The sequence below is a fragment of the Siniperca chuatsi genome, linkage group LG23 (genome assembly GCF_020085105.1).
Source record: "Siniperca chuatsi isolate FFG_IHB_CAS linkage group LG23, ASM2008510v1, whole genome shotgun sequence".
Lineage (NCBI taxonomy): Eukaryota > Metazoa > Chordata > Actinopteri > Centrarchiformes > Sinipercidae > Siniperca > Siniperca chuatsi.
Window position 1 is genome coordinate 6,483,809 of NC_058064.1, and position 288,358 is coordinate 6,772,166.

Genomic DNA, 288,358 nt, shown 5'->3' on the forward strand with positions numbered 1-288,358 from the left:
TTACAATTATGAACATACAGTATATCACATGTAGAACTAATACATACCCAGTGCCTACCCATCATTAAACTTGTTAAGAAATCTACAATGAGCCATCCAAACAAAAGCCACATAACATAATTGCGTGACTATTTCAAGATTCAGAAAATTACTTTTTAAATCTCTTTTTAAAGCTAATTTTAAATAAAATTTAAAAAAAATCATATGGGAATGCCACATTTTGGGTTGTTTCACTTTGATATTATAATAAGCCTTTTCAAGCGTCAGATTTGGTTTGCATGAAGGACTGAATGCCTTTGTACACATGTACATGTAATTGTGTGTCCAACCTCTGTGCAATATCTTCATATTTTATTACATAAAATACTGTATGTCATAACTGCTTGTATATGAAGCAACAAATTTTGCCTGATAAGAAAAATTAAAGCTCTAAAGTCAGGGTTTAACTTGTAGAGTGTCAAATGTTTATTGGATTTAACAGCAGGAAATTCCCACAAACATCCCCCATTTCTGCATCTCTCAGCTTTGTGACCTTGAGTGCCATGAAATACCAGAAATTAAATCCCACAGTCTTGCAGTATCTTCTATAACAGCTTTTAGCGTTAAAATGCATTTAACGCTAAACAACATTTGACTGCACAAGCAATTGTTCATACTTCATAAATCTTAACCAAAGGAACTTTGGTATGTACTGTGTGTGGAGGAATTTTAATAAGCAGGCCGATCGCTGATGAAGTGAAGCTGACATCCATACAGCGGTCAGTCAAGTGAAAATAAGGAAAAACAAGCTAGTAGAGTGGCCTCAGTGATTTTTCTGTTTTCTGTTGCCTCTCATACTAAGCTGGTCTGAGGCCTGTTTGATCTTTGCAGAAATATTGCACAATATTTGTGGTTCAGCTGAAGCCACGTGTCCATGAAAGCTGAGAGAAAGAATTACTGAAATAAAGGAATCCAAAATCAAAACCACTTACATTTTGTAAAACAGAGCTTTAGAGGGGACAAGATGAAAAAGTCTGCTGTTATTCAAAGTAGCCCTCCTGCAGTCTGTGCAGCTGCCTCTACAACACCCTGACCCTTTATCCCTAGAGCCCAAAAGGCATCTGTACACACATGTAAGACCACAAGCACACATACCAACAGTGCAATGTAGGAAAGTGTCGAAACTTTTAACTGCTGTAATTAGTAGCTGAGGCTTGGAAGAGTGCTGGCTTTGTTCCCTGCTCAGGCTGGGAGCCAGTGAGGGGACAAAAACATGCAGGATAAGTTAGAGGGAGAGGGGGCCATGTTGTAGCCAATCTCTTTCTACCACAGCTTCATGCACGTTCGCTCCACTGCTGCAAATGTGTGTCCTGAAGGATTAACAGGAAGCACAAAGAAAATTGGTGATTGCTGTTTTGAGAAAAGCGTTGGTTGGAGAAGTGGAAGGGATTCTGCTGCTGTTTTGTTGTTGAGCAACATCAGACAACATTCTGCAAAAGGAGACAACAAAGAGGTAAGAACTTTAAGTTTGCAGGACTAATATACAATGTAGATGTAAATTTCAAATGAACAGAATTAAGGAAAGTGTGGTCAGTTTGAGGTGTCCAAGTAGAATCTACAGCTGCAAAGACATGGACGGGACACAAATGAAGAAAAAGGAGGACGACAAGAAGGAGAAGACAGAAGAGGAGGTGGTGCACCTTCGGAGAGAGATTGGCCTGCTGCCTGCGGTGTCCTTCATCATCGGCACAGTGGTGGGCAGTGGGATCTTCATCGCACCCAAGGGAGTCCTGATGAACAGCGGCAGTGTGGGGCTCTCTCTGCTGGTGTGGGCGCTGTGTGGGGTCCTCTCCATGTTTGGTAAGATGCCTGATGGTATAGGCAAATTTATCTCTATCTTTAATTTTGTTTTCAATGCATTTTTTCAATAAATTTGTCAATTAAATCATTCATTGTAATAATGAATCACTGAAATGTATATGTTATACTGTTGGCACACTGCACACTCCATATAAACAAGGGTCACCCAACATTAACCTTGACCATTTTGCTGCAAGTTATTCACAAGTTTCACAATAACAAGACAGCATGACTGTCATGCTAGCAGCTCTGTGAGGCTGTACTGTGTGCTAAATGCTAACATCAGAATGCTAACATGCTCACAATGACAATGCAAACATGCTGATGTTTAGCAGTATTTAGTCAGAAAACAAAGTATTGGACACCTGACAGTGGTGTTGTATGAAATATCAGGGGGATTCATCATGAGGGGGATATGAATGTGTGTACTAAATTTCATGGCAATCCATGTCTTTGCCAAATTTTGTGGTACTGACTAACCAAGAGTCTGATAATACCATCCAAACAGCAACACTGCTAACATGGCCAAAATGTAATTAAAACAAAATGCATTTTATATCATTATATAATGTTCATATTTCGAACACAAACACTGACTATATCTATAAATACTTGATTTACATTTCATAACTTTTTTCCTGGTCTGCTCTGTTCCATTAGGGGCCCTGTGCTATGCTGAACTGGGCACCAGTTTTACTAAATCTGGGGGTCACTACACTTATCTACTGGAGACACTGGGTTCACTGCCTGCCTTTTTACGACTCTGGGTTGAGTTCTTATTCATCAGGTTGGTTAGTTTCGTTTTGTCCTATTTGTTCTGACTTTAAGTCAAATCACATAACACAACAAGCATATTTTCTTTTTCCAGGCCAGCTGTAGCTTCCTATGTGTCCCTGGCTTTTGGCCGCTACGTGGTGGAGCCGTTCTACGCACCTTGTGCTGCTCCCATGGTGCTAATCAAGCTTGTCAGCATCCTCGGAGTGAGTGAGTGGTTTTATACCTCCTCCTTCTATCCAGAACAACATTATACTACTCTATATGTCCATGTAGTGCAAAATATAGATGCATAAATCGTAGAAAAGGTTTCAGTCGTAGTCATCTGGACACTGTTTTCAGAATCAAGGCGTTTGGCTCCCATCCGGAAGTCATTCTCAATTGTGAATGACTTCCGGATGGGAGCCGAAACGTCTTGATTCTGAAAACAGTGTCCAGATGACTACGACTGAAACCTTTTCTACGATAGAACACTCCTGGACGAATGAGGGACTACACCGTCTTATAGATGCATAAACTTTTCTTTTACCAGTTGTTTGTCTTTGTGTCTCTGTAGCGTTTGTCGTGGCAGTCAACTGCTGGAGTGTGACCTTGGCCTCTCGCACTCAGGTCACCTTGACTTTCATTAAGATGTTTGCTCTGGTCCTCATCATCATTCCTGGTGTCATTGCACTGGCCAAAGGTGGGAGGATGCGATGGTTACTCCTGAGTATACAGGTGGCTTTCCAACTGTTAGGTCTTTTCAAATGACATTGTTGATAATACTCAGTTACTCTCTCTCTCTCTCTCTCTGCATCTTCTTCAGGAAAAACAGAGAATTTCCAGAATGGTTTTGAAGTTGACTCATTAACATTGGATAGGTTGCCACTGGCCTTCTATAATGGCCTATATGCCTACGGTGGATGGTATGAATATGAACACGGACTTGAATTCAAAACACTTTATTGTCTTCTTTTACCATACATGGAACCTTTTCACTGTCTCTGTGGCAGTTTATTAACCAGTAATATTATAAAAATCACAAAACAATCAGAACTGTATGCTTGTGTGAACAGGCTTTTCCTTTTTCCTTTAGGTTTTATCTGAACTTTGTCACAGAAGAGGTCATAAACCCAAATAGGTATTTTACATCTGGCATCTGCTCCACTCAATCTATTTTTAAAAGTCATATTGCCTTGAAAATGCTATTATATCTCTCTGTGTGTGTCCTGTCTTGTCAGAACCATACCGCTGGCAATAATCTGCTCCATGGTGACAGTGACAGTCTTTTATGTGCTTGTTAATGTGGCTTACTACACCATGATGACTCCCGCTGAGCTTCTGCTGTCTGATGCTGTGGCTGTGGTCAGTGCTACACTGTAGAGTACCCTGCATTTAAAAGTAAAATCACAAGACATACATGTATTGTATGTTTAAATGTTGGTCTGAGCCTGCGTCTGTATCTCTGCAGACGTTTGCGAACCGTGCCCTCCAGGGATTGGCTTCTGTGATTCCCATTCTTGTGGCTCTATCCTGCCTCGGAGCACTTAACGGCGGCTTCTTTGGGTCACCCAGGTAATCTAGACACAAAGGTTATTATTATCACTTCTGTGTGCCAAGAATGACTGCTAACAGCCTGATTGTAAATCTTACTGTTTGTGTTGCAGGATGCTGTTTGTGGGAGCCAGGGAGGGCCACTGGCCTCCAATCTTTTCCATGATTCACATCCGCAGAAATACACCTTTGCCCGCTGTGCTGTTACTGGTAAAGTACTTTCCACACACTATAAACCAGCAAAGCCAGCTGACAGTGTTTAATATTATATCAATGTCACTACATGGACAATAACTGAAAAAAGGCAGCTATATGTTCACAAAGTGTGCGTACATAAGGCAATGTTTGGATGGATGATAAAGAATTAAAAACAAATCTTAACTCAAGGTCCACTTACTAGCGTTTTCTGAGCTTTCATCTGCATCTCACAGTCTTCATCAGCAGATGTAGTTGGCTTTGAATCCAAAAATATGTTCACTCTGTTCATGTAGAATGTAATGCTATGTCCTTAATTTTCAATTTACTTTTAATTCTTAACATGTTATTTTTAGAATTGGTGTCAGGGGAGAGGTTTAGCCCGCCACGATCTAAATCTTTCTGAGGATCTCTAATCAGCCAGAAACAAATATTCTAGGAGAAGCATTTTATATTTGCAATACTTTTATGTGTATGTATTCTGTCTTCATTTTTTGAGAAATACAGTACAGTATAGGGTTCTGGGACTTTCTATAAAAATATGGATATGGAGACCTTTATCAGTAAACCGTCAGCTATGCAATGACCAGATTTTATTGATTCCATTTGCATTCAGTAATCACTTGTGCTTTCAGTTCTAACTGTTTATTGGTAAGAAATCTTACATTTAGGAAATGGTACTAAATGGGAACCAGTTCTTAATTCTCATTCCTAGTGGTACCCAAATGTATGATAGAAAATTATGAATTGTGCAAATAAAAGGTGCTTTCCTCTCCACTACATCACTATATGTAGCAGTCACAACAGAAGTAGACTGAGTATGGATATGTCATTATAGCTGTATTGTCTGTGTACAGTACCCCTTGGTAGTGTTGATGTTAATCACTGGAGAGATCTACCAGCTCATCAACTTCGCCTCCTTTGCTCGCTGGTTCTTCATTGCCTTGGCAACCTTGGGGATGCTCATCCATCGATACCGCTTCCCCCTCCACCCAAGACCTTTCAAGGTTAGTGTGTCTGTGGTTATTGTGCCAAACGGTACAGCATTCTCCATTATTACTGCACATTAAACTGACCAAGCACTGTTTTATTTGCTTATTTTTTTGATAACCCAAAGGTGCCCCTGGCCATCGCAGTCACCTTCACAGTGGTTTGCTTCTTCATCGTGGGTCTCTCTCTGTACTCGGACCCCTGGAACACAGGCCAAAGCTGTGCTCTCACTCTGACCGGGGTCCCAGTTTACTATGTGACCATCTACCGCTTTCGCTTGCCCCATAGATGGAGACGCATCTTCAGTAAGTCATACCAAAATCTGCAAACTTGTTATTTCAGTCAGAGCTTATAATTCAATATATCCAGTTTGTTGGGAAAAGATGTAGCTCCATCTTCAATATACTGTATGTTAAATAGAGCAGAAAGGGAAAAATTTGCTACAGCTTAAAATTACATAATTTGATGGGCCCTGTCATTTTTGAACTTTTCTTAACAAATTGAATGTGTAAAATAGAGAGGTCAGTGGCTTGTAGAGCATGGCCAACACACGGAAGGAAATAGACTTTTCACAAAAGAATTGGTCCAGGACAAAGACCCTGTTAGTCCCGAGCTTGCAGTTATTTTCATTTTCAACTTCAAATTGGCCCACAACTGGCTAAACCCCATTCCGGACATTGTATCCTAACTTTGGCAAGAATGAAAAGCCTTCTCAACTCTTTCATAATTCTGACTCTCAAACATTCCCAGACTACTGCAGCAAGCAGCTGCAGATCCTTCTTGAAGTGGCTCAACAGGAAGTCCAGACATACTGAAGACCCCAAAGACCGCTTTCTACTGACAGACTGCCTGGATACCACCTTAACTAGTCCTAGAACCTTTTGTTTACAGTTTAAACTAGTGTGTTTTAAGTGTCCATTTTGATACTAAATTCATTTTAAGATGCTCTTTCGAGAAATTCTTGCAACAACTATGCTGGGAACAGGTGCCGTATCTGACTTCTCTTTTAGAATTTTACTTGACTAATGTAAGTTGTTGCAGTGCCAGTTTTTAACAGCCATTGCCACTGGAGTAAGAGGTACTTTTCTTTATCGTTAGCATTCTTCATGAACATCTGTTCAATATAGACTTATTTTTACAAAGTTCTGTAAGAACCAATAAAGCATTTTTAAAATCACAGAGACAATCTATAAATGACTAACTTTTATTTGAAATAAATAAAAATAGGTAACCTTGCTATGTAGTTTTTTTTGGATACAATTCACTGTAGATTGTAGAAACTGCACCTGGTCTATTTACATTGATTAAATGTGAGCTGAGCAAGGCAAATCAAAGCGTACTTACAGTCAGAAACATGACATTTATGTTGCATGAGACGCAAACACCAACAGATTTATTGTACAGTCATAGAAACACCAACTTTAGAAAACACATCAAGGCATATATTTTCAAAATCATTTGCTAGAAACCACATTTCACTCTTGCATGCCATACAGCACCAATCCATTTGTAAACAGATCAACTCACAGTAAGCCATACATTATTTTGTGGCTTTTTCAAAAAGGGGTATATCTCCCATCCTATCCTCCAAATATGGAGATAAAATGAGGAGTCACTGCATGCAAAATGTCCCTCTCTGCAGGTACAAAGTGCCCATAAGCTGATACTGGCATACAGATGAACAATTACTGTAAGGATGTATAAAGTCAAAAGGTGAAGACAGTTCTACTATTAATGTACAGAGACAATCCTACTCCTGTTAGTGCTATCTTTATTACTTTGCCATTGTTTATTGCTAAACAATCCTGCATCACAATCTAAAAGTCGACTCCAGGAGGCTGTCTGAACCAAACGGCACAGAAGCATCTCACTGGCTTATCAGGCAATATATCGTCTTTCCATTTACATATGTAAAAGCTAAATTATATATTAAAATGTGCAAATCAACATACATATTTCTCTTCTCTAGCGATTCCTTCAAGAGTACAGACGGATATGACATGTAGAATAAATGATAAAAGAAAACAGGACCATGTGTGAAGTTTTCCACATGGGAAGTTTTACGGACAGAAAAAAAGTGATAAAAAGAGGCAGTTAATTAGTGATGGAACCAATGAAAAGGTAAGCCAGAGGTGGAGAGAAACATCCAAAGTGAGGGACAACAAGTGAGCAGCTTGCTAATTTGACCTGGTAATGAAAATTAAAGTGTCCCTGTCATTAATTAATAAATCCCCCCCCCCAACGGCAGCCAGAAACACCCAGAAGAAAGCAAAGCAGATGTGCAAAAGAAGCAAACTCAAACGGTCTTTAAACAAAAGAGGCGTTAAAGCTATAAAAAGGTTCAAATGAACGACTACAGCAGCCGAATTGAAGGGTACATACATTATATTAAAGCTGCAATTCGTAAATTGAATCACATTCAAACTACAGCAAATGCGACAGCATCTAGTGTCACTTTTGTTAAGTTGTTTTACTTTGGTGTTGTTGACAGTGACAATATCATCAACCGATAATATGGGTAATATGAATATATTACCAAAGCGATGAAATTAGATGCAATTTGCAGAGTCAACCAGACAACCACAGTAAATGTGATTTTTTTGGTGCTCCACCACACTCCACCAGATGAATAGAATAACAATATATCAAACTACAAAACATTATGGATTTTTACCTTTAATCCATATACGAATCAGTTCATGTAATAGTTATCTTCAAGCTAATTAACTCAACTTCTGGCAATTATTTATTTTTAAAATATTGACGATATTCTAAAGGTATGCTTAATATTCTTGGTCATATGCCTAATTGTGTTATCTGTATCTACTTGTATTTCGTGTCTCACTCTGACAAAATTGATTTATTTCAGTTATCATTATAAATAAAGAATGTTCCTTTTAATCCAGTTGCTATAATCTTCATAAACCGTCTCCAAATCTGACAATTTCCTAAAATTTTGGTGTACAGTTTTTTTCTTCTTCAAAGATTGGTCTTTTTTTAAAATTTGCATCTGCTTTGCTGTTTCTGTGTGGGGTTTCCCACCTATAGTGTTTTGGAAAACAGATTCGGGCTACTTAAATTGAGGAATGAACTCAGACCAGCTGATATTGGCCATACCTAGGTCCTCATCATCCAGACCAGAGAAGCTAATGTCCACTAGTATCTTGCTCAGGCTGTCATTCATTGTATCCAGGACAAGGCCCTCTGTGATGGAGCGGTTAGCGGGTGTTGCGCCTCCCGCCTGAAGCAGCTCTCTGGAGCAGCTGCTTCTGAGACAGTTGATAGGAGAGTCCGTTGGCCCGGTCACTCTGGAGGGAGCGGATGTGAGCAGCTCTCTGGGGGAGCTAAACAGAGGCAAGTCTTTAAAGGGAGTGCTGTTGAAGCTGAAGGTGGTGTAGTCGTGCCGCGGTGTGACTGCAGGGCCACCTGGTGTGCGAATGGGGCTGAAGTCCAGAACGTTTTGGCTCCCTTTGCCCACAGGGGTCACTTTCCAGGGCTCGGGTAATATATTAGAGGGAGGCTTGCTGGGCGTGGAGGAGGTCAGATGGCTGCCACTTTTTATGGGGGTCTTGAAGGAGAACTCCCGATCGGGGCTGTGCTGCTCATGCTGGTGCTCGTCCAGCTCAGTATCTCTCATGTCTTGGAAAGTTGAAGCATCAGATGCTACGCCAGAGTCAAAGAAAGTATTATCAGGGCAGAGGAGGACGGGCTCCTCGTGCAGAGAGTGAACCAGGCGCTGTTTACGTCGAGAGCTGCTGGCTTGTCTCTTCGGAAGGGACTTCGGAGTCTCGCATTTAATTGGAACACATACCGGCTCCTCCTTCACCTTGAGGTCATTGCTCTTCTGAGGATACATTGCTACAGCTGGTACATCACATTGTGTCACCTGTCAGACATACAACCATGCACTTTACAATTCTACCAGTAACTGTGCCCTTCATACTCATACCCCAACACATAATGTTGGCATGGCAAAATCTAGCCAGACCAAACCAATATTTCTCCTGCAAAGCTGATCCCACATGAGTTTTGAGAGTGAAAAATCTAAAATGTATTTTTGAAATTTAATACTTATAGAACTTCAAATCACCAGGAACAATATCAAAAGTGTGCGTTTGGATTCCACCATAATTCTGCAATGCATGACAAAGTCTTTACCTTAGGAGCTATCCGCACTCTCTTGGCTCCTCGTGGAGTGTTCCGTTTCTGCTGCGAGCAGGAGGGGGGAAACTGGGCCGATGAGGATGGCAGGTAGACGGAGGAGGTGACGGGGAGCTGGATGGGAACCAAGTAGGAATCGGTTCGAGGGAGAAGAGGTTTCATCCTTCTCTCTGAATGCAGAAAAGACAACAACTCAGAGCAGAGCATCTTAATGACAAATTTTCAAACTAAAAAACAATTACCGCCATTTTTGTCCATTTTCCCCCCTCTCCACATTTAACTCTATCAAAGTCCTTCCATCTCTGTTAACTCACCAGAGCCAGTTGGTGTTTTTCTTGCATCGGGAAGCATCCTCTTTTGTTGCTGTAAAAATTGAAATTACACAACGTCACTTTACACAGTTAAAGTATACTGCCTCAGTGGCCTTACTGTGCTCTCTCCTTCCTTAATGACAGCCTGTGTTCTCCCCATTGTTTTAGGGTTTGGCAAGCTAGAACAGATGAAAGTCAAAGTTAGACCTCTTTTAACTGTCCCTACACACACACACACGGAAGAAGGTATACACATTCCTTGTTGGACAAGGGATGTGGTCTCACTAATCTTTCAGTGTGACTTCAGCCTCCCTGCTGCTTATATCACCTCCTGCAACAAAAACAATTCCCCTAGACCTTAGACCTCCAGCTGCACTCTTTGAGTCTGGTAACAAAAAAAGGCAAGCGAAAGTTGACATCTTCTGATATTCTGTCCCTTTTCTGCTTTCTTCTGTCTGACTGCAGAGATGAAGACTGTTCCTACAGAATTGAAAGAAAGGTAAATCCATCTTACTTGGTGGGGAAATAAAAACATTGGCACCGGAACAGGAGCAGTCATTGGGTCACAACCAGGCTGTAGAGAAAGATGTGGAATGAGAGGGAAGAAAACCATAAAGATTGGAAAACAAAAATCCAAAATAAATTTGAAAGCACTGCAGATGACATTGGGTATACAAAAGATGGCAGATAAAAGGACATGAACTGTTAAGGAACATGGTCACATCAGAAATGTAACAGCATTAGGGATCTCTCCTAAAATATCTTTCTTGTCTGTGTTTAAAAACACCACAAAACAGCGTTCATGTCATGTGACACAAATTTATCAATGATGTTGACGATATCTAATATACAAAATGCTGAACAATAAATCAATAAAGTCAGTTTCAGGGCTTCCTTCATTATAAAGGTGGAAGAATGTGAAAAAGGTGACAGCGGTAAGAAGTCAGCTGTACTCACCTTGTACACTTGATCAAGAGTGAGGCATCGATTGGCCTCAGGCCGGATAGTCCAGAAAGAAATTTTACCATCTGGTGACGTCTCACGAATGAACATGTCGTGTAGAGAGAGGTTATGGCGGATGGAATTCTGCAATTATAAATGAGCAAAAAATCTTGAATGCATGTTTCAGTAAGTGATAATCAAAGACTTTAATCTGTTTAATCTGCTCTATGATATGGGCCCACAAATTATACATTTATTGTTCAGTTCTAAAGTACCTTCCATCCTGGTTTGGACACCTCTCTGAAGTAAGGGAAGTGGTCCTCGATCCACATGTAAATCTCTTTCAGTGTCATCCTCCTGTTCTTCCGACTGTTGATAGCAAACTGGATCATGGCCATGTAGGAGTATGGTGGCCTCTCTGACATGGGTTGTTGAACAGCTTCTGCATCGATTTGTGTATTTTGTGCCTGTAAAAGAAACGATGAAAAAGAAAAAGAGACTTGAATACATAGTACATGTATTAAACTGTAGCCAGATTTAGATTAACGTGATCAGTTTAAAGATAGCCTGGACAATACAGAGATTTCTACAAAATTTCTACTAAATATAAAAACTGTCAACAAAAAAATCTACTTTGACAGTTAGGCAGACTTTACACATTATGCTGATGTACATGAAAGAACTCAACATCTTCAAACTGTCACTCGACAAACAACTTCAATTAAATTATTACAATAACCTCATTATTCATAGTAACTACAATATTGCAAAAATGTCAACATACACAGTGATGTTTTTGTCTCATCTACAATGCAATTAACCTCAAATTAAAATCAAACAATGAAAACTTTTAATTTAAGCATGTGGTCATCAAATAATTTCAAATCTAGCAACACAACAATTCTTTGCAGTCTCAATACTATGGAGATCATTGTAAATATGCTGAAGTGACATTTTAGTGGGACAGACTAGTAAACGGATGGTGTTTAGGGGACATGCTGAGACATGCCTGAGATCAGTGTTCCACCTACACATGCATATGTTTTCACATCAACAGTCAACATTTAACAATCACACCGAGGTGACAAGAAGGAGCAACTGACCTGAAAAGTCTGTAAATTTGAGTTTTGGTTCTCTTTGTTGGTCATCTGCTTGGCAGGATCTGGTTCTAAGGCACATGTGCTCATTCTGCCCAGCCACTGAATATTGGTGAGGCTGTCATCTAAAGGGCCACAATCCAGATCCTTATTCACTGATAAAGAAAAGCAAAAAACATTATTGCTTAAACAAAGGAAGGATTAAAGATACCATACCAAGTCAGTGCTATTAAAGAGATAAAAAAAAAACAACAACAAAAAAAACCCCATTAAAACTCCACAATTACATTTTAAATATCATCTTAGGAAAAAAAAAAATCTTATTTTCATACATGGTTTAATTCCAGTGAGTGGTTTAGCATCTGGTGAGTGCATAGTTTCTGCTTTCACTGGTTGTCCAACTGTACTCCTTGTAGAGACATCATCCTCTTCAGCAGCAGGCTGACAAAAAGATCCATTGTCAGGGCTGCCATTCCCACTGAGAAGGATGAACTTGTTTGGTCCCTGGACACCACACTCTTTGCCTTTGGCAGTGAGGGCCCCAATAACACTTTGAAGGTCTGCTGTTTTGGGAATGACAACCACCTGTGTGTCAGACATAGAAGGGTGATCCATAATGTGGATACCATCAGGGAAGCACTGACTGGCAGCTGATTTGGAAGGTTCATTGGAGCCTGTTGCACCAGATTGGCTTTGCGATTCAGCTGCTGGTGGATCATTTTGCTGAAAAGGCAACTTTCTTCTTCTGAGGATCAGGGGTCTCCTTGGGCTCCGTCTCATGGTCATCAAATCATTGAAAATGCTCCTTGGTGTTCACTGGTTTTCTGTACAAAAATAACACAAAGACAAACGTATAGATTATTTTAAAGCCTGCTAAACATTGGTAAAATATGCAGCTCTTATCACTATCTAGTGTGTATCATACATTCACAGTGCTAACTGCAATTACCGGTAGATTAACGTTTACCTGGCAGACGGTATGAAGTCAAAGCCAAGTTATGAGCTAGGGTTAGCTAGTTAACAGTTAACATAGACTGAATTCAAACCGTTCCTCCGTCCGCTGATCGATTGAGATTGGCACGAAGAAATCAATTCATATCAAGAATGGTGTGACGAGCTGTATGTTAATGATGGACGTCAAGATGAAATCCAGCTCCACATTGTCCGTGTGTCAGTTTTTTAGCTGTGCAATTGTTCAGTTTAGCAGCCTATTTTCGGATATCAGTTGGTTATGTTCCCTGGCGACTCATGCTTCTAGAACAACAGTCGTTAACTTTAACTACGTGTCTGCAGTTGACGACGTGTTTTGTGTAACGTGTACCGCTGATTCCCTGGCCAACGTTTATATGGATTCATATTTGACTTATTTAAATATATTAAAAGTAGTTAGGATTCTCGGAAGAACTCGGCTAATAGAAAACCTACGACAGCCTTCCCATTCAAAAAAATTCCAAATTATACAACCGATTCACACTGCTTTGTAACGTTATCGCCCACTAGTTAGCTAGCTAGCCAAGTGTGGCAACAAGGAGCGGTGCAATTAACGTTAATGGAGTTCAAATTTTATGAAAACAAGCGCTGCATTGTTTGTGAGGTATGATGGATCAAATACGTGTTAGTAATTATTGACAAAACATGTTAAATGATTTTAATACCGATGTACATTTGAAGAAAAAGTAATGACAACACTACAATGTCATATTGCTTAAATCGAGTTCAGTGTGACATCCCTTCGACACGAAATGAAAATTACAATTATTCTGAGAAACACTTAAATGATGAAACATTTGAAGAAAATACAGATTAGCCCAGCTAAACATACAACTTTCTCTCAGCTAACGTTAACGTCAACTAGCTGTGGTTAGAAGCTAAGTTAGCTACCTTAGATGGCTAGTCATCACGGAACAGCTAGCTAGCTAACTACTCTACTGTAACGTTAACGAACAACAAAGCTAGATAAAGCCAAACCTTCATATTACTGCGATATTTCAGGCAATTCCGCTTGGCTGGACTCCTACTAGTAGTTGAAACACTCTGTTCATAGTCGACGTTAAATCAAAAGATCCATGATATTCTTTCATTTAACGCTAGTGTTGTTTACATGCTGTCTGGTCGATTCAGAAACGTTTTTGAATTTTGGCGCTGTGGGTGCTTCCACCGTCACTTTGATCACGTGGTACAAAAGTGCACCAATAGCAGCTAGACAAAGAACCACGATGGCACCAATCAGAGATGACAGTGGTGGATGGTGGAAACCGGGAAAAGAATTAGTAACAAGAAGACGGAAAACAAACAAAGTTCATAGTAGACAACGACAATGGAATAATTAACTTTTCTATACATGTATTAATTGTTTGTAATGATATCTTTGTCTTACGCAAAGTACCACATTAAGGTATGTATAATATGGGGCTAGTAACTACAAATATTCAAAGGTAAATAGATGCTGTGGACATCTGTACAGTAAACAGTAATCTGGGTCTGCGAACAGTGAATCAGGCACTCATATTGATTTAGTGATGTTTTCTTTCCGCCATGTCTTCAGGAATGATTTTTATTAATGCCCCGTAAAGCCATAAAGACAGAGAAGCCTCCATTGCTGTTCCTGGAGCGGTCTTTGTGTGGAGCCAGACTCCAAAATGTGCCTGAAGTCCGAGCAGCACTCAATCCCAAAGAATTTTTTACAGAGACACAAGAACACAGCAGCTCAGTTCTTAATTCTTGGGTAAGTTGTTCATTAATTTTGAACGCCTTTTGGGATGCGGCATGGCTCTGTGGTTGAAAACATTTCCATTCAGTAACATTACTGTTTCACAGAATAATAATTGTTATATATATATGACTCTGATTCAGCTTTTTGTTAACTATACTTTTAATCTTTTAGGTAAGCCCACAATTTGACAGTTCAGTTGCAGCTGCAGCTGCACCTCCAGTGAGGCGCGGAAGGAGAAAATGCCACTCTGCCACAAGCATCCTTGACAGTTGCAGTCAGCTATCCAGGAAAAACAGTGTGTGCAAATTCCCATCATTATCGTTTCAGACAAGGTCAAGAGACCAGTCTCATCAACCAAAGAGTACACGCACAAAGAAAGCTACAGAGTGTACTGTTGTGTCTGATGTGGGAAATCAACAACGGGGATCATGCCAAATCAAAAGGACAATTTCAAGTGCACAGTACTCAGACACGCCAAAGAGACAGATGACCTCAATCAGAAAAGGAAATGTGGAGAGATTTTCTGAGGGTGTTGCATCCTCCAGCAGTTGTTTGGACCAACCTGACACTCAATCTATTCAAGTGACAGAGAGATGCAGAATTCCAGAAGATGGTGCTTCAACACCTGCCTCAAATGAGTTCAGCAGCACCACTGAGTTCAGCAGTCTCGGTCCACCACCTGATGTGGACACTCCAAAAGTAATGCAAGAAGGGAATAGTTGTCCCTCCTCCGCCTCCCTGCACCTGCTACTGCCTCAGCCATGTACACCACCATGTAATCAGCCGCCTGACATTTTGGTGGCAGACACACCAGAGAGGGATTATGGGGTGAAGGTGACATGGAGGAGGAGGAGGGGTTTGATGTTGTTGTTAAAAGAGAGGGGCCACCTCTCTGATTCAGACATGTTAATTTACAGCTGACTTAGAGAGTTGGTAAGAAGAGGATTAGGCAATGATGTCAACAGAGATGAGATGTTGAGTATTTATTGGACCACTTCCGTGACCAGAATTCTTTCTATGAACTATTTTTGTTGGACTGAACGGAGCTGCTGCTGCTGCTGCTGCTGCAGCATTCTAAAGTGATGGTCACATTTCAGTTCACTGACTGTTTACGTTGTTTAACTTTGATTGAAGCTCATAATGAAAAGCAGAGCACGTTATGAAATTACTCTCACCCACCCCCCTCTGCACAGCCCTGGTACTTTGACAGATTGTCAGAATCAAATAATCAAATCAAATAATGAACCAAATGAATCAAAATTGCAATTATTACTGCAATATCCAAGTAGCAAGCTTTTTCCATAAGTGAGAATATGTTTATACAGATCCCAATTATACTGTAAAGCTACAGATTGTTTGTGAGCAACAACTTAAAACTTAAAATCCCTTTTTGTCTTTCAAATGTGTTGCATAAAATATATGGAATAAATGTATAAGTCCAAGGAGCAAACTAAATTCTTGGTTTATTAAGACTTCTCTCAGGCTACAATTAACATATTTCTCTGCAATGTAATAAAAGTAAAAACAAAAACAAACTGACAAAAAAATGCACTGCAAAATATAATGTTCTGGGGTAAGTTTTCGTTTCATGCTTTCAGAAATGAAATATATTTGTGACCATTTCAGAGAGGAAGGACATCAGTAATTGTAACCGTTGCAGAATTTGTGTCTTGATGGTTCATTGAATTTCTTGAACGATTTGTCGTCATGGTTACTGGTCACTGTACCAAATATTCTTTTCTGTGACAATAGGTTTTCTTTTCACGCCTGTGAGGCACCTTTGAATCTAAGTGACAAAATATTTCAAGGTAAACGGAAAAATCAAGAGGTCTCCGCGATAGACTACTCTCCACCCTTCTCCAGAATGTCCGCCAATCAATTTCTACTTAAGTAATCGGCAAACCAATAGGAACGACCGTTCTTAGTGTGTTCGGTAACTAAGGACTGCGTTACAGAGTTCTCAACCGCATCCACAAAAAGTGTACTGCTGCACGAGGATCTTCCTTAGCAACCGTGGATAAACATGAGTTATTACAGCATAAGGTAACATAAACCATACATTGCTTGTACGTTGTGTTTGTATTTGTTCTATTTTTGCCAACTGTGGAATCAGAAGCTATCAAGTGGAGTTACCGTTTCGTTTTACCCGAAAAACTTAACTGTCGCCCACAACTTTTATAAAGGCACCATTGCTTACAGTAGAGTCTGGGCTGAGGCAGCTAACGTTAGCTTCTAATGGTAACAAGCTACCTATAACATCCCACAGCTGGCAGAAAAACAGATGACAGTTACCATGTCTAATTCTCTAATTTTGACGGTATATTTTATTAATTAAATGTCAAGTTTAGTGAGCGAGCTAACGGTCGTAGTGTCAGCACAAAAGCGCTTCACAAATTGCTTAACCACTTTAGCTGAACAATTGAAAAGGAAAGAAATTCATCAATTGATGCTAACGGTACCACAAGTGGCTAACGTGCTTTAGGTTTGCTCGCTGATAATCAACGTATACACTAGCCTGTTCAAATGGAACAAATTTGGAAAGCAATGGACTGCAGTAATAGTGAGCGAACTCATCTTATCTAATAATGGAAAAAACGATTAATGTATATTTAGTTAATAGCCTACACATCTAGGTAATAGCCAGGTATTCTTTATTTAAACCTCCAGAGAGTCTTTTTGTTACAGATGAAAGCATTTGTGTATCTTGGCGAGCAATTTCCTGAGCTATTTCCGTCGATACAGTTTAGGTGAAAAATAATTACACCCCACCTCCCTCAATATGTAGTTAGGATTGCGTCGAGTTTTGGAATGTCGGATGACTAAACGGAATCCAGCACTCTCTGTTTAATTACAGTGTATCAAGTGATCTGCATCACAGACGGTGGTATCCACAGTCAGGCACTCCGCCACTTTAAAGCTCTGGTTTAGACTTGAATACAGTGAAGCGAGAGGCATAAGGGTGAAAAAAAATGTTTGCATGTCATGTTTGAGCATGCCTTTCTGTAGTTGCTGGCTTTTCTGTGTCAAAGCATTCCTGTAAGGTAGTATATGCCCTCACCATCCAAATGAGCTACTAAAGCAATATAATAAGTAAATAAATAAGTCCGGTAGTAAATGGAAACATGGATTTTTTTTCTGACATTTATTCTACATTTGTAGAAGTAACAGAAGGGATCGAATGTAAATATGCAGCAAAAGCCTGATAGCCACAGTCAGACTCAACACACAGAATTCACCTCAGCATAATGCACTATAGTGCTTCCTACAGTTTTCTTCTGATGTCCACTCTGCTGGTCATGCATACAGGTGTTGGGCAAAGGGTCATATGTGTTTGTGTCTCTGTGTACATGATGGAAGCTACTATACACAATTTCAAGCACTTGAGCAGAGGTCTGCTTTCATTTTTTTTTTTTTTTAGTTTGTAGACAAGGGCTGTCATTCAAGGTATAGACACACAATGCAAAAATAATGTTTATTACAGTTACAGTGATGTTGAAAAGCTATTTTTTTAAATAGCCTATTGCACTACAAATAGTATGTGGCTTGCTTTATCCAGGGATATTATTGTTAAATTGTCTTTGTACTACATAAAGCCATAACCTCAGTGGTACCAGTCAGTGTCAGTTGGTTCATGAGTTAGAAAATGAATTGGCATAGCATCCTGTTTGTATTTCCCCCAGATGTCTAACAAACGCTGCTATTTTACACAAGGAAAACCCTTGGCTTTGTAACTGTGTCAGTTTAGGAATGTGAGACACAGTGATGGACTCATTCCTGATTAGCACACCAGCTGTGATGCACACTGCTATGTAGGGTCAACCAACCCAGACAGTTTGTGTTAAAGTTCACAGATGTCTGACTCAGCATTTGTAATGATCAACCTTCAGAGACGGGTCTTTTCTCTGCTTCTTGCTGTTTTTTGAATCTCTCACAAATGTATTAATTACTATTAGCATTATTATTATTCCCTGCAGATCTTTTCCAAAGCACAAGGACCTCTTTAATATTTGCTCACTTTCTCTTTAACCGGTTTCAATTGGCAGAGTGAAGCAGTTAGAAATCCCAGAGTCTGCTTGCAGTGCTGACACATCTGAGGAGTGACAGTTTTCATAACAGCATCACAAATGTAATGTTGCAAGGACTGCTTACATGGGTGTAGTGTTGAAAGTTGGAGGCTTATGAAGTTTTTTGGTCCTTGCATTGTACTATCATTGCCAGGGTTAGTGGTAAGAATGTAGCACATAACCTAAATGAGAAATGGGACATCTGTACTTAAATAGCACCTAAAGACTTCCAGTGTCAGCTTAGAATCATCGGCTGAAAGGTAATGATAGCTAACAATTTCCTAGGTTATTATTGCCAACTGAAGCTAGGTCTGCCAAGGCTCTTTTATACAAACCACAGTGGAGTGTTTTCTTTGCTATGATTCTGGGTATAATATCACTGAGTACCATCAGTGTCACAGTCACAAAAGCATCCATTATTACTGTTCAGAATATCCGATAGAGTGTACAGTCTTTACAGAGAACAGTATTGAAAAAGGTCAGAAAATCACTAATAAGCTTCTCGATGGCCACAAGAGTTAGTTAGCAAGCAACTAACTCTTGTTGCTTTTTTGCAAAACATACATCAGTGGTTTACAGGAATTGTAAAATGTAGCAGACTAAACTGCCAAATGTATAATATGTCTAGTCCTCAAGAGGAATAGATGTATGAAAATGTACATCAAAGAACTCATCTTAGTTGACCATCGTTAACACCATCATTATAAATCAACTAATTAAAAATAAATCTCCACAAGAATAATGGTTGACCTCTGCAACTACAAGCATGGCTTGTGGTTGAGTTGTGATTTACTGTGGTTGTCCAGTGGATTCCAAACACATGGCCCAGCTGGCTGGAGCAATTCACTCTGTTGAGACAGTGAAAAAACATCCCTGGTATTTGTAATGGGCTCACTTTCTCCTTGTTGAATACTACAGTAGTGCATACATTTCACTGAAGTTACAGTTTCTGCTGTATGTTCATGATAAATCTGTGCTTCTGCATCACTGCCAAGTGGCTTCTTTCACCATAAGAAGATTCAAATGGCCAAACACTTAATGGACAGTAGCTGCCGAAACAAAGTAAAGCATCATTGTAGGAGAGTCATGAGTGGAGTGTGTCCCTTGGGGTTGCCAAGGGAAATGGTATTATTATCAACTCTTGTATCTTATTTCCATCATTTGTTTTGAGCTCAATAATTACTCCCTCTGGTGAATGATTCCCGTGCTTATCATGAGTTGACTTATAAGCCATTTTACCGCTGTCTCTCAGGACCAACATACACAAACATACACAAACATACTCTTCATTTTCTCTGTGCTTTCTCTCGCTCTTGCAAATAGGCACAGAAAAATGATTGGGAGGCTCTGGTTTCCTAGCAACTACATTAAGGTCCCCACACTGTGTCGGTTTTTAGAAAGGTTAATCTATAGGTTTCAGTTTATTGAGTTTCCTTTTTAAACAGCATGTGCTTTTCAATATTATTATGAAGTACACAGACTGGAATATCTTACTAATACAGTCGAACATAAATTAATCTAGTAATGTTGATGGGGCATTAATTTTTACAAGAGATGTGGGCAATTTAAAGGTCAATAAATTTCAACTATTGCATATAACTGAGATGCCAGACCGAATGTGCATCTGTGGTTTGATATATGCAGTGCCACATTATGAGTCAGAGAAAATGAGCTGTGACTAATTGCTGAGTCTTACAGAAAGTTACTAGAAAGTAGTCAGGCAGTAAAATAAGGCAATTTAAGTGATAGCAAATAGTCTGACTGATTTTTTTAGAAATATTTCCAGCCACTGGGGAAGACTTACATTATATCAAACAGCTCACCTCTGCACTCATGGTGTCAGTCCTGCTTAAGTAACTTTGCTGAAGTTCATAGGACATTCAGACTTTGTTCTATTAAGGTTGATCTTTGTGATACTAGTATTTATGCCTGCCACTTTCATACCTATCCCTAGCTGAATCCTTGTGCGTTGCCTAAAGTGTGAAGTCATGGTAACAGCCCCAAGCCTCCCGACCTCAGTCTGCCTCAGCATTGGTAGCTGTCACTCCCCTGGGTGGGACGTAGCTACTCTTTTTCAGTGACATAATAGCAAAGATGTTGGCGTTAGGTAGGACTGCACAGTAACTCTGAGCTTCAGTGCAGATGAAGATTTTTGTGATACTGTAGATACGAGAGCCCTGGACTAGCATTCCTGTAGCCGCATCCATGGACACTGTAAAGAATGGGGGATCTCAGCCTGTCTACAGCCGCTGGTCATACAGGTAGCTGCACATACACAGGCACACATACATTATTATCTTAGTAACATTGAGGCAGCTGGTTGAAAATAGCCTTCCTTGTGTTCTCTCCAACACTTACTCTTTATTTGTTCTAGTAGGAGAACTGGCTCCTGAAATAATACACACACAGGCAAACACATTTTTGCTTTAGTTCCCCAAGCTGTATTGACTTTTCAGGATTGACAATTGCAGAGTGGCCTGTGCCAGGACAGAGGTCAGTGCTACTTTAATGTTTCTTCCAGTCACTGCTCCATCCTTCCGGCCAGCTGAATGGCTGACCTGCAGTCAAAGATGTGCCTCTCGCTCATGTTTCTGCCACCATGTCGTTACTTATTCAGAGCATCAGACTGTGGCTGTGCTGTAACCAGAGTTGGTGATTTACACGTGTGTCCAACCTGTTTTTTTTTTTTTCGTATGCTGTTGGCTGCTTGATTGGAACATTGTAACAAAGGACGTGCTTAGAATACTCATCCAACTGATTACTGAAACTGCTGAAATAACTGTGACTGTTAAATGTGTCCTCTTATCATTTTCTTTATCAAGGCTCGGTGATGTCTAGATTCTAATGTAATGACAGTATTGCCTATGTAACTCATACTAGTTTTTGCTTTTATCAGTGATCCAGTTTGTTAAGGGTTAAGCTGAAGTTTGTTCATTGCATTTGGAAATGCTTGGGACACTATATAAACCTCTTTTTTTTAGATTGCCTAAGCTGTGATGGTTTGTGGCTGATCAGTTTTACATAAATTAACTATTTAGGTGAAAAGCTAAAGCCCACTAGGTACTGCCTACCTTCAAGCTGGCAGAGGGCAGATACTGTGCTTGTCCTTTCATTCTTTCAACATGTATTTTGGTATAAATTTTCTCTCTCTGGAAGCCATGCGCTGACCCACAAGGAATTAAGCATTTAATCTTATCAGTCCTCCTTTTTTTCTGTATCCTCTTTAAGTTGGAAGCTGAATTGCCTGTGGCAGACATTAAGTTATGCTCATTCAACTTTCAAATTCCCTTTTGAAGTGGCAAAGTGGAAGGCTTTTAATTAAAATGAACAACAGCCAAAATGGACTGTGTTTCGATAATAAGATCCCTCTGGCAAATGCTATGCAATTTCTTAATAGCTTTGATATTGTCATCTGAAAAGAAGTCACTGGTCTACTTGTCCTCTTTTGCACCCTGAATCAACAGTGGTGTGATAGACAGTTATTACCATTTCATTATTTCTAACATATAAAATCATATTAGGTCTATATTATATTGCACATTCATATTTGCCTCACAAAAGCCTCTGACCAAATGTTGTTTGAATAAATATTTTGTTTTCGATGTGCAGCGCAAAACAAATTACTCGTCTTGGCAGACCCTCTGTCAGTCTGTAAATCTTTACAGCACAGTGCTAAGGCCTCCAATTACAGTGAAGCCCAAGAACTGGCTGCAGGTTTTTAATTAATGCTGGTGGAGGTGCGCTGTTGATGGAGCTGAATCTCCATGGTTACCTTGGTCTGACACAAGGAAGGGACAACAGTGACGTGTCCTTCTCTTGTCACCCAAGCTGTGATGGACTAATGAAACATTGATCACTCACAGCTGCGATGAGGCACTCTCTCAATGTGTTTGTGTGTGTGTGTGCGCGCATATGCAAATGTTTTCCAAGAACATTTGTGGTAGAGGACATTCTCTCAACCCCGGATAATTGCTGTCCTCCATAACCTCTATAGTAGACTGCATAGCTTTCTTGTTTTATTTAAGCTACAGATGAATGAGTATTATTCATGTCCCATAGAGTTCTTGTTAGTTTTTGATAATTTGCTGAACTTGTTTCATTCTCTTATTTTCCACATGTCATGTGCTACTGGCTGCCTTGGTGCCAAATTGCCATTTTCCCTGAAGACCCTCCAGCTCTGCTAGCTTCTCCTCTAACTCAACAGCAAGGTAGACAGCAATACACTCGCCCAAACACACACTCACTCACTTTCACAATCTGTGACTGGAATTATCAGGTTAACAGAAAATTTCAGACTTCAGTGGATTGAATCTGTGCCGCTAAACTATTTTAATTAAACATATTCATACATTTAGAATAACCTACAGCATTGGTATATGTGTGAAATTAGGCATTATGTTTTGATGGTTTCAACAGTGATTCATGTTTTACTTTGTGAGCTCACAAGCCTTTTATTGTTTTCCTGTGGAGGAGCTAAAATGGGTTATGTGTACATAATGAATTAATTAATTAAACAAGAAGGTTTATAAAATGTCAAAAAACAGGGGTCCAAGTTAATGTCTTCAAATGTCTTGTTTTGTCTGACCCAAAGTCCAAAACCCAATGATATAAAACAGAGAAAAGCAGTAAATCATCACATTGGAGAAGCTGAAACCAGAAAATGATTATATTGTTTTCTTGAAAAATGACACAATGAATCGGTTATCAAAATTGCTGCCTATTAATTTTCTTTTGATTGACTAATCGATTAATCAACTAATCACTAATAATCACAGTAAGATATGTGGAGGACCTCCATTTTAGTTGCATTTTTAAAGGGCATTTTAAACACTGAATTTTTCTGACTTTTAACAACTTTTGTGAACACATGTGGACACATGGCAATCAAACTGCTTCACGACATGTCAAAGATGTTTCACTGCTAAGACTCTTTCATCAGTAACGATTGCTCTCAAGGCTTTGAACAGACTTAACGTGTTTCATCTGCTGTCTTTGTCTGGGAAAACATGCTCTACTATTTCAAAGCTACCATAAAAATGTTTAATCACAATATTCAGACAAAGATTTCCTCCGCGGGATACCACAGTACCACTACATCAGAAAGAAGGTGTTTGAGATTGAAAACATCAGGGAAACTCTGATGTTGTAATGTTATGTAGAGGGTGTGTCTTCAGCCATTAATCAGACTGTGCTTTTTAGCATGGAACGAACATTATTAATGGAACAGCCCAATGGAAAATCAAAGTAAGAATTTAGAGTTATTTATTCATTATTTATTATTATCTGACATAACCATATTTGTTTGAGCCAAACTTTTTTTGTAAATGTGGCAGTCCTTTGGTAAAAGCCACACTGGTAGAAGTATCCTAATCCACAGGTCTCAGGCCTCCACAACCCATGCAGCAGAACATAGTGACTTCACCCAGGTCTTGCTGTTGAGTTCACCTGCACAACTTTCACCCATCTCTTTCCTCACCATCCTAAATGACAGTCCTGTATGTGTAACTAAAAACTCAATCATTCTCCACTCTCTAGCCCTTCTCCCTGTCACCAGCACCTGTTCTCGGGTGTCATAATGGCCTCCCAGGGGACCCATCTGTTTGCCAATGTCAACAGGGAGGGATAGTTGTAGAGGGATTTATGAGTAATGATGACTCACTTTGATGTAGATTCGACAGATCATGACTCAAGCGCATGGTGGCTGTGGGGCTACAGATGATGTTAATTATATTACTGTGGGCTTAATACAAGTGGAACAGGCTTATTAAAGCACTCGAGTTCTTCTTGGTATAAATGGGTTTCTGGAACTCATCACCTTTTGGCATTCAGTGACTGTCCTTCAGAGATGAGCTGTGATGTCAGCCAGCATTGCACTTGAGGTCCTTAAGTAGTGTGTGTCATCACCTACACACTAGAGCTGTGGAAAGGATAAAAGAGTGCCTGGGGAAGATAGAAATAGGGAGTGAGAATGAGCGAGTCAGATATCTGATGAGTTTGCCTGATGGAGAGATAAGCAGCATAATTTGAAGACTTCTCATCCTATACCCTTAATCCTTTTCTATAAAAAAACTAATTTCAGCCCAGCAGAACATGTGATATTTAAAGATGTACTTGACAGGAATAGATGAAAGAGATGAGTAATGGTCACACATTACATCAGCCTATGTGAGTGACGTATGTGTGTGTGTGTGTGTGTGTGTGTGTGTGTGTGTGTGTGTGTGTGTGTGTGTGTTTGACAGAAAGACAGAAAGTAGAGATACTGTAAGTCTCTGACTCCGACAGTACAGACTCCTGCTGTTGCCCTTCTCTCTCCTCATGGTAGCCAAGCAACATGGGCCCAGCAGTCCCTTCAGATAGGTGCCCAGAGGACTCAGACTGCAAGGCATTCTCTCAGCTGGAGCTTTGTCCTTTTTCTTCCTCTTGCTCCCTTTCTGTTTCTTTCTTTTTTCTTTCTGTCACTTTCAGAGAATGAGTCATGCCACGTTTCACCAACAAGCTCATTAGGTCACTTTTTAATGTGTAGATTTGTCATTATATGGTTTAAGGTTCTAGTCTGTATAGGGGCACTATTTGCTATTTTAGTTATACTGTAGGCTAGATATTTTTAAATTCTTTCTACATTGCTGATTTATGCTTTTAAAACTGCCACTACTGTGACTGTTAATGCCTTAATTGGTTTATTTCATACAAGACCATACAGGATACAAAGTCTTTATTTCCTTGTATTATTGCAACAGCAGTGGTGACCTCTACTGGTTTGATAATGAAAATCCAGTGTAGATGTTTTCAGATATGAATGTGTGTGAAATCTCTAACTCTGTATAAGAAAGGTTTCTCCCTTTTCTCTGTAGTGGCATTGAAGAGGACAGTGCCAGTCTTATGCAGCAGAAGCTGGAAAAACAGGTAAGAGGCCAAACTTAATTCACAAATGAGCAACACACGTTTTGACAATTCACACTTATTTTGTTGTTTTTTCCTTATCATTTTCCTAAGACTTTTTTCATTGTGCTTTTAAAAGAACATCTGGTGTAGTTCATAACTATTATCCTGCACCTTTACTGCTGTATTCCACCGGGCACTACTGCGTTGCGTTCCAACTGCGGTGCGGCCGCCGGAGCTGACTGCGGCCATTCTAGACAATGCTTGTGTTTTCACCAGATGCACCGCAGCGTGTCCCAGAAGCGCCTCTCCACTCTAAAACACCCTGTGCAGACTCCCAATCGTATATCAACAAAAAAACACAACTAAAACAGACAAAAAAAGAAACCATTTGACTACGTAGCCTACTTACCCATGGTAGAAGCACAAAAGTCTAGGAAAAAGGACCAAATCAACAAGTCAACAACATCAGTCAGGCAAACTACGCTCTGCTTCTGAAAAGCTCCCAGTGAGGTATGAAATCGCTTGGAAGACGGAACAAAACCGGCTCGCAGATGTGACGTTATAGAGCCGTGCCCGGTTGAATCCAGGTTGTTAGTCTGATTAAGGCTTCTAATTCATAGTCACAAAAGAGTTTGCATGAAACCTGTAAAATTGAAAGGCTGAGATGGCCTTGTGTTCTGCCACTCTGGTGTCACCAAGGTGTGCCTGCTGTTGGCAGGAGTAGCTTCAACATCACTGCAGTGGTGTGCAATTTAGTGATAAAAGTCACTTGGAATTTTAATGCTTACTTACTCCTGAAGCTGAATTGTTTCTTTTTATCCACCGATTACCTGACATAGCCCTTCTTCTGTCACAAATTTGTTCTCTTTTCATCCTTTCCCCCTGCGTCTCTGTAAGACGCTTTATCCCAAACCTTGCTGAAGAGCTGCGGTGTAGAGCTTTGATTAAAGCTGGAGGCCATACTCCACTATCTCACACATTAGGCAGAAAGGAACAAGAGGGCCTGATTGGTGTTCAAAGAGAGAGAAGGATTTAGTGCGGGGTGCCTGGCTTTGAGTGTGTGTGTGTGTGTGTGTGTCTTGGTTCCACTGTGGCTCAGTTGTGCTGCACGCTTTCAGCTGAGTCCAAACAGCCTCTCTTGAGAGTCTTCTGTTCTTATGTAACTCTGGAGGACAAACACACATGCACTTATGCCCAGAGAGGGATCACATGCAGGTTATGGAAAATTGATAAATAAATAAATATTTAACAATAAAAGTTAAATCCATGTTTTTACTGTGTTTTACTAAATCCAGTGTTGGTCCCCATTTCACCCCATTTCAAATAGTAAAATGAAAACCATTCAGACAATAATACCAGGAGCACCGTGGCTGTGACCGTATCTCACTTGAGTGCACCCCTCCCCTCTCTCTCTCTCTCTCTCTCTCTCTCTCTCTCTCTCTCTCTCTCTCTCTCTCTCCTACTGGAGCACTAATGACGGCTGATTCAGTTAGCAACAATGACCGCGCGTACACAAGCACACTTGCTAGCGCTCAGTATTTGCCTGAGAGACAGACCTTTTTCTGTCAGAGGACCATATAGTACAGAGGAGACTGTTGATTTATAGATTGTCAAACTCAGTTCCAGAAGAGAAATGAGGGACAAGGAGACAGTCATTCCCAGCAGGAGTGCTGCTCTTTGGGGGAGAACGTAATTTCATCTGACCTCAAGACAAATGGGACATGTAATGATTTTTCTATAGAGAAACCTGTTAACTTTCTCACTCAGGCTTACACTTGTTCAGGATGTCAATGGAACGGGTTGGTAACTTCTAATATTTCTTTTTCTGATATGCTTTCTTTTCATCTGTGTGAAGATAACAGTTTGTATGAGTGATACAGGTGTGTCTTTCTATCTGACTGACTGAAATAGGAAAGACAAATCCAGATGAAAATTCTGACATCCACTAACTGACTATATGACTAAATTCAACTTGTGTTGTCAGATTCTTTGCAAAGACACACAGTATAATTAATATACAGTATGTCTCCTCAAATCGTACTTTAGTCTACTTTTTCTCATATTTTGGCTGATACAAAATGCCAAATACTGGGTCTTATAATCGATTGGCTTAAAATAGCAATTAGAAGGGAAGGCAACACAAATGGGTCAGACTTTGATCATATGAAGAATATCCAGAGTGTAGACAGCAGGTAAAAATCTTCAGAAGTCATTAAACCTTACTTTAGTCTAATTTTCAGTTATTTCGGATGCATTTTCACTTCAGATTTCGGATGTCGTGTCTTGACAAATAGCAGAATAAGTTAGATCACGCCAACTGAATCTAGAAAATCATTCTTGACTCAAGAAAATCTTTAAAATATAATGTTTAAAGACACAGTATAGACTACAATATATATATATATTTTTTTTAATATGGTCAATTTGAAACCACAAAGAAAAATTTGAAGCTCAGCTTCAGGCCAGATTCATTTTTACATATACTTTTCACTATCAGCAGTCTTTTTCCCCCATCACCATTGTTATGCATCTTGAAATTTGGCAGTATTTCCAAATCAATTTATTACACTAACAGTAATGATGTTCATTATGTTAATTCTGTTATGTTTTATTCATTTGTCTCCTTTATTTATAGCCATAAAGCGAGCATGCAAATCCTGGTCCTCTTGAAGCAGAGTCTTTTGAAACGATAATAAATCTAGGTCCAGATTATAAAGCTCCCAGATTTATTGTACACTTATGCATTCAAGAACTAATGTAGGTATTCAGTAATACCATTTCTATTGCCTAAACATACATGCTTACTTACTTCTTTTATTACCTTTTGCTGATATTCATAGTAGATATTCATAGGGTCATGGGACTATATTTTCCCCTCTGTTCTCAATGCACTATGTCTCTGTATAATCATGGAGATTGTTTTGAGACAGATTTCTTAGAGACATTTTCTCAGTGTTAGCACAATGACTGATAAGTTTTGAAAGCTTTTTGGTGTGGCAAGTATGAGACAAGGCCTCCTGGTCTTTTCCAGCTCACTAAACAGCATCACTAAACAGGACTTGTTGTTGTGCATTTGACGCACTAATTAAAACGCTTGCGTAATCCATCGGCTGCTTTGACCATGGAGACTGGGGCTTGGGGGGAGTGGATACAGCATGACCAAGATGAATTTTCTGCCCTTACTGAAACTTCATCACAAATGACTATGCACTATACCACATTACCTAAAGCATACAGTATACCATATGTCTTTGTAGAATGGAATGTTCTTTCTACAATGCAGAATATGAGACTCTCGCAGCATCCATTATTTTGGATATTCAGTGAACCCATTCCCTACACGGTATTCTGGCCTTCTGTTGGGTTTTATTATGGCTTTATTTTTTGCCCCTCTCTTTTTGCTTCACTTTTAAGGTTATTTTTCTGTTATGTGAGTCATCCTGTATTCATGCTACCTGTACTGTGCATTTTAATTGTCCATGCAGTGTGGGTGTTTATCGCTATACTCATTATTTAAATATGTCAATTTCCAGTTTTCTATACCTTGAAAGGGTTTTTCAAGGTTGCCACTTCTATTATGTAAAATATTTTTACATTGAGTCACTTATTCCATCATGTAGCTATGCAAGAATTTATCCTGCTGCCTAACGGGCCTAGACAGGGTGTAGCCCTCTTCCCTCCTACTGTAGGACCAGGAGGTTTACAAAAACTCCATACTGTATTGTTGTGTGACTAAATGACTTGTCCAGCTTAGATTGGTGTTTGGCCGTGCAAGTGGTGTGGCTCTTGGGATGGCAGTGTTGGTCAGTGGGTTAGTCTGTTGGCGCAACACTACTATTTAATGTTATCTTCCTGACCATTTGCAATACAGTAATATTTCACACCTACTGATAAGCACAGGTTCTAACTCATCATGCATACTAGTGTAATTACCCTCAGCTCATAGAATTGATGTTTTCCAGCCAAATTTTCTCAAACATAATGTTTAATAGAACCCTGATATACACTCAATAGCCACTTCATTAGGTGCACCACCCACTACGAACTCAATAATAAACATAAAGTAGAATTATCACCTTTCTGACAGTGTCAAGAAAGACTGAAAAATGATAAGCTTAGTAAAAGTAGAATTCATAACAGAGCTGTTGTATTGGATTGCATTACAGTGTACAGGTGTACCTAATGAGGAGGCTGGTGAGTGTCTATGTCTGCAGTGATTTTCCAGTCAGTGCCTTGAAACTCAGCACATTTGTACATAGAGTGAGGTTCCACGCCATTTCCATTCCCCTGTTTGGTCCACAGAGGGCACTGCTGGAGCAGAAGCAGCGGAGGAAGCGTCAGGAACCTCTGATGGTCCAGCCCAACACAGAAGCTCGGCCCCGGCGCTCCAGGACACGGCGTGGTGAGGAGCAGGCCCCTCTGGTAGAGTCTCAACTCAGTATCACCAACGATGTTATCATGGATGGTGAGGAAAACATCTGTTACCTGTTGATTTTTATGTTGCATAATTTATATACAACACATGATGGACATTTTTTGTTAGGTCAGGTAAAACCACCTAGACTGCCATTTTCACACAAACTTTCCTCTTTGCATAAAAGAGTAGGCATTAATATGTTTATATGAATTGTTTATTTGAAAGGCAGCTTCATAATGTGGCACTGCTATGCAGCATGATGCATAAAATATATTACAGGTAATGCAGTAATTACTGCATTGTACACTTTGGGAAAATAAGAGTTTGTGTTTGCCATGTGAGGTATCCAATACCAATTAGGGGTAGGGACATTGACTAAATTAATGTTGCAATAATTAGCACCATCTCAGTATAACAGTATGTTGCACTTTTTACTAAGATGTTCAAAATCACGTTTGAATGTTGCACATTCAATTTAGTCAGATGTTTGTTTAATGTTTTATTTGAACACAATTCTCTAAAATTCTCTCGCTGATAAAAAAATAAAAAGAGACAAACTCAACACACCTTGATCTGTCCTGCAAAAAGCACAAAAACAGAGGGTTACTTACACATCATACAATGCTTTGGGACAGTTGTGGATGTGGTTCAGTTTAGAAATACCAGATACAAATCATATGTCAGGTACCTAATAGAATCTCTTTAAGGCTCCACAGCTCAGGCAGATCTTTAGCTAATTAAAGTAGTGTAGCCTTTCAGAAAATGTGATGTTTAAGGTCCAGCAGAACTCAGACACAGACAAACAGTTCTAACAGCTACAGTAACAACTGACTGTTCTTCCTTGCTGTAGGTATTGATGGCCCAGCAGCTTTTTTGGGCTCAGACGCCCCTGATCTGGGAATGAAAATCCAAATCCTGTCAGTGAGCCAGTCCCAGTCCCAGTCTCAGTTCCCATCACAGCCCCAGTCCCCCACTGCTGAGGAGTCTGAGAGGGATGGAGACACTGAGACGCTGCTAGAGCCCAAGACAGATATCCATGAATTACTGCAGAAACAAGGTGAGTCCTGGCAGAGCTTAAACTAAAGGGACTTAGATAAAGGCCTAGAATACACAAGACTGGCCTTTCAAGAGGAAATACACTTTGTTGTTTTATTGTTGTTTTTGTGAAGAAGAAAAAAAGTTTGCATCAATTGTTCACCCTTGAAATAGAGACTTGCATTACTTCAGAAAAGAGCTTCAAAAGTTGCATCAATTTCAGATACAGTGAAGAATATTGTAGATTTGTTTGAACAACAGTACAACAATATCAAAACATCTCTTAACAACTCTTGAAGTATAATTCAAGTCTGAGGTATCTGCTCGTAGCCTTATTACACTTCAAATATACTGTCATGGATGAGAGGATTTTGTGGATTTTTACACTGCGTTTTACAATAAGCAGCTGTAATCTAAATGATATGACTGGCACACCCCTAGTCTATAGGCTACCTCATAGTATCAGAAAAAGCCAACACGCCTGTAAGATCAATTCTCAGTGAAAGAATGTTGAGTAATTGATGGGAAATTACAGTTTATGGTTTAAATACCCTTTTAATTTACTTCATGAAGGATTAGTGAGGCACTAATATTCTGTTAAAACATTTTAAATCCATGAAGCCTATTGATTGACTTTTATCCTGTGTTAAGGGAAGATACGTCTTCAGTTTAATTTAAGAGCCAATGTGGTTTCAAGAGTACGCCGGCTTAATTATTTGCCTTCATCACTCACTCTGTGGAGTCCCCTGTTGCTGTAGCATAAAATAATCCATCCTTTGTGCTATTGCTTGATCTCAGTATTTATTACATTCCCAGGTTTTACCGTCAACACTTATCGAGAGTTAGCCAGTCCTGAGATCTGGTCTGATGAACTGTAGTTCTAAATTTGAGGAGAGATGTGATATATTGAGGCAGTTTTAGTAGGAGACATTTATAAACAAAAATGATAGTGTGTAGTTCTCTTCTTGTTGCTAGTGAGGACCAGCCTACTACTTTATCCACTCTATGTTAATTTAGTTTTAGTTCTAAGTCACTCCAGATTAGCAGCAATTGTTAAGCAAAGTCAGACTTTTTGACATCCCCTAGAATTTTGAACACTCTCCTGCCGCAGTATGGAATAGGGATGCAGATAGTGGTGTGATTGATGGTGATGCAGTGAGAAATGGGTCATTTAATAATAGGCCAGGGCATTGTTCATACTGCAGTGCTCATCTATGGCATCATTATAGCTACTGCCACCCACACTCACCAGCCAGCTGGCAGGGAATCATAAAGTTTATGGAAGATGTATTAAAATCTAGCCCAGAGTGGATTGTGTACTTTTTGGATCAACCTGCTACTGTGGAGAAAAAGCAAGTTTCTCCATCATAAAAAAATGTTAACTTTCATTCAAAGCAATACAGTTAATGGTTGAAACAGCTCCACAAATGTCATAATGTTGGCATTGCAGAACCACAATTGAATCCTGGGTCAAATTATCAAAAGCTGCTCTAGTTGTCATATCTTTTTTCCTGGGCTTTAGTGTGACGTGATGCCACAGTAGCAAATGTCATTGTCCTTCTCAATAATGCAAGGCCTCATTGTTAATGTCAGCCCAGTTTAGCATAAGAATATGTCCTGAGGAGTTCCAGTGTTATTTTTGGCTCCCTGTCCTTGCATATTACCCCAACCCCAGAGGAAATGGAAGAAATACAAATTTTGGGGTACATTCATATTTGATTAGCTCATTCAATCAACATCTACATTTTTGGCTGACTGTAAAATGTAATATTCTTGAACTGCTGTGTGGTGGTTATGATGTGTGTCTTTTTTGGTGTTATTTGGTAGGTCCATTATGAGTCCTCTCTGACATTTCCAGATGGTTGATTTCATAAGCCACTGGCTCACACTTTGTTCTGTGTTTTAATTGGAGTCCTGGAGTCACTGTTAGAGGGAAGCTAACAATCTCAATCTGTATTTCATGATGGTTCTTACTTTCTCTCAGGGATAGCTGCATATCCTGGGTTCATCTCGTGTAAATACCCCAGTATAAATATTGTCTTAGGCTGTGTTGTCTGTCACATAATTATTCTTGTTCAATACTGCATAGGCCAGTGCTCTCTCACCCTCCTACTCTCTAACCGGGTGGAAGGAGGAAGTGGCCGAATGTCTCTTTTGTGTGCCAAGTACAAAATGCTCTTTGTGTGTGAAGAAGCAGGCTTTACCAGTGGTGGGCCAAAATTACTTTCATTTATTCACTTCAAAGCTGAAGATTGGATTACAGTAAATAGGATAGACTTGTGCAACATGCTCTATAATTTCATACCAACCACATTGTTATCATTAATGTAATTTCTGGTCAAGCAATTAATTTAAGTTCAATTTTAATCACAGTTAAAAGTGTCCTAGTTTTACATATCTTTAACACTGCAAAGCTGTGGGGAAACACAATCCCTCCTGCTTACCAAGATCTTTCCATACCAGTGGACCACTGTCATCCTCTGACAGCACATTAAAATGGGCTGCAACTGCAGCCAAGAGTTGCATCCTGAATGATAAATCCAATTGTCAATGCAGAGACAGATGTCGCAAGCATTTTAGACAGGCTGTAGTGAGCTAGCCCCATTTTACATCTGCATGACTGCATGGAGCTGTCTCTTCACAAGTACACAGATGCAAATGTTGGAGGGACGTCAGCCTCTTCTCTTCACATTAATCTCACTCTTGCAGAAACTGACTTAGAAAAAGATGCATTGTTTGTGACAGGTAGGGCTTCAATTGAGGCCACTAGCCAAATGTGACCTTTCAGTTGGGTGAGTGCTGAGCAGAGCTTAACTGAACGATCAAGTTGTTTTGTTTGATAGAAAGCAGTTTGGATTGGTTCAGTCAGATTCACAAGCTTTATCCACTTTCCTCTTTTGCTGTTAAAGAGTCTCCCCTGTGTAAAAGAAATACCATGCTGAAAATTTCAGAGAAATATAAAAGGGAGTGATTTTAACTGTATAACACACTATTTGTGCTTCAACCATTGCTTAAGTATTGCATCACTTCTTGAGAAATTAGTTGTCATATATCAAAGAGCATAGATGAACCAAAAAACTGAAATCCACCTTGGGGACAATTTTGTACCAAAATCAAAGAAATAAAATTAACTTTGAGATTCTTTTGTAGTTGGGAATATACACAGAGCCTCTGGGATTTATTTTCCTCTTGTCATGTGTGAATGAGCTTCCCAGCATGAAAATTGTAAAAGCCTTCATATATCATTAAAGCTCTCTAACACCTTTGCCTCTTCTCCCTCACCAGGTCTGTGTGGCAGTATGAACTTTGATGAAGCCAGCGAGCATGAGGATAATGTGGAGGAGGAACGGACACGTTCTCTGTCCCCTAACACAGACGCCACCAGACCCGCCTCTGCCGCCAGTGGCAAGGACATTCCAGTGAGTAGCCCGATATATGCACTCACCAACAAGCTTCGAACATGGGCTTCATAGCCCCAATCCCAGTACTGAATATTATGTAAAAAAAAAGCTGTAATCGTAACAAAACAATCATGTACTGAATTTATTGCACCCAGGAGGTGGTAACCCCCGGATCACCCACAGCAGACAGCGCACTAATTGATGTGGCCAATCTAGAGGAGTTTGTCTTTCATCCGGCTCCACGTGGTGTCACTGTTAAATGTCGAATCACCCGTGACAAGAAGGGCATGGACCGCGGCCTCTACCCCACCTACTTCATGCACATGGAGAGAGAGGACGGCAAGAGAGTGAGTGTGGGCTATGGGTCTTACGTTGTTGTAAGGAATTGTAGAGGGATTTGTTGATTAGTTGATCGACAGAAAGTTAATCAGCAACTATTTTGATAAATTCATTCAATACATTTTTTGTAGTTTTTCAGTGTCATTTTCAAGCAAAAATTACAAACATTTTATAGTTTCAGGGTGATGAAGAAAACTTGTATTTAAGGTCAATATTCACTTTGAATCTTCACAGCATGCACGCATCGACCCAGTCATACCAAAACCTTAAAGACCCCTTACATTGTCTCAGCTTGTATCTTCAACGTCTTGTGTAACCACGTCATCAGGTCAGGCTCAGTGTCTGCAATTACCGGCCAAAACCACTTTCTTCGCGTGCATATCACAGGAAGATGGAACATCTTCAAGGTCCTCAGCTTATCTTTACTACCGGACAGCTTGGCCAAGTGTGAAGGTCATTTAAGCCCCTTGAGGTTACTAAACAATACAGAAACCACAAATGTCTTCATATCTAATTAATTAATTAATTAATTAATTAAAATAAATGTTTCTACCATACAGGTTGTCAAATTTGTAAATTGTGTTTTGTACTGTTATACTATAGACAAAATAATTCATTGAGAAATAGTTGGCAGGTTAATCGACAAAGAAAATAATCATTAGTGGCTAAGGATTCGTTATACACTATAAAAAACAAAACAAACAGAGTGGAATTTCTTTTTCAAACCAAAAAATACTTTAATATACAAGACTTGATTTTAAACGTGAATTTAATATTGACCAACCCAAATTCTTTAAAAAAAGTTACTAAATAAACTACAAGATAATAAAGAATTAACCTCTCAGGAGTATGGCATCTGTGTACAGTACAGAAGTAAATATGTTCATATGTTATTTATTTCTGGCTCTCTTTCCAGGTGTTTTTGCTGGCAGGAAGGAAGAGAAAGAAGAGTAAGACATCCAACTACCTTATTTCAGTAGATGCCACTGATCTGTCACGAGAGGGAGAGAGCTTCATAGGTAAACTGAGGTAAAACCACACTTACTCTTAGATCTACATTGTCACTGTAATTTGTTGGTAGCAAACCTGAATTTACATCTAAAAGGTACATCCAAAACTTAATCTTGATGGATTAAGTTTTGGCTTCACGTTTTTTGTACAAGACTGCATTTTGTACTGATTGTATAACACAAATTACTCAATCCACACGTCTGGGAGAAACACCTGCATTAGCTGGCACTATGAGCAAATTACACTCAAATTCAGCTTTCAGACACTTAGCAGCAACTCTTAGTAATTGCTGTTGCTGAAATGATACCTTTCAGTAGTTATGTTTGGGTGGTTTTAAGAAAGTCAAGCACAGTGCTTATGCTTCTGCCACTCCACATGACTCAGATGTTAAAAATGCTGCCAGCAGTAGACAAATGTAAAACGGTGTAAACAGTTCATCACCAGTGTGTATTCTATCAGGTCCAACCTCATGGGCACCAAATTCACAGTGTATGACAACGGCACTAATCCCTGCAAAAACCCTGGGGCACTGCTGGAAGAGAGCAACACACGACAGGAACTGGCTGCCATCTGCTATGTGAGTGAATGACGTGAAGTGTTTGCTGCGTCCCCAGTTCATTCATAATATTAAGTGAAATTGTCACACTCTCTGTACTATTTGGCAGGAAACCAACGTGCTGGGCTTTAAAGGACCACGTAAGATGACTGTAATCATACCGGGCATGAACATGAACTTTGAAAGAGTCCCTGTTCGGCCTCAAAATGTGAGTCTGATGGTCCTGGAATCATGTGGTGCTTGACATTTGAGTTTATATTTGTTACAGTCAAGAAGAAATAGCCATCTCATGTTATTCATCTATAAAGCTCTACTGTTCTACCTCACATCTCTTCTCATTTAAAACTGGTAACTACAGTACACGATCCAGTAACTACCTAACCTTAGATCTCCCTCATGTACGCACTAATGTTGGCAGAACTGGTTTCAGGTACTATACACCTTTTAAATGGAATGAACTGCATACTGCCCTCAAACTACAGTCTTACATTCCCTTTGGAGATTTTAAAGCTTTATTTTCTAAAGTTTTCAATGATTCTTGTAACTGTTTTAATTAATTACCTTCTTTATTGTGTAGTTGTGTTGATTCTGTTTTTGTTTGTGTTCTTTTGAATGTATGTGAAATGCAAAGACATAAAGTGTATGTGTTTGATATGTATTCTGATTCACTCTGAACAAGAGCGTCAACTGAATGAGTAAAACCTGAACATGAATATGTTTGTATTACAGGAGCAGGAGAGCCTCCTGAGCAGATGGCAGAATCACTCACTGGACAACCTGATTGAGTTGCACAATAAGGCCCCTGTGTGGAACGATGACACGCAGTCTTATGTGCTGAACTTCCATGGCCGCGTTACCCAAGCTTCAGTCAAAAACTTTCAAATAGTCCACGACAACGACCGTAAGTACCCCCCCAGGCCTCCCTCTCCCCCTCCGTATCTCGTTTTGTCTCTCTGCTACTGGCTGCATAAAAGAAGACAGGGGCATGTAGAAATCCAATTTAACACCAACTTTTGTTCGATTTAGACATCTTTGGGAGTAGATTACATGAACATACTTACATATTTTTTTCACTATTCACTATTTGTCCTCTCTTTTCTACACATTTTCTGCACTGTTGAGGATTGGTGGTGATGATGATATGGTTGTACTGTCCCCTTAACTCTAGCTGACTACATCGTCATGCAGTTTGGCAGAGTGGCTGAAGACATCTTCACTCTGGACTACAACTATCCCATGTGTGCTCTTCAAGCCTTTGCCATTGGCCTGTCGAGCTTTGACAGCAAGTTGGCTTGTGAATGAACTACCAGTTTTACTTCCACACCACCACCTTTCCTGTCCTCCCTCAAGTCTCTTCTTGCAGGACTGTTTGGAAGCCGACAGCGACACTGCTTACATCATCAGGGATTAGTTCATACAGAAGTCAAAAAACAAACATGAGACTGAAAAAAGAACAAGAGGATGCTGATCAGAGATGTCGGTGCTCTGTTGGCCAATCCAACAACCCTCTTGGTTCCTGTGCGGTGTTTTTTCATGCCATTTTAATGAGGTTATTTCAATATCAGTTTAACCATTTTGTACAGTGTATGTGTACTTGTACACATGTATGCAAACTAAAAGGGAAAAGACTAAGCGACACACACCACTCTCATCTGTGCTTGAGACATGCGACATCTGGTGCAAAAAGAACTGATGGTAAATTTATGATTGAATCATTGTTTGAAGGGCAGTGATATGTGTATTAATTATGTATTTTCTGTTGCCTTTAAATTTGATTTCTTTCAGTGTTTTTTGCCCCACTAGCTGAAGAATGGCAATGTCAGCTGTCACTCTACGGAGCATAAATGATTTTGAATTACATAACATGGCCTTTCCCCTGGCGCCACCCTCAGGCCAAACTTTGGAGTTATTTAGTAATAAGGAACCAACAATCTTGTCTGGTAAGTAATGGGCATCACAGTCTCAGCGCTAGCATGGCGACAGAATTTCAGTCTTGTTTACATCTTTAAATGTTTCTACATGGTTTAATCTGACATTTTGATTTTCTTTTATCATCATGTTGTCATCCCTCTTTTTATTCTTGTGTGGAAGGTGCATTATTCAGAAGAGGCCTGTCTTGTGGTTTTTGTGAATAAGTGTAATTTTTATCTTGTGACTGTGATTTTTCTTTGTCATAACAAGTTGGATTATCATGAAACATAAATGCAGAATTGCACATTTAAACATAAAGGATATACATACTGTATATAAGATAATGCCTTCTTATTTGATCTATTCTAGCAGTCTTTAAACAACATAAAATGCTAAATGCCATTTCAAGACATGGGATTTTAAAATCATGGATAGAAGTTAAGCATTAATACACTAGACAGTTTATATTGTCATTGGTACACAGATACAGAAGTCACCCCAGAATTTGTTTGTATGAAGAGAAACTACAAGAAATCTACTGTATCTACTCTGAGTATTCAAGATATAAGTGACATTTTGTGTTGAGATGGAGTTGGAGCCAAGTTTGTACAGCCCACATTTTGTCTGTCTCAATGCCTCACAAATATAACTGCTTGTGTCTCTTCATCTCCATCTCCTCCCTTTTGAATTAATATGGAAACTTAAGGGAAATCAATAAGGGATAGTATCCTTTACGTGGCTTTACATTATTAAATGTATTAAACATAATGTTTTGTTAATTAAATGTACTGTAAGTCTGTGATGGACATGTGAAAACGTAACTGAAAACATCTGTATAGTACATACATCTTGTGGGTCATTATTGCTACACAGCCAACCGTAAAGAATTCAGTCACAATTACTTTAATTCAGTCTAGTCTGGACCCTTTAAAGAACAAGGGTTCAGTGGGACATCCTGCTGAAGATGCTTTTCAGGGGTAGATATAATTGCTTCTTGAATAAGGTGTTTCCTGCTCAGAAATCCCCCTTAACATGCAAACAAACAGATTCCAATACCTGGTTAAGTTTCAAAATAACTGTGTGCCAGGAATTTATGAAAATCATGTTTTGTCATTTTGTGTGCAATGGAGTTTTGAAGAGAGAAAAATGATTCATTGAAAACATTTTGAAATATATATGCTTTTACTACAAGAGACTTTGGTGAAACACATTCCAGTCTGACATTTGAAAAACATACAATCAGGTATATGGCTGTATTTGAACAGATTAAAATAAAACAATGGATGATCAAACTTGTTTATCATGTTAAAATACAGAGAGATGAATGTATTCAGTAAACAGTTTATTTTCCTAAACATGACAGATGTCAATTTGATTCAGAACACCTTTGAGAGAAAAACAAAACTACTTATTTCCATCGATGTAAAATGTTTGAATAACCAAAATAAAAGTGCTTCGTAAGTTTGAACTACATTTTAACTGTCTGCTTACATGTCTTCATTGTTGTCAAGTAGAACTTCATTGCACATAATCTATATATTGTACATTTTATCTAAGTGAACTGAGCATTTGCTGCAGATGCAAATGATAACATTTGATAACATTTCAGGTCATCTTACAACTGGACACCTTTAATACTGTTTATGTCTGAATAATTAACATCAGCTAGCTCCACTATCAATGCCTCTCCTCTCTCATCAAATATCAATCTCTTTGGGCAGATCTTTGTACTTGATGAGGTAGTATGGGTAGCACTGACAGCTATCAAAAACTACAAACATAGTGGGTTTGTCCATGTTGTCCACGCAGGTATCGTAGAGACGGTGCTCTTTCGTCTTGGAGTTGAGCTGCGGCGGCCGGCGGTAGTGGCTCCTTCCAAGACTCACCTTCCCTACCAGGACTTTGGCCAGGAACATGTGGCAGACCTCATCTGGTCCCACCCTGGCTGAGTAGGTGTTGGAGAAGGAGGCGGTGGTGGCGAAGTAGGAGCCAAAACCGCAGGATGTTCCGTTGACCCCGGCCACTCGAGGGTCGAAGTTGTTGTGGCAGATTTCTTCTGAGGCCACTTTGGTTGTCCCGTGAAAGAGATGTCTCTCCAGAGGCTCTGTAGACTTAGCGTGCTGCTTCTGCATGTACACCTTGTGCCTGTAATGACAACGCAGACACAAGTGTTGTGAGGTAGCTTGTGTCTGTTGTTTCCTGCCTCTTTGTTTTTGTACTTCACTCACAGAGAAACTTAAATATAAATATATTTAGACTGAATTTATCTGTCTTTTGTTTAGACGTACATATTAGTTTGCCAGTATTTTGTGCTGAAATGAGCTTTTAAGAAATTACTGTCTATGTTTACCACCTTTGATATGTTGGATATGGTTGTTTAACTCCAACATCAGTCATGGTATCAGTCAGAACCCATAATCAACTCAAACCTACTTAGCAACTTTAACTTAAGTCTTTAAGGATTTTAGACTAGAGACATAAACAGCAGCTGAACCTTTGGTACTTGTCCCAGTGAAGGAGGTTCTGGACCTGCTGGATGCCGATGATGTCCACCTTGGTCTCAGGCAGGCTCTCATGGAAGAGGTTTTGGACCACCCGGTAGGCCTGTGTGCCAGCGGGAACATCCACCAGGCTGTAATCCTGCTCTGAGGCCAGACACCATACTGGAGGATACCAGGAGCTGAACTCCTCCAGAGGGTCCACACTGAAGTTGGCCCCTGGAGGATCACTGGCAGGCTCGATGGGGTCAGTTTGGATTCCGGTCCTGGGTGTGGGGAGTACAGAAAGGGAGGATAATAATGTGATGAAGAGGAGATATGGGATCATTTCAAAATACTTTTCTTACAAATAGCGTGCCTTTACCGTACATCTGAATCAGAGCAGTTAAAGAGTGAAGATGTTCGTATGATAATTCTGCCTGCAGTGCTATTTCTGTGGCATGAAGCCAGAATTTTGACTGGACAATAAAAATTACATTATTATTATTACATTATTGTACTTGCTTACTGTCTTACATTTACATTACAATTATTATAATATTCAGTATGTAGAAACTGAAACTCCAATATATGGTTATACACTGTGTGCATTGCTTGCCTGAACTGTATAATTGGCATAATGGAAAAAACATCTGAAACCGTATTTGCACTATGGGCCACATAAACTTGCTAAATAATAAAAACAACAATAATGTGAACAGTTACAACATATTTATGCATATACGAGTGCAAAATGTTGCATAGAATCTGGTTAAGAGCTTTCTATCGCCTGATTTCAGACTTCTGAATTACTGCCCATATCTCCAACCAGTGAAATAAGGATCAATACTATATAGTTCAATAAATATGTAATTGCATTCTGCATTATAGCTAATTAAAAGGTTAAAAAAAAAAACAGAATCAAAGGAAAACAAACACCTACTTTAGTGAGGAGCTGCCTTGCAGGTACACAGGAGGGGACGCATAACTGCAATGCTATCTTTGTATTTTACTTATTCGGGTATTAGATTTTTTTTTTTTAAAGGCAGGTTTTGTGCCGATTTTGTTTGTTGACTTGTTTAAAGGCCAGCGCCCTGAAAAATGAGCATGCTTTGTCGCCAAAGACAAAGAAATTGTTGTAAGTGAGATTATTTCATTGTATCCTGAAAGTCTGTGTGCATGCTACATTTTTGCCTTTTGATGCCCACCCTGAGTCTGGTTCTGCTTGAGGTTTCTGCTTCTTAAAAGGAAGTTTTTCCTTGCCACTGTCACCAAGTGCTTACTCATGGTGGGAATTGTTGGGTCTAAGTAAATAATATTATAAAGAGTGTGGTCTAGACCTGCTTTATAGTAAAAGTGCAATCAGATAACTTCTGTTATGAATTGGTGCTATATAAATAAATAAATAAAGTGAATTCTTCACTATAACTGCTGAGTTTGTTTCAGCACCACAAACAAAATTCTGAAGGCAGATCTTTTCTTTTAATTGAAATGTTCTACTTCATTTGTGAATAAAACAAAGACAAGAGAGACAGAAAAAAAGATCCGGAATACTGACTGCAGGTAAGGCTTCATGGAATCAGGGGAGCGGTACACAGGTCTGCAGCGAACGTCCCTCTGGTACCCTGTGGTGACGTTGGTCTGGATCATGGTGGTGAAGTCCAACTTGTACTCCTGTGAGCCGATATAGAAGGAAGACTCGGGCTCCTTTTCACTCATCTTCTTCAGCAGACAGGTGGACACAGTCTACGAAGAGATTAACCAATCAATGAACAAGGAGCTGCTGAGAAATGGCAATGGGTGCAACTCACGGTAACTAAGAGAGTTGTTAGCGATAAAACTAGAACAAAAGAGGACTGTGGAGAGCAGAATAAGGGCACTAATTGAACTTGAAAATAGAGAAAATTTGACCTTGTTGTACTCTTCCCAGCCAAAGTTGTTCCACCAGTAGATTTTCCATTTGTTGGGAAAGTAAGGGTTCTTGACCAGACTGTCAGAGTTAGTCAGTCGTCTAACCCCATCATACTTAGATGGGTCGTCCAACTCCATCATGTCAAAGTTCAGACTGTAGCGGACATGCCTAAAGGATAAAACAACATTGTAAGGTTACAATTAAAATACACTAACTTTTGTTTTTGACTGGACTGGAAAAAAAACTGAACTTGCTGTAATCAACACAATGGCAAAAAAAAAAAAAATGGACAAAGAAAACAAGAATATTTAGCTTTTGTCAATTTTCATAGATATCAGTGATAGTCCTTATCAGCAGAAAACATCTTCCGATAGCAACATGCAGTAAAGCTAAAAGCAGAGATCTGACTCCAGTTCTACCTGCTTACTCACCCATCCCTGATGTAAATAACCTCTTGGTTGACATCGCTGTAGAACCTCTCCAGTAAGACCTGAGAGCGAGGGCAGATGTCGATCCACTGGTGGGTGATCACACACCACAGCTGCCAGTGAAACGGGTAGGGAGTGTGGTGCATCTTACACTTTTTCCCTGCGCGACACAAACTTAGAAGGAAGTTGTCACAGATCTGGATGTCGGGGGAGCTCTTCGTGTGGAACGGAGACAGGACAGGCACTTTGGACGGGGCTTGCAGCTTGGTGGGGGTGGCTGTCGGCGTCATGATGGCGGGTAGGAGCCCTTGCTTGGTAGGGGTGCTGGGCTGACAGGTAGGCTGTGGTTGGGTGATGATGAGAGGCAGTGGACAGATGAGGGAGGTGGCTGGGTTAGGGTTTGGAGGTATTTTCTGTAGTTGACCAGGAGGGCTTGGCAGTGATTGGGTGCTGTTTTGAGAGAAGGTTAGCAGGACACAGGAGGAGTTCTGGGAGGCGCCATGCTGCTGAGTGATGGACTGGATGACCATGTGAGGCTGCAGGATGCTGGTAGAAGGCGCTGAGGTCTGTGCCACGCTGGACGTGCTTTCACTTTTGCTGGAAGTTGTAGTCGTGCCTTGCTTAGAGGTCACAGGGGTTAAATGAACACTGATGCTGTAGGGGTTGGCGATCCAGGCGATGTCAAGCTGCTGGGATCTCATGGCGTCCCACACTGGGAGGCTGGTGTTGGTGTCGGCAGGGATTTCCAGTAGGAGGAGAGACGGGCTCAGCAAGGTGACTTTGGAAGATTTGGACAGGGGCTCTAAAACTAAATTATCGTTTGCCAACTTTCTCTTCTTCCCTCTGCTGGATGAAGCGTAAGGCATCTTGGACCTCCTGTAAAAGACATTGAACAATTCATTTTTAGTAAATTAGCACAAAGGACATGGTGGAGGTTTAGATTAAGTGAGTTTAGCTCAGTATAAAGTTAACCCAAATACACTAATTTTACCAGCTTAATGCAATTATATCGTATAGAATCAAAATAAGCCACCAAGAAAAGTGGTTTTCTTGGTGGCTGTATTGATGTCCACCGACTGGAGGTCATATTTTGTGTACATTTAACTTTACCCAACCTTTAGCTAACAACATAACCTGCTTTTCAACGTACTTGTGAATTTAAAACACACGCTTTGCTGTTAGCTACACGCACTATTAGCACTGCGGCTGTAACTAGCTAATACAACGATTTGAAAGCTAATTAACAAGTTGATAATAACCTTACCGTCAGTCCTGACACCTGCTGAGGCCTGTGACGTTGAATCACCAGCTTCACACAAAACAACTGCACTCAGAAAATTATTTTTAAGTAACGTTAATTCTCAGGAGCTGCTCAGAGAGCTTTGCTTTCGGTAAAGCGACAATGTCAACGTGCCAAGCTTTAAAGTTTAGTGGGTGGGGTGAAATGGGGGCATCAAAACGCTGTTAAAATACCAATAATGAGTATTTTCACAGTAATTACACATAGCCTACAGGTAAATGTGCAACCTAACTGTAGCGTACAAACAAATATAGGTTATAGATATGGACCAAGATAAATTTCAATAGACCAAATAAAAAAAGACAATCTTCACACACAAAATAATCTGCCATAATTTACCAGTTTTCTGAATTGACTTTTTTCGATAAGTAGATAGAAAGAAAGAAAGTCCACTGTAATAACATATTGTGAAAAGCCAGTTTCATCTTTAGTTATTATAATCAAAATGTAAGTAACAAAGCTGTCAAATGTTTTACACTGCACTGTAGAGTCCATGCAATTACATTATATAATGGTTGCCCTATCTAACCTATTTCGCATTACTCCTCATAACCCTAAAGTGAGAGGAGAACACATTCACCCTCTCCTCTCACTTTAGGGTTTGAATTTGAAGGCCTGTAGTCTAGACAAGGACTTGCAGGTTGCACAAAATCAAGGGAAATCACAATATTTGCAAGTAATTTATTTGTAAATGAGCACTCTTCAAATTTCTGTAACATTATAAGTATTTGCACATAAAGCATATTTAGTGTTATAGTGCCATATACCCATTGTTAGAAACAAAATGGGGCTTCAAAAACCAACCAGCATTTCTAGTTTGACATGCAAATTCAGAATCATTTTACTAAGTTTAATCCATCAAACTACAGCTATATTAATTATTTTTTTCAGGCTACACTGCACCATTTTAAAATACACATCATGCTGTCAGACTGTGTTTTGCATAAAGAAATTAAAGAAATAGCAGGACCTTTTATAGTTTAAGTGCAGAAATCAAAATGAAGTAAGCAATCGCTTACTGTAAAGTGTACAGACTAAGTATTCATTCTGTTTTAAACAGGAAAATTGAAAGTGCTAAAATTATGCAATTTGATTTCAGATTCTGAGCTCTCTCTTCCTACTATGTGAAATTCAAAAAAGTTCCCATTCCTTTTGTGCTGAATTGGAAATGTACTTTCAACAATACTCAACAGCTTTCACAGACACCTCCAGCGGTTCAATCGTTAAAGGACACTGCTGACAACCCACCCAGAAGTAAGGAAAGACTTTCTCAGTGATGGCGTTCTTGAAGGTGTAGATGTGTGTGTTGTCATGTGGGTCGTAGAAAGACACCCTGCCCTTGTCACAGTCCACCAGCACTCTGATCCTTTGCGGGTTCCTCTTCAAGTTAAGCCTTGTTAAAGGAGAGGTGCCTGCAAAGTACATTTTGTGGTAGAAGTACACACACAGGTAGCCGTTCTTCAGCACTGAAGACACTTTCTCTTTCTTCTGGACAGATTCTTTAGCCACGCCAACAACCCACGCTGTGTTAGCTCCCACACTGACATCCCAGGCATGCTTGCCTGAGGTGAGGCCCTCGTGGCCCAGCACACCGGTGTCGGGGTCGTACCGCTCCGGGTTGTCGGGCAGCTTCTGCTTCTCATCACTGTCACAGACGCTGGTGAGGTCGTCTGACAGGACGAGCCACGGGGCAGCAGTGTTGGGGTCCAGAGTCACCGGGGCTGAAGAAAACATGGCAGATTGTCAGCTGTCTCCGGTAACATCCTCTGACTGTAGTTCATTCAGCATCACAACCTTTTCTCCCCCTCAGGAATACAAGTGAAACTGCGTCTGAAAGTTTAAAGAATAAACCTCACCATGGCCTGAAAAGTAGGCCAGTGAGTATGTACTCACTGTATTTGGCAATTTTATGCATCTTTTTCCATACATGGAACGTCAGAGAGCCCACATATTTGGCCACATCTAGGAGTTCTCCGGGAGCCATAACTGGATCTTCGATTGGGCAGTTAGCTCTGCAGGGAGCAGAAGTAGGCAGTTAATGTATCTTGTTATAAAAGCAAAGAGAAGAAAAGTTTAAAAGATGTAAGCTTTGCTCACCTTGCCAATGTCCTCTTGCATTTCTGGAAAAAAAGAGGCAAATTCACATAAAAATATCTTTAAATGCAAGTATCCATGCTTTTATTCAAACATTTTCAAACTTACATGAAGGAAAGAGATGCCCTCCAAAGCTATCTCCTCCTCTAAAACTTGGATGGATTCAGACACAGACGTTATATCTCTGGTAATTTCTTTGATCTTCTGCATCATCGCTCGACTCTTCTGCTCTTCCTCTTCCTTCAGCGCCTCCATCCTGGCTTCCTCCTCGGCTTGAAGGAAAGTGTGAAGCTTTTCAAACTCCTCACGTGTTCGCCTCTCCACAAATCGAGCCTGGACCTGAAATAAAAACTGCGTAAGCATGACATGGAAATGGCCGCATGACCTCTATATATGGTAGGATTTTTTATGAGAATCATACTACACCTGAAGGTATGCCACAGTGTCCTCATAGTTTTTCTTCATTTTGTCAAAAGCATCCCTCTTTTCTTGCAAAGAGCTGAGGGCTGACTTCATTTTCTCCTGAGTAGATAGTTAAGAGAAAATTAATTTGAAGGCCTGTTGAAAATAAACAGATTGACCTCTAAAACTTTAGGCTGGTAACATCCGTGAACATAACAACTCATTGCTATTCAGGGAACTTAGAGAGACAGCTCCACGGAAAAGCATATCATTATTCCACCTTAGTAAGTATTTACCTTCACATCCAAGACAGCCTCGCTGACAGGGCAACAATCATGGTGTTTGTGTTTCCTTGAGGTGTGGCAAACCACGCAGATGGGCTCCTTGTCCGACAGGCAAAAAAGCTTGAGCTTCTCCCCGTGAAAAGGGCACATCTCCCCTGGATCACAGTACAGCTCTCCCGCCGTTTCCTGCAGACCCTCACTCTCCTCGATGTAAGACTCACACAGGTTCTTCAGGGTGAGGCTTGGTACAGGGTCATCCAGAGACTGGGTTCTGCACAGAGGGCAGTCGCGGCTCCGTCCACGAGTCCAGTACTGCTGCAGACAGGGTGCACAGAAGCTGTGGCTGCACTTGAGGACCACCGGGTCTCTGAAGATATCGCAGCATATGGGACAGGAGAGATCCACCTCTTGGAGTGAGAGCCTGGCTGCCATTTTGACACCAGCACTCGTGTTTTACTCTGAAAATAAAAGAAGTGCAAAGGTGCAGGCACCGATCAAGCACAGTAAGAGGCCTTGTTTATACCCACAAGCACTTGCAATGTTGTTTATTTACTTCACCCTATGAAGACTACTCAACACAAATCAGTCTTAAAAGCCGTTAAGTGCACATTGAATAACGATCAGTTCCATAAGAAAAGTTAGAGCCAAACATACCTGACACCAAAGTCCTGTGACAGATGTACGTACTCAGATGCGAGCACTTCCTGCTTCCTGTTATACTGAGTCACCCAAAGGAGGCGGAGTGTCAGAGGCAGAGCAGGCATTTTTAACCCTTAACTAACCCTAACATCTTATTTACAGTCTAAATCAACGGTTCCCAGGGGAGAAAAATCTGAGGGGTTACCAAATCATTAAAAGTAAAAAAAAAACAAAGAAAAACATTACTGTTACACAAAACTATGCTTTGCCCCCTGATTTTAATATCAAATGTTTGCATTTTTCTTGTGAAATACTGCATACTTTCACCTCTCCAGGGCTCTCAAAACCCTTCAAATGAAACAATCTAAGAAGAAACAAATCATTCTTTGGTTGAACTGCTTAACACTTTTGTCATGAGGGGTCACAAGTAGACACTGCTTCAATTTAAAGGTCCACAAGCCAAAAAGGTTGGGAACCACTGGTCTAAATTAGGATTTAAGTAAAATCCATAATCCACACACAATAATAATGAAAGAATTAACTCCATGCTCAAATTCAAACTCAAACATTCAAACTCAAAACTCAAATTAAACAAATTAAACTATAAATATGAAATATGAAAACTGTAAATAATGCAATACAGCTAAATCCAATATGAAAATATGTTCATTATGAAATACTGAATGTGGGGTGTAGCAGTCCGAAACTGCAAAACTAGCTACTAACTACTGCAAACCTGTTCTCATTTGTCTCCATGATGGTTTAATGAGCCCTATAAACAGCTCTCAGTATATGACGCCATCTAGTGGCAAAGTACAGCAAAAGGTTTCTCTTCAGTGTACTAATGCCAACTGCTAGGCATATTATGTAGTCTAATGGGCAATGTAATCACTTTGCAAATTCACTTTTTGCTTGTTATGAGGGTTAATTGTACAGTCAGTGGTCAACACACTCATTTGGTATTTTCATCTTTCATTTAACAGCAAAATACAGCAGTTTCTACCACGCTGCTTTCCAATTTATGCTCAGATCATTAGATTTTTATTAAAATGGTAATAAGAAAACTTATCTGTAAATTTATCATTTAATATGTCTGTTGTAGTGTTAAAGTCCTTAGTCACACACAGTCATTTGTCATATTTCTTTCTTTCCATCCTCTTTTATCACACAGTATGCTGTTACTGTCCAGAAAACCTTTCCTGTATTTTTTTGCTCTTTTTATGCTCCAAAGACAGACAGTCAGAGAAAAAAAGAGTCTGCTCACTGAGGTTCTTGCTCCTTGATAAATGTGCTGTACAACTCTGGAGCATCAGTGTGCAGACTCTATTTAGTTTTCATTCTGTCCACTGGGAGTCCAGTTGTACCCATCTACAGCCTCCACATGGCCTCTGAGAATGTAACCTGATTAACTGCATGTGGTAGAAACCTTTGATTGTATGGAAGCTACTCGTCAGGAGCTTTGATCATCAGTGAGTTGAGGCCTGATAACAAGCTGTGTTTGGGCGTATTGTCCTTCTTTGGTGTCTGATTAGAGCCCTGGACTTCTCACCAGGTCAGCACTATTATCACTTGAGTTACAGGGAACGTTTTGGAAAGAACCAAAACACTTACAGTAAGTCATCACATTCAGGGAGCCCCCTGCCAACTGTGCATTTACACTCAGGACAGCTGTTTTTAGGAATGTGGAAAAACAAAGACATGTACAATCCCAATGTGGGAACTTATTTATTGCAATGCTTATTTAGAGGAAATGTAACTTCTTTGTAGAGACTATATTTGTGGCATAAGTCACTGTCTAAATGTATTGCTTAGATGTGCTATGAGGAGAGCTTAAAGTGAGACTATATAACTTTTGAGAGAAGAAATAAGACATTCTTCTTCAGCTGCAAAACACACTGTTTAATACACTGAGGGGTTTTGCTGCTACAGCCTTACTTGGTCTGGTATGACCAGTAGCTTATGGCAGCTAATGCTAGCTAATGGTAGTAAACTTTAAGTAATTATTGCTGTATACGGGACATTACAGCGCTAAATAGCTTTACATTTAGCATTATCCTGTTATTGTCATTTGCAGTCGCACTGTTCAACACAAATGGCTAAGTCTCACTTTAACTGGCTCCACATTTAATTATTAATAATTTTTTTTATTGTAGTTACACTACATTTAATTAACACAATACTTATGCATAATTTGTCACTTGTGTTATTCATGCAATAATCTAAAAGTTCATTAGTTATATGTTACATTAACATTTTAGCTGTCTAATTCAGCTCACCCAGGGCAGCTGGTGATTAAGAACTTGCTGAAAGGAACTGACAGGATGTTGACATTGAAAAAAAGAATCCAATCTATCGCTGTCACTTTTTGGTATGCCACAGAGACTCAAGAGTTTTCATTTTGACCCAGAGCTGCAGAAGGTGATTTTACTGATTGACTGGAATGAAAACTTGCAGTCTTACCCCTGACTGATGGAGTAGTCTGTACTTGGCCAGCCTGTCACCTTCAAGAACAATGTGAGAATAAAGTCAGCTTTCCAAAAGTTACTTTTAATTGAGCTTCATTTTCTTCAGTTGATGGCACTTAAAACCTCATTTATGGATGACAAACAGACCTTCTGTATTGCCAGTCTCATGTCAAAAAAAGCAAAGAGGGCATGAGTTTCCAGCAGATGGTTGTTAATTTCTTCACTTCCATCCTGAAATAACTCAGAGTTTTTTAAGGCACGCTGAACTCCGCTTCAGTTGGCCAATAAAGCATCTACTTCGTTAATGTTTAGTGTAGGACACTGCAAACATGCTGTCATGTCTTCGCAAGCCTTTCACTGTTCATACAGTAATTTACATCAGACATCAATGCATTTATCACATGCATTATCATTCACTCTAATTATGGTCTGATTATGACCAAAGGTTTCAGTGCTTAGTGGAATTTTATGACATTGTGCGTTATAAAATGGACTTATTATATGCTTGTTATCATGCTCACACTGCTTCATAACTCTTTATGAGCCACGTCAAGTAAATATGTATCTTTCTCGCTAACAGCGTATGTCAGCGTATGTCACATCATCTGCTGTCTCAGAAGCATACAGTATATGGAGTACATGAAGTGCTTTTCTGAACGTGGAGTATTTGTCATTTCTGATGTATGCAAATTGCAAGTGCTTCTCACTTTATTGGGGAGATAGTTCTACTTATACTTCTTTCTAATCACATGACACCTTGGACAATAAAATCTTACAGCACCTTTATACTGAAATGAAACCGGTCACCATGTTTCCCTGTTGAAATTATTTACCACCACTAGATGTCAGAATGTACCCACTTATGGCAAAGTAAGCTAAAACGGCAAAAGATATTGAACGTATGCCGCAGCACTCAGGCAGAAGTGTCCTTATTACTTTGTATCATAATGACTTCAGGTAAACAGACAAATGTCAGGAGATAAGATATAATCTTATGTGCTACCTCAGGATAAAGTGGGTTAACGCTCACATTTACCTGGATATCACTCTCTGCAGCCTCTCTTACCCTGTAAATTGGTTGTCAGCCAGTGTCACCCAGGCTAATAGTGATTCATTATTGCTCACACCCTGCTGGTGTTCACAGAGCTTCATCTGGGCTGGGGAAGGGGAAAGGGGAGTGGGGTTGTTTCAATCTCTCAGCATCTAATGAGGACAGGCAGGCTAACACACAGCAGAGACAACCTCAGTCAGACCTGTGTCACCGCCTGGTACTTTACAGAGAGCATCAGGGCCACTCTGACATCACTTTGACGGAGCTGAACTGCAAATACTATCTGTGGATGGCGCTCCATCTGTTTAGGTTGAGGAAAATACTAATGACTGCGGCTGAGAAGGTGCATTAAAAACATCATCAGTGAAGCACAACAGTTTCATATTTATTTCACCCTTGTACAAGCCTATTTGCAAATGCGTGACAAAAGTCAATAATCTATAACTCTGTAGTGCTACGCAGTAAAGCTGGACAGTAAAAAGTGAACTACAGCCAGTGAATTATGTGGGACCATAACAGGAAGAAATGAAGGAGGAGGAATGAGAGAGAGCTAAAGAAAGTGGCAGAGAGAGAGAGATTTTATTGTATGGATTGATGGTGTTGGCAGGCAGTTCACCCCAGTGTCCCCTCCACTTCATTATTGGCTGTATGCTTACACAACACCAGTTTCTGTTACGAATATGGTAAAACAAATCCCTTTATTAAAGTACCACTTTCTAATTATGCACACTTTATAAAGGGTTTATAAGTTGTGACTAATGTCTTTTTAAATCGTCAGTGAATTAATTAACCACAAGTGAATGCTACTTAAAATGACAAAACCTAGTTAAACCTGCATTAATTAAATTTTTTGGCCTCTTGGGGGTAGCAGGAAAAAGCTGTAAACACACACCAACATATTATTACCATTTTAATTTATATGGTGGACTATGGTCGCAAGCATTTGCTTATTTAGAACAACATCAGTCCAATATTCACTCTCCACCAGCTCCTGAGGGAAACATTTGGCTCTTTAGCTGCTAAATGCTCCTCTATGTTTACTAGCTAGTTGCTAACATTGTCTGCCTGCCATTAGGTGCTGGCCAGGTTTTTTTTTTTTTTTTTTTTTTTGTGCTGAAAACAGCTTCCTGCTGTTTTTTTGCAACTTGGCAACCTGAGTTGTTGTTATTAATGACGTTAATAAATTATTACTCACCATTACTGAACTCATTACTTACAACTTATTAACCCTTTATAAACCTAGACCTAAACTGCTATAGTAGGTAGTGGTAGCATTTTTAAACCTTCAAAAGTATGTTTAGTTTGAAACCCAATCAAACTGTACAGTCTTAGCTGTAGCTAGCTAGCTATCAACTGACACATTGACCATGTGTGCATGGAGTGTGCCTGTGCTGTTATTTGTGTGACAGCTTTGCTTCTAACCGATTTCAACTTATCACAAGCTCAAGTTCTTTCAGTTATTGTCCTCTAAACCCCTCTCCTTTTCTTCGTGTCTCCATATGTTCATGAATTGAGGTCATAAAGCCTGATTGAGTGCAATTTATTTGGTTCTAGTTGTAACAACTCGCGCAAATATGTCTGCCTCAATTCTCACCTCCTAGGATGAATTTGCATCCATTCGTATCACAACTTTGACTTTATATGCCATTGCGCTGCCTCCAAAATCCACTTCAAATTTAGTCTGACCACAAGTCAACATTTGCAGTATATCAAGCTGTGTTTAGCTGCATCGTGCCTCTGTGTATCCAATTTAGATCCTAATTTACTACTTTAAGTGCCCTACTGTGCTTTTTGGCTATAACCATACTTGTACTCAATAATATTTGATAGATAATAACATTCCACTGAATATTGAAATAGCTGCAGTAAAAAAGATTACAGACAGCAGGCAGCAGTTGAGTCAGTGCTTAGTGTGGAGAAGACATGATAAGATTAATCTCCTAGTGTAGTCATAATTGTAATTGTTACCCGAGAGACAAGAGAAAGAGACAGAGGCACCAGAACGGAATTATACTTTTTGCCATATCAATATTTGATCTTTTCAGATTCAAATACTTGTGACGCACTGACAAATCGTTGTCATGCTCTTCACATTGCGACTCATGTGCAGCGAGCTCCATCATCATCGAAGGGAAACACTATAGCAGAGCCAATTCATAAGAGGATGCTTCCATTTCGTCTCTTCTTTCACTCACATGAATTGAGTGCTCCATGTAAATTGGATTAAATGCACAATTTCACTAGGGCTTGCAAGGCACTCTCACCAAAGACCAGGTAACCTTTTTTTGGTCACATATTGATTTTTTCCCCCTGGTAATGGCTGAGAAACTTTTGACAGCAATCTCACAAGGACACTGCAAGGCATGTGTGAAAAATCAGTAACAGAATTTAGGTCTTTTCCCTGCTAGCTATTTTTAGTGTGTATTTGGAGGTGTGTGGGAGGGGTTGTCTGAAACAACACACTTGCATGTTGCTCACACACCCCCACACATGAACGTGAATACCTACACATAAACACCCGACATTTCCACAAACACAAATGTACACTGAAGTAAAAGGTAAATTCGATCTTACTGGAGAGGCTGCTGGAAAGCCTGGTGCTCAGAAACCTCCTTGAGCCTCTGGAAGGTCGCCAGGCCCTCCAGATTCACAGGAAAACCACAGTTATCAGTATTTCCCTACCTCTCTCCTTCTCTCTCACACACACACACCTGCACACTGCGACCCAACCCACTGGAGTTTAAAGGAGTGACATCAATTCAATAAGCCCGGCCTGACAGGGACAGTGCAATACGCCACAACACAGCTGCTCTCTCTATCTCTTTGCTAACCCATTTCCCCTCCTGGCTTCCTCCCTACCCTTTAAGCTCTAGCTCAGCAAAGCAGAGTGATGACAATTTTGTTTTAGCCGGATGAATCTGCTGTCTGTGATGACACAAATCTTTATTAGGTTTTTTCACTGCTCTGCTATCAAAAATGGTATAGAGTGTCAGGAAATGGTGCCCGTGTCTGGGAATTGCTTACAATCATTTCCTGCTGGAATTGAGTTATGTGTTACTTTCTTTTTCTTTCATCTTGAATAGACGAAGTGGGATATTAATGGAATTACTCTCATTCCTGTAAGATTCATAAAAAATAAATGGATCTCAAAGAGATCAAATTGTAGACTTAGTAAGTTGGATCTTGTTGATGGCTCCATGGGGCTGTTGCAGGACCAGGAGGCCCATGCATTGACCATCTCTATGTGGGTCATTTAGCTCAGTTCAGGCCAGAGCCGCCTGTCACCATCGATGTGTCAAAGATAGGCTGCAGGGCTGAAGCCAGGGATCTAACTGCTGAAGAGGCAGAGCGACATTATCGAGCTTGAAGCCCACAGAACGCTTCGACTAAATGTGATCATCACCTGCATCATGGTGGACCTTATCTGGTGTATCATAATCCACTTTAAGGACTAGAGCAAAAGCCTGTATGTGGTTTTGAGGCACAGGTCTCTTTAGGGCTCAGATGGATGTGGTTGCTCCGCCAGTATGACACCCAAAGGGCCTCTGTCACGTGATAGTGCACATTAAGAGCTGATCTGGGAGACAAATACCCCGCCCTCGATGGCTCTATCTTGGGGAAAATATAAGATATGGATTGCTGGATGGAGCTGCACAAAACCCCCATTGACACCTACAAGTCCACAATGTGTGTACGTGAGTGTGTGTGTGTGTCACAGTGTGTGTTAGTATGTGTTGCTACTGGGAGTGATAAAAGCACAGGACAACACATCAAACAGTGTGTGATGCACATAATTCGTTTGACAAATGACTGGATAGCCATGACCTAAACAAAACAGCAGCAGAATACAGAGCCCACTTTAAAGATACACGAGAGCTGCTTGGGTTATCTTTTTCAGGCTGTGTGTCTAGGTAGATAAATCAAACTACTCTGGTTCAAGTATTTGCCCTGCTTTTCCTGATAGGACTTTTTGTGACCTCACCGTTAATTAACATTCCTGGGGCTGCACACATCAGAATGATTTCAGCCAGTGACAATTCTGTGAGATTATATTAACATTTTTTTTATCTTAGCTGCAGGGAGGATTTGAAAAATATAAATCCCCATTGCAAGAAAAAGGATTGTAGCGAGCGCCTGACTTAAAGGTGTCGAACAGTCCGCAACGGCAGTAATCCTGTAATCTGGGCAGTCAGCAACACTGCAAAGGTCCTTACTACAGTATGTAGAACACGCACAGAGACACACACACAGACTGATACAGAAACAGAAACACAGCTCTGCCATTAAAACTACAGCTGCCATCAGCAACACCACCACCCACATCTCACCTGTCATCATATCCCACCTCGCGTTGCTCCACTTTATCCTAGCAACCCTTTGTCCTCAGCTGAAATCATTGGGCTACTGAACTCAATAGCAAAATGTTGGTGCTTTCTATGGGACTACAACTGTTCACATTTCCTTTTTCTTCAAATGTTTGTGTTTTCATCTTACATTCTTTCACATGATGTGTTGGGTTTTATGCACCTATACAAAAGCAAATAGACTTTGTTTATATTTTGTAGCTGTCACTGTATCATCCTAAAGGGTGGGTTTGAAATAGGACTAAGTGCACAGTATGATGGGAGGGCCCACAGTAGTAGAATATTGAAGACAACAATCAGTTGTCAATTCAAAGGTCTAAAAGGCCAATAAACATCCAGGATAAATAGGCAGGTGGACCTTTATTCACAGGACAACATAATATAAATAAAAATGAAAATCTTTATAACTTAATAACTTAATAATAATTAATAATACAATAGTTGTATTGTTGTTTACACATTTTTAATCTGGCTGTTAACATATTAATTGTAACAGCAATATATATGTACTAGTATAGGTATGTACATGAATAGTATATACTGTATCTACATACATGTGTATAAATAGGTGTATGAATATGGGACTGTGTACAATATATTTGAGTCTGTATGTGCATGTAGGCATATATGATCATGTGAACATATGTTTGTGTGAGCACATGTGCTAGACTAAGAAACGTTTTAATTGTAATATAGTCATGAAAACTGTGTAATACAGCGGAAAGCCCCAGAAAAGCTAGTAAATGGACCTTGAGTTGGTATTGTTTTGTCAAACTACCATTTTCAAGGCCAAGAAGGAACTTTATTATAATTTCTTATAATTTAAAGTAAATTATAGACCAATTCAGGTGAGAAGTCCTAAAAGGGCTTTGGATGAAATCCCAGGCACTACGCAAAGTCCATTCACCGATGAAGACCATGTGTTGTGGTTGAAAGCTCCAGAAAAGGCTAGTTAGTGGAGCTTGACCTGGACTTGTTTTGACAACTTTAGTATGGACTGGGCTCTTGGGAGACTAGACTTTTGGCCTAAAGAGATCAAAATAAACAAACAAGCAAATAAACACAGAAATTGCAGATACATGCTATGTAGTATATTTTAAACATGTTTTCCACTGTAAAATACATGTAATATGGGCTGGATTACCCTTTGGGCTAAAAAGAGATCAAAATAAACAAACAATTGGTAGTTGAGATGCTAAACAAAGACACAAATATCCTTAGAAATACTATTTTACTAAGGCCTGAGTTGTATTAGTATTAGTACTAGTGTTGTGAATGTCAGAGGAAGTACACACTGACATATTGTCTGGTTATGACCTGTTAAAATGATAAATGATAAAATGAGAGTTTTATAAATGTGCTAGTCCTTTGAACATCAACATCTTGTTCGCAGAGGCTGCTGGGCAGAGATGAACACACATTCCTCCCAGTAACCAGCCTGTCCCCTCCTACTCCCTTATGAATAGGTTAGCAGAAAAGATTTAGAGGCTTGAGAAGAGAGACACAGACATGTTGCTGGGATACCAGAGGGCTGAATACATTGATTGCATCTTATGCTTAAAGATGTACACTGAATCGGATTACATTGGCTGTTTGTACCTTATTAGTATGACATTTCTACAAGAGGAGGACAGTGTCCCCAGATGACTTAGAGAATTGGCTGCATTTAAATGTCAGGCTACAAGGGCTAATGATTTTTATGTCTTGACATGTTTTAATATGCTTATGACAGTGGGGGAAAAAAATAGTCTAGAAAATTGGAGATTGTGCAACGAGCAGAGAAACTGATAAGAGACCTTTTTATCACTGCAGTTCCTTTCAGGAAGAGGAGACACAGCAAACTCAGTTGCATAATGAGACTATCCTGAAGCTTGGCTGAGTTCTCGACTTGAAAAATCACAGGTTTAGCGTGGGTGATTCAGAACAATGCCATGTTTGAAGTCTTTGTTGTGGGCCTTCTTTTTTTTTCAAATATTAATAACTTTCGCGATGGCCTAAATCTAATGAATGTCACATCTCGTTGAAGGAGGCTCCTCTGTTCCGAGCTGCGTTTGCTTCCTCAAAATATCAGCACCCACAACAGCAAAACGCGACATTCTCTGAACAACAGCATTTCTTTTACATCTTTTTAGGCTCATATGAACGAGAGACAATAATTAAGACTTAAGCCTCCACTGCATTAATATGATGGCTAGAATATGGCCTATAATATGGCAACCTTTTGTACTGGCTCGTGTTGCTGTAGGACTGGACTTGGCGTGCGATGAAACGTGCTTAAACCACAGCAGGAGCTATAATCAGCCATTGAGCCACAGACAGAGGAGTTCATGGTAGTTGTATACAGTCAGGCCTATACGATTTTGATAAAACAATGATGTATGGTGGGTGAGCAGTAGGGGAAACGAGCTGAGATAATTGTTTTGTTGGTGTTCCCTCCATGACCACACTGTGCCCTTGGTGAAGGTCATGCCTTATTGAGTGTTTGGCTACACTTGTGATCATAACCATGCAGTTACGTGGAATAGTGTTATCGATCAAACCTGTGTGTGGCTTTCAAAATTTTAATTCAGAAATGGCCCACAAGTATACAGAGAGAAAGAATCTTTTAAAATCTTGAGGTGGCACAAAAGGCACATCAGGGGGAATTCATTTGAATGTTTTCAGGAGCACATTTGGGGAGCCTGAGCCTGAGCAGACAGGTGGAGTGGAGATTGAATTTAAGGCCATAGGAGTTTAAGTTGAGAGAGACAGAGACACCACAAGCTACATAGGAAGTATTACATCAAAACAGAAAACATTCCAAATATTTATTTTGAAGCTAAGGATTACCTTAAAGTGGGAATGTGTAACTTTTGAAAGAAGAAAAAACCTTATCAATACACTCAGGGGTTTTGCCAGTACAGCCTAAGTTGGTCTGGTATTACCAGTAATGGGGGCTAATGGTAGCTAATGTTGGCAAAACTTTAGATATTGCTGCAAAACTGACATTACTGAGTAACCGGTTCTCATTAAGCATATACATTTACTACTTTACATATTACTGCACAACCTGTCTACATTACAGTTTATTCATTTCATCACTACAGTACACCAGTCTATCTCAGTATTCTATTTTATATTAAGAATAATTAATATTAAGTTATGCACAAGCAATGTACACAGATGGAGTGAGGATGTCTGTGTTCAGAGCCTGTTGTACACCACTCTATACTGCACACTTGTGGTCAATCTAGAAAAAAAGCAATCTTACAGAGACTAGTAGCTTATAATGATGTCGTGAGAAAATTACTTAAGAGACACTTGTCAGCGTAAATACTTAGAAATCTGGCAGAAATCTGACTTCTCATTCTTGACTGCATGTGTTGGATCCATGTTTCTTACATGTTTAATGTATTTGTGTCTTTCCAGTTTCTTTTTTTACATATTCAACACCAGTCTGGTTTGTGCTGAACTCTAAGTAACGGAAGGCCTGTCAAACCTTTTTCCCTATCAATAGTGTATCAGAATTTCTCATTTCAATATATTTTAAAATTGAAATAAGTATATATATATTGCTTCAAACAATGTTTAGATAAATAGCTGGATAACTAGATAGAGATTAACTGGGAATTGACTTCACCCTGATGTCCTCTCTGCCATGCTGACAGATTCAAGCCTCTTCCCAGTGAGTGACATGCATGATCTAGCCAGCACTTCAGTCAGTTGTTTGCAATCTGTCAGGCTCTTGTGACTGATGATTATGGGGTGTTAAAGGTCAATACAGTCTGGCTTTACCTGCTTGAACTGGGGCTATTCTCAACCTCATTATGTAGAAATCACAGATCTCCTCTCGGGCCAGACACATTCTCATCTGTATGCCAGGAGACACTAATACAGACATCGATGTGGCTGGCGCTGTCTGCTCTGTCTGCTTGGCTAAAATTGACCCAAATAAAACACAAATGAAACACACATTACTGCAGCTGCTTTGCTTGGGTGATTTTCCACATGGTGCCAGTCATAAAATGTACCTTGTGAATGCAAATTGCTGAAAAGTGTTCATTTTTAATGCTGTGATCAATATTTATACGCCTGATGCAAGCCAGAATTAAGTTAGAAGCTTATCTTTCAAAAAAAAAAACATTCAGATAAGTTTTAGGGGAAATTAAAAGTGTATAAAAGATGTTGCTTTTGTAGCTAAATTTACAAACCCACTCATCCAATTACATTAATGGAGACCATTTGGGAGGCTGCATTGTAATACACACATTTAATGCTGAAAACCCATCAGCAAGCATTACGCATGAGGCACTGCAATGCAAAGGCTAATCCTTACACTTCCTGCTGCAAGAATGTCTGTTACATCCATGACAAATTGTTCACTGCACGTTCTCATTGAGGCTGCTGCATGTGGCTTCATTAAAAATGGGTGTTAATCAAAATGAGCTGAGAGTATTGTGATCAAAGTTAAATCCCTATTTAAACAGTCTTGTCTGTAATTTGAGCTGGACATTCATGTAGCTGCTGTAGCTTCATCTCAGCATCATGATCAAGTCTTATAAATTGATTAATGTGTCTCTTATTTACAAACAATAAAGATAGATTCAATTTTTTCAACCAAAGGGAATAAATTGACTTTTGCAAACTTTGCAAATGAAATACTGCCGGTAGACTGGAGCAAATCCTCAAGTTTGATTAAAAGACTGATAGCTTGCTACAATTCCCTGATGTTTTTCCTTTCAATAATGTACTTCATGTGATGAGTATGAGCGCTTTAGTGTAAGTAACCGAGGAAGAACATAAAACCCTGCGATCTACAGAGCGCTGATTGCAGATGGTCCGAGCTGTGTTTTCAGATGGACTTTTATTTACTTTACCACCTCCTGGATTGACAGTGAGCACCTGCAAAGGGCAGGACCAGCGCCCGCTAAGCTGATGTGTGTTTACACGCTTGGCTGACTCGGAGAGAAGCCCACAACTGGAGAAATGAGGCCGAGGGGCCCGGTGCCAATCACAAACACTTTAGCTGTCTTGCTAAATCCCCCGAAGAAGAGAGAGTCAGAAATCGAGACAAACCCATCACTTTTGCATATGGTCCCTATCACCAAGATGCTGTCTCATTACTGAAAGTAGTTCTCAATCTTTTTTTGGAAAGGGGGAACAGGGCCGACTGTGGTTGAATTGCAGCTGTGGCTCAACCTCTCTCTTCAGCCCTCTGGCGAGGTTGCCAGTGGTAATTTATTTTCTCATCGATTGGGACTGCAGGCCCTTCCACGGAACACTGACAACTGGTGATCAGCTGGAGTGAGACAGAGGTGTTTTATTATGAGGATGTTGACTTCTATCTAAATTCACTTAAGTAACACAGGTAGGTCATCTTTATAAAGCAAGCTGAGGCAAGGCGACGGTCAGAGCAAGTTGCAACACACAGAATCGGATGCTTGCATCTGTGCAGCACAAAGAACTCCCATCATCACACAAGCGTCAGGAACATCAGGTATGTGGCAACGGAGCCTGATGTCCTCGGACCAATGCTGGTTTCCGTCAGCGTTCCCTCGGAGGAGGTGAAGGAGGAAGGTTCAGTGTTTGGTCACGGAGCTATTTCCCTTCCTTTTTTCTCTCAATCAGCAGATAAAAGGGCTGTGCAGTGCCAAGCAAACAGCCCCCAGCCCACTGGCTACAGACTAGATGACAGAGAACAAATCAAACAGAAAGACGAGTGCTCCCTCAGGGGTTCAGGCTCCATCAGTGATAGCAGTGATCCCAGGCCATTTTTATCCTCCCTTCCCCTGCCTTTTTTGCTACTCAGCTTGGCACTAATCCTATTGTTAAAGGTGACTGCCGGGAACACCGAGACGCTCCGAGCACAAGTACAGAGCTCTGTGTTTTTTGGATGATGACTCAAAGTTACTTTTACAGAACCGGGCAGATGATATGCCGTTTAAGTTTTTCTCACCTCTCTCACTTCGGCTATCATTCTGTCTCTGTAGTTTTTTCACAGCAATTCCCTCACTAATTGCCCTCAAAGGTATTGTGGCCAGGCGTGACAATTGCATTCAAGTGCACACTTTCATTCTTTTTGAGAATTTGGTTAGTTTTGACTGAAAGTTTGAATTGTTGACTTGTCTTTGAGACCGTGAATCAGGAGGAATGTATTTTATGCTGAGAAAAGAAAAGAGTGGAATGAAATATGGAAGGCTGTGTTTATTTCACCACTGGGGAAATACCCAAAGGGGAGAGTGAGAATCCATAATCCCAACAAAAGATAAGAACAAAATACCAGAACTACGTGTCTTGTGGCGGACCAACTTCAGGACCATCCTTTTTGGCATTTAATCCTCATGTTGAGGTTTTAAATCTACTTATTTAGCAAATATTGAACTTTAAGAGATCCAACATCGCTCAGATATGACAAAAGTTTGTTTTTCCTTTTAGCTGTGGGTATTTTCCATAAAAACTGTGCTCCATGCAGCGATGAATCCCTTGCCATCTATAAACTTAGTTCGCCCTGTGTCTTTCAGTGTCTTTCACAAGTTCATAATTTTTGTTTGAACTATGACTTGCTTGAAGCTTTTATACATTTTCATTTTCTGTCATCATCCCTCCTACCAGATCTCATACTCGATTATCTGCAGCGTTCACCATCAAATAACTACAAGAAGGATCACGTACATTTTCTATTTCCAATCTAATCCTTTTTTTTTAAAGAAAGAGACATTTTATAATCTTGCTTCTGCTCTATAGCATAGGGTTGAAAAGCCATTAATGAGAACATACGCAGGCCATACTGGGAACACGGAATTAAGCCCTTGGGGGGGTATAGAGGCAGATAAACGCTGGGCGACAGGGCCAGACTGTCGGCTGGGAGACGAATTGGGTGAGAGCTGTTTTTGCTAACGCTGTCACACTCCGCTGACCATGCTGGAGTGTTTTGGCTCCTTCAGATTAATTGTCAGTCATAAATTAAGTTCCGCAGTGTTCAAACAGGATGGCCAGGACAGGGGCTTTCACTGACATAGTTATACATGAGTGTAAGAGAGGACATGTTTGATTTTTCTGGTTGGAGTCGCATTCAAATTCAGCTGAAAAGGTTCTGAGATATTGTACACAGCAAAATGAACCCTGTACTGCATCAGATTTCCATTTGTATGACTGGTAGGAGCTCCCGCAGTCTGACACCCAAGAGTAACTGAAAACTTGACATCCTCTAAAATCCCTGGGGATCACTGGTTTTCACTACGGAGAACCACATTATCATACAAAAGTATCAGGCTAATAAATCAGCATTCATTCATTTTCAGTCTGATTATCTTGCTAATCAATAAATTTTCACTATTACACTGCAGATGCTAAAAGTGTATGATGACTAATTAGCATCAAATGGATTTTAAATGGAGATTAAATACTGCATTAAGGCCTGAATAACAAATGCAGCTGCAGTCTTAGAAGCATTAGAGGTAAATCTTTGCTTCTTTCATTGCTTTATAATGAAAATGTGAAAAAGTCTCGCTTGAAGTTGCTAGCCGTTCAACAACAACAGAAAAAGAAAACATGCCAATCATATTCCACCGGGAATGCCGAGGAAGGTCTTTGGAAAGTAAAAATCTCTTTACTTTTATTAGCTAGAGCATAGGCATATAAATATTAATATTCAACCAAGAGCGTATGCTTTATTAATGAAACTGAGCTTCTTGTGAAATTAAATGGGCATAATGGGATACTGTTCATTACCTCATGCTGAATAGATGAGAGCCATAAACTTCATCAACAGATAAAGGTTGTGTTTTCATACAGATTCGTGATGGGAATCGACTTTACTGAGGTGTTTGTGTTGTCCTTGTGTCTAGTTAGAGTTCGTATATAAGAGTGTGTGCTATTATTTGTACTGATCAGGTCCACAGAAAATGATCAGAATCAAAAGGGACTTTTAATGCACTTACCAATGTTTTTAAAGTAACAATGGATCAAATGACTGTGTGTAATATGAAAAGGGTCGCTTGTAGTGACAAACTCACAGGGAATTATTTCCCAACTCTGTAGTTCATCTCAGGTCTACGTGTGCTGCTAAAACGAGTGTTTTAGCATCTTTTAGCTCATTGTTTTGATTTTCCGGCCCACCATTTTACTATTACTTTCACTGCTCTCATCAACCCAGCTTCCAGCCGCAGCAGGAAGCTGTTTTCAGAGAAACAGCTCTGATAAATCCACTGTACACTACCTGCCTAACACTAGGGATGGGAATTGATAATATTTTATTGATACCAATGCCATTATTCTGCAATCATCTTATTGATTCCTGGTTCTGTACACAGGTTTTCAGCGTCAACACAACTGTTTTATTATCTCTGAGACTGAACACAGTGTAGAAACAGAGTATAAAAAAGACATGCATGTGATTCAGGTGTGCAAAAGCTCCACTGTTTAACCGCTGTTTAATTTGGAACTGGTTCTCAATTCCCATCCCTAGCTTGGAGCTGATGGGCGAGTTGAGCTGGCTGTGGCCTGAGAGCTTGCTGTAGCAGCAGTCTGTCTGTCATCATCTAATATGGATGGAATGAGAGAATATGTGTACAGCATTAATTTTCATTTAGGTTTTCTTATTCAAAGAAAAAAATCTGCTTAGCCTGCTTACGTGGCGCTAATGTTATTATAACATAGGATATTTACACTCTGTAACAGACGTGCGGTTGGGAAGCAGTGGCACTTGTGCGTAGAGTGTCAAATACATGGCATTCTTGGAATTTAAGCCCATGTTGCGTAGAAAGATGTTTCCACCCTTACTTGAAATGATCATTTTACAGACATTACAACTAGCACTGTTGTCATCTTTCTTCGTGAAATGAAGCCAGGCTTTGGACTGTTTCTTCCTCTCCGCCATGACTCCTTCTTGTTGCAAGTTTGCAGCAGCGTAGACACGAGTTTGACATCATTGTCTTGCAATGCGCAACTTTCAGATAAACATGCTGCCATCGACAAAAGGAACTGATAAGCTTGGAGGCAAGTAAAGACAGGCAACATTAGTGACTAGCTGGTGAACACAGTGGAACATTTAGCCACTAAAGTGTGAGATATTTCTCTCAACAGTTGGTGGCCAAAACAGAGCTAAAATGGGAGTGAATATTTCAGTGTTCACCAAAGTTGTGGATTTACTTCGCCTCCATGAGTGAATTGAATGATCACACAGATTTAGTGAAATTGATTGATTTTAGACTATTTTTTGCGATATTTGAGATATTTCTGCTATAAGCAATCAATTAACTTACTGGCTCTGTGACTTTGCAATTCTTGGTTTTATATTGTAATTCTCTGTTTCTGTATTCCTTGTACTTTGTAGCTGTTTGAAAAGTTATTGGTTGTATACTACATTTCTATTTCTCTATATTGTAATTACTACTTCTACTACTGCTGCTGTTATTTCTATCTATTCAGTGCATGTAGCATTTAAATACTATACAGGATCTATATCCTAAGGTCTATCACTCCTTTTCCTAATAAGGTTTTTTTTGTGGAGTACTTCTTTTTCCAAAGCAAGGGTACAAGGATAGAGGGTGTTGTCCTCAAACTTGTGATTAGAGTCGATAAAAATAAACTTGACTTTTACTTGTTTCATTAGTAGACAGCTGGATACAGTATGTAGCTGGATACATATTTAAATGACGGTCATGGCCCCGCAGATGTTCAGTGTGTGTGTGTATATGCATGTATGTTTTGTCCTGTGTCTGATATGACTTGTGGCCTAGCAGGATACATTCTGTGATTCACAGTGTCAAGACATTTTGTTCCTGCATTTTGTCCTCATGCACTATCTACATAAGATGAATGAAATGGTTGGATAATAACAGTGAAGAAAGTACACATCTGCCTTTTACCGTGGAATATGTTATTACAGGGATTCCTACATGCTGTGTATGATTATCTTATATCTAAACAGTTTTTGAGTGATTTGAGAGGATGTTCTGAGAAACAGCTATTTTCCCCCCTTCTTTTACAACCATAAATTCAATCTCCATTTTCCCCCAGACATGTTGCGCAAATACTTGCTTTTCAAAAAAGGTGTGGAAATGTTCTGCCATTTCCTGGTGCTCTCATCTGTGCGGATACTTCGTGGTGTTTTTGTCAGGGAACAATGGGATGGAGAGGCAGAACCAGTGGAGCTGTTGTTAAAAAAAAAGACTGAAAGAAATGCTGCAGCTTACTTTGACAGGCTGATTTCATTTGGTTTCATCAGACTCTTACTGCAGACAGGCCCAGGCACTGCCGTCTTCTTATTGGGCTGCCGCTGGACATATACTCAACGAGTAGGGTTAGTGGGGCTTAACAGCCACTTCATCTCTGGCTCTGTTCAGGCTCACAATGACAGCAACCAGTTTGAAGTGAGTAAAAATAACAAGGGATCTGGATTTAATATAAAGATCATATTTCACTCAAACCCCTTTATATCTTTGTAAACTGTTTTCCAGAGCTCATTTTGTGCTTTCAGCACAACAGAAACTCTTGGAACATGCCATCAAAGATAATTTTTCATAATTTTTTCATCATTTGTCATATCTCATTTAATCAAGGCACAGGGTAATTTATTTATCATTTTACAACACAAGGTTGTATAATCAAATGAGGGAAATGATATCAGTGGAGAATTTCCTTGTGGATGGCACCAAAGCATATCGCACACTTAGGGGAGGGCTGAAGGGGGGTGCAAATGGATTAAATGTATTATTAATGAGTTGAATATGAGACGGCAGCAGTGGAATGGTATATCGTTATCAGCGGGGGGTATGAGTCATACTAATTACTGGCCATTACTGGAGCTGATACTGAAATCCCCAGCAATGCAACATAATGCTAAACATGTGGAACTGCAGTTTTAGCTCTGTCACAGAGGCAGCACTACCACAGCAGCCAAGGTTTGGCAGCATGAATGAACAATGGACTAAGTGCAGGTTAATTATTAAAAAAACACAACACAGTTATGCATCCGGTGGTTAGAAAAATGGAGACCAATAAGACTTTCATTTCACGTTCTAAAAGCACATTGTTTTTTGATGCCATTTGGCCATTAGTGCACTGAAGTGACCCTGAAAATTTCTCAACTTTGTTCAACTGCTTGTTCTTGTCCAAAAATCAATGCCTTTATTTCTAGTTTCTGCCTTAATTTAGACTTTAGATAAGGAAATATCTTTCTGGGGCAGATGCACCAAACAGCCTAAAGGCTCCTTACTAACGAATCCATTATTTTTGCTGATAGCCTGTTGCTCACCAATTTAATTTTTTTTTTCATTTTAGAACCTTTTTGTTGACTTTCAAAACAAGCTTTCAGTTGCTACCTGAATACTGTGATTGAGCAGCGGCCTCTAGAAATTTGTAACATCATTCTCACCTCTCACCTCTTCATCTCTGTGTTTTTCATATCAACCTGAAAGAAGTTGTGGTAGTGAAAAGCAGATTTGAGTCTTGGACTTCAGTCAGACTTGCATCAGAAAAATTAGGTATTGACTTGACATGACTGCTGTGAGACTCCCTCAAGACTTAATGTGAGATCAAAAACATTAAAGTCTCCAATTTTGACATGAAGAAACTAAACTGTAAACATAAAGAACACAGCAACAGGCTGGCCTTGCATAGCCACAAATCTTGATTATTTAGGTATGTGCATTGAAATAAAATATATCTTAAAAACAACTTTTAATCCAACTGGGACTTCAAACTTGGAGATAGTTTTTTCAACTACTGCTTCCATGGTCAAGAATGAACTTTGCACATGGTTGAGAACTCCTTAAAGTGAACACTGTACATCTACAATGTCATGACAACAGTGCAAACTCTGCTGAAGAAAATAATGTGATATGATCAAAAGCTCCAGAACAGCTACTACAGTATATTTGTTATTAAGTTTTCTCAACTTTTAAGCCAGCTTTGAAAGGTAAATGTTCAAATTCAGTGTCATTTTAATGGTAATCATGCAATTTGCTTTACTTTGCTTTTGGTATAATATTTTAAGAACAAAATTGACCACTGGTGACCATTAATGCAAATTTTTGTCCCTCTCTTTGAATTAATAATGTTGAGTCTCCATCTGACCGTCTAATGGTTCTTGAATATGCCTTCTCTTCTAAATGACCATTAAAGTATTGAAATAGTGCAATTTAATCACATTGTGGATGGCTCTGAATAGCACCTTAACAACAGACTCTGGCACTAAAATGGGTTATCTAATAAATATGAGCTAAAGAGCTGCTTTTTTGGCACTATAAGGTATTTTTTTCAACTACAGAGTGAATTCATGCCAGGCACTCAATCAATAACCCGAGCCAGGAGAGACAGCCTTATAAGGTGAAATATAAGGCCATTTTTTGTGTGTGGACTACAGAGAGTTTACAGAGGCAGTCTGACATCAGTATTGTACACTGGGCTTTGTGGACAGAACTAATGGTACACTTTATTGATTGTGTCTGCTGTAATCTGTCAATCCAGGCTTGTCCAGCTATGGCAGAGTGCCTGGGCTGCTCTATAGGGTCAACTCCAGCCATCTGTCATTCCAAACAACGTAAGAGTATCCACAACGTATTACCACACTCCCTCTAAAAGGATATCTGGCCACAGTGGAAAAATGGATCTAACCAGAAACATGAGAGGAAGAGAGAGACTACAGATTAACTGGCAGATAGCTGTACAAATGAGTCTCAGGTTTAATTATCTAAATTCAAGTTGAAAATTAAAAGGATCCTCAACTTTAAGTCGTCATGAAAAACAATGATTTTGGTAACTTTATTCACTGTAATCATGCAGTCTCACTGCGATCAAGAGCTTTTATTTTCTGAGAGAGAGACCTGAGAAACCAGAATTCAAAAAACAACATATATTAAGTTAGACCACCATTCAATCAAGTGACAAAAACACTTTGAAAAACACTTATAAGACAACATCATATAATCAGATGGCATTCACATGACAGTGAATCTTTTTTGCAGTGCTGGCCCATATAAAAAGCTGAAAAACAAATCCAGAGCCAAAGTTTAGTCAATATTCTATTCTGTGGTTGGACTCACTTTTCCATGGATCAACAAGATAGTTTATATAACTCTGTGTGGTTTGACTGGGCTGCTGTTCCCAGCTTGCTCACTCTGTGGGCTCATCCAAGGCTCCTACAGCTGCATTTTGTTGTTGTTTTTGCTCGCACCTTCTGAATACCTGCCTCTCTGTTGGCAGTCTCCCTTCTCTTTCTGTATATACGTAGCCATGCGACTCTTTTTCTCTCCCAGCTCTTTCTGCTCATCCCCACGGTTCTCCCAGGCATTTCAGCTCTTAACCGCTCTCTCCCTCTCTCTTTCTCTCACACTCTCATCGTCCATCTCACATCTTCTCTCTGGTGTCTCAGTGAGTGCCAGACTGGGTGTCCCTGGAGTGACCTTGGGGGCTAATGAGCTCCTGATCACTAGTCAGGAAACCCGGCATTCAACACCCACTCCACTACCCTCCCCTCACCCCATGCAACGCACACAAAAAAAAAAAAAAAAAAAACTACATAGCTATCGCATGCTCAGCCCACAAAGAGAAATAGTATTGGAGAGGCAGGGCAGCAGGGCAGAGTTGCAGATGAAAAGAGCCTAGAGAAAATACTTCTTCAAGCTTTGATATACAACTACCAGACAAAATAAAGTAAGTGGATATTTTTTTCTGGGTGCACACTTACTGATGTGTGGCTTTCATGGAGTAGGTGTGATGTGATGGTGAGGTGGTCACTTGAGCAGCTAGACAAGCAGAAATGTTTGGAGTTGAACTGTATTTTGTTCAGAAAGACTCTGTGGTACAGATGGCATGAAAGCCATTTTTGGTGTGCGTTTGTGTGTGTATCTGTGTATATGATGGGGGTGGGATTCATGTCATTTCCAGAGCTGCCAATATCAACCCCTGTTGTGTTCTCAATGTCTTTAAATCTCACTATAGGAAAACTTTGGGTAAAGTTGCATAATAAACTCAGTTAAAGTTTCTCTGGTGATCAAAATAATGTTTTGCATTTGTGTATTTCTCCTGATAGTTTGCCTTTTCATGTTTCTGTTTCATATTTCAACAAAATGCTTCTGTAGACATGGTCCTAATCGCTGCTTTGTTGCTCTTCCCATTTTAAGCAGATTTTCCCCTGAGGCTGTTGATAGGAGATAATAAACATATGAAAACATAAAAGACTATTAAGCTTAAAATGCTAAGAATTATAACCGCAGATGGAAAAGTGGCTTGTAGACATACTGGGTAAACAATTGGAAAGTCCCAATAATCCAGCAGCCATTGGCTATGGAGTGTGGTGTTAAATCATTAACATGGCCGTTTCCTCAGTGATTAAACTTCAAACATCCATATGTTTAGTTTATTATCGCTATCAGCCAAATATATGCTAGCCCAATTAAGTATGTCCGTACATGTGTGCTGGTTGAAGTGGGCCACTTTTGCCCAGGATGTCGTAATTTGGGTCAGGCCTGACTGGAATGACAAACCTCAAGCAGCTGTATTGTCTTAGCGCTGTGGTCTAGCAGACCTTCTGCTCGCGTTGCCATGGCTTTCTTCGGTACTGGTTTAGCAACCCGAGTCACACCAAACAGTGCTCCTCTTATGGGCATTCCTGCTGCGGACAAAAGCCTTGTCCGGCTCATTCTTGCTCGAAATGAGGTGTCCGCTTCATTTCTTTAGAATCAACACATGGTGTGGTCCTAATGAAAGAGCTGGGCGAGATTAAACATGAGATGAGCTTGAGAAACCAGTTTTGGTCCGTAGGAAGTCAGAACACAATGTGGATTAAGCTGGATGACAGCCAACAGGGTCAAACTCATAAAACTGCTTCATTTCTAAATAGGTCCTGGCATTTTCCTTCCAAGATGGCCACTTAGAGGCCTTTAAGAGACATTTTACACATTCTGCCCTTTTCGCTTGTGAAACACTTGCCCCACAGACTTCACCACGTGATCTTGCCTATATGTCAAGACTATGCACAAAGCCAGTTCATTTCCGACTGTGTCTTCACAAATGCTTTGACGAGATTGTTCTCCATGGAGGAGCTGGAGCAATAAGGCATAGAATTAGGGCCCTGAGAAGTTCAGTCCGGGGGGGGGGGTAGTGCTGTGAATGGAGCCAGTTCTCATCTATAGGGCACAAGTAAGTAAGAGAGAGAGCGAGAGAGAGAAAGAGGGTTGGGGGATGAGGACATACACAAAGATCTTCACATTGAGTGGCTGGTTTATTGTTGCGGAGTATGCACTGACCCCTCACATGTGGGATGAACAGAATGAGCCTTGATGGGGTCCAGAGGGCCTCCAAAGAAAGGGAGGACAGGATAAAGAGAGGAATAGAAGAAAAGAGGAGGGGAGGGATGCCAGAAGAGAGAAGCCTGTCAAGGAACCATCCTTCATTCAATCCAGTTGTAGATGTTATAGTGTAGAAGTTACAAGTAGAAAAAAAGGTAATGATATGACCCTTAAATGGATGATTCTGGTGTATTGCAACCTGGGTTTTATTAGTTTTGACCACTATTCCTATTGGTGTTAAGTAAACCAAGTTTATTGGAGATCTGGGATCATGATGAAAATCAGAGCAGCAGAAGCTGAGATATCCTGACATTTAGTTTCTAATATGGCTCAAGCTAAAAAAACACTGGATACTAACGTCCCATAATGCAACTCAGAAGTGTTTTTTGTTAAACCCTCCCTGCCTGGTAAACTCCTGTGTCTTTCAAACTCGTTCTCCAACCCATACGACCACATAGGTCGTTTGTTCCTACCCTCTAATATGACCCAAAGGAGCATTTCCTAAATTAGTACCCCTTACGTAAGTTACGTACGCAATGTTATGTAACTTAAAACTTTAAGTCAACGTTAACTTGGTTTCATAGTGGACACGAACCCTGAACTTCTGGGTGAAAGTCCTTTATTTGATTGTGCCGTCCATCCCCCCAACACCTCCATAAGCAGACTTTTTATTTTCTCACTTTAAAGCATTCGTTCCAGTACCTTTATACATCTCTTTTCACAGGCGAGTAATAATTTCCAATGGCAAGTAAACTAAACTTGATGCATTAAGTGCTACAGGCAAGGGTGAGCTGGTGAGGGTCAAAGCTGTCTGCAAAACCTCTAAGACGGTGATGAGAGAATGTTCCTCATGTGTGGTGTCGGTCCCCATTGTCTAAGAGAGCCAATTGACGGGGTTACTAATGCCTTTTTTGGATGAATGTATATACGCGAGTCGCACTTTGTATTCGTGTAGTGTTGAGGCATGTTGTGAATCTCTCAGTCGCTTTTTGATCAGAATCAAACTTCCACCATCTAGCTTTGCACCCTAAAAAAAGTGCGCATTTCTTTCCTTACATTTGTACGGATTTTCCACTTTTCCTGTGGAAAAACAAATATCTAATTGTGGCCTGCATCTCTCTGCCTAGCTGTTGGCTTGATCTGGTGTTTGATACTCGTAGAGCTAATGATAACCCGAGGCTTTCCACTGTAATCAGTCAGCTCATTAATGTCCCACTCAGCCACAAAGCCACCCACACACACTTACACACATATGCACAAACATACACAAACTGTCCCTGGGCCTGCTGGTAGGTGACTGAAAGAAAAGAGGGCAATGGTCACAGGGCTGTAACATAAGTTCTGTACTAAGTAAACATACAGTAATGGAAGAATGGACTCTAACTGTATTTCAGCATTGGTCTGTGGCACATTACGATTTAAATTGGTGGTTTTGCAGGTTTTAGCCCATTTACTACAAAACACACAAGTATATTGTCTACGATTCCAGGCATCCATTGTGAGATGTGAAAATATCGTAGAGGCATCTTGAAACTTGTTGTGCACTCTGTCACTGTGAACATTCATTCTGCATTATTTTAAAGGAAGCTGTACTTAATCTCCATGAATGAAAATAATAATGTAGCATTGTCAAAAATTGATTTAGACTTGACATTTACCAGTGGATTACACAAGATAAGCAGGCCAACCGATTTTCATAGGATACAGTAATGAATGTAAATCAATGAAAATACATCCAAAAATAAACACCTGTATTGCATCCATTCCAAAATGGTCAGCAAAAATGTTAAAGCTGTATTAATTGATTTTTTCACTCAATAAGTGTAAGTCCAATATCCATTTTCCTCCATAGCTCTGTCAAAAACAACAACAACATCTTAACCACTCCTGAGGGAAATATTTGGCCATTTAGTTGCTAGATGCTGCACTGTGTTCTCCAGATAGTTGTTCAAAACCTTGTTTTTGTACTGTTTGGTGCTGGGCAGGTAGGAAACAGTGTTTTTTTTTAGAGCTTTTTTTCTTGAAAAGGGCTGTCTGTTGCTATTGCTGCTGAAAATGAGGTTGATGAAGTTGATGAGAGTGAAGCTGTAAAACCAAAACAATGAGCTCAAAGAGGGAAGCTGAGGGAAACGGCAGAGTCGGGTGATAGTTCTCTGTGGGTTCATGGCTACGAGCAACCCATTTCACATTACACATAGTCATTCGACCCATGCTTAATATAAAAATGTTGATCAAAGAAACTTTAAGTATGCATGATATGTAAATAAGTAGCTAATAGTGAGCTTGCAGATTTGCATATTAGCTTGTGTGCCATTCGGTTTTCTCACAAGCAGCTTAAACAGTTCCTGCAGTGTACAAGATACAGCAGAGGCTTTAGACAGAGATGCAGTAGTTGTGTATCTTAAGCAAATGTCATACAGGGAATACAGGTCCTGAGGGTGCTCCCCCACCCCTACTTTGTGTGTATAGGCTTCAGAGTGTGAAGCACAGGGGGGTGGGTATTTGTGTTCCTCTAATGAACTGAGTGATGATCTTGTCTCTTTCACATACCATGTCATCAGAGGAAAAGCTGGAAACTCAGACAGAGAGGAGAGTTGGACAAGCAGTGCTACTTCAGTTGTATTAACCATAAAAAGAAAAACAAGAGCATACTGGAAACATCTACATATTAGCATTATATGAATTCAGTGGTAGTTACTTATAGAAATTGTCTTTTTTTAATATTATATTCAACATTCTTCCATTAGTCCTCCTCTTGATAATAACAGGGGCAGCAGAAATAAAAGTTATTGACTTGGAAAACTTTCTCCCCAATGCAAAACCTCACTAAATGGCTCAGAGGTAAACCCTGAGGGGACTATTAAATAACATACAGCCAATATGCTGCCAAAGCTTCACCTAAATGCTGTAATCTATTGGCTCAATCAATGCAGTCTCATTTTATTTAGAGCCACACTTTAGTTGCTTCGTAGCCGGGAGTGGATTCGACCCAGCCAGTAGAGTTATAAGCGATATTATAATAATTTCTACACAGAGAATTTGATTCTTGCACGGTGTAAAGAGTGTGTAGGTTATAAAAGGAAAAAAATAAAGCATCCAGACGCCCATGGCAGCGGGTCGCTCTTACTCACAGGGATGCAGGGATTTGTTGTGATGTGGCCACTGATGTTGAATGGAAAGTTAAATTGATTGTGAGCTTCACTGTGGAACACCGTCTGCCACTTAGTGTCTCCATTCCAATCCAACTACTAATTGGATTGCTAACGGTAACGGTATTGTGCTGGGTTGACAAACTTCTCTGATTAGAAGGGTTTGTATAGTTTGTCAGTCGTGTTTTAAGTGCAATGATCACATGAAAAAGAGATCCAATTTCTTTGACATTTCTCTCTTCAACTGATTCAATGAAATTATATGTTTAGGATAGAACATCTCTGACTTTTCCCTCTTGCAGCTCATTTTATGCCAAATAGTGGTTACCAGGCTGCTTAAAGGGCCAAATCTTTAATACTTAATACCAAAATAAATTTGAACAGTTTATACATACCTCCTAATGCCAAAGGGGGTGTCTAATCCTTGGTTGAATCTCAGCAGGTTTTAATCTGGCCCAGTGGAGAGTTTCTGCAACTCTGGGATGTCTTCCTGTTCCTCCCTCAAGGCACCACATTCTGGAGAAAGTATGATTTGGAAAGTTAAAAGCCTAAGATGGATGTGCAGAGGATTAGACAGGCCCACTCTATGGTTGCAAACACCAAGGATGGTTTTATGTCCACCCACCAATAAGTGATTAGAAACCAGGATCAGTAAGAGTGGGGATGTGTTCAACAAAGCCCCAAGGGAGAAAGCATTCTATTAGGCACTTGTTGCTTGCCCTAAATACCTTAAAATGTGCGTACATGTCACAGCTGTCCCTTTAGTTGTAACTGAATTATGCATCTGAATCCCTAACTCGAGAGTTAGAAGTTTCATCCACATGGAGGGAAAGGGAGAAGGAGCACTGACAGAAGAGAGTTGAGTAGGAAGGAATCGGGAGAAAGGGAGAGAGGCGAGAGAGAATCATTAGTCATATCCATTAGTATTCCATCCACAGCTTGTGCTGCGAGACAGCCGGTCTGTCCAAACAAACAACCAGCAGAGGGGGGATGCCTCATTATTACTTCCCCTCGTTTTTCTCACCCGGAGTTCACATTCCATCTGACCATAAACACCAGGCCAGGGCTGTAGCCTTGCCCCCAGTCTCTGCTGGAGTTTAGAGATGTTAGTGGGGCTAGTAAAGTAACGATTCACATGCTGTTCAGTACATGACGAGGGCAGTACAGTACAAGGCAGTGTCCTGGGAGAGGGAAGACAAAAAGACAATGTGAATTCATAATGTTTAGTCCTCTGAGCATTTTAGATTGTCGCCCTCTACAGCATGATGCATTGTCTAGTGGCAGGGGTGTCTTTCTACCCTTGAGACGACCGCTCTTCACACGCCTGCCACCTTCCCTTCCCAACAGTTTATCACTGAAAGATCCCAGTGCTCCCAGAAGGCACACATGCCTAAACTATTGAACGTAAAGAGGCTTTGACAGAATCTTTGACGGAAGCCATGTTTCCATCAAACATTGCAAATATCTGCAAACGGAAATGTAAATCAGTTGCTTTAACTACCTTTGTGTGAAAATATTCATGAGGACATGACAAGATTATATAATTAATGGAGCATGAGTAACTCTGATACATTAAGGCATGTCACTGCTGCTTCCCACCTAAGATGGTATTTGTGTTTTTTAATGAATGAATTCGTCTCTTCTGATCCACATTTACCCTCTGATGTTTTTAACAGCCTTTATGGTTTATAGAGAGGGAGATGACATGCGACAAGGGCCCCCTCTGGACTTGAACCAGGGATGTTGCAGTTATGTATGCCCCACAACACCATGCTCTTTTTGTTCCTTATTTTTTGGGCTTTGTAGTGGAGTTGAGGCATATAACAGTGAGTGGCAACATGACAGTAATGCAGTAGAAGAAGCAGGAGCAAGTACAGTGTCAGGGTGTATTTAAAAAAATCTCTTTCGTCTTCAATATTCCAACTTTTCCACCTTAGCTAATCATAAACACTTGTTTTGTAAAAATGTTTTTCTTCGTATTTCTGCCATTTCCACTCAGGTTTTTGTGCACAAATTGAAAATAGGCACAAAAACAGGTAGATGGAATACTAGCTGAACACCTCTATGTTATCAGAAAAAAACACAAAGCAGTATTGCTGTTTTAGAGCACAAATGCTTGTTCCTGGGGCAGCACCCTGAACAAGTACATTAAGGTATCCTTTCTTGCAAGTTAGATTTTAAACCCCTACCATTTGCACCTTGAAAAGTTCTATAATGTACCCGAGTGACCTACAAACATAACCATCATGGAGCACAGAGAAAATTTGAGTGCTGCCTTAATCTGAATGGCCAGTTCCCCCCCTACAGTGCAGTCGTTGATGCTTCTATCTCCCACTCTTGGCTTGGGGAGGGTGTAGACTGAACAACCAGAAGAACAACAAGGACTTGATCCCTCACCAGCTTTCCACCCACCAACACTGACAGTTGAGGTCAAGCACTGATGCTGGGAATTACATAATAATAATAATATCTTTATTTATATAGCACTTATCAAAACAAAGTTACAAAGTGCTTCAGATAGCAAGTAAAATATTAAACGAACCATAATGAAAAAAAAATTAATAAAAATAGGATCAGATGAAATCAGGGAAGGCGGTGCGATAAAATTACGTTTTAAGCTTAGATTTAAAAGAAGCCACTGACTCAGCCTGACATATTTCCTCAAGCAGGGAGTTCCAGAGTCTCGGGGCTCTTGTTTCAAAAGCTCTGTCCCCCTAATTGAAGCTTTATTAAGTCAACTTTATTGCTCAACAATTTGTGGTGTGCATTATTTTGTTATGAGCATTTGTTACGTTTCTCCACTAATTTATTCAACGTTTTCCCTTAATTTGTCAAATGTCTGTATGATATATTATTGGTCAAAAACCTCATTAACTAATTACTTGCCAGTAACACTACATTTCTACTTCTAAGTGTAGAAAATTGTCCTTCTCTTGTAGCTCTTTTGACTGTGTACACTCTGCAGAGACAACCAGCTCTGCGCTCGACTTATCGAATCAACTGTATGTCAGTTTGCACTCTTTTCACACAGGGTGAAACTACCTTGACTGCAGTGGCTTGTGTGACACACATTAAAGTAAAAGAGGGTGTCAGTGGAGACACAAACCCCACCACACTCTGCAGTGTTCGTACCCGAGAACTCAATGTCTCCTCTGACTGTGCTAATGCTCAGTGGCAAGTTGAAAGGTCGTGTTCAGTGCCCTGGGCTGTGGCCGTGGCCAAGAGCCACTTCCCCCCACCTTACAACCCTACACCCACCCCACAGCTGAGCACAGCCCATGTCATAGAGGGGCTACTGGCATTTGTACAGCAGCACTGAGTTGTGTTTTCATTTTGAATGGGAATGATTGGATCTGTCCATGCAGCAAAATGGATTCCCTTATTTATTTGTAAACTGTGCCACATATAGTATCGCCACAGTTATGGTTTAGTAAATAAGCTGGAGCAAATAGTGTTTTGTGCAGATGAATGTAGACAATGACAGCAGCGGGCACACAGAAAATCTCGTGGGTTGCTTTCCTGATGGATGGAAATAGCTTACTGCAGAGGTAGGGTGATGGTGAATACGATGGATCTGTGAGGTGGACACTGCAAACACTGCGTTGTGTATGTGAGAAACAAGACTAAATGAGTTTGTTTGGAAAATGGGCCATATTTTGAAAGGAGTGAAAATTGGGAACATTTTCATTCCTTATTATTATACATGGCTACCTTTACAGTGAAAATAGATGTTTCAGCACTCTTTAGTGTATGTGGCTTATTGGAATATTGGATTGTTCAGTGTCCTATTTTATAACACCACTGCAATAGACAACACAGTAAATGAACTGGCCTTACCGTATTTCAAATTCGTAGTTGCTTTTAGAGGGTATTCTGTCATTCTGCACTTGTTTTAGCAGCTTAACAAATAAGCGAAAAGCGATTCCATGTGATTCACAGAAACCTCTTTAGCTAAAGAATCTGTGATGAACCTCACTGACATTCATTGGCCCGAACCATCAATGGAACTGCAGACAAACAAGCTGCAGCCAATTTTATTGTGGAATAAATTAGGCGGTGTGGATGCTGTGTATTGAATTCCCATCAGCCTCTCCAGCTGACGTCAGAGGACCTCAGGCGGTGGATCTCTGCTGTGCTCCACATGCCCTCCTCCTCCACTTAAAACTCCAACTTTCTCTCAAACACACATACAAACACACACATACACACTGCTTGGTTACACTCTGGGACCTGGATGCCAAATATGACTATGACTACTATCTTTTTTTCTATTTTTCTTTTTTCAATTCAAGGACATCACATATAAAAAGTAATTTACATGTTTATTAAGTTTGGTGTTAAGGCAAGATTTCTGAGGACTCTTTGGGAAAACAGGTGTTCAATTAACTTTCAGCCAGCTGGTATCAGAGATATTTTAATGCTGATTGCTTAAGTTGTTTTCTGTTTTTAAAAAAAATGACACCCAGACAGTGCATCATCTTGGTACTGGTTGGTCTAATGAGTGTTAGTCTCAGATCAGCAGTTCGCTCTGGAGAGCAAGGCCAGACTCTGTGAAGAATTGTTCGAGTGTTTCCAGACTCTAAAGGTTATAGACTGGACTTTATCTCTGTTCAGGAAACTTAGCAGTGGAAAACACTGCTAGATGAAGGCAAGGCACCTTGTTAGCCTCCCAATTCCATCTCCTTGTGCCAAATGGCCCCAAAGACAATGCAATAAAAGTGAAGGATTTGCTTCGGCCAAAAGTCATGTCCTTGACAGATCCGGATGTCCAATCTTCCTCTGTCCACCATTCTCAGTAAATAACTTTGCTCCTGCTTCCTCGATGGCTGGAAATAAGACTGTCACTGGGTCCTGGAATATAGTGCGTTGCAAGCTATGTTTGATTCATTGAGGGTTGCACAGAGCCTGGCAGAGGAGAAACTGAGTGACACTATAATTGCAAACTGGAGTAAACAAGTTAAGAGTAGCAGTCTTTCTTTGTCATAGAAGGGTTTAAACCAGAAATTTTCTTCACATTTTGCATAAGCAAATCAAAATATAATACACTATAATACAGGTAAACTTTGTACTTGATTTATCGTATCTGTATTAAAGTGTGTTATATTTTGATTTGCTTAGTACTATTCCTTCTATTTTCATGTGTGCACTGACGTGATATTGAGCAGCTGTAACGATCCTCGGGGATCAATAAAGTATTTCTGATTCTGATTCTGATAAAGAAACAAGATAAACAGGTATACTATATACTAACCACAAAATGGCAACAACATGCTGTACAGAATGTACAAAATATTAGGACACCATTCTGATAATGAGTTGTAGCCCCTTCCATCTTAATTATGTTGAATTTTTCTGTAACTCATCTGCTTCTTTACAACTACTCTTTTGTTATAGCTATTGAAATTGGAAAATTGAAAATGGAAGATTATTTTTTCCTGATCTGTGCATTTCATACAAAAAAAGAAGAATCCCTACCATTTACCAATAATTACATAGAAAAAAAGGAAAGAAAAACATATAATACAAAACAAAAGCCCTCTTATACATGTTACCTTATATCAGGATCACAAATATGAAATAATTCAATAGCAGGAAGTTGAATTTCAAGCAGTAAAAAAAAAAAAAATTCTCTTGCCACTTGGGGCAGTAAAACAAGCTGTAAACATAATATTGACATATTGTCAAATAAACTTGCAATGGCTAATGTGTTAGCAAACAGTTGACTATTTACACATCCAGCAGACATAGAGCAACATTAGCATTCATCTGGGGTCGTGTTTCTCGTCACCTGACAAATGTAACTCCAATATTCACTCCTTTTAACTTGGTGTTTGTCTCCACCGTTAGCAGCTAAATACTCCGCTATGTTGACCAGCTAGTCGCTAACTTTTTATGTTTGCCATTTGGTGCTGGATAGCATTTATGGTGTCGTATTTGTATGCACCTGATGAACGTAAGTCCTATATTCGCTCCCCTTTTAGCACAGTTTTGTTTTAGACCAACTCCTGAGGGAAATATCTGGCTCTTTAGCTGCTAAATGCTCCACTACGTTCACCAGCTAGTTGCTACCTTTGTCTGTCTGCTGTTTGGTGCTGGGCAGGTAGTGTACAGTGGGTAAAGTTTTTGGCTGAAAATAGGGGCAGCTGTGGCTTAGAGGTAGAGCGGGTCGTCCACTAATCGGACGGTCTGTGGTTTGAACCCGGCTTCCCCAAGCCCACATGTGAAGTGTCCTTGGGCAAGATACTAAACCCAAGGGCTGTGCCTTCGTTGTGTGAATGAGTTAGTTTCTTTGGACTGATGAGCCACCTGCCATCAGTGTGTGAATGTGATATGTAGTGTGAAACGCTTTGAGTGGTCGGAAGACTAGAAAGGCGCTATACAAGTACAGCCCATTTGTCTTGTAGCCATTTGACTGATTATTAAAATGAAAAACATTGGTTAGTGCAGCTTTAATTTGTTCTAGTTCCTAGTTAAAAGTAGTAGAAAGCAAGTTTGTGAGAACTGAATCAAACCTTTCATAAACCTTGTGTTTCCTTTTTTCACCAAAAACACACAAACAGTTAAAATGACTATTATAACTAAATGTTTGTGAAGTATTCTTTGATAAAGCATGACTTGCAAAGACTGTATTTATTGGTTTATGTTTGAGGAAGACGAAGAGAAAGTGAGGTAAAGGCTTCATCGCTCCTATGCAAGTATCTCCCTATTTTGACACCATATTTTCTGAGAGACATAAGTGGAGTTTTGACATGTTTGAGAGGTTCTTGCAGTCGGCGGGTATTTCATGCCTGTTTCACTGAATGAATTTTGATGGGCTGCAATGGTCCAGGCATCTTTAACAGTCCCGACAAGCCTTTGTTCTTTCCCTGTTTTCATGTCTGATCCCCAATAGCCCACAGGGGAAGCTCTGTCGGCTGTGCACTCCTGAATCCTTTCTGTTTGATCAACTTCTAACATATTTGAACAATTTAGGCAGGGATGAGTACAGGTAATTCAAAGCCTGCCAAAAGAGTGTTTTGGGGAGATGAGAAGACACGCAGGTTCACAGGGAGTAGCGGAGAAACTTGGCTTTCTCATTTCTGCGCTGCATGCATACTCCAAAACTACCCATCAACATGAACATGAACCCCTAATGCGGCTGACATCTTCCATCTACAAAAAACCCCATTTGAAATGAACATATTTCCCCCCAAACCACCTCTACCCTTTCTCGGCTTCCCTTTCCTCAGGCAATAACTTATTTCACCCAGTAGAGGCCAGTGTGTAGCTGATGAGGTCATCTACTCAATATGACAGCTACAAGGCAAAAAAGGCTTTCGAACACCTTTACTGGAGGTTAGAGTGAGGAGGGGGGCCAGGGATATCATTTAGTCCAGTCTAAGCAGGATAATCACTGCGAGGGAATAAATGGGACACTGAGCAGCAGAAAACAAAGAGAGACATAGTGCTTGACAGTGAGGTAGGGTAAGAATTAAGCCATTGTTTGAGTACAGAAAAACACAGCGAGTGGGAGAGAAAAGCGTTCAATATTGCCATGTAAAGATGTTGATGGTGTGTGTCATTAGTACAGATGAGAGGTCAGGGCCATTATGGATAGATCATGAGAGCCCTCTACTGACAGTTAAATCAAAAGAAACCAATATTACCATCAAAACAAAGTCTCCTGCTTCTAATTTCTGCCCTATGAAGAAAAATGAACTTTGCTGAATAGGTGTGATTATTTTCCGCGGTTGAGTCATCAGAACTAAGCTACTTTTTCCCCCCTTCATGTGGAGAATTGAAGTGGGACTGGGAAATTCTAATCATCATTTAGCACTAAAATTTTATTTCAGACACCCACCTACTGCTGTAAAAGAAATGAAGAAATGATTTAGTGATCAAAGGGGAGGTGTGGAAGAGATAAAGATAGTGTGAATATATTCATATGTTGCTATGCAACTTTATAGCCTCTTTTTACAGGTGTGAACCTGCAGAAAGAACTAATTATGCTCTTCAATCTGCAAAATAAGTCATACAGTCTCACACATGGCTTTAAAATTCATTTTTACTCAAATTGTGACTAGTCAAATCACTTATTTTTTTAAATGTGTCAAAACAAGACAGACAAGAGCAGGAAACTTGAAAAGAAGTTTGTCTTCATTGACCAAATTAACACTATATTGATCGATACTTCAATACTCACAAGCTACTCATTTGGTATCAATTCTGTTTTTAAAATATCCATAATAAAATTATATAAATACAAAACGTAGGTGGCTGCATCACTTCCAAACATTGGCAGTACTTTTGTATAATTTTTGTAACAATAAACAGCCCTGAGCTGGTCCATGTGTCATCTGACCGTGGAAACCTAAGTGACATGTGAACCGAGCATGCAGCTGCTCACAGTCTTTTTTTCATATATTTTTTTCATTATATCTTGTGAAAACATCCGAATCCCATACATACAGATGAAACATTGAGAAAACAAAGCGAAAAGCAGTATCACAATCGTACACTTCCTCATCAAACTTGTGAGAGAATGGCAGAAAGGAAACGTAGCATGGTGTTTAATCAGTACTTCTGTACTGGACTATTTTTTACACTTATTAGCACAAGCATTTTTATTTATTTGTACTCCTGTTTGCTTTTGTAATGAATTTGTTATTAATGGCCGGTATGTGTCATGTGATTTTGAAGTGTAATGATCTTTATTTTTTCTTTAAAAATGGGTATGTGATTTCATTTTTAAGAAATGATTAGTATCGGTATCGTTAAAATTGTAACAAAAAGTATCGGTATCATATCGAATATGCGGGATCATCCATCTGGGATCAGCGTGTGAGTGAATATTAATCAACCAATCATTTCAAACAGGAGATGGGAATTGAAGATGGGTTTGGATGTGCATGTACTGATTAATCCACATGTGTTGGGCACATGTGGTGCAAAGTGAAGGGTCACTGACTGGCGTCCTTGGGAGAGAATAGTTGAAAATGACCACTGATTGCTTCTACCCAATCTTACAGGTTAGTGATTAAAAGGCCTAAACTCGCTCAGGTTGCAGTCATCCCTGAAATTGGACGGATATCGAGGTAATGCTGCGACTTAAAGGGCTGTAGAGACAGACTATTATTATTATTTTAAAATCAATAGGCATAAAATCAATTTTTTTTAGGCATTGCTTGTGGGGGGCTTGATTGGTGGAGGGTGTGTGACGTGCGTCTCGTAGATGTTGAACTGTAACTATTTCTCGCTGCTGCTGCTGTGTGATCTGAGGTGAGCCTCAGCCTGGAGGGAAATGTACTACCGTTTGCCTTTGTGAGGCTTTCGTAATCTGCAGTCAAGCTTTATTCCACTGCCACACAGGCTACAAGGGAACCAACAGGGCTGTGGTGCTTCAGCAAAACAAAGAAACCATACTGTATCTTTGTTATTCTACATCAGAGACCATATACACCTGCACCTTTAATACCTATTTCAAGATGGCATAAAGAACCATACATAAAAGCACCTCTGTTGCAGTATGTGGGCTCAGGAGAGGACCAGTTTAAATGTGATAGGTAAATATATATATATAGCATATACTGTATATATTCTGCAGTATCTATGCCAGCAGAGTGACACTAATACTGTAAACACATTACATCTCCTCAAAATGGTGGGAAGAGCTGTCAAAACTGTCCACCACAATTTGTTTTGCTAAAGTGAGTAAACATGATCTGCCCACACTTTCTCAGTTGTTGTCTTGCTTCGATGTCAGACAGTCAGAACTTCTCATCTTGTGCATGTCTCGGTGACAGCGCAGCTTAGCATGCCTTGCAAGCTAATGTTGCCACCACTGTCACCACAGCTTCCTTCAAGAAGCAAGATGAGATCTGCAGGCAGAGTGTGAAAGGAGGAGGAGGGTGAGGAACATTAATGAATCCTTTGACAGTTTCACTCACATCTTCTCTCTCAACTCGTATATATCACTATGCGACACTCTCTAGATAATAAAACAGAAATACCAAATTAATTAAATCAATTAAATCTATAAAATTAGGTTATTCTGTCTTTGAACAGAAAATAGCCCTCTGCCTCGACATTGTTTTGCACAAACCTGATGCATAAATCTGTTGAATCAGTCTTTCTGGCAGAATCTAGCTGATACTGTGCTGTAAGGTTTTATATTTGCCTCATCAACTTGGAGGCAAAGTAGTGACTGCTGTCATTTTGCACACTCGTGCTCATGGAAGCGCAGATTTGCTGCTCCAAACAGCAGATGTCTGTTACAGTAGTTGTTCCTTGGATTTTAGGGGGGAAAATCCTGCCTTAGTTTTAGGTTTGTGGTTTGTTTGAAATAAACGAAAGACGATTTGAGCAAAAGAAAGCCACCTGCAGGAGCTCAAACAGGAGAAAATGCAAAAGAGAAAAAAGATCACTGGGACGTGGAGTGCACAAATATCATGACAACAAAATCACAACCAGTCTTACTGTGTGTGGCTCCTACAGTACATGTTCTCAGTCTGGTGTTAATCCCGGTCTATACTCTGCTGTTGGACATGTTGCTGAGACCATAATGCTGTGTGTGAGAAGCTGGTGTGGGATTACAGGTAACTGAAGGCTTTCTCTCCACTACCAGCTGCAGTCGTGCTCCATCTCATCCTCGCAGTGCGATGCCTAGTTTGGGATAAGTGGGTGGTAAACCTCTATGGGGAAATGTTGGCTTGTGTGTAGGTGGTAGATGTATGTTATCTGAGACTGGAATCATGGTTAAATCCAGAGGATGAGCAATATCTCCTCTCTGGTGTGTGGTATACAATATAGAGTCCTGCGCTGAATAGGTCATACTGTATATAGCTTGCACAAGGGAAACACGTCACTTCTTAGTATCCCACAGCCACCAGGGGGCTCCCAATTCCTCCCAATTGATTATTCCTCTGTTTAGTTTTGTCATAATTTAAGTTTGTCCCCAACTTTCTCTTTTTCAGGGGGACAGCAGGGATTTTTAACAAATTGTGAGATTATAATTTCTCTATGAAAAATTTGACACATGGGATACACAATAACAAATGATAGTAACAAATAAGATAATTTATGCATGCAACATTTATACAACATTTTGGGTGTGTGGGCACCATAACAAATTTTTGATATTGCAAAAAAATTGGGGCTGACTTTACAAAAATTTGGAATTTGGCTGCCCATTAACAAAATTGGAGGTTAAACTTTTTTTTGGGTGTTATAACAAGTTCTGGGTCCACCATATGACAATTTTTTGGACATGGGGGGGGGCTGCACAAGAGCAAAGGCTAGGATTATAACAAATTTAGGGGCACTATAACAAATATTTGCATCATAGAATAAATAACAAATATTTGGGGGTGCTGAACCACATGTTTTTTGGAATTTGCAGGTGCTATATAAAATTTTGCCGCCATTCTAAAATTTTTGGATTCGGCTGTGGTAAAAAAGATTTTGTAGGGTATTATACCAAATTTTGTAATTTAGGCACACTAAACAAAATTAGTGCATATATCTTAAAGTTTTAATATCCTGTGATTTTTTATGTGTTTTTATATTGCCTCTTTCCATAAGAACATGTACCAAACACTTCACATGTAAATGTAAATACATGCTTCATAAAAAGTGACAAACTGTGTTTCCCCCCCATAAAAGAGATGATGGTGGCTCAGTTATCACATAACTGAAATAACACAGCTGGGCAGGTCAGGGTGATGGGTGGGTGTACAGACTCAGACTCAGAAAGTCTCTCAGCATCTTACTCAAAGAAACCACTGGGGCACACTGATAGTTAAAATGTGACTGATTTGGTGCAAGCCCTTGCATTTTGATATGGCTGCATCATCATCAGAGTCAAACGTCTGTTCTCTGTTCTACTCTATGAGCACAAGGGGTTGTGTGTGAGAAACCTTTATTCATGTACTTTTTTTAAACTTCAGTGATTATGTGAAAAAATTTTCTTCTGCAAACCAACTTTTCTGTGAGTTTCTTATCTCACCATAACAAAGACCCAAGCATGAGCCTTATCCCCAAGATGTTAGTTATTTAGTTTCTTAATTTAAAATTTAACCAAAGTTAACTTTTACTTGCAAAAATGTACAGTAAATGTAAAGCACTAACTTAGCATTGGGCAATGTTAAAGGACTCGCCATAGTCCAAATAATGCAGTCCTTTAGTAGAAGAAGGTAGCGTGTTATTTGCGTCTTTAGAATGTATTTGAGTGCAGCAGTCTATACCTTAAATCAGTTTATTACAGGTAATGTAACTTTATAGAGAAACAGAGGAACTATATGCGTTAAATAGTTAGTTATAGATTGGCACTGCTAAATTAAACTGATAGTGACTTGAAAGGTGGCTGTGTAAAGGTAAATTGGTCCTTTGTGGTCAGCTTTGAAATGGATGGAAAAAGAAGAGGCGGCCAAATTAACATGCACCTTTTTGTAAGCGTAAGAGAGTTGTGCATTAGGATTGAGATAAAAGCAGTGCATTTAGCAGAACTATGAGGGTTTGAAACATACTGAGCATATGGAGGGACTGCACAGAAGTGGATTATGCTGCAAGTGGTTTGAAAAGTTTCTAAGGACATTTTTATTCTTGTTTAAGCCATAGCAACTTGTCGCTATTGGAATTTATTGTAACTGCAGATCCAAATGGACTTCAGCCTACATTTCCTGTGCATTAGAGGTGTTATGAATGAACAAATCTTAAGCACCATTGACTGAAATTGCTAATGCTGTTGTCAATCGTGATATATTGTATGTTACTTCCTGGTTAAAAGTTTACTCACAAACTGTGAAATCCACAGAAACAATCATGAAGTAATAAGACTGTTGCTGAGTTATTACCATATAAATAGTGCTTATAATAGGCCTAGTTTTGTTCTGAAAAACTACAAACTGGCGCAGTAATTAATGTATTGTAATGTCTTTCTAATTATATATACATTCGGGACTTAATGACTGGCATTCATGTATGCATCACTATATGACACTGCAGGAATGCTATATGAACACATCTACACAGTTGAAATAAACCTTCAAATGAACCTGTAGATTATGTTGAACTTCATAAATAAAAATGTTTTTCATATTTCGCATTTTTACTGTATTATTCATGGGTAAGTCACGACTGGCAGGCATAGCTGCTACAGCATTATTTACCTTAATACACAGCACATTAAGTGCATTCTCACTTTCAAGAAGACTGATTTCCGGGCTCTTTAATAAGCTGTCACTTCTTTTCCACTCCAAATATGAAAATCCACAGTCTGTTTATGAGCAAAATAAAATACACAGATACGAACGGCATTGCTCAAATGGACAGAAATGCAAATTCTCTGTATATCTCTCAGCTAAATACATTGAATAAGAAGTGGAGAAAGGAACAGATAGAGGGAGAGGCAGACATGATGGAAAAGAGAAAAGGAGGGAGGATGGCTTAGTCAAAAGACGGACAAAAGAGCCCACACTGTGTGCAAAGGCTTTCTTATGCAGCATACTTTAATGAACAAGTGAGTCAAGGTGCTTTCAGTGGGTCCCTGAGAGGAACACATGCGCACACATACACACACACTCACTCACAAAGATAAATGTTGCCTATTCAATTAGACAGACACCTCTAAATTGGCACCTTTGGAGAGTAGGCAGGAGAGAGCGTCTGAGTGAGGAGAGAGGGAGGCGGTGACTGTTGATGCTAACAGCTTGAGGGATGGAGCTCTGTTTCTGGGCTGTCAGCGGCTGCCAGGGGGATCAGGCTGCACAGGTCCAGTATCCAGACAGCCAGGATCTAAAGGTACCGAACCCAGCTATTTCTTAGCATTCAAAAAGGCACCCAAATAGAGAGAAAAGCACAAGGATGAGGAGTGGTTACAAGATGTCCTCTGCAGGCTGTACACAGGTGATTCAGCTGTAGCTTTCTTCACTGAGAGGAATGGCGATTAATGGTCAGAATGAAAATACATGAATACAACACAGATCAGCGTGATCTAAAATGATCAAACCTGCTGACTCAAATATTCACACTATGTAGCCTTTTTCAGCATATTCTGTAAATGTGCTACATCTATCAGTGTTTAGCCTGTGAACCCTTTTAGTTCTGACATTTAGTACATGATGAAACCACATACTGTGTGTGAGTACAAAACAGTCCGTCCAAGAATCTGTGATCTTGCCATTGACCAAACTCTGCAATATTTGAACAAGCTTATAATTTTTTTTCTAAAAAACATTTTCAAACTAGCAGAATGCTTGCCAATTTTACCAATCACTGCTTTTTTTGCATATAAATAATTCATCTCAGATTCCAATTTTGTAAAAAAACAAAAAACAGATTACTTAATATTTGTAAATATTACCATAATTTATTGCAGATTAACACAACAATTGTTACAAATTTATGAGGAAAAACAGCTGCATTAAATTGCTACAGGGCCCTGGGGCAGCAGTGGCCCCCTATTGAGCCCCTTTAAACAAATTAGTTTTAAGCAGTTATGTTATATATATATATATTGTTATACTAACATCAAATGAAAATGTGAAAACAATGTGACAATGTAAAAAGGGTCACTCGTAGTGATGAATCTACAGAGAATTGTCACCTGAACCTGCAGCTCCTCTCAGCTTTACGTAGCTTTACAGTAAGTTTCAGCTCATTGTTCAGCTTGCAACTTTACTATTTTGGTTCACGCTCACTGCTTTCATGGCATAATTTTCAGCCATAGCAGTTTTCATCTATATGACAAGGCCTCAAGATTGGATAAATATGCATGGGCCACCATAGAGTCCTTACCATCTCAGCTTTTAATTGTACTTTAGTGGTGCATACTATCAAGAAAATGTATAACTAATCAAATTACCACAATTGCCACATAGACAACTCGGTTGTGATAACTTTTCGGGACCCAATAAAAGCCTTATTTTAAACTTTTTTGTGATGGACATTTTGGAGTTTGTCCACATGAATCAGTAAAACGTTTTCGTCGTGATATGATATTTGTATTCAGCACACTCCAGAGAGTAAAACTGAAGACAGATCCACTTGTTAAAATTGAGAGAAAACTTTCAAAACAACTGCAGTGGCAATCTTTCAAACATTTGTGCTATCATTCAGTGTCCTAAATTTATACATTCTCTAATATTTGTTTGAAATGTTTACCCCTTGAGCCAGTGCTAAAAACATGTTGTTTTCTTTGGTGTTTTACCAACCTGTCTCCACTGAAAAGAAGACCTTATTGAAAGTTTAATCCATTTGTGTGGCCCCCCTGGCTCTCTTTGTGCAGCCTTTTTTCTATGTAAAAAATAAGCTAAAATATTACAAAGCTGAATAGACTCTGATACAAAGAGAGGAAGGCAGTGGAGTTGCATACTGTCTTCATTTGTGGTATTGCAGTTTTATACTCCTAAAAAAAGGAGGGTAATTGATAACTACTGGAGTTTGTCGTACCAGTGACAGTATAAGGCTCATAATGTCCTCATATGAGTGCAAATAATAAAGAAAAAGGGGGCACAGAGATGAGTGGGAGGATAAGCAACGGAGTGGGTGTTTGGAGGCGTAGATATAATATGATCAGCGTAATGGAGGTATTCATGCATAAATTTAAGTCTTCAATTTCAGCTGTTTCAGCTCTGATGCTCTCACAGAGCCATTGTTTGTCATCCTTATTATTGTGTTTTTATCATTAAACAAGCCCGTCATTCTGCGCCGCTGTTTAAACTGAGCTCTGTTCATAAGACTTGTCCTCAGACACAACACACACACAACCACACACACACACTGTTTTTGTTCCAGAGCGCGGCTCCCTGGGGGCTCCTCCAGGGCTGTTTTGAGAGATAACGGGGACCCTCTCCACACACTCTCTCCCCCACTGTCTGACCTTTACAAAACACAAGTCAGAAAACGTGTGGCATTTTCCTCTAATCATCAGCACCTAAACACATGAGAAATGGTGGTGTACTTCAATTAAGGCATCCAATGGCCCCATGGGAAATGATTCACTTTTCTTCAGTAGCAGTCGATATCAAACCCGGAGGTGCTGTACTGAGCAGCATTTCCTTAGCTTTCTCCTATCTGATTTACCATATATTTATCTATATTCCTGCTGCAACCCTTCACACAACTGTTTATGCTTTTTCCCTTTTCTCCTGTAATCCGCTGTTTTCTTTTGTGGCTGCGTACTGGAGCGATATGCTTGACTTTATATGCTTGTCTGTCTCTTTCAAAGGCCTTCCTCTGTCCTCTAGTCAATACACTTCTCATTTCATCTGTGCTGGAATCTCTCAAAAGCTCAGCTCAAGGAACACATGGACCGAGAAACTCCTAAATAAATCCTTTCAATATGCCCTGTGTCTACATGAGGCATTCGCTCCTCTTTTGAATCACAACTACTGAGATGGGAAAGCCACGCAGAAGTGGATTTTACTGCCTGACTTTTCACAAGGACAAAGTGCTGTATTCTCTGTCTGTAACTAAAGATAAACAGTGAATGGTACAGAAAAATCTGTCAGTGTTTTCTTCTGTTTCCGTTTTTTCTAAATATCTGAAATGTCTTAGTAGGAATGAAAATGATCCTCCAAGTAAAGACATTTCTATGTGAGATGTTTTTAAATTCAGTTTCTGTATTCATTTGACCTTTATTAACGAGGTAAAGGTCATTCATTTTGCAAGAAAGAGGACAGGCATCGGCCCAACTGAGATTTTTTTGTGTGAGAACTTTCCAAGAAAACATCAACAGTAACATAACAAGTACCAGTAACAACAAACACTGTCTGTACCAAAAATAGTTTACTATAACAGAAGCACCAAAATAAAACAATGTATTAAACAAAAATGCATACAAAATCTCTTTAAGCTGAAGACCATTATTTCAATGACCTTTTCTGACTGAAAGTCTCTTGCACCTGTAACCAACCAGACACAGTGTACTGATCTCACCCTGGAGTAAACTTATACGTCACTACAGCAAGGTGATATCGTCAACCACTGGGGGTCAGCAAAAAATGTGTTTAGCTGCTGTTCTTTAGAGTTTCGAACAACTCAGCTCTTAAAGCGGCATTTATGATTTTTTGGCAAAAGGTCCTCCAACCCATACAACTACATAGGTCGTTTGTTCCTACCCTCTGATACCACCCACAGGAGCGTTTCCTAAATTAGCACCCCTACCGGTGGCAGTGGAGGACGGGCTGTAAGGTGAGGATGGGCTGCATACGTTACATAAATCACGCGACATAAGTCACGTGACGTTAAACACGTGGTTAACGTTGTCGGAGTTTGGTTAGGTTTATGCAAAAAAACTATTTGGTTAGGCTTAGGAAAAGATCATGGTTTGGTTTTGGTTACGCAACTAATGTAAGTTATGCAACTAACGTAAGTATGTTACGTAAGTCGCGTAACTAACGTAAGTTGCGTAAGTCAGGTACGTAACGTTATGTAACTTAACTGACTTGGTTTCACACAGGACACAAACCCCGGTCTTCTGGATGAAAGTCCTTTATTTGTTTGTGTCATCCATCCACCCCATAAGTGGACTATACTACGTCACCTGACTTTCTGGCTTGCTCCTGTCATATTTACCACGACCACTAGAGGTCGCATCCTACAATAAATGTAAGCATGGGTCGTAATAAGCTGCTTGCACAAATTCCAGAGATTTGAAAGAGTTCAGGAGGAAAAGTTGCATCCATACATATGCTGCATGTGGAATGTAAAGACACAGTGAGATGCACACAGAAGCTCCTTGCTTGTTTTATGGACTGTGTCTGTTTGTTAAATTCCTGCCTCAGCAGAGCTTCATTGACATTACTCTTAGATTGCAAGACTTTGTGTTGATTGGCCACACCTCATCTGTGTGTGTTTGTGTTTTTTTTCTCTGGGCCTGTGCTTTATACTTGGACAAAGACCTGTGAGTCGGATGCTTACCTTCCACATAGCGAAGAAATAGGTGACGATCGTCCTCTCCAGGTCTCTTTTTGCACTTGGAACACACCTATGTGACCTGAGTGACTTTTCCCACATGAGACCAGTGTTTACCACTTGGAAGATAACTGTGGGTGTGAGACTTAGGCTACCCTTTCCTTCCGATTGCACATTCATGTGAAATGTACCTCCAAAACTGAAAGTGACTATGAAAAGACGGAAAGGCTAGGGGGGAGAATGGGGAAAAAAAGCTTATTGCACAAGACAAAACATGCTTATTGCAGCATATTTTGTCCTCTGCACGAAGTACACATGGGGAGTTGTGTGTTTTTTCTCACTGGCCTGTTGTTCAGTGTTGTACAGTCAATCAGCCTTACGTCATGGAACATGTTTGGCTGCCATCCCTCTTTTTTGCAGATGAGATAGGTGGAGCATGGTGGCTTGTTCCTGTCTGACCTGCTATCAGGGTTTGTGTCCTGTTACAGGCTGTGTGAAATACAACAATAGTTATATATTGTAATTCTGGCTCAACGCACAACCCCTGATATGTTTACCTGCCATTCCATTAATCACTGAAGATGCAATGAATTCATAGGCCCTTTATGATCTGCTGAGCATGTATATTTATATATGTATACATGCAAATGTTAATACTCAAAGGTGAGTGACTAAGCCTACAGAGCCTATTTAGGGTTATCCACATGTAGTGGCTATTGTTATCCCAAGACTTAGACAGAATACGTGCCCTCTTTTACTGAGTGGAATGTAAGTATGGAAGCTTCTCAGTGCTTATCTAAAGAAAAACTTTAATTTTAATTTTATTATAATATTGGTCTAAATTTCATTTTATATATTTTTCTAAATTAAAATGCTGACTTAGACTTGCAATAACTGGGTTTTTGGCCCACTTGGGGGCAGCAAAAACAGGTTGTGAACATAAGATTGTCATATCATCACCTTTTAAGTTCATATGGAGAACTTAAAAGGTGCCAGCTACACTGGTCACAAACTTTCTCAAATTACCGCTAAACAGTACACTAAAATGTGTTTCTGAAAACATTTGAGGACGGGAAATAAGCAATGCAGTAACAGAATCTGGATTCATATTTGATCAGCACTGCCTAGTTTGACAGACTGATCTGAGTTTCGTGAGCCTGGTGCGTTGCGCTGGAAGGACCTGCTGACTGGATGCAGGCCCAGACCTACAACCAATAGGTGACAGCTGATGACTCTGTTCACTAGCTAGTCACTAACCGTGTATGTTTGGTGCTGAGCAGGCAGTGTACAGTGGGTTTTTAGAGCTTTTCTCTGAAAACAACTGCTGCCAAAAACAACACTATGAGAGCGGTGAGAGTGAATCAAAACGGTACAGATGCAGGCCGGACAGCTAAACAATGAGCTGAAACTCTCTATAAAGTGCTGTAAAACCAAGGTGAGCGGCAGATTTGAGTGATAATTCTCTGTAGGTTCATTACTAAACAACCTCTTTCACATTGTCACATTTGATACATTATTATTATTAGAATATAGATTATAGCTGCTTTAAAGTTTCCACTAAAATGAGATATGCATATTTGTGTATTTTAAATAATATTTGCTGCTTTTTAACATTGCTTAAAGTGTGTTTTAATGCGCTGTAAGACTCAAGTCGAAGGCAAATTTGGACTAAAATAAATCCTTATAACACAAAAAAGGACCTCATATTAACACAACTCAAATATTGCGTTATGGAGTCAGAGAGAGCTGGGAAAGACTTGCCTTGGGAAACTACATTCTTTGATTTGTTACCTCCAGGGGAAAAGAGTTATTTAAAAAAACATGTATAATTCATGTGCAGCTAAGTGATATTAAAAGCATACATGTGTGCTATGATAATATTTGTGTTCATCATTAACACCACGGAGGGCTGCTGCTTAATTGCATGCTTCCCATATGTATTTATACAAGTTCTGATTAAGAACTCGATTTTGAGAGGTTAATGGTTTAAATGAAAGAAAACAAAATGTATTTTTTGGCACTTTGAGCACCACAAGCAGACATCTCTACTCTCCAAAACTCGGCAACTCACACCAAAACAATCTAGATGGATAAATAGAACTACAGGTAAGAGGACAAATATGTATTTTTGATTTTGGGGTGAACTGTCTCTTTAACCTGCTCTCTTCTTTATTCCTGCACTGTCAACTCCATCGCCTGCTCCCTTCATGTATCAGCATGTATCAAGCAAATGATCTGATAGTATAAACAGATTCTCCTTTATGGACTCAGTGGGGATTATGTCAGTCCTAATGAGAGAGAGGAGAGATGGAGAGCTTTTTGCATCTGCTGTTCTGGTGGAGCGCCTTGTGTTAATTTTCAGGAGCACACAATTGATTTGTGGCCAGTATTGGTTTTCCTCCTCCATTCCCTTCACCAGGAACCCACAGCTGGGTCTGGATCAATGGGGTAAATTGAGGGTTTGATAGGACTAATTCTTACTGGCTCATGAGCCACACTGGCCACTGTACGTTTGTGATGTTCCATCTAAAGTAACCCCCACGGTGTGAGTTTTGCAAACATTTAGTTCTCCTGTTCCTGTCGTAGCTAAGTGGGGAACTCTACTAAAAGAACTCTTCTAGATTTCGATTTAGACTTTACCGTTTCTGACCTTAATTGCAAGCCATTGTTAAATGTGATCTCATTTGGTTCCCACTTTAATACAGGCAGAGTCAAATATGTAAGAAAGACTTGTATTTTGTACCCTGAATTTTGTTCTTATTCTCACCTGAGGACTGTTTCTTTTCTGTCCTGTGTTGTTTGGAGGGGTTTTCATTGCATTTGTTTCTGTATCAGTTATATCCTGAATTTGTTTTCATTCTAAAAAATGTATTAAATAAATGTTTCGATTAATCGGTCTAGTCATTTATCAAGCAAAAATACCAAACATTCTCTGGATCCAGTTTCTCAAATGTGAGAATTTGCTGCTTTTTGCTGTTGTATATTATTTTAAATTAAATATCTTTGGGGTTGACTGTCGGTTGAACAAAACAAGCAATTTAAAGATAACACCCTAAACTATGATTTAGCTGTTTAACTGTCATGGGAATTTATCACTATTTTTACACTTCACAGACTAAACAATTAAAGGTCCAGTGTGTAACATTTAGGAGGGGCAGAAATGGAATATAATATTTATAAGTATGTTTTCAATAGTGTATATATGCCTGAAAATAAAAATTGTTGTGTTTTCATTACCTTAGAATACGCTGTTTTTATCTACTTACCATGTTGCACCGCCATGTTTCTACAGTATCCCAAAACGGACAAACCAAACACTGGCTCTAGATAGGGCCGCTCACATTTAACCGCAAGTTTCGCGGCCACTATAGTTTCTCCTACATGCTTGGAAGGGGAGGGTGAGGTGAGCGATATTCAAATGGTTGCAACGTGCAATTTAACCACAAAATGCCACTAAATCCTACACACTGGACCTTTAATCGATTAATCGAGAAAATAGTTGGCAGATTAGTCAATAATGAAGCCGGGTTATTTATTTCAGTAAAGCTACAGCACACGTTTTTCACACACACATGGCAGGAAAATAACATCTATCCTGGTGGCTTTTAAATATATATTGGACCCAATGGGGCTAATTGTCACTATTCAAAGTGTCCAAGACTAGCTTTTGAATGCGTGGTATGCACAAAAAGTGTAATTTTCTTTTGATGGGTATGTCCAAAATAAAAGTCTAAGAACCAAGATGTCACATGTACTGAAATTGTGCTCAAACACCCAAAAAGCCACAGAACCTAACGTTTCATATTTATTATTACATTGAGCACTGTCTCTTTTAGAACCAAAAATTGCCAAACTAAAGTTGTTGTTTTTTTTAAACTTATAATCTTACGGCAACCTCTAAGCCATTAAATGATTCTTTTATTTGAAGAATTTCATTTCACTAAACCTCCTGGTATTTAATATCCCACATCACATATCTAGCTCAGAATCTGGGGACAAGTTGAACAATGACTGATGACTCTTTCTCTTGTGTCCGGCTACTTGAGTATCAACTTTAGCAGAACATTGAAATATGTCTGAGCATTTTACAAAATACATCAGTAATTCCCTGAAAAAAACAGGACAAAATTTCCTGCAGAACACCACCTCTTTGAAGGATGACGTGACCTGGGGGGTGGGGGAGTCTGAGTCATGAGAATAAGTGAGTCATGGTCAGGTTGCCAGGGGCTAAGGAAAAGGAAAGGAAAAAACGTCAGTTGGTGATTATTTTTTAAATCTCCTCTTCTCCCAGTCACAAAGTGTCAAGCTGTAGGTGTGTCTGACTGTGTATTGATAAAAAAACAAAAAGAGGGGAAGAGCATTTATGGAAGAGCACCAGCAGACGTCTTTTAAGTTGGCAGTCCCCAGCGCTTCTTATCAAAGCGTTACACAGGCAGCACACATGCTGGCCGAATGATAGTCAAATGTTCTGATCCACCCAGTCATCCATTATAGGTGCTGTCATGCTCTGGAAATAGGAGCTACATCGTTGGGAGAGACTTCCATTTAATTTATTGACCTCTGTCGTCTCAGAGGATTCTCCGGCTACAGATGAAATGGTTAATTCAGTTTAATTTCAAGACTTTTTCTTTCTTTAACCTACTGTATTGAGTGCTCATTCAAAGTCATCAACACCGTCCCCTTTTATGCCTGCACTGCACCAAGAGCCCATCACTCTGTGTGTAACTGAGGAAAAGGCTTTCTTATCTTTTGAAAGGCCACAATGCCTTTCTCTTGGAAAATGATCTTTATCTGGGAGCTTTCATTGGGTTTTCTCTCTGAAACTTTTAGAACTCATTGTATGCACTTCTTACAGTTGGAATTCAATGATTTTTTTCTTCCTTTTTCGGGTTATGGAGATGAATAGTTTGGAATCTCTTAAAAAGAGTCAACATAAAAAAAACTGGGAGATGGAGTCTGAAGTATTTAATCAAAACGGGGGTTTGTCTGTGCGCTCCCACAGTCGGAAAAGTATAAAATCAGTCGTGTGAAGGATTCAGACGACTTTTCCTGGCAGGCAGACTACAGGCTCTGCCATAAAGCTCATTATGAGTTTCTAAGAAGTGCTGGGAGACATTAAATCCTATAAAATGAACTACAATAACATCTAATAATTAAATATAAGGTTTGAATACCTGATTTAAATTTCTGAGAGCTTTTACCGTCCTCTAAACAGACTTAACTTATTTGAGGTCTTAAGTGAGTGAAATGAAAAGTTGGGATTGCAAGTTCATTGCACAATGGGGTGGGGGGCTCGGAGCCAACTCAGGATTAATTAAAAATAACAAATGGATATTATTTCCCTGCCAGGCTCAACCTTTCTACAGGAATTTGAGCACAGGGGAGCATTTTTGGAGTCAGACACTTGGTAATTGCTTCAGTCTCATACTGTCTCTCCTCTCAGAGAGGGCGGGGGGTGGAAGGCAGGAGAGTCGACGAGAGTTGGTTTTCTGTCATAATTTCATCACATTACAGTGCATTAGGCTGATGATATTGACAGTAACAGCATTCTGCTGATTCAGAACCAGCTGGAGGATCAAATAATTCATTCATTAAATAATTCATTATTTACTTCCCTATTTGTAACTTCAGCATCAGTTGTATATATAGTATTTTGTTCTATAGAAAAAAAATTACACTACCTAAATCACTCTTCAAACATGTTATTCCTAAATTAGGGATGCCACAATCCAACTTTTTCTATCCTGATACACATTCCAATACTTTAACTCAGAGTACTGAATTGTTACCAATACTCTCTTTTTCCAAATCAAAATCTGTATACCTGTATACACTGTGTGGAACTCATTGTCATTTTTATCGAAGGTAACCCCAACCAGCCATATCTGACTGAATGTTACTGACAGTGGAACACTTAATCTTACGGTATAATGACAATGATGTAGAAACTGTATTTAATGTGGATCAGTCACATCTGGCCCATACCCTTAAAAAGGTTCCCCCGGGGAGAGTTCTTGTAAACAGGCAAAGTTTCTGTTAACATTTAGTGTTACACCTTAAGGATATGCACATTTTGAAATCTGCATTGTTTACATCCATATTTACTTGCTAAAAGTGTTCTTCTTTACTGCCTTTTGTTGGCACATTGCTGTGGTTCTTAGGTCATTACCGCCATCTGTTGATCAGTTGAATAATGTGAAACCATTGCCATTGGTTCCACAAAGAGACATCGATCAAGGAAGAGACAGATAGACCAATTTCTCCATTGATAGCAGCCATTAATATGCAGTGCAGCATCTGTCTTATATTGTGAGCAAGGGTTCACTTAACTTCACTCACGGTCCAGAACAAAATTATTAACATATAACATTGTTAATAATTAACATTATCAACATCATCATTTTGAAACTTCTCTTCTTGCTTCAAACTGCAGGGGGCAGAGAAACAACAGTTTTGACAAATCTAACCTGTATGGTGACTATCTACCTGTGACAAGGTTTCACAGAGTTTGACAGCAAATACAGCCGTGAGTGACAGTGTAGTGGCAGTGCGGACAATCAAAATGTTGATATTGGAATCCAGCACAGTGGAAATGACACAAGATGAGAGATGGAAATACCCCAGGCTATTCCTCTGTCTCATGGGACTTGGGACAGCTATTGCTTTTTTCTCCTTCTACCAAACAGCTGAATGTGTCAAGTTCAGGAGTTCTCAGAAGTCATGAGTTTTCAAAATGTAGTGAAATGTAGGAAATCATAAAATCGACATAGACAAGAGGCACTTCACATTCCAAAATAACTCCTGGATTTGCACTGAACAGCCCACTCTGATAACAATTTAACTGTGTAAAGAAAGCAGGGTGTTTTGTCAAGCAGGCAACGCAGGGGATACAGGGGGACTGGACCCAAACACAGGCACAGAGGCAGAGCTGGTACAGTACAATGATTTATTAGTGAAACAAAGGTTTACGGAGTGATGAGGCAGGCAGAGGTCAAAACCAGGAACACAGGCAAACAAATCCAAAAAGTCCAAGAAATGAGCCAAGTCCATAAAAACCTCATGTAAGTCCAAAATACTTAAAAAAATAAATAGTGTGAAACACTAGGAAAGGGCTGGACAACGACAAACTGGCATAGAACAACCGAAACACAGACTTAAATACACTCAGGAGATGGGAGACACAGGTGAAACCAATCAAAGCTGGGCAAACAATCAAACTGACGGAAAAAACCCCCACACAAGACAGGAAGTAAAACTGCACAACACACATGAGGCCGAGCACATTACAAAATAAAACAGGAAATACTAAACCAAACTCTCAAACCATGACACAGGGTTCTCCTCTAACAATTGTCTTGTCTCTCTTTCAGAATGAATGGACAGAAGCACTTGACACAGGTGGCCATGATGGCACTCCTGGTGCTAACAGTGATGGCAGCTGAAGGGGGCAAAGCAGAGAAACAAGGTGAATCTTGTAAAGCTCAGGACAGATTCTTCACATCTACAGAATTAATCTATATCTGCAGGTTAAGATTCCCTATACACTGTTTATTAATATGAAACAGGAGCGCTGTGATGTTCAGTCTGAAATCAAATCTATATTAAATGAAGTTTAACATGCCACAATTAAGGTAAGACACTTCTACTTTCTGCTGCTGTTTTACTTAATAATAATAAATAATTTCCTTTAATAAAGAGAAAAGTCTTAGTATCTTAAAAAAGCATAAAATGGAACTAATGCTTCACTGGTGTCAAAATATGACTTGGCATTTCAGTTTGTTTGATGATGGAGAAGCAATGTCTGTCAATGAACATACAGTGATATCACTCCCTAAAAGGCTGCACTGTGAGAAATGTCCCTCTTAACAACTTATTTAGTTGGACACAACTATAAACTATACTAAAAATATATGAAAATGAAAAAATAGCCTTTGGGGTTGAAGTAATTTGTCTCCCTTGAGAATTTACCAGAAACAAATAGCAATACCTTGCAAGAAAGGCAAACTAAGTCAGATAACTTCCACTTGGGTAAAGAAAACAACTTTTAGCCTAATTTAAATTCAAGTAAAAAGGTTAATTTGCATTTGAAATTAGCACAAGCACCTAAACCCATTACATCTGCCTTGAAATAATCTGAAAAAGCCTAAGAGGGGGTAAATACTTTCATAAACACTGCAAGCAGCAGTTTCCACTTCTTGTTTTAATAAAAGCTAAGATTCTAACACGTTTTGTATAACCAGAACTGTAGACGTGAGACTTTGGTGTCTAATTGGGCTCAAGACATGAGAACTTCAGACTTGACTGGTCTGAGACTCAACCCCTTAAATACATGACTTGACACTTGAAAGCAAAAACCTTAAAGTCAGTGAAATGACTTGTTCTCAGCGATGTAAAAACAAACTTAACACAGGTTTTAAAGAAAAATGTTCAATGTATGACATTTTGCACGTTAATTGCTTTCTGCTTAAGAAGACTTGTGAGTGCATCGTGCCCTCAAAAACTTGATAAATGTATTGAGGCTTGCTTCGACAAAAGTTTTGAACAAGTTGCACTAGTTTCAATTGACTGGAGACTTGACTTGACCTTGCCTCAAAACAACTCTGTCTTTAACTTCATCTGTGGCGATATTGTTGGAAGGTTACAGAACTGGTGCATGTGTGGTCTTATAGGAAAGAAGGAGCGCAAGTCGGACTGTGGGGAGTGGCAGTGGAGTGTATGTGTAGCCAACGAAGGGGACTGTGGAATCGGCACCAGGGAGGGAACGCGCACCGGCACTGACTGCAAGCAGACCATCAAGACCCAACGCTGCAAGATCCCTTGCAACTGGAAGAAGAAGTTTGGAGGTGAGGGAGAACTGTTCAGACTCAGACTGTGCTGGGTAGAAATATGGAAATAAGGTGCTACTTGGGCTGAAATCTAAAAGGTCTATTTTAAAGGTACTGTAAGCAACATTCACTCCCACTAAATGTCCAAACAGAGCACCAGCATCTCAGATCAAAACAAATGGGCGCTACAGTCCACCAGACTCCATTGAGAAAAACAGTAATTTTACCTCACAGATCATCGTAAAACATACTTAATTCAAACTGGACATAAAAATTAAAAAAAATCTCACCAAAACTATCTTTTCTAGTCTTTCCACTGTACCAACAATCACCAACTCTCGTTTGGTTGAAATAAATCCTTAATTCACCGTGTTAGCTGAGAAAGGAACAAGCTGTTATATTGCTCTCCACAAAGCCAACAGTTTCACACAGAGGGACTCAGATGCACTAACATGCATGCATGTCCGGATCGCCTGTATAAACACAGCACAGAGAAGTTGGGATAACAACACACATAAAGGGAGTGTGATGTCATTCTCTGCTCAGGACGCATTACTCTACTATATCTTTACACAGCAAATAGTTCGTTGCTGCTATATTAATGTTCAGAATGTCATATACAGAACCTTTATATAGTTTTCAAATAACTTGCAACCACTTAAATACCCAGAAAACGTCCCTGCTTCTGTACAACTGCATGGCTCCCATCCCTCTCACCCTTCACCTCCCCATGATGTATGCTGTCATTCACACAAACAATGGTCCCATTTTCACAATAGGAATGAGTAAGCTAGCTAATTAGAGGTACAACAGAAATGTCTGCTGAGGACGTGATACATTGTCCTTGAAAACACAGGAATAATCATCCTGCTTTGTCATTTGCTTTTTGGGCTTGAGACTGTGCAGCCTTCACAGCTGAAATGTCTTGCAGTGACAAGCCTGAGGGACTTTCGTTCCCCCAGTATGGCCCGTCAGGCAGGAGCCTGCTGCTCTGCAATAAGCCTGTCACGAGTGATGAACACACTGCAGGAAATAATGGTCCCGCTAACTGGCTATATAGATTATAGCAGCAAAAGTTTTTGGAGAAGTGGCAATAAGTTACATGCCTCTGGCCTTTAAAATGTGGAAAGTTACTTGAGAAAAGAAAAAAGGCTAACTAGCCCTTCTTGTATTGTTGAGGCTGAAAGGTCCTTGCAATCCGATCCAGTGTCTATTTTATTTTGGATATTTTTGCAATTTCAAAGATAAATAAATACTGTAACCTTTGGTGTCTACGCCCCACAAAATGCATCAGAATTGGTGTGAAAATACCCTGCAATTTAACCCTGGGAGCCAAACCTGGATTCAGATATGGTGCTGCTCAGTAAAAATGTCTGTCTGTCATTGATGTAAAGACTAGACTAGTAGCCCAAGTACTAGCATAGCATATTGCATTAAGGAAAAACATTATGTACTATTACAAGAACCTTGTTAAAAAGTGTAAAGAGTCGTTCCGGACTTGATCTGCAGCATGACAGATTTGACATACCATTTGGCAAAACTGTCTGATTACAATATTAAACTCCAAGAGATCCTTAAAAACAAACAAGTGAAAACTAAGTTAACAGTGGTTTTATGTTTGCAACACATGGCCCAAATTGTTTTTTGCAACTCACTTTATACGAGACAACAATGCAGGGAGAGTATATATGCTGTGCTTAAAATAGGAGTGTGTGCAAAATACTGTGGAGCCAGGGTTGCCAGCAGCATGACCCAAAAAAGAGGACAACTGTGTGGGGCAGGTGACAACGGTAACCAACACCAAAGCTAATGGGTTTCAATACAATAGACCATAGAAATACTCGTACAATGAATTCACAGACACAAAGCCCAGAACAGATAAGAAGTGATGTTGAAAGGTGATAAAAGAAAGGGGATGAATAACAATATTTCAGTCTGAGGAAATATCTTTTTTTTCAAGGCATTGATGTCTGGGTCCCTTATTAAAGGGGCACTCCACTCGTTTTACAGATCAAAGTCAGTATACTCAGTTTGCAAAAACAGTTGATTAATGTCTTCTGTGGATTTGGAGGAGCTCTCTGGAAAACTAACCCTGATGATGTCATCAGTGTTGGGCTCGGAGACAACATATTTATAATATAATTAGTTAAGAAACAATAGCATACAAGTATATAGAAGCATTCAAAGGCCATGAATTGATCAGCAACTTTTGGCCTTGTTGCAGTCTTGTGGAGAAAGGTATTCTTTCCATCCTAAATAAATGTAAATGATCTCAGTCCAATCCCTAATTGTGAGCATTTTCACTACTTTCTAGTGATGAAGTTAAAATCCTGAACAAATATTTGACACTTGATGTAAAATTTCTCAAAGGCAGGGCAAGATTCTAAATGAACAGATCTTTTCCAATGATTCTGAAATCTTTTCACACATATATGACTCTGTTTGGATGTATGGTTGCTGATTAGTGGGTGTGTTCACACTTTTATATGACACCTTAAAGAGGACATGGGCTGCCTGCCAAATTCCCAGAAGCCAGCAAGGAAGCTCTCTCTCTGAGACAAATTATGGAGGCGGAGGGGTTTTAAAGTTCGATGCTCAGGAAGTCCCTGTAGGATTCTTGCAACAATGGTCCTGTCACTCCCTCCACTCTCTGTCCCTCCACTCCTCACCCCTTTTCTCTCATCTCCCCTCCTCTGATGAGCACCCTGGGATTTCAGAGGCAGTGACAAGGGGTCCGACGCTTTCATGTGAGAGGAAGCTGAGGAATGAGTGTAACAGCCTCCAGGGAGCCTGGCTAGAGTGGCAACAAAATAATGGAAGGAGATATGAGAGACATGGACATACAGTACACAAACACACACTTGTGTGCGCACGCACACACACACACACACAGACTTTTTCAAACACATTTCTATAATATACACCAGCAACTGCTGCTATTTTCTAGAGCAATTTTGCATCCTCTGGGGTTGAGTTTAAGGAAGGTTAAATTTAATATCACATGAAAGCACATATGTGAAATTTATTTGAGGTGCTGCTGAAAATACTTTCACTTCTCTGGTGCCAAGATTGTATCTGTGCATTATTTCCAGGATTAACAGGAGCCAGCCTGTTTTTGATTACATTCATTTGTCAGCGGGTTTCATCATATAGGAAATATAGCTTTTTGCTAACAGGGACAGATGGTGCTTCACAATTTTGATCTTATAAGCGTCTTTGATTTTGTTGTTAGTAGGAGTGTCTGGTGACAAGGTTTTGGCAGAAGTCACTTGTTTCATTAACTGATTGCAATTAACTGCAATTGACTGCTTTTTAAAACAAATATAGAAGCTGCATTGTGTCATTTTACTAGGTTTTCGGCTTGATCGATCCTATATGATGCCTCCTTAGAGCTAATTCGCTAAACAAAAGCATCTAATTAAGTATCTGATTTCTTTGTGTTCTATAGGGGAATGCAAGTACGACTTCCAGGCTTGGGGGGAGTGCGATCTGGTGACGCGCAAGAAGAACAGGACGGGCGTGCTGAAGCGAGCGCTCATGGATGCAACCTGTGCCACCACTGTCACAGCCACCAAGCCCTGTGGGAAAAACCCCAAGCCCAAACCGCGAGGTAAACTGAGAGGAATAAATCATCTCTAGATAAAATGCAACTCTCACTGGACATGTTGATCTTGTCAATAACAGTGGTGTACATTGAAGACCTGTTGATGAATCACCACATCCTCAAAAATATGGCATGAGGTGAAGATATATTTACTGTTCAGTTTCAGAAGCATAAACAAAACTTGAATGAATTTTAAGTAGATTCTGACACTTCAACCATACAGGGCTTTCTTAATCCAACTGCTAAACAGTGCCAAGATACTTGATACTAAATGTTATCAATTACTAATTATATAGTACTCACTGAAAAAGTAATTATACTTATAGTATATGTATCAATTGCTAAAATAGTAATTTTACTAATTACTCAGCAGCAAAAGTAGTAAGTAGCATTACTTGTTACTCAACTCAGCTGCGTCAAAGGTGCCTTTAAACAACTCCAAATCCTCCACACCCACATATTGCATATTCTGTATTTAACTTAGTAGAACTAGAAAATAAGAAATGTGGTTTAACAAACAGGCAGCCTATGTTTTGAAGGTATTTACTGACCATCAACTGCTAGCTAATGTTAGCCAGGGTGACTGCACGCAGCCATCTAGAAGTGCCGGGTTTACACACAGCAGCAGGGTTTACACACCTGAATTTCATCTCATTGTCCCCATCCAACGATGAACTTTTTGATCAGGATGACTACTCTCAAAGAGACCCAGAAGCCGGAAAGTTCTCCGTCGCCTCCATGACTAAGACCTCGCTCCCCACTAATGTTATCCAAAAGACGCCCACGAAGCGGGTAAGTACAGCAAGTTCATATTCCGTCTCTTCCTTGGTCCGTATCTCGCCCGATTCATCTCTCCTCCAGTTCCAAGACCACTACAATTCATCCAACGAATCATCCCCACCCCCCCAGCACATCTACCCCATCAAGCGGAAGAGGACACTCAAGATCAGTCCGTCGCCCCCCACCACACTTCTCTGTCTCATTCGCCTCTGAGGACATCCCAGGCTCCCCATTATCTCCCTGACCGCACTGGCCTCACAACCTGCAGCTGGGTGCAGCGTTACCACGCTCCAGCAAAGCTCCTCGACAACCAGCCTTCATCAAAAATGTCTGACTGGACCGTTGCCTCACTTCAAAAAGCGCTGAAGGACAAAGGAATATACTTAAATAAAATGGACAATAAAGTAAAACACTTCAACACTCTCATGTCACCCCCTCATGGCCACTGTTCCGTCAACACCACCTCACTTCTGGATGACATCATTGCGCGCACATCCAAACTACATGCTGTGACTTCAGCACTCCCGTTAAAGGGACAGCTCACCCACGTCCTCTGGCTCTAAGACAACAGAAAAGCCAGCAAGAACAAAAGAAAAAATGAGACTCATCAGCCAGTGCAAAAATCACCATGGCTTCAGCAACCACCTCTCACCCACATTCAATTCCATTACCTTCAGTCGAAGCAACCATCACTGGAATTCCAGGGCCCTCCACCTCTCATCAGGGTTTTCAGTAACCTCTCCAGCAGCTCACATCATACAGCGGAATCTACACTGGGACTTCAGTGCCCCCATCCAGTTCCAGTATCAACACCAGCCAGCCTTAGCAGAGGCAGGGATGCCAGTTCCCCCAAATGTCCACTTCCAACAACCTCTGCTGCCCTTGTTGGAGTTCCTGGCACCGGGATGCCAACACCCCCTGCTGCCCACTTCCATCAACTACAGCAGCTAGCTACAATAGGGGCTTTTGGCACCGAAATGCCAGCGCCCCCTGCTGCCCACTTTCTACAACAGCAGCTGGTTCCAATAGGGGCTCCTGGCACCGGGATGCCAGGATCTTCCATCTCCCAGCTCCACCAGTCCTAGCAGCTCAGGTCAGCTGAAGCCTGCGGCACCGGGATGCCGGCACCCAGCTTTCATCCACAGCACTTGCAGCAGCAGTTCTCTTCCTCTCTTTACTTTGGTCTTCCTTCACCACACTTTCCAGCCCAGCAAGCAACCGGCAACTTCACCCTGTCTACAGCTAATCCTCCCATTCGCCATTCTTTCACATTCATCTCCCATCCTTCTCCAGTTCCCTCTAATCTACGTAAACAGATCATAGACGGTAATTACATAGATCTCACTCTTCTCATCATGCCTTCCCTCCACCAATCACCTGCCGAAAGATTTTCTGAAGGCCAAGAAGGGCTCCCTTACCCGAAAAGGAGGAAACTTACCCACACCAGAGAGCTTTCTTCCACTGAGTTTGCTTATGCTTTCTCTCTTTTCAGGGACATACTATGTTCCCAATTCCCCCCTCTCCAGTGGGAAATACATGGCAGTCCCCATCCTAAATCTGGCCCTTCGTTTTGGAGGAAATGGTTTCTATCAGTACCACATTAACTTTGCCTCCGACTTACTGGGGTACACTCGACAACAAAATCTATTTCCGCATCTTCGCTGCCCGTGCAGCCCTACTATGCTCCCCTTACATATCATTCCACAAGGGCAAGCCTTCATCTCCCACTTATTGTCAATCGCTTCTTCCGTCCCATTACTCTTGAATTCCATTTCCCTGGACAGTGGAAGCCGTGACGAACTCCGTTTTTGGCTCTACCTTCTTGCCAACTGGAATGGCATCACTTTCTTCTACTACAACCAACTGACTCACCCACATGACATTAATCTGTACACTGACTCCGCCCTTTCCGTCAGTTTTTGGGGTTTCTACAATGGAAGATGGTTCGCATCACCATGGCCCCCAGAGCTTTCAAGTTTCAGGTTGCTCCAACACCCCATCCATTATGCTGTTCATGCGCTGCTTAACCTGGCACTCCATTATTCACCAATATGTTCTTCACACAGCTCACATTCCTGGTCATTCCAATGCCATCGCGTAATACAAATCTTGGGCCATTGGTCCTCCCAAGCATATCACCACTACATTTGCTCTGATCTCAAAGATCTCAGATCTGTCCAATCTTTTCTAAAATAAGTGGAGGCTTTTGGGGGTCAGTCATGCCCAGGTGCTACAGCGGATTCCCCACCAAAGCTTTCCCACACATAGTAACCAACCAAGTGCACAGCGAGTCAAGCCTCCCACATGATCTTTTTGTTTCATCAATAAATCATTTAAAACATATCGTGTTGATGGTGTGGTTCTTGCTAGTGAATCTCCTGGTAAGATAGTGAACAAGCTGCCCCCAAACTGTTGTAGTAACAGAGCTTTACTGGGATTAGTAACTGTGATGTAATTACTGAATTTCAAATTGTAATCCCTTATACATCAAGACTGACAAAAGAAATGACTCTAATGCATTACTGCCCAACACTGCTAAGTACTGTAAGTGCTCAATCCTTGGAAAGACGACATTTTCTAAAACTTGATTCCTTCAATAACTTGTAGTGTGTCAACACATTTTGGAGAACTGACTCCTTCCTTTGTGTGTCCTGAGAAAGAAGATTTTTTTCTTTTAATTAAATGTATTGAAGAAGGTACCATTCTGAAATATTTTTTTTTATTTTCAATAAAACTTTAATGCAATTCACCCAAGACAAAGCCAAGCCTTTTAAGAGACTTGTTCATGGACTTTGTAATGTAAGCTAGACAGATATGTTGAAACACGCCCTACCCTAGATGCAATACAGTAGCCTTTTTGGACTAGTTTGAAAGTGGGAAATGTTATTTACTCTCCAGAGAAATCACTTCAGTTTGGATCAAAAGCAAGACCTACAAAACAAACTGAAGATTTCCGAGAAGAATTGTTCCATTATTTTCTTGCACTGTCAAATCATTGTAAACAGTTTTAGGGAATGGAAGATTAGTTGGCTTGTTTAATTAATTATAGCTGAAGGGATGTTTACCACTTGGGTGTCTTTGTTTCTTCAGCTGAACTGCTGCTCTTCCTCCTGACAAGCTTGTATATTTCGTGCCGTTTTGAATGTTCGTGTGTTAGCATAACACACAGGTCAGAATCTTATATAAAATAATTTGAATTTCATTTTAATCATGATAAATTAGTATATGTATAAAGGTATATTTGAGAGTGAACTTTATCTATTCTCTTAGTGATAATTACTGTGTAAGTTCAATAGATATTTATCTTGTCTCCTGGTATATCTCAGAATAATTGTATCTTTGCTAAATCCAGTAAATCCTTACAAACGATTTTAATCTCAGGCAATGACAGCTGTAATTCTCGCTCATATTCAATCCACCATCAGCATGATGGAAATCCACCTACTTAAGTGCTAAGTTGAAGCAGTGAGTGACAGTGTTAAAGCAGGGGTGAATAGGTTAACTCGCTATTCAACTGTAATTACATGCTTTTAGCTTTCTTTGGTCATGTCAATGAAACTGAAGCCAGGGAGTTTTTTTGCTCCTACTTCCCACATTCGGGAAATGGGCAGTTATCGGAAAACCCGAGTTGACACAAGATTTTAACTAATGGGATAATATTTAATAACCATGTGGACGCATGTAGAATATTTTACCGTCTGCTTGGAGAGTTCAGTGTAAAACTGGTGATAAGAAAGCACTCGATTCATTCCAAGTGAGTCGATGCCCTTTGTTAATTATGTAAACAAGGATGTAAGTGACCCACTGTGAATGTCCCATTGTCCAAACAGGATTATAATGAGTGCAGAATTGCTGCCAATGGTCATAAACTGCACCCTTATCACGCTCAGCAGATGACTTGTGCACACAAGCTTTACACATGGAGTTTGCTTAAGCTTACTGTCACTTCATCAAACAGCCACAGTCAGGTGAAGCCCCAAATTTCAATGATAAGACAATGTGAGGTCTTCTGAGACTTTTTTTTTACTACAGGATGTCTGCAGCTGCATTGCTGCCAACTGTTACTCATCTGTGTGCTCTACTGTTTGTCTTAAGATTTTATGCCAAACTCTATTTGACTTTCAAAGGAGGAATCTGTTAAATTTTTCACTCGGTAGTACATCATTAATGCATTGTGACAGGAAGTTTCTCGAGGAGCTGTACTGTACTTGCCATCTGTGATTCTCCCATGCTTTCCAGAAAATATATAGTACAGGATGCCACTGTTAAAACATATAGAGATGTATATGGATTTCTAATAGGAAGGTGTATAGAAGTGTGGATGATTTTTAGAAATCTTTAGTGTCATTCATTTTGTGTGACAAATAGTATTTGCTGTAATGTGAGACTATCCTCGCAAGAAAAACGACAGCATCTGTCTGTCAGCAAATGCCCAATAGTGAAATATGTTTATCATTTTCTACATTGATTTATGTTGTCCAGAGCTGTGGGGGATGGAACCTATCCAATAATGCCGTGGGTGAGAGTGAGGAAGGGTACACCACAGACAGGTCTCCAATTTATCTTAAGTGTTATATTATGAATATAAAGAACCTTCCGTCAAATTGATGCATTTAATCATCAGATCCTTTCAGTTGCTACAGTATGGCAAAGAAATCCAAGAAAATCCGTAAAGGAAGTCAAATATGATGATCCAAATTTAAATCCCTTTAGAGTAGGCATGAATGCATCCACATTACACTTTGATTATTCTGCTTTTCAAATTTAATTTGTCATGTTTCATTATGCAAGAATATTGATGTAGATCCTGAACTATTCATGTTAAAAACTGTAAATGAAAATGTATATATTCATGTACTGTGGATGTGTATGTGTGCATGCAAGTGAAAATGAGTTTGGTTTACAGCCATGTGTGCAGTGCTGCACACCTGCGCATCAATTCTAATGAAGGCCAGATGCGTGTATGCAGAGTGACAGCCTTAGAGGTGTGAGAGCTGAGGGCAACAGAGAAGCAGAGCGAGAATGACAGTGGCCAGGATGAAGGGAGGAAGTTGAGAAGAGAGACTCGCTATTTGAGCGATGTGATTGCAATTTTCCCAGGGCTTAATTTGACCTCCCAGATTGGGACCGGCACCTATTTTTTCACTTTTTTCCCACTAATAAATCTGTAAAGAAATTAAGTGTAAAATTTAATGTTATCTGTTCTGTCATTCTTTTATTTCCCATTGAAGTTACTCATAAATCACTTGTTTGCCTATTTTGGATGCATTTTAAATCAGATTTTTTTTTTAGAGAAAGGGGGGGCAGTCAGGTCACGCAGTGAAGCCTGAAGCATGTGAATTTTGTGCACGTCACCTAGGGTAATGTTACTGCGATCTGAATTAGGATACACTCAGCAACAAAGAGGAAACTGGTAAAATGTCAAAAACACAAATTTGTTTGAATTTCTTCAAACCAGTAATAATAATGATAATAATAAAAAACTTTATTTATAGAGCACTTATTAAAACAAACAAAGTGCTTCACAAAGCGAGAAATTAAACTACCACAGTGAATGATAAAATAAATAAAATACATAAAAACAATAAAATAAACAGACAGGTGAGGTAAAATCAGGATATGCTTTCCAATAAAAATGTGTTTTGAGAAGAGACTTAAACAAAGACACTGACTCAGACAGCCTAATTTCTTCAGGCAGGTTGTTCCAGAGCTTCGGGACCCAATAGCTCTGTCCCCCTTAGTTTTCATCCTGGACTCCCCTGCCCGAAGATCTCAAACTACGTGAAGGTTCATAAGGGATTACAAGGTCTAAAATATAGTCTGGAGCCAGGCCATGAAGAGCCTTAAAAATAATCAATAAGATCTTAAAATCAATTCTAAAACAAACAGGGAGCCAATGTAAAGAGGCTAAAACAGGTGTGATGTGATCGTACTTCTTGGTCCTGGTTAAAAGCCTAGTTCTGTACAGTCTGCAGTCGTTTGAAAGTTTTCAGTAGCTCAGTCGGACCCCAAATAGACCAAAGTCATCCCTAATTCCATTTCCCCCCCCCATTGTAGCGGCAATCTACAAACAGAAGGGAATTAAGGGACAGTCAATGGGAGAGAGAGAACCTAAACAGCTGTTTACGCGCCTCCCCTGCTGATTTTGAGTGATTATTGTGAATGATATGATTAATAAATGTAAATAAATAATGCTTTGTTTATGATGACAGTTTAGTTTTAACAGCTTGCACCTAGGCATTGTCCAATGTGCTCCAGGCACTGTAGATTTTTGATGCTTTCCGTGACTTTTTCTCTCCAATTGACCTGCCGGAACAGCAAACTCTTTGTGTTCCGGGACCTCCTGATTTACAAATTAAGCACTGGATTTCTCATGTCTGCCATTTGGAAGATAAGCTCTGGGAAGCAGAGGGGTTACTGGAAAAAAGAAAGAGAGGGTGCTGTGAACAATGAGGTGTGTATGAGAAGAGGAATTGTGTATGCTTTTCTGTGTGTGTCAGGGGATGGAGATACAGTCCATGGCAGCGGGATCAGAGAGCCTATGAAAAAAAATGAAAAGAAATGTATGGCTTCAGAGTGACTGAGATGGAGAGAGGAGAGGCTATCTAACTCCGGCTGGGAGCAGAGATCTGCCCGGCCAAATCTGCAATTCTCAACAGCCACCTTGGGTTTGGGAGATAGGTTTCCCCTGACTGCAGCAGGTTGCTGTGATGGAGGTAGCATCTGTCATTTGCAGATTCTGGAGGAAACAATGCTAAGAGGCGCCTTGGGAGCGATCTGAGATTCAGAGTTGCGTGTCTTTGCTGTCTAGCCCAGGTGAAACACAGACCCTGTGGAGCGAAAGAGAGAACAAAGAGTGACAGAAATTAAACATTATGAATGCCTGTAGAAACCTCAAGGTCCCCGCCTTCTCTTTCAGCAGAACAGGAGTGGGTAGCGCGCGAGGGAGTGTTTGGATGCCAGAGTTGATTTCAGGTTAAACAAAAGGCTCTGTAGAGATATTTCTGGCATCTCTGAATTTGTTTAGAGAAATTCTGTTTGCGTCAGTCTTGCTGGACAGACAGGTGCTGATTTTAAATCAAAGACGTTAATTCAGAGCCACATAGAGTATTATTATTACGCTCACACGATATTTCTGCCCTACACTTGCATTACCTGTGTAAGCAGCTGTCTCCCTGTGCAGCTACACTGCAGTTAATGCAGTTTGCTGCAAATTTTACATGTTTACACATTTAAAAAGAAAAGAAAATGGGGATTCAACAGTAGAGAAATGACTGGAAATTAGGGGAGAAAGTGATGGGAAACAACATGCATCAAAAGTCCCCAGCCAGATGAAACCAGGGAAGTTGCAGTTCACGGTCAGTAGCTTACTACTACTACATTATGTATACTGTTTGGTAGTTTAATCAATACCAGTGCATCATTTCTATAATGTGATTGAATGTTTTGTATGTAAAATCTTAATCTGCAAAATCACAATAGGTGTCAAATTAATTAGTATATTATTTCCCTCTGAAATGTTGTAAAGTAGATGGATAAAATAGCATAGAATTAAACTGTGCAGGTAAATATACAAGTACCACACAACTGTACTTGAGTAAATATACTTAGTCAAAGACAGATTCTACTCCAAATATGTAGTCACTGTGTTTTGGCTCAGGGCAGATTTGAGCTGGAGAAGCCAGCAATGCCTGATTATGAGTCAAAGGCAGAGAGGAGAGGAAGCCGTGTCACGTAATGTGCAAATGCAGCAGAAAGAACTCCAGCCTCATCTCATATATGGGGCATGTACAACAGAATGTGAGCGAATGTGACAAAAACATAAGGGGGAGCGGGAAAAAAAGAGAGAAAACATTCAAACAAATGAAAACAAGCAAACAAATGGGATGGAAGAGCAATTTCCATATTTGCATGGGTGAGAGCGTTTTGCACGTCAAAATCTTAATGCTCATAGAAGTTTGCAACCGAGGTGACAAGAACAGATTCCTAAGAAGATTTCCTTGTAGTGCACATTCAGAATATTAAAAGGTTGAAACTCAATTGAAATCTCATTGACTAAACATACCATGTCTCTGTTCAGAACTGCTTGCCAGCATGTCATTAGAGGATTTGTGAGTGGTGGAGGTGTCTGTAACTGCCTCACATTGTCAGTTGTGTTTCTAGTTGTCCACCTTGCCATTTTGGTTCCTACCTGTATTAATAATGGTAATCCTAGAGGCGGAACTAATTACTGCCGATCTAGTGTTCCGTATGTTGTAATTAATTAACGACAATTAAGACAAGACAAGGACGAAGCACAGAATATATTTAAGAGATGAACAATGCTTCTCCACTTCCTCCCACTGTACAAAAATGAAGCCAAAATATCCCGGATATCTGGGAAAAATGTATTTGACGTGTACTTTAAGTTTTTAGTTTGGCTCATGTCCCATCTGCTAACATCGAGGGGGCGGGGTTTATGACCTATACTGCAGCCAGCCACTAGGGGGGCGATCAAGATGTTTTGGCTTCATTTTTGGGCAGCTGTCATGTCGTCCATCTTTATATACAGTCTATGGGACAAAGTGATCGGGATTTAGCCCCTCTTAAGTAGTAAGCAGCCTACAAGGTATGTTTGAGTCCATGTCATTTTTATATGTTAAAAGAATGCACATTACTTGTCACTAACCATGAGTGAAGTAGCTTGTAATTTTACTAGCATTATCTGTAAAAATAATAACAATAATAATAATAATGTTATGGTTATGTTCTATGGTCTAGTTCAAGTGTATAATTTACATATGCAATGGATATGTTAGCTTGATATGCTACCTATTGTATGGCTACAGGAGCAATACATACATACATGCATGTCATTTAATGTATCCTTTATTTTTTCTCTCGCAACCCAGTTCTCACAGGTTTGTCTGACTAGGGATAAAACCCATTTTTAACCATGACCTCGTGCCTCATGTCTGTTACTGGAGTGATTCAGGATTAATTCAGGATTTAAGTATTAACAGTCTTTTCATATAGTATCTCTTTTTTTTAAATACACCAAGATGCTTTTTTCATATATTACTTTCCTTTCATTAGATTTTTCAGGCACGTTAATCAAAACTGCTTTTTATGTGACTTTTACTAGTTTTACCTCTGAAATGGCACCATAATGAAAATATGTGGGGATTTTTATGTCACATGTGACACGCCTTCCATTTACATAAAGCTGGTTGAGTTTTGTGTGGGAGGATCAAGTGTTAAGTGCAACAGTATAGGAATTAGTATAGCAGGAACTTGCTTTGGATCTAAACAAAAGGGTGTGGATTAGCCAGGCTGATACCTCTGTTCAACATGTCATAAGCTGAAAAGCTTGCAAGAAAACACTGCTTATAGTAAGAGATTAGTAGTGCCAAGCATCTAAGAAATGCAAACAGACAAATATATTTTGAACTAATTAACATGTTGCACCTCGTTCGTTTGGCTGTTTCCCTCTGTTTCCAGTATTTGTGCCAGTTAGCTGGCAATTGGTGGTACTATAGCTTCATATTTAGAGTAGAGACATGAGAGTGGTATCGATCTTCTAATCTAACTCTTGGCAAGAAAGTGATCAAATCAAGAAGTCACTTGTCATAAGGCTTTAACTTTAAATTTCTCAAAGTTGGAAAAAACATGTCTACATTTTTGAGGAATTCATATGGTCTGACATCACCACATCCATCGCAGGTATCGGACTGAAGTAGCAGTAGTTTGATATTTGTATGGGGAAAATTTTCAAGAGCACCGGTGCTTAACCTAATTAGTACGATGATATGTTATTAAGTTATTAACATTATTTGCATTGGTCATGAACGATGACAAAACCAGCTGAAATATGTTCTGTTGGTCTGGAAGCTGATTTAGATCAGATTTAATATATTTTTGAATAATCAGCTTGTTACAAAATAATAAGACCATATAATGGAAAACTGGACTGTGCATACATATCAGATCCATATGAAATTGCTGCGTAATGATATATATATTTTTTTCTTTTTGTTGTTTTTTTTTAGTTTTTTTAAAGTTAACAAAATGTCTTCCATGTGAAAGGCCTCATCTCTTGCAACCACAAAAAGATCTTTTAAAAAATGTCAATTTAGATATGTAACCCATAACTGTGCACACACACACACACCCACACACACACACACGCATGTACGCACGCTTCGAGTGAGAGACATACACACATGCATATAGACAAGCAGATACACACAAACAGCCCAGCAGATTGACAGTCCAACAAACAGCCAGCCAGCAGCCAGGAGCTAGCTAGCCAATCCACTGCAGGATGTGCTCTCTTCCGGTTCACCAGAGCGGAGAGGCCGCAAGAAAGCAGAAAGGGAAGCCATGGACTGTGGCTCCTGTCATGGCTGCCAGGTACCAATCCACTGTTGCGGGAAGTTAATGAAGCGGGTTTTCATTGGGCATACACCACGCCACCAAATCAATCCCTAGGAGAGAGTGGGAGGAGGGACTGCATGCAGTATCACAGCTTTAAACCTGCACTCTGGCAAAAAAAAAATCTAATTAAAAACTAATACGGTTGATTATTACAATCTGAAGCGGAGCATCTGTGCTCTTCATGGACACAATGGGATTTGTTTATTTTCGAAAACACTACCTCTGGCGAGAGAAATTGTCAAATTGGGTCGTAACTTTTTGTCTTTTCTCTTCTTGCAGATGCAAATAACCAAAAGGAAGGCAATAAGCGAGTTCGCACCCAACTGGACTGATGAGGTTGTTTGTCCCAGGGAGGAAGGGAAAAGAGAGTGGAAAGACGTCCACTGCCCTATTTCAACACGGTTCCTCTTTGTATGTCCTGTAGGTTGACAGTAGGAGCCTATAGAGCTTTGACAAAACCAGTGGAAATATGACTTTTAGTGACGATATGTTTTACCTTTTCTTCTTTCTAGCACCTGATAAGAAACAACTTGTATGTTGCGATAGGAGATATAATACTCAGCGGTAGGGAAGAATAATGAATATGGAAGAGATTTGTTTGTTAGTGTTCTTACCTAATGATGTTATTTCTAGGATTATTTTCTTAAGAACAAATTGGAGAGGATTTGTTTTACAGTTGCATAGCCTAACTCTAATTTGGAAAACTCTCCGGTCCATGCTTGGACTTAATGAAGCAGTTTGCTAAAAGTGAAGCCCTAAACATTTTCACGTAATTAATTTGAGTACAAAAACAAAGTTGTGCATTTGCAATTTTTCAAGTGGCTCAAGTTAATAATAATACTTTACCTGTTATTCTGTGCTATATGATATGTTTCTTTTATTTCCAGTAAGAATAAACATAAGCTAATTCTTCTGGAGGCTGCATGAAATAGCTAAGTGTGCAAACTACAACTGTTTTTAATTTGTCTTCCTCCTGCTGCTCTGGTGTACCTCAATTTATACAAACTGATTTTTACTCTCCAGCTCTTGGCTGTAAAAAAAATAAAAATAAAGTCCTCACTATTGTAGTCCTCAGTTGGAGTTAACATTCTCTTTATTTCCAAAAATAAATAAGAAATAAAGGCAGAAATTATGTTTTTTGTTTTCACCTTGTGCACCCTGACAGTCAAACACTCCAAAACGGCAAACACATTTTGATATATTTTTATTTGAATTTTATTCTGTGAGAATATGGCACAATGACACCACTTAATGCAGCTCATCTTACAGTGTCGTAGGTGGCCAGCGATAGTAACACTCAGATCCATTGTCCAGAACAAATAATCAATCAAGAATGCATCAAAAAGGAAATCAATACCATTGTTACTGTACAGGAAGTATCATAGTGGGGGGGGGATAAATGAGGGATTCTTTAGGGGGGAGAAACATTCAGATAGTAGCTATTAAAGACGTGTATGTACATTTCAAATGTACCACATCCGAATTACATATAATGTATTATCATAGATATATACAATGCAAACAATAGACTGTTAAATTTATTTTTCCTATTGTAAGAGAAGCCACAAGCCACAGTGAATGAATACACAATGAACATCTATATACATAAGCAAATGAAAAATGAACACTTGTATGTACATTTAACACTTGCAGCAGGCTACTGATTTTTCTTTTTTTTTTCTTTTTTGGTCTTTTTTTGTTTGCTGATTTTGTTTTAAGTCCACACGTTAATCGCGACCCCTGAAGTTCAGATTGGGTCAAACAGCTCAACCCTCAACACCTTGGTTGCTCTACAAAAAACACCTTTTTTTCTCCAGGATGTTAAAATTGCAAATGTTAAGTGTGTCCAGTAAGATAGCAGATGACCAGCTTCTTCCCAAGGTGAGTGTGAAGCCTCATAAATTTACAGGTGAAATCAAAATTAAGCCCTTGCCTCTGGGCCTTTGGGTCACATTGAAACTAGTTTTAGCTATTGTCCTGTGCCACGTTTCCAGGTTTGCTGTTTTTTCCTTCCTGGGTGCAAAAGTCACTCTTGAAATCCACTGGAACACTGAAGTTTGACTCCAGTTGCTTATTTTGCAAGACAGGAATCCATTTCTTAGCAAATCATGCCCCCAGAAATATATTTATACCTTCTACTTTTACAATCATATTCTCTTTGAAACACTTCCATAACCAATAATATTCATATCTGTATAGATTTTAAATAACATTTTTAATTTCCAACCAAACTAAGAAACTCTCTGGCTGTACACTGATCATATTCTAATTTGTAATACTACATTTGCACTTTGTACAATGATAAAAGAAACAGTTTTATAAAATGTGATAGAAAATGTACAATACAATGTATTTATATGTATTCCAGAACCACGCAAAGCTGTGTCTAAGTGAGTCTTTGGAAGCCTGTTACTATTGAAAGACTATTTAAAGAGGAAGGAGCGATGACAGAGAAATAGACAATCACACTGTGTGCATCGTCCCTGATGTGTGCCATGATATTTTGTCCATTATGATGTCTTCATGCTGAGGATGTCATTTAGAAAAAATAAAACACCACACAGCAAGCTGCATGCACACACACAGACACACACACGCACACACACACACACACACACACACACACACAAATGACATCACTGATCTCTGTATAATGACAGACACACAGGGTTTGCAAAGGAAAGCACAATTTCCCATATGACATATGTGAAAGCACGCACGCACACACCTAACACACATATATTGCCCGCTGTGTCTCCATGATAGTATTGAAATATGTCACCGCTGTGACTGTATACTGTACAGTTTTTGATAGATCATTTCAAAAAAGCATTGAGATGATGATTTTAGATTGTTCAGTCCAAACTTTCATTGCCTCTGCAATCAGGCAGTGGCTGTTAAGATGGAAATTATAGTAATGGGAGCTCAGAGCTGAGAAACACAATATCTTTAACAAAAAAGGAAAAAAGATAATTTAGGAAGGCTGAATAACAAGCTCTTTAACATCATCACACTGCAGCACCACCTACAACTTTCAGCAAGATACAACAGGGATTTTAGGATAAAAGAGCAATTTGTTTATGTCACTCTGGATAAGGCACTTAAAATTGCTCTGTACAATCTGGCGATATACATTTTCTGATAAAATTATCACAGCATGTACAAGCTGCTGCGTTTTCACCTCTGCAAGGCTGCAGAAGTTTGTTGAGCTTATTCTCAGCAACAGCCCCAAGAGTGAAGCCAGAGAAACCTTAAATTTGAAGTCATCTCTGATAATCGTTACATGTCATATGTACTCCGTAAAAGGATTTTAGCCCTTTGACATAAGCCGTATGAAGAGGAGCCCAGCTAGCTCTGACGGCACATTATGATCAGTTGATAACAATAGAGACAATGTTTATTCTAGTTAGTCTAGTACATTAGACAGACGAACATCAGAATATATATTCTGTATGTGAGCGTATATGCATTAGAATGGATTTGTAAAATATAATAAGGTTATGATCATAATAACCAAGAAACGGTGGATTCTGTTTGCACAACATGAGAATGAGATGCAATAAAAGTGCAGGAGGGATGGTAAACAGCGCTGTATCACACTGTGTTTACACCAGGCAGCGGGTTTCGTCAGGGATTCCTGCAGCAAAACCCTTGGCTGACCTGCCCAGAACGGCTGTGACTTCTCCAAACATGGTCCACATGCAGCGTGATCCTCTAGCTTTGGATTTTGTCTCGCTCACCCCCCACCCAGTAGCCATGACTACAGAGGCAAGCTTATCGTGCAAAGTGTACACCTTGGGGGCTATCAGCCGCCTTTCTCCCTCACATGCATGACAGCCATTCTCTTTCACTGTCACCTAACAACGCTTTCTCGTTCTTTCATAAGCCCACGTTCCCCCGTTTCACTTTCCAACACAAAAGACAACGCCTGATACAAGAACGTTGTTTTGTTCTCATCTGTTCATCAACTTGGCAACAGGAGCAGGGGGAGCGAAACGGTTCATGAGAACTTTGTTCTTGATGTTCAAAGTGCATGGAGTGGAGATAACCACGGTAAGCACTTTTGTTTTTTAGATGTATCTCGCCCTTTTCCCGCTCCAGGAGGTGATAAACTGCCATCCCCTTCCGTCAGACACCCAAGCAGCTGCTCAAACTGGGACCCCTGGACCTCCGCTTGAGCTGTGAGCCACTTACTCTCCTGCTGGTATCACTCAAACGACAGCTTAGCAAAGATTAATCAGATATTCTGGAAGGCTCTTTACCCACTACTGAGATGTGTGACAGATGTCAGACAGAAACGGCTCGCCTTATCACCGTGACGGATGGTTGGATGTTGAACTTGGATGGATGTCTTGTTCTGCTGAAACTACTCAGATAGATAAACATGGACCATCCATGTACAGTATGTGCAGCGGTGGTGGAAAGGTTATTTACTCAAATACTATACTCTTATTCTAAAATTTTAAGGTACTTGTACATATAAAACATATGAGCAGCTTATAAAATGATGCCCTGTTATCTGTGCAACATTAAATGCTGCTTACATAATCTATGTAATCTAACTAATCAATTGATCAACTAATTGTTTCAGGTCTACACTTTCATAAAGCTGTGGGATTCGCAGGAGACATTTTAGAATAGCCTAAATTGATGCAGCAGAGGGTGAGATTAGAGGGCTTTTAGTCCCTAGCATTGGTCACACTCCAAAGACACTGGATTCTACACTTCCCATAATGCAACTCAGTAGTGCCATTTGAAAGTCCACGCACCCAGTTTGTAATACAGGCTTTCTGTTAAAGGCCCTGAAAACATATTTACTACTTACTATGAGCAATGGGGTCCTATATGAACAATTTTCTGCCAAAGTTAAAACAGTTTTGGTTTCACGTGAGAGATTTCGTGAGAAATATTTGTTCTTTGAACTTTTCTCACTGGTTTGAAGTGGGCGGGGCTCAGTTGGAAAAAAGTGTGGACTTATAAGAATTTAGTAACATTTCAATCAAAATCTGATGACTGTTGGGTTGTTTGTTCATGTTGCCAGGCCACTGTTAATCAGATCTGATCAAACCACATCAGACATGATGAAACAGACTAGCTGAGTTTTTGACTATTAAAGTTTTATTTTAGAAAGAAAAACAAATGATTTGAAATCAGGTTGAAAAGTTTTCAAATTCGGAATGCATGACTTTTAAAGAAATAGAGAATTTTTACATTGTGGTATTGCAACTTTAATTTGAGTAACGCATCTGAATAGTTCCTCCACCACTGATGTACAGATACATGCTGGAGATGCATCCACAGCTTCTGGATGCCTGGTATTTTAACATAGCATTTACCATTTTGCTGTAGGTTGCCAGCAAAGAAATGTAAATATCAGTGTGCCCGTTCAATGCAAAATTGGGATTTATTTCTGTGACAAAGGATGTTTATCCTGCACTGACTCTGCACATATATGAGCTTTACAGTGAAATATAGCAGGAAGTGAAGCTGGAATGAGCGCAGGAGAAAGATAAAAGGAGAATTAATGATAGAGCAAGCTAATGAATGTACATGTGATATTTACATTACATTCATGACCTCGTATATGAGGTAGAGACTATAACAGGATCAGGACTGAGTGGAGCACTAAGTGGGGCATGAACGTGTAGCATGCAAGCACAAGCTGAGCATGTAATGGGCAATCTTTAATCTCAAATGTAGGTGTTCCACATCGTCCCATAATCTGATCAGCCTCATGGTGAGTTTTCATTACAGGATCTGTCCCAGATCTCTCTTTAAGGAGACAGACTTGAGGAGCTATTTGGTGCAGGAGTAATTCTGTGCAAAGCCCCCCTACCAGCCACTGTGGCAGCCTCCTGATGGCAAATGCTCATGCATATTCATCACTACAACTGGTGAGCATACATTAATGTAACTGAGAATTATCTAATAGGTTGAAATGATGGATGACATGCATAAATACACAGAACATGTCTTACAGTAAATTAATATTTTCTCATTTCTTTTAGAATTAAAATAAGCACAACTATTTATTAATTTTCATCTAAGAATGTAATGATTTATATATAATTAATTAACTCGCTTGTTCATTTTCGAAATAAAAAAGAAGATGGATTACAAAAAATGGACAGTAAAGACGCAGAAATAGCCCTTATTTAAATCACAAGGTGGTGACCTGTGATCAGAAGTAAACTCCACTCTTGGAGCTAACACACGCCAGCATGTATACCCACATGCGCCTCACACAAAAGCACCCACACACACACACACACACACAAACACCCAGGTCTTCACAATCATCATCAGTACAGTGCAGTACAGTACACGCTGTGACATCAATCCACTAATCAGCAAGATCAAATGACGTCTCCCACTCATCCACACACACCAAAGAAAAAAACAACCCAAAAACACACACAGCACACAGTGCCTTCCCACAGACTGTAATAAGCCACAGCTCTGAGCTCCGGCCACCTGTTTCACTCAAAGAGTAGGAAGATTCCTAGCAGGGTTGAATAACTTGATAGCAAACATAAACATCTTAATAACCACCATAAAATATACATCAGACTTCCTCTCAACAGTTGTAAAAGCTGATGGGATTTGGTATAAATGGCTGGCAAATCAAAGAGTGCGACTGAACAATCCAATGCCACATTGTTTTTCTATCAAGTCATAAGTCTTGTTGTTTGTTGTCAGTTGATCCATGATTGGTTGTATTCAGTGAGTTTTCTTTTGTAAAAATCCAAGTTGTGGTTTTATGGGGAATATGTGAGGGATTATTTCTTGGCCGGTGCAGTGACGACAAGAATTCAGGAAACTTTTGCTCCTTGTCAAAAAAACCCACACAAAAACCTTGTAAAACCTCAACATGCCGTTTTTACACTACACTGTTTATGGGCATACAACAAACAAGATCTATCATGTTAATTAGTGAGCTTTAGAGGTTCTGGCAGACAGATTTTTTTTAACCTTTGGACAGAGCCAGGTTAGCTGTTTCCCCCTGCTCTCAGTATTTATGCTAAGCTAAGCTAACTGTATCCTGGCTTCAGCTTCATATCTACAGACATGAGTGGTATCAGTCTTCTCTAACTCTCAGTAAGACAGAGAATACGCATATTTCCCAAAATGTCGAACTGTTCCTTCAAATCAAAGTATGGGTTCATTCTCTAGCAGGATCACTGATTCAGCTGATTAGTCCAAATTAGTAGTTGTATGTCTCCATCCATTCGATAAATATGTTTCTATTTTATGGCACAAAATGGGTTAACATCCTTTTTAAGAGTTGGTTTATACAAATTACAAAAAAATCATTTGTCTGTGACAGAGACTATTTCTTCATTAGAAAGTGGTTCTAATGAAAATCTCTTGTCAGCGAGGACTGTGTAACCAGGACATTGTTTTTGGAAAGACATGCTGTTGTTTACAGCATTCACTAGCATGCTGTAAACAGCAGCATTAAATGGAGGTGCATTCACCTCCAATATTTTTGGCTTAACCAACCTTTTAAGTTCGAGATTATTTCTAGTCACCTGTTGGGCCCACCAGCATACGATGTTGACAAGTGCAGCATTAATATATTTATATCTATTATGTATTAATGGAAACTCATTCCCATAGGGGCTCATTGGTAGATGGCATAGCTTCCAGCCCTGATGTGACCATGTGAGAGGCAATCTACACATGCTGCCCCACTTTATTCTACATGTCGCTGGTTGGAAGTACCACGATGAGGATCACAGACAGATAGAAAGAAGGCAAGCAGAGGGGCACACATGGGTGTACACCCATACTCCGAGCCAGCACACACCCACATGTGCACTCACATAAATATTGAGTATACACTGATATGTACAGTTATCTACAGGTATCTTCACTGAACTTCAAACTTCTGAGGTTTGTAAATTCAGTCAGCCCTATTTTCCCATTTTGAAGTTTTCTTGTGTTTTCATACAGCGCAGATCTTCCTCCACTCTTTATCTTTTTTTCATTTTTCATCAGCTCAGTGTCAATCCCAAGTACTCCCTGCTTTACACACCCTCATCTTTTTGAGCTTCCAACTCTGAATAAAACTGGATTTTTCACAACCTTTCTTGTCTATGCTGCTTCTGCATGACACATCCCAAAGCAACTGGCATCAGATGAATTTGTGTAAAGTGCTACAAACGGTTATTGAGAGAGAAATTGAAAAAACAAATGATAAAATGATGGAAAATAATTTCAAATGTACTCCTGCAGTCTTTATCATACTCATGAACCCTTTTCTCTCTCTCTCTCTCACACACCCACACCCACACCCTCACACACACATCCACACAAACAAACACACAAACTCAACTCATACTTCAACTCTTTCTCCTAAGTGGCCCATATTTATCTGGCTGACCTAATATTTTTATACTGGCAGAGGAGAAGATGTTTGAATGTCTTTTTAAATGTGGCATTGCACAGAGCATAGCAGGCCGGGTTGATGGTGCTGTTGATGTAGCACAGCCAGTAGCCAATAGTCCACACTGTGTTAGGGATGCAGCTGGAGCAGAAGGTGTTAATAAGCACCATCACATTATATGGAGTCCAGGTGGCTACAAAAGCTACCAGGATGGCCATTATAGTGCGGGTCACTTTTTTCTCCCGTGATGGCGGCACTTTCTTCTTCTTGGTGGGAGGTTGCTTTGTCATCTTCACAATCTTCCGTGCCATGTGATTCTGCCGCTCTGAGGCTGGGACGATCTCAACAGTGGCGTTGGATGGTGTGTAGCAGTCACCCTTGGGTGATTTTGTCTTGATCTTGATGCAGGTCAGCTTGGAGCCCCCTGCCTTGGCTCGCTGACGTGGGAGTGGCTGGCTTGTCTCTATGCTTGAGTTAGCGGCAGAGGGTGCTGCCTCCTCATCCCTCTGATTGGACGCAGCCACACTGCCTGATGTTGAATCATTGGAGCTCTCCTTCTCTTCTCCAGGAGCGCAGTTCTCCCTTGCCACATCGTCACCTTCGGGTTCTCCCTCAGCAGTGGTCGAGGAAGGTCCTTTGCCATTTTGCAGTTTTCCATCATGCTGGTTAGCTCCATCATCAGCATTCTGGCTCTGGGAACGCCCTGTGTCTTCCCCTGGTATGTTGTTATTGTTGGGTTTTGGTGTGTTGTTCCTCCTCTGGCCAGGCGACAGGGGCTCTGGATTGGCTGCTGATGGCTTGCGGTTATCCTTCTTCACACGGCTCTTGCTTGCTCTGGAGATCTGCCAGTATAGCTGAATCATGATGATGACAGGTAGGTAAAAGGCAGCGATGGCGGTGCCAAAAGTGACTGCGGCATTAGAGAAGAACTGAATGTAGCACTCCTTTTCAGGTACTGTCCGCCCACCAACAATGAACTGCCAGAAGAGAATGGCTGGTGCCCAGAGTATGAAAGACAGGACCCAGGCTGCAGCAATCATCATTCCTGCCATCTTGGTGGTCCTTTTGACAGGGTAGCTGAGAGGCTTGGTGACACAGAAATATCTGTCAAAGCTTATGATGAGAAGATTCATGACAGACGCATTGCTGACAACATAGTCCAAGGCTAACCACAGGTCACACACCACCGGCCCCAGGGGCCAGTACCCTATTACTATGTAGACTGTGTACAAGTTCATAGAGCACAGTCCAATAATTAGGTCAGCACATGCAAGGCTGAATAAAAAATAGTTGTTGACAGTCTGTAAGTTCCTATTAACTTTGATGGAAAGCATGACCAGGATATTTCCAATAACTGTAACCAAACTGAGGGAACCGGCCACCAACACAATGAACACCACCTCCACAGTCTTGTAGGCGCTTTTGCTCTCTTCCACAGCTTCTGTGTCATTGCCTTCAGAGGCATTCGAGTAGGTGAAATTAAATACATCCATGGCATTTGGTCTTTTGTTGCCACCTCCTATTCTGATGGAACCTACAATAGAGAACAAAAGAGAAGAGAAGATTTGTAATGAGGTGCAAAAGATGACTGTGTCAGCTTCAGCTTTTTAGTCATTTGAAGACTTTTGAATGGCATATATAATAGGATCATGGATAAAACAATTTTATTACTTATTCAGGAATACTTCACTTCTTTCTCAACTCAGAAAGAACTCTCAACCTTTTTTCTTCAACTTAGCACCAAATTCAAGTCTTTAGGCAAATACATTTAAGAGAATAAATCTTACAAAAATCTAAATAATCTACAAAACACAGGAGAAGAAACAATGATCTAAATTAAAATACCAAATTACTGTGGGACATCAGTGGCACTTTTACATGTACTGGTATTGGTTTCAGTCACATTCAGTAACATATATTCAATATGTTACAAAAGATGGTAGATGTAGATTATAAAATATAATTATATATGTGTATCTGAACCATCCGTATGAGCAGTGTGATCTTTTCTGTGTTACATCAGCTTTTAGCTTGTCTAAAAGCAATTCATCAAATAACAGTGTCAATTTTGGCTGTACACCAATTAGATTGGTAATTAGAAGCACAGATATCTGGCACAGATATTTTTCATAATCAGTGTGTAAATAACATCTCCCCATTAGACACCTGCTTCATTATTGAGAAAAAATAAAACCCTAAAAGGGACTGCACAATGTAAATGCACATGAATGTCTGATGAAAAATGAGATGTGTGGAAATGAGGCATCAAATGAGGATATCACAATGATAGCCTCAGCATGGTGGCACAAAGTTTAGTATCACGCACAATTAATTTCAACCTAATCAGTGGAAGAAAGGTTGTTTACTCACTGGACAACTGAGTTTATTAAATGTTTTATGACTGAATTTGAAACAAGTTAAATCTGCAAGAACAGACCACTATGAATACCAAAATATAACACACCAAATTTCTCCTTGTAGAAATCCATGTGATGTATGAAAAACACTTTTGCTGTCTTTTCAAAGCATGTGTGTCTGTACTGTTATCAACTTCATATTTATTTTTTCATGCAGAGTGCTCAAAGCTATTCTTTTTTTCTAGGCTTTTGTCTGCCTATCCACTTTCATGGATACATTTTCGAACACATAATGCCTACGAATGATGGCATACTAATGGCTGGAATTACTGTTGTTTCATTACTTCTGTCTTCTGTATGTGTTCCCAAATCCCTATATTTGTAGTTGATGGGCATTTTAAGTTTAATGTTAGCACGTACATTCTTAAAAAGGAGAGGGAAAAGTGTAATTATACACCACACACAGTCCATGTTACCAAGAGTTCAATAAAAACTTTAAAAGGAATTATTGACAAAATTGGCGCTGACATTTTATCTTCAAAGGTCCATTTCCAACTTGCACTTAAAAATTCTCTTCATACAGCACTATAAAATTCTTTTCATCCCCAAGTGACCCACTAGTACTTGCTTTTAACCTTAAACATTTGCCTGTGTTGTAGACCTTGCTTTGATTTATACACTGCTCAGCTCTGCGTTTCACAGGCCTTTGATATTAGGAGTGATGTGGTTTGTCTGCTCTGCGTCTGGAGCTGGGCCACAACTCTTGGACCAGTTTCAGGTACTGTGGGTCAGATTTTATGGCACACTTCGTGGCTTATCACTTATCAGTTTGACATAAATATTATCATGCTGGAGAAGTGCTTCAACTTTTTCCTCAAGCTGCTTTTTTTAATGAGAGAACTAATCAAACTTAATTCAGCCTGTGGTATTCAGCCTGTAATTTAAAAGCTTTTTGAAAATACAATTCTGTTGTTACTTAAAAGAACGATCAATATGCTGTCCAGTAAGTTTCTTGACATTGCAGTGAATACAAAACTAGGGCAATTTGACTAAAAGACCACTAGGAAAACCACATACATTTATCATTGTTCAGACAACATCTAGAGTTTAATAATGCAAGATATATTTGAATAGTCTGTTCAGTTGAGATAAATGCTAAATTTGAAAAGTGTAGACAAACCTGCAAATAAATCTGACTCTATGCCTGAGAACACGGACATGTAAAGATATTTTCCTTCATGGTATAGCTCTATTGCAATAGTACTACTAATAGTTCTACTTTTTCTTTTTTTCTTCTTCTTCTGTTTTTTTATTCATGTAACTTAGATTACATTTAGACCATCTTACTCAACATGTTGTATGATTTATCACTTGATTTATACGTGATGGTGACAATAGACTGGTCATTGACCATCTGATGAAGTAAAACAATGTGAAACTGATGTATCGCCGTGTAGCCAAAGTTAATGAAGTGTTATGGGTGACACACTATGGTAGCTGGAGAGCTGTCTTGTCCAAGACTTTGCCATTTCAGCTTAAGGTCTTTAACAGTTAAGCACAGTTGCTGAGTAACTAGTGAACATTCACTTATCTGCTGTGCCAGAAATCCCTAATCATTGCATTAGGCATGGAGCTAAGCTGGCCTAATCCCCATAAAATGTTTAAGTCCACCGATTTATATTCAAAAACACCAACAATACAAATGGGACACACTTGTGGCTCGCTTGAGACAAGTGGATTAGAGAAGTAAAGTGGATCAGTATAGATGGCCATAGCACAGTGGAGGCAGTTAACGTCCCTTGCTGCTCTTTGTCCACCTCCAGCTGCCATAAGCCTCGTCCCACACCTGAAATCTCTGCCACAACACAACCAAAGCTGTGCCCCAGCTAGAGTCAACTAAAGATGCACAAAACCTTTTCAGCTCAATGTGGACAGCCATGGTTTTCTGAAAAGGTCTCAGGGGAGCCTAGACTTTGTTTTAAAGCTTCCATCCACATATTGTGAGTCACGTTAGCATAAACCTACAAGACACTTCTGCTTCCAAGTAAAGCCAGTGTTGTGCTTTATTTCATCCATCAGGCTATACAGTAGTTTTATAGTTTTTCCTGTAGGATTAGTCCTTTGATATATTTATCTCCTCTCCCTAAGATACAGCGAGCAATAGTAGGGAAGTTTAACTGAACAGAAGGAAGACATCTTTGCTTCAGTGTTGACTGGTAGAAATGCTGGCATTTCAGCCCGCTGTGCATGAGTGCAGTTGCCATCGCCTGGGGAGAGCAGCAGTGGTACTTCGAGCATAGCTATCAATCATAGAGCTTACCTGCAAGCCTCAGTACTACTGCAGCGCCTCTGCATCTGACAGAGCCCAATCAGAACATAAGTGGCACATCCATTATTATCATCCTAAGAGAGATGAATGTTCAGATTTTTCTGGCTTCTCTCATCACACTAATGGATTAACATACTCACTATACTTGAGGTAAAATATAAGATAGACTTGGCATCATGGTTTATCTTCACCATGCTTAAACTTCTGCATCGAGTTAAAAGTGTGTCAGTGGATTCCACAATCCTAAATTTGCCATTTTTGTTTAGTGTATTAGAAAAAAAGTGAGACAAGTCAGTTGCTGCCATGGGAGGACGTGAATAAATGAACATGAGTATTGTTCTGTGTTCAGACTTAGGTATTCCTGGAGCTGGCTCACTAGAGCTGAAAATTGCTTATGCCCTCTGGGAAGCAGAAAGGGCCAATCTCATCCTTTCTCCAAAACTTCCTCACTGTCCTCACTGTCTTTTGTAGTGGACTCAAGGATAGTCAGATAACTACTGAAACCCAAATAACTGTACTGAAGTAAGAAACAATAGTTGCATTTTTGTTTAGACAATAACTGCTTTGCCTTTTATTTGAAGCTAAATAACCCCTTATACAGGTCACCAGTTTTGTCAGGGATAGGCAACAGGTGTCAGCTTTCTGTTGATGTAGCTTCAAGAACATTGTTTTCAAATGTGGCAGCTGTGTAGCTGCCCTTAAACTGATGCATTTGGCTGCCTCCCTAGTGTCCAGATTCCCATTCCCCATCTCTGAGCACTGATCCAAGCTAAAGCCCAGGGCACTTGCCCCCTGCTTTCAATGATTACATGCATTTTCATTGCTGGCCTTCTCCATGGGAGTGTGCAGGGTTAGGCCTTCGTTTACTTGCTGTTTGCAGAGAAGCATGACTGGAATGCAAAACCTATCATTGCTGCAGTACAGCTGCTCCACAGGGGGTGCAGATTCATTCAGCACTCCTCCTCTCAGTGGTATTACAGTTAATGGATATAAGAAAGTTTAAAAAAAAAAAAAAAAACACTACTTCACTTGTTCATCCAAATCTCAAGGCTTCCCTATTGTAGACAAAAGCATAGATGTATAGCATAGTTTTCTAACAAATGTTGAGAGGTGTAACATTCATGTATATGAATGGGGGAAGGTTTGAACTGATCATCAATGGTGGCTGGTAAAGTAAGTCGTTTTCTTCACTGAGACAATCTCTTACATCTTTTTCGACTCTGTGAGGTTAAGTTCCTGCTTAGGTAAATATTGGCTCATTTTATCTTAAGTTTGTGTAAACTATACTCTCTAGCAGAGCTGTCATTCAGACAGGGAAACTGACAAAGCACTGAGATGCACAAAGACCCACAAATGCATACAAATATTTGAAGAAATGTTTAGCAGGAAATGAAAAAGGTTCTGATAACCATCAAACCAACACACCATCTCAGTTTTGTGATGAAACATGGCTACAAAACGATCCGAATCTTGAGCTGGTGAAGTATAATTACATCTTGACAGATGCCTGTAGAGATTCAGTATAAATATTTATACGGAGAATGATCAAAGCCATTTATCCATCCATTTTCAGCCATTTATTTGGGCACTGAATCATGGTGGCAGTGGGTTAAACAAAGTAGGTGAGATATCCTCCTCCCCCAGCCACAACCTCCAGCTCTACCTGGGTAATTATGGGGTGTTCCCTGCCCAGGAAAGATATGTAATTCCTCCAGCAAATTCTGTAAAAGTATCCTCCTGGTTCTCGACCAGGGGAAGAGACCCAGGGGGATACCACCACAGGGACTATCCTCCTGGGAGGCATTCAGGTCAGAACCACTGGCTCCTTTCAACTTAAAAAGAGCAAGGGTTCTACTTAAAACTCCCTTTGGATGTCTGAGGGTCTCACCCTGTCCCTGTAGGTCCTTACAGGTGAGCCCAGACACCCTATGGAGGAAGCCAATTTTGACTGTTTCTATCCACATCTTCACTTCAGTCCATACCCAGATGCCAGGAAAGTAAATAACCAGGTAAATTGAGAGCTCAACTAGTCCATTACAAAGCCTGAATCTTCCTGTCAATCTCATGCTCCATCTTACCCTTAAGGCCAGGCTATGCTAGAAAAGAACTGGTTTGTAGGACATGTTCTCTGACCACATCGGAAATGAGTGTTTATACTTGTTCTGAACACTCGAAATGCAAGGTGAAACACTGGCTGTCATAGAGAGGGGCAAAACGCAATAACCGTATAAATATGGGGATAACTGCACATATTTTCAGACAGTCTCTCTTGGTATTCATAATTTTGCACTCGGTTGTACATGTAAAAAGTGTGAGAAATTGTGTAACAAATGAAAAAAGAGTTGTTCGACCATCTGACAAGCAAAAGTATACTGGTGCCTTTACTCATGAAGGAGATCCCAACATCTTTGAACTCCTTCACTTGAAGCAGCAAGTTACTCCCAACCTGAAAAGGGAATTCACTATTATCCAGCAGAGTACCAAGGCCTCAGACTTAGAGATGGCAACTCATCCCAACTGCTTTACACTTGGCTGCACACCTGTCACTGAAGGTCACAGGCAGCAGCAAAAAGTAGACATGAAATCCTAAGGTCACCAAATCGGACACTCTCCACACTTCGGCAGTGCTTTGAGATTCTGTCCATAATATTCCCAAACAGATTGGCAACAAGAAACAACCCACAGAGAATGCACTTATCTATTGCCAAGAGCATGTACATAGGCCCCACCATTTTCTCTGCTCCAACACAGTGGATCTCAGTTGGATTCTTGTGGGGATCACAACACAGCCCTATCCGGGTATTGTTTCCAGAGCATGTGCTGTGCATAGAGATGAGCCCAGCTGCATGTAGTCAGCATCTGCACCCAGTCCTAACTCCAGGATGGAGTTTCCTGGTTTCCCTATTCTGTGTGAGATCATTCTTTCCCATTAAAGCTGATTCAAGGGGGTCTTGGAATCACTCCTAATCTTGCCCTTCAGAGTATTAGGAAATCGGAAAAACAAGCTGTGATAATCTGCAAACAGTCAACTACCCAGAGATTCCCCAGAGAACCTGTAGGTGGCCATGTGTCACTGTGCGCCAAGTGAGGGGAATGAGATCAGAATGTAAACTGGAGAATTTGCATGTCTTTTTGTGTACAAATATTTTGATTAAGAATTCAGTGAGGGGGTGTATGAATACAGGTCTTGGCCAGACTCTTCCGTTTCAGTCCTAATGCAGTCAACCAAATCAAGACCAAGTGACTGCTCCAGACACTTTATTTCTGTTGATGAATAGTCTTGAGTCTTGACAGCAAGAGGCTCATAATTCTTTCACTGTGACCTTTAGATGCCACTTCATAGAAATTATATTCATACTGATTTACCACAAATCAGCATTGCAGGAATGTCGTTTTAAGGTGCCCTCTATCCTTACCTCTTCAGAGAATGCTCAGAGATCAGCCTATTGATATTCCAGCTACTTGCTGTGGCAGCTTTCACACCATCTGTGAAAAATGACAGTGTCACATGCGACCTCTACTGTTCTGCCAGGTAACCCACCCAATGACTCCAATTCACTGTAAGCTGCCACATTCAACCCAAAAATCTTTTCGATGCACATTTTGAAGATAAAATTACTAAAAACGTGTTTTAACATTCTGCTGAGCATAGATTAAAATAGACTACAAGAGCCAAGTCAACGCATTTTGAACAGATGCAGGTCAATAGGAAGATCTTATATAGTTCTAACCGTAGTTAACAGTTCAGAAGCCACACTGTCTAGAAAATATCACAAGCCTTTTGGGATGCAAACACACTGAAGCTCAGCCAGTAATGAATGAAAAAAGTCCTCAAGTAAGCTGGAAAGGTAAGGGAGACGAGTCAATTTTCCCCTGTCATACAGAGAGGCCCTGCAGCAGCTATGACTTGACAAACACCGTCACGCTACCTACTCCAGCGCTCGCTATCTCGCCTCTCACTTCACATTAAACGTTTTATTTCACACAAATAATTTATCCACAACTAAAAAACCCAGCACCATGTATCCTCTGTTGATTTGGCTTTAATTAGCAGATTTCCATATTTTTAATCATAATTGCTTCTCAAGAGTAGAAGCAGTGGTATGAGCTGCTATCCAACCTAGTACAATTTCATTAGACTGAACCTCAGTGGAGAGTTTTAGTGTCTTATTATAGTTTAAGTAACATCAGCTGAGTTTCCAATCTCAGCACAAATATCTGCTTTTATCAGCAACCTTGATCTAAAAATACTGTTATCATTATCTGCCCTAAAACATCCATGTTAGCTAAACCCTAATGCAGATCAGGAAACACATCACAGCTTGTAAGACATTGCTTCTTACTTTTTCCTCAGCTGATACATAACAGACATTTTTCACTGGGCACCAAGGACACTTGCAGCAACCCTGAACCAAGCTATAATCAACAGACAGACATATTAAGCAACATCTGGCAGGCAAGCCATTTCTCTGGTGAAATGCTGTAGGACATTACCATCAACAGACAGCCTGCATATTTGTGCAGGGCTAATGCTATGGACGGAATAATGTAAACACGTGTATTGACTCTAACACTGTGCATAGAGAAATCATTTGAGCTTGAATAAGTATATTGACATTTCCATTTCTTCTCTCATAAAAATATACCCATTTTTGATTATCTCATCTGTGTCTCATGTGGGCAAAAATAGAACATCAATGATTGTTCTTGCACAATACAGTCCATGCCTTTCTCCACGGCACATCTTTGACAGACCTGCTGCATTTCAGGCTCTGATTCAGAAAAATCCAAGGAGTCACTATTAAGCTTGGCTTGGCCAGGTACACTATCATGTGCCACATTATACTGTATGTGGCACATGATAGTGTACCCTATTGTTGCTATCATCTAAGAGCTTCTCCCAAGTAATGTACACTGCCATTAGAATGACAATATAGCCTGTTTCCTTTTCTATATTGCCTCTGGGACTCACTGCTGTCCCTGCTTCTTCATACTATGACATGGCCATGAGCTGGCCTGCTAGTCTCTCCTGGTATTTTCCTGGCTCATTACTGATTTCACATAGAGCATAGACATGGATGCACTCTCCACCGTGCCTTTGCATTTATGTAGTGGCTCTGTAATCTCCTCATGCAGGTGAAGCAGAGCCCTGCTGGTGCTGCTTTGGGGCTTCATCTCCCAGGCTTTGTTCAGTTAAACCCTGCTCTTTGCTGTCACCACAGAACAAGTGTATAGTGTCGCATTACCCAGTATGGAAATTTAGAGGAAAGCAATGGATAAGTGTTACAGAAATGTACATACTTCAATTTTGATCTGTTGAAGAGTTTGAGACAGCACGACTAAGAGGAATAAAAATAAAATATGAGGCAGCATCTGCTGCAAACAAATGGAAAGGTCACCTTCTATTAATGTGGTGCAACGTTGCCTTTGAATAATGAGATCGTGTTATGCAAGTGAGCTCTCAGACTTTGTACAGTGAGTGCTTCTGACTGTGCCACTGGCTCTCAGTGTAGGCTGACTTTATGACCAGACATTTTAACTCAGGCCGATGAGCAATTATAACTAACCCCTTTGACTAGAGTGTGCTTAGTGGGAAGAACATAAGCCTGTTAATGTCACTCTCATTGTGACACCCTTAAAGGTTTAACTGCTTCTCAAAAGGTGTCGAGCACATAGTTAGTATTCAGTAGTTGAGGGTCAGTCAAGAAAAGTCATGTGATATTACACACACCCAGGCTGTAGTACTTGAGTCTCGTTACGTTCTCTAGTTCCGTCTCAAGAGCAGTTTTTTGAATTATCCATTTCTGGAAGTTGACTTCATTTTTTCCTCCCCATAAATATGAAAAATAGGTAGTTTAATTGACAATTGTAGATTTCAAAGAATTTAAGTCATTTCACATGTAGAAACCCATTCAAAACCACTATATGCACAATTGTTGTGTTGGATTTTTACGTAATTGTAGCCTCTTTTAACTCATACTGTTGTTGCAGTCTATCTGTTGCTTTCGGCCCATTAATGTAAGTTTCCCTGGGTTGGATTTGTGGGGGGAAAGGGGTAGCTGCATGCATTGCAGTGTCTATTTTGATACTAGCACTGGAGGATGTGAAAAAGACACATAGTGCCTGTAAGTACAGTATGTACTCAAACCTTTAATGCTACTGACAGGTAGATCTTAAACTTTCTAATCATTATTTTTGCATTTATAAACACTGAGGGGTGAATTCACAAACGGATTGTCGCTAAATTAAACGAAAAATTATTTGCATCTTCAGAGAGTTGGTGGTAACTGAAGCGCATTCATAAAGGGGTGTCAAGTCCAGACTTTCCAGTGATCATGGCAGCAGTGATTGTGCATCACAGTAGGCTACATCATATGCTCACAGATGGCACAGACAGTACAATAGGCTACCTGATATTCACCATGAGGGAATGAAACTTAAAACCTACTGCTGTGAGAAACGGAGATGATGGTTACGCACTGTAACAGACCAGCATGTAGCAGAGTAGGAGAGAAAACAGCTCTCCATGCACCCAGAGGCATGAGGGAGAGAGCACAGTTTAAAGTACCCTAAATAACAATCACTCCATACAGAGTGAGTCAGAGGAAAAATAAGAGACATCCCACAGAAACAAATGAAAGAGCAGGGGGAGTAAATAGATAATTAGAATAGTTATAAACATTTTAAGATATGAGTGAAAGTATTGTTGTTGCAACTGCATTCAAAACATTTTTTGACTCAAACGTTGCTTAACCATGTCATGTGATATACTGTACTACTTCAGTACACCTTAAGAACAAATACTACTGGAACCACCACAGAAAATTGCAGATGAACTTTTAATCGATGCAAAACAATGGCAAATTGTACTTAGCTGCAAAACTTTGTGTGTGTTTGCGCTGTAATATCATTAGTGCAATATCTTTTGTGAATCGGACTTTGAGACGGGTCACATAGCGGTTGCAAGTGATGGCTCTATTAAGTGAATTTGCCCAAGACTATTAAAGAGGTACTGCACACTTAAGTGTGTTTTTTGAGCTGTAAACTAAATTATATGACTGTACTATGAAGGTGATAATATTGACATTCTTACATTCTTGGGAGTCAACTTTGATAGAACAACGCTCATTTTCAAATATATACAGATCGAGACTCATCATTCTACAGGAGTTTATTCTATTTTTTGCCCACCCTCTACTTAGTATTTTTCAATTTTGGCGGAATTGTTCAGACTTGTGCTTTTGACGGCTGTAGAAGCACCACCAGACTGCATTCTTTCCCATGATGATGATCCCATGATTAACAGCAGGGCTATGGCTATGTACTGACACTCCCCCACAAACACACATTCACCGGAGACCCTCTCAGCTGCTAACGTTAGCTCAGCTATAACACAGGTGCCACACAGAAACTTTTACAAAGGGCCATGAATGTGCTTCTAGGGACTATCAAAGCTCCAGCGAACTCTGTTTACAGCACGGACACGGAGAGTCTGACAGCAGCTGCTCATGGCTGGTTAGCTGTAGCTCACTCTGGTCTCTGTGTCTCCTTATCTCCACACTAAGCAGCCACAAGGCCACGCCCCCTACAGTGCTTGTCCGGTGCAGTCCACTTTTGCATTTTTTAAATATGCTGGGAGGGAGGAAGCTAGCAGAATTTGGGTGTGCAGTTACACTTTTGGGTCAACTGAATTTTCTCAGCTGCTTGTCTAAACTAAATGGATCATCCCGTTTTGATCTTGACTCAAACTCACCTGTACTCAGACTTGGAACTTATACAAGTTAAACAATATGAAGTCCTTATTACATTTTCATCTTGAGGAGATGATGGGTGCCTCTGCCATTTCCCTGAGCATGATGGTGGTCTTTTACTCACACTCTATGAATCAGGATGCCTGTCTAAGCACTCCTAATCGCTCTGCCAGCATCGCTGTCACCCTGCTACTGTTCTGTCCTCATTCCCCTGTATGTGTCCTGCCTGTGATGTATCACACTGGCACCATCCTTTGATAGAAAGCTGTGGTGCTCATTAAGATAGAGAAAGATAGCAAAAATGGGGGAAAAAAAGGCAGGGAAGGCGAAGGGAACGAGATAAAGCGTGTGCCTGTTGGATTTGTTCCACTTCATTGTTTCTGTATTTCGTTGCCTATCCCCCTGTACTCTGTCTTTCTCCTATGATTCAGAGTTTAGTGACAGAAAGCAGAGCTATGTTGCCCTTGGACAGGTTGCTCTATTTACAGTACCTACTCTAGATTTCTCATATGTTACAGTAAGCCAGAAAATGATTTCCATCACAATATACACTAATCTAGGGGAGTATTCAGTGAGGATAATGTTAGGCTTTGATGGGTATAAATTACTGTATACTCTTTAAAGGTTACATACTGATTTAGAGAAATTTCTCATTTCCAAACTCTAGTTTCCTGTGTTCTTCAAATGCAACAGGCAAACCAAAAGCCGGGAGACTTTTTCAGTGGAGCGTTATGGGACTTGCAGTCCAAGAGCCACTGATGTATGAAGGCTCACTGTGGTTGTTCACTTGCAGAGGAATCTGTCTCATACTTGTAAAGAGGCAACTTCACCAAAGTCAGATAAGACAGGAACACAATGTGCCACAGCCAGTCACAAGTGGCCATCAGCATCCTTGGCAGTAATCTGAGCTCTGAAGCTTAGTGATGTCGCTGTAAATAAAGCTGACAGATGCTAATCCATGGAAGTCAACTTTGATCCAAATAACAGATGCACCGTGACCAAAACTCAAAGCCTTCAAACCTGATGGCCTGTCAAGCAATGTTGTCACACAGATAGGCAATTTTGACAGGACCCACTTATGTGGTTTTCCCGATTTGATTACTTTGTCACTGCCTTTCATTTATCCGATGAAAAGAGATTAGTTGTGGAATAATGTGATACCTGACTGGTATTTTTTTTTTCAGCTTTTTTTCACCTCAGTGGCCTTTCTAGAGGGGATCTACAATGCTTTTGACAGTTTTCACATAGCTTCTAATACTGTTATTTTAAATCCTGAATTTGTGCAAAACTCAAAATGAGACACTATTGAAGGCCACTTCTTAGCTTTTTTCAAGAGTAAAATTATAATAAGCTTCCACCCTTTGAATCTACACTATATTTCACAGCAGTTGTCATCAATTATACATGTTTTCTATTAAATACTCCAGTTTCACTATCTGCCCTCCTCTTATTTGCATTGCCTTGAGAGGCTGTCCTGCCGGGAATAACCATCCATAACATAATGGTGACTGCTTAAATGGTGTTTGTGAAGTTTAAAAGATAAATAATGATCACAGGGTTTCATTTTCTAAAAACAGGACCACACAGGAAGAGCTGCTGGCGTGCTGCGAGACCCATTGTGATTCTGCTGTTGGAGAATGTATGAAGCATTCTGAAAAACAAGAGGCATGCTCCTGCATCATATTTGATTTATTTAAGCCATCTGTCTTTCTAGTAGGTCTTGACACGCAGGACTGATAGCACTGACAAACACTGTTCTCAGTATTGTAGTAGGAATAACACAACCTGCCAACATTGTTGTTTGATCACTATGTCACATCATTTCTGTCCATCTAATAAAGCAATGTCCTAAAAATAATACACAAAAACACATGCTGACACAGCGATGCATACCCAAACAAAGCCGTCGTTCTGAAATTACTGTTGGAAATGTGAAAAAAATGCTTTGAAGGCAAGAGGTGTCAGCTATGTAATTAGCCTTTCTTAGTCTGTCCTCCCCTTGCTTTCTGTATCTCATTCCCTTGTGTTCTGACTGACAGCTTTGTATATCAGGGGGAGCATGCCAATGGACTTTTGTGCTCAAAAACCACTCTCCACCATTAAAATGTGGCTAATTGGTGTTTCACATTTGCTGGAGCAACAACAGTGCACCTAACCTAACATCTCATCAAAACATTGTGCCTAGAGCCAATCAAATCCTTCCAACTAAACATTCATAAGCAGACCTGAAACTGATGACAGCTATTTTGTTGACATTAGATCATGCAAAGGAAATCAGCCCAAGAAAACGTGCTGCCATTTCTGATTCTGTTAATTGGCAAAATCCATTGAAAAGGCTAATCTTTGACCCATTTTCACAGATGAAACCATCTTTGATTGACTGTGGTGTTTCCTATATTTAATAGATTTAAAGATTAAATATACTGTATAGGAAAATTGGCTTTGGTCGAACCTCAGGAATTAACTGCAGTATGAATGCACAGTTAATGGGGATCCCAATGAACCAACTGAAGACATGTATGTTAACACAGTGGTGACACACACGCACCAGGGGTACCATAGTAATTTAGAGAATTATTCTTCCAAGTTATGTTAATAGGCCAAGTTAATGTGTCAGTCACTGAGTATTTCAGTGCCTTGCAGCTCTCACTGAATTCATTTTTTGGCTGTTGTGCTCCAAACACAATTATGGCAAATTGCTAGACAGGATATGCTGGTAATACACACCAACAACCCAACAACTTGCAGCATATGGACCAACACTGGGAGAGAGGTTCAACTCAATTGGTGGCCAAGTTTCAACTTGTTGAGTTATTATGTGACATTAGAGCTATATGCAACTTTTCACATCAAGTCAGCAAAGATAATTTGGTACCCCCACTCATATCTCCCCCTCTGTTGCTCAAGTTCCTGCCTCAGCACTTGTCACTCATCTTGATGAGCTGCCTACCTTGAACACAGTATTCACACATTATTCAGGCTGAGGATGACGTGACGTCATCTGCACCACAGGCAGTGAAGAAGCATACTGAGAATTCAGCCAATCTGCAATTCAAAAATGCAATGTTGATGTTCACAGAGTCTCTGCTGCCAGATTTTGATTTACTGCTCTTTTTCACTTGATTTCCACCATTGCTGTTACACTCACATCCATCCAACACAGTCAAAACAAAAAGCATGCCCCTCAACTTCTTTTTTAATGCGCATTGGGGAATTTAGGGATGTACACACAGTCACAGACAGACTGATAATACTAGATCCTTTATTTTTTTTAAAGTAAGTAAAAATAGCATATTACTGCTTTATTTTTTCTAGACTGGAGATTTCAGTGATGCCAAAGCTGCACAGTCATAAAAACGTCATTGGTATATGAAGTTTACACAGTGATAACAGAATTGCAAAAGAACATTGGTGCAGGCTTTGTTTGCAGTGCTCCTATGTTTGTTTGTATTGTTTTGTTCCCCCAGTGTAATTCCCCTTATCTTGATTGGAAATGTGGAAGTTAATGAAGCTAGTGAGGATATATTGAAGGGATTATTTGCCAACAAGCAGGGAAATAAACACTGCTATAATCAGCCAACAGGTAACAATCATTACGTTATACAGAGCAAGACAGCGAAAGTAAAAAAAAAAAAAGATAGACAATGACCACACACATACAGTTGGCATTAGAAACCTTTGCATTCATGATAAATTCTAAAAAGTGATTCTTCTACAAATGGGATAAAGCTTTTTCCTATACCCAGCCTAATGGGGTAAATCTGACCTCAAAAAATCCAAAGGGAGCCTCTTCAAACTTAGCTTCTAACAGAGATTGAGCACAGCGTCTGAGTGTTAGAGTGCCTACACAAATATGACAGTGATGGTGACAAATTCAGATTAATTCCAATGAATTCATCCCACATTTCTGCTTGAACTTTGTCATGGTCTATAATTTACAGGAAAAAAGGCTGATTTTGGTCCCCTTTGTTATAATTTAATTCAGATGACTACCGATCACACAAAAAAGGATAATTGACCGGAGTGAAAGAGCAAGAACATCCTTGTCTCTGGAGAATAGATTCAAATCTGTCTCAGCTCATCATTAGGCTGCAATCATGGTGTCAGTCAAAAAGAGATGGTGAAAGTAGAAAAGCAGAGCAAAAAGCCACTGTATAACTGTCCGTTATAAAAAAGGGAAAAAGTGAACAATGTGCTGCTCAGCTACATTGAGAAATCTTGTTTCCTGCATCAGAATGAAAATATCTCACGTTTCAGTATGACTCACTTTTTTAATCATGTTTCATTTACTGCATGTTCACCCATACGTCGTGTCAATGCATAATCTACATATAGACTACCAACCAGCAATAAGAGAGCGAGGGCTTCAGATGGCACACTGCAATGTAATTGTGTCAGTGTCGCAGGCTGTTCCATTCAAAGGGTATTAGCAATCATTTCTTTGTTTGGTTTAAAAGAAAAAAGTAATTTGCAGCAAAAGAAATGATGAAACACTGGGAAAGTAAGCTCTGTGTTGAATTCGGTGAAAATATTTTGCCAATATTTGGCCCCATTATAGATTTCACAGCAATGGATTTTAATTATTTTAGTAAATGTTTTCAGCCTTTTTTAAAGTCCCTTGTTACTATTAATGTTACTATCTGGACTTTAAAATTTAAAGTTTAAAATTTCATTTAATCAAAAAGTGTAATGCAATAAAATGTGTCATACAAAGAAAGTTTCATTTACTGAATGCTTATTTCTGAACATGTTGACATCTGGTGCAATAGTGCCTGTTGACTTTATGATTTGAATTATCTCCTTTCTACATCCTATTCTCAATTTCTATACACCATCCAGAAGCATTGAGGGCTTTTCTTGCCTATTTTTAGACTATAACCTTCACATTATCTATAGCCATTTTCTATCCATTCAATTGAAATGTCAACCTGGAACATTGTATCTACTTGCACCCACTGAGATTTCTTGATTGAGCTCCAAAATGTACATGTTAAAATAAACGAAGTTTCAGAGGAGCTTGTGAGTGATTGATATGAATCTCTAGTGAAGCAATATAGAAGAATCAACCAAGCTCAAAAAACTCCTTGTGTCAGGTATTTTCAGCTGAGTGCATCTAACTAAACCAACTGTAGCAGCAGAAATGGTCTGTGCTCCCAAAATTGTTCCACATGATTTTGACACTGTTGTGAGCAAAGCCTCAAGGCTTCTTCAGTGTGTGCAATATATATCAAATCTGACCCCACCGCCATCTCACAGCTGACAAGTTACAAGCTACAGAGATCAGAAATGCACTTTACTTATTATTTAAACAAATGCATCCAGAATATGTAGTATACGTACATTGTATCTAAATTATAGTATTAGGCGTGATTTAGTGATTAATCTTTAAATAATTTAAAAAGATACAGAACAATAATTAGGTACATTTATTGTACACAAGAATACCCTTTATTAAAATCGTCTATCATAAACCCACTGATAAGACGAATACTATCTGCAGTCAGCTGCCATCCAACACACTCGATAAAATATTTAAAAGTCAGTCAGTTAAACAGATATAAGTGATGCTGTCTAAGAGCTGAATCACATTTGCAACGATTTAGAGATGGATATTTTCCTACATGGCTCACTGAACAAGGTCAGATATAATGGCAGAAACAACTCTTAGTTGTGAATAATTATAGAGAAAAGAAACAGTTCTCTATAAATTACTGTGTGACCTTTGATGAAAGTGACAAAACTTTCCAGTCCATTACCCATAAGTACGGACATAACTCGTCATTGATTGAAACTCTAAACGTGACTTCTCAATGTTTTTCTTACATATAAATAACCACAGACGTCGTGAGAAACAGATTTTAAAAGTGGTTAAAATTGATGTAGCTGAAGCCGAGTTATCCTGACTTTTAGTCACCAGCGTTTATCAAGCTCCCAAAATGTTGGCTCCTAATAGACTTATTGGCCAAGCGAATGCTGTTTGATTCTAAAACTCAATTGTTTCCTTTGTAGACAGTGTACGAGATACTTTAATTTACTGCAAAATTTCACGTGTTTACAAACTGTATAATATTAAATCATGCATGACTTGCTCAACAAAAACTGTTATGTTATCACGTTAATGTTGGTAAAACAGCACCCATTAAAACTTAGCAAACATAAATCAGTTACTTGAAAGTTTGCCAAGCAACAAGAAGAGACTCCAGGAAGTTACAGGTCCCAGCCAAGAAATAGTTCTGCATATAAAACTCTAACCTAAGATGTTTAAATTATAACAGCCCCAGCCTTATATAAGCATCAACATATGGCTATGCATGTATATTTTAATATTCCTATGTATTTGGGCTTATGCAATGCAATATCATCTGTGTTTGCTGTCTGCAAATCTGTAACTTGATAAGTCCCTTTACTGAAAGATATTTGTTGCTTGTGGTACATCTAGTAGATTTGTACCTTCTTTGAGCTCTGTAGGTAGCTTGTATCATCTAATTGGATCATCTAATGACTGAGTGCCTGCAGCTGTAAGATGGTGGGCGGGGTCATATAAATATAGCCTGGAAGAGTTGAGACATTAGCACACACATATTGAGATATATTTGCACACTGAAGAAGGCTTAAAGTGGAAACATTTGAGCTCTTTTAATTCTTATTTGCTAATAAAAATGTCAAAAGCATCCAGAGAGTAAATATAGAGGAACTTTATCACTTTTGGGGAATTGACAACACATTTTCTTTATTAACTATAAAAATGAGAAGAAGTGAGATAAAATAAGATTATGGTTAATCTCCATATTATCTATTATTGGCAGCCAGTTTGTTTATTCTCTTCTGCAGCCTGTGCTTACCATGTTCATACCTCCCTACAGAATGAGAAGTCTACAAAGAAGACATTTAATTTGAGGTGGATAATGGAGGTTTAACGGTCCTCAAAAAAGCCTCATACGTTCTGTTTCCTTGGTTTAATGCTTTTGATTTGTTTGTTTATTCTCTCTCCGTGTCTCTTTGTGATTTCCCCTGGCTCCCCCGTGGAGCAGCGCTAAATGAAGTGTAGTCTACATGCACACGCACACACACACAAAATGCATTTTGGTGAGAAACTGAAGGTAAACAAAACACTAACTAATAACTTGGGCTAAAGGGGGAATGTACTGTCACTGACCTAAATTTGGACCTATAGATATATTGGATATATAGGATGTCCGGGCCTCTGGGGATCTGACTACAGATCAGTTGCAGACAGTTGCCTGTCAGTGTCAGCAGTGCACTTCTCATGACCATAAACCTCTTACAGATGACATTTTAGCATATATCAACATGAGCACACTGCCAGCTCTTTACTATTTAGCCTTTAGACTCATGAACAACAAAAACCCATCTCTATTAGACTCCCTGTCTATTCTGTCCCTCTCGTGCTCAGCTGTGTCCATCTCTTAATCAGATTAGGACATTATATTTGAGGTTGTTGGCCTAATCAGTGTAATAAAGGGTCTCTGAGAGCATTGCTGCCCATTAGCGTCATTAGGCTGCAGCTGAAAGGAGGGCTTTGTAGAATCTGCTTGATCACAGTTGCTCGGAGGAGGTGAGCATCCATCTCTCAGGTGGGCCTATTGATCTGTTTACTCCCATATGAGCCGGCAGGACTCGTAGGAGTTAGCCACCACACAGGAGCTAAAAGAGCTGTATTCTCCGAAAGAGCTGCTGTTCTGTTGCATAACAACTTCATTTCTGCTGCTGCCTTCTGGTTTAAAAATGCTCACTTGGCTCTTTAATGCAAAGAATTCATGTTTCTCCTAAATTCAGATTAATTACATTTTTTGTATTATTATTATTATTACTATACAGAGACTTTAATGCATGCATAGGACTGTCTGGATCTGCACTGCTTTAGTATGTCATGAGTTGATGAGTGTCATTGTTGACACAGGGACTCCAATATCAAACAGATGGGACCGAACTCGGCAAATTTGGATGAGCCATCAGTGTTTGGGGAGCGAATATTGTCTTTTGTTTAATTTTTTTTCAGCAGAGGCAAATGGAAAGGACACGATAATTCCATCTGGCTTTGACCCAGAGCTATGACTTTTGTCAAATCTATTGTTATAGAGTGTTGTGCGTTTCTTCTTGCAATGACAGAGCGTTGAGTGGTTTTAATCTGCAGGCCTCATGCTGTCATGCTTTCATGGCACAGTGGGTTTGATAAACCACTGCTAAGCGCTGTGTGCCTGCGATGGCAGGAAGCGAGCAGAAGCACTGCCAGGCGTCAGTCCAGCTGGACGGCCGCAGCTAGACTCCAGGGGCTGGCATCAGTATGCTACATTTAGCTATGCCGCCTTTATGTGGCTGAGGCTGAGAGGGAGTGGCTTTGCCAATTTGATTTATAGCCCCAGATTAGCAGCTGCATTGGAGGCTGGAGGTTGTCATCCTCTTGTGCATATGGAGAGATGCTCTTAGGGAATGAGGAAGGTCTTGAGCAAACTTGCACGTTAAATTTCAACAAAGAGCCAGTGTTATGTGTAGAAGCTCCATTATGCACATCAAATCCCTCCTTTGTGTGTCAATATGTGTATGGAAATGAACAACCACGTGGTTCGTGGGCACTAGGCAGCTATCTGCTCTCAGAAACAGTCATGAAAGGACCATTATCAATGACCCCTGCAGTAATAAAAGCAGCGCCTTTGTGCATGAGAGACTGGGGAGGCTGTAGCGAGCAGCCAAAGAGGCCAGACTTCAGTAATGGGTCATTGCACACTCTTAGCAGAGAGCTTCTCAGAGCCTTTTCCTCTGCCAGCTTCTGTCACCCGAGGATGGTTTTTCTCACTACAGATTTCACTGATGTAATTGCCAGAAGTTCAGAAGTGCATATTTTGTAAGTTGCTAAGTAATGAGCCAAATTGGTATAGCAGTATGGTATTTGATAATTCTGCTGATGGTCTGAAATAAAGTTTGGGGAAAATTAATTTGTTAAAACTGTTAAAATCTTAGAGACAGCAGTAAACTTTAAGTATCCTTTCTAAAAAGCTGAATGGACATTACCTCAAACCTGATAATGCAATTCAATGCAGTGCAGGCTGCAGCACTGAGGCACCTGGAACTCAAAACTCATGTTTTGCAGTGTAGCTGTGTACCATAAGCAGTATGTTACTATGGTATTGGAAAAACCTGTATTGCAAAGCCAATCTGTAATGTATAATACTGTATATGCAGGTATGCATAATATGTGCATCTATATTTGGTTCCTGACTGCTGAATCTTCCATTTTACCACCAATTTCAATAGATCAGTGATTCACAAAAATGTTAACATGTTTATTTGCCCTGTATTGTACACACAGTATTTAAGTTTCTTTTCAGAATCTCTGGCCTTGTCACATTTGAAGATTTTCTCTAAAACTATATTAGGCCCTGCTATAGGGATTATTCCATTGCTACTGCTGGTTCAAAGTACAAAAAAATATATAGTTAAAATGATTTATTACTTCTAATAATACTTTACTCCCTTTGGCACCATTTTGTCACAGACAGAAGGCAATTTTACACTCCCATTCAGAACTATAATTTGTAATTATGCGGTGGTTATGATGTTATGCTTCTGTCTGTGGCCTCTGATTCTCATTTGACAGCCAAAGAATGATTAAAGTCACCCATCAGCCTGTCATTTGAATTGTTCATCACACAGAGAGCTACAGTATAGTCAAAAAAGAAAAAAAGGAGAAGACTTAAAGTTTTGCCTCTATACTCAAACATCCCAGTTGGTTGACAGTGACATATAGTGTCTGAGCTATTGGTGACACAAATAGATGGAAAATATACTGTAGTCTTGGCCTGTTGACAAGAGTACAACCAATCTATTAGCCTGCATTTTTAGTGTGTATTATAAACTTAGCTGAAGTGAAAGCTTGAGGAGTAATGAGAGCAGGCAACACTTCTGGCTCACATCTGAAATCCCACAGTATCACTTCCAAAGAAATGTTCCAATGTTTAATGATTTAAATACCTGAACAATTCATCCTGAAGTAAACAATAATTGCTATTGATAAGTGACAATCAAATGCGAAATGAATGTGTGTCTGAATTGTATATTTGACAGTACTTTATGTCCTTCTTGGAATATTGATTAGATAGAAGATTTTCCTCTCTGCTGGCCATCGGATTGGCTGAGATGAATGGGACTGTGGGGTAATGGCTAGTGAAACAGAGTGATTTTCCATTATGCCAGAGTCGATTTGAAGGGAGGAGGGCGTCTGAGAAATGACCAAAGTGGGCAATGTTGATCACATCTAATTAATTAAGCGTGCTATGCTCCTTCAGCCCTGCCCTGCCTACATTAGACAAACCCAGAAAAACTTCCCTCTGCAACAAAATCATCCAGGACACAAGGACAGCACCAAGAGCTTGTAACACAACAGCACTGCCTGAGTATATTTGAAACCCATGCATTTTCAAACTGTGATCTTGTTACATTGTGTGATGTCCAGGAGTTATACTGGAACTTAAAGGCAAGGAAGTTTATTTATACGGCACCATTCAGATACAAAGCAATTCAAAGTGCTTTACAGGGGCATATAAATCCTTAAACATCAGATGTGAAGAAAACATTAAAAATGCATTAAAAGACAACAAAAACAAAAAGCGAGAACAAGCTAATACATAGTTTAAGATTAGAAAGAAATTGCGTTTCAAAGACAATAAAAACAAAAAGTAAAAGCATGAATGAAATGTTCATTTAATTCTCAACTCAACTGATATTCAGCTCAACCTTTTCTTTAGGTCACGGTCCACTGCAACAAGAGTGTTCAATTAGGGCTTAAAAAATGTCTAAAAACTTTTTGGCATTGATAGGTTACTTGTACTATAAAGTTGCACGCTGTAGCTCCCCACTCACTCTACAGCAGGAAACGGTACTTCAAAATAAAAGTGATTTTTGGTAAGTTGATTCACATACTTGTGGGCCACAAATCTTTCTGACCTGCCAGTTGGGAACCACTGAGTTAATGATTTCCTACATTTCCCACAATGGCTCTGAACCCAAATATGTCTGACTTTATTGCTTTCACTGTGTACAGGCGGAGAGAGCAACCGAGATAGGCTATTTACAGTTAAAGGTGAATTTTTCATCAACTGAAGCTTTGCCAAAAGTTAAATAAGCAAAATCTTTTCTCATGTTTTGCATTTATTACTCTATTGGTGAATTCCTGCAATTTACTTCAGCTCAAATCTTCCCTGTCACTTCCCATGCAGTCACAGCATGCAGTTCCTCACACATTCCTACATCATCATATCTGGCCAATCATCTTTCTGCCCGTATTCCTGGAACCAGTCAGCTGCTGCTGCTGTAAGTCTGCCTTTCAGGCATACTATTGCAGAACACCCACCTCCCACTACCACCATGATCTACAGATTGTTCCAGGAGATTCAACTGTGAGATTCTGTTTTCCACCTATATTGGCTTTCCCCCACCAGCACCAGCACCTAGAGTCCAGAGGGATCCTGTCCCATCTCCTATCTTCATCGGCCTGCATATAATGAATGCATTTCACATTGATGGAGTCCCAAGTGTTTTTCTGTGGCTATTGCAATATTGTTATACATTTATAATTGATCTCTAAAAATTCAAATGCAATATGAGGCATTGCTGTCTCTTTTCTTCAGTTAAGCTGTCCATGGCAGCTCCACTGGAAATAACTTGGCATGAACAGTATGAAAAAAAGACAACTAAACAATAAATATTGGTTCAGAAACACAAGGAGTATTGGCTTTAAAGGAAAAGAAGCTGTCAATAGTATTTTTGTGTGGATTTGTCCTTTTTACTAAACAGCTACAAATTGTGACTCGAGCTGACAACACCCTCAGACCAGATCAAGGTGAAGTGACATTCAGTAGCAAGAAAGAGAAAATTAGAGCGGTGGAATAGTCATGTCTGGCACATTGCCAGCCTAAGCATCTTAGAAAAAGTTCTTGAACAATGTCCTGTTGCTACTATTCAGTAGTGGGATTACTTAATATGATTTCCAGGGCCGCCAAATCAACCGTGGTGAATGTAGCCCATAATTACAATGAGAAGATGAGAAAGGTGTATGACAGAGATTAGAAAAGGTGAACTCCAGTGAGCCATGCAAAATATGCCCCCGCCCAGCTCAAAACACCCTCACTGGGTTTACAACCAGAGTGTTACTTAATTTGATAGATGAGTTTTCACAATGCAGGCGATGTGTTTCAGAAAGTTGAAACAGGCCTTGCATACTGTGTGATGTATCCTCCACTGTATTACTTTAAAATTGACATAAACCTCAGCATGCTTGCACAGTGTTTTTCTGATTAAAGGAACAATTCACCCAAATCAGTTATCATTGGAACCAAGGATCAGTGAGGTTTAGGGATTATTCAGGTACGTATAAGTAACAAAGACATTGTCCTGGAAAGAGTTTTTGAAATGCCATTTTTCAGTGCTTTTAGCACTATAAACTAGACCAAGAGTGTACAGCTAGCTACTTAGGCACAGCATTGCTTTAAGCTAAATGCTCACGTCAGCATGCTAACATGCCGACAATGACAATGCTAACATGCAGCTGCTACACAAGTACAGTATTTATCATGTTTACCATCTTAGTTTAGCATGTTAGCATGCTAACTTGTGCTAGTTGTACTAAACACAAAGTACAGCTAATGCTGATGCGGACATTAGTTTTACAGGTATTTGGCCATAAACCCAAGTATTGAACAAATTAAAATTTTGACCTGATAATGGTGCTAAATTAAATGTTAAGGTATCACCAAACGGATTACTATTCATCCTGATAAGGGCATGAACCAAATTTCATGGCAATCCACCCAATAATTGTTGAGACATTCCACTCAAAACCACAAACGTGAACCTCATTGCACTAGAGGAAAAGTCAGGGGATCGCCAAAGTCAGTAGGACTCATCCTCTGGGGATAATGAATGTCTGGACAAAATTTTCATGGCAATCCATCCAACAGTTGTTGAGATATTTCAGCCTGGACCAACGTGACAACCTGGCAGACATTGCCATGCCTAAAAGCAAAAAATCCTTTCACTTCCATTAATAAAAAAAACTAAACTAAACTATCTGCATGACTAGATAGCACTATTGGTTAAGTTGGAAAATATGATTGTGATTTGGGTGAACTGACTATGGTTATGAAACTACAATTGGTCACTAGTTGGCAAATACAGAGAGTCTTAAGATTTTACTTGAATAAATCCTGTCTCATCAGTCGACAAGCCTGAACTTACTTTTACCCCCTTGCTGTCTCTTCTCCCATGTGAGATACCATTAATTTTCATCACGTCACATAGATGTTGACATTTCATTTACTTGACTCCACTGAGATTCATCTCAAAGCAATTGCAGGCACCTGGAAGATATGGTAAATCTTCCTAACAGGCATGCCCTTAGGGTAAATGAAAGTGAATGTTACGTCCTCTTGAGGTAAAATTACAGTGAATATAATATGTAGAGCGGCCCCATGGAAATGAGACCCACAAAGATGTTTATTTGTTGTTTATTCTAATGGGAGGAAAAGAGAATTCTCACAGTGAGATTGCAAAGCCAGTGAATTAGGATGTGAGAAATAATTTAGGATGCATCTGGTTTCTGCATGCTTTATCAGTTTGAACCTGGTGCACATGTAATTGATCACCAGTCCACTTGCACAGGCTGTCCTAATCATCATCATCCATCTAAAGTATTGATTAGGTTATATGAATACGATAAAATTGACAGCTGTGATATAGATGACATGTATGTCTTAGTCTTGAGGAAGTAGTTGATAAATGTGTTTATTAGAAACTAGAGATATTTTCAGAGTTTTTGTTCGCAAACCTGTGTTGTATAATGCATATTTTAAACTTAGAATATATAATGTTCAGTTTTTTTGTGAAATGTCATGCTTTTACTCATGTCTCTATGCTTATTTTTGCTTGTAAAGAAACCATAGTTTACACTGAAGACATGCTATGCTGAAGGAAAATTAATTTTGACATCTAAATGTTAAAGGAACCAATGTTTTATGTGACACAAACAAATTGATTAATCATTAATGTGGCACCTCTGATGCCTCACTGCACACTAGATGAGCTATCATGTGTGTTTCAGTATCTGGCATCTTTTCATTTGGCTCACTTGCAATCTGTGTCTCAAAAGTTTATCCCTCAACCAGTGTCCAAGCCATTTCATGAAAGAGTGCACAAAGTCAAGGCCATCTTGTTGTAGTGGACCAACAGGTAATAAGATCCCTAATGTGATACACACAAGGTCTTTAATATCAAAATAGAAATCTCTAGTTTCTGTATTGCCTGTATCCCAAGGAGAGAAATGAGCCTTATCTCGGAGGAAGGTGGCTATCCATCAGCAATTTCTCTCAGTTTATCAGCCTGCTCAAGTTGAAACGCACAATGATGTCAGGCATTAATCAAATGCTGACACCTCACATTCAGGACAGAGACATGTATCCTTTTCTCCCTGCCCCAATCTGGTCATTGTCCTGCTGAGACTCTCTGCTGCAGATTTAAACCCTTTTGGTGCTGTACACCAATATCAGACAGCTGGAGGACTGTTCTGAAGCCATGTTGAAAGAACAGAAACTGCAGAGACCATACACTGAAAATCCAAAGAGCACCGTGTTAAAACTCTTGTACCTCAGCCACTTCATTACAGTTTTATTCTCACAAATATGTTGCAGAAGTGCTCTTAGAGGCTGCCCCCTCACAGAGAGCAAAGATGAAGAGACTGTTACATCGCTGTCACTGAAAATTCAGAAGGAAAAGGAAAAAGAGCTTATTGTCACAGAGTTTATTGTCTCTTCTTCTACTGCTCCCCACTGACCGCTCATTCATTCTGTTTAGACATTACTATGCAGTGCTATTGATGTGCTGAATCGAAACTATCACAGGGTTGTCATAAATTGAACATCTTGGACACTGTGTGGCTGGCTAAAACTCTCCACGGGGCTATAGTCATGTCAAAACATTAATCTAACGTGGGAAGCCAAAGGATTGTCTATGTAGAGCAAAAAAAAAAAAGAAAAATCTGCCACTGATGTAAGTGTTTGATTCAGCCTCGGAGAGTACTTTAACTCTTGCGGTTGATCATGAATTTTTCAGATGGATGAATATCTGGATACAAAATAGCAGGGAGCCAGATGTGACCCTGGAACACATCCCTTCATTCCCTCTCTACTGTCATAAAAAGGATATTTTGCATACACTATTCGTTGAACTCGATTCTTCCCTCTATTATTTTGTGGGAGAAGTCATTGCAGGACATTTAATCTGGCATGACCTCTGAAATAGGGGATCTGAAATCTTCAGTGATTTACGGAGTCCAAAAATTCCAAAGCTTCCAAACTTGGTAGCCAGTAGTAAACATGACACGGCCGACCTAAAGCTGGGTTTATTCTTTACCCAAGGGAATGGCAGCAGCCCTGCCGTAGATACCTACGGCGTAAGTTTTGATTGAAATAGTTCAGCATCAGATTTCATTTGTTGATGACACCACCACAGTGCTAGTATTGTACATGATCAGGCCTTATGGTGCTTTAATTATCTTCCCCACAGTAATTGTGTGTACATTCCTCCATTTACTTTGTGATTATAGAGCATCAGCGGGCATGTACTTATGGAATTGGAGTTACATCCGAGTAACTTCTATTTCACCTTGTTTCACAATCGTGAGAAATCCTGCTAAACACCCCACTTACTCAAATTCCTTTTATTGACCATTGGCTATGCTGATGCCAGTCAACCCAAACGCCAGACAAGAACGTTGATATTGGATGATTCTGCTAAACCCTGGATTTACGTTCAATGACAGCATTCATATGTCCAATGCCAATGCTTTTAAATTTGCTTTTTTTTTTCTTTTTTCTTTTTTACAATATCTGCATATGGCAACTGCCATATAGTTAGGGTCAGGCTTTATGCAAAGAATTTGCAATATTTGGCTATATTGTTGTGTGCAAATTGGGCTTTTGGGCCGTTAAAATATCGTGCATATTTGGATATGTTCTTGTCTGCTGTGCGCAATGGGGCCTGGTAGTTACTTTTTTCTCCTGGCTTCACTGAATTTGCTGATGATGACGCGTGTGTGTGTGTGTGTGTAATAAATAAAAATGCAAACATTAATTACAGGTCTGTCACAGAAGGATAATGCTGAACTCCTGCATGAAAATTAAACATGCTTTACCCATCCACCACAACCTCAACACTTCCACCTTGCTACATATAAGGCACACTATTTGCTGAGTTGGCAATGAACATTTGCATTGGATGTAAATCATGAGGTGTGGAATTGTCCAATATGAACTAAATTCCAAGGGATACTGGGCTGTGTGACTGCACGAGCAGCCAATAAACCCTGCCAAATGACCAAGATCGTTGTTTTTTATTAACATTTTGATATTTTGATACTCCTGTTATCTTCATTCTCTCTGAAGCTGCTACTTTTGGAGGCCACATTGTTTTACGACTGATGTGAACGCTTTATTGTCCAGAACTCCAGGCTATGAGGGATGACTGATACAAAAACTTTATGGCGAAGTATTTCTTTTACTGAGGTAAGACCCTTTTCAATAACAAATTTTAAACCTTTTGCACAGGCAGTAAAAATCAGGAGAAATGTCAACAGCAGCACAATTACAGGTGGCATGCACGCTCTATCTCGCACAGCTGCCATCTTGAAGAGTGAGAAGTCACGCAGAAAATTGCATTTTTCATGTTACCCACACACTGATAACATGTATGCAAATTTGGCGCCTGAGAATCTTTCCGTCACTGACTTGGTGGGAATGCAATATGGCTTGTAATGGAAGATTATGTACACTATATAATGTGTGTGCACTGAGAGGTAATGTGTGGCTTTTATGAGAGTATCTATTCTAATAATAGCCATGATGAATGGTAATGATCTGAGAGAGCAGCCTTACCGTGTTCCCACTGCTAATTTTCAGACAACCAGCCACCTTTAGGATGGCCCTTAACCCCCCTGCAGGCAAACAGTGTACACAGATAATTCAATACCTTTTGTTATTACAGTACGACAAGAGTGCTGTTTAGATTTACACACTGCTAATGTCCTTCCCCGGTCGCTTTAACATCACCCTACACCCCCAAAGACAATCAAGGGATTCTGACTATAGTGTCTCCCATGTGCAGTCAAATAAGCAGCTCTTAGGTGAGGCCATGTTAGAGTCCCCTTCTGTGAATACAGGAAAATTCACGTGGCTGCGTCTCAGGTGTTGTCAAGGCTCTGTGGGGAAATAGATACGACCAACAACGAAATACACCTAAAGGATAAAAAATATTGGTTGTTTGCCAGAGAATTTCTAAACAGCTCTTGTTTGAAAAAAAAAAAGCGACTCATGAGCCATTTTGACCTGGCACAGCTATAGCTAAGGAATGGTTAAGTTTTGGGCATCTAAAACTTCAAACATGTACTGTTGGCCAACTTTTTTTTCCTAGGATGGTGAAGTCATGACCTGCCCTACTCTGCCTCTGACTGGCTATATCAGGGTAAGCCAATCAGAGGCAGAGTAGGGCTGGTCATGTTTTTGCCATCCTAGGAAAAAAAAAATTGCGTACTGTTGGTAGGAGATGGAACATGAATCATGGCCTCCGGTGTTTAAGTCATATGCGTTGTACACCCAATGATCCACTTTAACCTTCTCCCTAAAGGTGTGTTCAAAGTGAACACAGAGTGAATTTTAAAGTTAAAGGAAAGACATGAGTGGATTGCGGCATAGATGTGTTTGTTGAACATGATTCTTTCTTTGCATTTTGCACTTATCCTGAGGCTGTGTGACACAACTACATGAACGTAAAGAGACAAAGAAAAAGGAACGGGTTCTAAGTGAAAAGTTTGTGAAATTGTGAGGCCACCCAGTACCATAGGAATTATGTTTATTTTGGACGATTCCGCACCTTACGACTCATGTCCAATGCCAACATTAAGTAAGTAGTAGTGTGCCCAAAGGTGGAAAGTAAGGGTGTGGAGGTCAGGGTGATGGATGGGACAAGAGACGAGAGTTCACAGAGTATATTGCCACAATCAAATTTGAAAATTAAAATTTGTTTCAGATTTAGTCTGAATGCACCAAGATGTAAGACTATTTGTAGCAGTGTAACGTCATGCTACTTCCACCTATGCTACCAAAAAAGAACAGCCATTTGTATAACCCAAGAGGTTTGTAAAAACAAACATAGGATCAAACATCAAATTCTAAAAATGATTAAATTGTGTCAAAATGAGCTATTCTCAGGTCCATGCTGATCTCTTCCTAATGTGATGGCAGCTTGCACGGCTGTCTTCTCCCACTTTTTCATATAGAGGGCAAATCTGACATACAGTACATAATTCACGCTGCCGCCACAGGCACCATGAATAGATGTATCATCACACACTTTAAGTGGTCGAATGTGAATATATGTTTAGTGGGGAGGAGTCGTCATCAATCTCCATGTCTGAATACAACTGGATTTGGTAACGTGGGTGCGGTTGACAGCAGTATGGATAATACTTGATGCAGATTCAGCAAGATAAATGGATTTTATTGCAAGCCATATGGTCACATGTTGGTGGATATTTAGATGTTCCCTTGCCTACAAATTCCCATAGGGCCAGTAAGAAACAGAACTGCATTCAGTGACCTGGTTCCATTAATTACTGTTTACTTTAGCCCATTATTCTCAGAGCTTTGATTAAGTAATAGCCCTCATGTGAAGGATATGTGGCCTTAATTGGTGGTTGCCAGGATGTGTATCTCCCACTTCTGTTGTGATGCATATTGGGAGGAATGGAGGTCAGGAGGTGAGAGATGCCTCCATAGCAATTCTTAGCCCTGCCTTTGAATCATTCACCGTCTTTAATTGTCTGACGAGTCAACATGTGACAAAAGACGAACAGCAGTCCTTCGTCCGGCAAAGCAAACAGCAAACACTGCACATATGCTTCACACAGCGGAAGAGAATGGTTCACATGTTGACATTTACAACCTAATTAAAACCAAGAAGGGAAATGATCCACGCAGGGTCAGATGCTCATTACACGCAGGTGGTTCCACACAAAACATACACAACTATACAAGAATTTGCACAGACGACAACACAATCCTACACACAGTTTAGCTACTCTACACACATTAAAGCATGCATTGCTAATCCCACCCGGCCAGAAAACCTGCTCATTCGAAATCCTTAGATGATTAAAATATATTAACATGTCAGAGAAATTCATACTCATGATATTAAAGATGTATGTATGCACATAAATTCCCCATTGCCTCCTGCGTTTTGATTAGGAGCTGAGAGAAAAATGTAGGTAACAAATAAAATATATCAAAGATGGATTTTAAACAGAACAAAGTTATTAGAATATATTTGCACATCACTACATTATTTGTTCACAAGCACATACACACTAAGCTACCCAAGGCTGAGCAGAGTCGGCTGTCACATCTAACTTATCAAGTAGGAACAAGCCTCTCAGCCACTTGTTTCAGTCTTGCTTGTTTTACAGTTAGACATCAAATTAACTGGAAACCAAAATTATAAACATTTAGATTAGATTTGAAAAAACTGTATTTAACAAAACTGAAATAGTGTTAGCCATATAATCAGTGCACAGATCTCCTTTTCAATAATTCAATGTCTACATCAGAAACAGTATATCCCTCCTTCTGCTATGACAGCCAATCCCACTTCCCCAAGCCCCATTCATTAAATTGTCCTTCCCTATACCATCTTCCCCATACCCCATGCCATGCTGTGTTTGCTTGTGCAGAGCCTCCTGTTGACTCCATGACACTCACTGTATGTTGCGTTAAGAAAAAAATCCAATAAACCAGTTCCCCAGTTTGTTGTTACTTTCGTATTCTCTCACTTAAGACAATATTAGGTGAGGGCAAAAATGTGACGTTTTGATTAAATGCTATAATAAAAAAAATATAGCCCTCATAGAGATAATGCACAAAGCTTCATCACAGAAATAATTTTACTATATATTGAACAACATTTGTCTTTCCATGTGGATCCACATTTCTTCTTCTGAATCCAGTAGGTGCTTGTTGTTTAGTGTGTGTTAATCACTTGCAACCGTCTTTCTCGCTCTTGTTTTCATGGGTAATTGGCTATGCAGCACTTGGAACCAGAGACCTGCAGGCGACACAGGGGAAGGGGAACACTGGGATGGAAGAAGCTGAGATCACTGAAGCATGTCAAACATTTCCTCTTCCCTCCATTCAGTTACTTTATCTTGTTGTTTACTAATTAATTTTGTGCTTTCCCTTTCCTCAAACACACCATGCTCTGGACAACCGCTTGTACATAGCCTACTCAGTCTGTGAGTGCACCCATATCTCGATTAGACCTCTGGAAATGCCTGTGCAATCTCCTGGAAGATAATGGTGATTGATTTACACAAATGAGCAAATGTGGAGCTCGAAATAGCCCACCATTGGCGAGAGATGTGGTCAAAAATCCCACCAGAAACACATGTAAAAGTTGTCAGTCACGCTCCTGGCTTTTGAACCATTCTCTGAGCGTCCCAGTTCTTTTCTCAAGTGATTTTTTCTTTGGAACATCACGGTCAAAATGACGTTTTCAATTGTATGCATTTACAATGATTAAAAAACAGACATCACAGAAACACGGGGCAACTGACAGCAGCCACCTCAGACGAAGATGAGCCACTCCCTGGTGACTCTTCATCTAATGCGACTAGTACTTCACTTGCTCCCTTCAGCAAGCTGCTCTGAATGAGGTCACATTCCTCTGACCTCGGGGCATTATTACCCTGTAATCATGTGTTGCTCTGCATGGCTACATTTGTTATTTCTCGTTGACAGCCTAATGTTAGAAGAAAGCAATTTTACCTGATGGATGGCCATAAGAGGAGGAGAGGCTATATCAGCTTCATGCCTCGCCAGTGAATTATGCACAGCAAAATCCCATAGAAGCCCGTGCTGGCTTCCCCACAATATCTGCCTTCTCAAATATACTAGAAGTCTACGTGCTTTACATGCTGGGTTATTATTGCCAGAGCTGTGAGGACTTTTTAGCTTGTCAGAATGTGCATGAGGCCTATTCATTACCACAGTATTTACTTGTCCTCTTAAATCAAACAGGCTGTCAGTTCTTATATTTCCACAGCGCTATGAAAATTTTTTGACTTATTTTCAAGCAGCATAGGTCTCAGGCCATTCATGATCACAGAAATCAATCCACACTGCTCCTCTGGCCCGCACATTGTCTGTTGGTGGCAATAGGGATAATGTGTCAAAGTGGGCCTCCTCAATCTTGTCACTTTAAGTGCAATCAATACTGCTTCCCCACCAACCGAATGCCTCTGAATACCAGCCCCCCTCTCCTCACACTAGGCTGAACATTTCAGTCAATATCTGACTGGAGGCTAAAAACATCTGCAGAAGCAGCAACAAAAAGCAAGGCAGAAATAAATGCTTTACAATATACTGAAGACGACGACACACTCTGCAGGAACAGTAATGCACTGAAAACAGTTGTATATATAAAGAAAAAATTGAATTATCTATGGCGGTTAAGTCTAAACACACCATGCTTGTGTGGTGTACATGTTAAATGGTTAAAGTCTCGACACAAAGTAATTTCTGTGAAAACAACAACTCATTTGCAGGACTGAGCGTGTATTAACTCAGCTTAGCAAATCAAATACCACATCACTGCTCAATTAGTGTTACAATACAATTAGCAGAACAGAAAGCTTTTTATCATTTAAACACAGCTTTTCCAGCAGTGTTTTCCACTGTGAATACGTTGTCCCCACAGCCCCATACATCATTGCGGACAATTCTCAATGTATGGCCTGCTGTCGGCTTCCAGACGGCTCCAATCCATAAAAGCAAGCCTCTGGCCAACCTGTACCTGTAAATTAGTCTACCTAAAAAATTCAACAAGCCCAGGGAGAGGCTTGATATGTGCATCTAGGTGCTTGGCCTGGAAACGATTGTATTAATTGCCTCGAGGATTATGAGACACAGACCTCCATTCCCTCATGCATATTTGACACTTCCAGCAGCACGCTCAGGCCCCTGGTGCAGCTAATGGATGATGTTTGGTACAGTGTTGCATATGTATTAGCTACCAAGTTATGAGTGGGTATGCGGCAATCGCATCCCCGTGTGTGCCTATCTGTCTGAGCATGTGTGTCGGCTCTGTTATCTTGAGCCAGCCAGTGTGAGTGCAGGGTTGGGTGGTCGGGTTGCCGGTTCCTAATTGGTGCGACTACTCTCACTACTCTTGCCCTCAAAGACTGGCACTGCCCTCTCCTGTTAATCTGTGCCAGGGATTTGGCTGGTTTGACACAGAGCTGCCCTGATAGTCCTTTGGGTGTGTTGTGTGCAAAGAGACACACACATTTTTATGCAAATGAGAGACACAGAAATGCAGTTAGACAGAGAAATACACACACACATCTATGAACAATCTCAGTCTCAGTGAAATGAAAGAGCCGCAACTCCAATTGAGATATGGTTCTGGACAGCATCTCTATGATAAAGAGGGAGAGCTCTTGACAGTGTTGTTGGTGGAACGGCATCAAACAGTGGTGTGAGTATGTGTGTGTGTACATGCAGATGCCAGGTCTGCTGATGATGTCCGCACACACTCCCACAGAGAGAAGTAAGGTTGTTGATATCAAGTCCTCACACATTGCTATACATGATGTCCTTTTTGAGTGCAGAGAATATCTGGCATAACAGAGTGACACCTGATCTGATGGCTTTGAAACTTCATGAAAATGAATAATAAACTTTAGGAAAATGTTTTAACTGGGAGGCTGTTAGATAGAATTTTGCCACCAAATGACCCGATCACCTAATCGAATCAATAGCTTTTTGCATTGGAGTCTCAATCTCTGGTGACCCAAAGCAGCTCTGGCATGACACGCAGTCCAAAGAAGTCCAGATAAACAATCATTATGCAATAACACTGTTGCAAATGGGTGTTTTTTGAGCTATTAAACTTCTAAACTGAACATCACAGGGATAAGGCGTGCGATGGCTTACTAATGTGCAAACTGATGTTCGTTTGAACAGCGATGCAATCACTTGGCTTTAAACACTACTACAAATCTTTAAAGGGAGAGTTCACCCCAAAATCAAAAATACATAGTTTTAGGAACTAGTTTTTTTCTTTCTACCAATAGTTCCTACATGAAACTGCTCACAACAAGGTCTGTGGATTATCTTGAGTAACCGGGTCATGATTTCTGGAAAGAGACATTGCTGTTGAGTTTTTCAAATTATTTTTTTGGGTGCTTTGAGCACCACAAGCCGAGTGCCATATAGTCCCATTACATTAAAAAAATGTAGACATCTCTACGGGCGATATCTCCAAAACTCGTCAACTCACACCAGAACAATCTTGATGGATAAATAGCACTACAGGTAAGAGGAAAAATATGTATTTTTGATTTTGGGGTAAACTGTCCCTTTAAATTAAACCAAATGAAATTATTTGAATCAGAAAAGAGAATTATAATTTTCACCTCTAAAATAGACTATATTGCAATTGCAGTGCTGTAAGGTTCCGATGGTTATATAAAAATATTTTTAAACAAGACTCTAGGTCTACAGCCATGCTAGCAGCTCTGTGAGGCTGTACTTAGGCATAGCTGTGCTTTAAGCTAAATGTTAACGTCAGCATGCTATTATGCTCACAGTGACAATGCTAACATAGTGATGTTAAGCAAGGATAACATGAACCATGTTACCATCTTTTATTTAACATTTGCTAATTAGCAATAAACACAAAGTCCAGCTGAGACTGATGGTAATGTCATTAGTTTTGCCGGTTTGATCATAAACCAAAGTAATGGACAAACTGAACTTTTTACCTGATGATTTCACTAGATGAAAGGTCAGGGGATCAAAGTTTTTACACATTATCCTGAGGGGATGATGAACCAAATTTCATGCCATCCAATCCATCCAATAGTTGTTGAGTCATTTCACTTATAACACAAATGTCAACCACATGGTAGCACCAGAGGAGAAGTCAGTGGATGGCATGGTTATCTGTACCAAATTTCATGGAAATCCACCAAAGTGGTAGACCGACCAACATTGCCACCCTGAGAGCTATGCAGCTAGTGTGGCTAAAAATCTTATATCAGTATATTATGCATTACCATGAATGACTACTTACCTGAGATTATCTGAAGTTTATGCAATTAACCCCACCCACCTGCTGCTCTAAAGCTGTCAGTATGACTGTAGCACAATACATTGAGTATGTGGGGATTCACAACTCTCCTCTTAACTTCATGGTCAAGAGCTCTTTTGTATCTATTGCTGAGGACAAGCGCTTGTAACGCCATTGACAAGTTAGACAAATGTCACATACACATACTGTAATGATGGTCCATTACCATTAAGCCATCTTTGGACTTCAGTGCACAAAATTGTAGGTATCTCTTCAAAGAATACCAGAAATTATGTGACAGTGAACCACAAATGACCTGTATGCATAATGACCACATTATTTCACATGTATGATGAATACATTTAGAATCGTTAATACTACCTGCCAGGTTCGGTGAAGTAATTTGGCTATATGTCATTTGCGTGTACATAAATTTCAGCCTGCCAAGATTTCATAGGTAAATTGAAATTCATTGTGAGCACTGACTCCCAGCAGGTAAAATCATATATCAAGACAGACATAACTATTTTCAAATAAAATTAAATAAATGTAAATGTGTAATCCATGTGTATAGACAGTGGGTGCAATACTCACTACAATATTTGAACAGAGGGGGCATCATTTGGAAATGACTCATTCATAAATCTGAGCTGAGGATGAGTTTATCTCTTTTGTGGTTTGACTTGGTGTGAGTGTCACGAGTAAACACTCAAAAGCTATCACTGCAGAGTCAGAGTGTGTTGGTACTTACAGCTGGTGTTAAGCAGTCCGTTGGGCTTTCTCGCACTTGGATGGCATATTCAGAGAGTGAGTGTTCAATGTAGCACCGGATTCGATGGAGCATCGGAAGCGATGGGCGTGTCTGGCTCCAGCTTCATGGTTAATAGCCATGGCCACTGTTAAAAAAGAAAAAAGTAAATAAGGATGAGCAATGGGCAAGTAATGCAGCGCTGCCTTCTAGTCAGCCCAAATCCTTTTGCCAGCACAACATTAACTGTATGCTCTTCAAAATCCATGATTATGTTTAGTGACAGTGCTCTTGCATGTTCAATGCCAGCGTTTTAAAATTATTTCTAAAATATCTGTGCATGGCCACTACAGTTTGGTTAAGGTTGGGGAATCTGTCTGTAGTTGTGGTAAATAATCTTTGGCTAAGGTATAGTTAAAGGAATAGTTGAAGTTTTTTGAAAATACGCTTTTCTTGCCGAGAATTAGATGAGAAGATCGATACCATTCATGTCTGTCTGGCCTGCGAGTTTCAGTCCTCACTACGTAAATTATACAGTTCTCAATCCCTACAGACCTGCACCCCCAATATACATAATGTACACATCCTGCACGGCAATCAAAGAAATCTATAGTGGCTTTGACCGCCATCAATGTAAATGACTGTGGCCTAAGTTCTCTAAATGTGCGCACCCCGTACGGAAGCCACAGCCCTCTGAGACCATTATCCCAGAGTGCTGCAGCACTCTCACTCATATTTCCAGATGAGCCACTAACAGGAACACCTCATGTTTAAATGCAAATTTCAGCCAGAGCACCTTGCAGGAACCACAGCAGTTTAGAAATCTCTTTACCCAAACCTTGCACGCTTATTAAAAACAGTTCTTAACAAGCCAGGAGCAGCTGATGAAGGGATAAACCCTGAGGCTACAGTGTTTAGTACACTAAGTCAGTCTGTGCTGGGGAAGAGATATAGTGTCATGATAACAATTTGTGTTTATGGCACGTCACGGCAAGGACACATTAGCCATTACTGTCTGCAGCATGCCATTCACTGTTATGACTAATCACAGAACACAAGCCAGCGGAGAAATCACAGAGACTTTTGAAACGAAACAGCTGCCTTTAAGAAATCAAGGTTGTTTTAGCAGAATGCAAACACCAGCAGGGCTTTAGTGAGTGAAGGATTTGGGGAAAGCTGGAGGGTGAAACATGTTGAGGCTGTGTGATGCATCGCTCTTGTATCACATTGATAGACAATACATTGTCCAAATGATTTCCCCGGTGTGAAAATCTGCGTAATGATCTTTGTCTCTGGTGCTCTAATTCATTTATTATGCTAATAGGAAAAGCCGTTGGTCTGATCAGACATTGCATAAACATAAGTGTACTTCAATGTTCCCTAATCATGTTGGAAGAGGATTCGAAGGCTCCTAGCAATTGTGCCGCATTATAAGATGATGAAAAATATTCATAAAATTGTCAGACGATAATGAGGGTTTAAAATATCTAATAGGCAGCCTTGGACATGGATTGCAATCTCCTTCGCTGACAGGCACTTAATTCCCTGAGTAAATCTGAATTCTAAATAAATGTGCAGCATGGCTTAACATATACAGATGAGATATACTGCACACTGATTGGCTATAGGGTGGCATGACCTTTGCTGCTTCAAGCAATGGACTTACTGCATGTGTGTGACAGTGAAAATGTCCATCAAGATTATAAAGAACAGTGTATGTTCTCTCTGGGCGCAGCCTGACCCAGGCAGCTGTTTTTATCCACACTCTATCACCTTAATCTCCCAAGAATTACCTCAGCCTCTGGGGAGGGGGGACTCTTATTAAATAAAGTGACTGACCTGTACAGCAGACTGTCGTCACTGAGGAGCTTTAAACGTTTGGTAGAGATGCTTGTTGAACTGCTCGGACACTACGTTGACCATAAAATCCTGAGATGTGTCTAAACTCTGTAAAGATATAGGAATGAACTTTGTCACTTACTGCCTGAGAGATGATTGTCAGCTGGTTAGTGTGCTGGCTCTTAGCTCGAGAAACCTTAACTACCGTTTCTGTGCTTTTTTTAACTACACAAATATCAGAGAGTTTACATTTTGCAGCTTGGATCTCCAGCTGAACTAATTTATCCCAATTATTGTGAAGACAATCAGACATTGTTCTTAACCCCTCTGTTTTCACAACCGTAATCATGTACCTTCAAGATACATATTAAATTGGATGCCTTCGAGCTGGCTGGGCAGCCAACTAAATCACATTTACATCTGAACACACTACTAAAAACACATTTTGTAGATATCTGTGCCTGATCTTGAAACTTATCTCCCAGATTTATGCAGTGTTAGCCAAAATAGTGAAATTGTGGTTGTTGTTCTATTTCTCATTGATGACTGTGCTTATAATTTTTTTTATAACAGCATGTCTCTGTTTTTGATTGCTGACAATCAATTTCAGTTAATGTTCAGAAGAGGGGCAACTTGTACACTGGGTAAGAGATCTTTAAATTGATTGTTCATCAGCATCAGTGAGTAATAGCAACTGCACAATGGACGTAGCATCTGTGAAAATAATGTTCTGAAGGGACATTTTAAAGCTGCTTGTGTGCTCACATTGTCTGTAACTAGAGACAGTGAATCTACAACCAGCAACCACTGTAGCCCACTGTGACGGGCTGACAAACCTGTCAATTAGGACAAACATACTTCTGTTTAAAGGTGCCCTGTGGAGTTTCCTTGTAAACAAAGTTAATTTCACATTCAGTGTTACTAACCAAAACACACTGTGTGTCTCCTTAAGTTTTATAAACATGCTGAATGCATTTTCTTCCTCATCCAGCACTGGCAAAGCCGATTTTTAAAAAATATTTTAGATGGTCCATTGTTTACATCAATGTTTCCTTCTTCATTGTCTTTGTTGGCGCATTGTTGCTTTTTTTTTGCGCATAACTGCCACCAATTGTTGATCAGTGGAATAGTGTGAAACGTGCGTCCTCAGAACAAACAAATAAAATTGGGACCAACTCATAAAAATGTTATGCTATGTGTGGTCCAAAAACTCCACAGGGTACCTTTTCAGCATTGATATCTTTCTAATGGAAGAATTTTCAAAACAACCATCAAGACACATAAGGCATCTTGAGGAAAAAAAAATATTATTGACTTTGCATTTCTGAATGTGCAAATCTTGAACGAGAAGGTTTTTTTCTGTCAAAGCAATTTGAGTATGTCAACATTTAGATGTGGTTGCAAATTAGATATATTGCTGTGTTAATCGCTTTAATTTGTCTAAAGAGTCTGCTTTGATTAATTTTTCCTACTGCATTTTTATTTCTAAGATTAAGTTTAGGGTGATTTATTATACCCATGTAAATACACAGAGCTACACTTTCTTTAGGTCAAATTCTTATTTTATTCTACTTTGATAGAAACTTTCCCTTTTCTCGTGTTTTTTAATCTAATGCATTTCCTTTGTTCCTCATTGATTAATTCACGATGAATCCACTGTTCTGATAATCGATTTATCATTTCAGTAATTCTTTAAGCATGTCTTATAGGATGGTAAACTGAATTTTGTTGAGTTTTGGACTGTTGAATTTGTGATGAACATTTTTTAAGATTTTCTTTTAATTGATAATGACAATAATTGTTCTTTGCGGCCCTAATGTAAATAAACTTGCGTCATGTCACAGAGGACCATCAACAGTAGTTACATGTTGAACCTAACATATGCACATTGAGACAACAGATTTACAGAGTGACGCTTCAGCCATTTTAAGGTTCATCAAATGGTCTTTCTTTTTATAATGAATTTTATTATGAATATAGTTCACTGTGAGTTACCTCTGCATAGCAATACAGCCCAATTAGAACTGTACCCAGAAGAACGATGTGGCATGCAGGTTATGGAAAATGAGAAAAGGTGCTCGCCAAGCTAAATTTGATATCCACAGAGATGAAACCATTCATATCACATTTTCACTTATCACAACTTCACCTTAGAATACCCCTCTGCGAAATTGCTGTTTTATGTCTGATGACTTCTGCATCTCCACGTGATCCCCCTAAGAGTGCCATTTTGACTGTCTTACAACAAAAACATATTCACACTGCTATGAACTGTCAGAAGCGCTTTGGAGAGACCTCTTTGAAAGCATAAGCAATAAAACAAGCCTTACAGTGTCTCCATTTTTAAATACTCTGAAGGGAACATCTGTAATGCAATTTCCTAGTACTTGGTGTCCCCTGACTGCAACTGCCAGGGCCCTCCTTCAAGTGTGGGCTGCTGCTTTATTGCAACATCAACATTATGATGGGGAGGAGGGAGGAGTTGCTTTTCCAAGTCTGAACCTGGTCATAGATCTCAGTGGACATCTACACAGGCTCTTCATTATCTGCTCTCAGCCAACATCCCAGCAAGGGGGCATGTGTCTGGATAAAAAGCCTTGATTATGTAACTGTCTGAAAGGGTGGCAATCAGCCTATTTATAGGCCAGTGCATCAATCTTCCACTGACGCTGTATCTCTTTAGAATATCTGGGACTTATGCTTCCATATACATGATGGATCTATATGCATGGTCTGCTGGTAAATGTTTTCCATTTAACTGCCTGCTCTGATCGATCAAGAAATCCAAATAACAAGTCACTAAACATGCATGGACAAGTGCCAGCATTTATTAAATCTGTATCTTGACTAATGTAGACATCACTCTTACTTTCAGTGGGTGGATATTTCTGCACCTGCATATCTAGCCAAATGTTTAAGTTTGAGGGACACAGACACCGCTCCGGGTGCTGCCTAGATGAATGCAAAACCCAAACCAAACAAAGAGAGTGATTAGTGGATCTGTTTAACCTCAGGGCAGAAGGATCCTGTTATTAGACCAGAGAGTTTACTTCGCTATTTGCACTGCCGTCTGCCTTCCTCCAGTCTTCTCCCTCTGCAGTACGTCCCAACACAGTGCAACTCAGAGCTAACAGCGCTAATTAGGGAAACCACCAAAGGATTTTTTGGCAGTGAGTGCAAAAAGGATTTTGCTATCACAATGTCTGTCAAGATTCAAGGCATCTGTGCCATTCACCCTGTAAAATCTGTAATCTTTAGTACATTTACTCAAGTACTGCACTTAGGTACAATTCTGAGGCATTTGTACTTGAGTATTTACATTTTATGCTACTTTATGCTTCTGCTCCAATAGAGCTAGACCGATTAATTAAAAATAGTTAATCATCACATTTTGAGACATCATAACATTGAATGGTACATCACTGGGCAAATTTGTCACCTCAGCTTCACTCACAAACTCCACCTAGTTGTCATGGTGACTCAAAGTCAAGACAGATAAGACAAACTCTGTCGCCACATCTACATATCAGTATTTTTACATTGTGGTATTGCTACTTTAGTAAAGGAATGCGAATACATCTTCCACCCCTTGTAATCATATTTCCTGATGCAGCGTTCTCATGACTTCTGCAATTCTACTATCTATCATTGACATGTCTATTAATTTCTTTGAATGACACAGAGTAATCTCTGTCCAGATATCATCAGAATATAATGATATTATAATGAGTTTGAGGCTTCATATGCACTTGGAGCTGCTGATGTTTGTCACCAGGCTGCAACCAGACGTTTACTCCAACAAGAGAATCACTGAGAAGTCTCTTTGATGTTGCCGCCAACAACAACATCACAATAGGTTGGATTTTGTTCTTTTTAATTGTTGCTGCTTTTTGAGTTGAACAAATGTGTGTACATTGTGTTAGGCTGAAAATGAAGAACAAATATAGCAAATAACATGAATTTGTTTGTTATACCTTTTTGGGCTGTGAGCAAATGTTGCAGATGGAAAAGTATTTGCTTGAGATACATGTTTGGTGTACATGTTCTTTGACAAATAAGTTTAATATTTAAAAAAAGTCAGATAGATGTCTGAAATTTGAACATTTTTCTGGTCCATTTTAAATCTCTGAAAACTTTTCGTGAGCATAAATGATAAGCAGTCCAATTTAGTCTTTGCTCCTTTGACAAAACCACCACCTGAATATTTATAGAAATTCATTCTATCAGCAAATCCATCCTACTGAAAAATGTAAATACTGTTAATCTTCTGTTCACTCTCTTGGCCGGGCTCACACAGATGAAAAACATTTGGGCTAAAAGTTCAGGGCAAGGCTTCAGAAAGAAGATAAGATTCGAATAAACACTTGGTGAGGATCATATAAAGGTCAGCTTTGCACATTACAGCCAGTCAGAAGCTCCAAAGAATCCCTCACAAGGAGATTAGATGAAATTCCACTGCGCTTTGATTTAACAATAATCTTGATGGCAACTGGCTGGACCTGTCATTCAATGCCACTGGGGTTTTTAATCATACATGTCCGTGACTGCATTTAAAAGCTCCAGTCAAGAGGTGGAATTGACAGAATCACATTGTTGTTGGAGACTTCAGTGGTTTCTTTTCACTAGTCTGTAAAAGATAAGGTGAAGTAGCACGATATTCTCTGCTAGGACTGTAATTATATTCACAATGGTTGATTTTTTAGATTTACTTAAATGATATATTCCTTTTACAAGAAGTCATATTTCTACAAAGAATAGCACAGAAATAGGGGTTAAGCAGACATTAGAGGAAGTTATTTGCTCTCTCAAAATTCTGTTAGTGTCATTTTTTTGTAAATTTGACATCCTTCTTGCACATACTGGCATTAATTTGTGTGACATTCCATGCGTTTTTAGACAGCTGAAATGTACATTTATACTACTCTTGATCACCATAATCCTATTGAAGGATTAGGTGTAACATTTTTGAGGAAATATGAACTTGATTTCAGCAGCTTTTCAAATTAAGCCTATAAATCCCATATCAAATGTTCGTATTGCAGATTTTTTTCTTGTCTTTTCAAAATTTGCATGTAATAACAGCGGGTATAAATTATAATATCCATTATTTTGATTGAATATGGACTACTTCATATGAAATGAAGCACAGGGAGCCACTACAGACCCCATGCTGTCTAGTTTCTCATCTACAATTTAGCCTACTGCTTCCACCCATAGGGAAAAGCACTTGCATGGTGTTTACAAGTGTACAGTAGAAGTGGTTTTATCTACACTTCTTCTTGAACAAGCATGAATAAGGGGAAATCCATGTTATGCAATATTCAGACTACATAAAATCAGCCCGATAGCTGAATTTGAAGTATTTAGGCATAGATGTAAATGTTTAATGTATCTCCGTTTTGCTAGGTGTCTCTCTGTCCGTCTTCTAATATTTACATTGAAATAAATATTTTAAAAAATCTTCAATTTAATATATTTAAATATGAGGTTTATCAGTAGCTTAACCACACCAAATCACATGAATTCCACCAGAGTCAAAAGCTGAGACGGCAGTTACTGATATTATGTTAAGCTAGTAAGCTTTAGCAGGAGTTTAGCTGTTTGTTTTTTTCTCCATCATGATTGGATTTAGCTACTGCCTCATTTATTATTATTATTATTATTATTATTATTATTATTATTTCAAATAACAAACTGAATTATCAAGATGTCAAAATGGATATTTTTCAATTACAAATAACAGCTAGGGAATAATCAATAGGTAAATTTAGCTTTAGCTAGCTGTGGCTATCTTACAAGCTAGCTTTCATTTGATGTAGCTTTCTTGCTTTAACTGTCTAGTTGTCTGTTTCTCTGTTTCTCTGAGTGTAGCAAATAGAGCCCACAGAAATGTTTGTGGAAATTGCATAATTTTATGGCATAATGATTTTTGTAAAACAGATGTCAATAAGTCATTCTCCAGTCTTAGCTCAGTTTTTACCAAATATGTAGTTGCTGCGTTTTTGCTTTGTAGGGCAGACCTCATGTCATCCCAACCAAAGACTATCATGTCAGAATTTTATTCTTCTCTAATATAGTTTGTCAACTTCTGTGATGTGTTCCATAACGTTAACCCACATAGGAGCACAGAGCGCTTCTGTGCTCAACTGTCATAGCCAAACTAAAGAGTAATGATGTTTTTTTTTTATTTCAGTAAACCTGTAACCATTTTACTATCACGTTCAGGTCACGGGTATTATACCAAATGAATAAAACCTGTGGGTACAACGTTACCCTCTATACACATATTTATGCTGAGCACCCACGCACTCACCCTCCCTCTACTAACTGGTAAGGAAAAAGAGAGGCCACCTTCACCGCTGAGTAGCAATGAATGTTTCCAGGTTTACTTTCTTTCATGAAACCCTGATTTTATGCAAACGGCACCTTGTCTCACCTGTGTATATCACACAAGTTGTAAAAGATGGCAAGCTGTCATGTCTCTTGGCCAGTCAAGAATTAACAACTCTGATTATGATGATCATCTAACACTGACACTTTGGCTGATGTTGCCATGTTCCAGTTCCTCTAGATGACTCTTAATTTTCTTTAATCATGATGCCGAAACAAAAGTATGTCCACACATTGCAACTGCTAATGACTGAAATAAATGAGAATAATGTCTCCCATTTGCAGAGAATTTTACTTTTTAATTATGAACAAAGCCTCAAGGATGCACATATTCATTGTACACATTTAACAATGAATTAAAAACATGATAGAATATTTGTACTTTAGAAAATATTGGTATATAACTTTTTCACAGACTGCGAATCATCTCCTAAATCCCTCTGCAAATCATCTTGCAATCCTCTGGGAGGTACCATCCTGCAGTCTGCTCTAGATTAATACCAAGGCATTTCTTTGGAATTGATTATTTAACTTTTTTTTTAGTGTTATGTTTTATCTCAGCCTGGCAGAATGGCTCTGCACTGTCATAGAGGGCTTTGCCAGTGAATTGAAATCCTTCAGTGCAGGTGTGGAAAGCGGAGTGGTGAAGAGGCTCCTTCACTTCTGCACTCCACTGATAACTTTAACATTTGACCAGGTATTGTGTTCAGGCAGCTGGTCTCATGAAAGCACGCAGCGATGCTTTCCTCCAAACAGATTCACATTTTTCTGTCTTTTTGTTCTCGTACGACTTTGAGTTTTAAAAAGGAGAGTAAACGCTTGAAAAAAAATTGGATGGCGTGCGGTCCAATTGCTGCGCATACTAGATTAATGAGCATTTCTTATCAGCGATCTGCTTATTTTGTTGCTAAGTTGGTGGAAGCTTCAGACAAATTGAACTGCTCATGCTAAGTGGGTAGTGAAGTGAATTCCTAACAAGATGCATTTTGCATTTACCTCCACTGTGGTCAAGTTTGAAATGATCATTTAAAATAGTCAGCAGTTATATTTCTCAGATCCAGGTTGTAACAAATGGAGAGTTCTGGCTCTCAAATGGCTTTATAATGAATTAGTCAAGCTTGGAAATAAAAACTTCCACGGTCAGCTGGATGGCAGTCAGACTTGTTCGCACTGCTTGCATGCAGATTTTGTAACTAGGTTACAAAATCACCTAGGTCACTCTTTCCCCCCTTCTTGTTCTCACTCTTTCTATTCCCTCCTCTTCTTCTTCTCTGCCATAAATCTGTTAGTGTTTGCTAGATGTCATGTTTATAAAGATCATTCATATTTCCAAAAGACACTAACAAACACATGTGCTTTATGGAAACATGACATTTTTGTTTTTCTCTATACTCTGACCTTGCTCTTACTGTTTACATACAAAACCAATGAACCATTTCCATGGAACCAACCAACCCCACCCACCCCACCCCCACCCCCATCACCAATTCCTGTCTTCACACTGCAGCCATTTTCCAGAGCGATTTCAGGATAATAGCACTCACAAATCATCCGCTGGGCAGTGGAGCCCATGAAATTGATGTGGCTTCATTTCAACAATGGAGGTGCCTTATGAGGGGCCTCATGATGTCATAACTTTAGTAGTTGACAGGCCAGGCAGGTGTATTTTGGCCCCAGGATGGGCACCGGGCCAATGAAAATCCAATCGGGACAGCTTAATGAATCGCCGTTTCGTGTGAGATGTGGTGTAAGCAGACACCAGACATGCTCAATCACATTCTCCATACTGAGAAAACTGACAGCTTTTGCTTGGAAAACCAGGCCTCCTTATCTCCCTTGAGTTGAGTAATGCTTCACTTTCTATCTGTAGCCTATCTCTCTGCAATTTCCAGTCCAACAACACAGTCCAAACAATAAATAAGATAAACAACTCAGAGACCATGAAGACAAAAATTGCCTGGGAAACCTGAGACAAAAGTTAAATATATTAACAGCATTTTGGTTTTACAACTCTTACTCTCTACACAATAGAGTCTGATACCAGTTAGAGTTGCTTGAGTTTTGTTAGAGAGATAGAGAATAAATTATTCATGTGGCCAAGTGAAAGGACACTATAAATCTCTGGAGTTTTTGAACTGTAAATGAGTAGGTTGGGCTTCAGTGGAACTGCCATCCTGATTTGAACGCATTAATTAAATTAAAACGAATGAACTTCACAGGGAAAACTTCAACGTTATCCATCAGACACATTGCCTCTTTTAATTAATTCCTCCCGCACTCGTTGACATTTTTCATAGAGGGCGCATGGGTTAAGCACACCTCCTGTATGAAAAGATTAAAAAGCCACTTACATGCTAAAAAGAATTATGGACGACTGAGGAGCATGGCTTAATTGGAAATTGATTGACTTGACTGCATTACACCTGGTCTCATAACATTTCACATCCCTCATGCATAGGGAGTGTGATGCATTTTTCAATAAGCAGCTCCACGGCAGCAGAACCTTTTCATACTGGTGTCTCTCTGTGGAGAAAGTTGTGTGGATGAAGACATGTTGCCTCAACAGATCCAAGGCATCACTTCAAAGAGACAGGGTGGGGATGATCTTTGCATGACGGATGCAGCTTTCCTAGCTGTGAGTGCCGGGGAACGAGCTGCATCTCATATCTGAGTTTCATGAGCCACTGCCCTGCAACTGCTACAAACAAAAACTACACTGGTATCAAGAAAGCAGTGAAAAATCAGCTCCTCCTTTTCCAAGATGGATGCCTGGTGTCATTTTGTAGAGCCACTGATTGCATCTGCTGAACGCAGTACTGTGCAAGCTTGGCAATTTTCACATTCTCACATTTGATAAGTAAGAATGTGATAATACTGTATCAATTCTTTGCAGATGTACTCCAATCCAAGTATAGCATGAATGCACTTATCATCAAAGCACACATGTTCTGAACTGAGGCCCACAATTTGCAATCTGCATGTATGCAGCGCTCGCAAATCACTTTTGTGAAACAGGCCCCAGATGTTTAACCTAATTTTTACCAGTTGTTTTGCAGTTTTGTCACTGAATCAAAGATGCAGGGAATTACATTTCTACAACAGACTTATCTAGTGAGATAATAACATAAGCTGCAGTAGGAGTAGTAATTTTTAAGGCTGCTGTTTCTATTGGCAGAAAAATTTTAATGCTTTAAACTTCAATACCCAGAAACCTATAACCAAAAGTTAGCAAACTGCACACAGCACGCCCTTTTATCACCTTTGGCAGATACCAAAGGGTTGAAAGAGGCAAAAGCTCCAAGCAGAAACCCCTATAGCTGAATATAAAAGCAACTGCAGAAGAGCCTTCAGATGAAGTTCTTTTAATGGCTCCTAGATGCTGCCTCCAAAATATTCCAACTGCATGGTCAATTGAAAAAACCCAGATAGTGTCAACTAATCTAGGATGCATTTTACCAAATTTGCAATGTAAGATAATTTCCTCTTGTTCATTTTGACATTTTTGCTCATTTTCACTGAGGAAAACAAACACCATATTTTGGACTCATGCATGAGTATGTGAGAGCCCTGTCAGAATCCCAAATTTATTTGCAATTTGCAAGAAAGGATCATTTAAAATAGACATTGCCGGACAGATACGGGGCCTTAGAACATTTCCTACTGGGCCCAAAGGTAACCATTTGATTTGGCAAAAAAAGCTGAAGTTCTAATTATAGAACGATAAGCTATTTTGCGGGAAATACCTTGAACTCGGTGCAGTTAATCAGCTGGTCCATGATGAACTGTCACTATAAAAACGGTATGCTGTGCAGAAAAGCATTTTACGAGTACATTTTGGCACATTTGTTGTAATTGGCTGCCACTTGATCCCCCTTTTCTTTACCCAGGCTCCATCCTATTGCCCACACTTGGTTTTCCCACCACCAGTAAATGATAGCATAATCCCAAAGAATTTTATAGTACAGAAGGTACGTCTATGTTTACTACAGCCAATGAAAAGAAACTAGTAAATCCATATTTCAATTTTATTTGGGAGACAGCTGGTTTGGAATTTAACTTTGGACAAAGAAGTGTCCATAACCAAAGTCAGAAATTTACAGAGGAATATGTGACATGCATGTATTTTGAATTGTTTGTGTAAACTGGATTATTCTATCAGTGATTCTAGGCAGACAAGCCAGGTTTATTTTCACATACAAACATCATGGTGGAGCTTTTCATCAGGGTTTTGCCTCAGAAGAAACATTGCAAACAGATCTAATATAGTTTGCAGTATATAAATAGATTACACATCAAGCTACAGGAGCATGAGTGGGCATAGCAGACAGAGACCATCTTTGTGATGGAGGGAAGGCATGCATGGCTGCTCTACAGGCTCCAGACAGACAGAGACTGACAGGAGAAATGTGGGGACGGCGGACAGAGGAACCTCCTCTCGTCTGCTTATGTACGTCAGCCAGGGTCACTGGCACAGCAATCCTCAGATGTAAATGCAGCTAAGCACAGTGGCAGACAGACAGATGCACACACCTCTCCATGAACAGAGTACATCTCTGGCTGTCAGATCGGACCAAGGAGGTTAAGGGAGGTCAGAGTGGCAGAGCAGGAGCAGCCAGACAGCTTGTCAATGCAGTTGACAACCAGATGGATGAACCAACACAGTTCTACTTTTCTGTTTATTAACACATTGTACTCCTGCACTTGGACATGCCCCAAAATGCTTACTGATTAGGTATTTACTGCGAGCACATGTTAACAGCTCATTTGAACATTCCCTGATGATTAAAATTGAAACTCTATTTTCATATCCATAATCTGTCTGCAAAGCATCTCAGCTCCCAGTTCTCAGTCAAAGACATGGATCTATATGTGCTGTTTATTAGGTTCGGTCGGCTCAAGCTGGCACATTCATTTCTCACTGCTGTGTGTCTTGAAGCAGAATCTGATCCCAGAGTCAACATTAACATGGCTTTTCTAGGACAGCAGCTTCATTATTGAGCCCTGGCATGGTGAACCAGACCATAACTGCTCTGGAGAGAGAGAGACCGAACACAGAGTGAGGAGGGGAGATGGCAAGATGAGAGGAGCGAGGATATAGGATAAGCAGAATGATGAAGTGGGGAGAGGGAATGGGGAGTGTAAGTAAAGAATGCTAGCATAGGGACGGAAGGAGAAAAGAAGTGACCAAATAAATCACCAGCCAACAGATAATTGGACGAGCTGCACTCAAGGGACTGTTGCAGCACCATGAAAAGTGACACCGTGATTTGCAATTAACTCCAAAAGGAGGAATGGGGATTTAGTTCCCTTTGGATTCATTCCAGGAATATAATACCTGACCATAATGAATCTGTTGGGCTGCAGGAATCATTATCATCATTTAACTTGTATGATGGTGCCTCTCTCTAGGGAGCAAATGTCTCGATCTGAGAAGCAGAAAAGAGAAGATCAAAGATCAAATTAGACCTGGAGGTAGACCTGGACACTTAATGACCCAGAGCAATTAACATGTATGGCTATGACAGGGCTGTACTCAGAGCTTCAGTAAATTTTTATGTTTGTCAGTAGAGCTGTTTCCATTGTTTACAGCACTTGTGAGGTATTGTCCTTCTTATCAGGTTAGCTAAATGCTCTCACTTTGCAAGTCCTGTAGTATTATAGAGAAAGTTAAGTGACCTCAAGGACGAGATGATTCAGTCAGGCTCGATGGCTTGGTCTCTTTTGAACAGAGGTTGTTCAACAAGGCCGTAATTACGTCGAACACACAATCACACTCTCACAGAAGTGTAATTTAAAGATAGCATCGCACTGATACAAGGTTTGTGTTCATTTATCTACAAAAATAAATGTATTTCCTAATAAGGAAGTTTGTCTGAAGTCATAAAACTTTCTTGTTTCACTCAATTGAGATACAAAGAAAAACTCATGAGGCGCTTTAAGTGTTTAAGTACTGCACGGGAACAAAATGTCAAGGTCACATTGTAATCTTTCTTTTTTCTTTCTGTGATTTATGGCATTTCCACCTTTTAATGTAAAAGCTGACACAGGGAAATGACAGGAAATATGGAGAGGGAGAGAGAAAGAGAGGATGGCATGCATTTTGAGCGTTGGGCCACCAAAACAGTCTATATTTTTGTCCTTTTGATAGTAGATTACAATGCCAGTCAAATGTTTTTAACATTTTTGGGTAAATTCTGAAATGTCTGCCTTTATTTGACCTTAATTTCTGTCTTATTGGAAATTACCTGGATCTAACTGGAAATGGACATCACCTTAATCACTCTGATTAGGCTTCTGTAGCAAACATACTGTGTATTTTTCTTAAAATGGATGTTATGTGTTTGCAGCAAACTGGTTGACCTTTCTAGCACACCTTCTTCTAATAAAGCACTAATTACAATATGAGTCTCATTAGGATCCAAGAGATTGTCAATAAATAGGTCTTTAGATACAAATAAGATACTCAGCACTGATCACTGGAGCCTGTTTCAGCTCACAACATAAAAAGTTAAGTTATTATTACTTTGAGGTGTGAAAAGTTGTCTTCACAGAGAAATGGCCCCCCTAAAAAAAATAATCTTCAAAGTATCTATGATCACCGAGGCTCACAGGTTGAACAGTGATCTAGAAACTGGGAACATGTCTGGTCGAATAAGGTCTGTAAAGTGTGATGAAAAGTCAAAGAAAGTGCTAGCAACACATGAGGTTAGCTGCTACAGGTACCTAGCTAAAGTAATTGAGACCCAAGCCATTTTCATTTAGACCTTAATCATTTACAATAAAATGAAGTCACACATTTCTCAATTCACATACACAAGACACTTTTACTTACACCTAAACAATTTAGGGTTTGCGCAATGATTTTCTAAATTCACCAGTACTAAGATAAAATCTCAAGCTATCTATGCTAAATGCTATGGTATACAATGCTCAAAAACATTGGACTAATAATATATTTATATATACTTGTTCACTGTTCCTCCTTTAAGAGTTAAGAGTTTAGCATTTTGGCAAAGTAGTTTAGCAATCCGGTACACTTTGCCAACTCTAGAAGCTTAAGTTTCAATGATTTCCCTATAAAAATTCAAGGATTTTAAAATCGGTCTCCACCAATGTGGAGAATGAGGAACTGCCAATTTTGCTTAAAACGTCCAACACTTGAGCTTTGACTTTTAGCACAAAGCAAATCAGCCTCAGTCTCATTCCATAAAAAGCAAGAAGCTGAGCCAATTGATACTCGTGTCCTGTCCTCCATGCTAACAGCTTCCAATTATCAGGCAACTGGGGTTGAGACCTCCTCTGATTTACCCATGTTGGGCAGTATTGATTGGACTCGAAACTGTATAAAATTGGAGAGAAGTGGGATGACCTTGTCTCTTGTACTCTTCTCCTGATTGACAAACAAAGTAGAGACAGCTGTGGAGATGCACCTGCATAGCAATGGTCTCTTTTTGAGCTATCAGATTGTCCAGTTGAAAAGTGTGTTTTAAAGACACAGTAAAATGGCAGTTAGAGCATCTTTAGTCTTTGTAAAGTGATGTGTGTCTGAGTGAATATGCGGGTGGGGTATGATTTCAAGAGGGATTTGATCATATTGTTCAGAGATTTCATTTAATGGCTCAAAAGTGGACATGCTTAGCTAGCACTAGGTCTCTGGAGAATCACAGGGATGTGAAGCTGAAGGGGACTTAAATCACCCACTCCTCCCTCACCTGAGTCATTAAATCAAGAGGCTGAGATTAGACCACAACTACACACCTTAGTAAATGTAAAAGTTTTTGCCAACTGACACTCAACTTAGACCAATGATGTCTCTTAGGTTGCCACTACAACCTACTACATGAGCTAATGTATGCGGTTAGCTGGTCACCCCAAATCACATTTGGTTAGATAAATGTATGTATACGCCTCCCTGTGTAGGATTAGTAACAGCACCGTAACACCAGCTAAAAATTATTTAGGGTTATTTTTGCTGATCTCTAGTGATTTAACTGCTCACCTTACTGCAGTGATGTAGAAGTGTACTCCAGGGTGTGTCATCACTGTGGAATTAATAATGCTGGGTGTAGTCAGAGGTGAAACAGACTTGAAACTTTCAACCAGAGAGGGCAGTAAAACAATGCTTTTAGGCCCGGTAAGTTAGTTCAAGTATTAAGTTACCTAGCATCTAGCAGGTCAGAAGTGTGCTTTGTTACACCTGTTACCACACCCAACCATGATGTCACAGTGTACTGACACACCTTGTAGCACGCTTCTACATCACTGCAGCAAAGTGAGAAGTTAAACCACTGGAGGTCAGCAAAACCAAGATTTTCAGGGGGTGTCAAGTTACTCTTTAATATCTTACAAGGAGACAAAAGAGAGGGACTTACACAGGCCTATCGTATATAAATACTCAAAAATGCTATTTGACATATCCTATGTTGCTGAACTCATTGCTCTGATATCATTTAGTATAAGGACTTGGAAAAGGTATTTCTTATTTCACTGTCTTAAATTTTTTTCATGTGATTAGACATGTCTCTTCTCAGCTATGGCTGCTTTGTTTGTGAGAGGGCTGTCAAAAAAGGCCATCAGAGAGTGTGAACATAGGGGCAGCGGGTGCCTCACACAGTGAATCTATCCCACAGTCTGTTTGTGTTCCACTGACACAGTGTAGTCTCTGGACTTTGTCGGCAGTTCTGTTCCTGTCAAGTCAAATAACAGCATTTCAGATGGGCTCCTCACTCTGACATGGCGAGCCGGCTCAACGGGAGGCCAGAGAGGTTAAAAAAAATGGTTGGGAAATGTACAGAACTTGACCATGTGTCTGCTGCAGAATGCAAAAAAGAAGCCCTCCAAGTTCCACAACACACATGCATGCACAAGCTCAGATAACCTAGAAGTGCCCACTTTCCTTTTTGCTGGCATTTCTTTCAAATGTCAAATCATTCACCTGGAACGAGTTACACAGACCTTCAGGGATCTTCTTTGAGAATGTCAAACTGAACCATGAATCTGTATAAAGCTTTGGATAAAGTACAGTGTCCATTGGCTTCTCATGGTGAAGCCTGAGGGGAGGAAGTTAGACATCCAGGTCTCAGACGACTCGGTCGCGCTGCACTTATCAAGTGTACATGTAATCTCAGGCTATGTTTTGTCTCTTAAATAACCTGGTCATGTTTATCCTGTGGAAGTATCTCATGACCCCATTTCCTGTGCAACTTGGGATAATACTGTATGTCTGCATACTCCAGTGATTCCCTCTACTGTCCCCCAAGGCACCACGAAAGCAGGACAGTTGTCTTTTCTGAGGGAAAAAATGCTATCAAACAAGACAGTGGTATTTACTACCATTATCTGGGTTTCGTCTCACGTTTACTTTTAAAAAGACAGTGTAGACAGAGTCAATAAATGCAACTGGCTGACCACATAAAAGGAAACTACAGTTTACAATGCCTCAGGGCAATAAAAGAAACACAGGATGAACCAAGTTATACATGAGGTAATAAACAGGTCTTCACTTAAAAAAGTGCAGGAATAAACTGAGAGCTGACACACGATCCAATAACAATAACAGACAATGATTGTCACTGGACTTAATAATATCGGCTCAGGATGGGATGCATAGCCGCCACCACCACTCTTCCACCACCTCTCTCGCTCAGCTAGTGCTGTAGTGTCTCTGCTGTAGCATGGATAGAAGAATGTTAACCTTTTGATTTGATCCACAATATCCAGGGTCACGACCCGCGTTTATCTGTTGAATGTGTATACAGTATTGTGCTTTGTGTTAAGTTGTCTGTCTCGGAGGCAGCTCTTATTCAGCTTTGATTTCACACGTTGTTTTTCTCGCTGTGAAGAGGATAATTGTTTGACACAGCTTTGGACAATTTGTAGACCAACACATTTTTCTGCTATTGTCACCTGTGCATAGAAGACATTTTATGAACCTTAGAAATTAGTGATTATCAAAACTCTGGTAGGGAGGATAGTCAAAGTTCTTGTAGTTTTAAATAGGCTTCATTTTATTGGAGTGAAAAGGCACTGAATATCCTGTCAATGCCCCCATGGAGAGATATCTTTCATTGTGAAAGAACTGAGGGTGAATCTAGTGGTTTCACGTTAATGGACTGGTCACAGAAGAGGAAATTTCTGAAATTCCTTCGAAGCCCAGGTAACGGAGAATAATGATTAAGATTGTAAGTACAGGAAGCAAAAAAACACAGATGTATCTTCTTTACAAGTATCTGTAACCTTAATGATGAATGTGATTCAAAATACACAATTGTAGGTTTTTTTTTTAAATACATTAGCAAAGTGTTAGTCGATAATAATCAAGCACAGCCCTTAGGCCAAATCCAAACTTGAAAAAACTTTTGTGTGCTTTTAAAATGGAAGTATTTTCCTCACTATCATTTCCCATGATAAGGTTTTCTTTTAATGATTTCTTCAACATTTCTTAACACAAAAATATCAAAGTGTCCTTGATAATTCAACAGTATGACAGGTTAATATTATGGTCATCAGTTTTAATGGGATTTGAAATATAAAGTCGAGTTTGATGGTGGGCTTCATTCCATTTCAAATTGCCGCAACCCGAATTCAAACGTCACTATGTTTAAAAAAAAAAGGCGTTTCATAGCATGTGATTGTAAAATTGGAACAAAAAAAGTTATTTCTCAGAATCGAAGGAGACATAACAGTAACTTATTGTATTGTTGAATTATCAAGGACACTTTAGTGTTTTTGTGTTGAGAAATGTTGAGGAGCGTCTTATAGCGCAAGTCTGTGAGTGACTGGACAGCCGGAGCAGTTGCTCTAAACATCTAATATTGCCGTGGATGGGTTTACATTGGAGTTAGTTGAAAGCCCGGTGCATCGTGTGTCTGTATGAGACATGCAGAGGGGCCTGACAAACGCTTCAGTATTTGACGACCAGGGAATGAGAATGGGTTGGAACAACAGAATGACAATGACAAGAGGGCAGTGATTCATTATTGACGTCAAGTGCATGGTGCCTCCATTTGGCGATCATTCCTGTTTATCAGCTTCAGGCAGGTCTGTAATTAGGACAGCAATACCTTCAGGAGTACAGTTTGACTTTTATTGCCTATTCAAATAGAAGTCAGCTGCCAGCAGCTCATTGACTTGCCATTAAAAGTGGATGGATTAACGCTTTGGTACTTCCAAAGCATCACACGTACTGCAGTATAATCTGTGGTAAATCTACAAAACTCTCAATGGGCTATTCAAGGTCATGCATGTGCATCCATGTCTAGTGTTTGGGCATTTTCTGCTTCCTTTTTTTAAAAATGTTCAACTATTTCCCTCAGTCTTGTTTGTCTGTCTAAATGATTTTAAGCCGCTTTTGTATCGGCAGTGGCTTTTGCTTTACGAAACAAGCAAAATCTCCTGTCAAAAAAGAAAAAAGAAAAAAGAGCAGTCTTAGACTTTGTGAACTTGGATTTTGTCCCCTGAAATATCAAGCACTCTTCCTGTTGGCTAATTGCTTATTAGTGCTCCTGGCCCATGAGAAGAAAAAGTCACACAGGGCTACTTCTAAAACACCCACACAAGCAGCATCTGCAGCAGCACAGTGAGATATTAAGGCGCCCTTGCATGTTGACGACGTTTACAAGAACTTGTGACACCAGCCTGAGCCACTCCCCCTGCTGCTAAAGTTGCAGCACAAAAATTAGAGAGGAACAGTAATCACCTCATCATTTCATTCCTACTTTCTTTCTTTCCTTTTTGCCCACATCACTAAACTTTTTGTGTATGCACCCCAACTGTGTGTGAATGTGTACGCTATAGGTCAGAGGGGAAGCTCGGTTATACCTTTTTTTTGTCTCATGTCTAATAATCTCCCATCATCAGAGGAATTAGGCCTGCTGGCAATTACAATAACCCCTCCCTGCCAAGGTCCGATGAGAGCAGACAGGCACACTGAATGTTTTATGAAGCCAATGATAGGGGCAGAGCCAGAGCTTGAAGTAGCCGGCTGGAATTATCTGGTACTGAGGCTTAGACTAATTAAGAGCAGGGAATAGCCGCCCGACATTATTGCTGGATGAGCGGCAAGACTGGGGAACACCTGAGGCTTTTGGAAGCAGAACACATTCAAAGGGATCTCCAGAGATTTTGAGGGTAGTACTACAACTGCTGCTGCCGCTGTCGCGACTGAGCTGCTGTTCAGATTTTCACAATGACTGAAATGTATGGTTCTATTATGCTGATATGAAATGGAGACAAATAATGCTAGGATGAAAGGAGTATCTAGCATTGTGAGTTAGCACTACCAAGGACAATTTATAGTCAGCTTGATCAAAAAGAAAATATTCTTGTGTAATACGCATAATAAAAAAGGTGAAGGAGAGAACTCTTTGCAGTGTTTTGAAAGCCTGGGTTAGATGTCAGTGTTCTTTACTATTCAGTGCTTTTGAAATATAAACAAATCTTAATTTTCCTTTTCTGTTTGCAATTCAGTATCACCATGGTGGCCTGTTTTAGTTAAAAGCAGGGTCATTTAGCCATTAGCCATTAGGCATTTAGAGTTATTTCCTGATTTTAGTGGCATGAATGCTGCTGTGAGCCATTGTCAGGTCTACATTTTGTTTAGACAGAACTCCAGTGTATTCATTATGAAACCCTTTTGTAATTGCTGTATAGCACTCCTGTTGAAACATATATATATACTAAAAGTGTAATAATATATCATGGCACAATATATCACAATGCAAAAATGTGACAATAATGCATCATGGAGCTGAAAGTGGAGTGCGGTATCAACTAAATTTGAACAGTTATATCGTCCAAACGGTGGAAAATCTTCTAACCAAGTTCATCTTTTCTTTACCTTTCTGAGGACATTCTAATCCAGAGTTTTTTATTCTTACATTTATTTGTATGTAGATAAACATCTGCTTTTAAAATAGGTTCAGTTACTTGAATGTTAAAGATTTTCAAGACGTGTGAATGGATGAATACATAAGGGATTTTGCAGTCAGTTTGTTTGAATTCCAACTTTAAAGCTGCTGTAATCAGTGTTTTTTATATGATGAATCACATGACACATGCCCCCAGGTGGCCAAAAAATCAGCTAATGTAGGTTTATAATAATCATGAGTCCTGGACAATGAGTAACTTTATATCATCACATTGCTCCTACTGCCTTTACTAAGATTGAAAATAGAATATGTTCTTCTTACACTGCATTACCTGAGTTTTTGATCCACAGACTGACAGTTAATCATAGCTCAACACTGTTGTAATGTCTGCAAACACTGGAGTGACACACATCACTTTCATGTCTTATACATGTCAAATTATTCCATTGTATGCTATGTAGATCAGTACTGAGGTTGTCAGATGCATTCTAAATTACATAAAATGTGGGTCCACACTGACTACATACTTCCGGGAGCTGCTGAACTGATTTCATAGAATAGATTTTATGAGCAATTACAGGGTCACTGAATCCATTTGTATGTTGATGAAATATGCTGACACAATGCTGTAAGTAGTGTTTAGTTCATTGATTCCGAGTCTTTTGTTACAAATGCAATTACACTGGTTTGTTTCGTCTAACTCTCTCTGTCTGCTTGATAATGACCTTAAGGAGGAATCTCCCTCCTCCCATCTTTTCCAATCAATACCACTTCGTGCGGTGGTTTAGTGGCACTTCATATTGTAAAGCTCTGCAATCACTCAGCATCTGATAAGGAGCACAGCTAAAGGGTACACTAGCCATTTGTCCCGCTAACTGAAGATACAGCATCAGCATGTGGAAATCTGCATGCTCTGATTGTGGATACAGTTTATTACATGGACATTTAGGCTTATGAAACCATATTTAGATATATGTATGAGTCAAATACATCCTCATCCTATCAGTGTTTTCACTTGCACAACCTTCATCCACATATACATATACACGCTTGTACACTGATTGTTCACTGTTATGTAAAACCCCTTCATAGAATCTCTTTTCATCTCTTAAACAAAATTTCCACACATTAGCAGACCCAATCTTCTGTTTCTGCTCAATTAGACCTTCCTTCAACACCCAGCCAATGCTGCATGGACTTCCCGGCTCATCCACACAGAGCAAAAATAACATTTTAATTGCGTAAAAAAATAAAATAAATAAGTGTGTAATGACAGAAAGAGAAAGCGATTAGAGCAGGGGCTCAGTGCAAATAGAGGAGCCTACTGCGGTTGAAAGCGTGATAATTAGACATTCCTTTCTGTGTGCGCCAGTTACACAGATTCACTAATGTGCACTGAGCAGCTGCTCTACAACCGAGAAGCATGTCCATGGAATGAGGCACCCCACTGGCTAAATTTTACTTTTTACAAAAGCAACCTTGTCTCTAACACTGTTTCCGCCACTGCCAAAAACACAGATTTAGGAATATGTGTGCAACGTGCATTCATGGTAGGTAGGAGTGTTGGCATGAGCCTCCTCCTTCAATCTTTCCTCCTCTCTCTGTCTTTCATGTGAGTGTGACCAAGGAGGAGTCATACATTTTGTTTTGTGTGTATGTGCATACACATTTCGCTATTATAAAGCACAGTGTTGGTTTACGTCCTCATAATTTCAATATGAAAGAAAACAGCAAACACTCAATCGAGGATCATACCTATCTATGTCTTGTTTTCACCACAGGGGCCAATAAGCATCACTTTTAGACACAACTACAAAACTCTGTGGTTGGTTCTTAAAACATGGAAATTCTATGACAGATTAAAAAGAAAATGCTCCTTACAGACATCACTTTACTCTCATCTGCATTAACCAACATGCCAATAGACAATTTTCTTGCAGAATCGCTAGCCAAGCACGATGTACGAATCAATGCAAGCCATCATATGCTTTCACAGTCAAGCACATTGACACCGGCAGTAAAAATTATGCACAGTCTATAAGCTGTGCATCTCTAATGTAATATCAATAGATTTAGGGAAGGACATTTAAAAAAATGAAGCCACATGTCTGACCTCGGTAAACCTCATAGGGCTGGCAGAAATTGAAAAACGCATCAAATAACTGTTCAGTCACGCCGCATCCAAACCTCATCCATCAACATCAGGATGTCAAACGGGATGATAAGTAGAAATAGAGAGCAACAAGTCTGAAAAACTTCTGCAAACTTGCACAGAGATTATAGCAGTGGTACATATTGGTATAATTGGTGGAACAATGAATTATGCAACCTTATTTAAGATCTTAATTTTTTTGGTGGATGTGAAAGGTTGTTAAAGTGTACTCAAATGTGCCTCAGTCCTTAAAATAATACAAAGGAAACTAAGGCTAAGGACGTTAAAGTTATAGTATTTAATAATACTGAAGTTGGAGTTGTTACAGAAGATGTGGGTAGTACAGTGAAATAGTCATTGTTTAAGATGGCAGTACTAAAAGAAAATGGGCTGTTTAACCAGTTGTACATGATACTCACATTTTCTAGAATAAACTTTATGATTATAATGTGATTATGCAATAAAAATATAAGCATTCAGAGACAGACAAATTTAATTGTTAAATGTTTATTATGTATTTTGTTCTTGACCATTTGAGGCATTTAATCATATCTAAAAAAAAAAAGGTTAATCACTCTTGCTGTGCTTTAAGAGGTTCTGTGATTGTATTGAGTGATTTATGAAACCAAGTTCTTTTGTGGCCCTACAAATTGTGTTTTCTATGGAAACATAATAGGTTGTCTAAGATATTTCATCTACAGGTACACAAATGGCTCTTCTGTAATGCCTTTGTTTCAAGTGTTGTAGCAGATGGCACCCAGTCATGATCAAATATCCACCGAAAATGAACATTTTCAGAAAAAGCACCAATTTAAGTTTTTCCTCAAAGTACAGCAACTGTGATCAGTTTGATATTGGTTTCCTTTTGATACATGATGGATAGACATTATTCTGCACATAAAAATATGGACTTGAGTCTCCACTTGTTCCCCTGCAGTGCTGTTTCAAAAACAGCAAGCATGGCTGAAGTGATGGAAACTTTCTAATGGATTCCAGACGGTAGCAAAATGCAAATCCTCTCTTATTTTTGGCCAGACTCCAAATCAAATTCCTAATTGGAGATCTGCATGAATATGCAAGAACAAAACCAGCATCGACCTACACAGACAGCAACAATAACAGATACAAGTCGACATTGGTCCTTTTTGTTTACCTGTCATCTCTTCAAACAAAACCAATTACCACCAACTTCTTAATCAAGGTCAAGCCACAGCACTCATCCATACACTGCATAACAAAATGCCAAATTAATGTCAAATCTCTGCACAAGTTGGTGCTACAGGTGAACTGTGCCTGCGGTATTATTTGGGACCCTGCTGTAAATATATACTTAATAACCCGTGTCGTTGTTGTTTTTCTTTCCATATTTAGAAGCAGCGTCTGAGCCTGGTAGTAGCGTGAGTAATCTAATTTTCCTTCTCAAGTAACAAGTTAGAATTACTTTTCATTTTTAGTTTTACTACTGACTCTCACTCTCTTATTAATGTCAGAGTGAAGTTAAATGATCCCAAACTAGAACCTACCTTCATCCAAGCAGAACTCGTCCACCACTGCACTGATTTATCCAGCCAAATGATAGGAAGAGCAGACATCTACGTTTTTGGCTCCCCTTTTCATTCACATAGACGCTACTAATTTGCTGTAACTGCAATTGTCATTATAATTCTAAAAAATAAAAAATAAAAATAGGACATGCAGCCTAAAATAGTAGGGTATAGCGGAAAAACAACTTGATAAATCATAGCTTTACCTTTTGAATGTCGAGTACTGAGTCCTCCAGTGGATTTATGGGCAACAAGCTCGCTGCACGTCATTCAAAACACGATTTGGGGGATCCACTCTGCGCGTAAAACAGCTCAACTATAAAACCCACAGTCACACAATCCGACACAAACCTGCCGCCTAAAGTCTGCTCAGTTTCTTGCGTTGCGCTTTTACGCACGAAGGCTGTGGCTGCGACGCGAAATCACCTCTCATTCTTAAATATGTTTGTAGATCTCAATGCATATATAATAGCACCACTTTGTTTTGTACTGGTTGTTTTATCGACTTAAAAACACAGGAATCGTTTGGCAGCATAAAACATGCATTTTTTTCATCCCTCTGTGACGATGATCAAACGCGCTGAAATCAAGAATGGTTGATCGAATTGAGGAGACAAGAGAAGCTGCTCCAGGGCAAATATAGACTCACGCAGATCTGCATCTCTGCTATGTGTGAATGATTAGACATCAAGGTTTTTAGCACAGATGAAATATCAGAACAGGAGAATTGTGGAGACACCAGTTGTCATATGAAGGCAGGAATGAAACGACATGGATACTCGCTTTTATCCAAAGCGCATTAGAGTGCCATGAGCTCACACATTACTGGTAAAGCGTTTGGTATTTCATGAGATACACAATCACCACATAATTGATAAAATCGGTTAAAGGAAACCCGTTGAGAAAATCCTGAGAAACTATGGCGGACAGTGCTTATTGCACTGGATATTTGATGAGACAGTGCGCAATCCATATGTGCGGGGTGGCTGGATGTATTTGGATGAAAAATAGAACTGATAATGGCATTAAACGATATATATATATATATATATATATATATATATATATATATATATATATATATATATATATATATATATATATATATATTTATATATATATATATATATATTTGACACTGAGACAATTTCAGCTGTGAATGCTCAGGAAACTATATGAAATAAAACACAAATAAAGTCCTGCTCTCCTCTCTCCGTCCAAGATGCGCAATATGGCACAGGCAGCTGTGGATCAAGCATAAGCTTCCCCCAGAAGTAGATATTGGCAGGCCAGTTTTCTACGCGATATTTCAGCCGATTACATGGCATCATATCACAACAGTCACACAGACCTGCGTTGCTCTGTTGAGTTAAATCTTCCTGAAAATAAAGTTACACACTTTTGTCACCCTGGCTGACAAAAACAACTTTTGAAATGTCTGAAATCGTAAAGAAAACCCACCCAGAATATTATTGTAATGATCGAGTTTCCATATTTCGGCTTTTTACGTGCAGAAGGATCATGATTACAGGTGTCGACATGGCTGTGAGCAACCCGGCGGTTATAGAGATAGTCCCGAACATGAGAAGTCTCAGATTCGATCCCTAACACCAACTAGTCCTTCTTGTCGGAGTGCAAGACAGCTCATTGAAACCTGCTGTCCGCTCGTCAAGTCATTACAGCAAAACGCGTTTTATCTTCTGGTCTGTGAGAATCTGGTAAACCTGCTTGAGAAATATCGATTCCTTTGGTTTTATCTCAGAAAACAGGCTACAGTTCATAAGGGAAAAATATTATTCAGGTATCGGCTTACCTGCTTTCATGCTGTCATGCTGGTGGCGTCTTTTGGTCCGCTTCATCGCACCGTGGCTGCATGTCTGAGGACATGCTTCTGGAGACAGGCTTTGGAGACGAAAAGCGCCTCGGCTGCACGGGGGAAAGTGGGAAGGTGGGATGTGTGTGTGTGTGTGTGTGTGTAAGTGTGTAAGTGTGTATGAAAGAGGGAGGGAGAGAGCGAAAGCGCTATAAGAAGTAGACTGGCATTTCTTTGACAATAATATCAGTCGTTATTTGCCTTTTAGATTATGAGAAACCAGGCTGAGCGTTTATCACAAGACCAGCAACACGTGATTTAAAATACAAAATCGCTCAAAGTCTTAAATTGCATTATTCGTCAATAAGCTAATTTAACCTCATGCCAGCATGATCAGACATGTTCCACAAAAAGGAAATCAGCTCATTTAGCCTACATGACTTGGTTCAAGGTGCTTGTTGGTAGAAGAACAAAGATTTTGCCTGCGGATTTGGGGATGTGGGGGTGATAGTATAGCATCCATTCAGAAAAACAAAGGCAGAAATTACTGCAGCTTTACGCAGACTTTCTAGTTTCAGCACCGAGGAGAGCGCAAATTTGGAGAGGAGAAAAAACAAAACGTGCTGTCATTGTTTGCAGACTTTACCTCTGAAAGATCGGATATAAAGGTTATTTTGAGGGACACTGCTCTCTGTAACACCAGTCTCCCCTGTCATCCAAAGCAGGATGCAAATACGCCGAAGTCTTTAAATTTAATATTCCTTCTCAAAATCCTATTTCCAGTCAAACAGAGGGAAAATCCGCCAGTGGGAGGGAGACAAATCAGTTTCTGAATATCTTGGAGCAAGACAGAATAAATCACTAAACAGTTCCACTTAATTTGATACATTTCTTGAAACTAATTCTAAATGCAACAATTAAAAGTAGACAAAAGAAGAATTAAAATGTATTACATTCCATGATTTGTTCCTTTTTCTTCTGTACATGAACGCAGTCCCGGCAAGGAGTCTGTTGATTATCTGAACACATGGCCAAGAAGACCTGCTCTTCGTCACGTTGTATACATCGTGTGGCCTGAGCTGCTCTGCCTCCTCTCTGAGGACAGCTGCTAAAGCCGAATGACTCGTTTAATCATAACTGACTGGCATTTTTGAGATGTACCCGCTTAACCCTTGTTTGAAAGGAGAATTCCTGTCTGATTTATTACAACTTTCCATTTGAAAATAGGGCTGCTGTTATCAAAGGCTTGTAGTGTCATTTGACATTATTTAGTATTTACGTTTTAAACCTGCCACAGAGCCAAGATTTTTAGGGAAAATAAACAGAGGATGGGAATGTTTTACTGACATCTACTGGGGAAATAATCTCAAAAGACCTGCTTTCTCTCTCTCTCTCTCTCTCTCTCTCTCTCTCTATATATATATATATATATATATATATATATATATATGTGTGTGTGTGTGTGTGTGTGTGTGTGTTTTAGATTAGATTCTACTTTATTGTCATTAGACATGACAAGGCAACAAAATGCAGGCATGCGTGTGCACTAGCCTCTTAACAGGTCAGCTGTCTGCCTACAGGAGGCAAAGTTAAAGCTGGTGTCATACACAATCAGCCCTCTTTCTCCAGGTCCACTCACCACACTGATGGACAGGTAACACCAACTTTATTTTAATGAATATACTCCCCCCCCCACAAAAAAATAAAAATCTCACAATACTATCATTTCATCCAATCACCATTAAGACTTTTATTTGTTTTCAAATTTGGAAAAGAAGCTATTAGGCACAGTTTGACGGGTGCCATCCTTAACCTTAGCTGTCAATTAAAATGTATCAAGTGGCAGTGGTTTGGGAAACACATACGTAATGTACTTGAATTATTTAACAATGTGGCCCGTGTGGCAACTGAGAAGTATAAATTGGTATGCTGAAATGCGGAGAGGTTGCATATGAAGCACGAAGGCTCTGTAAAGAAAATAAAAACTCAACAAGATACAGACAGACTGTTCTTATCTAGTGACAGATGTCAGACACAGTTTTACATATTTTAACTTTTGAGAGAATGTATTCATGGCTCATGTAAAAGCTCCAGGTAGGACGATATGTTATTAGGACCACAGTAAGACTTGTCTGTTCTCATTACTAAATCCCATCTGAAGGCCAGAGCCAACAAACATGTTGGGTGACAGTCAAAACACCCACCACATGCTATAGTTATTCTTATTCACAATACATCTAAAACACATGACTCACAGTATATGCACACATACTGCTCATTACTCATCTGTGTGTGTGTGTGCGTGTGTGTCTGTCTGTCTTTTCACTGTAAACAGGCAAAATGGCCATGGGCGGATCACACATTGCATATGCACCTGTGTAATGCTGATTAACAGGAGAGCCTCAAAGGTCGGCTCGAGCGCACCGCAATTAGTTGAGGAAAATCCCAGTCTTTAATGGACTCGCTATTGCCAAAGTAACAGAGACACATTGAACAAAGAGATACTGTAAATGGCAAATACATCAAAGTGCATATATAAAACTGAGTGTTAATGTATTTTTCTTTTATGACTGCAGAGGATGTCAAGGCGGTGGTGTGCTCCTGTTTCAACCTGTCGCAGCTGTAATCTTGTGTGCGTTTAGTTCCTGTCCTCATCTCAGGGTGAAAAAGCTCAAGTGTTGCTTAGTCTTCTATTGTCTTATCATGTATGATCCCGAGTCTCTGCGTACCTACTTGTCAAAGTGTTTTCTACACCTGTCTAAAGTCTGGTATTTGCACATTTGGCCTCATGTAACCTAGTTAATCACACAGCCATGAAAAGGAAAAGCAAGAGGTCATTTAAAAAGGTTAACATAACACCTTGAAATGCATTAGAACACTGTTTAAAAAAGCAATTAAATTTGTTTTAACGTAAACACAAAGTTGGATATCGTTTTTTTTTGAAAGAATATGATTTACCTGAAATAGCTTTCAGATTTCAGCTGTATTGAGAGGAAATGTTTGATATACCCAGACAGGATATTTTCAATGAAACTTTGTTTCACAAAAAAAAAGTCCTCCCCAATGTTTTTTGTTTTTTCTTTGTACCCACCTGCGACATCATCCCCCACCCCTGGCCCCCAGTTATTCAAAAAAATATAACAATGAAAAAATGGTACAACTCATTTAACCATTCATTGTAACTAAACAAGGTTAAGCAAGAAGGATTTAATATTTTTTACTTATCTTCAAACCTTAAACTATATATTTTAAGGTATGTATATTTTTATACAGTCCCTAAATGTCCAAAACAACAAAGTGGTTCCTCTCTTGTATTTAATACTGTTATACTATTGGTACCAAATTCATTTTTTGATGTGAAAATGAAAGACACATCGAACACTTGTGACTTTTTGTTTGCCTGTCATACATTCTTCCATTTTTATGTATGTTTTTCAAAATTTATTTATTTGTCCTTGCTTGCAGTTTTACTATGTTTTGTATGTTTGCATTTATTGCACTTATCTATGTTGCATCTATAATAATTATAATCATAAAGGTTATTAAATTAAATAACAGACAATATACAAGGAGTACAGTCTATCATATATACGATCAGTGTAGTTAAAGTAAAGTAATAAATAGCTCCATTTATTAAAGAAAGTAAAAGTGCAACAAGTCGTAGACCTTAAGTGCATTCCCTGATTCAGCTCATGTTAGTGGCTAAATGGTGTTTCTCTTTCTACTTATAGTTTGTGGAATATCGCAGTGTGATTTCTCCTCACCAAGTTGTTACAGTTAAAACCCATTCTCTTTGTTTAACTACTTAAAGTGCTCTCAGCAGTCAGTCGGACCTGCTTGAGTTTACGGAGTGCTTATTGATCATTGGACTGTCAATCAATGTGAACAGCTGTCCAGAGACTTTCATTTGCTGTTGAAAAACCTGAAGTTCCACTTAAACAGAAGGATTAAATAATCCTCTTGGCGTCTTAAAGCAACTCTCTACCGTGTATTTCTTTGTTAAGTCCTCTGGAACTCTTCAAGATGGGAAGGATAGAGCAGATGTGTGAAGATTCATCCTTTGATCACTTGATGGAAACAAGTAAGAAGAGAGTGAGGATGGTCCTGGAAAATTTGAGAAATTGAATGTTGGGATTTGGATTTGATATTTGAATTGAAATTCAGTTTAAATATAGTATAGCTGTTGCTGCAGCAAGAGAGGTTGAGACGGTCTTCCAGAGCCAGCAAACTAGCTCCAGACAGCGATATTCACAACAACAGCATATCTTGGCAAACTAGAAAGTAAGCTGAATGTCCGTGGGCAAGTAATTTAACGTTACCTGACACACAAATCACGGCTGAAATGGCTGGAATAGTGTTGTGTGGCCCAGTCCGAGCCACTTTGTTTATTTCCCATTTACAGAGCCAGGGCTGTGTACAAACACTGTTTTTTTTCAGTGCACACACTGAACGGACAGCAAGCGTACTGTGAGGAGATGTTCGCTGAATTTGAGAATAAGATGTGTATTGGATTAGAATTGCATACCCCACCTCTAGGATTTAAACCATATAAAAAGTTCCACAGTTTAACCCTCTAGGAAAAGTTAAACTACATGATAATAAGCCACTGTTACATCAAAAAGACTATAAACTTACAACTTAATTTCAAATTTAAATATAAATTCAATCATCCAAAACTTAATTTTGGAGGTTCAACTGCGTTCTGATATTCCCAAATGATCCTGAGAAAGGCACCAGAATATCCTCCTCCTAAGTACTGTATACCACAGCTGCTTTGACATTTGACCTTAAACAACAATTTGGCATTGCAGGAAGATGTGTAAGATGTAACTCTTCATTATTCTATCATAAAGAGACATAATAAGTGAACCATTCTAGTGGTGAGTCCATGACCTAAAATCTCTAATGTGTCGTGTTATCAGGTAAATGTGCTGGAGTAGGACCAATTTGTCTTAATCAGGTTTGGCATGTCACTGGCAAGCTGGGCCCACAATTCTCTCAGGACCAACAGAACAAAAGACAGAAGCAGAAGAGAAACGAGGCAGCAGAAGGAATACAATATGCACAAATCAATAGAGAGGATCGGGAAGGCAACTTATCTGCAATCCACGGAACAGGCCAAACAACTGTCACAACAATTTGATGTGCAGGCTAATTAATTGCTCTCATAAATCAGTATGGAAAGATAATGTCTTCCTTTTTCATGTCATGATGTGTTTTCAAAAATTTGATGTTGTTGCTCAGTCTTGTTCCTTTCCTTCTGTATGCTAATTTTCCTTGTACTCCTGTTTACAGTTTGGCACAATAACGAGGGAACTGTTCTGTATGCATCAGCGTTTTGAAGTATGTTTCACTAGAGTCTGGTGACCTGCCTGCTGCTCTCTATGTTTTGCTGAGCTATTAGTCTTTGTATTTGGCAGGGCCATTAGCATGGCATGTCCACGGCTTCAGACACACCCTGAATAGAAACCCTGACATGTTTGCCTTTGCATTAACCTGTCTCATGTTTTTCTGTTCTCTGTGATGACACTTTACATTTTAATGAGCTTTCTTTTTTCCAAAACCCATTTTTTGTCAACTTTAAAACTCCACTAATCAGAATTGTCTGTATTAAATGACTTTGAATAATGTGAAAGGTCTCACTTGTACTCACTAAGAATTATTTTCCAGTTCTGAAGCTCCCCTTAGCTCTACAGAGTTCTTTAGTCACTTTTAGCTAATTTTCTGGTTCACAAATTCCATTTACAGTTGCAGCACAAAAACAAAGTACATTACCTGCCCAGCACCAAATTCCAATGCTAGTATTTAGCTTGGGAAGAAAGTTAAACATATAGCAGCTTAGCCACTAAAGAGCAAGATATTTTCCCAGGAGTTGTTGGAGATAAAAATCGAGCTAAAAGAAGGTTGAGAATTTACTTACATACTGTACATACGTTAGGTGGACAAAAGCAGGACTCCAAAATTGATATTAATGTTGCTCCTTGTCTGTTGGATGTGTCATGTGGCAATTGTTAGCCACAACAACGTTTTCACACAATTATGTGTTAGTCTGTGTTTTTCGGGTTGTTATTTCACATTTTCTGTTTTCAAGTAGTAGAAAAAAATCTATTACTGCAGCTTTAATCACTTTAGCTCCACATTTTATAGTGTGTTTAGGTCGCATTGTGTTTGATATTCATAACAGTTTAGCTTAGACTTGTGGCCATGCACAACCCTTTCACTTAGGCCATGCAAGATTAATCAAATTGAGTCATGTCACTTGTACCTAATGGAGACTAATTCTGCCTTATTCTCTTCACTGCATCCACAGATTTAATTTGTAAATGGACATAGTTTCCGGTTGACATCTCTCATCAAACCCATGTAGCAACATGTGAAAGCATAAGCATTCTGAATCCACAAGGTTGCACACCTATTTATGGTCAGCGGAGCAGATATTAATCTGCAAATATTGATTGAGCTGTCTAGTATTTTAGGGTGGATTTTTGTTTTAAGCTCAGGTTTTCTCTCTGTATAAAGAGAGGGGATAAGGAAGTGAAGCGGCTTATCTATCATGCCTGGGGTTAATTGCCCTCAATCCAGGATCTCCTTTTGAATTTTTCCACGTCTCCAAATTAGTTCATTAGCAATTCTTTGCAATTCTTTTATAGTGTCTTAATTGAGGGTAATTAAGTGAAGTGATGGCATTAGTGGATTGGTGGACAAAGCATCAAAACCTCTGCTAGGGGTGTAGCATACATGAATATGTCATTAATGGTGACACTCAAGAATAAACCCCACAACATCTTATTGTGCTAAAGCTTTAGATGAGCAAAGTGTTCATTTGCCTGAAACGTTTTTTTGTTATTTAGATAAGTGGGATAATTGGAAGAGAGATGAATGCTGTACCAGAGTGCAGATGTGCAAGAGTGCTTTGTTGAAATTGTGCAGACCAGCAGGATTTAGCCCTCGGTGTCACGCCTCAGGGACCCAAACCTCTTCCCAGTGAACTAGCTCAAATTGCAGGTGTGTTGTACCATCTGCAGTAAAAATTACATGTACAATTACAAAACTGAAAGGATGCATTACCACTGGCATTTACATATTTTGGTTTTGGTTAAAACTTTATACTAAGTTTCTTAAAATCTTTATACTACGTCTCTTGAAATCCTTTAGGGTTCTACCAGTCAGGAGTTAAAGACACACACTGAGGAAGGCAATGTCTGAAACGTCCATGTGTGTACTGGACTGTGTCTAATGACTTGATAAAAGGTCAAATGTAAGAAGGAAATTTGTGAGTTCTCGCCCCATATGTGAATTCAATGGTTTTGGTTTTACTTTACAGGTTCTGAGATACCCATCTCTGAGATTTGTTCGATAGGAGTTTTTTCAACACTTCTTCAATAGAAAGTCGTTCCAATGAAAGCACACCGAGCACAATGAAAAACTCCCAAGAAAAACAACAGCATCAGTCGTTTTAGCAAATACCCAAAAATGACATATGTTCACATTCAAATGACAAAGCCCTCTAGCAGCCTCAGAAATTTTGACGGGAGCAAAAGAGGAAGTCAGGTTATTACAGAGCAACAAAGTCAGACTTTGACACGGGACACCGCTGTTCACTTCCTGTTTCCTACCAGTAGTCATTGATTCTTTTAACCATGATTACAATCATTCCTGAACCTTAACTAAGTGTTTATTATTGTAACCATGACAATGAAAGTCCCCTAAGCTTAATAAAGTACTTATTTTAACACAAACCATTATCTTTCCCTGACTTATTTTTCATCTGTGATCTGTAACAAATTTGTGTTGCTCTAAAGTGCATATACAACAACATATTTCAACATTTAATTTGGAGAACTTGTTGAGATACTGAGTGAGAGTGAGAAAATATGTATTTTTGTAATTTGGTTGAATCCACCCTTTAATTCTGAATTAGTGCCAAAACTTGCACTTACACAAACAGGTGTACTACTGTATAGGTCCACACAAAGACAAATACCTCCAGTTTAACAGTAACAATGTTTTGGCTGATTGTCTTTAAAGACCAGATTTTGCTGAAAGAAAAACTACCAATTGATCATCAAAGTATATTATTTGCAACCTTTCAGCTCATAGGGCTGCTACATATGAATGGATGTGGTCAGTCATCCCTTACCTGGAGGTTGTCCAGCCCTCACCTTGCTATTACAATAAAGGAGAGAGGAGAAAACAGTACTTGTCTTAGCTACACAGGCTGTTGTTTTGGCTTTGCTCTGGGTCTGTCCTGTTGAAGATACTCAACTCCTTTTTAAATGGCGCATCCACCTGTGACTGCATTGAAGGGAATATAAGAGGACATTGCTTTTGTATTTGTGCAGAGGTTATTGTAGTCTCTAAATACCTCACCTACAGCAAAAGCTCTGTGCTGCAGTGACTCAACGAGACAGTTGTTTTGATATAAAAATGCACCATAAGAGGCAATTTGGCCTTTTGCTAGAGCTGGGACAAATACTCAGATTACATGTTTAAAATCTGTCTGATTCTGGCAGGTGTTGTGCCCATAATGGAAACCCTGCCTTTACGAGCCGACAGGGGATATTTAAAAGTGAAATCTCTGTGTGTTTCTTCGCTGAGTTTTATTCTTGCCCTATACCCTTCTGTCTTTAACTTTTAAATTGTCTCCTGCTTAGAGAAGACTGTGCTATTTCTTACGAAGACAACTGAAAATCACAACAACTACCCCAAAGAAGTGTAATTCCCAGAAAAAGCAAGGCCCACTAGGAGCTGTGTGTGTGATGTGAGCATTGTGCCAAGAACATTGTCTAATTATTAGTTAGAAATGATTAGAGCAAAAGCAAATACTTTCTGACAATGCTGTAAAGCCAAGCAGCAGGTGGAGCTGTTTTGGAAAAGTTTTTGTCACTGAATTATTAACTGAATAAAGATCTCATAGGAACTTTTCAGAAAAGAAACTCCTGCTATAGTTCTGTCTGAGCAGTTGCATAAACACTTGTATTTGCTCCTGGTGTGTCATTAAGCTACAATGCCAAATTCAGAGTGAGTCCATGGGAAATGACAGACAGATAGCGTGAGTTATAAAAATGCAAATGCTTTTTTATGGGATATTTTTTTCTTCATTTGCTTCCATACACTGTAGTCTCATATTGTGTGGACAACAACAACAAGCTGGAAATTGGAACTGTGCAATATATCATCAAATGTCTAGATTGTAAAGCTGTGTTCACAAAACAAGATTTCACTTAACTTCGCTGGAAGTCCTTTCATTCTTGTAATCAAATCTGACCCGCGATGAGCTCCATCAGCTGAGGTAACTGCACAAAATGAAGTGAAGAGTGAGGGAGGTTGGAGGAGGATAAGAAGGTGGTCTACTTTAATGGTGCAAATTATGAAGGACTGTGGAGTAAACTGCTGCTAGATCTGAGATTCTCAGCCAAGCGTGGCTCCCTTTGTCTCTAAATAATAAGAAATTGAAATTGATTATGCCAAGTGGAGCAAGACAGTGCAAAGGAAAGTATTGCTGGTGAATGTAGGACAAACTTAGTGGAAAAGGGGAGATGTGCCTACGCTGATTTCAGGCATGGAGTATGAACCCTGTGGTCATGGTGGATCCATGATGATCTGTCTTTCTTTGGAGAAAGCATACAGCAGCAAAACAGCAGCGATTACCTCTGGTCCAAAAAATATAGATGCAGCAGTAATAGATCTGATTCCACATGTGATATCTGCAGTGGTGAAATGACTAGCCGATCAGTCCAGATGTTTCCTACATTTTTTTTTTAATTGTAAGATGAAGTGTTATCTATTTGTGACCCTTATCACAGGTTATGGCTTTACAAAACCAGTCCCTATATAATCAAAATTCCATCTATATACTACTTATTTGTTTTCCCAATTAGATTTTGTAGGGAAATGTAATTGCTGTCTGGATTAAGTTCCCTAGCAACCTACAAAGTGCAGGGCATTGGTGGTTAGGTTAGGTTTAGGCAACAAAAGCACTTTCCCTAATCCTAACCAAGTGCTGTGAGTACCTGAACAAAACCATAAAAACGATGAATCATGCTTTAGTTGCTCTGAATGGATATTGTGTTGCAGAAGAGGATATTGTAGGGAAAACAAATGAAACCTGACAAATACGCTGATTAACAATCTTTCCTCATTATGTTAATAGAAAACGTAATCCTGCAGGCATTACGTTTCTTTCAAAATGCATTTGCTGTTGCAAATTAGTAAACATGATTTCTAGGGTACAGGGTTTGATGTTTCGATGTGGACATGAGTTTTAAGTAGTTCGACTAAAAACGGTTTAATTCCAGATTGTTTCATTTGAGAGGTGAAAGTATCTGTTATTTCCCAAGAAAAAAGAACATTAAAGAAAAGTCCAAAATAAACATTATTTTGTCTTTCAATATTGTTTTCTTTTTTGTTTCTTATCCTTCAGATTTATCTTGAGAGTCCTTCAGGGGTTCCGACATTCTAGGTTGTGAAGCTCTGAATGTGTCATCAGCAAATCAGAATATCTTTGGCTTTTGGATTGTTGGGATGGACAAAATAAAAAATTTTGCCAGTGGTGTCTTGGTAGGTTAGTATACTCTTGCTTTCATCTGTATGTGCACACTAACCCATGCTTGCTCCTCCATGCAAAAGTGATGAAAATGTGGCCAATACAATTAATTAATACAACTTTTTCTAATTTTTAAGTACATTTTGGCAAAAGTTACATTACCACAAACAATGTGTGTGTTTCCCATTTACAGAGAGCAGTTAAGCAACACTTAACATTCATGACATGATCAGCTGCAGCCTTGCTCTGCAAGTGTACACTAATAAGTGTCTCTGGTTATTTGAAAGTAGATATACAGAAAATCCCCCTGCCCATATGTGGGTATACGCTGTTTACACCTCTACACACATCACTTTACCGCTGCACCTTGAGTTCAGAGTGGTGGGCATTTTAAACTATTTTCTGACATTTTATAGACTAAATAATTAGTCATTTAAATAATAATCCCCACAGTAATCAATGCATGGTTGACGTACCACTCTAGTAATTGTGGCAGTGGCAATAACCTTTTAAGGTGGTGGCCATGAAGAAAACGTTGTATTCATCTGTTCATTCATTCCTGTCCTCATTATGTGTTGCTTCCAGTGTAGAGAACACTTTTGGCTTTATGGCCACGGTGAAGTTTAGCAATATGGACACTTGCAGTGTTATTGAAAAATGGCTGCTCAGAAGTGCTGGTGCCTGGCATTGAGTTTAAATCACTTGCTGTGATTAGGGTAATAAGAAACCATCAGAGGAAGAATGAGAGATGGGAGCCTTTTATTTTACACTAATTACACTGTAAATTTGAGTGGTAACATTAAGTATCGCCAACCAAATCTAAAGGGAAATTATGTGGCGTAATTAATTAGGAATCAGGGAGATGGTCAAGCTCTGTATTTTATATTTATGGGTAGATTTTAATTCTATTGGATTTGGTTATTACTAGCAGGAGGGTTTAATAGTCGAGGGAGTCAGCAGTCCTATCTTTTCTCCTGGATCACTAAGTGAGTTTACGCAGTAACACTGGTAATGAGGAGACCACAAAACCTTACAGGATAAGACGACCTTCTTTTGTAAATGTAAGTACAAATCCTTTACAGTGAAAGAAAGCATTAGAAAATCTAAAATGATGGAGTATGTATTGCCCTGAACAGTGAGTACTAATATTTATTTTTTTCCAAAAGTGAGTGAATTTTCAATTCTCCCTGCTGAGAGTTTTACTCACGTGGATGACTTCTGATTTCTCATTTGTTATGCCTCTGACTAGGTTTGCCTTGGATGTGTGAAAAAAACTGTGCCCATGATTACAATCTCCCTGAGATGTGGAAGGTGCACTGTAGGAGTCCATCGATGCTCTTTCACAGCTCATCAGAAGTCCCTGGGAAAGGAAAAGAGGAGAGGCAGAAGTGTGGAGTGCTGACTGGAAAACAGCCAAAACACCGACTGTGGCTTAGAAAAAAAATCTATTTGTATTTTTGGCAGACAGAAGGGATATAGCAGTTGGATGACATTGGCAATGACTGGAAGCTGGAAAAAGTACTGTAGTGATGATGTGAATATGTCATTCACAAGTGAGTATGATAGTCAAAAATACTTTCCCACTAGGAACTAGACATTTAGGAGTTTATGGAGCATTTGCAGGGTTTAGAAATTATTTTAATTGTATTGATTACCTTCAAATGTCATCTAATTTTAGAAGCCTATGTGGAAATCTTAAGTAAGACGTTGCCTTTTTTACTCTCTTCAAAACACTTTAAATTCCACTCAATATAAATCAGCAGGACTAAAAAACATCTTCAAAAACAAACCTCTATTGCAATTTAAAATGTGATACTTTAGGTGTTACTTTTGTCAGACTAGTTGGAAAGAAAATTATGCATTTGAAGAGAGGCTTGGAGAGAAGCGACAGTTCTGATGGGTTTATTGTCTTATGAGTGAACTGTGTGTGTTCTACGTGTCCCCAAGATGTCATCATCTCAAACACTTCTGACGATTATCACTGCTCATTCTATAAGCTGGGAAGGTGTGTAAGAATAGCAAGACACGACAACACAAGTGTACAGAAGTTTGTGCGCAACAGCCTGGTGCTGGTTGCTCAAGAGCTAATCGGCTATCCACAGTGGATCTGGTGTGAGTAATCACATTTTGACAGCGCACGTCACTTAAATTAGACACTGCAGATGGAAAACATACCTGCCGCCTTCACAAAGCTCTAAAGGGAGTTAATCAGCTGAAAGAGAAAGACGTCATACAGGCAAGCTGTTGTGGATGAGGGATGCTGGAAAGTAAAAAAAAGTCATAATTTTCTTCCTTGTTGCTATTATTGCCAAACTGTAGTAAAACTTTTGTCTGTGAAGATTGTCAGTCATCCAGGTTGTAATATATCTAGAAGTGCTTTGAGTCAAAAGGCAACTGGACTTGCTTTAGTGTCCCAAAGACTAACTGAAGAAATCTTTTGGATGAGAGGCAAAACGTCTTCAAGAATCTAAAGCAAGTCTAGTTGCTTTTTGCCTTAGCACTTCTAGATATTAAAACTTCTTGTTTCTGTGATTATGTGAATCGTATGGTCAATGAATGTGTAATAAAAGTTACATAGAAAGCAAAACGAGTCAAATGACTTTTTGTATGATTTTGGCAAGGTCTATGCAAGCTTTCCTCCACCAATTAAAGTGAGGAAAATATTAGCCGTGCACAGTGCGCTGTGGACCTGGTCTGAGCAGGTAGGCAGCAAACTGTGCAAAACGTGACATTGTGACACTAAAACTGAAATGCCCTGCTGGACTGTGATCGAGTGATGAGAAAACAAGAGTCTATAGCCAAGCTAGTGGCTTTGTGAGCCTTTTGTCGAGAAAACCAAAATGGTTGATAGATATACCAAAGAATTGATGATGAGAATGGCGCTAGATGAAAAGTCAGGGGATCACCAAAGTGTTCCATCAGTATTTTTTGCGAAACAATTGAACGTCTACTTTGCAATAAACAGCAAGTTTTGAAACTCAAGGCCATTGTACATCAGAATAAAAACAGATTTTGTTTCAGCCCTGGTAATCATGAGCCTTTGCATCTGTAAATATGAGTTGTTACAGCATAATGCTACTTAAACTTGTTGAGAGGTTTCCTTAAGGCGTATTTACATTCAGCGCAGTATTTATCCTGATGGTGCTGTTCTCAATGGTGCTACAATGCTAATGTTGCTAGCAGTAGATCGCTATGTTTCAGAGACTCAAGCAGTGTTTTTGTAACAACCCTGGTAGCTGCAACTGGATGCTGATATTTCAGCATCTTTTTTTTTTGTCTGGTCTCAACATGAGGCCAGTTTATTATTGTATGTAGTTTTTCGTCCATCTTTCAGTTCTAGCAGTGAGCAACAGGGATTGGCTGTGCCCACAAAGGTCAGCGCAGCTTGGGTCAAAGTTCAACAAATTTGAACTTTCAGCACACTCCTGCTCCGCTAGGCGCACCGCAGACATCCATGCAGAGCTGTCACAACACACCACATACACATTAATGGAGGCACTAGCATTCATTTTATTATTTACACTTTCTCTAAATGTCTTATTGGCCTATTGGAGTGCATTATAATGGACAAGAATTCAAGCTGATCATAGCTGCTGTTTTGTATGAAGGAGCTCCCTTTCAAGCCAACAGCGGCTGCATTTGGGTGGATTATGGTTTTAAGATCACTAATGGTTATACCCCACTTTTGGAGGCAAGCCAGGTGCTGAGAGTTATCTTGTTAATAGATGTTGAAAGATACAACAGCTGCACATCCAACCAACTGTTTTGAGAAAGTTGCTGTTGATTGTGAAGAAGTCATGAATATTTAAAGCAATTATAATGAGAGGCTTACTTTTGTGAGGCACTTAATGGTCTGTAAGTTATAGATGAGTGGTCAAAAGGTTGAAGCCAATGTGAGAGCTCAAGAGAAAGTCATAACTCTTGTAGCAAGTTAATTGGTAGCGCCTGTTGTCTCTTGTTACGTTTCCAGCACTTATGATTCCTCACTTCCTTCTTCCTTTCTGTGATCAATGTCTTCTTTTTCCATGTTTTTCTGTCTTTTTCCTCTTATTGTTATTTTCATACCCTCTTCTATCCCTCTCACCTATCATCAAGGCTGTTTATATTGAACCATACAGCGCAGTGCAAGATGGGAAGCAGAAACAACTTTTGTCATAAAAACAGGAACATTGGCTCTTAATGAGCTTGTGTAGTGACTCTTAAAGCATGAAGTAGAGGCCCGCCATATATCATGTTTAAATGGTTGTAAACTTATACAAGAGTTGTGTTTGCTCTGGCACCAGTGAGAGAAGTAACGAGACACACTGACTTTGTGCTTACTCTGCAAACTGCTCACAGAACAAAAGTCAAGCCAGTCAATACTTGAGACACTTGGAGTAAGTAACACAGATCGATCAAGTTCAAACTTTTATTGGCACCACAAAAACGGAAAAAAGAAGACGTTTCTCTGAGCAAAACAAGTCGATATTATCCCTTGAATACATGTTTTCTGCCATGTTGGTCAGCATACATTATTCATTAAAAAAGGAAAAAAGTGTTTGAAGGTGTTTGCTATGGTGCATTCCCATTTCATAATTCATTATTTTGTAACTTTTTTCTCAGTATTTATTGTTTTGTTCTGAATTTAAAAATAATACTTACAGTCCTGTAATAAAGCCTCTGTGCTCAACCAATAAACCATTTAAAAAAATAAAATTAAATGGTTCAAGTTTACAACTTAGTTTGTTCTAGATGTCTTTATAATGTCATGGCTCTACAGTGAAGTACAGTTTAGATAAAGGGTAACTCTCCGCCATACTTTCCACCATTATGACTTTGTGTTGAGTTTTATCACTTTGCTTCACTGGTGAGCTTTATTAAGGTGCCAGTGCTAGCAGGGCCAACTCCAAAGGGAAAATACAACATCCTTTAAACGTCCATTAGTTTCTTATTTGGCCACTTGGGGACAGCACAACACGTTGTAAACACAACACTGACATATTACCTTATAAAGTTGTTGTGGCTAACATGTTAGCAAACAGTTGTTACACATCCAGTGGATACGTAGCAACATTAGCATTCATTTGTCCTGTTTGTAGTCATGTGGTTAATGTAAGTAAGTAAGTAAGTAAATGTGGGTTTGTCACTACGAGTGACAACTTTCATATTACACATACTCATCTTTGCCATTATAAAAATATTGATTAGTGCAGCTTGAACCAAAATAAAACTACCACTAAGGAAGAGGAAAAGGGACATTCCTCACTTCAATTTAAAACACACAAATCATTTGTATTTCTGATTTACACCATAAATGAGCTACTGAAGATACAGTATACCCCTTTTTGTCTTAGGTACAGCTAATTATGTCAGAATGCATTTTAAATGATAATTGTGACATTTAGGAGGTCCCAGTTAGCAGTTCATATTTGCCGCATCAGAGCACCTCAACTAGCTAAGAGTTAGAGTAACAGATCTATTTTCAGAATATTTACAAGTTTAAGGAAATCATAAGAGATTTCTGAAGGTAATGCAGGATGTTGCTTAATAATTTTTCATATTCATGTATTGGCCTTACTGTATGTGTATGTATTGGAGACTGTAAACTAAAGCTCCACAGTTAAGTGAAGTAAGTAATGAAATTTTGATCTGCTGTCAAAATGGCAAAACTAGGAAAATAAGGCCAAGAGTGAAAATGACTGATATTCGGTTAATTATTAAATCATGTTAAGTATTTTTGTCTGTGGCTTTATTTGCTTCTCAGTGCTGTGAAACAGTTTTCAACTTACCATGTCAAAAAAGGGTAACGGGGTCATTGTTGTGTCTGTTTGCATGCTGGGTCTGTTTGCATGCTGTGTAGCTGTAGGTGTGTGTGTGGTGTGTGCCCATGTTTGTTTACTGTGGATCATCAAATTTCAAATGAGCCACTCAGCCTCTCAACACTTGATAAAATGCCAACTTAACTGGCGTTTCCAAAAATAGCCTTGCTTTTGTTGAAGGAAACGCACATTTTAAAGTGAAATGTACAACTGCTATTACTCAGTTTAAAACGATTAGAAGCCATCCACATTCACTGATTTATTTAGTTTATGTGCTTTATAAAACATCAGGTCAATGCACAGGCCCTTCACCCTACATATTTTACCCTCCAGCTAGAGCAGCATGCTATTCCTCACAATGTGTGAAATTACACTGCCTTTCACTCAAATTCAATCCAGGGAACCTGCAGTGTTTCCACCTGAGTGTTATCAATATGTCTTTTGCATGCTGCTCGAGTCAATCGGTTTAAAAAGGGAAACCCTTCTCTTTGTCAATAACTAATATGACTGTTGACTGTCTTTTTCTCTCTCTTAAGGCAAATACACAAATATTTACTGTTCATCCCATTGCATGTCATTCGCTTTTTAACTCACATGCTATATCTAAGTCCTGAACATGACATGTCTTATCATTAATATCACTATTTTCACTATTTTTGTTAAAATAAATTGTTTTATAAGATAATTCAACACATTTTGTCCAACCAGTGGATTGCTATGTCCCTCTGTGAGATAAGGTGCTAAGGCGTGAAAGCTCATTTTGCTCTATATTTCTTCACTAAAATACTGATTTCCAGTATTAAGTGTCCAAATACCATTTTTCTACTTTTCACACTTTCCGTCTTTGGTGTTTTTATTTAGTTATTTCTCCTGCCAAGCCATGAAAATCTTGCTTAACAATAGGAGTCAACACTCTATCTTATCTAATTTCAACGTGTGGAACTCTCACTTTCTTCTGCACACCCACTCATCATACCTCTCAGGTCTCATTTAACAAGTTAGAAATGAAAATTGTTGTGATCCACAGAGACTATTAGCTTCTCAACAGAGCCTTTGGCAGTGCTGTGGTCCCATCTGTAATCATGCATCTCCATACTTAGACATACCTTGCTTTCCAGAGTAGAATCCTACACAGCAATTAAAATTTTACTGCAGCCTCATTTAAACATATCCATCAAAGGCAGTTTCAGGAACACTGTACCTACACCTGCTGAGGGTGATACTCTTAAATAAAACAATACAAGTTTGCCTTTGGGGGTTTTAACACTGGCGGTCCAAATACAGATACAGTTTGCATCAAAATGTGTCAAACCAAAACCTCTCTCGAACCCAACCAAGAATGAGTTCAGTTGTATAATACAGCCTGAATTCTAGTCGACTGCATGGTTTCCCAGAGCCACTTTGTTTATTTCCTATTTACAGAGCCAGGGCTGTGCACAAACACAGCTAGCGGACCATGAGGAGATATTCGCTGAATTTACAAAAAGACGTGTATTGGATTTGAATGGCATACCCTACCTTCAAGTGTCATCTTTAAAATATACAGTAAATAAGCATATCATTTCATGGTAGTCTTTTAACATAAACCAACACAATATTGAACTTTTCAAAATGAATCCGTTGTTGCATTAAGAAGTCAGGAAAAAAAGATAAACATTTCAGGTGATTGTCGATCTTTGGTCAGGTTTAGGCACCAAAACTACTTGGTCAAGTTCATGGTTTGGGTTAAAATAACTACTTCCTTAAAACAATCAGTGTTGATTATTGGTTTCACACAGGAAATGAACCCCAGTCCCCTCTGTGAAAGTCCTGTGTTTGACCCATTACGTGTTTGATCCTAAAGTACATTTAATAGCAAATACTTCAGTAGAATTTTGAGATCAAGACTTCATGACTGCTTGTATTCAGGCTTGAATTTATTAACCGTACCGATTAACTGATCAATATATTAAAATCATTTTGCTTAAAATTTTGCCCTGGCCTCTTCTTTAAATTTGTATTCAACATAGTATCTTATTATCTCAATGAAATGTACTGAAACGAATGTGTATGTGACTAACTGAGAACACATAAATAACAGTACAGTGAATCTATAATGAATTTGTATTCACACATGCTGTATGCACATGCACAGACATGACATTTAGTAATTGCTGTTTAACCACCCTCACTGGCCTGGGACCATCACATTTCCTGAAAAACCTCACCTCCCCTAAGAAAAGCATCCTATGGGTCACCAGCCTTCTCATACCCAATGATCTAAATGCATTAACATTGTTTCAAACCATTAAACGAATTTTCCCATGGTGCAGTACAAAGGCAGAGTACACAATGTAAGACATGATTCAATTACTTGGAGACATTCCGCGCAGGGCAATATTTTCATACAGGGCTGGAGTTTCCCTGCGGGTCACCGTCTGTCATAAGGGTGGATAATATCACATTAATGCATTTCAACATTTACCCCAGTGTCCTCGTTGTGCTGCAGCCACTCAGTGTGAAGGACAATAAAAAAAATTAAGGAAACACACGTGCATATCAAGCAGCTATGATTGAATCCCCAACAGCTAAACCGTATTGGCTTCTGGAGTAGGGAATAAAAAGAGAGTAGATTTAAGTGTTTTAACTCACATTTATTTTCACATAGCTCGGGGGAAAAACTGATCCCAGTCAATATTTATTATTTAATATTCCACCTGCCAGTGTTTCTCTCAGAAGCCTACAATGAAACACCGCCTCAGCACATCTAAATGAATTTTCATAAAAGACTGAATGAGTATGTTATTAAATTAAATGCTATAAGAACTTTTCTACCTCATGTTTGACACTAGTTTGGGTAAAATTTTACATCAATGTATTTTAGTAGTTTTAGCACTACAAGCTTCATCATGCTTACTTTTAGAGTCTATACATCACAGTGAGTAATTGCAAGTGTAACTTTTGTCTGTGTTTTCTGAAAAGAAAGTTGGGACAGGGATTGTCGTTCCTCTCCAGCAGTGTGGATGTACAGAGAGGGCTGATTGGAATCCAGTCATGCATATTGTCCCGTTGCGACAGCTGCTATCACAGGCGCAGGAAAACAGCAGAAGCAGTGATTAAGGTTTGAGTTGATGATTAATGGTGTGTACTTTTTGTTCTGTGCATGAAAAGAATATTTTTGTTATTCAAGAATTATGACAACAAAAGAGCAAAAGACACAATAAAATTATGGATTTCTTGTGTCCAGTATAACGAGATACATGAAACTAATTTGTTGTTCAGTATGAACAACGTGTTTCATTGATTGTACTTGACTGGATGCTTCTCAAAACAGAAAAGATGTGTCACCAAGCTTAGGACAGCAGAGATATTGAAAGTACTGAAACATGTTATTAATCAAAATTCAATTCCTCTACAACATTCATTACAATGGTAAGTTCAGATGTTATCAGAGCAAAAAGTGGAGCTCATTCAGGGTTTTGACACGTCACAAATGTGTGTGAAATCTATCGTAGTCATTTTAAAATGGTGATTAGTCTGAACATCTGTTTTCATCTAAGAAAGTGCAGAAGAAGGTAGAAACACTACCGCTCAAAAGTTTGAAGTCACCTGTTATATTGATGTTTTTCTTCTTTCCTTCAATAATGGCTATTTTAACATAGATAAAAAGATTATAATTATTCACCAAATGTATTATTTACATTTGAATAATAGTTTTAGAATAATAATAAATAAATGATTAAAACTTCTGTTTAGTCCATGTCCCCAGAGTGTTGCATGACAGGGGAGAATACTGTTGTAACCATTTTTTCCCCAAAATACTTTCGATTTTTCATTTGTTTTCCAGTCCAGAAAAGCATAAATGACCCAAAATCATTTTGAACCACAACTGTGCTTGCAATTGGGCACTAAATATTTTGGGAATAATATATTTGGGCCTTCTTTAGATTGAATAGGTTTAAACTGTGATTTGTCAGTCCATAGTATGTTCAGCTGCTATTCCGTGATCCAATTCCAATAGTGCTAACCCTAGACTTGTCATGGTACAGCTGGACCACGCCTAGTGTCTGTCTGTTTGTCCCCTGTTGGTTCCCCTCCTGTGTTTGTAAGTGTGTGTGTGTGTGTGTGTGTGCACGGCCTCTGGTAAACCTCCAATCAGAAACTGACACACCTGCTACTCATCTGCTGCTGCCCACCTGCTCTCCATCCACTAATCAACACCTGTATCTGGTATATTTACCCAGGTCTTCTCACCAGTCTTCTCCAGATCATCCGTTTACCCAAGTGGTACTACTTCCCGGCCTCTGACTTGCCTCATTGAAAGATTTTTCTTGCATGTTTTCTGAACCTCTGACTAACTCTCTGACTTGTGTTCAGGTTAATTCCTCCAACCGACACCTACTCACCGGCTCTTCAAAAACAGCTCTCCACGTTAGCCTGCTGTCCTCGCTGTGCCTGCCTGCTCTCACCAATCACTTTCCAGCCAGCTGTCCTCGCCCAGTCCACCTGCTCATGGCGATTGCTTCCACACACCTGGTTACTCTTCATTTTTACAATAAACCGAAACTAACCACTTCTCTCTGCGTCAGTCGTGCTTTTGGGTCCAGAATCTATGTACCATAACAAGACTAACCTACTATTTCTGTAAAGTTTTAAGAATAGCTTTGCTAAAGCAACATGCCTGTTAATTCCAGCTTGTTATAGGCATTATTTTTCACTTGACACTGAAACAATTCAATTCAATTTTATTTATATAGCGCCAATTCATAACAGAAGTTATCTCATTGCACTTTTCCTATAGAGCAGGTCTAGACCGTACTCTTTATAATATTATTTACAGAGATCCAACAAATCCCACCATGAGCAAGCATTTGGCCACAATGGCAAGAAAAAAACTTCCTTTTAAGAGGCAGAAACCTTTGACAGAACCAGACTCAATGGTGGGTAGCCATCCGCCGCTGCCGTGTTAGGTTTTGAGAGAGAGAGAGGTTTGGGGGGGAGGCGCAATGCAAATACCATCTAGAATTTTTTATTTTAAAAAGGTTTAAGTTACCTGTTCCTATTTAAATCTGCACAGATTTTAATGCTAAACTTACAATTTATTGTACCAATCACTGCTGATTTCTTATATTCTTAACTGTTGCTTGGTATCTTTGTCTCTTTCTGCCCTTTCATTTGTCAGTCTGGTTGAACCATTGTACAGCGTTTTGTTCTCCATGTACAAAACATTACTTTTTTTGCAAACCCTTCACACAAAATAATATCTGTTTGTAAATAGGACTTTCTACAATCTAAAAGCATGAAAGACAATTAAAAGAATTGAGTATTTCTGTCACCCATCTGACTGTACCGACTCAAACTTTTGTGGGAGGTAACTCCAAACTGTTGACCGGTAGTGTATACTGGTCCAGATAACAAATACTGTCTACTGTACGACTATAAGGAGACATAAAATGATTACAAAAAGATGCAAAATGACCGCAAACGATGCAGCTGCATCTGGGCACAGTACGCTTTTAGTGTGTCCTCTTTAGGAGGGGGGGGGCTTTTACATGCCTGTGCTCAGGGGCTGATTGTCTCATAATCTGTCCATGCTCATAGTATTTCATTCCAGAGCTCTCTACTTTCTTTGTTTTCAATTTCACCCAAACTGTCCTGTTCCAGATGATTTGTGTGTCCTGTCAACTAAAATCTAACCAGCACTTAGCCTCTTTTTGCTTCTGTGTATAAACTTACATTTGTCAACTCGGTCCATACCTGCAGTGCTAAGAATTTAGGCATCTCAATTACTTGAAATTATTTGATATTTTCTGGAAGAAAGAACCCGAAAGCAACAATGGAATTGGCATTAAGGCTTTATAGATTAGAGTGCAGAATTTCTGAAAAGCTGTCAGACCAGTGCATTTGCCGGTGCCGTTAATGTGTTGCTCACGACTGTATGTTCACTTTTGGCAGTTGTGAACATGTGTGTATGATGATGTGAGAGAGGTAAGCAGAATGACAGTGAAACTGTGTAAATATTTTATTGTTTTAACACTGTCAGTGTCACTGTCACTGATAGGGCAATCTATAATGCTGTACATTTTTATATTCTTTGTACATCAATACATACCACCAGAATCCTGTAGAGCTCCATTTAAAAGACTGATGTTACTGTAAAGTGTACTTGTGGGGAATGTAAGGACCCTTGCGTACACGTGTCCATACTAGACTGCACTGTGCAGAGAATTGATATTCACTTGGCTAGATGTAAAAACTTGATAATGTTTTGGATCACTTCTCTTGATCACTTTGTTGGCAAATTATGTTGCCACAAGTATCGGAAGCAGCTTACATTGATCTGTGAAGTCTTGCCCCGGGGTTACTTGTAACCTCCCTATGGAGCACCTAGGTCTGCTCAATAGGGCTTGCAGCCTCAGCAATCAAATTATACAGATGCTGCCTCATTGTGGGACACTGGAGCACAGTGCAGCTGTGCGCTACACTATGGCGTAGGTACTGGGTTGGGGTTAAAAGGGGAACATTCCCACCTAAAATAGTATTCTCATGATATTACTAACCCAGAATCTGTTCTTACACAAGCAAATGGCGTCTAATCTTAACCAAGGGACAAATTTAAGTAGCTCTTCCACTGAATTGACCTTACACTACACTAATCAAATGTGTGTTTGAGCTTTAAATCAAAATGACCTTAATTTTATTATACTGCCAACAGTTACAAACCATAAAATGTGACCATATCCTATAAAATCCCAGGAAGAGTCAGTGTGTCCGCAACCAGTGTCCTTTGCACAGTATATGGTCAAAGCATTTGTATCTTTACAACACCTTTAGGAAATTCCCAGCTTTCTTGTACCTAACATATGGAAAGATTAAACAAACCCGATTGTGCAGACAAGATATTCTTTACAATGTGTGTTAAAACTGGAAGACTTGAATGTCCTTGTTGTGTCGAGTTTAATACAAGCAATAATGATGCCAGTACAGGGTCCAGTGACATTTCAAACTGCACTTTTGGAGTTAAATTTAGAAATGTATTCATTCTGAAGCCAATTTAAAAACCCATCAGCTAATCATGCATGATTAGTCTCTGGGGGGAATGGGCGATGTAATGGGACTGCAGTGCAATGATTAAGAGTAATCACTTTTTTTACACCCACACATAAAGTAAAAAAATCCAAATGAAAGGTAGAATCACACATATAAGTAAATATGTGGTATATCTACTGCAGATATCCTTGTGAGCTTGTTTTGCAAAGAAGTGAAAATCTGAATTTCTGAACATTAAAGCAATATTAGGAGATGAGAAGTCGCCCATACTTTAGCTGGAGATTCTAATGTCTTAGGCCATGAAGTCTGTACACTGTGTTTTATGGTTATTGAGGTTGTTACACCGGTGAGGGAGAGAGGAGATGGGGATAAAAAGCCTTGTGCAAACAGAAGCTTATTGGATACATCATTAAAAAACTAAATATCCTGAGGGTTTGAATGAGGAGTAAGCACTATCTTGCTTTGTTTGTAATGTGTTTGTGCAGAGAGGCATTTCAAACATTGTATTTTTTAAGATTATATTTGTGTAAATAAATGTGTTCATTATATTTTTTTGCATATTTATTGAACCTGACCTGACTATGAAAACATGGACCACTCAGATACTGATGTAATGATTGAATAAGACGGAGGACTTTGTTGTTACTGTAGTAACTGAATATTGATAAACATTTGTGCTCTGTAGCAATGTAATATTACTTAAATGTTAGAATGCTGTTCTCACTATGTTCCTTACATTAAACCTGAATGTTAGATCAGATTCAGTGACAACACCTAAATGTTTGTCTTTGGTTGCTCAGATAGTATTCAGCTCCTTGGAATTAATTACTGCCTTGAAAGAGCCTTTCAATGTACTATAATGGGCTGCGATCATCGGGAGAATCAGCTAAATAAAATTGGGCATTAACTGAAAGTTAATATTGTGGTCAGTGCTAACATATGATGACTGAAAAATAGTAGACCCAGAAGTGAGCCATGTGGCACTCCATATGGACTGTTCATTCTGTTAATGAGATGATTGGTTTAGGAAAAAAAGGTTCTGATATAATACATAGTAGGGTTGAGATTGACATCTAAGGCTGCACTTAAGTCCAGAAGTATAAGAATAAAGTTTATATCAAGTTACATTGTTCATCAGAACAGCTTGAATGCTATGAAACCACTCTGGAAATTTAAAAGATGTTTTTGTAGACTGACAACTGTGTGTATGGACTAGCTTTTCCCAAAAATGCGGAATGAGAAATAATGTCAGAAATAATCACAAACAAAGCACAAGATGCACCACGTGCTTAGGGAAATTATAAGGCAAAGAAAGGGAAAACTGTTTTGGTGTAATGGAATTGTCAGGGGCTCACATCATTGATTTAATGCATGCAGTTTCATTCACCTCATTCAAAGGTAATAGGCAATGAATAAAAGGCCCAGTCATGACTAAATATCGAGAGGGCAGAGAGGTGACAGGAATGAAGATGTGCTGGATAGAGGTGAAAGGGTGTAGTCCGCTTCTTAGCAGATAACACTGTGTGTGGCGTACCTATCTTACAGCACAATTTTCTGGTTTCGTTGTTCCATGGTCCTCCCATATCAGCTCTTTTTATCTTATTATTTCAGAATATATTTTTGCAAAAACATTTGGCGATATGCTGGGTTGGGTTTATTTAGTAGCCCAGCTGTTCCTCCTTTTGAATTTGAATATTTTTGTCTTTGATTGAATATGCTGTTTCATCCCCAGTCTCTTACATTTTAATTATCCCCACCCTCTACTTTTTCATGAGCACTATACCGGAAAGTATCCTGCAAAGCTGCGCTCGTTGGAGCTTTGAATGTTCTTTAGTACTGTATAGGCTGTTAAATGACAGCAGCCCAGAGGGAACAAGCACTGAGGGCCATTTATTAGATGAACGGACTATAAAACTGATTTAGCACATCAACTGTTTAGCCCTCTTGGAGTTTACTCTTGATTTCTGAACATCAGTATTGCACCAAACATTGGATTCTGAAGACTTCATTGAACAAAGGTCTGAAATACCTACATCATTCATTAAAACTCCTGTTTCACCTATGCTATTACTTGTTGTCTCCTGCAATAATATGGTTCTGCACTGTAGAACTGTAATCTGAACCACAGCGAACCACAATTGCTGCAACCACATTCTTTCTTCAACTCCCCAAGGAATGAATTTCCAATTGCTGGTACTTCAGCCAGAGCACCATGTGTCTCTGAGATCAATGGTTTCTGAGTGGAACAGTTAAGAGCAATGACAAACTGAATAGCTGGGTTTTTTCTCCTGCTTGCCAGTCTCATCTCCACTCCCTGCCAATACAGATGTATTTCTCTGCAATGCCCTGGGCTCCGTTTTGTTTTCTTTTAAAACTGTGTGTATGTGCAAGCAGAGAGGTTCAAAGGGCTTTTGAGGATGCAATCCAATTCTCTAAACATACATCCACAGTTTTCTGTCTGCTACTGCATTGTGCAAAAATGCGGGGAGGATTTAGGCTGAAAGCATGGTCGTTTTCTTGTTTTGTGTTATTATGGGACACAAGGTTAAGTCACCCTCTCTCGCAGTTCTTTACAGCTGCTGACATTCCATCATTTTTGTGGAAGCACATTCTGGCATTTCTAGCAATAAATACTGTCACTGATCAGATCACTTCCTTTTTTTATGTCCTGAGAATTGGCCTATTCTTTATTTTGAAATGTTTTATTGGACCTGTGGTTATTTGTGGAAAACAGATGCTCATTTTCGTCACGTTAAGATGGCAGCAGTGCATTATTCTCTGGACTTGTCTTGGACTAATAGCATTGTCCTGCTGTCATTGAAGTGCCCCAAAACAACATGTGGTTACGTTCAAATGACAAAGCCCTTCAGAGGGAGTAGTAATGTTGAGAGCAAAGGAGGAGGTCAGGTGATGTTGTTACAGAGTGACAAAGTCTGCAGATTGCGGGAGATTGCTGTGTCCTGTTTCCAACCAACAGTCAAGTTTTTTTAAGCATGAGCACAATTATTCCCTAACCTTAACCATGTGTTTATTGATGTAACCAGGACAACTATGGTCCCCTAACCTGAATTACTTATTTTAACCCCGACCACGATCTTTCCTTAAACCAACCAAGTTTGTGGCTAAACAAAACCTCAACCATGGTGTTGTCAGATTTATTTGTCCACAGTGATATTTTATGGTTTTGGAAGGCACAGTATTTGGTTGTGTTGTGTGTTATTGCAGCGTGTTTCTGTATTGTGTGTTTTTGTAGTGTGTTCTTGTATTTGGTTGTGATGTGTATTTTTGCAGCGTGATCTGTATTTGGTTGTGTTGTGTGTTAATGCAGCGTGTATCTGTATTTGGTTGTGTTTTGTCTATTTGCATGTGTTTTCTTAAGTTGCAGTGCGTTTGCCCTTGTTGGCCAACGTAGAAAATGTGTCATTCTAGAGGGCATGGACAACAACCTGTTTTGTTGTTGAAGTTGAAGGACCTTGTGTTGGTTAATTCAGGCCATGCCAAAAGCTGTTTTTGTTTGTTTGTTTGTTTTCGGGATAATGGGCTATCGGACAAACGGGCTTTCGGTCCATTGGAACTTTTTCACACTATTGTGGTTTCGGAATAATGGGCTGTTGAAACAATGGCATGGCACCAAATCAAAGTGGTGCTAGATCACACTAAGAGACACATGTACTGTTGACCAATTTTAGGGCTTTGGGGACCAATCACAGCCAGCGTCCAAATTCTGAAATTGTCAGAAATTTGGGACCAAATTCTTACAGCGTGACTGCTGCTTTGACCCCAATCTACATACCAACCAATCGGAATACAGCATGAAATAACATAGAACACAGTGGCTGACTCAACATTGCATAGGCTCATAGATATATACAGTACACTCGAATATGGTATCAACATGTATATATCTATGGAAATCACCATATTTTTTAAGATGATGCAAGTTAATGGTGTGTCTCTGCTTGTATATCCTTTTTCTTTATGTCATAGCACTATAATTTAGCTAGCATTCATGCCACAATCTGACATACCTCAAATTGAAAATGTACAGTCTGACACATATTGCAACCAAGATTTTTATTAGACCCATCTCTCACAGTGTAACATGCAATGAACCAAAAACATCACTGTTATGGCACAATGTATAGGGACCTTTAAAAATGCCTTAACTCCCTCTCTCTGATGCTTGCATAGACCACCAATAGTTATTCACCACATAATTCAATCAAAAAAGGGGGAGGCTGATTATTCTATTTAGATTGTTGAAACTTGGAGGTCGACTTCTGCAGATGCCTATTTCCCCCTTCTGCTGATGTTTTGCCGCATCCCCTGTAATTGGCAAGATCTTTTTCCAAAAATGTAGAAAATAATAAAAATATAATAAAAACAAAGTAATACCATCTTAAAATATTTATCTTCATGCACTTCTTGCAGTACAAAATGAGGTACAATACACAAGTGTATTCAAAATGTTATCAAACATTTCCTGGCTGTAAAGCATATACAGTATAGAATTTTTAACTGCCAGTGGATCAAGAGAACATACCTGCTTCTACATGTGGTGGTGTTGTGGTTGAAAAATTGCTGATTGGCCTGATTGATATGCTAATTTTAATTTTAAAGTCCCATTTATGGCTACACCATGATCTGATTTTGATGTACCTTTGAGGGAAGATGCATCTTGTTTCTGATTTATCAAAGTGATACATAAATGCTTTATTTGTGGAGGATTATGTTTCCTGTTAACTTGTGTTTTGCACTGCCCTCATTTTTGCTTGAGTAACAATGTTTCACTGTATTTTTATTTGTCCCAGTTGTCAGGCTTTTTCTGAATGGGTTTAAGTTGAATGCCATGCAAATATATCTGTTATAAAAGTTTAATATATTAGGGAATGTAAATTGGATTGCAAGAATCTAAGTGCTGATGCTCTCTCTCCTGTTGCCAAGCTTCAGTGTGGTTGCTTCTCACTGTTAAACCTGTTTCCACTGATATGCAGTCATTGCCTTATCTTAGTTTCTCGTCCAGAACAGCGCCTATCATTGCTTTCCCTCTCTTGACTCTTCCGCTCTCTGTCTCACCTACATCTTTTTGTGTGCTTTTTATCTTCACTGCCAGCCTTGGCATCCATCATTTCAGTGTTACTACCACTGCATGGCTCTCCACTACATACAGACGCCCCTGGTGTCTTCAGTGGACCAATAAAAAATGCATCTTTGTTCATCTCCAAACACATTATGTACTTCCCTTTGTAAATATTGAAAAAGCGCATCCCGTCCTTCCTCTTATCGCCTGCTGTACTGTAGCTTCAGCATCGTCCTTCAGATATAAGGAATGACAAAGCTAATTGCTTTACCTAGAATGCTCTCTCTAAATTCCCCCAGTACAGTTTATCTGAGAGAGAAGTTAAGTAGATATATGATGCATTCTCACTGATCTGAGGGAGTGTCTTGCAGGTCTGAAAAATGGATCTTTAATCTTCTATCTGCAATAAAAAAATAAGCTTTTTTTAATATCTCACCGGCAATGACATCACTAGGGAGAGTAGAGTAGAGGAGTTCTCATTTGCCCCTATACCTGTTATTTCTAGGGATCATACTATTTTGTTTTAAAACTGTCTGAGATGAAATAATGCATATGACGTCAGAAGTGACATTAAAAGAAAATTGCGAGATTATTCTTAAAAAATCTGTGATGAAAATTAAAACTCCTGGGACAGGATATTAATAGAGGACTTTCTTTTTTCTCACCAACATTCCTTCAGTTGTTATGGAGGTCTTTATAAACTACTTTGCTGAAACTATCACGATTTCTTATCTATTTTTATTACTTTATTTGACACCAGTAAGATAAGAGATCTTAACAAAATTAATAAGACAGAGCTTTAAGATTGGGGGGGGGGTGTCATCAACAGTTTAGGATTTCATTGGACAACAGTATCTGAGTCATAAATCAGTAGAGCCCATCTTAAAATGCACATCATCACACAGGCAGGTGGTATGGTGTTCCACTAGCAGCTATGTTAATTAAATGCTAAATAAAGCCACACACTATGATATTAAATTACATTTCGATCTACATGAGCAACTACTGGTTAATCAAAGAAGTCACTTGGTGGGATACCTGATTGACTGGCTGATGAAGTTTGTCATTGGACAGGTTACAGACAGCCCCCCTCAGGGTTAGCTTGTGTAGCTGCGGCACTAAAGTTGCACCTTTGGACCCCAACTTTGTGATGCAGGTCAAAAGCAGAAAGTATGTTCATCTTTAGTCAGTTTGTCCATCTTGTTTTTTAACATTTCAGCAAGACACAAATCGTCATGACATAAATTCATAACTAAGTATCAAACGTGGCAAGTTTCGTCACCTGCTAGCAATACAAACTCGTGTTCCCAGCGCTCATTCTTAATGTTGACATATTCTCCTCTTGTATACATATCATATAACATATCCTCAAGGTGTTTTTGTGGGTTTACTTTCTTTAATGTTTTTTGTTTTTTGCTAGTAGTAGCGTTTAAAGGTCCAGTGTGTAGGATTTAGTGGCATCTAGCGGAATAATTGCAGATTGCAACCATTTGAATACCACTCGCCTCACCCTCCCTTTCCAAGTGTGTAGGAGAAACTACGGGGGCAGCGAAACTCGAGAAAAACGCGAACAGACTTATCTAGAGCCAGTGAATGGTTTGTCCATTCTGGGCTACTGTAGAAACATGACGGTGCAACATGGCGACCTCCGTGGAAGGGGACCCGCTTCCTATGTAGATAAAAACGACTTATTCTAAGGTAATGAAAACTCAATGATTCTTATTTTCAGGTGATTATACACTAATGAAAACATACTTATAAATAGTATATTCCATTTCAGCCAATAGCTCCTCCTAAATGTTACACACTGGACCTTTAAGGATGGTGAGTCAGTCGGTTAACTGTCCTTCTTTCCATCACCTTCATCCAAAGCAGGACATCATGACAACTTCTGGCCACATTGCAGATTTTGATGTTCCACAGAGGATGATTCCTAATTCATAATTCCTTATAATGACCAACATTGTGGTCCCCAACAAGGTATCTGAAAAACTAACTGCTGGATTTCCATCAAAAATTCTGTGAATACACAAAATTTCAAATGCAATATCAAAAATTTACAGAGCCCATTTCCACTCTGCAGACTCAACTCTCAACTTCAACTCTTTCCATTTTGGATACTACACCCTTAGACCATTAAACTTTATACAAAGGAGAGAACACATGCTGTCATGGGGGTAAAACTATTTGATTATATGAACCTAAATGCCATTTCTCTAGTGCCACAGTCAGGACAAACTACATTTTTAAACAGCTCTAAAAATTTTGTTCTAGCCCTTCAAGTGTAATTCATTCTTTAAAATTATTTTTTTGATTTTCCTTGGCTAGTCATCACTAATTCACTGGTTGCAGTACATTAAAATGATTAATGTGGGTTACAGGTAATGTGTGTTGACCTTCATTCACACGTGTCCCTTAAGCCATTTACATGAATATGTACCGATTTACATAAATACATAAATCAGCTGCACAGAGGCTGATGCTCAATTAAGGTCTTTGTCCACTTTGATCTTTAAGAATTTCCTAATCAATACCAGCTAACATCCTCATTGTCCTTCAATATTGTGTTATCAGTGTCTTCTACTCAATTATGCAATCTATGTATGCTTATTTATCATGCAACACTACCATCTGCATTTGCAATAAAGATATTTCCAATGGCCTTGGCTTTACTGTTAATTACCACAGTATAATGCTACACTAGTTATCATGAAGGTTGTCTATAGAGCCAAGACTCTCTGACTCCTCACCTCTATTATATCCATAAAGCTTGCTCCCCCACTACTAACATCAGCCTCCATAATGTTCTGTACTACAGTACTGATGACTGCCATATTGCTACTTTGTATAGTTTCTAGCTATCTTTATAACTATTAATTCAAAATTAATAAATTAAAACAGACTTGAAGAAAACAACATATCAAAAACAGCTATTTTTGAAACTTTTCAATCAAGTCAAATTTTCAAGAGATAAAATGACATAAAATGATCACTCTTTGCTGCCCCCATTGTTTTACACATAGAGTAAAACAATCAGCACAGTGAATCAGCTTTTTTCAAGGTGTTATATTACCTACTTTTGGTTCTTTTTGCAGGCAAATGTGCTGTTTTTCTTCCAGCATACTGTATATCAGTGGTTCGCAAACTTTTTTTTATCATGCCCCTCTTCAGGAGCCGGAAAAAGTTCATGGCTGTATTGTGGTCCAGACTGAAGCATTAGGTATATTTTGCCTTTACCGTTTTGGCACCCAGACTGTGGAATAACCTTTCTCCAAAAGGCCTGGACACACCAGAATTTTTCTTTCAAACCAACATTAAAAACAGCAAAATTTGTAGCTAAATCAATTCATTCCAAAGGAATCGCAGCAGACAGTGGACTCTTGGAAGATAATAAGCCAATAAGCCAAAAGAGATCCAAATAAATCAAATGAGATCATAGATTATTAGTTGTGCTGCACCATCCACTTTTATTTAACCATCTGCTGTCAGAGTATAAACTGCTCCACAAAAAAGGAATGGTTAGAATGGTACAAAATAAGTCATTTGAATAAACCTTGTGAACTTATTATCTTTTAACGACCAAGCTAACGTTAGACTGTTAGAAAGCAGCTTAGCCTAGACAGCTTTCTTCCTCTCTTCAATAAAACTCTTTACTGAATGATGATGTATAATCCTGAGAACAAATGTCAGGGGGAGTAAACAGGCCTTTACATTGCTACCAGTAAAACTGGCACTTTAAATCTGTACTTAAAACCCATTTCTACCTTTAAAGTTTTGGGTAATAATAATTAGTTTTTATTTTCCTGTGTGTGTTTGTAGATCAAAGTTGTCTGTTTTTGTATTTCAAGTTATTTTGTTTAAAATGTGATTTATATATTATATATAAAGACCACCCTGTGGTTAGTTAGTCAGTTTATTGAGACATACCGTTATATTAGTATTGTCGCATCCCTAGTACTGTATAGACATCCTAACAGAAACATCTCAACAATATAATGAATTTCAACACAACACCCCTCCACTATAAATGCCATATTCAGCCATATTTTTAACTAGCCTGTGTCAGAAGATGACAGTTCAACTGAAAAAATATAGCCATGTGATTTTTTCCACTCTGTACAGTATGTTTAATGCATTTGTGAGTGCCTGCTTGTTAATTGTTCCATGGCGCTAATGACACCAAAGACAAGGCAGATACATTATTTATTCTAATCATGTCATGTTTACATTACGTTTGTTCATTCTGATAGTAAACCTACTCTGTGAAATACATGTTACACAACATCCGATTCCCTCCCTCTCCTCTTTCCTGCACTGACATGTTGCTTTCTTTTCCAGGTGGAGGAGAGGAAGGCTGTGAGACAGAACTGTGTTTGGCAGGTAGTTGAGAGTGAAGGAACAGTGGCATCCCTGACACTTCCACTTAATTAGCAGCCATATTCTCCAGCTGCAGAGATACCTGCTGCTGTTGTCAAAACGTTTTTTTTTGCCGTGACTGGCAACCGTTAATTCAAGACGCTCATGTAATGTTTGAGTTTCTCCACCTTTTTTTATTGCATTAGTGTCAGTTTTAAAATATGCAGGTTTGGAGTCTTTTTTCGCTGCTGTGCTTTGATTTTGAGTTAGTGGAGTGAAAAAGGTGTTCCTCCAACATTTTTGCGGCGAGCTTTTCTCAAATGTAAGTGGCACAGTTTCTAAGAGACTAGACTATAACACATTACATGTTTATTTATCACAGGATTTCATCAGATAATTTAAATTCGTGTTGAAAAGTTTCCAAAGTGATATTAATAAACCACAACCAACACTTAAGGACACTTAACCAACTCATCCTGTGTGTAATTAAATCATACTTAAGGATACTAAAGCATGTCAGAGCGATGACATTAAAGCCTGGCACTTTAATGACTATTCACATCACTTGTCTTCTCTTAGGTTTCATGGCATAGAACACATCCATCTTTCTAGAGGAGGATTTATACATAAGCGGTTATTTCAGAGAGAGTAATTTGGGGTCTATACTCCCAGGACAGTGCACCCATTGTGTTTGAATGAAAACTTTGTCATGAGTGTTTTTCTTTAAGAGGTGCCAATAGACTATATATTATGTTTTTAAGATGCTCTAAATAGCCAGTATCTAGTGATGGTTCTTGTATTTTGATTGTTTCTGTATATACTGTACTGTCATTTATCCATGAACTGTCTAGTAGATCCTGAACATGAACCTACAGTTCCCAGAGACCTTTGGTATGGCCACATGGTCCAGGCACAGGTGCTTTACATCAGAACTTATCAAGTGATTGTCAGCATCTATATACTGCTGTGCTGACTTTTTTTGTGCTCATGCCTCAAGGCAGTCTCTGACAGTCTCTGATTTTTCTTAGAAAGATGAGATGATGAGATAAGAATATGTAATGTGTTAGTTCTATACCTGCCACCAAAACTTTATATAGGCAAAGAAAGTGAATCCATGGGCCCTCAGAAAAGGGGCATTGTGATTTTGGCTGATATCACAAATACATCTTTAATTCATTTTATTCTATTTTATTAGTTCACTTGACAGGGACAATGCTCATTTATCAACAGAAGAAATAAATGTAGCCTAAATGAACCAAAGAAGGCTAATTTGCATCTGTTGTCCCTGGAAGATGTTAAATGTAATATAATAAAACAATATATAAAACAGTTAATTCATGTAAAATTCATATAGAGAGCCAAAGTGAAACCAGAACTTCGGGTTCTGTTCTAGAAGCAAGTAAACCTCATTCAAAATTTCATTGACATTTGTAACTAATAACTAATAACTATAAATCCAGCCTTGGATCAGAGCCTTTCTCAATAGCATGTTGTGTGGCTTGTTTCACATGTCATAAGGACAGCAGGTTTTTTTTTTTGAAGAAAAAAAAAAGGACAGAGAGGACTGAACACTGCAGTAGCTTCAGACAGCAGAGATCACAACTAGAAAGTTGAGAAATTACTTTAGAAAAGAGCTTTTTATGGATATGGAAGTTATGATGACGTAAGTACCCACGCTCCGGCACTTGTAGTTTTTTCATGTGAGCTGTAGCTCACGAAGTAAACGTTTAACTTCAGTTTAATATATCAACTGCTGTAGTGGATGTAGTGGTTTGTCCTAAAATATGGAAAGTAAACCCCAAGAACACAATAATTTTTTTCAGAAAGACCCATGAAAGAAATGCTGAATGAGAGACTGCATTGAGTTACACAAGCTAGTGGAACAGAGGCCAGCCTCGATGTGATGTCATGACTTCAGCTCTCTATGCACAACATAATAAATATGCAATCTAGAGTCTCACTTTTTTGAAGCCACTAATTCTGACTACTCATATAATCTTAATAATATTATTTGTTACTATAATCATCCAAATGATGGTGCTTTTGAAAATCTGATTAATTTCCTTATTCTATATGCAGTTTTTTTCACAAACAGAATTTTTCTGTTTCTGTGTCACCTTTTCTCCTAGAACTGAATTCTCTACTTAAATCACTCAGTTCATTGAACTACAAAAAAAGTAATAAGCTTTTGAAACACGTTTGAATATGTTTACATTTATGTATATGTGTACTCCTGTTTTTTATGTTTATGTAACTGTCTTTTAATATTTTCATGTTATGTTCTCCATATGTATTTGTGTCATTTAAATTTGATCTGTTTGTGCTGATATTATTTACATGATGTATATTATCCTTTTGCAAATAAAAAACATAATAAATATGCACAAAAAATAGTACAGTACATATCCACCAAGACATATTTATAACACATTGTAGTTAGCTACAATCCCCACTAAATACAGTAAATAAATAAAATATTAAGAGAAATGAGTCACATGCAAAGAAAGGAACATCAGAGGACTGATTAAGACAAACAAGATGGAGCAGATTCAACATTGCATTGCATTGTATCAACATTGTGAACATTCTATTTCACGTGTTTACATTAAAATCTTCATCACTATTGTTTTATAAAGAGGTGATCAGTTCCTATATTTCTAGTTTTTGCTCTTCAAAATGATATTGACATAACACGGCTCTCATAGTGTATTCAGGCAGGAAACACAGTAACGTCATTAGGAAATCTGGCTGGTGCTTCATTCACATGACAGAGGGGTCTCTGTCAACAAAAAACACATAACCGGATAAATGTAGCAGCTATTGCTGCATTTCAAGCTGATTCATGAACTATTAATCAATCGTATTGCTATTTCAATGATAAACCAGGTATTTGACTATTTCATCATCTACTATTCTCATATGTACAGAGATAACACTGGCAAGAAAGCCTCTTCGAATCAATCCATTACACCAAGGTCAATAGCATTTTCCATAATAGTCGAATGAGAAACCTTCTGTCTGAACTTTATTATGTATTATATATTTATGCCAATTCTATTGCTGGCACGAGCCAGCTAAAATAAGCTCTGAATCACTTTTATTAAAGTGCTAAATTAATATTGTATTACTTGTTGTTACTTATTGTATATTTACTGAAAAATGTATTAATTTCTCCTCGTTGCCTTCTGAGGCTCAAAGAGTCTGTCTAGCCTTTGTTTTGATTTTCTTTCAGTTTTGTATTAGACCAACACCTAAATCACTCGTGCAGAAAATCTTGTCATGTTTTTGTTTCGTTATGATATATTGAGCACCAAAAATATGTGTGTTTTTCTTCTGTTTTCTCCCAGAATCGGAACCAGTCACTGTGTGACAAATGAGATGAGTGCTGGCAGAGAAAACCGTACACTTGCTGGTCGGCTGATGTTTAGACAGGCGCCCAAGCTGCTTTTTAACAAAGTATATGTCTGGAATTTTTACAGTTTAGAGAGCCCACTAATGTGATAATTCCATTAATCTCTGTTTGTTTTTCATTAAAAACCCAGAAAAATCCATCAATCTAACAAATTAATAATCAAGGAGTCAGATAAGTGATGCATTTATGTTCAAAGACAAACTGGCCAAGTTTTCTCATAGACATGAACTTGTTTTCACCCAAGTATATCAGAGCAAAAAGATAGGGTGGAAACTCATTAAATGATTATGTGTGAGTTGTTTGGCAACACTGAATAATTCATTCTTATTTGATTGCCGTGTATGAAGGATTTATTGGGAGGTGGTGCATCAAGGGAGTAGATGCTTGTCTGGGTTGCTGAAGTTCATATTCCAAAGGTGGAGTACTATTTATATAAAGCACAAAGGCACATTAAACAACCACTAAGGTATTTAAATTTGCTTATTCTCCTCATTATTTTTCATTATTTTGCATCACATGTTTTCCAAAGCCTTGTTCGACATACTTTCTCTCTATCCATCAGATCTTTCTGTTGCTCCTCCCACACTGCTTATGATACTGGTCTGAAGTCAGTGCCAGCACTCATCTCTTACTTCGGCTGCTCCCTATCTGTGGACCATGACTGCTGTCTCCTAGCAACAGCATTTGATACCGTTTCAATTGCATCCCTTTAAAGAACAAAAGGAGAATTAGCTTTGAAACACTTAAATTAAGCTCCTCCTATTTGAATGATTCATTTTCTGTTTTGAGGGTCACATCCTCTGCACACAAGCATTTGTTCCTCACAGCAGGGCAATGGGATTCTCCTTACTGTTGTCACTGTAGTGAGGCATCAAAAAGTGCGCACAGTCTGCATATGAATAGGAACCACCTCGTTACATAATCTATTTTGAGCTCTTTAAATTTTCTGTTGCAAAAACTAGCTGATTGATGCCACTCAGTGACTCAACAAGACTATGTAAAGCACAGCTCATCCTCTCCTCAGCCAGGAGCAGCAGGGGAGGGGAAGCCAAGTACACCTGTTGGTGGGTCACTGGACATCTGGCAATTATGGCAAGTGGTGAGGAGATAATGGCCATTATCTTTATTTCACCAACCTGCTGGCTTAGTCCACCATGCAGCTCAAGACAGCCGATCAGCTCGTGCAGAAAGAGACAACGTCTCATCCATTAGTTTGTCAGCGGGGGGTTACGAACATAAACCTGACATAAAACGTAGAAGTCAGACAGTGGCTCTGCACAAAGACAAGGGAGGCCTTTAAGAGGGTTTCCTGTAGAGGTACAGTACATGCCACACATGAAATCCGCTGGAGTAGCAGGAATACATGCAGACATGTAAGGTATAAATGTGTTTTTAGAAAGAGTGAAAAGGGAGCTTTGATGAATAACCAGTATTTCGAGATCCAAAGATAAGTGGAAGATGCTCAGCTTATTTGGAGATGAAACTTGGAAAGTTGGAGTGGCACTCAAAAGATGTGGGCATAAAATCCTCTGGCAGGTGTTTGGGGGGTGGTTTTAGGCATCTTCCCAATTCAGACAGTGAAGTTATACCTGCCTGCTGTTCAACAAAAGCCACATCAGAAGCCAGCTGCACTAGCTTTCTTCCAGTCAGGTGTGAGCAATTTCAAAATAAAGCTCCCACCAAAAAAAAAGATGGAAATATGGCCAATTCATCTCCCTGAGGCTTCTGCTTTGACTCATATTTGCTTAGTTTTGCAAGCTGGATATGCCAATTGGTGAAGTGCAGTGACAGCTAAAAACTGGCATCTGAGCCCAAAAGATCTCAAAACAGTTTACATTAAGGAAATAAGTTACAGAGAATCTCTCTCAGGGTCCCCAGTGATCTCCCTTAAAAAGAGAGCTTTCTTTCACACATACACACACCTGGAAAAAGAAAGCTCCTCTAAACCTTTAAACACTCTTTTTTTCCCTTCTTATCTGCAAAGCTTTCAGCTGCTTATCTTTTTATCCAGCCTTAAACGCTCTGATTCTTTGATGCAAGCTGAGGCTCACCTTTCTGTGGGCGCCTTGCATGCTGCTGTTTTAGCTGTGTCAGCAAGTATCCCCTAAACTAGGAACAATACAAGACCAGTGCAGCAGGAACACACTCTTCCTAGGACAAAAACTGCACCTGTGAGAGAAAGACAGAAAATGAAGAGCATAAAAACAACCCAGAGGTGTAGCTACAAGAGCTCTTATGGTCCTTGGAAGTTTCTTCTATCCCCTCAAAAGAATACATTGTAGAGTATTTCATGGACATCAGTGCCTCTGTCCAGTAGTAGATTAGGCACTGTCCTAAAATGCCATTTCAGGGTAAACAAGAAGATGCTGACCAAAGTCATTTTCTGACATGCACTCCATTATGTAGACTTAGTGGTTATTTTACATGCCAGTCTCATGTTTAGATATGTACCTGAGTCAATTTTCTGTGAAAGTTACAACAGCAATGTTACTAGGTTGGACCTATTACTGCTCGGCATAAGTCTGATTTGAATGTCATAACATTAATAGAGAGGTTACAGCAGCAGAGGGTTAAATAAAGAGCTATATTCAACGTGCATCTTGTTATGCCTTTCAATAGAAAACTGCAATACATTTGTCACTTAATTATCATTTTCTATGCAGGAAAATTACAAAATCAGTTTAATAATGCTGTCAGTGAGCCAATTTGAAGTTGTCAAGGAGATTATTTTCATGTGAGATCAGTTTATAAAGATGAGCTCATTCATTTTTCTCCCCTTGCAATGCAGACAAAAGAGGAAAAAGATGCTTGGAAAACCTATTTTTGCCTTTCATCCATGCCAACATGCTTACAATATGAATATCCTGCAAAACACCTTTTTATCATTATTTATCATTGTTACAACCTAAATCCATTGTCAGACAGTTGTAAATAACAGTATAGGGCAGTAATGCATTACTAATGCACTATAGTAAGATGATTACTCTTTTCAATAACAAGCATTTGAAAGGGATTCAAATCTGAAATTCAGTAATAACATTACAGTTACTAATACAAGTAACGCTCCATAACTTTAAAATTCTTGGTGGGCCGCTTGTTAAAAATCAATGTCTCATTTTCTGTTTCTATACATGTTAAATACAGAAGATGTGATGTGTGGGTGTGGAGACAGGAGTATGGAAAGCAATATAATGAATAATATAATAATTACCTTTGTTAATGATTTGTTAATTAGTTTTCAATGAGTAATAAGTAATTAGTAACTCATTACATTTTTATGTATTATTGTATTATTATTCTTTTGAATAAATGATGAAATTGATTAGAAAATGTATATGAGATCAACTACAAAAAAAAGGCTTTTAAATCCATCACCCATGCGTCCTGTGAGAGAACAGAGAACACTCACTTCCTTGATATCAGTGCCACTGCTCCATTTCGCAGTGCTAGATGTCAAATACCACTCGGACATTTCTATTTATAATCGTACTGTAATGTTATGGAACATATATGTAACGCCACCTGCGTTTGAAAGCCCAAAAACTATTATCTTAACACATAGATGAAGCCAGCAATGTTAAGATTCCATTTCTGAAAAGGGCTCGAGTTGCAAGAACTTTGTACAGACTGTGCTCATGTTTGTGACAGCAACCCAAAGAACACATGTCCTGCACAATAACACTTGTTCACCTGTGTCTAAATTGTGATAGAGAGCTCTTCTCACTGTTGTCTCTTGTCCAGCAGGGACACCAAATGCTCTTTATCAGCCCAGGCAGGCAGCAGAAACAGTAGTATCCATGTTGACAAGCACTCCAGCCTAAAGGCTCACATGGGGGGAAGCGAGGTGGTCATGGAGCTTCCATGCAGAAATTCAGAGATGCTATGCCGAGATGTCTCTGCAGCTCCTGCTCGGTTTCCATTCATACCATCTCTTGCATATTCAGGCACAGGTTAATATTGTGAGAGTTGACAGATTAATCTCCATGCCTGGGTGCTGCGGGGGAATAACATTATCTGGAAGAAGCAAGGGACTTCTCATAACTCAGAGCTGCATGTACAAACACTACAGAGTCCATTCAAAGTGATAAAGGGGAAACATTCCAAATGAGTCAAGGGTGTGTTTTCAGGCAATAATAAGTAAGATATTCATGTACAAGACACTATGTACAAGAACTAATCAAAATTAAGCAAATATTGTATGTCTCAAAGGTAGCAGCTTTTGCACACGTTTTAATGACAGAAAAAAATGGCTGTAGTGAGTCCTCATTTGTCCCCCAGGTTGTTTGCAAGCACTGCAGACTCAGAAATCTAAGTCAGTGTGAGCTGTTGAATCATTCATGTATGAGGGCGATCACATAGTTTTCTCCTTTACCCCGGGGTTCAGGGACAGAGTGGGTTTTTGAAAGTGAGACAGACTGATCCCTTCCTTGCTGGCAAGCTTGAAATTGCTGGCCTTTTAGCTGGCAGCTAACAGTTCCTTAGTGCCTTATAGCTCAAAATAAAGCTTGTATACATTGCTGGGTGTCCTTGATGTAGCTGTGACAGGCAGTGTTGCCATGGAGATGGATATTTTAATGGATGGATTGTTTTTAATTGAGTGTCTTCCTGCAGTTTTTGTCTATATTTTCAAAAGCTTGTTTTATATTTAAGTTTCAGTGCACATTTGCAACAAATACACAAGTAAACACAATAACATTTCATAAATAATCTCTCATAATCTAAAGGCTATGTTCACACTAAGGTGGTAGGACTGTGAGGAAGGACCTCAAAAAACAACTGAAACGGAACATTCTTTCTTTTTTCACCCAGTCCTAAAGATATTTCAAAAGAGAACAAGATTGAATGCCGGCAGTACTATTGTAGTAATATTGTTCTAATGTGTGTTAATACAATGATTTTACTTTAAACTTACATCTGTGTTCTGTTTACTCATTGTGGTGTCCGCTTTATGTTCATTACCCCTCCCTACGAATCTAGATTATACTGGTCCAATGTGCACTTACCTCCCAGGTCGGTTACATATATTTAAAACTTTTTGATGTTTTAGTTTAGTCTCAAGTGGAACAAAAGTTCCTATACTAACAATTTTAATGGCCGAAGTTCTTGATTTGATATAGGTAAGATTCAGATTTTGACCAAATTAACACCATTAATAGGTCTCAGCAGGGCCAGGACACTTTATTCCTCCAAATGCAAACAAGTCTTGCATTGGATGATTGGTCATTTGTAGGCTTTTCGATGCTGTACTCATTAATTCATGCCCTGTAACACTAGAAATGACCAGTCACCCACCATATGCATTGTTTAGAAGAATCCTTTGTCAGCTATTGGGGGATGAGTGAGCCCACTGGGATCCATTAACAGTGACATTACAGAAAAAGCTGCATACCGCAAGCTCTCAAAACTTCAGTTTGGGTTGTAAAAAAAGGTTTTTTGTGAATTCATTTGTACCCAGTGGAGCCAAAGTCTGATGTCAGAAAATGTAAATACCATGACATGCTTGGCTTATTAGTACCATGTATTGGATGATTGGTCCTGGTTGCTGGTGTCTACTCTCAGCCAAAAGGAATTAATGAAATACAGAAAGAGCATTGCTGTTTTGACAGATATTAACTTGAATGTGCTGAAAATAATTCACTGCCTCTTTTGCAATTTGAAGTTAATAAATTTGAGGTTTAGTGATAGATCTGATATAATGGCAACAAATAAAATGAATACATCTAAGCACCATACATGATTCATGCAAGTGTAAGTGTAGCTAACACATTTATTTGAACCCAGTTTTGCTCTTTCGCTCTGTGTCATCATGAGTTCTGAAAAAGTTTGTTTTGACTGTGAGTTTCTTAATTTTCTTAACTTCCTCACTATGGCGAGTCACTGTGTTCCACTGTCGGTGCCAAACCCAAAATAGTCACCAATGTCCTTTGAAGTGAAGCGTCAGTGGTGAGGTAAATTGGTATAACAAGAAAAGGAAACAAGGGACATGTGTAATTATTTTTTAGGAGCTCGAAAGTAAACTTTTATTCTCTTTATTTCGTTTCAGTTTATATTGTCTTGCTTATACTTTGTGCTGTAGTAAACTTGTGATTTCTCTTCCATTTTCACAGCAAAAGAGCAAGTCTGACATTTTTTACCCTCTTCAGGAGAAGTGTTGGCTCAGTACTATCAGCAAATAAAGAGAGGAGCTACTTTTACTTTTATTAGTGCTAACATTTATCTAATTTGGTGACTGTTATATTTCTCTGTGGGGACAGTCTCGTAAAATCTTTGTCCATGCAGCCAGCCCATAACGTTGTGTTTATTAAATCAAACTCTGTAGGAACATTTCCCAGATTCTGTGTGAAATAGCTCTGATACTGAACCATATGGTGCTTTTGAGACAGAAAGCGATAGCCTGGCTCCATGGATGACACCAACAGATGCTTGTTTTATGACAGCAGAGAGGGCATGACATGTTTATGGTAGGCTTTGCTATATTCCTTACAAAATGAACAGGTAGAAGTTGATTTAGATGAATGGCAATAATATGTCTTCACTACAGAAAAAAAACTGAGCGTTATTAGCCACACTAGCAGCATGGCTCTAGGGATGGCAATGTTGGTCTGTTGGATGGATTGCCATGGAATTCTGTACAGACCTTCATGGTGCCCAAGGATGAATCCTACTGACTTTAGTAATCCCCTGACTTTTCTTCTAGTGACACCATTAGGTTGACTTCTTTTTGTTTGTGAAATGTCTTGACGATTGCTAGATGGATCATCATGAAATTTGGTACAGACACTATCACAGCAAAAGTAGTATTGGTAAAATTATTTGCTATTATGTCTAGGGGATTTAACTACCACTAAGTCTTGTGGCCGTACCAACTACCAACAGGCCCCATCATACACTGAATGCCTTTGCCACCAACAAGAAATAGATGCAGGCCTTACCTGAACTAGTAGGCGATTTGAGGCAGGATAAGGGGGGATGCCATCCCCCTTGTTAGCAAAATGACCAAAATCCGTCTCCCTTGTTAACCTGCTCAAAAGATGCTCTGTGTTTCTCTTGTAGTGGCACTTCAAATTGCCGCTTTTAATAATCGCCATTTCTCGGAATGTGTGAGACATACTGGTTTTGAACTGCCTGTGGGAAGATTGAACATGTAAGAGTCTGTCCATCCTTGATTAAAAGCTCTGTTTCCACTGTCTACTTTCATCTTTTTAGAGCTCGCCATGTGAAATTATTTCCCTGACTCGTTCCGTCTCTACTCTTCCCGTGTGTGTGTGTGTGTGTGTGTGTGTGTGTGTACGTCAGTCACTGACTCATGGGCCGCTAAACCAGTGCTGTAAAGGCTAAAAAAGCTGCACCAGTTAAAATAGAAACACTCTGTCAAAATTAAATAATTCTCAACAATTGATTGATATTCTCTACAGCAGATGGGGGAAAGAGCGGCAGCAGCATGACAGAGGCAGGGTCAGAATTGAACAGAGCTTGGACCAAAAGGGCCCTTGAATATTTGTACAGCAAATTGAGTGTTTATTTGACAATATAACGTAATAACTAGACATTATTTCATAGTTCAGTAAATGGTTCTAAAAATTAGTTCAGTGGGGCAAAAAATAGGCTATCTTTTGAAAAAAAAGGCACAAGGGAGCCCTTCTTGGGGGGTTGTTCCATGGATCCATGCGCCCCCTGTGATTGGCTAAGGCCCTTTTCAGGTTTGGGCAGATGTTGAAGCAGACAGTCTACAGGAAACTTGACAACCACAGTGAGCTTAACTCGCTTGCCACAGTCGCTCCACTCGTTCCCTACAGTGGCACTTGCACTCGCTGTGTAATTTGGTGGTCCTCTTTTTGTCTCCAGTTGTGCTGGCAAACTAAACCAAAATATGTCAGGGATGAGGCATTCATCCATCACGGTCTCAACACAAAGGTCCCTATCAGCAGCACTCTCATACGTTATCTATATCTCTGACCGGCTCATACAACATCCTGAAGTTTGTCAACCAGTCAAAATGACATATGACAACCTGTGACTGACAATATCCATGGCACCCAGAGGATGAATCATACTGATTTTGTCTCTATAACTATTGCACGTGAGACAATCATGTCCCCCTCAGGATGAGTTGTAATAACTTTGGTTTTCATCTAGCGCCATCATCAGGTCAAAGTTTTAATTTGTTCAATACTTGCATGGCCAAATACCTGCAAAAGTAATGACATTCCCATTGGCCTCAGCTGTACTTTGTGTTTATTGTTCATAAGCAAATGTAGCATGCTTACATGCTAAACTAAGATGGTGAACATGGTAAACATTATACCTGATAAACATCAGCATGTTAGCATTGTCATTGTGAGCATGTTAGTGTGCTGATGTTAGCATTTACCTTAAAGCACTGCTGTAGTACAGCTGATCTGCTGCTCTTAGTTCTGTTAAAAGTATCCAAAGACAAAATTAAAAAAATATATTATTAGCAGAGTGAACTGTAAAAAAACTCTATGTTTGCCTATCACAATGTCTGGCAACATACGATGATGCAGAGCATCACTTATTATGGCATCACTGCATGATAGCCTTTCTGTCAGACAAACCACACACAGACCCAGCAGTTGAATCTGGAGTGAAAAGGCTGCTGGCAGAACCCATGTATAATTGATTAAGGTATTGTAGAGGACTGGGCCAAATCTGTGATAGATATTCTTTATTAAATGAATATTATGTGCACTTTTTTCTGAAAACAACCCTAAGGTAGTTGGCTAAGAGAGGTAATTCAACAATGTACAATATTTGATGAATTACTTAGTACAATATCCCTGAAAAGTTATGGTAATAAGAATTAAGTAAAAGAACAGGTTGATCACTCAGACATTTAGTGCAAAAAGATTCATTTTGATTCATGTACTGCCTACTAGACACCGTACAAAAATTATTCAGCCTTAAAAAAGTGTGAAATAAGTTAAAGAATATTGTGGATTGCCAACAATATATGTATGTGTAGGTCAAAATGCTAAGAAGGTGTCTGGAATAAACAACCCTTTGCTTTATCCAGTACACCTAAACTCCCAATTAAAGTTCTCTGGATGCTAATTTTGACATGAACACTTCACTTCAAACACTGTGTTACTTCCTTAGACCCACTGTGTCTCTTCATAGTATTTAATTGTTTTCTAATTATCCATTGTGCAGAAAGCACCCACTCTCTAGCTGTAGTCGTGCGACAGGTGTTAATGCGACAAGTTTTTAATAATGCATTCAGAGATCTGGTGACCCTCCTCAGGAATTTTCAGTCAGACACACTCATACACACACATACACGCACACATAGTCCTGCATGCAAAAACACCATCTGCTCCTCCTTTTCCATCTCCTTTCCTAATCTTTATCCCTCTCCAAGCTGCTTGACATACAGTAGATGGTATTTTTGGGTGTGGGCAGTTGAAGCAAACATTAAAGTACAATTAATCAAAACCCAGTCCGATGTTATGATTGCTTGGTGTGAGGAAATTGCATTCATGTTGTGTGTTGAATGTTAATATGTGCTGCAAATAGGATGCATTCCTCTGAGATTACAAGTATCTCTTTCGCTGTCTGTGCTGATCTGTCTCCAACAAGCCGTCTGATTCCCAGTCTAACTGTTCTCAGCGGGTACAGCCTCAGGCTCTGCTGCCTCGCGCATGCACACACACACGCATAGAATCTGCCTAAGTTAAAGAAAGTACTGGCTTCTGCTCAGTACATTCTGGCCATATCTTAACCACACTTCTGCAGTTTTGCCCCCCAGTCTTTCTGGCCACTTTTCCTCCTCCATCTATCCTTTCTCTCAGCCTTGCTGTCATTATTTCTCCATTTCCTACCCCCTCCTTTTTCTGTCTGTCTGTCCAACCTCTCTTCCTCTTCCCCCCACCCTCATTTCTGTCTCTTTGCAATATCCAGTTTCACAGCGAAGTGACTGCCTCGCCTCAGCCCTCCAGCTCAGTCTTTGCTTCACAGAATCAGATACTTGAATTCTCATTCTGCAACCTCCCTTTTATGCTCCACATAAACCTGAAATTTATACCTGAATTATGCTTCTGGTGAAGTGTTCACCTAGTGTTCACACACTGCTTATCTATCCATTATTGCTCACACACCAGTGAGTGCTGAACCTTGAGTTTTTGACCAGAGGCCAAGATGTTCACAGGAATTTCCTGATTATTCTTTGTGGATTGTCTCGCAGACATAGCAAGGCTTTTATTGCACAAGTCAAGGGCTCAGGACTCATGATATCTAACTTCAGTAATATGCAGTTATGAGCTTTTCTTTCCTCCCAGCATGTATTTTATCAGAGGAGACACAGTATACATATAATAGAATACTTCATTTTGCAATGAAACTCTTTAAATGTAGTGATGCATCTACTTCCTGTCCTGTCTCTTACAAATTATGCTCATATACAGCGAATTTGCACTGGCAAAAAAGTTTTGGAGGAAGCATCATGTCACCCAGATTATATTGAATGGCAACATTTAATTAATGCAGGAAGTAGTGTGATGTTCAAATACCACAGTAAAAAGTTGTAGCGAGGATGTCTGGATGGGTTTAGACTGAAAATAGAGCTGTGTTTGGTGGGGGGATGTTTCTACAGGTAATAGTAAGTGAAGTACAAAGCAGTGAGTCCCGTTTTAATAAATGGAGCCTAATTAGACGTGAAAACACAAGTGAGGATTTTATAACTCTTAAAAGTTAGTTTGCCAGCAATAATTTTACCCTCCATTTCAACATTGTTCTCATTACTATGTACCAACTGGGATGTACGCTTTTCAGCCCCAATGCCAGACAAAAACGTCAATATAAGGCGATTCTGCAAAACCCCAGATTATGTGGTAGCTTTTTTACGGCCATAGCCAATGATAATGGTCAGAGGCAAGTTTGAGTGAATGAAACACTACATTTATTTACCGCACTGGAGTCGCTGGAAGGTTGTCAGGGTGGATTTTGGGCGTACAGAGCGCAGGACTTTGACACCACATACTAAGGTTTTCCATCAGAACTCCTGAATGTGCTTAGGTTTAGGAAACAAAAGCACTTTGTTCAAAGCTAGGGAAAGATTGTGGTTTCCGTTAAATGTCATTAAATTAATTGTGTCTCAAGTCACTGCAGACTATTTCTGTATTAAACCAGACCATGATCGTTCCCTAACCTTAACCAAGTGCTGCCAGTGCTTAAACATAACTATAAAAAAGCTTAATAACACTAGTAAATACAAGTAGATGTTGTATTGCAAGATCACATATTTTGGTGGAAAACATATTAAATACGTTGGATGGGGACCATTTTACTGTTGCCTTCAGTATCGACAGTTTTGTGACTTTCCAGATATGTTAATTCTGAAAATGTTTTCATTATGTTAATAGAAACCATTAGAAACATATTTGCTGTTGCTAATTAGTTGTGTATACACACATAATTTCTAGGAGACAGGCTTGCACTGACGTTAACATCAAGGCAGCGTTTTCGTAGTTTATTTGCCAGGAGTAGTAGATATTGTTGAAAAAACTATGTAAAATGTTGAGTATGAACAATATGTATCAATATGTTGTTATTATGGTGTTGAAAAATGTAATTCAATCAGCATTATGCTTCTTTCAAAATTTATTTTACGTATATGGATGTAATTTGTAGGAGAGAAGGTCATCTTTCAGTGCTGTATGGCCATTTATTTACCTCCTGTGAGGTCATGTACAACAATCAAGTGGGCTGCTATGATTTCAGCCAGTCTGAAAGCAGACACCAGCCAGCACACAGCCTACAGTATTGCTGCTTACAACCAGGCAGCATATTGCGTCTGCATTGCACACAGGCTGAACAGCCTGTCGCCGACCCGATGCTGTTTTGAGAGTTTGCGTACGTGTGTGTGCTATCAGCAACTGACCTGTGAACCCGCTGGGTCTGTTAAGCTAAGTTAAGTACAGTGGTATTCTGCAGGAGAAGTGAAGAATTAATGACATGGTGAGACCACCTCACAGTCGCCGCCACAGGGACCAGCTACTGCTAATTAGATACAAGGGAGAAGAGGAAAGTGCCCTTGTCTGAGCAGCTACATATCAAAGGAGGCAGCAAGAAGCTATGGAAGATTATGTAATTTTTTTCATAAAGTGTGCTTTTTAAATGTGTCTCACTCTTGTGAACACACCATAGCCCTGATAGAGAAACAAGGTGTGCAGAGTCCTGTGTTCCAAAAGTATTTTTCCTCACTGCAAATTAGCATTTGAAGGGTTTCTTTTAATGATAACCTCAGTGTTCCATATAGTAGCATGGGAGTCTGCTGGGTAATTTAGTGCTAGTATAAGGTTATGTTCTGGCCATTGAATATTTCTACTCTTGTTTTTTAAAAACTCTTTTTTTTTTTTGTCAGGTCAGTATGGCAAATGGTTCTTGCTGTACCCATGTGCTTCAGCAGGTTTTGTTATGGGAAAAATGCTAGAGGCTTGAATCAGAACTGTTGTGTATTCAGATTTTAAAAAACACAGAAGTTGCGGAATTCATACAAGATTGATCTAAAATCTAAAAGTGAATTGATTTAAACTGGTGATAAAGTTGTACAAAGAGTAAAGCTTTGTTTCTACTTCTGTGTTAAGGAATTATGTTACAGTAACTACAGCGGCTATGTGTGTAGCCTCCGAAGTTACACCTTTACAGTCGTACACAACTAGCAAAGCCATTTCCACTGCAAACTTCTCTATCACAAGCAAAAATCCATCTTAATTCTTAGCTTCAGTTTACTGTTAGCGGCATCAGAATTTTAAGTTCTGTGTTTCTTATTGCAATGCTCTTGGAAGTACTAGTCACCTAACATCGTCTTCCAGAAAATGAACTGGACTTTTAGACCAAGTTTACACATGGTATTAACATGTGATCTGTATCCGGATACGTTTCAATCTGGAGAGACAAGTGAATAAAGTAAAGATAGTGTTTATTTAAACAGATGATGTGAAATGTTAATCTTGACCAGAGTCTTTGGCACTGAATTTGTAGCGTGAATTACGCTATACGGATTGCATTCACACCTGGCTGGCAATCATAATTCAAGTCACACCACCTGAAAATGTAGTCCAGCCGATCCCATTGCATTCCGATCCCAATGCGTTCTTTCTACATTTGCACCTGCATTAACATGGGTTTTTCCATATCCATACAGGATATCCAGATACAGATCACATTTTAATGCCAGGTGAGAATGGGGTGTCTCTTCCAGAGAAGGACACTTCAAATAACTCCTCCCACTTTGCTATTCTATTACACTGCAATACTTGACAACTTAAAATTGTCCACATCCATTGGTTAGGACTGCTGCATATTTTGGAGGTTAGAACAGGTGACACCCACCCTCACTTTGCCTTGTGACTGAAAAAAAAAAGCGATTGTTTCAGACAGCATGAACACCAGAAATTGTCTTTGATGTCAGCATGACAGGTGAGATAATGCAATCTGCTGATTTCACTTGTGGGTGGGGAGTTTTGTCAGGTCTGCAGAGGCCCCATGCACACACCTTCAGGGCAGGCAGTTTTTGTGTAGAAGATTGGTATGCACGTCCTCTTCAATCCATATCCGACCTAATGCAGTGTGACGCTGTACCGCTTTCATGTTGGAATCAGTTTCTCAGGAAGACTCTCTCAGTTTGTTCCCTTTTTCCCCTATCTGCCCTTTCTGTCTTCTCCATCTTTCCAGCTGCTTGGCTTCGCCTGCACGACTTTGACTTAGGAAGCAGGCTAAAGTGTGGCAGTGGATTTCAATACCAATCTGTGTTCCTTGTGAGAGATATCACTTTTACTTGAATCTGTTCTTGTGTGTGCATACATGCCTTTTCTGTGCCAGCGTGTGTGTGTGTATGTGTGTGTGTGTGTGTGTGTGTGTGTGTGTGTGTGTGTGTGTGAGAGAGAGACAGAGAGAGAGGCAAGAGGTGGCCAGCTGCTCGGTGGTGTGCTGTGAATGTAAGACAGTAGTCTCCACTCCATCCAGCTGTCTTGCAAGTCTCCCCTGGGTTTCTCCGGCACACTCTGTCAGCCAGCACCTCACACACTTGCATGCACACACACACACATACACACACACCGACCAGGCTGCATTCTCTCCATAGCTCTCTCTCATGGTTTGTACATTCTGAACCTACATGTATGTTTTTCTCTGTATGTTTATCCCTCTGTCTCTGTCTTAGACAAGCTCCTCTACACAGACTATCAATACGGAATACTTGTGGTGAGCAATTTATTTATTATGACTGTTTTATTGATGTGTGAAGTCCTTTAAGTAAACAGCGTGGCAGGTACAGTAGATAGGAGAGAACAGACAGGCTTTCTGCAATCACACATGCCTAAACAACATTCACACATTTGTAGAGTAGGTGGGCACACTCCTCCCATGACCATGTTTGTGCTTGAGTTGCAGTACTGGTTGAATTCCTCATTCAGGCACCTTTTGTTTCTCTTCTTCCTGTGTGCTGTCACTACCTGACCCACATCGGTTTGACTGGTTCTACAGCTGATTGAGCTGTTGGAGCAGCCTGCTGATGGCAGACAAATGTTTTTTCTTGCAGAGTAAAGAGGGTTAAAGGCTAGGTTTACCCACATTACAATCAAACACTTTCTCACTTAGCTCTGGTGGTATCTATCCATGCAGATATCTTTTTGGCCTGGTTTTCTATATTTATCAGATTCCTGCCTCTGCCCCAATACAATGGAGGTGAATGGAATTTACAGTATATGCAGCTTGAGGTGCTCAAGACATTGAAAAATGACTTTCAATAACAACAACTCTTTCCAAAAAAAAAAAAAACCTCCTGTTGACTGTTTGTTACTGTATTTTCTTCAGTAGAAAGTGGGTCCAATGGAAATTGTTCACAGTGAGATACATAATCCTATATATATAGAGGCTATTATACAGACAATATGCATCCAACTTTGCTATGCGGGAAAAGGCAATGCTCAGTTTTGCACACATTTTAGCTTCGTTATTTTTTTTCTAACTTTGCCCTTATTTTTGTAGTTTTGGCTATCATTCCTTTCGGTTACATTAACATTTTAATCACCAACTCCATTGCTGTAATCTGGGCACACGGTGGCATCGCTAAAACAGAGACCAAGTTCTAAAAAACCTACTGTACCTATTTGAAAATGAAGAAAAAGTTAACATAAAAATTATTACCCAACCTGTTTGTCATAGACATCCATTCAATTATGCAGGATAACATCCTGGTTCAATATTCATCTGCCATTTTAACCGTAGTTGTGCACTTTCTGTACAGTTAGTGTGTATTGATCACATTTCAGTCATGCTCACTGTCAGTTTCACTTTTACCCTGATTTGTTAGTAACATTTTATGATTTTCTGACTTTATTGTTAATTTGAGATCATCAGGAAAAAGTCTTATGATATACTTTCATTTTTTCTCAGTGTTCCCACAGATCTTTCCAATTAACTTTGAAACTTATAGGAATGATGGCCAAAGCTATGAAAATAACACTTTCAGGTTATTATCAGTGATAGACTATCTTTATCATCACCTGAGATTTGAACACCATGGCACAGTTGCTCAGTTTTCAAGTGACCAACAGTTCTCACCAGCCAACCAATGTAAACATGAAAGCTCAAATGCTCAGGCGACGGGCCACCATTAATCTATAATAAAAATCTCATCAAATCTGTCCACAGGCCTGGCTTCTGTTTATTTCTCCCTCTTTCACACTTTTTCTCTCTCACTATGTGTTATTGTTCTTAGTAGAAGCCCCTGTGCCGTCCTCAGATTGATCAATCACCTGATCATAGGAGCTTGAAAGTAAGAGGGGACATTTGTCAGCCAGAGCAACTCAAGCCCCCCTCCTCAGAATCCACCTGCACCCTTCACACTGGCAGCCTTGTGGGCACAAGCCCTGCATGGATAACTCACTGACTTTTCTGTGTTGGTGCATGTGTTTCCATCTGTCTGTGTGTTGAAGTGTGTGCTTGTGTTTCTTTGTGACACACACACACACACACACACACACACACACACACACACACACACACACACACACATATCCATCAGAGCAGGAGAAGAGAGTCAAGCGGGAGATTGACTTTTGCAAAAGGAGCACACAGCCGTTGCCAGTGAACGCTTGAGATGTTTCCTTCATAGCACTCAGCTTTCACAGCAGATTACAGACACTTGCTGACTGGTCTTCAGTTTAGTGGCCAAGGACCTATCCAGAATACTGATGATGGCCGGTGTGGAGCTCTGTGACTGGATCTACAGCACATCTGCTCCCATTTTTTCTTCTCACTGAAACGAAGAAGATCTGGATCTCCTTTTTACATCCAGTCAAACCGCTACGCTTAAATGACGAGTATGAATTTAGGTCTGTGTTTAGACTACTATAGCAGTTTCGCAGTATTATGACGAAATTTACATTTTGCTAAATATCAGGCCGTTATGTCATCCATTGTCAATATGAAAGCAGCTATTTAAAAATCTGTAAAACTGGTCCTTAAATTGTATTTATTTCAAATATTTCAGTTATTTCAGTCAGACATATTTTCTTCATCAAAGCCAAATGTATCCCAGAGCTTATCTTACTGAATGAGGGATGAGTCACCCTGACTTGCAGAGCTCTTAACCCCTGCAGAGCTGATTTAAATTGAGAGGGAAAGAAATGATGAACAAATTACTCATATCTAGAGGAAGATAGAAAACAACCTTACTGTTAAACATTTAAATTGATTTAGTGTTATTTATTGAGTGTCAGTTAGGGTTGCAGTTAACAACATAAACAAAATTTCTGACAACAGAGAAAAATGCATGATAATATTTTCAAATTGCTTGTTTTGTTCTACTAACAGTCCGAAATGCAATGGTATTCAATTTACAATGATATAAGCAGCAAATCAAGGAAGCTGGAAACGGCTTGGGAATGGCGGACCCCGCCAATATGTTTGGCATTTTTCCTTGGAAATGTACTTAATCGTAATTAATTGTTTATCAAAAGTTTTCTGTCATTAATTAAATGATCAACTAATCATGTCCGCACAGGTGGTAATATAGAGTTTTATCGTCATACAGTGTGATGGTCTAAATGGTGTTTCTGAGTCCTTTCCACTCTGTATATGATGTTCTGGTGTACACATTGAATATTGTCAATTGTGCAAATTTCTTTTATGTTAACATTAGAATTTAGGTGCGCAAATTATCACCAGCTGATTTTTGATACATCTGAGCACCTGACAAACGTCAAGATGTATTTCATACAATTTCTCAGGTGACTGGAGAAGAGAAATAACAGCCCAAAATTCAACATGTCATGGTATCGCTGTACGGTGTGTGTTTGGACAAACTACAAATCCGGAGTAAATCCATACCGTTGAGGCATGGCAGAGTCTTTAGTGGATTTTCTTCCATGGAAAACAAACTATTTGGAGCTCAGTGACTCCCTTCCCTTCTGTCTCTGCTGGCCCTGCAGAGTGCAGCTCATTGATAAGGGTTTCTGTCCTTGTCACAAAGGACTGATGTCTTTCTGTCAATTCCCAGGCAGCCCTGTTCCTCATTCTGCGCTATTGTTTTTCTTCTCTTCTATACCTGACAGATCCCTATCTTCCCCCCTCCTCTTCCTCACCCCTCCCCTGTCCCCAATACTATCCACTCTCCTTCCCCAAGAGACATTCATTCCTACCATGGTGCCAGCAGGCACAGCTTACAAGTTATTGTCTCAATCAGAGCTCCTTTTCTAAAGTCACATCGTCCCCATCTCATAATGCTCTGGGAGGGTGCTCATCTTGTGAATCCCATAAGCTTTCTGTCTGGAGCTCATACATGCATTTACAAGCATTACAAGAGAAACATTACATTGTCCACTGTTGTAACATCCAATCAGACGAGATTTGCTATTTCTGCATGTACAAGTACGCATTGTCTTTTCAAGCACACATGCACACACAGAGCCATTTTGCTATTTCACCACCCACATCCACTATATAGCTGTGACTGCGTCTCCTGTGGATTAACACCTCTTGTGTTCATTAGCACTGTGCAGCGGTGTGTCAACAGCTCTTATTTACTAATTAGCTGCTGATGACAATAGCTGGGAAACAAAATGGAGAGGACAATGGTGATCCTTATCTCTGAAGCTCGCTGTCCTATGACATTATGAAGTATTAGTCATTCAACTGTGTGATAAGCTCTTCTGCTCTCATTGAAATGCGCAAATGCACAGCCGATCACAGTTTTGTCTTGGAATCACAAAAAAACGGATTGCAAAGTTTTTAGATTTAGAAAAAGTTTAGTTTCATAGAATTGTTCTTCTAAGGTCGAAATGCTCTGACTGTGCCTGGCCGGTGGGAATGGAGATAAAATGTCAAAGCCGCCATAAATAACAATATAAATAATAAAGTCCCCCACCGAGCTTGGTTAAAGTGAACAGCAAAGGGGTCGTTTTCTCGCCTTCCCACTGAGATTGTAATCTCTCCTGCTAAATCTTTTCCACCCTTTCTTCCTTTGTCTTACGGTTGCTCCCCAGAGACACAGTGCACACTGCTGTGGTGTGGTGTAACGCTGTCCCTGCCAACCGACCCCCAGTGCCAGCAAATTTGTGAGTCAGTGAGGAAGGATCATGCATTTCATCAGTTACATACACCAACCATGACGGACATACATGACATACAATGACTTCTAAAAATATCCCAGGGCTATTGGATTTTTCCTGACGTGCAGGAAGATATGAACAAGTTCTCATACCCAAATGGCAAAATAGGTAGTTTGTCAGTACATGTGAGAGAAAATTGGGGGTGACTAAGAGATTTATGGGTGAAATCGAATTATCGACACTTTGATTTGGTTTCACAAAGGAGGCCTTAGGCCCTGTGATTATGTTGTTTTGGGTTATGGGGCACTAGGTGCTCCTATCATAAGATGGAAGTGTCCTAGAAGTCTCGGAGACAGTCTCTTTCGTTGTTTCATCTTTAGATGATGTAACCTGTAAACCACCACCCACCGTTCTGCTATAAGAAGTGTACCTTTTGGATGTAATGGATCCAAAGGATCACATGACTATTTGTATGTGAAAGGGTAGCTTCTAATTACAAACCCACAAAGAATTATCACCATTTCCTCTCAGCTTTACCAAGCTTTATAGCTTTATCATTGTTTTGGTATTACAGCCTACAACTTTACTGTTTTGGTTCATTCTTACCACTCTCATAACGTCATCACCATAAGAGGCAGCTCTAAACCCACTGTACACTAGCTGCCCAGCACTAAACAGCAAACAAATAGTTACCAACTAGCTTGTGAACATAGTGGAGCATTTAGCAGCCAGAGAGCCCGATATTTCCCTGATAGAGACCAAAAACAGAGCTTAAAGAAGAGTAAATATTAGACTTACAATTTGTCAAGTGGACACATACAGTACACTTCTCCAGATTAATGTCAATGTTGCGCTGTATCTGCTGGATGTCTTAATAGGCAACTATTTTCTAACAAGTGCACCATATTAACTTAAAAGGTATGTCAGTGTTGTGTTCACAGCTTGTCTCTGCTGCCTCCGACTGACAAAAAAAAAAAAAATAGGTTTAATAAAACTGGGTCCTGTGTTCTTAGATGGCGTCACATTCACTCCAGTGAAAGTTGCTCACCAGGCACACATGCAACTTCATCAGGCATCCAGGCCTTTAACGCATGTGCATTAGACTACCTCTTTGGCTGAGTCGACTGAGCCCCCTGACACATAAACAGTACGAAAGCAATATACAGATATGACGGCTCTTTTAGATTTTTTAAGCTTTAATGAACCCAATTGCTGAAATTGTGAGAATACAAAGAGTGTTTGTGGCATGATGGTGTGTGGAAAAGTATTTCTGGGCCTGTGCACATCACTAATTTCTTTCACTTTTTTTTCCAGATTTAGGCAATTGAAACTACTTGATTAAGATAGAGAAAAGATTGTCTTTATGGTTAAAACAAACTGACAGTGACTATTAGCAGGAGATGCAACGCAAACCCAGGTTTCTGGTGTCGAGGTCAGACAGTGTCTCGAGAGAACGGTCATTTTTTTGCACAAACGCAAGACATACAGACTGGCTGAGTCCCTGCAAAAGGAATGCCCCCAAAATATATACTGATACGGCTTTTCAAGACATTTAAAATTTTATTGAACCTAATGGGTTAAACTGTGATATCTAAATTGTGGCTATTATTTGGCTATTACTCAAAAATGGTCACACATGCCTCCCAGTCTATCTTCCTGAGGGCTTGATGTTCTCTTAACTTGCATCCCTGTAAGTAGTGCGAAGAAACACGGGCAATGCTTAAAAAAAAATGAAGGCAACTGAAACTATGGTTTGAAAAGGTTTGGTTTGATGAGGATGGGTAAATGTAACCCAAGTTGTAAACCTCAAGTTCTGGTGTCGATGACTGACACTTTCTCAAGAGCTGCAGTTTTCCACACAAATTCAAGATGTCCGCCTAGATGCCCCAGAGCTCATCAGCAATGCAAATGGCTGCACACCTTAAATTTTCTCTTGCGACTATTGATACCTTAAGTGAAGACTCCATCATTAATTTGTTAGTTTTCTAACAATTATGCAAGCTGATGAGAACAGGTATGCAAATATATCTATATGCAGGTGAGGCAGGAGTTGTGATGTCCTGCAGCAGAGTGTACTGGTAGGCTGGAGTTCTCTGTGGGAAAAGTTAAAGGTTTTGGCTGTTGGCTGTCAGACTTCACCCATTTAACTTGTGTGTTTGATAAATATCCCATACCCCTGCACCATTCTCATCCAAAAAAAGATTAGCTAAAAATACATGAGCACCAGACACAGTTTTTGATGCAATACTCAGCTCTTGTATTTTTTGACATGCTTACCTCATCACTCCCTCTTTCTTTTTACAAATCCTTTTCTGACCTCATGTGTCTCAAAGATGAGTGGGCGCTTGCCGCTCTGATCCTCCCAACACTCAACCACGCCTGACCCTGATGCATCACTCGCTCACGGGCATGGAGGAGAGAAACACAGAAAATAGAAGATGGGTTCTATCCATCTCCTGCAGCAGTGTACTGTACAGTAGATCAGTGGTCTTCTCCTGCTTTCATCTCCCAAATCCAGCAATCTGCCACCTGGCCTTCGCACAAGAACTGTTCATCTGAGCCTCGGAGCTTTCTTTCGCTCTCTAAGTTCTCTTTCTCCTTCACTGCATCTGTCCAATCTGGATCTCAAAACAGAGGGAAATGCAAGAGAAGACACATATTTACCCATATGTGCACACTGAGCATTCTTGTAACACTCCTTATGAAACAGACCCATATAATCCTTTCTGATATTTCTGATGGGAGCTGGAGATCCGCCTTAGGTGAAATTTGCCTGTTCAAAGTCCTGTATAGCTTCTTCCATTTTCACTACAATTTCCCTTGATCCACAATTTGGTTGTTAAGGAGGGAGATCACTCACTTGTGCATGCAATAGCGCTGTCAGAAATGGCCAAAAATGACGTTCAATTATTCGTTTTAAAACACACAAAGGTTCGAACTATTCGAATATCTATTTTTGTGCATTATGTCCATAAGATACAACAAGAGACATAACTACTTGTAGGTATATTTGTTTCAACATAAACATGTCTTTTAAAAGATTTAAGTTACATACCTACCAGGTACCTACTAGGTCGCCCACTTGAGCTAGTTCTAAGCTGCTAAGATCGTGCACACAAATATACATGTCTAAACTTTTAATATGGACATGCTACACATTGTTAGATTGGTTAGAGTCTCCACAATTCAATCGTTCAGTTCGTTTTACAGAAACCATGAGCAGCAAAGTATAATTCATTCAGATTTGCCAGAATGATAAAAAAGAGGGACAAAAAAAAAGTGGTGACTCCCTACCTTTGAAGTGGTCATAAAGTCCGAATATGTGTCCATATCTTGATTATTTATATTCCTTTAGTCCGAGGGTCCACCGATCAAAAGAATCAAAACGGCTGAAATAACTACGATAACCTTCGGTTTTCATCCTTCCTAAGGTGGGTTACTGGCGAAGTTTCAGGGTATTTCCAAACATGGCTTTTTAGATGCTCGGAGTGTAAATTACTCGGTTGGGTTGGGAACTCTTTAGCATCATTACCACACAGTTGTTGTTTAATTATTCGCTCGTTTCAGCTTGACCTACGTTTCATTATCAATCAATGAAAGCGACATTGTGTCTGTCATGCAGTGCATTTGGTGCAACACGAGAACTAGCGAGCAGACAGCTGGGGTGCTGTGTTTTTTCCACAATCGAATATTTATTTTCACAATTGAAAGTCTGATTTTTTTTTACAATTCGATTATATAATCATATAATACAATTTTTAATAATATTAGTTGACAGCCCTAGCATGCAATAATGAAAATGTCCAGGCCACTATTGGTAGGTAAGTCAGATAGCTGGGGTATCCATCCATGATTTCCCCAGGCACCCATAAAGCATTGTGCCGAAACGTGGGATTCCAGTCCCTTGTGGTTGTGATGACCTCTCCTACAGTCCCTAAAGCTCCTTGTCAACATCATGCAATGAATCTCAAGCCATCAGGACATAATCACCTTTCCTTGACCCATGGGGGTTTAAATCCTCCATTTTCTACTCATTTATCACTGGAAGTCCATTACTGAAAGTCCTCACTTTAGCCACATTAACCTGTTTTCAGTTACCAGCACTTAAGGTTAATGACTTTGGAATATTTCACACAGTCTGAGGTACAGCCTTTCCAGGCAATGATACAGGATTGTGTGCAGATAGAAAAGAAAAAGCATTACTCCCTGCTGGCAGTAAAACTCTCATTTTATATTTTTTTCAATGGCTGACCCTCTAAGTTGGTTATGAAAACGTTTTAAGAGCAGATCATACCCTGGACTTGAACTATTCTCATGGGGGGGAAGGAACACTGAGTTAAAGAACTGGTCATTGAGAATGATTTAATGTCATCTGTCTTAAATTTCCCGCCACTGCACTTCACTACCTATATCAACAGTCTTTTTTCTCCCTTTTACTCCTTTTAACCTCACCTACACTCTATCACTGTCTGCTGCTTCACCCCTCCACAGGGCTGCTGCCTCAGGTTGTCTTTCACCTTATCACTTTGTAACTCACATTTGCACAAAAGTGCCATGTACTGTGCTTTCTGCTCGCACTCCACCACATTTTCTTTTTAAGAGCAATCCATCCATGCTTTTGAACGGCAGCTCTCTAAGTACGCCTTTCCATTAGCTTTGAAAAGATACAGTGTGGTTGCATTGGTCTGGGGCTGTAAATGTTGAAATTTTAGTGTTATGACTCTGGTTTCGGGTTCATTATGAGCCCAGTTTTAGTCAAGGAAGCAATGCAATTTCAAAGAATATCTAACAAGGCTGTTGGGCTTTATAACAAAAATATTTATTTTTTGAGCAGCATGTAACAGTTTTCATTTTCAAATCCAAGGCCAGGTTGCCGTAATATAGGGCATGATAGAGATAATTTATGTTACACTAAATAGACTAAACTAAGCACCTGTTAAACTCCTCACCCTATTCTGCTATGCTGCTTCAATACCTGAACTATCTGTTAGCTCAGTCTGTCTTTTGATTTGTTTTTTTCATGAACTGGCAGAGCAAATTTGTCTTGTAGCCGTAAATTTTAAGTGAAGGAAGAGTGATGATGCCAACATGATCTGACAGTGTTTGTGTCTGTGTGTGAATGAAGATAGACTTGTGTAGGAAGATATTACAAAGAGGCAGATGCAAATCAGAGTGTGAATCCAGCCTGTTCTGTTCTGAGCTTTCTCTTAACTTGAATTTGGAGACTACAATGTTTTAACAGGTAGCCTTACAAACTGGGGGCAAGGATTGTGAACATTTAACAGGTAGAGAGGATCTAACAAAAATACGTTGATTTGCATTATGGGAATTGTAGGGTCCAGTGTTTTGCTAGGGACAAAAGGGGATCATTATTTTCATAATTGTCTCTTATGAGTTCCACAACTTTCTAAAACTTTACTACTGAATTGATTCACTTTTTTCACTTAAACCAATCAGAGTCCACCAGTCACAACTTCTGAGAGCCAATCATCTTGTTGATGTTCCTGTTCCATTTCAGCACCTGACTGACATGACCCATCCACCTCCAGTTTTCACCAGAAGCATCTGTCCAATGGGACCTTCTAGTGAGCTTGTCAGGAATCTGGCTCCAGATCACATCCATCAAGCTCTTCAGCTATAGGCACCACCACCAGTGACCTAATCACCAAAGACTCTTTAAGCCCCTCTTTCAATTAGTCTCTGCTGATTGAAACAGCTGTAGCACATAACTCTTTATGAGAACTAGTGTTGTTTACCCAGTAATCAGCTCATGTTTAAGAGCATTGCGCCTATGGCCTTATCATTAAACATAGCTCACTGCCATTATGGTTCAGAAAATAGTACTGAACAGATGCTACGTTTCAAGACATTAGGACCCTGATGAAAGCAGCACAAACACACACACAAACCCTCTGTAGCTGGAAGCAGCTGTGGCAGAGTTTCTGTCTTATTTGGGTTTTTGTGTCATTTGTGACTTTGGGCTATTATGTCAACTTCCTCTGCAGACTTGCAGGGCTGAGGTGGCTCCTACAGGATGGAGCTGAGCTGGCTGAGCATATGGTGAGAGGAAGCTGCCTACGGAACCCCTCTTCTTCAAACTAAGCAGGAAAACGCCGCTATCAATTTGTATTTCTCCCCCATTGCACTGAGGAGCCAATGTAGTGTGATAGTATCACTTTACATTTTGAAATCGCATCAACTCAGAGCTCACTGTTCAAACAGTGACAGGGGTTGCAGTTTTGGCTCTAGGACTCAATTTTGCCTTGGGGTGCATGCATATAATTGCAGGGGAGTTGGATTTTTGTTTTTATTTAACTCTGGGAAGGACATTATTATGCTTTAGACGCACCAGGAAGAGCATAGTGATTGATTTTTATGTCCCATCCATTATGATCACATTTAACAAAGTTAATTCTCCAATAGTCAGTTTGTTAGCCTTATTTACCTCTACTTCAGAGAGAGAACCTTTGTTTGAAACATGCGTATATTAGACCTTTAAACAGGCTTTTATTCCATATCTTCTTTGTTTTATAAATATATTTTAGCACATTTTAGTAAAACAAATCCCTGTTTTCTGATCTTGATAAATTCAGGTTGATGTACTTCCACATAGTCACGCCATACTCATCACATTGTTTTCTTCACCAATCCAAAAAATCTGCGGAAGAGGAAGTGATTGGAATTTATCAGAGTGATGAGTATGGCATGACTATTTTGTTGCGCTGATGTACTTTGTGCTGTGAAATGTACATAAGGCTGAAGTTACCATTAAAGTGAAGTACTTTATCTTTTTACTGAGCCTTTGTTAGCAGCCGGCCTTCATTCGCTCGTGCCAGCCACACCTTCAGCTGCTATTTAAATACTTGCTTTGATTTGAGAATTAACAGCATTTAAAGCTTCTATATGTATAATCTGAAAATTCTCAACTTTGGCAAGATGCGGATGCGACCTGGGGCATGCTGAGATGAATGTGCTAAAAGCAACACATAGACATTTTCCTTCAAACAAAAACGTATACTATCAAAAGAATTTGAAAGTTTCTATAGTCACATCAAAATCCCACACATAGTAGCTTCATTATTATTGGTATATTGTAAGGGCCAAGCTACAAATTGTAGGTTGAGTGTAGGTTGAGTGTAAGCAGGCAGAAGAGTTGGCAGGGGCACAGCTCCTTGAAAATAATGGACAAGAGAGGGACAAGTGAAAATATTCATAACAATGGAGATGGTGTGCCTTTTCAAAACATGAAATGTCAGGTTCACTTATTCATGAGCTCCTTTACTGTACTCAGTTGCACTCTTTTCTGTGTCAGTTGGCAGTGACAGATCACTGCTCATGGGGAATTTGCATTGTTAGGACAACCGTTAATGATTTAATACACAATCTCTCACTGTGGGAGGGAAGGAGAAAAAAGAGGAAATGCAAGTGACAAAGAACCATTTGAAAATAAAGTGTGTCTGAATACAGCATTATAAAGATTGTTAGGATGAGTTTAGAGGCTCCCTGCAGTGATCCCAGCAGGAGAGCCAGAATGTGGGTAAGTCAGAGCCCAACCCCTTATTAGCGATCAGTGTCTCGGCCACCAGTCTGTCTTTGTCACTTGACTATGTGAGCTATTAAAAGTGGAACCAGCCAAGTGAAAACAGACAGAAGGAGGAAAGTGTCTGAAAAAGACTCAGGAACAGGAAGCCCACTTTTATCTCTGGCAAAGAGTGGTAGCCTATCTGGAGATATTTTGCAGGGGATTCTGGGTGGCAGTCCTGCCAAGTATCTGACATCTGCCCAGTCAGAAAGGTAGAGATCTTCCACTGTGGTGCGGAGGAGCTGGGCACCTGACCAGCCACCTGTCCACCTCGGTATGTAGGTGCTGGTAAATTGGCGAGGCCACGACTGTCGTCAGCCAGTCAGAGCTGAGTTAGTATTAGCCTGGGAAACACACGGAAGTAGATATTGTTGGTAGTTATTGGACAATGTGCCAGTGAGGAGTCAGGTTTTTCTGTGGAAGTAAGTTCAAAACCTACATATGATTTTTGGTCAGAGTTTGAGGATGTACTCACAAAATCCATGCACACATCTGCACATATTCCAAAGTGTCAGGTGTTGCCACGAGACATTGCCAAAGTAGTGCCTAACAAACTGGACTAGTTGTGGTGTGAAATATGAAATATGCCTCAAAGCAAATCCATCTGGTTACCATAGCACCCTGGCTACAGCTACATGGTGTCCAAGAAAATAACTTGACACATGTCTCCCTTCCCGCTTTCCTCTTCTACAGCCTCTCCCTGCATCTGTAAGCCTCAGCTCTTGCACTGGGAGGTGTCAGTATTTGCTTTCAAGGCGTTTAGCTAATGCTATCGTGCCCCAGGGTGATAAGGGGGGAATAACCAGCAGCAAATTCCTCTCCATATGGGTGCATAACTCAGTGCTTAGCATAGCTGAAGCTTACTACCCTCAGCTTGCTCAGTTATGGCCAATAGTTCTATTGTTCTTATAGTCAACGGGATTTATCTGCTAATGAATCAGAGAAAGGATAAAATAGAAGCTGTTTTAATATGCTTCAGTGCCTCAGTATTATTCATACAGCCATGGGAAGCTGAATTATGAAAGAGTCTATAGTCACATTTCTGAAACACTCTCTTGTGATTGAATTCCCATGCCCATCTGAGTGATCATATCAAGCAGGAAAAAGGTTCTTGGAAACAGTTTGAAGTTCTCTGCAGGTTTCTATAGCTGATTCCTGAGGGTTAAGTTAGCTTGAGCTGTTTACAGATACTACTTCTTCTGCACTGAAGTGCAGCGTATATATGTAACCAAACAGATGCAGCTGTCATCCAACTCATTGTGTGCATAGCTAACATATTCCTGATTGTATTTTTCTTTTTCATTCAACCCCCCTGCAGCAAAGCAAACAAATGGTGGTTTCATTGAATAAAGCTTTGCTCTCAGTGCCAAGGCATACTCTGGCACCAAACTGAATTTTTTAAATGGAGAAACACTGTTAGACTCTCCCTTTTGTTATATCCCATTATACAGTGTGCCACCAACTCCGGATGTTCAGAACAATCTGTGGTCACTTATACTCAGGAGGAGGTACATCTCAACACTGCAATGTCATCAAACTAATGCACCACTTTCATTAACTAACTGACAAAAACATGCCATGCTATGAAACCAAGTTCACAGGTTCCAAATGTGTTTCCACTGGCATCAGCATGGGTCTGGATATGAATCTGATAACTGAAATTTGGCCCTGCGTAGGATTTGAAAACTTCGAGAAACTCAAGTAAAGCTACTACTGCTGCTGATTCTGATTGTATGTAGTGGTTTGTATGAGCTATCATCATAAGTAGTATGTACAAGTTAGTACAGTTCTTTGATTATACAACTACAACCACCAATACTAAAGCTAAATTTAGCATATTAATCACTAGGAAGCAGAAAGACTCGCAGTAAAAGCTGTGATATATTATTGGTTACAGATATGAGAATTGCCTACTTACAGCACAAATAGAGCAACATGGGAATCCCAATTGTCTTTGTTTATTAGCCACCATCTGTAAATCCAGAATTTATTGGACTCTCTTCACCCACCACTCATTTACTTGGCTTTCTGCCATTTCTTGCTGGGCAGGCTATGTATACCTGGTTTGTGGGAATAGCGGCCCACAGTACTAAAAGGATGGTGACTCACACAGACCAGCAAACAAAAACAATTAGCTTAACATGTTGATTCTCAGTGGGATTGCAGTGCTAGTTACTTGTACTAGTAACCCATTGACATTACATGTAGCCATATGATTAAATTGTAACATCCAAATTACAGCTCAAATGAAACTGAATGAAAATACTTTAAAAAAAAAGGTTGAGTAGGTCAAGGAGGCGGAAGCCCTGAGACAAATATGACAAAGTCAAAAAACATTCCACTCTGTTTGAGAGAACTGGGCAGAGGATGTACAGCCAAACAGTTCTGTGAAAATATTTCAAAATGAAACAAGGCTTTCGACAAATTGCGGAATTAAATCATAAGATTACCCACATACCCTAAACTTTGTGGTTCTAGCCATACCTTGGAAACAAACAGAAACAAGAACCAATCTTAGAGATCACAGTTTCTAACAGGTTCCAGATACGGAGAACTCCAGTGAAACATCTGCAGTCACAAAGGCACGAAGGTCTGTTAACAGGCTATGCATGTTTGATAAGCAACCTGGCACATCACACAGGAAAAAACAACTTCCTCAAACCATAAATCCCTGCAGCCTTTTACTTTATATGACACTCAGGGGATTTATCAGCAGAGACATCTGCCTGACAATAATTTGGCTTGTTTTTACTGAACTTTGTCTTTGTCCAATCAGCCATCTGAACTGTTAGTAAACCAACCTTTTCTTGCGTCTGTTCCAACTACATCTGAATGCTCGATTTTTATTAATGAAGTGTTAAAGCCGATTTATCCACCCACATACACCTAAACCGATACACACCCAACCTGTATTACTGTATAACGTGCATCAGGCTGAGAATGGACTGAGTGACACCTTTAACATCCTTTATGCACACGTTGACTCATGAGCCATAAATGGAATACATTAATGTAACAAGATTTCATGCAGTCCACCTATAGAAGACAGAGAAGTGCTGCTATATCTGCTTCCTTGGGAGTCCCTGCTCTCATGACTTTCAGTCGGAGCATTTATTGCCACATTAGTGATTTCATACATATGCTAAGCTTTGCTTGTGGCTTAGCCTATCCTTCCCACAGAGAGGTGGAGCAGACGCCTAAGGGAGTGAAGTCAACAATAAGATGCCTCTAAAAGGACATTTCAATCACTGAGGGTCCACTAGGCAAATTATTTTTTTTCCCATGTTGCATGGTTTGATTTTACTTTTATTTGTTGGAATGAAAAGGCATCCATGCATGACTGTGTGGATCCATATGCAGACGTTCTGTAGGCTTATTCATTTTTTTTTGTTACTGTCAGTGAATCCATCGCTGGATGCTTTGATGCCATCTTGCTGTACAGTATTGCAGAGGATCATTTACTGCGCCTAGAAGTGATTGGTGCAAACAGGAATGAGCACGGTCGCCGTTTCTATTGCTGTGTTTACACCTACACATCTTAATGGCTCTGCCAAGCTGTCAGACTGCCTGTTGATCAATAGCTGCATTCAAGTTTCCTTAGAGGAGAAGACAGATAGGGATGGAGAAAGACATGAACACATAATATACAATATTTATTTCTATCACCAGTGTCTGTGCCCTTTTCTTTATTCACACTGTAAACACTTTTGTTGATGGCACCAGCAATAAAACAAGATGTCAACTCATATTGTCTGCCTTTACTCATCACCCAGACTCTTTTGTCTCACTCTGTACAGCCACAGTGAGCAGACGATGAGGGCCACTTGAGAGTTGAGCTTCTTCACTCTGGCCTGATAAATCCTAACTAGAACAGTGTGTCATGAGAGCTGCAGAGGTGGCATCAGCGTTGAACGAAAGAGCAAGAATGGAAAATGGAAATTGAGCACATGCACTTCAAAAGAGGAAGGCTGGGATTCAATCAAAGCTGCATTCACTGGTCAATTCAAATGAAAGGATGGTTTTAAGGTATGAGGTAAAAAAAAGTTAGGTGATTCATGTTTTCTGCACAGTCCTGCATCGAGTAAGGTACTTTATGAAGAGAAAGGACTATGATGGCAGTGGAAAACTGTTTTGTCCACAAAAATAACTAATTAGTAGGGTGTGTAATGTGTTACTGATCCTTGATTTATTTTTAATGTGTCCTGTGCAGAATGTGAAATTCTCTCCTCAGCATTGTCCTTGCTGCAATGACTTGTTAGCTCTGGGCGATGGTGGCTCAGGCCAGAGGGTGTTCTCATAATTTACTCCTTGCCATGCTGTATTTCTGTATTTTGACTGACCTTGAGTCAAGGAAAGTACCATAATATCATGGCTTAAACCTGCTAATGCAATGCAATTTGACCTTGCTCTTGTAGGTCTGTGCAGATTCTGACTGGTAATGGTTATTGTTTTGAAGTCATGACCCTAGATTTAGCTCGGCCATTTTCACCCAGACATGAGCGTGAAGTTGACAAACAGCCACTCCTGCAAGCATTTTCTATTCTGACTTTGTATATATTGGACTTTATGTATAGTTAGGGTTCAGCGTTTTAGATTTATATATTTTTCCACACACACAAAAATATATATTTTTCAGTTCAACAATTTTTCAAATGCATTTTTAATATTTTTAGCCATGCGTGGCTCCAGGGATGACAGTGTCAGTCAAACTGAAAAATCTCAGCAAGTATTCAATGGATTGTCATAAAATTTGGTTGAGTTATTCATGGTGGTTCAGGCATTTACTTTCCCCTCAGGATCAATTGTAATAACTTTGGTGATCCTTTGACTTATCATCTAGCACCAGCATCAGGTCAAAATTCTAATTTGTCCCATTTAGTTTCTGACAAAATACCTGCAAAACTAATAATATTCCCGCCAGCCTCAGCTGTACTTTGTTTTTAGTGCTAATCGGCAAATGATAATAGACTAAACTAAGATGGTGATGGTAAACTTTAAACCTGCTTAACATCAGCAAGTTAGCATTGTCATCGTGAATGTGTTAGCTTATTGATGTTAGCATTTACCTCAATGCACAGCTGTTACTGAATACAACCTCAAAGAAGACTTTTAGTCTTCTTAATACAGAAAATGTTTTTGATATTTTTTAAAGGAGCAAATCGTTTATTTCACTTCACTTCACGCACCCAAAATTTGTTGGGTTTCCTGCAGCAAGAGGATGCCTATCACTGGAATTTGCAACAGCTACGTACAGCTCAGAAGACTTTCCACTTATGGAGAATGAAGATAAAAATATATAGAAAATGCAAATAGGTTACTGATATAAAGGTTAAACTGCTTATTTAGCTAACTTCCTTTTTATAACCAATTTTGCCAACATTTTTTGTTTTATTAGTTGTGTGGTTCCCCATCTCCTCTGGTTTCTTTGAAGGGAAACCTGAAAGAATACAATGTATGAAAAGAAGAATGTATGAAAGAATGCATGAATGGTGACTGTCTCTGTGTACCTGTTCATGGGTATATTAAATGTATATAAGAAGAGTTTTCATTCTAAATATCAATCACATCACCTACTGTAATTTTAATATATTTGCAGGCATTTGAATTCAGTCTAACTAAAGCTCATACTGTGACCCATAATAGGGTCTTTAGAACTCCTTTTAGGCTTTATTTATGTATTATTTAAGCCAGCAGTGTGTGATATAGTGACCTACTATACAGTACAACAGACTATTTTTAACACCAATTAAAGCCCTCCCCCCATTTCCCAGGAGAGAGACAGAGACGGAGAGCATGGGAGAGAGAGATATTTCTTATTAATGCTTATTAATGTACACTGCTGTTCCGGCCGCAAACCTGCTATCTCTCCACCCCCACCCCCTCAACCTGGTGATGACAATCAGACAATATCTCAGCTGTATTAGAGTGTGGGAGGTGGCATCTCTCCTTCCTTTCTCCTCCTCCTCCTTCGTGGTTCAGTTAGAGAAATCTGTCAGGCACTCACATCACCACACACACAAACCAGATAACACAGCGATTTCTGTCCCAATATAGCTGTTCTCTGGTCACAGGTTCCCAGCCAACTACGTTAAGAGCTTCACACACCTCAAGTCTTGAATTAGCAACAAGTGCACCCAAGTGGTCATCATTACTCCCTCCTAATATGGCAAAGAAGGTGCATCTCATGGGACCAGCAGGAAACTGAGTAGCAGTAGCAGTACTTCTATTTAAAGCGTTAAATCCCTCGTCCTTCTCCTCCTCCCTTCGATCACAAAACGCAACCAGTCACTGTGAAACAATCAGGTGGCCATGGGATGATAAGGATTAGGAGATGATAACAACTCTGGGGGAGCTCTTATCAGTCAAATTAGTGCATTAATGGCTTCAAGGTCAGGTCCTGATGCTTTTAAAAAACGACTCATGCTTTTAACACTCTCACAAGCCCTCTGTCTGTGTAAGAGGAGCTTAAGCTTAAAGGTGTCATCCCATCTGCAGAAAGATTGCCTTGTGGTTTGTGTGGGTTAAAGAAGATCCACTGGAGCTACAGCAAGAGGCTGAGGGCCAGTATGGGGCGATAGTGCCTTACTCAATGATATGATTCAGTAATAATGTTAGTTATTGATCAGATAGTTCACGATGAAGTCAACTTACTCAAATCCAATATGCTTTCCCCTTCCTCTAATTTGTTTTCATCATAAATAATTAATGTCTTTGCATTCAGAGCTTACATGCTCAAACAGTTAACAAGTGTTACAATTGTGCCAAGATTACTTCTTTTTATACCATGTTTCATGTTAGCTTCAGTTTTCATTAACTGTAATAACCTTGCTAACTGATTCAAGCAAAAGTTTAAAAGACCTAGCTCCATTTATACAAAAGTCATTAACAAACTGAAACAATGAAAGCATTCACATTTTTACAAGAGATTTTGCGAGTAGCTTGTGTCAGGAAGCAATGCATTCCTTTTTTCAGCAGTAGGCCTGTGACAAATACAATCTTTTGGACTAATGCATCTGAAGCTGTAAGACTAAGGCTACATCCACACTACTACGTTTACCAAGATTATTTCTGAAACTGGGCTGAAATGCTTCTCTGGACAGAGATCAGCCCCGTTTCAGAAGTAATCTCTGTCCATACTAACACGCCTGAAAATGCATATCATGTGACTATTCATGTACACTGGGCATGTGCAGGCCAGTGCAAACAGGAAGCAGATTGTCTGCTCTGAGGGTGCAAGCTCAGTTCTGGTAAATACTGCGAACAAAGAACAGCAATGGCGAAAAATTAGACCAGAGATTTCTTTGCTTGGACTAATGACAAGGCATAGACAACATGGTCAGCAACGCCTGTAATTCATTATCCATTTTAAATGAGCAACTGGTAGTTGAGGCTGATGTCTTTGTTTGTTTTCTTCCGGAAAAGGGACACGTAATAGGGGTGTGACAAATCAGGGAAGGACACATAGTGACTGACAATCAAGAGGCGAACGTGGGTGTCTGCGTCATCGTTTCCAAAAGCCTGTTTTTGCCCATACAGAATAGAACGCAACCCCAGAGTTTCCAAACGAAAATGGGGCCAGCTGTGTTTCCAAACGTATCTGTTTTTGGTGCTCGAAAACACCACAGTAATGTGGACGCTAGGTGTAAACGTAGCAAAACTCATGTGTTTTAAAATGAAAACGTAGTAGTGTGGATGTAACCTTCGATGACAGAGGGTAAAAATTACTCTGAAAACAGCTCCACATTGTCAGAGCTGGTGTGTCTGTATGCAGGACTTGGGAACAGTGATATTTTTCAATGTCTTATGATTGTTATTTGGTTGTCAAGATGGTCACAGAAAACTATGTTGAAATCAAAACTTTGTTGACAGTGATAATGATTTAGATTTATTAAACATTTTCTGTGTGCTCATGGCCAGATTAACATGTTAGGGACGTCCACAGGGGGAAAGTTCTTTCTTTGGGGCCCCTGTTGACCTCCCCAACCTGCTGTATGTTCCCTGTTGCTTCATTGTTTTATTGGGTGCAGTCCACTCATCAGACTGTACATGGGAGTTTCATTTTACATCCAAAAACCAACCAGTACTCGTATGCTAGAATATGACCCCGGGTAATAATGCAGGACCCCCATTAGTCTGCCCTGTATGCAGTGTAAATTTCCTGACAAATTTGCAATTAATCAAATGATGAAAAACTATTTGACATGTAATGAACCTGGGAGGCTGGGGGCTCAGACAGTTGCCCATTTGGTAATTCAGCCTTGTCTGAACATTATTTTTGACATGATGGCATCTACAGAAATTTAAATCTGAAATAGCTGATTGATTATTTATTTATTTATTTTATTTTTATTTTTTTGGAGGGGGACCAGTGTCCGGACCAGTCCGGACACTGACTGAGGTGAGGGATGGTGTTTTAAGTGGAGTGATGATTAGGTGCAGGTGTGTAATGAGTGACAGGTGACTGGGATTAGTGCTCAGATGAGGGAGTGCGATGTGTGTGGTTAATGACAGGTGAGTGTGACTACTGGCTGGTGAGAACATGACAGGCTGTGACAACAACACTGTCAATTCTATTACCTTTTAAGTTGATATAGCAAACTTGTTAGCAAACAGTTGCCTACACATTCAGCAGACACCAAGCAACATTAACATTCATTTAAAGTCTTGTTTCTGGCCACCAGATTAATGTAAGTCCAATATTCAGTCTCCTGTTAGCTCTGTTTTGGTCTCTACTAACTCCTGAGGGAAATATCTGGCTCTTTAGCAGCTAAATGTTCCACTATATTCACCAGCAAGTTGCTAAATCTATCTGTCTATTGTTTGGTGCTGGGCAGGTAGCGTACAGTGGGTTTATCAGAACTTTTTCATTGTTAATATACTGTATATATAAAAAAGTGCAGCTCTAAAGTACATCACATATCAACACCTGTTTAATAATACAGAATTGACATGAATTTTCCCTTAACAGCTCCAGTTTTAATAAATAAGGATCTCCAAACTTGTTGTCTCTGACTTGACCCACAAATGCACAATTCTTCCATTTACGACCTCCCTGTTGCTGTACATGCATCATAAAATGTTTTCAACTGGAACAAATATTTCCTACCGTGAAACCTCGAGAGCTCTTTTCTCAGTACAGAACAGCCTCACTTATGTCCTCCCCTTGTCTTATCTCTTATTCTTCTCTCTCCTTATTACTAACTGGGTCACCAGTATGACCCACAGTGGCAATGCATTTGTCAACAGTTGGCTTATTAGGATAGAGTGCCCATATCTCAGAGTGAGAATGGATCATCGCATATACAGAAACACACCAGTATGCATTTAGAGTCACATATGCAGTATATAATTCTACATTCATACAGCTGCATATATTACACATGCACATAAACTCATATGTACTGTATATGTTTATGTACACATACATACAGAATTTCAATTACCGCCCGTACCTGCACGTCTGTCCCATGTTGGGGATCAAATGCCAGGCGGTATGACAGGAGCAGGTGGATATTATGCTTGTGGAGCAAATGTGGCAACCAAGGCCTGCGGGAGAAAAAGACAGAGGGGGAGGTAGGGAAATATTAACAGGGGAGTAAAATGATAGTGACAGCAGAAAATGGCAGTGCGCTCCAACATGGTGCTTATGGATTTATTTGTTGTGTGTGGAGGGTAGAGAGGAGATAGAGAGATGGTGTGTCACTGCAAGTCTCTGAATGACATTTTGTTATCACTCTCTCTGGTTGGGTTTCACTCACATAAGACCTACTTTATGTAATGACATAATGATACCTACTTAATGCATCAGGGATGATACCTGTCATGATGGTACACTGACACATGATTTTTCAGGGATTACATTTTCACATTTTAGTCACGAAATTTCCTGCAGTTTGCAAAAGGAGTCATTTTCTTCTAAAACTCAAGCAGCTTGGATATCAACTTGTTTTATCTCTAAAAACTTTTCTTAGAGTAACCACCCTCCCCCCCTTTTTTTTTAAACAACAAGTCTTTCTCCTATCACTTTGAACTTTTTACTTATCAGTTCCATTGTGGAGATCTGAGATACAGTGTTGTAAACAAAAGCCAACTTTAAATTGACTCCCAAACCAAGTTATTTGGAACTGAAAACAAAACCTGCTCATTGCTTTGCAAAATTGCAAGCAAAATGAAGCCATTAGTGGAAATGCACCATGCCCACCATTCCCCAGCAGTTTATTCAAATGCAAATTTTAAGCACTTTCCTTAATCAATTGCCTTGCATGTTAATGATCAACAACAGATTGATAATTCTTAATAGATTTTGAAATACAGAATACATGTTTTTCCTTGATAAAAGCTTTGTTCAAGCATTTTGTTCAGGGGCTATTTTTGCTGAACAACCCAAGCAAATTGGAAATAATAAATTAAAGCCACTATATCGTTGCTATCCTGTGAAAACCATGTATCTCCTAAATTTGATCCTTTAATGAGTTAAGGCTGTATGGGCTGTACGTTTTTGTTTGAAGCAAAATTAAACAACTCTGGTGAAATTAGTGCAGTTTGTGTTGCTTTCAGCCAATTAATTTCAGTGTTCGTGTATTGTCTTTTTTTGGTACCGCCACTGGGGAGTGCTAAAGTTAGAGGTTTTCAGATTCTAAACATAGTGGCTTTAAATTAATTGAAAAATGTTTGAATCAAAAACACAAACCTTGGTGTTACTTAAAATTTCTACTGCATCTATGCAATCTGAATAAGTGATATATATTTACGTGAGATAATCTAGTAACCATGGTAACATGTATGTGCATCAGCAGGTGAGTACTTGAATCAGAAGATGAAAGGAAGTTAAATCTGTCATGTGTTGTTCTTGTGTCCTACTCCATGTGGTTTAGCAGATCCTCAGTGTGAAACATAGCAACCACACAGTAGTTATCCCCACCTGTAATATTACTTATTATATTACAAGTCTTTATAAATCCTTGTCCTGATTCTACCTGTTCATCTGTATAACATATGAGGTCCAGCTGCAGTCTGGACTAACAATGCTCATAATTACTATTTCTTATTATTTCTTTGTGAGCGCTTCGAGACATGAGCAAATATAAATACATGCAATGTGCAGTAAAGTGCAGCATGATAAGAAATAGGATTGTCCTACTTTGGTCCAAGTAGCACTGATGATGCAGGATGACATCATCAAAACTGTTCAGTCAGCGAGTTACTTGTCAGTTCATTTGATGTAAATTTTATTCATGTTGGTTTGTTTTTAAAAGGTCAGCGCAAGCATGACGCAGACAACAACCAAAAGGCAAGAATGTATCATTTGTAGCTGCCATGTACTCATATCTTCCTGTACTATGGTGAGTAAAATCTTATCACAGGAATGATAGCCAAAACTATAAAAATAAGACTAAAACAATCCAAAACTGAACTTTTCAGCAAGTTTAAGAAAGGTTGCCTATTGATTTTTTTGTGGTGCTGCATCTCATGTGCTCCTCTGATGAAATGAAAACACATACAATGATGTGTTTCTCTCTGTCACCTCTAGCTCCCCTTGATAGTGCGTGCACACAACACAGTGTCTGCAACAGGGACCATCTGATAATAGAATTAGATGCTGAGCTCTTTTCCCTTCAATTATCTGGTTGCTCTTCCATGGTAAGACTCCTGCTGCTTCTCAGTCGTCCTTTCTTCCCAACATCCTTGAGGGGAGATAAGTTGAAATGCTGTATCGATTTCTGTCATTTCTCACATTGTTGCCTTCAATGGTTGGCTGGTTTTGGTTGTGTTACTTTAATTCTTTTTTCAGTGTCTCTCTCTCTCTCTCTGAGGCAAAACCTTGTTAGATAAAACAGGTAGAGTCTATAAAGAGAAGATCTAGGAGTAGAATATAACTATACCAACACTAAAAAAAAAACATTTCAAGTCGGTTGGTGAGCAAGAGCGTGAATAAGTGAAAAACATAAAATTCTGAGACATCAAAGACCTTTGTAAATGCATCGTCTAAACCCAAAGGGAATGTTTTTCTCTTCTTTTATCTCTCTTTGTTCTCTTTTTCCACTTTTCATCTCCATTCTCCTGGACAATAAGGAGGTATCTACCAATTCCGATGATGATGATTGTTGAGGGGTTTTCTGCCATGCATGCAGATGCAAACAGGTAAAATCTCACAGGTTACCATCTAAATCATTCCAACTTGAACACCAGGGGGTACTTCTGCAGTTGCCAGAGGGTAAGCAGAAAGATTGTGGAGTTGCTCAGCTAATTTGAAAAAAACAGAAATTATGATTAAAAATATATCCACATATTTGTGTTTAGGATGAAAATAAACATCCAAATGGGACTACAAATTGGTGTTCTTTAAATGTATTGTCACAATAAAGCTTTAATTGTTACATAAACAAATGAAGTAAACATGTGAAATAATTACCTAAAATGGATGGAATGGATAAATAGCCGAAATAGTTAGCTAAAAGTAATGGACAAGTGGTTGAATAGTTAGCTAGAACAGTTGAAATAGCTCAGAGTAGTGGTTAAAAGGTCCATCTAGCCACATCTAGCCAAAATTGCAAGATTATCTTCTTTTATGTTGTGTTACAACAATCACTTTGACACAAGTTGAAATGAACACATTTGGAACATAACAGGTGGGCCTCATCTAATAGGGATGTGGGGGAATGTCAAACTAAAAGGTTGGAAACCACTGCTCTAAATCCTTTCAAACTGTTTTAAGTCAGAATACACAATAGGAGGAGACTTCATGGGGGAGATCTGCACATCTCATTTGATCTTATTCCTATATCATTCTTGCTGTCTTGTGATCAAATACAAAAAAAACCTCCCTCATTTTGCTGGTTCCCCCTTGAATCCCTTCAAGGACTCTCAGGGATCCTCACATAGGCTATCATTAAACTGCAAATACTGAGAAAGAACTGGGGAACAGCAGGAGGGTCTGCTTCACTGCAATGGCCTTTCCCGTCCTTATGTCATCACTGATTCCTCCCTCCAGGTGCACAAATGAAGAACAGACTCACTATATTGCTCACCGGCTTTGTTTTAAGTGCAGAACTTGAAAGGCTTCAGACTCTCCCCCCTGTTAATTAGGCAATTGAGAGATCTAAGGCACAGGGGTAATTTGGGTTAAAACAGCAACGTGTGTCAAGCATTTATCCGAATGGCATTTGCCATCCACAACAAAGGTAGGGGGCAGCTGTGATCTGAATGCAAGCTCTTTCAATATTTTCTCCGCTTACACACGCAGTGTTTATTAGTGGGTGATGAGCGGATTGGCTGACTTGCTGTGGTACGTACTGTTCCCTCTACTCAATATGCCCAAGTAATGAATTGGGTCTGGATGAAGGCTACAGTTAGATTAGCTGATTTGCTTTCACTCACCCTTGGAGATATTTCTCTCATCTCCTGTACCAAAGTTTGGTTTGCAGGAGGGAAAAAAAGCAAGAGGAAAAAAAGAGACAAAAATTATTGATTTTAATGGATTTTGCTGAAGGAAAAATGGAACCAGTTCATTAAATAACAATGAGAGAGCATCACAATGTAACTTCAAACGATCCCTGTATGAGTAGGCTGTTTCTGTGGCACAGGCACAGCAGCCATTTAATAACTTGTCTGTTATTCATGAAAGAAGCAACTGTAACCTTGAACAAACCTTGTTTTCAAAGAAATTAATGTATAACTCAAAACGAAGAAGGAGGAAACTCATATAAAATATTGCCCTTAGCTCCGGTATATCTACACTTATGTGGTGGCATCTCTGTGGAGTATATGTTGCATCTTTTTACCTTTTTTTCACGTTTTATATTGGGATAAATCATAGAGGTTTAAAAGGTGTGCTCAGCAAACAATGCAGGTGATAATAAAAAACCTTTGCTGCACTTAATGATTAGCTTTTTCTTTTATTAAACACAACTGACATGATCATCAGTGAGTTTCTTCGGCAAAAGAAAGTCATACTTCAGTTCAGAAATAGAAAGTAAAACTACATTTTGCAGGGTTAGAGGGTTGTCTGTTTAAATTGCAGTATCTCCTGTCTAATTAGATTGCCCTATCTAATTGTTACGTTCATGATTCTCCAAATCAGCAATTATCTTATTTGTTTAGTGGAGGAAGTGACTTCTCAGTAGCATTTTTTTTTCCTCTGTGGAAATTTCATATACCTGTTCAACAAGTCCTCATGCAGAATACATTTTCCAAAACAACCCATGTGGCTGTCAAACTCATGTGATCATGATTAAGGTTAAAGGAGTACTCCGGCAGCAGAGGTAGAGATGTGCTGATATTTTAGATCTAAACACCAACATCTTTCAAACCCAACATCACCAGCTTGTAAAACAGGCTTTCTGTTAAACATGGTAGTCTCTCAAACCCAAGCCGAGATAACCCTGATGACATCACTATGGTTAAACTTTCAAGTTTACCATTAAAGCTCCCTCCAGAGCCACAGAAGACAATATTTTATTTCACAAGCTGAGTAGTACTTCCCATGACTGGTTAACTTAGCATGATGTGTAAAACCAGTGAAGTTCCCCTGTAAGAAAAGATGCCCTTCATGCTTCAAAGAAACCCATGTTGGTAGGAGATGAACCATGGTCTACAGTGTTGATGCCTATCCATCCAACCGACCTCCCTACAAGGTTTTGTGGCAGTTCATCAGCATCATGCTGTACATCTGCCTTTCCAACACCCATTTATTCCAGTTTTTTCTTCAATTTGTCACCCATCTGTATATATCTACGGTTATCATCAGAGGATCAGGTTTTCTATGCTACAGGCTAACAGAGGGTTATGTTCACTCTGACTCTTTTATTCAGGAGCATGGGGGATCTCTTTGGCCTTTGAAGAGCATTTGGTGCCCTGGGCAGTGACCTACCACAGCGCTGCTTCTCCCTGTAGCCCTCAGCCCTCTGCCTCTTGCTCCCTGCCTCAACATCACTGTTCACTTCTTGCAGTTGTCAGAGAAACAATCATACCTGTCTCTAACAGTTACTGGTAGAAATGCAGGCGATGCATTTTTTACACCCTGATAAATGAATAGTGAAACTGTTAAAGTGTAATAACTGTTACAACAAATAGGCAGAGAATTGTGTGATTTTGTTCTGTTCAGTTTTATTGTTCAGGAGCATTTATATCAATGCATTGGAATACACTAGCAGCCTGCACTGCCCTCTGGAGCCCTTGAGGCTTCTTTACCATTAGCCGCTTGTTGACAGAAAGGCTATTGTGTATCAGCTGCTTTGCAATGTGTAGATGGTGTTTAACTTCTATGATAATGGTTTACATCCACTATCAACAACCATAAGACATTTCCCACATGGATGATATCCGACACACACAACATATCCAGCCTTTTATCCAAAACAGCTGGGCCATAATGCCTACCTGAGCAGTGCGTGTGCATCGCGGAACCTCTTGCTTTTCATTTCGGCGCCCATGTTGACAGGTTAGAGCAGCCACACAGCCCGCATGAGCAGGGCAGCTCACGCGTGGTTCACAGCAAAAATAGACAGTGAAAATGATCTGTTGATAGTTATATGGACATCATACCAGCAACATTACCCCTTTTACTACAGTTCCAATGTCTATATCTGTAGAATATGTCACAGACAGGAAAAAATAAATATTTTTAACTCAACACCTCCTGTATCTGTTTCAGATTAAAAGCATTTTAGCGTTTCTGTGGACAGAATCCCTTCATATGTTAACAAGGATTTTATTGTATTGTATTCAGTAGGCGATTTGTTAATTTTTAACAAGGACACACACAGGTAGATTAGAGACGAGACCTAGTCGGAGAAATAATTTCATATGGGGTGCTCTAAAAAGATAAAAGTAGACAGTGAGCTTGATGGACACTTACATGTTCAATCTTCCCACAGGTAGTTCAAAACCTGTATGTCTCATATGTTCCGAGACTGTGGTGATTATTAAAAGTGGCAATGTGAAGCGCTACTATGAGACAAAGCACAGAGCGAGACTAGCAGCATTGCAGCTACTGCCAGTGTGGAACCACACGCGTGTGACTCTTACCCTCAAAACACTTGGAAATCCCAGAGGAGTCCCTGCTCTGGCTTGGAATCGTGCTATGGCAAATGATGCTTCATTACGCCAATCTCGAGGCATGACCATGGGCTAGAGGTTAATGTGTTAATGTGCTGACCCTAAGATTTTTCACAGTCGGTCAGCAGACCTATTCCAAGAGTAGCTTCTGTGCACGCTAATACTCTAGCAGTTTGGCAAGACATCTAGTACTTCATCTTATGCAGTCATAGGGGAGGTTTCAGGGTGCACAGACAAATTACCCTGATCACAGGAGGCAGAGGCCCAAGCGCTCCGGCTTAGAGTCAACATGAATAGGATGTCCTTTTTCTAATTAGGCAGGCCCCATCACATGTCCTTTAGCACACTCAGACGCCTTGGCTCAAAAGGCGAAGCCATCCTGAGAGCCCCAGTTAAAGAGTCTAATCTACAAAACGCATTCATGTGAGAAGTTTGGATGGAGAATGACGCCTAAAGAGAGCCTCTAAAAACCTTTTGTTTTAAAAAGTCTGGCCTATTTTCCAGCTTATTATCTACTTAGACCCCTTCTCTCTGTGAAAGCCACCCATTTATTTTCACGCCATTTGCTTGTGATGAACAAAGTCACTCCTCTTTAGACACCTACTCTCCAGACTAGCAGTTGCCATTAATGATTACCTGCCATGCCTCGGCTGAGAGATGAACCTAATTAATTATACATGTGAACCAGGCCTTATTTTAAACAGAATTTTCCACTGCATGATACAGGTGTCACTGAAAGCCAACGAGTCGCAGCCAAGTCGCTGAGCATCAGTCGCTGTCATACTTTTGCCTGTGAGAAAAGGAGGAGGCAAGTGCGTGAAAAGTATAACGCGCATTTGTCATCTCTGAAATTACGATTGGATGAGGGACGAGTCATATTAGTCATCATTAGAGAAGAGAGGAGGAAGGAGGAGGAGGAAGGAAATGGGGATTCCCATCTTATAATGCAGGCAAACAGACATGCACTAAAACTGCATTTCTCTTCTTGACAGTTGTAAAATTGTTTTGAAAAAGAGAATCTGGCATGGGTATCCTCATTTTTTCATATGAAATTCCCTTTTTGTTTAAAATAGACAAGCTCACGTTTCTCCTTAACAGAGAATATGACTTTGTATTTGCCATTTAACTTTTGAAATGAAAAATATTTGCATATTCATTGAGTTTGATTTTTTATTAATGAAGGAGGAGTAGATGTAATTTTAGGAATTTTATACTAGGTAATTTAACTTTTTAACCATATCAGACACAAATAATTCTACCATGGAGGGAATTATATATCTTAAAACAGGGGATCTTCAGCTATTTTGATAACTGATTAATCAAGTTATTTATAGGTGGGGTATGCGATTCTGGAGGAATCCAATACTATGACAAATACCATGACATGGAGCGAACATCGATCAAGCAAGTATTGTAACTAATGTTAGCTAGGCTGTGGGTTAGCAAACTGTCCCTACAACCAGAGAGGATGAGACGGTTTCAGAGCCAGCAAACCAGCTCCAGACAGCGATACTCACAACTCCTCCTGCTACTATAGCTGTTGTGATCAACAACAGCATATCTAACAACTACTTTGGATAAAAACAAACTAGAAAGCAAGATGAATGTAATTTAATGTTACCTGACACACAAATCATGGCTGGAATAGTGATGTGTGGGCTCGGCCTGAGCCACTTTGCTTGTTTCCCACTTACAGAGCCAGGGCTGTACAAACACCAGATTTTTTTTCAGTGCACACACAGAACGGACAGCTAGCGGACCATGAGGAGATATTCACTGAATTTGACAAAAAGAGGTGTATTGGATTAGAATCGCATACCCCACCTTTAACAAGTAAAAACAAGCAGAAAACTGAATGTCTTTTGGTTGTCTAACCCTTTGGGACTGTTGAGAACCAATTGGAGATTGTTATGGACATTTGTTCACTATTTTCTATACTTAACATATTTCATTGTTCCTTGCAGCTGTAGAGAAGATCCAGCCATTTTTCAGCAGTACTGCAGCTAGTTACAGCATGATGACATCTCTCGTGCCCTCCCACACTCAGCCATGGAAGTCACATTGCCGACAGTGAATACAGATGTAATCTTTCAAGTCTGACATACTGGTTGCTTGATCCTATTCGGATGGCAGACTGCAACACTATTGCCCATCTTCCTCCCATGTTCACAAACCACTGTCTCATTCTCACCCTGTGTCACTCCCTCCATCCCTCACATGTGTCTGTCTAATGGTACCGCAGCCCCTCTCTAGATACTTCATTATGATGACAGACACCAGGCCGACAGGCACAGTCTGCGTGTGTGTGTGTGTGTGTGTGTGTGTGTGTGTGTGTGTGTGTGTGTGTGTGTGTGTGTGCGTGTGTGTGTGCGTGTGTGCGTCCAGCCAGAAATCTCCCTGCAACCCACTTTCCTCTTTTACTTGTCTTATTCAGTGACCCCCCCTTCACCTGGCATTAAAATGTAGTATTGTTGCAATCAGAGGGAGCAAGAAAGAGAGCAAAGTCTTGGTGTAGATGCACCCGAGAGGCACTGAAGATCTTATAATCCAAACCTCTCTGGAGGTACTCCAAAACATTTGGTCATATTAATAGCAAAGTGCAAATGTACTCTGTTAGGAGAGATAGAATTTAATCAGGGGAGGTAAAGAAAGTGGAGCACAAAATCAAATACTTATTAAAATATGAATATGAATATAGGAATAATTTATAGGGGGTAAAACCCTATAAATTAATAAATTTAGGATGATAACCCCTTGGGGAGCAATAGACAGGGTCTTACCACTTGTGATGGTGAAGTGGTGGAAGGTTGAAGCAGCACACTCTCTCGACTGACAGCAAGGACATTTATCAGTTAGACAATTTTAAATACCATTTGACAGGCAAAATTGTTGGCTGACAGCCTGAGTAGATGACTAAGTGTGTTCTCCAGTTGACAAAAATCTCTGAGAGCAAGTGTGACAGAGATGATCTTTTTGATTAAACTTAAAACAAAACCTGGCTGGTGTACCAAAGCAGATCTAAAACCACCACTCTATGATCCATCCAACTTTCTCTCAATGGAGCTTTCTTACTGCTGTTCAGGAGGCAGTTTGCAGTTAATGCTTAAGCTTTAGGTAGTTTATGGTACGTTGTTGAATCAGTCGTTCGACTGTTGCCTCATGGCAGGAAAGAGGTTCAAACCCCACTGGGGCCTTTCTCTGTAGATTTGCGTGTTCTTCCCATGCTTATGTGGATTTTCTCTGGGTGCTCCAGTTTCCTCCCACATCAAAATACATGCTTCTGACATTACACTTCATTAAGGTGCTGGTCTTACATCAGGAGCTGTTCATTGAGCATCAGAATGTAGATTAATCTAAATGCAAAGGACAAATTCCAGATCGGAGTGAAATGTACTTTTCAAAAACATGATTATACTGTAGATTTAGGCTGAAAAGACTAAATGAAAATGTTGCCTACAGTCACAAAACCTGGTGCAGTCACAGTCCTGAAATGAGACACATTACTTGCATGTTAAAGATGCCAGTTTTCTTAAGGCCTGGTCACACGAGCATTTAAAATTGCATGACTTCATGGTGAAATCAATTCATTTCAATGGGATCACCTCAAGCAGTGGATTCACTTGAGGGGTTGCAGTAAATCTGCATTGATTTTTAATTTCGAGTTCAACTTTGTCGACCTGCATCGTTGACCAATAGTAAGCCTTCATGACAGTACTGACGTTTGGGGGAGAGTCTAAAATTGAGCTTATTAGCAATGCCCCATCCACTTTTATTTAACTTCATATGTCCAAGTATACTGCTCTAAAAAAGGGAAATAGTTTGCATGCAGTTATGAGACAGGAGTCAGTGAGTCAGTGATACAATACGTCATTAAGACAGTACGTTATTTTTGAATTAACGGTGTGAACAGTTAATTGTACAGTTAATTGTAGAGCTAACAACCAACAGTCAGCAAGCAGTTAGCAGCAGTTAGCTTGTTAGCTCGGAGAGATTTTTTCCCTCTTCAATAACTCTTTAGTGAATGAAATTATGTACAATCCTGATAATAAAATGCCAGGGGGAGCGAAGGGAACAGTTCTGAGGGAATAGTTCAGGTAGCTATTGTGACTGAATAGTGTTATCATGTTCCCAGCTGGCTACTATGTTGGCGGTTATCCCGCCAGCTTAAGAAGTTCACCAACTGGCCCTGCAAGTAGTCACTATGTCACCATGTGTCTAGAACCAAATATTTTGTATGAATTACGTTGTGACACTTTTTGGTGCGGCCAGCCCTTTATGTTCAAAACATGATAAAAACACAACATGTCAATATTTATGCTATTAAATATGTTAAAACTAAGAGTGAAAAGAGCTTTTTCAAAAAGGTCTTTTTATTGACATGCAATATGGTGCACGTCAAGAATGTATGGAATCTTACTGAATACAAATTATAATTTTTTATAATGTGTTTTAATCATATAATATTTTGTCAACTTCACTTGAAAATATCTCCAAGTACAGTTGCCATCCTGTGCCAAGCATGCCCTAGTTGCTGCTATCTATCTGAAATATAAAAAGCAACAGTTCTTGTGTGAACAGCACTGGCATCTGCACAGTTTTTAAGGCAGAGACGGATTCCCCAGAGAAGGTCAGTGGCTGCACTGTCCACCATCAGGGGGTCTCTTGTTCTCTGATAGCTCCCATGTTTTCGCCATTAATCGCTTAATTAACTGCACTTTCTGCAATTCAATTAAAGGGAGCGTAATGGTGTACAAAGCATGGAACAGCATTGACCCTTGAGGCAATCCACAGTCCCTCGACAATTATCCGGCCTTCTACAAGAACTGTCTTAGGGGGCAAAGGATTATTATGTGAGCTCTTTATGGAACAGTTCACTGTGTAGGCAATATAGCTGCATGAAAATAATGTTCATGTGAACTGAGTTATTGTAGATTATTGTGATTGAATCAATTCAATGGTTTCACTGCTTCATGAATAATCCACTTTTGACTGAGTTGAATAAATTATGTGTCAAACTTGCCTGTGGCATCCACTTTTATTTTTACACCATGTTCCCTCACTGACAGGTGGACAAGTCTCTGAGAGGTGCCATTATTTCTGAAACTACTGTACTGTGAAACTTACTGTTGCACTGTAATCTAGAGTAAGTCATATGATATTCATGGGGAGTGCTTGGATCAGGGTTCATTTGAGGTAAATCCTTTTGGAGGCTGCCTTTCCATTATTCTTTATATTTCGTATTTAAATGCAAGCCAACTAATCTTAAACGCTAGTGAACACTGCGTGTAAAATTAGAAATTAAAGGGCAATGTTATCAACCTCTTATCAACCTCACATTGTTTACATGCAACCTAGATGACAGGATGCTGCAAGAAAAGGTCTAACACCTTGATTGGACTGTCTGATAAAGACAGGGTCAGGACGAGAAGACATATTTTTGTGCTTCCCTCTCATCCGTCCCCCCGTGTCTGTCCGGCCCTTTTTTGGCTCTCATTATTAAACTGCATATGCAGCAAAGTTTCCCTCCCATAATGTACCTCTTCTGGAGTTAATTAATGGCCTAATTAGGTGAACTCATTAGCAATGAACTGTAATTCTCTTATTTCATCTACTCATTAGCCGACAACATTCATAATTAGTGGTATTAGGATGATTATTGCATGGCAGGTTGGCCAGCATCAGGTCTTATTCAGTGCTGTAGGCACCCTGCTGTAAACGCAGTGAGGTCTGATATTGACTTCATAAATCAGACTGATGGGTATTAGACCTTTAAAAAATGCAAGAAGAAAAGGTATGTTGTTCCCACCACCAAGGTGAGTGTAGGTCAGAATATTTACCATGAAAAGGATTACATCATCAATGAAAATGCACACAAGGGTGAGCATCTCAGTGGTACTGGGTGTGTCAGCATACACTGAACAACATTAAGTTCTCCAGGGAACTGGAATCACAATCATTAGCAGTTGTTCAGATGTCAACTCTGCTCACCTCTGCTTTACTGTGTAGTGTTTCTCCCAAATGGCTTTCAATTCCTCACAAACACACACAAACAATTTCCACATTCATAGTCAGAGTGGCTTTTTAATTTGAGGCATTTTTCATTCTGCTTATTATTTTGTATTACAAACCTACAGAGAAAGTAATGCAACTGCACGACAATGACGACAAGTTTATTTATTTAAATCACCATTAATCATGCAGACATGTGTGCCCAAACTTTTCGGGTGAACTGTCCATTTAACATCTTTTAATGGCATTTTTTACTTCATGTATATATATTTTTTAAACCTTTACACAGAGCTAAATAATATGGCTGCATGGTAATTCATCACAAATCTGAACCAGTGCTGAAAAATCCTTTCAAATGTTTATTGTGCTGAATGTTGTTTCAGTAATTGATTCTGCTCCAGTCAGAAACCGAGTGTGTCTACACAAGAGAATGGTGTGAAAACGGCAATGAGTGTGTTAATTACCGCACTGGAACGGCCTGACAGCTGGTCGCCATGCCACACATTTTGATTTATGACAGCAGCCAAGAGAAGACAGAAAACTGTTTTCCTTCTGTTTTCTATCATCTTGAAAGGAATAGGAGGTGAGGGGATGGTTCATCGCTTGATTAATTTTGTTACAAGAAGGGTATAAAACTGCAATAAGATGTGCTCCAGCAAGTGTGCTTACTAATAAAGAAACTGATTAACAAAGTCCCACTGTACAGTTGGAAAAAGAGATACAATTGTGGAATGTTGCACTTTTACATTGGGGGATGATTTTAAAATTGAAAAGACATCTTCATTATACATTTTTTGTGTACCTTCAGTTTGCTACTGAGCTGAAATACATTTATTCTTCTTTCCCCTCATTTTCTCACATTTATGAAGTAAATAAATAAGCACTTTGTGCTAGAATCAAAAATACATTATAATCAATATTAGGAAAGAGCTAATGCTAGGCTAACTGTAAAGAAATGAGTTGCATTGCTCCAACATTAGCGTAATCTTCTTCAGCTTAAACTAATGCTAAATTTGCTAATTTATAAATTTGCCATTAAAACTTAAACGTAATCTCCAATATCTTAAAATGGATAAATCTATAATAAGACAACATTACATTGAATACAAACTAAGTAGAACTTAAAGGCTTTATTGCAGTGTTAATTGATTTCTGTGGCTACTTGGGGGCAGCAGAACAACCGGTATACATAACACTGACATATCATAAGTATAAAGCTATGGTGAATGTGTTACAGTAGCAAACAAATGGCTAATTACAAAACCAGTAGACATGGAGCAATATTAACATTTATGTCATGTTTCTGGTCACACAACAAATTTAAACCAACTTCTGAAGGGAAATGTCCAGTTCTTTTGCCACTAAATGCTCCACTATGTTCACCTAGTTGCTAACTATATTTGTGTGCTGTTTGGTTCTGGGCAGGTACATACAATGGGTTTATCAGAGCTTTTTTGCTGAAAACTGCTGCCTGTTGCAGCTAGAAACAAGGTTGATAAGAGCAGTAAGAGCAAACTAAAGCATTAACGTTGCAGGCTGTAAAACCAAAACAAAGAGCTAAAAGATGCTAAAATGCACTCTAAAGCTGAGGGGCCCCTCTCACATTACATGTGGTCATCTGATCCACTATTAATATTAAAATATTGATTAGTGCAGCTTTTAGATTTTGCAGGAAACGTATTGCTGTCCCTTCTTTAAAATCATCTGCCATTTGTTAGCAGTTTACTTTTTTAGAGTACATAAAAGTGACAAAATTCACACAAATTCACAACTTTAGGAAGTATATTCAATTCAATTCAATGTAATTTTGTTTATATAGCGCCAATTCATGATAGAAGTTATCTCATTGCACTTTTCCTACAGAGCAGGTCTAGACCGTACTCTTTTTATTATTTAGAGAGACCCAGCAATTCCCTCCAAGAGCAAGCACTACTGTATTTTAGCATCAAATGTCTTAACCATTTTATATTTTTAAAGGCATTTTAACTAAGGCCCTCATTCAAATGTATCCAATTTTTTAAACTAAGGTAACCAATGTCTCTCACTTGTGGGTTTTATGACTCAAGACTGGCCTACTCCATTGAGAAAGGCTGGCAAGAATAACAAGAATAGCAAATGTCAGATGGGTTCACTTGCTCCTCCGTTTTCCTTTACCATTCACACTTTGAGGAGACAGGCTTACCTTGCTTTACCTTTTTTTTTTTTTAGAGCAACTGAAAGGTGCAGCACTCCTCTCCAGTCACTGCCCTGATCTTAATCAGTGTGCCTCCTGTGGCTTTACTGAGAAATCGGCCTGATGATTGGGTGTCGCCATTTTGGGTCCTGCAGTGTTCTCTGAAAGACCTCAGGCAGGGACGGCTTCTCACAATCTGGGAGGCAACATGGGGAAGGCAAGACATAAACTGGTGTTGACAGGCAGCTAAATCTTAACCAAGTTCAGTTGTTTGAAGAACCCTTAAAAAGTGTTCCTGGGAGCAGTGGAATGAAATAGAAAGGGAAATAGATATGTTCATCCAGGTGAATGGCAGACAGAATGCTGTTTGAGATGCCAGTAAAGTCCCAATAAGAAAATAGTCTCTGCATTGTGTCCCAAGCTGATTTTAGAAGTCTGCAGCTGCCCCCACAGGCCATGAAATGAAAATGTGGACTCAACCAGTCAAAGCCTGTCCTCTTAATTTGTACTTATTTCTCTCTTCATTGACTCTCTGCAGATTTCATAGCCAGAAGTGCCTCCTTTTTTTGGATAGAGTTATAAGACCAGGACCTCTTCGATTATTCTCCAAGAAAATGGCCATTAATCCGGCCCCAGACCAAGATTAACTCTACTGCTGCCTCTAACTCTCCCCTTTGTTTGTTTGTCTATTTCACATTGTCTATTCCTTTGCTTATCTTCTGGAATGGCAAATGCCATTTGTTTTGTTCAAAGTAATTCAGGGTGTATTGGAGTGTGATTGTGTTGCTGAAAAGGTCTGCCAGGGCACAGATAAGCATGTCAGTAGTATATCCTCTCAGCTAAGGCTAGAGTCCAAGACCCTTATGGACCCCTATATTATGTATACAAAGAGAGATACGGCTGTCATATAAATGCATCAGCCACACGGTAAAGCTGGAGGGTATGATTGGACATTTGGATATTGGCCCTCTGTGTCCTTCCCCCAAGGGTGTCTTCAGCCTGCATACAAAGTTTAATAAGCTTAATGCAAGAGAACTAACTTTTCTTCTACTATTTCTTGTTTGTTTTTAAGGAAAAAGGGCTGTTTCATCATTCATCCATTGAACCTTTTTATGTGAGTTTGTTAAAGTGTGTAAATGTTGCTTAGCTGGAACAATATAAGAAAAGTCTTTTCAGTTGCAGTTACAGTATGTGAGTATTGATTAATATTTCAACTGTTTTTAAATGATTTTTAAAAATGTATTTCAGTTGACTTTGGTAATGGATTTGAGTACAAATCAGATTTGTTTTGTTGATAATTTATGTGAAATTTAGCAATGATACTAGATTTTAAGATTAATCTGAATTTATCTTTTGTACTAGACAGTAAATGGAAGCATGGCACTCAATAATGTTTCAATTCAATTTTAAATTTGGTCATTTGTCAGCCACAAAAGACAATTGCTACAGTAGCTTTCACTTCAAGTGCACAATGATAATATCATCAGAACTCATATGTGTGGTGAGATGATGGGTATAATTACAGAATACAAAATGATTTATAAAGTGTACAAACAGCGAGTCTTCAGTAAGGAGTCCCTGGTTACTGTCTCTATGAGTCAGTCACATCCACATAATCTAACAAACATGACACCTAAATGTGCTATAAGTCACGCGTTTCCTCTCAAATATGGAGCTTATGGTGATAACGAGCCCACATCAGGCACCAATCATGTAGCACATCCCAACTCATACCAGAGGTTCACTCTCATTGAGGTGAAAAATGGCCTTATCTCCTTCACTTGTGACTCCCCAAACTCATTTACAGAAACATCCTGTCATCTGCCCACCACACCACCGAGCGAGAGAGAAAATATACTTGTTATAAAGGCATAGTTATGGTTCAGTGGACATTTATTGGCCCATTGAAGGTTTGCAATTCATTTTCAACACCTGTCTGAGTAAATATATTGTGATACCAATTGTTCCCGTTCATTGTAGTGATACCTGCAATACAAAGCTTGGCTAATGGTGCACATCCAATACGATTAAGTGAGAATAAATGAACAACCCCACTCCATATGCATTTTACAGTTAAACCCAAAGGCTTAGTTTCATCCCAGGTGTAAAGAGCAGTTTCTTTTTGTAGTATGTTTGGCCAGTACTGATCAATGAAACAATTGATAAGGGGTGTTTCCAAGTTTCCAAGGTACTCCTTGGAGTCCCAGGGTTGACCTTTTGAGGTGAACTTGTTCAAGCCCTCAGTTGGGCTTTGTTCTTTCAATCAATATGTCAATTCTGCACAATGCCAATTAAAACACTGCTCAATATACTGTAAAATAACAAAAAGTCACTTTCATTTTTGCATTTTTTGAATGTTCAGGTGTCATTTTTGGGCCAATGCCAGAATGTATCATCAAAATGTCCCCCCCAGAGTTTTAACTCTGTCCCCAGAGTTAAAAAGAAGTCAGCTGGCTGCAGGGCCTTTTCCTATTGTCCTCTCCTCTCCTCTCCTCTCTCTCTCTTCCTTGTGTGTCTGTTCCTTTCTCCTACCTGTGTGAATGGTGTGCTTGAGTTTTGCCTTGTGTGTGTTTGTGTAGTCTGTCCTCTTCCAGGTCTCCATGGTGGAGAGGAGGTTGTGTGGCTCAGGTCATATCTGTTGACACCTGAAGTTGTCAGACATCCTCCCTGATCCATATTCTTCATATATGTTACACTCTATTTATAATTTTGTCATTATGACTGTCCATACTGTAATTTTATTATGTTGGTCTATTCTGTACACACAACATTTATTGCATGTCTGTTCGTCCTCGGAGAGGGATCCATCCTCTGTTGCTCTTCCTTCCTTTAATTTTTTTCCCCATTAAAGTTTTTTTTGTTGTTGTTGTTTGTGGAGTTTTTCCTTATCAGAATCGAGGAGCCCATCCTCACCAGAAAAACAGCCATATAGGTTAATTGTGGAAGCAGCTTATTACGACCATGATCACGACCCATATTTACATTTATTGTTAGGCCGCGACCTCTAGTGGCCATAGTAATTATGATGGGAGCAAAGAAGGATGTCAGGTGACGTTGTATAAAGAGAGACAAAGTTGGGAGATGGTTGGGGTGGTGGATGGGTCAAACAAACACGGGACTTTCATCCAGGAGATTGGGGTTTGTGTCCCATGTGATACCAAGTCAACATTGACTTATTTAGTTAAATAAAAAGAATAATAAATAAATAAATAAAAGTTTCAGTAATTGACCCAAGGTGTCTTAATTCTAGCCTTGGATTTTCAGAACAATCAGATCATTTTGATTAATCCAAAGCCTTTTGTCCACTTCTTATTAACATTTACATGTAATTTGCATTAAACTGTATTACAGCATCACCTCATTTAAAAATATATTCATTCTGGTGATGGGAGACAATGTTCTGATTTTCCCATCCAGTTGGCATTGTTTTGTTTTGGTTTCCTGACTGAGTAGTCCCTTAAGCTTATCAGAGGCTTCATCCTGCATAAGAACATTACTGTGAGTCAGCTGACATTACCACTCAGACCCTGGCAGGGATCAAAGGAAAGTTACTGATGTGCTTCCAGGGGGGAAGCCACCCTCAGCTCCAGATGAGAAGGCTGATATGAGAGCTAAAGACCATTTTCAGGTTGACCGGTTTTGTTCTTTAGCACCCAGAGCGACACAAGCGGTACCAGACAGCAATGTTTTGCATGAAGAGATGTGCTAGGTTACGTCAGATGCAACACACCAGCTGGACAACGACCTTAACACGACACCAAGAGGGCATGCCTTGTGATCTGCATCTCGGCATTGTCTGAGCCTGAGGGGACTGAAGCACTGCATTCATTGACTTTCAGGGCTGTGGTTGTATTTGTGCTGAACACCTCCTTTTTCTCTCTGTTTGCTGCTTCAAATACTTTCCCTTCGGGCTTTTCAGCATTATGTTGATCAAACTAAATCGCAAACAGCCTCAAAGGTGCTGGACAATGTTTGGCTGGAAAACACACCTTTTCTGCCTGTATATTTTGATGACTCAGTATGTGCTTTACTCCACATATACTGAGTCAGCTGACTGTCAATAATGATTCTTTGACTGTGTACTAATGTCATTAGACCTTAATTTGATCGGTGAATACCTGATCTGATGTGTGGCACCGGGCTGCATAAATGTCTGTGTAGGTGAATTCACAAAGCTGTAAACACAGACCACTGCAACAGCACAAACCAAATTAGATGCAGCAGTGGAGAGGATTGGGGTTTGGGGGTGGGGGTGGTGTTTTCAGTTTAATCAATCATCCCCACTGAAATCAGAGTGGGGGGGGGTGAGCAGTAGTAGGTGGGGATGTGTGCTGTTTTGCGAGGAAAAGGAATCCCATTTTTTTTCTCTTAAGGCACTGCATTGAGCCCACTCATTTTTCACCTGGGCGCGGCTCATTTGTTCATTAGGCAGAGAGATAGGGTGTATGTGGCGGATCTGTGGAGCTGCTTCATTACTCTCTCAAGACTGGCAAGATTGGACCATGTTGTAGAATATTTAACCCCCTTCCCTTTCCCCTTCCCCTTCCGTCTTCCCCCTCCCCACCATTGCTGGGGGAATGACGTGTGTTCAACAGGATTTGAGTTCCTGCTCATTATAGAGGCATGATCATAACTCAACGAAGGGCGCTAGCTACATGCTGAGAGAGCAGCACTTGCAAAGGCAAAGAGATGCTGAACCAGTGAAGTCACTGCTGCCCTGAGGAGGAAAATAAGAGCTGTGGCTTTGACTGAAATGTTGATTGCTGAGGAAGATAGAACACCTTTCTATAACAGCATGTCTCCACTTAAATGTTATTTTCAACCCTTTAAAGGAAATCCTGTTCCCAGACTATTATAAAAACAGGGGACTATGCTTTCCTATGTATGCAGTCTGTATTGATCAGTGCATCAAGACAACTTTATTACTTATGCATTTAGAGGTCAAAGGTCTCTCGATTAGCCTCCAGTGCATTAGATCCATGAACATGGCTGAGATGTGGCCATTAGACAAACCTCATCATCCATTAACAGAGGGTAATACAGTTGCAATTATTGCCTCTTTAGTGACTTTATTTCAGATTCAGATTTTACACTGCAGTGCAGTCTTTTCAGACCTTTTCCAGAAAATTCTTAACATCAATTTACTATAGAAGGGAAAAAAACTTGTATGTTTGTGATGAATACTGTATTAAATACACAGAAATATTTTATATGACGTTAAAGGACCATTCTGGTTCATTACAACTTGGGTTTTATTTTCATAGATTTGGCCATTGTGTCCATCAGTTATGATATCAACATACTCACCAAAGTAATTGCTGAGATCTGTGAACACAAAAATACCACTACTACGAAGTTCAGGGGTGAGAAACACACAGATAATAGCACAGCAGTTTAGCCAGATTACAGTATCTAATCCACTTTATTTAGAAGTAACACCAAAAGTGAGCACACCTGAAATGTTGGTAATAATCCTTCATTTTACAGGAAAATGGTGTGTGATAGGGGTGCAACACAATGCTATTATCTGTTTATCAAAAATATCTGTATTCTTTTCTGTATTTATATTTATACAGGAAGTGGGTGGGGTCTACACATGAAGTTTGAAAATCATCTAGACATCTTAATTTTCTGTGGTTTGTGGTGTTTCAAATCCTGGAAACACCCCTGCCCTACTGGACTCTTTTTCAGCAATGTTGCTGCGTTCCCAGATCTCAAAGAATACAATGTTCTTGCAGGAATAAAGGCCAAACTACACAAACTAGACTGAGGTTATAAAGTGAATATTTTATTTTTGTTTGGGATTTTCCAGCACTGTTCTTTTCTGACACTATATCTGCCCTCCACTGTCTGTGAGGGCTTATTCTGCATGTAGATGGCCGTACTGAGGAGCTCTGCTCTGCAGCGCCTGGGAGATGTCAGGGAGAAGCATACACACGGCAAGGCTGGTTGGTATTGTGTTGACATCTGTCATATGTGTTTGTTTATCAGGAACAAGGCAGCACCGCAGGAGAGGGACAGATACTAGAGTGACTGAGCTGAAGCCTACTCTGTATCTAAATGAGGGGAAGCATGTCTGCTGCTGTATCATACAGACCTCATACCTGCACATATAGACTACGTTGTAGAGCCAATAAATACACACACACTCAGAAATACAGACACACTCCAAATCCATGACGGTGAGGCCAGGTTCAGTTATTTCACGATGGGCTCTTTATCTCCCATTATCAAGTGATTTCTGGGAATTTTATCTCAAACCAAAGAGCTGCAATGATTTATCTCCATAGAGTGCCATGATAGATGATGCTCCTGTGTAAAAATACTATTTGTGTAATTGGATCATTCTTTGGCCCGCACTCCATAACTCCTCCGTCTGCTGCTGGTAGAGTTATGTGCCCTGGTGGCAGGTAATGTTTTTCATTATATGCCAGGCCAGTTTTATATATAGAAAATGGGTGGGAAGGGACTGGGTCTAGCCTGGAGCCATTTGCTTGGTTAGTCCCTGTAGGTGCATCCAATATTGATTGCTTGGAAGTGGAGTGCTCTATTCCCACAGAAAGGCAGCATATGTACTGTATGCAGGGAGTTGAGATACTGGGTGTTCTTGTCCAGCTAAATTTAGCAGGCGAAGCAACACCCATGTTGACAACCTCCTAGCGGATGTGCCATGAAACACAAGTACACTTCATAGCATGTGGAGCTATCGAGACACATAAACATACACAACTCCAACAAAGAGCGCAAAAATAAAGACTTGGGGCTTGCTTTCATCACATATTTAAAGTCTAATTGGTTTCAGTTGCTGCAAAGGCAATGCCCTCTCCAGGTACTTCAGAGTCTTTGGTGACAGGGTCGGCGAGGTGAATAAATTAAAGCAAGAAGATGCACCTCACAAGAAATGTTTGAGGGCTCTGATGCTGTTATAAATAAGCTTCTGGTTGTGTTCAGGTGTTTGATAGCAGTGCACTTTCCCAGATAAGACTTTCCTGAGCCTCAAGAGAAAAATGTACCTTCAATTTATCTGTCCATTAGTCTCTGTCTCTCCCTCTCATCATCTCATCCTGTCCCATCTCCAGCTATCATTTATACTGCAAACCATAGTAAATATTTGAGATCTCTCTCTGCCAATGAATCAAGTCTCATTTTCAGAGTGGGTGGGCATACTCTGGAGAAAAAACTGACAGTGTTTATCTCCATTTTCAGAGCTCCACTGAATGATGAGCACCCTCGCTCTGTCGTGCTCTAACAGATTAATTCCCGTCAAAAGTTCCTGATTTGCATTCCAGAGGTTTACTCTGGTATCATCCGATTTTCACTTTGAGCTTTGATGAATCTGCTGCTGAATAGTTTATTTTCTTTTTTCCGCCTGTAAAGGTTGGATAAAATGAAAGAGCTGATTTTTGAAGCGCTGGTAGTTTTTGGCAGTCAAAGTATGCTGCACGGTTATTTCCGCACACAGTGAAAGTGATTTTTGTAATCAACACATTTCACATGAAAATGATGTAAATCATTCTCTTTCATGCGCCCTTAATCATGAGGAGAAAAGGCATAAATGAGACAAGCTTGTTAAGCCTAGTTGGCTCACCCATGTTACAGAGCTTGAATGAACAATGTGAGGTTTGTAAAGTTCAGCATTGGCCTCAATATACAATATACTATTGTGTTTTTGTCTTCTGGCGACACAAAAACAATAATTCCAAAAAGGTATTGGAACATGAAGCTATTGTTTGTGACTATGATTTATCTTTTGCTCATTATCCACCATTTTAGCCCTGGCATGGGATCAGCTCGGTACATACCAGTAATAAGAATGTTCAGTGGAAACCGACAGCAGAGCAGACTAGAGAAAAACTGGGGTCGAGTAATACATCAAGCCAGAGAAAAAAGTGTTTGGTCAGCAGGTATAAAACGTTGCTGATTTTCTCACCTTATTTTCTTCTCCTCAAAAACCAGTTCAGGCAGCATTCAGCAAAATGTGTCATTAAGGAAAGCAGCGCCTCTAAAGTTGTAACTCGCCCAGATTCTGCAAGGTGTATAGACTGGGCAATTTAAGTGATTCACAGTGGAACAAGAACGACGGGAGGAAAACAGGCCTCTTCTGATAGTTACCTGGGGCAGCAGCCTGGCTTCTGCCCACACAGGTAATTACAATAATGCAAATGAAGCACATAGGAACAAAAGCAATGCCGCGAATGCATACTGAAAGCCTCAAGCTGGTTCACCCGTACATTTAAATACATGCAGAAGCAGGTACACAGGCATTATCATGCTAATGCTCCCACTAAGACGGGTTAATCATCATTTCATTGCAATAAACAGTATGGACGGCCAGTACAAACAGATGTATAGGGGGAAATCACGAGTCTTTCCTAGGAAGCTCTCTCTGAATGGCCTGCAATCTTCTCACTCTTGTTCTTGCGTCAGACTACTAGATTGCTTTAGCAGGAGATTGAAGGGTTTTGGGTGGCGATTAGGAGGAAAAAGAGAAAGCTAGGAAGAGGTGATGAGTTTTGGTCTGGAACCTTGTGAGGCTCAGGTGATGAAAGGCTGGTGTTCTCTCTAATTCATTAGCGGGCAAAGCAAGTCGCAATGAGGTGTGCTGTGATGGCACCGCTGAGAACAATGGAGCGTGGAGTTTGAAGAGTGAACATGCTGAACACAACATTCAGTCACAATGCCAGTATTCAGTGCTACATGTGAAGTCTTTTCTGTGAAGTGCAGTCATTATATAGAACATGGTACTAAAGCAGGCCAATCACAGCCTAGCAGCTGAGCTCTCTCCTTCAAATACTAATGTCAAATGTTACTATTACTTCGGAAATAATACAAAAACCTGTTATTGAACACAGTTAAATACAAAAATACTCCAACTTTTATTTTTGTAAACTCACACTTCAAGTTTCAGGAGGTGTTGCAGATCACTCCAGTATTAAAAATATGAAAAAGGCCTGAAAACAGACTGATAGTCCCTGATGTCAGCAGTGTAATTAAAATTTAATTTTAATAGTTATATATACTGCACAGGGTGTTTCCATACTGTTATATTTATTTTTAATGACAACACTGATAATAGTGTTTGTCTATTTAGTGGGTAAAACTGTCTGTTGTCATTTCTTAGAGTTAGAGTTATTAGCAGTTGATTTTTTAAAATCATGGGTGTAAGAGACAAGCCTCGGATGAAAATGTATATTGTAAATTATTGAATCAATTCAGTCAATGAAGCAATTTCAAATAAATTATTTTGTATATTTCAAAAATGCACCTCACTCTATTCCTAAGAGGTTTGGATTAGACAGGTTTTGCTATAAAACCTTGAGCGTACAGTCCAATCTACATGATCTTCTCTGCAGTTGACAATACTGGTTTCTGACAGCCTTGCCTGTATTGCCTATAGCATATACATGCTGAAAGGCTCCCTGAGTAACCAGTCGAGTGCTAATGAGCCCATCCTGTTAATTTAATTTAGAGCGTGGGCTCTTCCATGGAGATGCAGCTCCGTCTGCCTGGCTTTGCTGCTGCTCCCAGCTGCAGTGTTTAACCTGTGTGCAGCTCTACAATATACTGTAATAGTGCCGCACCTTTGCCTTATGCATGCACATTCATATACTCTACACACCCTCTCTCTCCAGTCTCTCACTTCACACCCTTGTTTCCTCGTAAACGCAGGAGCATTGATTTGCATTGATCAAATACTCATCCACAAGCCCCTTTCCCAACAAACACAACGCACAGATGTTAGTATCTACAAGAGCAAAAATCATCAGAGAATCCAACACTTGCAGTTCGTTAATGAACTACTGTGGAATCGGTTTATGTTCTGTTATCTCAGCAGAGATACAAGAGAGGAAAGATGTTGAGAAAGGCGTTTTATTTTGAATAAGAGGAAAGAGAATTCAATATGGGTAACCTTGAAAAATGACAACTGAGCTGAATGACAAAGTGAGAAAAATTTAAAATATTCTCATCTTCAGCATTTATGTTATCACACTCAGCTTGGAGAAAATTATAAAATTGTGCAGTTTAGTTAAGATTTTCAATGATAAATTAGTCTTTCCCCAAATGAGAAACCACACCACCAATACTGTGATCTCTGACATTGTCCAGATGGAGCTGCCTCTTTGAAAACAAGGAGAAAAATGAAACAGATAATGTCACTGTGTCCTTTAAAAATCCAAATGTGTGCTCAGTATTTTCATCATTTCCAAGTCATTCCCAAAAGAAAAGAAACACATCACAGACATGAAGATGGGGAAAACAATTTTCTCTCATGTCTGGCTGCAGGAGACTGTAGTGACTGTTTACTCATACAAATGGGGGTGTTTTGTGAAACAGGAAAAGAGGAAAAATCTTGAAATTGCCAGAACTTCCTTTCACTGCTGATAAACAACTGATAAATGGAATAGTTTACCTCTGAAAATATTCCACTACTTACTAAAACACCAACTTGACTACTGGTTCTGAGGAAGGCAAAATATGTCAAATTTGGTTGTGTTCTCGATCGCAGTGCACTAATCTTTTAACTTAAATGAAACCACATATTTGCGGTTCTTTGGGAAACAAAGTTCATCCACTGTGACAGAGGCCAGATCCATCGCTTTAATTGAACAGTGGGGAGGAAATGTGCTTTGTCCTCCAATGCAGCACTACAAATCCAGGAGGTCTGTAGTAAATCTCTCTCACTGGAGACTTTATTGAATTTTTTTGGCAATGAATTTACTCTTCCTGTATTATTTTTTGGTTTGTTTTTTTACTTGAGTTGAGATCAACAAGCCAAGCTAACGTCTATCTTTCAAGACCTAAAAATAGAACATGCCAACACTGTAACTGTAAAAAGGACTTATCACTGCCTGTTTTCAGACAACACACTTTAACTTGAATGCATATGCGAAGAGGAGAAGGGAGTTATGGAAATTGTCTCCTCCTGGGGGATGAACTGTTAACAAAGCCAGAGTGAATGCTGCTGAAATGCAGAGTGCAGAGAAATTGTTTATGCACCAAATCCTTTTTGTCTTCCCTCTCTGTCTGTAATGCTGTTCAATTTGCCTAAACTTTTCTCAGAGAAATTGAATGCTTTCCATTTTGCTCTCGAGTGAGGAGCTTTGGGAACATGCCTGTGTTAATCGCCTCAGGATTCCCTCTGTCCGTAACAGTGACGAGGGGATTTCTCCTTTCTCTGTCGCGTAGATATAAATAATCTCACCTGACATAAATGGAATATACTGGAGATATGGAAAATCACTATTTATCCTTGTACTCATTTATTACCGCTAAAGCCAATCATGTTTTCAGTGCCTTCCAATTTATTCCTCCTGATCCATGACAGTCAAAAGGATTTTACGATGAACCTCTACAGCTGGCTTTAAATGTGAAGTATGGAGTGGACGGGTTGATGAGCTATGTCATGTGACTGGATGTGACTTGGAGCTAACGATGGTCAGAAGTGACATGTATGGACGGTTTTGTGATGGGCTTGACGCTATTCACCAATGACAGGACCAACAGTCCGAACTACAATGTGTCCCCTAAAGGCTCCTGTAGTAGATGGTCGAGAGGGGGGCAGAGGGGGCTGATTATGTCTGAGAAAGGCCCAGAGGCTTTGAATGAAAAGAGATAGATAAAAAGAGAGAGAGAATCCCACCTGTGACGAAAACCACAGCTCAGGGCGCACATCGCTCACACGTCCAGCAGAGAATGAAACCGCGGCCGCCTGATTTGTGCCTAATAAAGTTGTCACATCCTATCAGGACTCACATCTACTACAGAAAGCACAGGCCCCTAGTCAGGGCTAGTCAGGGTTGATCAGGGGCAGCCGGCAATGGACAACCCTTCCGAGTGATGGATGATGGGATAGAGCACTGCCTGATGGAAGTGAGGGCCAGATGATGGAAGGTGATATGGGTGAACAATGGACAGCCACGTATGTTTATTAGGGGTTGTAAGCAAATTACAGTGATGATCCTGGTCTCTTGGTAGCAACTTCATCACAGAGTCCATGAAAAGTGAATTTTTAGAGATCCATCCACTTTCTTGGAGCGACAGAGAACATTTCTTGAACTGCAATGTCTTCGCACCTCGGTGCCTCAAAACCCACGCTCACAGTTACTGTTAGGGAGGGAGGCATGAATGCGGTTCACGTCAGTGTGCCTCTGCTTGAAGACAGGTCCTGTACTGTGTCTTGCTTATTTCTTCTTGCCCACACTCCCATTATGGAAGGCAGTGTCTATGGCCTGACCTCTAGAAGGAAGCTGCATGTGGAGTCAGAGGAAGCAGCACATGTCTGCCCACAGAGGCTACATAGACTGTTCTCTTAAACAAAGACAAGTCAGCCACACATAGATCAGAACACGTGTCTGCCAAAGGATATACTGTAGAGAATTGGCTATTAGTGGTGTCCATTTGTTGAAAATAAGACCCAGAGAGCTTTAGGTCCTTAAAAGCCTCAGGTGCTCTTTAAGATCATTCAATCACACCTTGTGTGTTTATTTTCTAAGGACGGTGAGAGTTGCTTTTCAACATTAACTTTAATATGCAGGTGTTTTCAACAACATAACCTACAGTAGTTATGTTATCATCTACCTAGCATGACTGTCCATTGGCTCATGAAGTAATATTCCTTTAACTCTGCATTGCAGGCATCGACAGAGGTTTAATTTCTCTTGAGATTATGCTCCATAGCTTATGGGTCTATTGGATGGAAAATTATTTACTACTAATGTTTCCTCTGCCCGCAAAACACAACACGCTCTCCTGCAGTTACTAGTTTTTATTACTTTTCCAAACTGCATTTTTTATTCCCGCTCTATAAATTCATCAAAAAGAGTTGTGGTTGCACTCCCTTTATCACAAGTTTCCAAATAGTGAGGTTGAAAAACCAGATGATGCTCACCCTCTCTATCATAATACATTCCCAGTTTAGAAACCAAATTTGCTCCATGTGCAATATCTGAGTACAACAGGCCAGCTGTGATTGAGAGGTTGGAGGTCTAAATCAATCATGGGTGGCGTGTTACTGGGAGTTAAGGAAATTGCTTTCATCCCTAACTTGGTGATGGTGCTTCTGCATTAAACCTGTGATGCAACACGGATCTTAGTAACAAGTTCCCTGCGAGTAAAAAAAAAGTTTGCTTAAGTTGAGTTAACACCACTGAAGCTGTAGTGTATTAAAATTGTACATAAGAAATAATAAAACATATTTACATAATGTTTTTCATGTCTTTTTTGGTACTATTATTAATAGTACACTATTTTAGTATACTTTAAAGCTGCAATAATCAATATACTTATATAAACATTGATCAAATGACTATGTGTAATGTGAAAGTGATGAATTATCACCAGACTGCAGATTTCAAATAAAAAACTCTTATAAACCCACTATATGCTACCTTCCCAGCACCAAACAACAGACAAACAAAGTTAGTGACTACCTGGTGAACACAGTGGAAGATTTAGCAGCTATAAAACCAGATGTTTCCTTCCTGCAGTTGGTGGAGACCAAAATAGAGCTGAAAACAGAGTGAATATTAGACTTACTTTCATCAGGTGGCCAGAAACAAAACTCCAGATGAATGCTAATGTTGCTCTGTATCTGCTGGATGTGTAAATGAGCAACTGTTTGCTAACATGTTCGCCATATAAACTTGTCAAGGTGATAATATGTCAGTGTTGTATTTATAGCTTGTTGCACTGCCCCCAAGTGGCCAAAACATCAATTAATGCAGGTTTAAAGTGTATTGATGTATTTCATACATGTGTATTCTAATATATGCATGTACTGTTTATATACACAATATATTGATATCATATTGCATATTTGTTGGTTGTTCATATTTGACAGATTTTTGTGT

The 288,358-nt window shown here is 39.5% G+C and overlaps 8 protein-coding genes across 17 annotated transcripts; 4 read left to right on the forward strand and 4 right to left on the reverse strand.

Moving 5' to 3' along the window:
- The first annotated feature begins 1,128 nt into the window (after positions 1 to 1,128).
- On the forward strand, positions 1,129 to 6,508 carry si:ch73-352p4.8 (cystine/glutamate transporter). Its single transcript, XM_044185821.1, has 12 exons — positions 1,129 to 1,839; positions 2,500 to 2,626; positions 2,708 to 2,823; positions 3,170 to 3,295; positions 3,419 to 3,518; positions 3,689 to 3,733; positions 3,834 to 3,957; positions 4,064 to 4,167; positions 4,260 to 4,356; positions 5,199 to 5,348; positions 5,459 to 5,636; positions 6,082 to 6,508. The coding sequence occupies exons 1-12, from the start codon at positions 1,545 to 1,547 to the stop codon at positions 6,144 to 6,146; spliced, it is 1,527 nt and encodes a 508-aa protein (XP_044041756.1). The 5' UTR covers positions 1,129 to 1,544; the 3' UTR covers positions 6,147 to 6,508.
- A 178-nt stretch (positions 6,509 to 6,686) lies between these two features.
- foxm1 (forkhead box M1) lies at positions 6,687 to 13,968 on the reverse strand. 3 transcript variants are annotated; one of them, XM_044185815.1, is made up of 9 exons: positions 13,811 to 13,968; positions 12,175 to 12,666; positions 11,849 to 11,997; positions 11,021 to 11,212; positions 10,761 to 10,889; positions 10,318 to 10,377; positions 9,807 to 9,855; positions 9,490 to 9,662; positions 6,687 to 9,217 (listed from the first exon to the last, which is right to left on the reverse strand). In XM_044185815.1, exons 2-9 carry the CDS (start codon positions 12,626 to 12,628, stop codon positions 8,402 to 8,404), a joined length of 2,022 nt encoding a protein of 673 aa, XP_044041750.1. In that variant the 5' UTR covers positions 12,629 to 12,666; positions 13,811 to 13,968; the 3' UTR covers positions 6,687 to 8,401. The 3 variants fall into 3 exon arrangements, with proteins under 3 accessions (XP_044041750.1, XP_044041751.1, XP_044041752.1); XM_044185816.1 differs by lacking the exon at positions 13,811 to 13,968 and adding an exon at positions 12,810 to 13,109; XM_044185817.1 differs by lacking the exon at positions 10,318 to 10,377.
- A 113-nt stretch (positions 13,969 to 14,081) lies between these two features.
- rhno1 (RAD9-HUS1-RAD1 interacting nuclear orphan 1) lies at positions 14,082 to 16,051 on the forward strand. The gene is made up of 3 exons (XM_044185827.1): positions 14,082 to 14,237; positions 14,388 to 14,567; positions 14,727 to 16,051. Exons 2-3 carry the CDS (start codon positions 14,403 to 14,405, stop codon positions 15,474 to 15,476), a joined length of 915 nt encoding a protein of 304 aa, XP_044041762.1. The 5' UTR covers positions 14,082 to 14,237; positions 14,388 to 14,402; the 3' UTR covers positions 15,477 to 16,051.
- Positions 16,052 to 16,445: 394 nt separating this feature from the next.
- tulp3 (TUB like protein 3) lies at positions 16,446 to 40,118 on the forward strand. Of its 6 annotated transcripts, none has more exons than XR_006376797.1 (14): positions 16,488 to 16,598; positions 20,786 to 20,880; positions 22,786 to 22,827; positions 25,471 to 25,522; positions 29,804 to 29,966; positions 30,769 to 30,975; positions 34,239 to 34,372; positions 34,510 to 34,701; positions 35,610 to 35,722; positions 36,164 to 36,281; positions 36,370 to 36,468; positions 36,990 to 37,161; positions 37,429 to 38,200; positions 39,981 to 40,118. XR_006376797.1 is itself a non-coding variant. In XM_044185822.1 (13 exons), exons 2-13 carry the CDS (start codon positions 20,825 to 20,827, stop codon positions 37,560 to 37,562), a joined length of 1,482 nt encoding a protein of 493 aa, XP_044041757.1. In that variant the 5' UTR covers positions 16,488 to 16,598; positions 20,786 to 20,824; the 3' UTR covers positions 37,563 to 39,644. The 6 variants fall into 6 exon arrangements, 4 of the variants coding, with proteins under 4 accessions (XP_044041758.1, XP_044041757.1, XP_044041759.1 ...); XR_006376798.1 differs by lacking the exon at positions 39,981 to 40,118 and having other exon boundaries at positions 37,429 to 37,955; positions 38,064 to 39,644; XM_044185822.1 differs by lacking the exon at positions 39,981 to 40,118 and having other exon boundaries at positions 37,429 to 39,644.
- LOC122871134 (protein mono-ADP-ribosyltransferase TIPARP-like) lies at positions 39,335 to 44,830 on the reverse strand. 2 transcript variants are annotated; one of them, XM_044185818.1, is made up of 6 exons: positions 44,253 to 44,830; positions 42,992 to 43,864; positions 42,560 to 42,728; positions 42,207 to 42,394; positions 40,666 to 40,935; positions 39,335 to 40,316 (listed from the first exon to the last, which is right to left on the reverse strand). In XM_044185818.1, the coding sequence occupies exons 2-6, from the start codon at positions 43,852 to 43,854 to the stop codon at positions 39,869 to 39,871; spliced, it is 1,938 nt and encodes a 645-aa protein (XP_044041753.1). In that variant the 5' UTR covers positions 43,855 to 43,864; positions 44,253 to 44,830; the 3' UTR covers positions 39,335 to 39,868. The 2 variants fall into 2 exon arrangements, with proteins under 2 accessions (XP_044041753.1, XP_044041754.1); XM_044185819.1 differs by lacking the exon at positions 44,253 to 44,830 and adding an exon at positions 44,139 to 44,196.
- A 125-nt stretch (positions 44,831 to 44,955) lies between these two features.
- LOC122871137 (E3 ubiquitin-protein ligase TRIM35-like) lies at positions 44,956 to 47,823 on the reverse strand. The gene is made up of 7 exons (XM_044185826.1): positions 47,723 to 47,823; positions 47,081 to 47,526; positions 46,809 to 46,904; positions 46,491 to 46,721; positions 46,386 to 46,408; positions 46,182 to 46,300; positions 44,956 to 46,009 (listed from the first exon to the last, which is right to left on the reverse strand). Exons 2-7 carry the CDS (start codon positions 47,498 to 47,500, stop codon positions 45,465 to 45,467), a joined length of 1,434 nt encoding a protein of 477 aa, XP_044041761.1. The 5' UTR covers positions 47,501 to 47,526; positions 47,723 to 47,823; the 3' UTR covers positions 44,956 to 45,464.
- A 21,248-nt stretch (positions 47,824 to 69,071) lies between these two features.
- On the forward strand, positions 69,072 to 116,599 carry ptn (pleiotrophin). The gene is made up of 5 exons (XM_044186205.1): positions 69,072 to 69,222; positions 99,271 to 99,365; positions 100,570 to 100,743; positions 104,174 to 104,335; positions 115,805 to 116,599. Exons 2-5 carry the CDS (start codon positions 99,272 to 99,274, stop codon positions 115,855 to 115,857), a joined length of 483 nt encoding a protein of 160 aa, XP_044042140.1. The 5' UTR covers positions 69,072 to 69,222; position 99,271; the 3' UTR covers positions 115,858 to 116,599.
- Positions 116,600 to 116,712: 113 nt separating this feature from the next.
- chrm2a (cholinergic receptor, muscarinic 2a) lies at positions 116,713 to 188,995 on the reverse strand. Of its 2 annotated transcripts, XM_044186203.1 has the most exons (4): positions 188,849 to 188,995; positions 187,896 to 188,008; positions 161,292 to 161,436; positions 116,713 to 125,448 (listed from the first exon to the last, which is right to left on the reverse strand). In XM_044186203.1, exon 4 carries the CDS (start codon positions 125,405 to 125,407, stop codon positions 123,899 to 123,901), a length of 1,509 nt encoding a protein of 502 aa, XP_044042138.1. In that variant the 5' UTR covers positions 125,408 to 125,448; positions 161,292 to 161,436; positions 187,896 to 188,008; positions 188,849 to 188,995; the 3' UTR covers positions 116,713 to 123,898. The 2 variants fall into 2 exon arrangements, with proteins under 2 accessions (XP_044042138.1, XP_044042139.1); XM_044186204.1 differs by lacking the exons at positions 187,896 to 188,008; positions 188,849 to 188,995 and adding an exon at positions 186,289 to 186,451.
- Between the last annotated feature and the right edge of the window lie 99,363 nt (positions 188,996 to 288,358).

Excerpts from the sequence above, each read along its gene's own strand:
- si:ch73-352p4.8 (XM_044185821.1), top strand. The coding sequence starts at position 1,545 with ATGAACAGAATTAAGGAAAGTGTGGTCAGTTTGAGGTGTCCAAGTAGA. Across the intron at positions 3,296-3,418 it reads TGTCATTGCACTGGCCAAAG|GAAAAACAGAGAATTTCCAG; the intron begins GTGGGAGGATGC and ends CATCTTCTTCAG. Across the intron at positions 3,519-3,688 it reads CTATATGCCTACGGTGGATG|GTTTTATCTGAACTTTGTCA; the intron begins GTATGAATATGA and ends TTTTTCCTTTAG.
- foxm1 (XM_044185815.1), bottom strand. The coding sequence starts at position 12,628 with ATGACCATGAGACGGAGCCCAAGGAGACCCCTGATCCTCAGAAGAAGA. Across the intron at positions 9,856-10,317 it reads TGTTTTTATTTCCCCACCAA|CAACAAAAGAGGATGCTTCC; the intron begins GTAAGATGGATT and ends CAATTTTTACAG. Across the intron at positions 9,218-9,489 it reads GAGTGCGGATAGCTCCTAAG|GTGACACAATGTGATGTACC; the intron begins GTAAAGACTTTG and ends TATGTCTGACAG.
- LOC122871134 (XM_044185818.1), bottom strand. The coding sequence starts at position 43,854 with ATGCCTTACGCTTCATCCAGCAGAGGGAAGAAGAGAAAGTTGGCAAAC. Across the intron at positions 42,729-42,991 it reads GTTATTTACATCAGGGATGG|GCATGTCCGCTACAGTCTGA; the intron begins GTGAGTAAGCAG and ends TTTATCCTTTAG. Across the intron at positions 40,936-42,206 it reads TCCATGAAGCCTTACCTGCA|GACCGGAATCCAAACTGACC; the intron begins GTCAGTATTCCG and ends CCCCACACCCAG.
- tulp3 (XM_044185822.1), top strand. The coding sequence starts at position 20,825 with ATGGACACTGTAAAGAATGGGGGATCTCAGCCTGTCTACAGCCGCTGG. Across the intron at positions 34,373-34,509 it reads CCAGTGGCAAGGACATTCCA|GAGGTGGTAACCCCCGGATC; the intron begins GTGAGTAGCCCG and ends TATTGCACCCAG. Across the intron at positions 37,162-37,428 it reads AATAGTCCACGACAACGACC|CTGACTACATCGTCATGCAG; the intron begins GTAAGTACCCCC and ends CCTTAACTCTAG.
- rhno1 (XM_044185827.1), top strand. The coding sequence starts at position 14,403 with ATGCCCCGTAAAGCCATAAAGACAGAGAAGCCTCCATTGCTGTTCCTG. Across the intron at positions 14,568-14,726 it reads GCTCAGTTCTTAATTCTTGG|GTAAGCCCACAATTTGACAG; the intron begins GTAAGTTGTTCA and ends TTAATCTTTTAG.
- LOC122871137 (XM_044185826.1), bottom strand. The coding sequence starts at position 47,500 with ATGGCAGCCAGGCTCTCACTCCAAGAGGTGGATCTCTCCTGTCCCATA. Across the intron at positions 46,905-47,080 it reads AGGCTGTCTTGGATGTGAAG|GAGAAAATGAAGTCAGCCCT; the intron begins GTAAATACTTAC and ends CTATCTACTCAG. Across the intron at positions 46,301-46,385 it reads TGCAAGAGGACATTGGCAAG|AGCTAACTGCCCAATCGAAG; the intron begins GTGAGCAAAGCT and ends TGCTCCCTGCAG.
- ptn (XM_044186205.1), top strand. The coding sequence starts at position 99,272 with ATGAATGGACAGAAGCACTTGACACAGGTGGCCATGATGGCACTCCTG. Across the intron at positions 99,366-100,569 it reads GGGCAAAGCAGAGAAACAAG|GAAAGAAGGAGCGCAAGTCG; the intron begins GTGAATCTTGTA and ends GTGGTCTTATAG. Across the intron at positions 104,336-115,804 it reads CCCCAAGCCCAAACCGCGAG|ATGCAAATAACCAAAAGGAA; the intron begins GTAAACTGAGAG and ends CTCTTCTTGCAG.
- chrm2a (XM_044186203.1), bottom strand. The coding sequence starts at position 125,407 with ATGGATGTATTTAATTTCACCTACTCGAATGCCTCTGAAGGCAATGAC.